Below are 288358 nucleotides of genomic sequence, written 5' to 3'. Positions count from 1 at the left end.
ACCAAAGGCCCAGGTGATAAGTGATTGGTCCCCAGAGTGATGGGGAATCCTTGAGAGACGAATCTAGTGGGAGACAGACATTAGGTCATTGGGGATGCATCTTCAGGGTACTACGGGGCCTCAGTCCTCTCTTTCCTCTTTTTGGCTTCCTTGCCTTTGGGTGAACAGTTTGCCACGATGTGCTGCCTAAAGCAACAGGGCCAATCAATCATGAACTGAAACCTCTAAAACTGTGAGCCAAATCAAACCTTTTCTCTTTATGAGTTAATTATGTCAGGTATTTTGTTACAGTGATAGAAAGCAGACCAACACACTGCCCAGATACCCAGAAGCTAAAAGGAAAGAAGGGAGCTGGATCACTGCATTTATTTGTGCACTTGCTCTTTGAGGGCGCTGGGTGCTTCTTATGTGTTCAGTCCTTACAATGACCCTGTGTTGTGGGTGAAGTGTGCATTTCTCCAGCCTTATTCCAGTGTGGAAAGCCACAGAGGTGAAGCAGTTTCCCTGAAAAGACACTGCTTGTCCATCAGCAAGCCAGGACTCTAGGCCAGCCTGAGACCAACACTAAAGCTCTTCCTTCCAAAGAAGTCACAGCTCCAGGCTTGGAGTAAGACAGGAGACCTAGATTCATGCTTTGACTTCAACAGGCTTGGAGAGGTGAAGTGACCTGCCCAAGATCTTGCAGCCAGAGAATCCACAAATCCTGAGCTAGAATCCTCAACTACTGGTCTCTTGCCACTTTCCATTCCACTATACCCAGGGCAGATCCCTCTTGGGAATATGATGTGGGAGAATGGAAGGATAAGGGCAGGGTGTAGTAGAAAATCTTGGGGGGAAAGGAACACAATATTCAGCATCATTTGGAAGTATGAACTGGTTGTAGGACCCTGGGGGCCCCTCCACAGTCTGCCCACACAGAGCACCCTCACTCCCTAAGGCAGGAATCCCTCAGAAGCTCCTGGAGGCCATTAGTGCTCAGATAATTCCTGACACCTCTTCTGGAGGGACAGCCAGTGCAGAGGTGATGAATCAGAAGGGATTCCAAAGTTGGAATCCTGGGTAGCTGTGTGGCCTCTGGCAAGGCACACCACCTCTCTGTGTCTACTTTTTCTATTCATGAAACGGGGAGGATCATTCTGCTGCCTTGGCACTCGGCTGTTCCATTGGAGGTATTTCCTTCCATCCTCATTCTCCATGTAGAGAAGCCACTGTGGTGACCACGGGTGAGTAAGAACTCCCCAGGTGAGTTGGGGAGCAGTTCCCTTGTGGCTAGATCTTGCTGGGAGGTAAGACACTCCTCATCTCCACAGGTCGCCAGGACCATATACTCTGGAACCCTCAGGTGAACCTCCTGGCACTCTGCCCACTCTGCTGCTGCAAAACCCTCCGCCCCTGCCCAGGGAGTCCCAGCCCACCAACCTGGGTCTTCTGCTCACCACCAGCCAGCACTCTGCTGCACCCTGCTCCAGCCTGAGTAAAGGACTGTGTCCTGGGCCCTGAGGCCTCTTCCCACCACATCTGCACTCAGATCTGAAGGGCAGAGGCATCCCCCGAGCTTCAGGATCAGGTGTATTGCCAACCCGGCTGCTTGCACATCCCCTCGAGTCTCTTCCCAGAGATTCTGGGGTTCTCAAATAAGAGAGACCCCTGAGGGTCAGGCAGGAGGCATCTTATGTAACTCTGAACCGCCTGGGGAGGCAAGAAATTGTCCTTGGTGGAATCATAAGCTCCTCAAATAGAAAAAAAAAAAAAAAAAAAAACCCTTCCAGATTGCTCATCCTGAGCTGCCCGCAAACTGATTCACAGGATGCTGGTTCCTCCAAACAGATCGGGTACTGAGAGAGTGAATGTCCAAGGTCAAAATCAGTTTGAAGGGATTCCGTGCTGTCTCAGGGCACTTCCTGGGCTGGCTGGCCTGTGACTCTCCAGTGTGTGGATGGGGAACCGGAACTACATGTAAGACGAGGCAACACCTTTAGGGGGCCATCTCTGTGCACCAGAGTTTGGGGAGCATTGATCCTACAGCCTCTGGTCATCCATCTGCTGGTTGCTGGGTGAGACTAATGACGTCTTGATGGTTCTCTGCCTTCGTTTTCCCCTCTGGATAATGGGGGTGGTCTTCATGGTGGCCAAATTGAGCCCAGGAGCCTGGAGCAGCCCTTCATGAGGGCAGTTTGGTGATGAAAGGCCCCCTTACACTCCCGCCACCGTGACTGCCTGATGGAATAAATGCGGCCAGCCTAGGAGAGGCGCACGAATAAATTTGAATAGCAAGACACAAATGCGGCCCTTAACTCCGACGCACAAATAGAGTTTAATAAAGAGGTAAACTGAGACCGCTTTTATTTATTGCTGTGTAAATGTATTTTAAAAGGTATTGGCTTTCTGCAGCTGCAGAGGCCAGCTCCTCCGCAGCCTGGTGCTTTCGGGCCTGCCGCTGTTATTAGAGGCGTAATGAATGAGCCGCTGTGAGTGCGCTCTTCAGAAGGACTGCAGAGGTACAAGATTAATGAGACGACAGCATTGAAAGGTACAGACGGCCCTGTTTCCAGCCGCCGCCCCGTGTCTGTAGCAGCACCTCGGCTTTGTTTGCTCCACAGTGTCTGGGAGGACACGGAGTGGAAACGTCCCCAGATCCAGGCTGAGCTCTGGAGGCTGCTGGGGAGCCGAAACCGTCCTGTGCCCCTGGGCTCCAGGAACAGGCCTAGAAAGAGTGCACTTTTCCCCTAGCTTATATCCTTGGGGATCCTGCACCCTCTCCCTGCAGGTGAGTAGGGTAGGGTCCCGTTTGCTACCTTGCTGCTGGAGCCCAGGCCCATGAAGGGTCCTGATCCTTCTCCTCCTGTTAGGAATTGATCACTACCCCACCCCCTGTGTGACCCAGATGAGTCACTTCACCTCTCTGAGTCTCAGTGTGCTCATCTGGCAATGGGGGATAACAGTACTGCCTAATTCCTTGTGTTTTAGTGAATAACAGGTCAGAGAGTGCCTGTGAAGTACTTTAAAATGTATGACAAATGCTCAATGTATGCTCAATTTTTAAACTCTGGCTGTGTCTTCTGAGACAACACGTACCAAGAACTCGACACATGCTTAGACTTTGAAGACAGTGAAGTTCATAGATGGGAGAAAGAAGCACTAGTGTTTTATTGTCCAGTAGGGTGAACAGAGTTAACAGTAATGTGTTTTATATTTCAAAATAGCTAGAAGAGAGGTTTCTGAAGGCTCTAACCACAGAGGAATGGTGAGTGGATGAGGTGATAGAGACCCTATTACCCCGATTTGATCATTCCCTAATGTATACAAACATGGAAACGTCACATTACACCCCATACACATGTACAACTAGGAAGTATCAATTGAAAACAATAATAATAGAAAAGTTTAGCTCTTTGTGCCAGCCCGAGATGGATCCACAATAGGTCATCCTGGGGACAGGCTGAGAGGGTCAGGTGAGAGCTGGAGGCTAGGTATTGATATTCTCAAATATTTTTCAACAACTGTGGAGCAGTGTCCCCACTGTGTGGCCTTGTGTTGGGTGCAGGAGAAACAGCAGTGACCAAACAGCCTTAGTATGTGTCTTTCTAAAGCACACTTTTCAGGCACATGTATAGGGGTCACATGGCATTAAGGACTACAGAGAGAGCCAGGGACTTGGGGGTGGCCCAGTACAAACTCACAGAGGAGATGTTTCAGAAATGACCCATCGGGTCGGTAGGTGTCTGCGTGGAGAACTTTCCAGGCAGCCATAGAAGGCATTGCATAGGCCTTGCCTTGGGGCATCTCCGCCTCATCTGAAGAGGGACAGGGTGGCTGACGCAGCATGGACAAAGGGGAACACAGCTGGAGACAACTCAGGGCAGCTGCAGGAAGCCAAGGAACCCTGGGCCTTGCAGAGCTGCCCTCCAGTTTGACCACTCCTTTCCCTGCAGGAGGCGATGACGGAGGGTAGGGGACCTTCTATAATAGACCAGCAGGCTGGCCCAGAGGCAGGACCAGATGAGCTCAGGGAACATTAGCCAGTGCTACTCTGGCCAACAAAGTACAGAGAGGAGAACTAAGAAGAGTTGAAGCCAGACAGGTGGGCTGACCTCAGAGAACGGCCTGCAAGCCCAGGCTGAGGAATTCTGGCCGAATTCTGTAGGCTGCACATTGTCCCAGAGGCTTCTTCCCATGGAGAGTTTGGGTGTGTCACACGGAGGGAGGGTCGTTGGTCAACACAGATGCAGGAGAGAGACAGGAGGGCCTAGGAAGGAGCCAGGGCAGTGCTGGGGGCGGGGGTGGATAATAGCATGTTGTGGGGTAGAATTGTGCTGGACCCAGAAGAAGGAGCAGGAGGAAAGGATCATCCAGGGATCACAGAGGTACCGTGGAAGCTGACCCGGAAGATGCCCAGGCCAGAGCCCACCCTCAGCCCTCCCAGCCCCACATTAGCACTCATTAGCACATCTTCTAACTCACCAAGAAATTCAATTTCCTACAAAATAACTGGCCAGGTCCCAAGGGAGCCAGAGGCCCTATTCATCACCGCCGGGCTTTGCGAGGACTGCGCTGTCCGCCCTGTGGATCTCCTGTGGGGATCCCAGCCCACCGCGGGAAGAGACTAATTGGCATCACAGTAGGCTGGGGTATTTTTCCACTGGATCTGCAGTTTCTGAGTAAACAGGCATCAAATCAGCAGTCCCCACGAGCCAAAGGAAAGTTTGCACACTTGCCATGTGGCTTGAATTAAGTGAGCAGTGCAGGCACTAAGGCATGTGTCCCGAAAAACAAACACTGAGGAGAGCGGGGCTGTGGATTTTTTTTTTTTTTGGTGGCCTTTTAAGGAAGGCAGATGTCAATTATTTTTAATTCCAAGTAAAAATGTCACTGGCAATATTTCTGATACCACTTTGCAATTGTCAGATCACACGAGCCCTAGTGTGTGTGCCTATGTAAGCACAAAGGTGCGTGTGAGAGAAAATGGAAAGGAGTGTTCACGCACAAAGAGTAAACGAACACACATGTGAAAGTGCGTGAGTGTGTGTCTGTCTCTAGAAGTAAACGTGAGTGTGAACATGCAAATGTGTTGTGCACGTGTGCATTGTGCCTGAAAGCGTGTGCACATGTGCACTTGTGTATGAATGGGTGTGAATGTGCCCGTGTGCGTGCAGGATGTGTGGATGTGCGAGCGTGTGTGTGCATGTGTCTCTGTGTGGCTGGGGGCGTGTGTGAGGGTGGGGCTGGATGCCTGTGCCCCTCCATTATGCACATGCATGTGTGTGTGTGCATGCTGCTCACAGACAGCACGCACAGCAACACTCTGTCTCTCAGCAGCCTGCTTGTCATCCCCCCCCCCCAAATCCTCTAGCTCCGGCCCCTAGGCTGTGGCCAAGAAAGCAATCAGGCCTCCCATTTGTATCCTGCCTGTCACCCACCAGGCTGGAGGGCAGGTGGGGGTGAGGGGAAGGTGCAGGCCCTGTTCCTTGGATCCCGAGGCCTCCCTACAAGAGAGAAGGCCTTGGCCCAACTGGGGGGGCGGGCAGGCTTCCGCAGCACTCCCAATTACTGGCACCTTCTGAGCGGCTTATGGAAAAGGCATCGGTTGCCATGAGGAAGATATTCCACTGGAGCATTCCCGTTCCCCACAAAAAGAACCTTCCGCATATTAGACACATTTTTCAATGTAATTATCCCCAGCCCACACACACAGCTTGGAGGATTAAAACATAAAATACAGTCTGCTCCCCACACATGAGACCGACACTACAACTGGCATCATAATAAATAAATGAAGTGGCCTCTCCTCCTCCTCCTCCCCCTCCTCCCCTCCCTCCTCCTCCTCTCCCTCCTTCCCCTCGCCTCCCCTCCTCCCCGCCTCCCCCTCTGCCTGGCGCTGGGCTTGTTTTGCTTCTTGTCCTCTGGATCCCATCCATCCCGCCCCCTCCCGGCACAGCCCACGGCGGGCAGCATCACCGCAAGGGAAGTCACCCCACACCGCCGCCGCCACCGTGGAACGAGGGCTTTGTTCGACAAGCCACCCAGGGTTCCGCTCGCTGCGCCTGCCGCAGAGGGTTCACTGCACTAAACGCCGGCGTAAGGGCGGGGGCGGGAGGAGGGAGGGAAGGAGATTTTCTAAGCAAATGGCTTCGTGGATCATTGAAGGGACATTAGGAAGGGTCCCGGAGCACCTAAAACGGGACGCCTCGGTGCAAATGGATGGAAGGGCGTCATCTGCGGACCTGCGGGCTGTGAGCAGCTTGGGTTGCTAGGGAACGGTCCTGAGAACGTTTTGTCTCCACGCTGCGGATCCCGGAACCACCTGGGATTTCCAGTTCCAGAGTCACTGCTGGTGGCGGCGATTGCTGGCGGGCAAATGGGACCAGGAAAGCTGTGCGGCCTGGGTGTCCCGGGGCCCCTGGGCTGATTCCCGATGAGACCACGTGTGCATTAGAGGATAGGTTTGGTGAGCAGCCCAGGCTGGTGCCCAGCTTGGTGCGTAAAGCCTGGGCCATGGGAATTTCAACATGCTGAGAAGGATGTGCCCATTGGAACCCAGAGCTGGCTGGTTCCGATCTCAGCCCTCCCTCCCTGGACACTGCCTCCTCTCCGGTGCCCTTCTCTGATTCCCTTTTCACCAGTCAGACCCCCTGATGGTTCTCTTGCTCCTGCTACCCTACCAACCTGTGTGCCTTGGGGGAGCAGAGACCTTGATTGCCTACCGCATGCAACTGGGCACTTTAATGATATACTTCTGCAAAATAATAAAAGGTGTGGGTGTGGTTCCTCTCCATACAAAGGGAGGGAGGTGTTATAGGGAGGGACACACATTGTTTCCTAGACCCTGATTGTTCTAGGTTTGGCCTCAGAGCCCAGTTTTTATTAAGGTGTTAAGAAAATACTTGGTGGTCTGGGTCAGCATTGAGTAGAAGAAGAAATGGCCAGCTTGAGTTCTGGATACTTCTCTGCCACCTAAGGTACTACCAGATGAGTTTCTGACTTTGGTTGATCCTTGGCATCCTAATCTGTACAATAGGTTCGTTGAGGATTAGATAAAAATAGCCACAGGAAGTGCAGAGCACAGTAAATGTCCCAACCTTTGAAGCCTGGGCCCCAGCACTGGTCAGAAATCCCTGACTGGTACTGTGTGTTCTGTGGGCTGCAGTCTTGCTCACCTATCTTCTGCCCTGCCAGACCCCACCTGGCACACACATGATCCACCCCAGTGGCCCAGCCTGAAAGCCCTGCAACCTGCTTGGGCTAGCCATTCTGAACTTGAGCCAAACTGTAACCTACTTGTGAAATGCTGGCTAAGGGTTAGACTTTCAAGGCATTTGTGGTGGTTTCCCTTGCCTGATTGCTTCCCAGTGGAGGCTGCTCAGACTAGAGGCTTGGGCCACCCAAGTATCAATTAAGTACCTACTGTGCTCCTGACTCTGGGCCTGACACACAGAGACAGGCTAAGTTGCCTTTAGATGCCAAAGTAGATGCCTTTAGCCTTCATCTCATTGGAGACTCTTCATAAACCTAAGAGGGGTATTATCAGCCCCACTTTGCAAATGGGAAAACTAAATCTCAGGGCAGTTAACTTTCTTATCCATGATTGTACGGTCAGTCCCTGGGGTATGAATCCAAGTCATAGTGACCCCTACATTTCTACCAGTCCCATGGGAGTTCTCACACTGGGTTGTTTTGCTGACACCAGGGTGACACAGGGGTGAGGGAATGTAGCTCAGGACATTTGGCAAACAGCCCAGCCAGAGGACCTGGTCAGGACCAGGCTTCCCAGAGCTCTCTCGAGCTTTGTCCAGGGCAGCCGTTATGGGAGAAGGATGGAGCGGGAGTGAGAAGTGAGAGGTGGCAGGCTGAGGCCAGCAGGTCTGCTTCGAGGCCCAGCCAGAGAGGGCCTTGCTATTCCAGCTGGGCCACGTGTGCAGGGATGGTTTGAGGACCAGGCCCACTGGACCACAGCACAGGAGGCCAACTGTGAGGTCCCTAAGACATCCCTGGGATTGCAACAAGATGGAGGAAGTCCTATTCACTGGACTCCTCTCTGGGGCTAGAGCCTATGGTTTAAGAAGACAAGTTGGAACTTCTGAGAACCCCCAGGGTTTGGAGCCACGAGGTCCCAGGTGGGCCTGGATGTCCACTTACCCTCACCATCTGCCTCCTACGAGGGCACACGCAGCATCGACTGCAGAACCTCTGACAACTGCATGGAATGGGAGTTTGGGTTGGAGCTGACAGCCTGGGACAAGGGAGTTCCAGAAAGTAAGGGAGCCTCTGTCTTGCTCACTCTGCGTCCCTCTGACCCCCCAGAGGTGTGCATTGCCTCCAAATTCCTAGCACATCAATATTTGAAAAATTGTTGTGAAATAACACTGTATCATGCCCTGTCTAAAGCTCCCAATTGGCTCAGGGGCATTTGAGGGACAAGGTCCTCCAGGTCATCACTCCAGACTCTCTCCTCTGCATGTGAGAGATCTAGGGTTACCAAGAGTGTCACACAGGACTGCACTCACCTGAAGTATCAGCTGAAGGGTAATGGAGTCCTTAGGGCTGGACTCCAGGGCCACCCCTTTGGGGAAACTTCCAGTACTTGACCTCCCCAACTCTCAGAGCTCTGAGGTGTCCTTCCCTTTCTCCTCTTCAAAGTCAGAGCCTATATCTGCATCCTCTTCACATCCTTCACACTAACCAACGCAGAAGGAACAGCGTGGCAGAGGGGAGATTGTCTGATTCAAACTTCCCATTTGAGGGATGGGGAAATTGGGAGCCATGGCAGTCCCTTTTCTTATATCCCATTCTATATTCCAAGCGTTCTAGCTCCTTCTGCTCCCTGAGTTCTTATCAACCTGGAACACTTTTCTTCTCCTTGTCTGTCTGGCAGGCTCTTATGAAACCAATAAAACCCATGCTGATTGTCCCCTCCTCTGTGAAGCCTTCACTGACTTCTTCTTATTCTTCCCAGCAGCAGAGTGACTTCTCACTCTCTGGACCCCTGAGCTGTTCAGTGCCCACCTTGGCAGCAGATCCTGTGACATGACCTGTGTCGTAGTCGATATATGAGTTGTTCCCCCAAAAGCTCACGGGTGAGACAATGCAAGAATGTTCAAAGGTAAAATGATTAGGTTATGAGAGCCTTAACCTAATCAATGGAGTTACCTACTAATATGAATTAATTGGTGACAACTGTAGGCAGGAAGGATGTTCCTATAGGAAGTATGTCACTGGAGTTCACATCTTGTACCAAGTAAGCAGAGCTCTCTTTCTGCTTCCTAGTTCCCATGTTCTGAGCTGCTCTCCTCCACCATGCTCTTTTGCCATGATACTCTGCCTCACCTTGGGCCCAGAGTTATGGAGTCCACGGACCACGGACTGAACCTCTGAACTACAAGGCAAAATAAATTTTCTTCCTCTACATTGTTCTCGTCAGGGATATTAGTCACAGCAATGCAAAAGATGACAAAAACCAAAATTAGCTCCAAGAAGTAGGGTCATTGCTGTGATTAACCTGACCATGTGGTTCAGAAGCACTGGGAACTGGTTTGTGAAGGTAGATTGGAAAAGTTTGGAGATGCGGGCTGGAGAAAACTTAAAATGTCATAAGCAGAGCTTAATGAGCTATTCTGGTAGGCACTCACAAAACCCATAGGACTGCAGACATTAAAGACTGGGCCCATGGGGCTGGGGTTGTGGCTCAGTGGTAGAGCGCTCACCTACCATGCATGAGGCACTGGGCTCGATCCTCAGCACCACATAAATGTAAAATAAAGATATCGTGTTCACCTAAAGAAAAAAACTAAAAAATAAATATTAATAAAAAAAAAAAAAAGACTGGGCTCATGAGGTTTCAAATAAGGACTCCTTATTAGAATTGGACCAGAAGCCATTTGTGTTATGTTCTGGCAAAGAAGCTGTACACTTTTGCCCAGGCCCTGAGAGTTTATATGAGGCTAAATTTAAAGATGATGGACTAATTAATTTGAAGGAAGAAATGTCAAAGCAGTACAGCATTCAAGCAGTGCCATAGATATTGCTGGCAATTTTTAGCCAAGTTTAATTTGATAATGAGGAACAGAAAGCAGAGCAAAAAGATTTGAAAAACTTGCAATTTGGCCAGAAACGTGAATGTAAAACTGAGGCCTGGAAAGTTGTGGTTGTTACAGAGATCATAGCCACTAAAGAGAGGATAAGTACTTTTCACAGAGACAATAGGAAAGATGGCTTGAGGGCATCTCAGAAATCAATAAGATGACATTCATCACAGACTCGAGAGTGTAAAAATAAAGATTCCTTTGAGACTAGATCTAAGGACCTAGGAAGTTTTTTAACCATGTTCAGCCACCCAGGCACTCAGAGGCTGTCACGGTCATGGTCCCAGGAGGCTTGGCTAATGCTTGCTATGGCAATAGACCTTGTCATCAACTACATCATTCTCGTTCTTCAGGAATACAAGATGCTGGAGTTAGAGGGTCAAGGAGGCTTCAAAGGAAGCCCTGGGAGACCTGGCAAAGTGTAGCAGGGTTGGAATCCCTACAGGCAGCCCCCGAGAAGGTGATGTGAGAGGGAAGCTAAAGTGTCCATGAAAACCTCCAAGATTAAAAGAGGCCAGTAACATGGGATATCTGACAAGGAAACCTGCAGAAATCAAGCAGAAACAAACCAAGAGAGAGGCCATGTGGGCTGCAACCAGCAAGGTCACAGGAACAGAGCTATGCAAGCCCTTTGGAGAGAACATCACCATGCCATGTGCTCTAGATGCTGGACATGGAGCCCCAGGACTTGTTGGCCAGAATGGATTTGGGTCTTGCGTTGGTCCCATCTCTTCTTTCTCTGCTCTTACTTCTCCCCTGTGGAATGGAGATGTTTGCTCTGAGCCATTGTATGTTGGCTTTATCTAACTGGCCTTGAGTCTCAACTGAGATTCTGGACTTGGGCTTTTGGGTAATGTTGGAAATGTTAAGACTTATGAGATCTTGAAAATGGACTCAATGACTTTTGCATTGAGATGGGCATGCATTTGGGGGGACCAGAGTGGAATATTATGGTTCAGATATGAAGTGTCCCCCCAAAATTTCATGTGTGAGACAATGCAAGAATGTTGAGAGGTGAAGTGAACAGGATATCAGTGGTGTGATCCACTGATATGGATTAACTGGGCAGTAACTGTAGGCGGGTGTGGTGCGACTGAAAGGAGTAGGTCCCTGGGGGTGTGCCTTTGGGGTTTATATTTTGTCCTTGGTGGGCAGAACCTCGCCCTCCCCTCTCTGCTTATGGGTTGACATGTTCTGAACTGCTTTCCTCCTCCATGCCCTTCCACTGTGGTGTTTGCCCTCACTGCAGGCCCAGAGCTATGGAGTCCACTGACCATGGACTGAACCTATGAAACTGTGAGGCAAAATAAATTTTTCCTCCTCTACAATGTTCTTGTCAGGTTTATTGGTCACAGTGATGCAAAAGCTGACCAAAACCAAAACAAAACAAAACAAAAACAAAAAACCCCAAAACCAAAAAACCCTGCAATACTGTTCCCATGCCTGTGTCTCTGTCCATAGTGAACACAGCCTCTGGGTAGTAGTACTGTGCCTGAGGCTTTCACACACACATTTCTCCTGCTGCCCTGAGAGGAGGAGGCTAGACTTCTGCATCTGGGCTTTCTGCACTGTTTGCAGAAGGAAATGTGCCTCTCCGCATTCCATCTCCCCAAACCTCCATCCTCAGCACTGCCAGCTTGCCTGGAATCCCAAGGAGGGAGAAGCCATCTAGTTTAACCTGGGACCTTCTAGGTTGAACCCTTCCAGTGGGGACCTAGGATTGGGATCGATCTGATTTATAAAAGTTAGTGTATGGGTTTCTGGAAATTTTTGATAATTTGGACTTGTTTAAAATTAAAACTTCTACATACTGAAAGATATTATGGAGGGGATAAAAAGACAAGCCACAGAGAGAACATTGTGTTTGACAAAGGACTTCAGTTCAGAATACATAAAGAACTCCTCCAAAGCAATAGACATGAGAGCCCATGGGAAAATTCTCAAAAGACTTGAATGAACTCCTCACAAAACAGTATGTCCCAGTGAATAAAGGGGCTGACTTCAACAGTCATTAGAAAAATGAAAACTAAACCCATAAGGTATTGCCCGACACCCTACAGAATGGGTTCCAAGGGCTGATGATACCTAATATTGATGAGGATGTGGAGCAACTGGAATGCTCCTGTGCTGCTGGGAAGAGAAAAATGGTCCCCCCAACTTGGAAAATCGTCCGTATCTACTAATGTGCAATGTGTGCGTCAACAACTCCACTCCTGTGAATCCATGCACACAAATGTAAACACATGTTCACCAGAAGTCACGTGCAAGAATGTCCAGAGCCACACCACTCAAAATAGCTACAAAGAGGAAGCAACTGAAATGCACACAAGGGGGAGAACAGACCCAGAAGAAAATGCAATTCTACGTCGCAGTCAAAATGAACAAATCACTCTTCTGCACAGCAACAGAGATGAGTCTCAGAATCATAATGTGAGCTGAGAAATATATACTATATGATTTCATTTAAATAAAGCCCCCAAAGAGGCAAAACGGAAAAAGATCAGAAGAATGAAAACACCCTTGAGTCCTTAATAACTGGCTGGGATAGCCTCTCTCTTACACACACACACACACACACACACACACACATTTCAGAAAAAAATTATGTGTATATGGTTCATAAAAATTATGTAGACACAATATAAAATATACTGAATTTCATATGGTTCAGGAAAAAAGTTATGTATATAGAGTATACATTTTTTTCTGAACCTTTTGGCTGCCCTTTTACTCTTATATATTTGAATTTATCCTTATATATGTATGTATGTGTGTGTGTGTGTGTGTGTGTGTGTATCAATGTATATTTTCTAAGATGCAGGGCTGTCTCAGATAATGGCAGTTCAGTGATCTACATCAGAAATTGTAAAATTCTTAATGTAATAATACTACCCCATTCCATATTTTGATTTCATTCACTGACCCTGCAATGTCAGTTAGGCCATTTTCTGCAGTCCTGGGTCCAGCCCAGGCTCAACCCAGGTCCACATGGTGCACAGGTGCCCTCTCCCTTTAGTCTACTCTGATGTGGTCACTTCCTCAACCTTTCTTTGTCTGGTCTTCCCTTGACTTGGGTACTTCTGTGCACAGGCCAGGTGATCTCAGAAGGTCCCTCTACTGGGGTCATCTGCTGTTTTCCAAGGTCAGACTCAGGCTGCACAGGCTGGCAGGAATCCCATTGCCATGCCATGTGTCCTTCTCAGCTCATCCTATCCAGGGGCTGGTGATGTCGGCTTGTCCTGATGTTGGTCATGTTTGTTCCGACACCTGTCAAAGTGGCACCTGCTTGATCTCTCCACTACAGAATTTCTATTCCTCCTTTTGCAATGAGTGAGTGATTTGTGGTGAGCAGCTCCTAGACTATGTGGAGTTAGTTCCTCTGCAGAGCCCACTGTATGTCTGTTCTGTGAGGGACAGAGCCCAACAGCTTACAAGGTAGGCACACTTGCACCCTCTGCAAGCTTAGTCCACAGGCAAAATCCAAAGGTAACATTCCTATTATTTTATTTATTTTGTGGCACCAAGGATGAATCCAGGGCCTTGCACATCCTAGGCATGTGCTCTGCCACTGAGATATTCCCTGGTCCCACTAGGTTGCATTGATTACAGACCCACCATGGAGCAGGAACTTTAAGAGAGTCTAAATGCATCATCTGCCCAATCTCATAACAACTCTGAAAGGACAGAGCTGAATGAACATGTTTCTTGCCCACAGATAAATATTTCAGAGATTGTAATAATGATGATGACGATGGTGGATTACATCCTTAGAGTACTCAGGGCAGGGCCTGGCAATAGGAAACAAGCATTTTATAGGAATTATTTCTATTTCTAGTTCATAGAGGAGAAAAATGAGGCTCAGAGAGATCCATAGCTTGCCATGGCCACCGAGTGGGTAATTGGGATTTGCATCCAGCTAGTCTAGCTCCAAGGCCACGTTCTCAACCGGTCCTTCCTATAACCTTTCTTAGGTGATGCTAAATGGTGAGGATCCATCCACTCCCCTCATGTTTCTGGCCTACTTCTTCCTTTGCTGCAAAAATATTTTCCTTAGAACCATCAAAGCCTGTTGTGGTGCAGTGAGGAGAGGGTGTTTCCCTTGACTGGAGAACAAAGCAGAGGAGAGATACCCAGGGGTCAGGAGGGAGATGGTCTCAGCAGCAAGCCGTGGGATGCTCAGGAGGGAGAAGGAAAGGCTCTAGCAGAAGTGGGCCTGGGTGAGGCCACGGAGCCTCCCTCCAAACCCACCTGTCCCTGAAGTCTTTCTCCACAGCACACTCACCCCACATGGGCTCCATAGCCTCACTGCTGACTTGGGCCAGGAACAGAGCCTTGGGTGGCATAGGAAGTCCTTGCCTCTAACATGGGACTCTTCCCATGAGCCCTTGGGTTTCTACTGGAAGCCCATCGGTCATGGTGCCAATCTCTGCAACACCCACCGCTGGCCTGTTAGCAAGGCCCGTGACTTCAGCCTTGGCCTGCCACCCCCGTCTCTCCTGGTTGCTGGCCTTTGAGCATCATTAGGCTGAGCAGAGAGAAGGCTGTGTTTATGGCTTGGCACGAAGGAAGAACATGCAGATCTCTGTTGCCAGGCTACAAATGACTCTTTTTCCCCCCTAGAAGAGAGAAATAATGATTAAAAAATACTCAGTCGCTTGGCAGGCTTCTGGGTGGCTTAACTGTGAATATTCTGAGGCCAGGATGGAGCCTGCCTTCCCCAGAGCGGCTGCCTCTCGCCCTCCCTTGGTTCGGGATCTGTGCTTCACATTCTAAAGAAAGAGAAGCTGCTGAACTGTGATGGCTGCAAAAAGAAACAGTCTTTCTAAAATTTTATGTTTTTTTTTCACAGAAACACGACTCCTTGATGATTTGATTCTTCTCCTTGAATAGAATTAGACAGAAGTCCCCAAAGGATCAGAGGCAGTGATTGTCCAAGGTGCTGGACCAAGAGCAAATATAAGGAAGGAAAGTCAAATTCAAGGTGGGAAGGCGCAGGGCCCCGGTGGGAGAGATCAGCAATTGGTCAAGAAGTAGGAAGAAGTAGGGAGAAGGCTTCACCCCAGAGGCTGGGATCCCAGCCAAGAGAGCTGCCCTGAGCTGACGGTGGCCTGGACATCCCCCACGAGGCGCCAGGTCCCAACACTGCAGCACGGGGATTTACATTTCCAACAAGTAAATTTTGATGTCACATCCAAATCCAACGAGGCTGCATATAGCTTTCGTCTGCCTGGGGTCTGGGTTTGCCTGTCGGGAGAGACTTTAACACCCATTCCCAGCCCACCACAAGGCCCAGGAAGATTGATATAGTATATCAGGCTCCAAAATGGAGTTGGGGGAGCTATTTCCTCCTAACAAATGAGGAAAGGAAAGATCAAAGCATGTAGAGCTCACCCAAGATCACACAGCTAATCAATGCTAGAACTGGTGTCAAACACAAATTCAGCACAGCCCCCAGGCTATGTATTTGTCCTTACATCAAATGGCCTTAAAGAGAAAAATGCAATGGCCTTTCTCAGGGCTCCTCAGGCTCCAGAGAACTAGCTGGCAAACATCCTTCCCTCGGCTTGCCTTTCTCTTCTCTCGTCTCTGTGCTGCAGCCATTTCTCTCTCAGGAAGTTTGTGTCCTTGCACAAAAAAAAAAAAAACCTTGGCTCCCTGGGAGCCGCCTCTGCTGTTTCAAGAGTCACCTGCATTGGCGTCACAGTTCAGGATAACACCACCCAAGGCAGTTTTCTTCCCGGAGACACATGGTGACTCACAGATTGGAGCAGCCTGATTAATCAGAAGGGAGTTGGTGGCAAATGCCCTCAGTGGCCCCACCATCCCCTCTCTGCGGGGGAGGAAGCCTGGCGCTCCTTGGCCTCATCCTGCAATCAGGACGACCCCTGTGAACACAAGGTGAGGCGAGTAATCAGCATTGTCACTTCATCCTGGGTAAAATGCCTCCCCTCAGGTTTTCTGATGGGCCAGCTCCATCCGGGTTCAGTTCAGACCTGGCGTATCCACGTGTGCAGCTCAGAAGAGCAGGGCATGTCGGGCCCTCCCCTCCCGTGGGTCATCGAAGCAGTCGTTCCTTGACTAATTCACTCACAGGCAGGGAAGACTGGTGTAAATGGATGGACTTGGCGGTCATTTTAAAATGTCTGCTACTTCCATCTCACGGCGCTGGGGCTCTGGCAAGGAAGATCTAGCCAGGCAGGTAGAGCAATCACTGGGCACTGCTGATTCTTTGTCGGAATGCATTTCCAAAGAGATAAGTTGGCTTTGATATTAAAGTTAAGTTTCCCTCGAGTCAAGGGTTTATTCCCTCATCCTTTGAACAAATATTTAGTGAGGACCATGTTCTACGCTAGGGCATCGCTAGACAGGGCGGAGGGGCCATGAAGAAGATGTAGCTCAGGCTCCCGCCAAGCTGACATTTGGGCTCCCTTCTTGGGGTCTAAAGAGTCTGTTTACCTCTCTCTCAGGAGGGAATCCAGTGCTTGGGCAGTGGCTGATCTTCCTCACAGGAGAACAGATTCCGCACCTGAGATGAGCATAATACCTCCCAGTGTTCAGCCTCGTCATTGGGTGTTTCTCAATGGGGGAAAGTCACTGCCATTAGAAATGGATGATGGCAGCAAGAGGAGGTGTCGAGAGCAACGTGCTGGATTAGCCACAGAGGGGGAGGCGGTGGGGGACAGGGATGAAATCTCCCACTTCATGGTGGTGTGACCTCTTCTTCCAGGAGAACCTGGGGCACTCTGAAGAGAAGCGCCTACCTTTAACCCGAGTCCCAGTGCGTTTTTTGCCTCCAATTTAGACCAAGTTTGAAAGGAAAAGGAGGGACTGTGAATGATCACGCCCTCAAACAGGCAGAAGCCAGCACTGCTCCATTGGGCTGAGCGGCCACCACACTGCGGGTCTTGTCCACTGCAGGAGCAGGGACAGAAGAGACAGGACAGCCACTTCTCAGAACCCTGACCTCATGGCACCACCAGACAGGGCAGTCCATCACCCTTCCAGGCACGTGGTAATAAGGGAGCAGCCCGACCCAGCGCACAAGCGCACACCAGCTCTGCCTGAGTGTGAGTGAAACCTGGCAAGTGACAGTGTTTCAGTCAGATTGTTCACTGTGTGACCAAAAGACCTGACAAGAACGACTGGAAGAGGAAAAGTTTATTTGGGGACTCAGGGTTTCAGAGTCCTTAGAGGGCTGACTCCATTTTTTGGAGCTCAAGGTGAGGCAGAACAATATGGTGGAAGTGTATGGTAGAGGGAAGCAGCTGGAGAGAGAGATAGAGAGAGAGAGAGAGAGAGAGAGAGAGAGAGAGAGAGAGAGAGAGCACCCCTCACCATAGACAAAATATATACCCCAAAGGCACTCCCCCAATGACCCACCTTCTCCAGCTACAACCTACCAGCCTAAAGTTATCACCCAGTCAATCGCTATCAGGGGATTAATGCATTGCTTAGGTGTAAGACTCATAACCCAATCTTTTCCCCTCTAAACTTTCTTGCATTGTCTCACACTTTAACTTTTGGGAGACACCTCACATCGAAACCCTGCTAGATGGGCGATCACTCCCAGGATTATGCGACATTTGGTAAAGGTGAAGGGATTGTACAGATGTGATTAAAGTCCACACCAGTTGACTGTAAGCTAATCAAAGGAGAGTTTACCCTGGGTGGGCCTGGCCTAATCAGGTAAAAATGCTCATTAGAAGGACCAGGTCCTTCCCATGGAGGAAGCGAGCAAGGCGTACGGAATGAGTAAGCTTCTGTGTTGGGAGAGGTACATGTGACTGGAATCCACAGTCAGCTTCTAGGAAGCAAGAAAGACTGGCTAAGGGCCAACCAGAAAATGGATTCCTCAGCTCCAGAGTTGCAAGGAGATTTTTCCCAACCACCTGGGGGACATTGGAAGCCAACTCTCCCTCGCTGAACCTCCAGATGAGAACATCCCAGCCTCTGAGAGGCCCCACGTGGAGACTCCAGTTAAGCCCACACCATAGAAAGTGCGAGATAACAAATGAGGGTTGTTTGAAGCCACCCAGCTTCTGGAAGCAACAGAAAACTAATGCTCCCCCAGACTCACAAGGCCACGTTCATGTCCACCCATGGCTCTCTCTGGCTTCCCTACTCAAAGCCAGCTCCAGGTTCCCCTCCTGGGCCTGCTCATCATCCCCAACTGAGGGTCCTGGAAGCACACACAACTCTGTTGTCAGTGCCCATGTCCACTCATGTGTCCTCTGTTTGACCGATTTCCATTGGGTCCTTGGTGTGCCATGCACACTGTGAAGACTGTCCCTCACTCTGTAACCTAAGAGTGAATCGCTGTCTCCCCCAGGAGTGGGGGTGAAGGCTAAACAGCAAGGGGCTCACCCAGAGTCTATGAGATGCCAATCAGTGCAACTAGAATTTGAAGCATTATCTGCACCCCGAAAGGTTGCTCTCCTTCAGTTGTGCCCCCACTGCCTGCTGTCCCCATCAGTGGCCGGACGCCCCAGACCCAACAGGGCTGCCCTGCCGTGTTCTTGACATTTTAAAGCATGCTCCATATAATCTTCCCAGGAACCAGGTGAGGCATTTCATCTGAAATTTACAGATGAGAACGTCAACATGTTTGCTCATTCTTTTGCTTGGGTTGAGGTGCCTGCAGTCCTGGGCTCTGGGAGACAGAGAGGAACAAATCTCAATCCCCTCCCCAGGGAGCTCACAGCCCAGTGTGGGAAATAGGGGTCTAAGCAGAGCCTTGTGCCAATCCAGGATGGACCTGCAGTGGACTTAGATGGAAGCCTGGAGAAAGTTCTACCCAGGGACACAGTGGGAGTGAGAATCAGAGGGTGTCGGGAGAGATAGAGAAGGGACAGAGTTGAACCTTGAAGAATGAGTAAGAGTGGACTTGTCATGACCAGGGACGAAGGGACAGGAAGTCCTTCCTGAGATCCATGACTTGCATGAGGCAGAACAGGCCTCTGAATGGGTGAATTCCAGAGTACCCACCGCTTCTCAAGGTCGAGGTTGAGTGGGCATCCTCATGTGTGTCCCTCCAATTCTCAAAGCTTTAACTCCACAGGTCATCCATGGGACGCTAAAGAGCCCCCAGTGGAAGCAGAAAGAAACAGCACACACAGAAACACATTAGGGTGAACACACTCGTGAGCGCACACACACTAGTGCCCCAACACACAAACATGGCGACACACTACCATGCACACACACATCTATCTATACATTTTCACATACAAGCCTGTTCACATCTATACGTACCTCCCACATACATGCACAGACATGCACACACACATACACACATTCATCCCAAATAGCACATGTGCGTGCACACCAGAGTATACAGGCCTGCATGCCCTGCTGCACACTCGCACACACCTCATCGTGAAACCCATCAGCAGCCCCTGAGATGCCCTGAGAACTGGTTCTTTAATGCAGAACAGGAAAGCAGGTGAGGGACAGTCAAAGGCCGTCTTATCCCCTGCTGCCTATTCAGAACCTTTGAGAACCCAGCAGACAGCACTGTGGTTTCCAGGCAGATTCCAGCTGCTTCCCATAAACCCAAGAAGCCAAACCATGATTTTCCCCTTCAGAAGAACAGCATCGTCAGCCGTCCCTCCCCAGGCTAGAAAGGTTTCCGTAGCACCCGGACCCAGCGCTGCCCAGCCAAACCCATCAGGATGAAGTGCCGGCCACAGAACCAAGAAGCTCCATCAATTTCTTCTGAAAAGCTCAGAAGAAATTTGGTGGTAGAAAATCCCTTCCCTCTTTGCTAATAAAACCTATCAGTGTGGGGCAGGAGGCTGGGAGAAGAGGGACCGCAGACACTCGCCTTGCTAAATTACTTGGAAAAATGGCACCAATCAGCCATCCAGGGGCAAGGGAGGAAGGAAGAAACATCACACTGATGGAGCCCCATGTCTCCCACTAGAGTCTCCCCCTCAGTTCTCCCGGCAGCTCTGCAGTGTTGCATCGGCTCCATTTCATAGATGGAGAGACTGAGACTCAACGGTGAAGGAATCAATGAGGGTCTGGACCTCTGCCTGGCTCCTCCACTTGCTGCGTGGCTCAGGCTGGTGGGTTCTTCTCCTCTCCACACTGCAGTTCCTAGGCAGGACCCCAACAGACCAGCCCATGCATCCTGGAAATGGTAACATAAGTGAGGTGCTGCTACTGACCCCAGGCACAGGAGGCACCTGGACTGCCTCCATGCATCTCCTCTGAGTGCCCTGGAGTTCCCTACACATACATACACACACACACACACACACACACACACACACCTGCTCTCTCTCCAGAGTGATGAATGAGTTTCCCGTGGCCCTGGGGCCAGCTGGGCTCTGAACCTCCAAGCAGGCTGTGGGCTGCACCTGACACCTTGCTCTTCCTAACCGGAAGTCCACCTCCACACAACAAAAGCAGGGACAATTCATCCTGTCCCAAACCGCAGACAGGGTCCACTGGGTTCCTGGCCAGGAGGCCCTTGGCTGTGTGGTTTCCTGGCACTGGCCATGTCTGCTTCTGGCTCCATGAGCCCAAGGGGCCGGAGTCAGCCCTCACCAGGGCCTCCTTTGCAAAGCCTTCATCTGTGAAACCTGGAGTCCGCCGGGAAGAATATGGCTTCGGAGGCAGTGAAGCATGGGAATCCCAAGTAGGCAAATGGGTTTGGAATGCTGTGGTCCAGCGGAAGCTGTGGACTTAAACACAGAAGGAAATGTGGGCTAAGTAAGAGAGCACATTCCCCCAGGGTGATCTATTAGGCTGTGAAATAGTATTCCACAGGAAGTGGCGGAGGGGGTGCCCAGAGGTATTTAAAGCCTTGCTCGACTAAGTAATAGAAGCCGCGTGGTGTGTGGAGTGGCCGAGAACTGGCCTCGGGGGAGCAGCTGCTGTGCCCTAATAGGTTGCCTCCACATAGAAGCGATTTCCGAGCCCGCCTGGATGTTCCAAGGAGCCGCAGTGCTTCCTGCCAGGCCAAGAAGGCGTTCGCTTACAGCTCGGAGAAGGCCACGGGGCTTCACCTAGGCATCGTTCTGCTAGCAGGATGCCCCCCCTCCCCCGAACAGATCTGTAGATTCAGTACTATCTCCATCAAATCCCAGATGCCTTTGTACTGCAAATGGACAAGCCAATCTGAAAATTCACACAGCATCACAAGTGACTCAAAAGAGCCAGAACGATATTTAAAAAATAACTCAGGTGGAGAATTCTCACTCCCTAAGCCAATGCTTACAATCCAAAGGTTCGGGGTTCAAGACACAGAGATAGACATGCACATCAATAAGACAGAGTTCAGCACCCATAAATAAGACCCTTGCATGTATGGGCAATTGGCTTTTGACAAGTTTGCCAAGATGACTCAAGTGGTGGTGGGGGATGGTCACCTCAACAAAAGTTGCTGGGACAACTGAGTGTCCACAGGCAGAAGAATGAAGTTGGACCCCTACCTCACCCTAGTCATCAGAGACCTTGATGCAAGAGCTAAACCCATAAAAACCCCTAGAAGAAAACATAACAGTAAGTCTCCTTGGCCTTGGATTTGGAGATGCTCTCTCATATCTGACACCTAAAGCACAAGCAACGACAACAAAAGTAAATAAATTAGACATCCTCAAAAATTAAAGACTTTCATACTGTCACCAAGAAAGTGAAAAGACCACCTATATAATAAAGAAAAATATTTGTAAAGCATGTATATGATGTATATGTATACACATATATAACTTACGATTCAGTAACAAAGAAATGAATAACGATTTTTAAATGGGCAAAAAGTTTCAACAGGTGTTGAAGATACATAAATGGCCAAGAAACAATGAAAAGATGGTCACTATGGTTAGTTATTAGGAAAGGCAAAGGCAAACCATAATGAGACACCACTTTATATTTGATAGTATGGTTCAAATAAAAAGAATGATAATAACAAGTGTTGACAAGGATGCAGACCACTATTGGAAAGCCAATCATTGCTAGTGGGAAAGAAGAAGGGTGCAGACAGTTTGGAAAACAGCTCGGCAGTTGTTCAACTTGGAGCTACCAACAATTCTCCTTCTCAGTATTCCCCAAGAGAACTGAAAATATACTGTGCATTGATGTTCACATGAACCATGCTAAGAATAGCTAAAAAGCAGAAACGATCCAAATGCCTATTAACTTATGAATGAATGAAGACACTGTGACATAACCATACAATGGAATCGTACTTTTGTCTTAAAAAGGAATGAAGAGCTGATGCATGCTACGACTCGGAAGAAACTTTACAATATTATTCACAGTCAAAAAAGGCCAGTCTCAGAAAACACATATCATATGATTCCACTTATATGAACTGCTATAATAGGCAAATTTATAGAGGCAGAAATATATTCATGTTCACCAGGGGAGTGGAGGAATGGGAACAAATGTGATTGGCTATAAGAATATGAAATTTTAATTAGATAGCAATGAACATTGTACAATTCTTTGAATATACTGAAAGTCATAAATATTAAAGATGAATTTTTTGGTATGCAAATTGTATCTCAGTTAAGCTGTTACTTAAAAAATATCCTTACCCATGAACCTACTACACACGATTTTGGTCTTTAGCTCTCTTTTCATAAATGTTATTTTACATAGGTGGATTCTTACTGTATACACAACGAGGAAACTTGCCTCACTCTTTATAGGATTTAAGGCTCCTCTATGCCATTAAAACTTTATTAGTATTATGCTTCACGGCTACTATTTCCTGTGGCCACAACTGTAACTTTCTTCTCTAGTATTATATCATTGGATGGTGAATTCTTTCTCCAGGTTTTGCTATTATAAATACTATTTTCTGTGTATAAACTCTTTTTCTGCATTTTTTTGGATTACTCTTTTTTTAGGATTTAATTCCTAAAACTTGAGATTACTGGGGGAAAGTAGTCGGCTTTAGGAATCTGCGGCTTGCGAACGGCCCCGTTAATCTCCGTATTACCCTTTTATAGATGCTTAATGCTGCAGACACATTTAGTTTTCTGGAATAAAGTCACACCCACCAGAATAATTTCTTGCTGTGAGGAAGAGTCCTTAAGTCTGGATCCCGGTCCTTGAAGTCAGACCTGCCCAGGGTCACATTCCAGCCTTGCCACTTGTTATAACACTCTGCATGATCCCAAGTGACATGACCCCACTGAACCTTCATTTACTCTCCTGTAAAGGTGGACACAGGGCTGGGGACGTGGCTCAGTGGTAGAGTCCTGGCCTAGCAGGCTCAAGGCCTGGACTCAATACCCAGCATGGCAAAAACGAAAAGAAGAAAAAGGCACCACACCACACTACCTAGCTCTTGTAAACAAGACAACTTCCCTAAAACGTTCAGAACTCACCCCTCAACCCGAGGCACTGGCTTCAGGTCTGATGTTTCTCCTTCTTTCTCCTCGAAGTCCCCCCTCCATTGTGGGTGTGGCTCTTTGGGTTCTGAGTCCTGTGTGGAGATACTTCCCTGCTGTGTGGTTAAGCCATGTCATGGTGTCATTGACAGGGGTGGCCTGGAGCCTGAAGCTCAGGATTTGGGCCCAGGTCAACAGCACTTGTTTTTTCTTTTTTTTCCATCCTTCCATTAAAAATAGAGGCCAGAATTGTCAAGAATACAAGTAACAATAAATGTTGGTGAGGTGTGGGGGAAAAAGGTATATCACGCATTGCTGGTGGGACTGCACATTGGTGCAACCACTATGGAAAGCAGTATGGAGATCCCTCAGAAAACTTGGAATGGAACCACCATTTGACCCAGTTATCCCACTCCTCAGTCTATACCCAAAGGACTTCAAATCAGCACGCTATAGTGCTACCATAGAATGACTCCGACATAACATGTACATATGTGAATACACCACCAGTGCAACTCCACATCACGTCCAACCACAAGAATGGGAAGTTCTACTCCACATATGTATGAAATGTCAAAATACACTCTACTGTCATGTATGACTAAAAGAACAAATAAAAAATGTTTTTACACAATGGAGGCCAGGAGGCAAATTCCCCTCAGTGCTGGGGTAGGCGTCAGGCAGGTCTATAAACATCAGTGAATTAATCACCAGCCACTCTTTTCAGATATACCGGGACTTGCTTGTGTCTACCAAATTCATTTCATTTTCTGGCACTAGATCATAGGCCCGTAGACTGACTGGGTAAGCCCCGAATCACTATATACTACAGCAATCACTAATTACATGTTTCTGCATTCTGTGGCTTATTAGTAAATTGCATGTAGAGGGATCTAAAGTAATTGCCCTTCTCCTCTAACTTCAGCAGCCTGCAGAAATCAGAAAGAATTACCTTATTTACTTCCTAAGTAATTCCCAGTGGACATTTATCAAATACACAGAAGGGGGGAAAAAATCATGCCATAACCAAATATTCTTCTGCTTACTAATGATATGTGAGGGTCACAAGAAATCTTGAGTGGAAAAGGCTGTTAAATGGCTGCCGACTCGCTGTATGTAAATATCCCCCTGTGGGTAATAGCTTAATTTTGATCATTGTTCAAAAGAGCAGCCACTTTAAATTATTAATAGGTGTCAGCTACAAAAGAATGTTTAACTGGAAACTTACAAGAGAGCTTGATCTGTACAAATGACACTGTGTCTTTAACCACCCTCGTGTGGGGGAAAGAAAGGTGGGTGGAAAAAGAAAAAAGAATAAAAGACAGAAGAGGCAAGTGAGGCTCGTTTTCCCCCAGTCTGGGGTGTTGTGTCATTGCCTTAGGCCCCCGGGCACTGGACTGGGCTCCCCTCCTTCTGTATTAAGTTTTTCTAACCCTAGTTCTCTCCCTGTTTTAGTCAGCTTTTTCACTGCTCTGACTAAAAGACTCAACCAGAACAACTTTAGGCGAAGAAAGTTTATTTTAGGGCTTGCGGTTTCAGAGGTCTAAGTTCATAGATAGCCAACTCTACTCCTCGGGGCTTCAGGTGAGGCAGGACATCATGGTGGAAGAGTGTGGCAGAGGAAAGCAGCTCACACGATGATCAGGAAGCAGAGAGAGAGGTCTCCACTGGCCAGAAACAAATATATACCCCAAAGCCATCCCCCCATGCCCACCTCCTCCAGCCACACCCTACCATGTCAGTTACCCCTTAGTTCATTAATCAGGAGATTAATTCACTGATTGGGTTAAGACTCTCACAACCCACTCATTTCTCCTCTGGATCTTCTTGCGTTGTCTCACCTGTGAGCTTTTGGGGGACACCACATCTAAACCATAACACTCCCTTTGCAGGGAAAGCCGATTCCCACTAAGCCGAACAACAGGTGTGGACCCCGCTCACTGTGAACAGCACAGATGTGGTTTTGCTCGAATTAACTGAGCCTCTCCTTTCAAATGGTTCCCTTGCTGGAAACATCAGGATCGCAGAAGCCTGGGCTGGCTTTGGCGGTGTCTTCTCTAAAATCCTGTAGAGTGGACCAGGAGATTTTTGAGTTAACAAGAAAGAAGAAATAGCGTTCTGTTTCCCTTTCTTGGTCTTGACGGTGGCGTGGACTTCCGACCTTTTGAGTAACAGAGGGTTACAATAGAGGGAAAGGTCGGGTGTGCAGGGTTAGGGCAGGAATCGGGCGGGGATGTGTTGATTGCCATGATGACACAGTCTCTCCTGAGGTTTCCACTCAGTGGGCCCCAGACTTGTAGAATGGAGAGCTGACATGCCCCCCCTCCAGGCCCTGGTTGCCTTCAGACTCTGCCTCCCACAGGGCTGGCTGCTCTGTCTATGTTTCTGACATAGGACAGGAATCATGAGAAAACCGGCCTCCAAGATGGCAAACCAGTGCTCCAGGCCACCCGGTTAGTGGATGCCAGATCCAGGGCTTGAACCCAGTAAATAAAGTCCCCTGGCGATTTCAACAGGACTTGGGTTCCAATCATGACCTGGGATGAGGAGGGGCATCACAGGACCAGATGCCTGGATTTTACTTTGGGGTTGGGACAGAGCCAGGGGCAGCCCCACCAGGGGCAGAAGCCAAGGCTGCTCACTGTCCTGTGGGTCTCTTCCCTGCTCTCTCTTGGGCTGTCCTCTCTGCCTGGCCATCTTCCCAGCTTCTGCCTTTCATAAATCCATCCATCCTTTCCAATTCCTCTGACCCCCAGACCTCCCATCATTCACAGAGCACAGATGACGAGATTGACGGGCCCTGAGTCCCAGGCGGAATCATAAGCACCACACCACTTACAGCTCCCTGGGGTCATTTTGTGGGGTTGAAAGAGACTCCTCCTAGGAGACACTCGGAAAGTTTCCCAGAGAAGGAGGAAGGCTGCCAACTTTGCATCCTCCTGGGTGCCAGGCCCTGAGAAAGGCTCGGACAGCTCCCTGCCCACGGCTAGAGACAGACGTGTCAACCCCTGAGCATCACACGGTAGGAAGGAGGCTACAGCAGGTCTAGGAATGAAGGACAGAGTGGACATTGACGGAGACTGACCTCTTGAGGCATGGGGACAGCTTCCAGAGAAGGGACGTCTGGGTTACATCTTAAGGGAAGAAGAAGTTCTTGTCAAGCAGGCTGAAAGTGTATCCATAGAACTGCCTGGTGGCCTGGTGCCTGGTCTCCTCCCTCCCCTGCACAAGGAAATGGCCTTGAATAACACTGAGTCCCACATAATGCTTCTGGGCCATTTGGGTCCAACTGGCCATCAGGCAGCTTCAACAGCCTCAGGCCAAGTTATGCGAACCCTTTATCCCCCTGTACTGACTCCCTCCTGAAAACAAGACCCTCTCAAACCAGAGCTCTTGGAATTGGTACACCTGTTCATTTGCAATACTTGATGATGTTCATAAAATCATAAGAGCTGGCAGGTATGGAGCCTCACCTTGTGACAAGCATGAGGCCAGTGCGCTGGGTGATTCAGCTCCAATTGTCACAAAATTCACTGTGGTTCTATGACAACTCTCTTTTGCAGATAAGCAGCGTTGCTTAGCAAGCTGAAGGAATTTGCCCAAGTTCACCCAGCCAGAGAGCAGGCGGGATCAAACATTGCTTTGTCTGAAGTTCATATTGAAGCTCTTGGTGCTTCCTGCCATGACTTTTGGTGCCTGGTGGCCACTCAGATGCATGATTCTTTAACCATGGTTTCTACAGAGCTTCCTACACCCAGGAGGTTGAAGATGAAAGATGGGGTTCCCATCCTTAGGGAACTCCGTTTATTCAACTCATCTTCAACAGGGGCCAGATTAGTGCTGGGCACTGCTCTGGAAACTGGATTACCAGGAGCAGGGCAGGCATCTGCTCCCAGAAGCCCACTCCAGGATAGAGAGACACTGTGTGGCAACAGGGGATGGCTGGCCAAGGTCAGTGCTTTCCAAGAGAAATGGACACCTGTGGGGTCAGGGTGGAAGATAAGTGGATGGGCATGATGAGCAAGAACTTAGCAAAGATATAAATCCTTGGGAGCTCCTAGTTCTACATGGCCAGGGAGGAAGGTACCCCAAGGAGAAGAGGAGGCTGGGGCTGAGGTACACTGTGTCCAGGAAAGAGAAGGGCTGGGCTTTGTCATGCAGGGGCTTGGCTGATTTCTTTTTTTAAGCCAAAACATCTTACCACCCACCATCCAACCCACACTTTTTGCCTTTTGAATTATTTGATCCTTTCTTTTTCTTTTTTTTTTTCTGGAGCCTGCAAACTTGAGCCTGCATTAGATCACCTGGAAGACTTATATAACACAAAGAGTGGGCCCCGACTCCAGGAGATCTGATTCAGTAGGTCTGGGGTGGGCTGGGGAATGATCAGGCCCAACAAGTCCCCAGGCGCTGCTGGTCTGAGGCCACTCCTGGAGAACACTTGGACTAACATGAAGCCCATGCCCCTCATCAGTGATGGGGTTAAGGGTCTGCTGCGGGTGTTTGGAGGATCCCCGGCTGTTAAAGAAGAGCCCCCAAGAAGGGCTGGGGCCTTCCTCCTCTGGAGATTTTCGTGTTCCATGTGATGCCCAGAACTGTTAAAGGCAGCCTACAGCTGTTTGGGGACCAAGTCGGCTCAGTGAGCGCAAAGATGGGAAGCACCTGGGTCCCTGATGGTGTCATTCAACTATGGAATTAGCCAACCTGGAACCCTCAGCCCATGGACTTGGGTGTGGGGCCATGATTGCACTTTATGCTTCAAGGCCACTCAGACTGTGCTTTCTGCAGCTCATGACTGAAGCCATCCTCACGGATGCAATACACTTTGTGGTTTGTTTTCTTGCTATTTAAACATTGGTACTTTTTTATGAGTCAACTCTTTTTTTTTTTCTTTCACCCCATTTCTGGCCTCTCAGACAGCCCTGCTTCTCGATGGCCATTTGCAGGCTTCTGGAACTACATCTACCTCTGACCTGGGGCCTCTCCCCTCCACGAAGGCATGCACCTGAGGGACCACTCCAAGGCAGGGGGACTGCCAGCACCTCCCATTCTGCCCACACAGAGCTGAGCTCGCTCCTGGAGGGATTCCTCTCCCCTTGCTCTTCTCTACCTCAGTGAACTCCTCCACTGTCTTTCACTGGAGGTCCATATTTGGGGATCACCTGTTTCCTTTCCAAGCCTTCATAGCTATTGCCCTGCAAGTTTAACCTCCTTGCCTATAGAATATTGACCCTCCTCCAAGGATTTATTGAGTATCTACTCTGTACCTGGGACCTGTAAGTACTGATGAGTTCTTCCAGGTTTGGGGAAGAGTTTCATTTATTCATTTTGTTTGGCAATTCAGCATTTCAAATTCTCCTCTGGAAACCTGCCCACCACATTCAGTTCTGGGGTCAGGTGGAGCTTGCTGTTGGAGGAGTGGGCACGTGACTCTTCCCAGCCAATCAGAGCATAGCATTACTTCGCAGTGGTGATTGGTTCTGGGCTATGCATGTGACCCCAACTCAAGGCTCCAATCAGAAAACTCTGGTACTTTCACTTACAAGATCCAGAAGGAAACTTTTCTTCTCCTGCTCTACACGCAGTGAAGAATAAAGGCATACTTTGGGGATACTCTGGCTTTTGTTTCAGGCCACGACAATAAAGCAAATATTGCAAGAAAGAAAGTCACACTAATTTTTGGATTTACTAGTGCATACAAGAGTTATGTTTACCTCATACCATAGTCCATTAAGCATGCAGTATCATTAGGCCTAAAAAAAAAAATGTACAGCCAAGTACAATGGCTCAGGAGGCTAAGACAGGAGGATTGCAATTCAAAGCCAGCCTCAGCAATGGTGAGGCACTAAGCAACTCAATGAGACCCTGTCTCTAAATATAATACAAAATAGGGCTGGGATGTGGCTCAGTGGTTGAGTGCCCCTGAGTTCAATTCCCAGTAGCACCCCCACCCCTCACCCCACCCCTGCCAAAATAACTTACTGTAATTTACAAAATGTTTTATTGCTAAGAAACACTAATGATTATCTGAACTGTCGGGAAATGGCATCCGTAGACTTGCTTGATGCAAGGTTGTCCAAAACCTTCCAGTTTTAAGAAATGCAGTATCTGCAAAGGACAATAAAATAAAATGAAGTGCAATCAACAAGGTCTGATGGGATAAGCCTAGAGCTGCTGAGAGGCCAAGTCGACCTCTGAACACAGAGCCAAGGAGAGCGGAGACATCGAGAGAGAGAGATGGGCAGTGATGATATTGTCTGCACCCCTGGACGGGATGGTCCCTGAAGCATAGTCTGCCCTCAGACTTTTCATTATATGAGCCAATAAATTACCTGTTTTGTGTTAGCTGGTTTGCATTTGGTGTTCTATCATTGCAAATAACAGAGTCCTGATACACCAGTGTCCAAAGGGCCACCGCCCACAGTAGGTCGAGACCTGGGGAAAATGAAATCAATGTAAATTCATACTCAGAGCAAAAAGGGTAAGGAAGAAATTAACCTACTGCTCAGGACCAAGGCAGTGCCGCAGTTCTGATGATGGAAGTGACGCTTGTCTTTCCAGCCTGGCATGATGCTCTTTGCACTGAAGTGAGTGCTCAGGACTCTGGAGAGGAAAGAGGAACCCACATGGGAGCTTTCAGTTAACTCAGGACCCTCTGGCCACAGGGCAGAAGGGAGCTTGAACATGAGGTCACTCCTCTTTGGCTGGAAATGTTGAAGAAGCTGGGAAATTGGGGAAGCAAAGACATGCACTATCTTGATGCAGGTCCATGGGTCCCCGCCCTGGGAGTCCTGGCCACTGGCCCAGGGTCAGGCAGAAAGCAGATCCCCGAGAAAGCTTGAGAGATGAATGAAAATAAGACAAGCTGTTCTAGCTTTCAAAATGAAAGCGACCTTCAAAGTCCCATGCCTGATGTTGCTTTGGAGCAAGGTTTTAGGGATGGTTCTGCATCGTTCCTAGCCATCCGAGGGCCCGTTTACACCGAGTCCTGCACAGCAGTCTGAGTTTCTCAGCCTTCCCTCTTCTGTTCTTATTTCCTTTCTTCCTTCCTCCTTTTGTTTTTCCTTCCTTCCTTTTCTGTGCGTGCTGTGATTATTATTATTTAGGATAGGAAAATGCAGCTGGGCACAGACTATTTATGCTTCCACATCCTCTAGGATAGTTTTATGATTTCCTCTTGAATAACGTGAAGAACTCTGGCCAAGGTACGGCTACAATCAGGAAGGTGGACTTTTAAGGACTTGGAGAACCAGGCTCAGGGTGTGCTGATTAATTCATTCCTGTTCGGCATGTCTGTTCAGGAGCTCTCCAGAGGCGGGAGATAAGGCTTTGTCCTTGACTCTCTCCTGTTAAAACAAATTTTGTGAATACTTGAATGAAGGCATAGAAAGCTCCTTATCAAATCCGTGGACTCCACTGAACTGAGAGGGGATGACAAATGAGCCTAGGAGAATTCTAGCCCACGGAGCTCTTAATAGGCTCTGGGGATGCACAAAACTTACTAGAAAAAAAAAAAAATCCCACCATGGGGAAAAGCAGGTTTCTGAAGCTGTCTGTGTCCCAAACCTTTCTACTACACAACCACAGGTGAGAAAGCGACTTGGGAGAGTCTTGAGCCAAAGAAGAGAGTGGTTTTGGTTGTCAGCTGATCGACATGCGGCAGCATTGTTCCCTCTTCTCCCTGGAGGGCTAGCAACTTGGGGTTGCATTAGCAGGAATAGAGAGTACAGAACAAAGAAGATCAAAGTTCCCTTCAAGGATTTCCTAGGCAGGCTCCACGCGAATCTTCCATTCAGTTCCCAGCTCTAAGATTGAGGAGGAAAACCGACAGTTTTGAAGACGCTCAAACATCGGCGCAAGACGGGGAAGAGAGAAGGTTGCTGTTCAGTGTGAAGAAAATTCAGGAGTTAGGTAATCCCTGTGTTCAACTCCAGAGGACTGTCACGCAAAAGGGACAAAATATAACATCTGCTGTTGAAGGGTTAGGATTAAGATGGAGAAGTAGAAGCCTGCCTTGCTGGGGTCCTTCTGTACTTTGAGCCAAAGTACATCCGCCCCAAGTTGGCCCACTGTATTGGAAAGGAGTGAGGGAGTGAGTTCCCCCGCTGGGAAGGGGTACCAGCAGGTGTCTGAGCACTGGCTGAGCGACCGATGTCAGTGGTAACTCCCAGGATCCCATCTGTGTCCGCACATCCAGGTCCCCAGGACAAGCATGTTCGCAAAAGACCCAAGGTGGAGAGACTGAGATAACAACAAGGAAGGGACCCTCACAGTGTCCCATATTGCATCCAAGTGGAGGAAGAGAGGAAAGAGACCCATCCCCTGATCCAGGGTCTTGGTGGTCACCGGTGACCTTTGAGGGAGCAGCAGACATTGGTCTGATTTCAACAAGTGCCATTCTGACTCTCAGGTCTCTTCCACAATATTAAAAAGCACTTCCAAAATTAAGCATCCATCGAGAAGTCACATTAATGATGCACCAAAGGACACATAAATTACACCTCCAAGTCCTTGAATTGCAGATGAACACACCAAGTATCATGGTGCTCCAAGGACCTCGAGAGGTACACCACTGTCAAACTCCCACTGGTGGCTCGAGAGGCTGCATTGGAACCTCCGTGGACATACACAGCAACCGAGATAAACAACACCCGGAAAATCTGTGCTACTGTCATGTGGGATGGCAGTTGTGGGTTGGGGGTCAAGCTGCCCTGAATTTTACTCTTGGTCCTTCCTTATAACTATGAGCAAGCTACCTAATCTCACGGAGCCTCAGTTTCCAGATCTGTAAAATGGGAGCCGACCGGGGTTTCTGGCAGCAAATCATTCAGAGAGTGCATGTGGGATGCTTTGCACAGATTAAGTGTCTCCCACAGGGCACCCCGACTCCCCACTCTCCCAGGCGTGGGTGGGTAGGTCTAACCACAGCTTAATGTCCAAAAGCATCTGACTGGTCCCACCCGTTAGCCTTACGTCTGACACATGTGCACTGCAAGCGGGCATCTCAGTTATTTTTAAACTGAAATGTGATTGTTACTTGGACATGGTGATCCCAGAGCTGGTGGCTGACTGGGCAAAACTCCCACCTAAAGTGAGGGGATTGTCATCTGTTGTGATTCACGCTCTTAGCCTGAGAGAATGACTAATAATCAATGTCCCATGTTCAACAAGTCAATCACCCGCCTCTGTCTGGTTCATGATTATTCCCCACGCGGCTCGCGGTGCGTAGGAAAGGCGCCAGCCTGGATGTCAGGAGGCTGGGATTCAACTCTTGTGTCTCCCCGGAAGATGGGACTTTGGACCATTCGCTCATCCTGACACACGATGACATCATCTGACCCTCATGACAACTCTCTAAGACAGAAATTATTAGCATCCTGTGTAGGAGACTCACATTTTATCAAACACTCCCTCATCCATCTCTTTGGGCATATTTATATGCAAATCCCGTGAACAGACATGCCGTGTTGATTATGGACGCCTCTGTTCACTGCTTCCCCTTCACCTGGATCCCCTTCCCCACTTTTCTCCTTTCCTTCTGCCTCCTGCCCTTGCCTTGTAATCCACCTGGCAAGTCCCAGGCCACCAAGTCAAAAATCTGTATGCGTCTCTCACCAGCTGCCCTCAATGCTCACATAATCCTATATAAACACAATTTCTGAAACTCTTGATCTTATACAATGGGATCATATTTTACATTCTTCTCTGAATTAGAAGCCCCTTGGGGTCAACTCACGTGCTTTTTGAATCCCTATACAGCATTCTGTATATTCTGTATATTCTCCCCTCCTGCTGGGCAGTCACCTGCCCAGATAGCAGTGCTAAAGTACCCCTGAACGCACTTTCCAGTGCTTTGGTTCAACAGGCTAGATTTCTACATCTCTGTTATTTAGAGAAGAAGGGGAACTATAAAGATGTTAGGGTTTCTGCCTAGCATATCTGAGCCAGAAAGTGCCAGAAACATTTCAAACCACGGACACGATGCCACATGCAGTTGAATCCACTGGACACCTCCTCTCCAGCTTTGTACTGCTGGAAGTAAGCTTCTACCCATCAAACCGGGTCAATGCCTCCTGGAAGCCCCCACCTCCTGCATAGGGGTAGTCAAGTGTAGTTGTCAAAGAGGACTCCAGCAGAGAAAACCCGGTGTAGACCAGGAGTTCAGGGCTGTGCCTGTGCCTGAGCTTGAGGCCAGCAGGGAGCAGGCTTGTTTCAACCTCTCTGAGGCACGTGAGCAGGCCTGGGCCTTGTCCATTTCCACGCTGAGGGACCTTGACAGCCAGATTGGACTTCCCAGGCACGTTGTTGAGGGACTTCAAGACCCTGTGACAGTTGGACCACATTGGCTGTGAAATCCCGAGGCCCTGTTCCTGAACATGCTGTCCTCTTCTGTGAACTGGGAGAAATTGACAGACTTGGGCCCAAGTGATCTTATCCATTGACTTGCCATTTCATCCAGGAGAACACCAAGGCCTAGAGCAGCAAGGGATACTGTGTGCAGGAAATTCTATGAGGGCCCCGAGCTGCCAAGGGAGTCCCCAGGAGCTGGCTGGTGAGAGGGTCGAGATGTGAACCCAGGGAACCTGACTTTAGCATTCCGTGTCGTTGGTCCTGTGGGCGTGTGCACATGCGTATCTGCATTCTCCTCTCTACAAATTCTTGGGACCTGCACATAGATGGATATAGTCATAAGCTCTGAGGCCCAAACAGGCCTGAGAGTGACTTTCCGCTGTCCCACGGGTGAGGTGATCTTGGGAGAATTACTCAATCTTTGCAAGTTCCGGAGAGCTTCCAGTCCACTAGAATTCCAAGGACTCCGTGAATGAATGACTTAGAAGAACCTAGCAGGAAGTCCACCCCATAGCACATGCTCAGGAAATGGTGGCTGTGCATTATATGTCCTGTTGACTTCTTTGAATTCTTGCAAAACCACTCTGCACTTCCCCGAGCCTCCAACGCAATGTCATTTCCCCGGATGAGACTTCTTCGGACATGTGTGCAGATGTGGGTGCTCTCTGTGAAGTGTGTCCAAACCCTTTTGTGCAGCTTTCCATCCACTGAGGTGCCGAGGATCTGCTGGCCCTTGCTTAGCTTCCCCAGCAGCAACACTGTGCTGACCATTTCCTGGCGAATGCAGCAATGAACTTGTGAATGAACCAGCCGGGAGTGGGAGGGGTGCGGGAGCAGGTGTGCAGCAGGGGGAGGGGGCAGGGCAAGGACATCCACCTGCACTCCATTTTCCATGTGGGAGTGTGAAGGGTTGAGTCTATAAGGCCATCTTCACCAACCCCAGGAAAAGGAGCTACATCATGTAATTTGAAATTCTTCTTCCCTAGGGGTAGATTCTGGGGCAATTAGTCCTATTATAATTTATTAGTAAGGTCAAAAAGAAATAGCAGATAGAGACCAAGAGTCACCTTTCAACTGAAAAAATAAAAAGGCAACCTGATTGGCTTGTCCTGGGAGACCCTGTGTATTTGCACCCCTAGAGATTGGGGTGGGGGTCTCGTTGCCCCCTGCCTGACTCTGGAATGCTCACATTTTTGGAAATCCAATAAAATTAATTCAAAATGTGGAGTTTTCTTTTATCGTGATGTGAATAATTCATTGAGAAAGTAGCCATGTCACACTTTACATTTGTAGCCCACGCCCTCTCGCCTCCTTGCCTTGGGAAGGATGGATCTCCCCTGCCGACAGGCCCAAACTTGTAAGGGATCAGGTGCTCAGCCACTCACACCTCGGGGATGCCAGAGCCCTGATCAGAGCCTCGTGCCTACTTCCAATTCAGCAGCCAGAATGCATGCAGCTGCAGTGACCCACTGCGACCTGCCGAAGTCACGGTGCTTCTTAATGACCAGGGGGACTTGCTGGGCAGGACTGTGGACACATCAGGATGTGAAAGGAATTTCTGTCTTGATCAAGTGCGGGGCTGATGATTACATTTCGGTCCTTCAGGAGGGCCTCCAAGGGACAACCCGTCAATTCTGTGGATTCCAACACTCCTCAAGAAGGTCCTCTCTGAACAGGTGCATCCTACACCAATCCCCGGGAAGAGGGAAGAGATGGGACACTGTCATCTGAAAACTCCATCGAGCCAGAGCACAAAGGCCCAGTGGGACAAGGAGCAGGCTGAGCTGGTCAATGGAGGCTTGGCTCCTTTTCCCCCCGGGGGCCTCCAGGGACACAGGCCATCCTCTGTTTGTCCACGTGACTCGGATTCAACAGGCTGCCTGCACACACGTGTTCTCTCTTGGACCAGGAGCTTTCTGAGGATCCCAGGATGCAGAAAGGTGAGCACAACTGCTCTGATGGGGCAGAGGGGAGATCTAGATCTAGACAAAGCACAGGCAGTGGGTACATGTGCCTGGCAGGATCTGGCTAGGCTTGAAATGGTCTCTAATCTGATTGGTGAATGATTCCTGCATCTATTATGTCACCAAGACAGGTGGATGCCCACTAGCTCTGCTCATGGACTAGACTATAATCCAGTTCAGAGATAGACGCATGCTCAGATCTGGGCATGTGGGGGTGCAAACCTCACTCTCAAGTGAGGGGAGGACACCCCATCCAGTTTCAGTGGTGAGTGGGCTCTATGGAGGGATGAACAAGGCACCTTGAGGAGCTGGGGCAGCTGTGCTGCAGGCTGGCCTCTGTGTCGCCCCACTCCTCACCATCTTGTCCCTCATTCTGCACACATCCTTCTGTGCTTCACCTCCCTCCCTGAGGCTCCTCACTGGGCAGCGTCTCCCCACCACTTCCCAGGCAGCTGGGTCCTGCCTCCTCTAGGACACCTATTGTGATTTGTCCTCACTGCTTACATTCTCTGCCACTGGAGTGCAGGTTCCATGAGAGCACAGGTCACACCATTAGAGCCCCAGCACAGGTGGACTTCGAGAGACACGGAATGAAATTACAAATGAGTGAAGCGAGGCAGACCCTGAGCAGAGGCGATGGAAGGGGAGAGCTAAGCAACCCCAGGAGCGCTGAGACCAGAGCACCGGTGGAACCCGGGCCACCTGGAAAGGCCTGGAGGAGGCAGGACGTGAGCTCGGAGGACTCTCCAGCTGTGAACTGCAGGACATCCTCCTTTCTCCTTTAGAAGTTCAAAGATTGCGTATTAATCCACAGTAATGGACAGAATTCCACAAATGCCATTGTATTTGTATACATTACCCACATTTCCATTTGGACGTAGAATTGGCACATGTTTGTTGCGAGGAGGTTTTGGGGGACTGGTGGGCACAAGCCAGGGCAAGTATTTGGTCAACCTCTTTTCCCTGGGTGTTGGTGGGAGCCAACACACACTTGGCCTTTTGCCCCCCTTTTATATACACCACCCACACGGCACCCCCGTCACATCCGACAGCAAGGGAAAGGGGCTGCTATGCTTCTGCGTCTCCTCGTGAACATTCGTGGCTTTGGGGACCTGGTAGTCCCTGCCCCACTGCCCTGAAGAGAAAGGCTGGCCTTCCACAGGGCTCAGGGTTTGGGGATTGCTTGTGTCCCAGAGACCAGGGGACATATTTCCTGGGGATCAGTATTTGTGCACTTCCCTCTGCAGCCCCATGGCTCCTCCAGGTGAGCTGTGGTCCGCTGGATGTGCTGGTGTGGCCTCCAACCCCGGCTCTGCCACATTCCTTATTGTGTGACTACCCTGAACTTCAGTATCTTCATCTGGAAAATAATAACTCCTTGAAAGTATTGTTGTGACTTTCAGAAATTGTCAATTAAAAAAATCTGTCAAATAGTCTGTCTTAAGAACTAAATGAGATGATCAAAACCAAGGGTGAGGGCAAGGGAAACAGAGAATACGAAAAACAACCAAATAAGAAAATAATGCATTAATTCAATCAAGAAAATAGAAGATATAAAACAGTACTCAAAATTAGGACAGGGAAAGGGAATATACGCATTTGTAGTCTATGGAAGACACTGTGGGACAAATGTTAAGAATATATGCACCTGCAGAGTCAAGTAAAGATCAAACACATGACTTTTCCATGAAAATATAACTTGCTAAAATTGACTTTTAAAAATGAAAGTTTCTTTAGACAAAACTGTGAAAGAAACTGGGGGAATAAGTCAGTGAATTAGTTACTAAACATTACATTGTTTAAAAACAGCAAGAGCCTTAAATAGTTTTGTAGAGTGCTCTTTTCCTCAAAAAATTCAAAAATTAATTTCAAGGAATAATTTTTAACAAGCTATGTAAACCATTCCATGATGTTTTACAAAAAGATGAAATGATTCCAAATTCATTGTATAAGTTGGAATATTATTAATATCTATGTCTGACAAATATAATTTGCAAAAATGAAGTCTATGAGATAGTATCACTTGTGAATTTACATGTAAACATTCTAAAGATATATCTAGACATATCCGTTTTCAAATACTGAAAGAGTAACGAACTATGATTAGGTAAGGATATAGTCTGGGAATACTAGGTTCAAAGTCCATTAAGATAATTGATCAAGTTAAAAATAGTAAGAGAAAACATGACGGTACCTTTACAATCACATTAAAATATATTTACCTCAAAAGTTCTGTCAAAAGGAAGATGAGATAGAGATGAAGGAGCTGAATGCGCCCCACACTGGGGCCCACGCCTATCATCCTAGGTACTTGGTTGGCTGTTGAGAGTTTGAGGCCAGGCTGAGCAACTTAGCAAGACACTCTCTCAAAATAAAAAAGGAACAGGGCTGGGAATGAGGTTGAGTGGCAGAGCACCTTGGGTTCAATCCCCAGTATCACCAGGAAGGAAGGAAGGAAGAGAGAGAGAGAGAGAGAGAGAGAGAGAACGAACCCAATGAGGAGAAATATAGGAGCCACAGGGAATAAGCAAATGGGACTTCTACAGATAAAAATAATCTATCTGAAATGAATATTTCATGGATGGAATTAACAAGGGATTAGATACTGTAGGGAAAGAAGATCCATGAACTTGAACACTTAGAGACTGAATTTATCTGACGGGAAGCTCAGATATTGACAATCCACAGAGCCTCCGTGAGCTGTGGGACAGTACCAAACTGCCAATTGTGAGCATAGAAAGAAGGGAGGCAAGAAATACTTGACAAAATAGTGGCTAAACATTTCCAAGTTTGATGAAATTTGTAAACTCACAGACCTAAAAAGTTCAACAAATCCCAGGCAGGATAAACACAAAGCAAACCAAACCACAGTATATCATAGACAAATTGCTGAAACCAACGCTGAAGAGAAAGAATCGCAAAGCAGACAGAGTGTGTATATGTGTGTGTGTGGAGGGGAGACAATTTATACAGAGAGGAATAAACACTTGACATCACTCTGGAAGGCCCGGGGCGTTCTTCCCAGGAGTGAGTGGAGAGAGGCCTGCCCGTAAGATGAGCAAAACTCGGTGTAGGCACCCAGATGTCTGGGCCTCCATCAAAGGGTGCAGAGGACACGGAGGCATTAGATGGGGAAGGACACCCTCAGGTCCCTGTGGAGGGAAGATCGGGCCCCTGTGTGGAGAAATGTCACAGTCCAGGGCATTGATGCAATGGGGCAGCGACAATGGGGACAGGTACATGTGCACCAACCAAGAGGATGTAGGACTTCAGGTCACCTGGACTTGGGGTGGAAGACAAGGACAGGAGGAAGCAGTGACTGTTTGAGGTCCTGGCAGTAGAGGGAGGTAGCACCTTGGAGATAGGGACAAAGGGAGGAGTGGGCTGAGGGAAAAAAACAACATCACGATTTTCGGGCCTCCCCACCTAATATATTGTGGTGCCATCCTTGCGCAGGTGGGAGGCGGGAGCTCAGGTGTGTACTCTGCTACAGTGGCGGAAACCAGGGCTCCCCCCGTGGAAGGGTGTACCCCTCACCCCATTATTTGGAAACCTTGTTAGAAAAACCAACTCTGATGAATAGGTCTCTTCCAGGGTCCAAGAATCTGCATGTCAAAAGAGCGCCCACGACAATGTGGATGTTTGAGTGACCACATGTGGAGTCACCAGGGCAAGACGCAGCCAGGTAGGTATTTTGTTGATAGGTCTCTTCAAGATCTCACCCCCGTCTGTATTTTCAGAAGCAGAGACACTTTCTCTAAAGACAGCAAACCACAACAAAAACCCTCTATCCTCAGGTCGGCTTCCATCTTCCTAATAGGAAAGTGTTGGGGCTGCTTTCCAAATCTGCCTGTCTCTTAAAATACCCTCAGTCATAGATGCTTCTAGAATGTGAGCTGACCTGGAACACTGTGTGTCAAGGGCAGCGAAGCTTTCAAGTGGTTTCCTGGAAGGGGGGCGAGGGAGAGGACTGTCTCTGAACATCAGACCCAGCGGATCACACTGTGCTGAGGAAGAGAGGGTGACACCAGGGAGGTGCCGGCTGGCTGCCTAACACCCGGCTGTGGAGCCCAGCTTTCTTAGCCCCCATAACCAGATTGTGGCACCCACCTCACAGAGTACCTGTGAGGAGACCCGTTGATGCCTTATGCAAAATGGTAAGAATAAGGGGTGAGTACAAGGAACCCATGGAACATTCTAGAGCCTGATTTCCCTCCAGAACAGCCTGGCCTTGGGGCCAGCACCTGAACTTCAAAACTGGTCTTGTCACTTATTACAGATCTTTCTTTGCCTCTCTGGGCCACTTATCAAACAAGGATGACCAAAGTCACCACACAAATGTGTGATGGCAGCAAAATGAATCCATGTCTTTTGAGCACCAGGTGCAGCCTCTGGGCAGAACAGAAGGACAGCTCCTGCTCCCTGCTTCCTCCGCCTTCCTCTCTGCAGGAAGACCCCCATGTATCTCTCCAGCTAGTTTTAGTGTAGTGTAAGTGGCTCACAGTGCTCCTTCTTCTCTCCACTGTGGCCCCTCTGACAGGCCTTCCACAAGGCCACCTACACTGGGACTGTGGAACTCAAAAGGGATGAATAACTAAAACTCTGTAGATTGGCAGAGGACAACACAAACCAAACCCGTTTTCTCATCGGGTGTTTCTGGAGCTACTGAAGCTGTGATTGACTTCCTCCTGCCCACTGCCCTTCTCTGTTTCCATGCACCACCCCTGCCCTGGTGCCCAATTAAACCAGCCAGTTTTCAGAGTGCCCACTGTGACCCTTGGAGCACAGGGAAAAGAAGTGTCCACTTTGTGAAGAAGGAAAATCACGGTGTACCTGCAAGAGGCTGGATGGTCTCCTAAACCAAAGCTGACTCCAGGGCCCGGAGCTCAGAGGCCCAGTTAATCCCTGGATCCACAGGTGGGAAAGTCTGCAGAGAAGGCTCAAGGGGAAGCGTCCCAGCCAGACACTGCCTGCCTGAGTGGCTCCGTCACTCTGGTGAGTTTCCGGTCCCTACTGGCTCTCATGAAGTGGAAATGCATCTCCCTTGACATAGATGTTGAGAAAGGCAGGGGGAGTGCAGGGAGGAGAAAGAAATTTCCAGAGTCGGAAGCATGGGCTGTGGAGCCATGTCCAGGGCGTGGGCTGCTGCCCCATCCCCATGGAGGGTGGGAGCAGGGATGAGGAGCCCTGGGGTGGACCAGCCATGGGGTGGACCTTCCATAGCCTGGCAAAGCTACTCTAAACACCCTGATGGGAATGTGCAAGGCAAGAGGGCCTTGCACCTGGGCAACTTTAGACAAGGCATTGAAAATCGCCATGCCTTGGATTTCTCTTCTGATGAAGTGGAAAGAGAGAAAGGTTCTGAGGTGATCAGTAACTGGGAAGACTACGATACTCATGCCCTTGAATGACACAGGGGACCAAACATGTCATTGCCTCCTACCTGTCAGCCTTCCTGGATCTGTTAGTCAGGACTTCCAACCCTTTGCCTTGGGCCACATGACACTGGCCCCCAAAGATAGACCTTCTTAATACTGCCATCCACACTTGGGTCCCAAGAGGAATAAATGGCATAGGATACTGGGGTCCATCATCTTGGGACACAGGGTGCCTTTTCATGGGTCTTGGCCCCTTGCAACTTCAGCTCATAAGGACCAATGGAGGTGGGTTTTATTACAGGACTGAGCTCTGAGTCTTTATCCCATGTCCAAGACTGACCAGGTAGAAATATCTAGAATTGTATGATTTGTACAGATCATGAATTAAGAGAGAATGACATTTGTGGTCTTTGGCTCCAGCGGCCCCTTCTCTTCCCTAGCCACATCCAGGTTTCCTTTTATTTGGTGAGCAAAACCATGGATGAGCACAAACTGTCACAAGCATGTCAACACCACTCGGTCCTCAATATTTTACAAAACAGTGTTAGTGAGATAGTTACAACCAGGTAATTCCGTCTTGTGAGGTGCACAAGTCAAAGGTCTTCTGAATATTCAGAGTTGTGCAAACATGACCACAATATCATAATATTTCCATCACCCCAAAAGTACCCCTGGACCCCTACTTGCCACTTCTACAGGTGGAACCAGAGCCTGCGAGCCTTTGTGTGTGGCTTCTTGCACATCACATCTTCCAGATTTATCCAGGTGGTGGTGCGAATCTGCATTTCATTCCTTTTTGTGGCACAACAGTAGTCCCTAGCACAGACAGACCACCTTTTCTTTACCCATTTACCAGTTAGTGGGAAATTGGGTTGGTTCTACTTTTTAGCTGCTGTCAATAATACTGCCACAAATATTTGAGTACCAGTTTCTGTGTGGACCTAGGTCTTCATTTCCCCTGGGAATATACGCAGGAGTGGGGTTGCTGGGTCAGATGGCCACTACGCTTAAGTTTAAGCCAATTTCCTTTTGAGGAACTAATTATTTACTACTGGATAGGACTTACTATTACGGGACAGTAATTAGGGCTTAGGTCACACAACCATAAGACAGGTAACAATCCAAACAAAAATCTACATTTCTTGGTTCTGGCCCATTTCCAAGTCTGTCTCCATTGATTCTGAGTCTTTGAGATCCTTCTAGCAAGTTCTTCATCAGCTAGGTTAGCCAGAGATGTTTTATATTGCTTGCTTCCAAAGCACCTGGTCTGATGACTCTTCCCAGACTCAGAGTTTGTGGGCAGCTTTGATTAGAAGGTGACATGGCACAGCTGGCAGCCCTCCCATGATGCAGCCCTGGGTGGATATGACTCAAGACTGATGAGGTTTAAGTAAGGAACCCAGATTTACTGGGTCTAAGAGAAAATGCCTAGGTAAAAAAACCTATGGGGGCCATGATCATGGGCATGCAGAAAATCTCAGGGGTCTACATCCATTCCCCGCCCCTCCCCTCCCCCGTCTACCTTTGATCTCAGGTCTTTGAACAGTCCAGGTTAAGGGGCTGATAATGCTAGAATGGAGCCCATGAGAGACTGACTTTATCGTGGCCCCAGAGATCATAGGCGCAATGGATTCCAGGCCTGTCTGCCTCAGTCATTCATTTGTTCAACTAACATTTGTTTAAAAACCTAATCTTTTCCAGTCACTCTGGATGCCAGTGGGATCTAGGGATACAGCAAAGAAAAACTGATTCTGTTCACAAGAAGTCACAGTTTTCTGGGGCACAAGGCAGACCAATGGGCAATGGTAGCAGGCTAGAGAGCGTAGTGGAGGGGAGAGGTGAGGAGAGACAGGCAGAGGAGGCCTGAAGAGGTAAAGTCTCCCCACATCTCCCTGGCCCACCATGTGCTCAGCCACTGCTACCACCATCAGGGGCCCATAGACAAGGCCCAATAGCACCAGTCCCACCTGCACCATATTCTCCTCTGTCCCAGGGCCTGTGGAGTGGGATGGACATCTAAGGAGTGTGTTTAGACACACTGGTGCATATGAGAGGGCAACACTCCAGAACTACCCCCGGCCTTTGGGGGCATGGGCTGCTGGAAAACATTCCTGTGTCCATTTTCTAGGTGTAAAAGTCTCAGACATGTTCCAGGAAGTTTCTGGGAGCATTCCCATTTGCTTAGAGATCAAACCAGTTCAATGACATGATCTGGACCTGACCTTTCCTCCTTTTCACTCCTTCCCATCTGCCCACTATGGGGTCACATCCCCCAGTAAAGTACCTGCATGCAAGCCCTTGCCCTGGGATCTAGGAGGGGCTGGGGAGGATCTAGGAGGCACAAGCTAAGAGAGGTAATTAAATCTGCTTAGAGAGATAGGCAGAATTTCTGGAAGAAGGCTAGGCTAAATGAAGGAGGAGGCACAGGGCTCCCCAGTTCCTGCTGAGGGTCAGACACCAAGAGCGAAGCTGAGGCTGCAAGAGAGAACCAGGTGAAGCTGGAAAGATGGGCAAGAGTAGGTAGGAAGACCTCGAATACCATGCCGTAGACTCGATTCCACGGGTCAAAGGGAGTGTGCATAGAATATGAACCACAGCCTCCATATAGGAGATCCTGGCCCACGTCCAACCTTAAATAAACCAAGCATATATACTTACACCTTCCCCATATCTAGGTGAAGAAATGGAGGCACATGGCTAATAAGTGGTGGAGATGGATCATGAATGAAAGGGAAGCTTCCAGAGCCATGCTCTTCACCTGTGCACTCGATCACTCAGCAGGTTGTGACCCCTCCTCTCACTTTGTCCCTTCTCCTAGATCAGCAATCCTCACTGAGAGCATTTTTGCCTCCAGAGGACACTTGGCAGAGTCTGGAGACATTTTTGGTCACAACTGGAAGAAATGCTGCTAGCATCTGGAGGAGACAGTGGCCAAGAAGACTGCTGCCCTGCATTGCACAGGAAAGCCCCACAACCAAGACTCATGCAGCCCAAATGGCCAGCCATGCCAAGGCTGAACCTGCTTTCACCATCCACAGGAAGCACCTCTCCCTGCTTGTCTCTTCCTGAACTGGGAGATGGGAGGCGAGGACCACCAGGAGGCGGAGGGCAGGCAGGAATAAGCAGACTGGCCAGTTGTGGCATTTGAAGCTTTCACGATACTGGTGATGGTCACCGCAGGTATGTCCCTGTTAGTGAGTCAGCTTCATATAATGAATTCACACGAAGAATGGGTTAATGGACAAAAGGGTCCTGTGCCCACCCTGTGCAGGTGGCAGCCCACTCTAGGACTCCAGACACTGAGGGGAGCAGGGCATTTTGTATTTTTGGAACTAGAGCTGCCGTGGAAATTCCACCAGGGCCCATTTGAGCTATAAACCCAGGTCCAGTGGGTCAGATCCTGGTGCAACTTTCCAGCTCCACAGGTTAAGGGGGCCTTCAATCGACTTTTTATGAGACTGACATTTTTGGCATTTATAGCAAGGAAAAGACAAGAGGCTGGGGAGGGGGCTTCAGAGCATGGGAGCAGGCAGAGCAAGCTCGAGGAAGGAAGGAGAAAGGTGAAGAAAGCTGTCCGGACTCTGTTGTTTCTCCTCCAGACTCCCCAGGTCCCTCCTCTGGTAACAGGATACCCAGCCACATGTCGGCTACACAAATATGCTGAACTTCCCACCACGGCGGCATTATCTCTCAGACTTCCTCTATTCCCGGAAGTGGCTGCAAGTCAGACCACACATGCTGTTTTGTTACCAAATTGTCATGAGTCTCTCTGATCATGGAGCCTAGCCACCCTGAGCTGAGAATCCATCTGGAACAATTGTGGAATCTGGCCCAGGGCTCCCAAGACTGTGGGGAGGGTGCTAAATGAAAGCCTGTCTATGCCAGAAGCATCCTGAGCACTGGTGGAGTCATCCTAGGGTCAAGCTGCTCACTCCAGCTCTACCCTGGGCCTGAGGAGCTCCCACCTCCCTTCCACGCCAGGCCCACCTCTGCCCTCCTCCCCAGACCTGCTCAGGGAGACACTTGCCCATCAGACTGATGATATCCAAAACAGACTTGGCCATGCTTTTGTGATAAAGGAGCCACATCTCTGCCTGCCTCTCTCTGGCCCCCCTTGCTGCAGAGGGAAGGAGGCTGTGATCCCTGGGGCTGGCTGCCCCTTTATCTTAGGCATCCCTTTCTTAAGCCCTCAAGGCTGCCTGAATTTGCATATGGCCCTCATCCTGTGGCCATCTCTCCTCCACATTTAGCAATGTCAGAGTGCTGGCTAGCCAAGCAGAAGGCACACAAAATAACAGCCCTTTCACACAATGGACGTTTATTTTTGTTTTGTATAGCTCTTAGGATGTGGAAAGTCTTACAGCAGTTTTTTTTTTTTTCCCCCATCAAATCCCTTTCTATCTTGGCTTCCATTCTCCTATGAACACTCAAGGTCCTAGGTGATGGTTCTTGCACCAGCCATCATGTCCAAGCCCCAGCTCTCAGCAAGGGGAGAGGCCCAAAGAGGAAGCAAAGGGCACAATCCTACAAGAAAGTTCTAGGGACCATCCTTTTATTAAATACTTCCATTTGCATCTTGTTGATAAGAACTTAGTCAAGCATCAAAGGATTCTGAGAAATGTGATTTTTGATTTGTGCATCCAGGTGCCCAGATAAAAATCAGGGATCCTGTTAGCAAGGAAAGGAGGGAGAATGGGAATTAGGGGATAGCCCTTCTTCAGTGGAGGATTTGAGCCAGGGTCTCTCCCAGCAGAAATGCCACCTTTCTCTTTGTGCACAGCTGAGCAAATATTAATACCAAAATGCAGTTTCCAGGGTGAGGGAAGGAGGAGGTCCTTCTAAGTCTAAGCCACCTGCTCCCAACAGCCTCTCCCCAGAGCTCAGTGCTGGGGTGGTGGTGCTTTCTCTCCAGCTATTGCTAACACAGCTCTCTGACTCCCATCCTCTTCTACACCCTCCCCAACGTGGCCATCCCTGGCAATCCCTAGAAGATTCCGAGAACTTGACTCAGTGCCCCTCAGTGCTCTGTATCTGCCTGGAATGGACCCCTAAACCTTCTTGCTACCAACTTCCTGTTATTCAGACCTCATCTCAGCATTATCACCTCCTCACTGGGCTTCCCCATCCCCATTCAGCCACCCTGTCCACACCCCATTGTGTCTTCTTCATTGAACTGGCTCCACCTGCAGCCATTTGGATCATCTTATTTGTTTCCCCTCCCCCACTCAGTAACAAGAACTCTGGGAAGTACAAACCCCATCAATTTTGTTTCTTGTGGCACCTAAAATAGTGCCTAGAAGATGATCGATACATATGTTGGAATGCATGGATGATGGATGAATGCGTGAAGGGGTGAGTGGATGGATAAATGGAACCATTCACCCTTCCCCCTACACTAGCGGATACGTACACCCAGGTTTTCCCTGCTGTGGCATGCCACCCCTCCCACTGCATTACTGGGACCCTCTCTCACCAGCTGGGCTCCAGAGTGAGTCGGGGCTCCCTGGCTGCCCCTCCAGGCCCCAAGCAGCCTGGAGAACTTGGAGGAACCTGAGGTTCCAGGTTTTGCTCCCCCACCCACCAGCTAGGGAGGAAGAGAGTCCACTGCTTCCATCCTGGCTTGCGATCCGCAGTGAAGGAGCAAACTGCTGTCTTCTCCTGGTTGTGGGGAGCTCGGAGGCTGTGCGGGTCTGTTCAGGACAGGGTGGCACGTTCATGTTAGTTCCCTGCTCCTTCTCAATGGCCTTGAGACTAGCCTTTGGCCTCTTCATGATAGAGTTTAATGTTCTAGTCCTACAGCCTGGAGTCGCAAGCAGGGACATTGGGACCGCCTTCTCCTTCCCACTTCAAGGAAAGAGGCTGAGTGTTAGGCCTGTGGAAAGTGCCCAGCACACCAGTCACCCACTCATTTTATCACCTTGTACAGCTAACTACCTACCTTAGAGACCCCCACCCATGAACATTCAACACGGATGTCCTCTCCCTCCCCTTCTTCCTTACCTGCATGGGTCATAAGACCCCTCTTCCTCCCATGGAGCTTTGTGCATTCAATTATCACAGCTCTTGTCTTACTGACTGTGGCTAACTCTTTAGTCCCCTATCCACTCATTCATCCAACCAACCATGCATCTGTCCATCCATCCATCCATCCATTTATTCACCATCCAACCATCCAACCACCCATTCAATCAGCAAGCACTCACTGAACACCAGATACTACTATTAGGGAGACAGAAGCAACCAAGGGCACATTACTAATGCCCATGGACACCCAGATAAAAGGCGATATCTACTAAGTGGGGCACATGAAGGTAAGCACAATAGGCTCACCAAGGGGACACTGACCTCACTGTTCCTCATGCATTGGGAAGATCCCAGAGGCAGCTGAACTCAGGGTTTTAGCAGCCTGGCCCTCAGGCAAAGAGAGGAAATGAGCCTGCTAGCAAGAGAGGGTCAGGAGTGAACAACAGGAAGGTCGCAGTGTGTGGCACAAAGCGATGGCTTCATAAACAGTTGCCACTGAGGGACAGGGTGAGTTCAACACAGAGTAGCAATGACCTTACAGATGATCGGGAATGTGTAAGCCAGGCACTGTGTAATAAGGACCTTTCATATGTTATCTCACCAATCCCTCTGGCAGTCTGAGAGGGCATCTGTTATCTTTACAGATGAGGAGACAGTGCAGCACTTTCTAGAAATGTGTGGGCACCACATAACTAGAGAAAGGCAGGGCAGTATCTCAGGTAGCTGTCACATTAGGGTGAACCCCGGGCACCAAGTAGCCCAGCATGGAGATGAGACAGGATTGAGGGAGAGAAGAGACCTGGCAGTGCACCATGCCCGAGGCAAAGGGGAGCCACTGAGAGTGTTAGGCAGGGAAAATCCACACCTGACTCTAAGTAGCTCTTAATAGGTGAGGCTGGGGGACATTTGTCTTTAGGTCACCAATTCCCATTACACTGCCCAGCACAGAGAATGCTTGCTTGCAAGACTGAAAAAAATCAGACATTTCACGAATGAAGAAAGCAATATGGTGTTGTTGGACTTTGGAGTCAAAGAATATCTGTTAGGATTAGATTTAACAGTATGTGACAGAAAACCTATAAAAGTGGCTTAAATGAGAGGAGAGTTGATTTGCTTTTCCACATGGAAGTCCACAGGCAGGTATCCAAGGGTTGGGGTAGCATTTCCAAAGAGTCATAGGCAATCTTCTATCTCTCTTCCCAACCATTCTAGCACCTGGCTGCTATTACAGAGGACACTTAAGGATCGCAAATAGCTACCAAATCACCAGCCACTAAATCGCCAGGCCAAGTAGGAAGAAGCTGAAACAAGAGTCTGAAACATCCCTTTTCTAAAAACTCCCCAAACTTCTGAATGTATCTCACTAGCCAGAACCTAGTGACATAATCCCCTCCTAACCCTGAGAAAGCTAGGAACAATAGTCCCTTCACTGGGGACATCACTGCCCCTGCATGCATGTCTAGTCAGGAGGATGAATGTTGTAGAAAGCACCCTGTAGCCTCTGCCACCAGAAGTCAGGCGCCTTGTGCAAACCTGTGTGCAGATGGCATCTCTTCCTGGTGAAGGAAGTGGCCCTTCACCTCCCGGGAAGCAGTTATCTTGGGGAACCCTGGGAGGAGGGGGACTTGGCAGCTATTTGAGGTGATTACATCTGCCTGATAAATAGAAGCCACTGAACTCCAGCAATTGCTCGTGAGAGCAGAAGATAGGCACTCTTGTCGGGTTCCGGGCTGCCGTCCCCAGTGGAGGGGCCTCCTTATCACCACTAGATCACGGCCTGCTTGACAAGACCCATTAAAGAACTCGGCTGGGATTCCACGGGCACCCTGGAGCTGGCATTCAGAACTGCCTGCCCTCCAACAGAGAAAACAGCAAGGCCCAGGCCAGAGGAGTCCTCCCGGGTGGGGTGACCCTGCACCCCTGGAGAGTGAAACCTCTGTCACCTGCAGAACTCCTGAACCCTGGGCACTCAGGACAGCCAGGTCCAAAGCACCTTCCACAGTGGGATCGAGAGATTGTTACAGAGGAATGACGCCCCTTCCCTTAAACCTAAAGCTGGTTGAATCCCACATGAGCCTCTGCCTAACACTGGAGGGAGTTCTAGGCTGCTGTCCCCCATGGAAGACAGAGAGTATGTGACCTAGTCAGTTCTGCTCTGAAAGGGACAGAGAGGCTCAGACCTGGATCCTCACCCACTATGCAGGTCTGTAGGGAGATGCCAAGAAAGCCACCTGAGGAGGGGACTCACTATTGTATTTTTTTCCCCTGGGCCTTTGGGTCACCTGACACTTTGATCTGAGGTCCTCTGGCTCCCTAGCAGTAAACTCCTGGACACTTAAATGGAATTTTGAACAGTTTCATTTTTTCCCAATGGGGAGATAAAGCAAGGCTTACTATTGTGCCCATTTTTCAGATGAGCCAATTGGGCCTTAGAGAGGGGTAAGGCATTGCCAGGCTCACCAGAGCATGAGGGCAAAGCCGAACCTAGGAGCCACGAGTATACTATCCAAGGCTGTCACTAGGACAAGCTGGCATGGGAGGAGGGCCCCTCTCCCAGTAGAGCACACACCCATCACCTCTGTCTCTTAAGCTTTAAGCCCAATGGAGAAGAATAATTTGTCCTCCTTAGACTCTCCCCTGGGAGGCCATGACTCCCCAATCTTTTTCTCCAGTCTCCCCAACTTTCCAGCCTACGACTCAGGACTGAAGATGCCCAGGGGTGCATCCTGTAGAATCAAGGTTACTTACTTTGTGCTCATCTGGTGTGAATCAGAATCAGCTTCTGTCCCAGCCTCTCTGCCAGGTTACGGGGAGGTGACTGGATGCCCTACCTCTGTCCTGCCTGGGCACATGAGGAGCAGAGCTAGAGGCAGTGATGGTCCCTTTCAGCCCCCAACAGCCTACAACTGGGTGGATGAGGCAGAACCTCCCCAGGCACCTGCAGCCCCCAGACCAGCAGCCCCAGACCATGCACCAGAAGTGTCCTCCTCAAGAGCCTATTCAGCTGCAAATACCTCTCTCAGCAGGTCACCTGGAGCACCTGAGGCCTCAAATTCCTCATCTGTAAAATAGGTATAAAAATTATATAGGTGAAGAGCTTTGAGAAATTCCCAGCATACAGGCCGGGACAGAGCCTAGAATCCTGGAATATTCAGGATCATAAAACCAAGAGATGAGTATAGCCGCTTCTGGGGTTGGGCCGGGGAGACCTCTAGGATGGGAGAGCTGCCAGTCTTCCCTAGAGGACATCCCACCCCTTGCCAGCTCCAGGGCCCACTTGCTGCCCCCACCCATCTCTCCACCAATACTCTCCTCCCATATAGTTTATTCATTCTTTGAATGATGTGTTTACAAAATATTTTGAGAGCATTTTCACATCTTTGATGATTTTGATTTACTTTAAATTACATATTATAACCCATTTTGCAGATGTGGAAAATAAGATCCTGGGTAGATCCCATAGTTTGTGATGGATGTACCACATTCAGTCTTTTGATCTTTAAGTGCAAAAATATAATCTTGGGTCCCAGGTCCCAGGAAACCACAGACCAAGGGATTGAGGGATAATGGAGAAGAAAAGAGAAATAGTTTACTAAAGGAGGTCACAACGTGTGTGTGTGCGCGCGCGCGCGTGCGCATGGATATCTGGTGAAAGAGAGAGAAAATTAGTGATTAGCTCCAGCTAGAGGTTTTGTTACCAAATCTGTTTCATGCTTGTGTGTGTTTTCCTCTTTTCTTACAATGTTATTTCTGTAATTAGATAGAAAGAAACAATGTTTCTTTATAAATGTCTATAAATTTAAATTAGCTCAGGCAGCTGGGTTATGGGGCAGGGCAGGGCCAGAGGCGCAGGGAAAGCCGGCATGGATTTGGAGGCAGGGATTCTGAACTGCAACCCTGAATCTCTCTCTGACCTACTGTGCAGCCTTAGCAATGTGGTTTCCCTCTCTGGACATCAACTCCCTGTCCCTAGCTCAAGCTTTGGGATGGAAGCTCCTTCCGGTCCTTTCCCCACTGGCCTCTGTAGGTTGTGAAGAGTCACGTCCAAGGAAAGAGCAGCTGAAGCTCCAGACCCCACAAGTCAGGCCCACCCCTTCCCCCTGGAGGATCCGGGTTACAGCTGGGGCCACCCTCTCCTGCCACAGGAAAAGAGCGAGGAGAAGCAGGTCCCTGTGTATCCGACAAGCTGTTTCCAGACACGGCTAACATGTCATTAGCAGGATTTTCCTGAACCTCACATCTGTTTTCCAAAGTCACCCTCACTGAGCACAGTGGCTTTCTTGTCCCCTTCCTCAGCCTTCCAGAACTCTGTCTGCAGAGGAAAGAATGCATGCTCTAGTTTCGGCTCAGAACGCTGCTTTTCCTGGCTGATTCCTTGCAAGTTATGGCTTAGAACCTCCCTGAGACATTTGGATGTGCTGATATCTGCTTTGGCTTTGGGGCTGTGTCTTTGCTGTCTCCAGATGTTTGCACAGCTGCCTGGATTACTTAACTGCATTGACATCACACACCTTGACATTTCCTCTACACAATAACATTCAGATGGGAAAGAAACTGGCTATTGAGGACCTGTGTACTGCAGAACCAACCAAAACAGCACGGCCTCCACCACGCAGACTCTGAGGGCACCTATGTGGCACGCACTGCCCTGCCCCAGCTGCTAGGGCCTCCGTCCACCCTCTGTGATGTGAGGAGATGAACCTCGGAGTTCCTTCTGGTGCAGAAAATTGATCTGAAGAAGTCTTGGAGACTGCAGTTTCTTTATTTTACAGATCTGAAGTCTGAATCCTAGAATGGAGAACTAATTTTGTTCCATTGACAGATGAGAGAGCCTTGGCCTACCAAGGCCCAGGTACTGGGTAGGACAAGATTGGCACCAACATGGGAGGAGAACTGTGCCAGGGAATCTCCCCAGGTGATTCTTTGGTGAAGGTCATTTTGCCAGGCCCCTGTGGTCAGCATCCCTTATAAGCCTCAGCAACTTCAGGAGTCCTATTGATTTTTCTGAGGTTTATAGACAAAGAGACTGAAGTTTGGAGATGGTAATGGCTTAAAAAAAAAAAAAAAAAACTCACAAAATCTGGTGTACCCAGGAATCCCACCCCATGTGTGTTTGAGTCGGGAACCTACACCCTTAAATATCACTCTAGACTGTTCCCTGAATAATTCCTGCCTTCACCCAACTTCTAGTCCAAAAAAACAACACAAATCAAGGAAAGAACTAATATTTACACTAGGAGAATTTGGCAAGTGGTCCACACACACACACACACACACAGGCCTGTACCAAGTGTAAGCCCTGGCCACATGGTCAAATTTTTTGCCCAGAGAAAGGGACTTGACTTTGAAGGTCAAGCCAGCATCTGTAGTCAGAAGGGACTTCACAGATAGTATGCATTGTCCCTCACTGATGAGAGTGCTATCCTGGGCTATCCTCCCTGTCACCCCACTTTCCACAGCCTTCTCATCTGAAAAAAAGGCCCCCAGGGTTCTGGGTTTAGAAGTCACTCTGCAGCAAAGTGGTGGCTTCCTGGCCTCGGCCTTCCCTGCCTATAAGCTCCTCAAGGCCAAGGTCAGGGCCTGTCTGTTTGTGCCCTGGCACCTGGCACAGAACAGGGCAGACTGTTTGCTGAACAAATAAACATTTGGATTTGCAGGCACTCTTCCCCAGGAGCAGCAGCGTAAACAAAGGACATTTGTTGAGTGCCATGGACCAGGCAGTGTGACGACGCCTTTCCGTGCCTCAGTTTACTTAATCCCCCAAAGCCACACTCCAAGGGAAGTACTGTTCAGTTTGCTGCTTGACACATGAGGTGAGCAAACTTGTCCAAAGTCACCCAGCTACCAGGGGCAGAGCCAGGATTCACATCCAGGCCAGTGGGACTTCAAAGCCCGCATTCTTACCCCTCTGCTGCCGGCTACTCTTTGTTGTGGCCTCAGCACCCTCCTGGCTCCCCAGGGAGAAGGGCTGTGGCAAGCAGGCCTGATAGGCCGCAGCCCTTCCAGCACATCCTGCCTGTCGTCCTCCACATCTGTTCATCATTTCCCCCTCTCCCGGACGCCAGGCCCTGCCTCCTGCCCTGCTGTAACTCAGATGTCAGGGAGGATGGAAGCCAGGGCCTGTAGCCTGAGAGTCTAACTGGCCAAGGAAGGACAGCCTGGTGCTCTGAATTTGCTTTGTCAGACTGCCGCATGGTATCGGTTAGAGGCAGGACCCAGGAACGCCTCCCATGCCTCCCCAGACTTCACATCATGCACCCCAGGATGAGCCCCCAGCACCCTGCAAGATCCCAGTTCTGGAGAAGGTGAGAGAGTGGGGCACCCTGCCTCCTACCCCTCCCGGTACCCCTCTCCATCACACTCCTGAGTCTCCCCTGTCCTGCTCCAAGCCTCCACCCGGGTCAAATTCCTCTTTCCCTTTTGATCAAGAACAGGAATTTTTAAAAGCAGCATATTTTCTAAAGCACATTCTCTAAAACATTGGCAGTGAACTATCCTGAGGAAAAAGTGTTCCATGGTGCAAAGACTTGAGCCGATGCCTGGCCTGCCTTTTGGTTCCCAAGGGGTATGCGCAGGAGGCAGGCCTGGGGATGTCTACAGCATTCTCCCCCGGAATCCTTGATCCTCGGGGCACTGTTCCAAATGCACAAATGCTTTCCAAGGTGGGAAACTGAGTCTCAGGAGAGTGACAAATCCCACAGCAGGACCCCTCCCTTTCTCTGCAGACGTGTGTAGCTGGAGCCCTGTCCCTTCCTGGCTCAACATTCTCCAGGGTCCTCTCTGTGGCTATCTGGACCTGCCAAGGATTCCCTGACTCAGTGGCTTCAGGAAGAACTTTTCCTGCAAGCCCCAAATGTGAGAAGACCAGTGTAGGACCGCCGCAGGGAGAATGGGGGAGTTCCACAGACACAGAGCAGCGTGCAGCATGGGACCACGGGGGCTGTGTCATGGAGGTGCACCAGGCTGGGGAGGAGAGCCTCAGAAAGGACGCTGTCCCCACCTTTCTCTTCTAGAACTCTGGGACCACGCTCACAGGGAAAGTGAGTACTTAGGCTCTCCACAAGCAAATCTCAGGACAGCACCTCCCAGCCTTCCACACTCAGGAGTGCATACGTGTCTGGCTCCCAGCCAAGAGAAAGTACAAGAAATATGTCTCCTCCATGTGCCTGTTCCCTGCACAGCCCCGGCCCATGGAGGAACAGGAGGCAGATTTATTGAATAAGCGTTCAACTGGGGCCAGTGGCTCTTGTAGGTGGGGTTGGCAGGGGAGCCGACTCCGAGCTGGCAGCGAGAGTGTGGGATATTAATGAGGGTTTGTTCGTGGGACCGACGCCTATGGGAAAAGGGCAGAAAACAGGAATGGGTGCCGGAGGACCTCAGCTGACACTAGAGAGACCACGGAAATGGATGGACATTCAGAACCAACCCAAATTCAGAAAAAGAAACTAGGCTCTCTCTACATCCAAGTTGGCCAGGCCCTGGGTGCATGCTGCCCCGTGGCAGGGCATGACCCTGGCAGCGCAGCTTTCTTTATCAGAAGGCATTCCTGACGAGGGCTGAGTGTGAGGAGCCAGCTGACTTCCAGCAGCTAGAGAGAGATCCCTCCCATCTGCAGGGGAGCCCAGGGAGCCAAGCCCAGGCCTGGCAGGCCCACACTGGGGCCGCTCCCCTCATCCGGGCCTTCATTCTCCCATTTCCCCTTGCCTGGCCAGCTCCCCCCTCACCTCCTTCCAATTTCCCTCAGTGTAGGCCAGAGACTCCTGAAGGGGTGACCCTTGCTGAGGGGGCTGGAGCAGAACGTGATCAGCTTCTCTGTCCAGCTATGGTGCCCTACACACAGGGAGCTGAGAGGGGGTTCTGGCTGATCATGACAGGCCACACTTTCCTGATTTTGTGGCTTCTGCCTGCAGGAAGGGACATTTGAGTTTCTCCTTCAACCAGGTACCACTTCCCCAGGCTGTGGACTCTCCTTCCAATCCCGTGACCCCTTCACCCTCATTCTTAGTGAACCTCCAGCCCGCCTGCCTCCCCTGCCTTGTCCTCTGCACTTGGCTCAGGATCCCTGTGCTCCTCACTGACATGCATCAAGTAGGTTGAGGACAGAGTGGGCTTTGGGGGACCTCCAGCTCCAATGTCCTGGACATAAACCATTGCAGGCCTTTGTTATATATGGGATGTCATGTCATGGAGTATCCATTTCATCATCTGTAAAATAAGATTGATGGCAGGCAGAAGTGGCAAGGGGTGAGCATTTGTGGGGAAAAGAGCAAGTGCAGATGGTGTAGGGCTGCTTGGTACCCCCAGCCGGTCAGGGTCAGGCAAGGACTGGGCCAGAGTGTGTCAAAGCAGAGTGGTTAAGAACCAGACAGAGTGCACCCGGTCTGCCCTGCATCCAGTGTGCACCTCTCTGTGAAGCAGGGGTGATGGTGCTCTCTGTTCCCAGGGCTGTCCCCAGGCTGGAAAGCAGAGTGCTGGGCACACGGTCACGCTCAGTGCACAGACGTTTTCACTCCTAACTACAGACAGTTCTGCCCGACTCTGTCCACGGAAGTTTTCTTCACCCTGCACAGCCCGCCTTGAGATGGGTATTGTCAGCATGATTTGGACAGTAAATTCACTGGGGCAGACTGGAGTCTCAGCTCCACCCTCCTGCGTGAAGCCCTTTAGAGAGCCTGAGAGGTTCCTGAAGGGAAGAAATGAGCTGCTCAGCCTGCCGCTTCCCCTGCTGTTCTCCTAGCTGGCCGGGGTCCCCATTAGTGAAACAGCCCAGCCTTCCCCCAGCAGGAGAGGACAGAGGCTTCATAGGACAGCTCGGATATGGGGGAGTGGCCAGGTCCTAATGCAGAGGGACGCAATCCAAAGCACTGTCCATTAGCAGCATCTGCTGTGACCCCATGGCTCCCTGCAGAGTGAGTCTTCACCACCCGGGGTCCTGTCTTTGCACATGGTGACTGGCTCTCCCAAACAGTCTGCTAGAGATTCTCAGGCCCCTGCAGGGCATGGCTGCAAGGTCCCAGGGGGTTTTCTCAGCAGGTGAATGAGAAAGGGAAGAAGGGGTGCAGGGGAGGCAGTGGGCTGGTCTCCAAGAAGGTTGTTGTTGGTCGGTACACAGTGGCCCATGGGCTTTACTGGCCCTGGCCAAGGGGTCGATGTGCAGTAGCAAGAGTCTTGGGCTAGTGGTGTTCTTCGGAGTTTGGGAGGTAACAGGTTCGGCTAGGATTTGAGAGTTGGCAGAGACTGGGAGATGGCCAATTCCAAACCAGGCCCTAATCAGCACCCAGGGATGAGGAACAAAAGGCCCTGTCTCAGAAGGGCTGTGTGTGCAGAGTATTAGGAACTCTGACTCAGGGGCTGCAGGCGTGGGGTGGGGGTGAGAAGTAGAAGTAGTTGGGGCTATAGATCCAAGTAGTTCCGGACAGGTCCAGAGGGGTCAAATGAGGACCGAGGTCACATGCCAGCCCAAGGCTTAGGAAAACAGCAGTAAGATCTTTTAAAATCACTAATCCCATTGCATCACCCATTATTTGAAATCTTCCATAGGCTGCCCCCAGCCCAGCATACCTTGTTGGGCTCCTTGCCTCGCCTGTACTGCCCTCCTCTCCTCCCTGTTTTCCAATTAGCTCCTCTTGGGACCTATAAGGCTGCCATGACTTCACCAACCCTAGGGCCTTTGCTCCTGCCACTGTCTGGCAGGAAAGCGCTGCCTCCCAAGGCTTCCATAGCAGTCCCATCTTGCCCTTCAAAAAAGCTTCCACCTAAGTGGCAACTGCAGAAAGGAACCATCCCTTCCCATCATCCCTGAGCTTATCCCCCTAGCCCGGCATCCTCTCTCTCAGCATCGTGTTGGGTTCCGTTGAGGCCTCGTGTCATGGTTTAGACGGACTTAGTTTCTTTGGCAGTTCCTCTCTTTGTTGTCTTGTCTCTCCCTCCAGTTGAAAAACTCTCGGAGGGTGGAGATCACCTCCCCTTCTCACTTACCACCAACTTTCAGCCCTGGACATTCCAGAGCCCTCAGCAAGTGTCCGCTCTTATTGCTGCTAGTTTATTACTGTCCCGGTGGTGGTTCCAAGGGCCTGCAGTAAATATTGCTTGAACGCTGAGTATCGAGTCTCCCTCCAGGTCCCACGTGCTTGGGGGGCTGTGATATCAGATATGCTGCCAGCTCTGGACAGACAGAGACCTCCTGGCTGCCAGGGCTGTCCCCTGGTCCCTGCCAGCTGCGGTGGCGGGGCCCGTGAGCCCTGCCCCGTGTTTGCCTGGGTTCTGACCTGTCTCTCCCAAGCTTGCCCAGCTGCAGGACTCACCCCGGCAGCTCCCCCAGCACACACACTGTCATCTCTTCACCATGAACTGTATTTAAAATGTAAATAAAAAAAGGCTTTTAGGAGATTTAACTGTTTCCCTTGGTATTTAAATTATTCAATTATAACTAAAGCTATTAAAATACAGTTAATTAAAATTGTTAGATTGTTTTCCTTTGCACTGATCGCAGCATTGCCGACTTCTCCCTCTAGCTGTTTAATTCCTATTAAAAATGATAATGCCTCGCTTTATTCATAAATGCAGCAACCTTCCCTGCACATTCTTCAAGTGATCTCCCCAACACAAGCCACGCCGTCTTCTTTTCTTCTAGCAGTGAAGCGGAAATTCTGCTGTAGTCTTTAGAGGTTTAATCAGCAGTAAAAGGACTCAAAATTTAAACATTAGCATTACCGAGTCACAACAAATAATACAGCCCCCTGTAAAAAAAAAAAAAGAAAAAGAAAAAAAAAAGTCTAATTCTGATGGAACATAATGTCATTAGAGACCAAAGCAGAACCCTGAGGTTTAATAAAAAGTGGGACCCAAATAAAGGTTTCATAACTCACAACATAAAATTACCGGATCCACACGTTAAATATTTTATTTGAAAGGTTTCACGGCATTTCCAGTGGGAATAGCTCTGCAGTGAAAGTACAGATGGGTAAGTGCTGTCGGAACAGGGGAAAAAAAAGAGCAAAGAAAGAAAAGAACAGACGCTTCTAGGGCCAGCTCGTGTCTTGTGGAGTTTGGCGTGTTAAGATGGCGCACCCCGAGAAACTAATTGGTTATAGTGTTTATCTCCTGGGCCATGTGTTCACACAACGATTATGACTCTTGCAGGTAATGATGGGCAGGGTGGCAAAGGTATTTAACTTTCTCAAATGTGCCAGGTGCCACCTCCAGCATTGGGAGTGATTTGTGGACCACATGTGGTGTTCCTAGTCCCCAAATGGAGTGGCAGAGGCATGGCAGTGAATTCAACTTAATTCAGTCATTGTGGCAAGATGGATAGGAGTGTGTGTGTGTGTGTGTGTGTGTGTGTGTGTGTGTGTCTGTGTGTGTGTGTGTGATAACCTCCTGGCCTCTAGGATCCTACAACCTACTACCTCTGTGAACCGCATGTGGGGTGCAAGGCCTGACCTTGTACCATACACTCTTCCTGTGGGGATCTAGAAGGCTCTAGGTAGGCTTGGTGCTTTGGCTTAGTGAGAAGATCTCCATCATCCAAAAGAGGATGAAGCATGTGGGAAGATCAAGGTGAAGGGGCAGGAAGGAGCTGGCAGGTCTAGGGCACTTGGATATTTGCTATAGCTAGAGCACAGACCAGGTGGAAGGGTATAGTGGGAAAACCCAGGTTAAGAAACCTGCTCAAGAGAGACCTTGAACGTCACACTTAGAAGATTTAGCTGTACTCTTCAGTTTGCCTACAACCTAAGGACCAACCAAAGACCATCAAAGATGCATGCCAGTCACAGAAATGGGCACCTAGGAGGTAGTTGCTGCTTGTTAAGCAAATGGATGAAGGCCTAGGGTCAGGACCTGATGTGTCTTATGTGCCCATTGCCTGTAGAAATGCCTGGAGTTGACCACCAAGCTGCTGGGCACCCGATCCAAAGGGTGGTCTCTGCATCTGAGTTCTTGCACCTTGGTCTGCAAGTATCTGAGATCTCAGATTGAGGCTGCAGTTTCCTCCTGGGCCCATTCACTCTGCTGTTCTCTGTTGAGGACATGAGTCTTCACTTTGGGGCAGCTGCAAGGCCACAATCCCTGAGCTGCCCAGGCTTACCCCATGTGTCTCTTTCCCAGAGTGGCTCAAGGCTTCAGGGAAATAAAAGAGAGGGCATGGAATGATGTTCACATCAGTAATGTCAGTCACTAGGAAAATGCAATAGAACCTGCACCCACTAGAATAATGAAAGTCAAAAATGATTGCAATGTCAAGGCGGTCCACACTGGCACAGAAATATGCAAACACGAGAGTGCTCACATTCTACTAGTGGTATAAGTGCTTTGGAAGATTGTTGTGCTGTTTATTAACAAATTAACACAGATCTACTACATAACTGAGCCATTCTATTTCTGGGAAGAAAAATGAAATGCTATGTCCATGCAATGACTCGTCACAGGAATATTCTTTATTCTTCATAGATGCTTTATTCATAATTACCAAAGTGTGGAAACAACCTGAGTGTCCACTGGCAGAGGAATAGATAAGCAAACTGTGGTATATCCATTCAGTGGAATACTATTAAGCAATAAGAAGGAATGAACCAGCGATACATGTTACAATGTAAATGAATTTCAGACTAGCAATCCTAAGTGAAAGAAGCCAGTCAAAAAGGGTACATACTTTATGACACTTAAATAATGTCATATGCAAATCTAGGACATGTAACCTAATTTATAGTAAGAGAATGCTGTTGCCTGGGGATGGGGAGTGGGAAGTGATGACAGGGAGGTGTCATAAAGGAGCAGAAGGAGACATTTAGGTATGAGAGATATGTTCACTGTCTTGACTATGGTGACAGATTCATGGGTGTAGACAGATGTCAAAACTTATCGAAGCATACATTTTCAGTTTATTGTGTGGCAATTATTTCTCTATAAAGCTGATTTTAAAAAGATAAAAAGAACTAAGACTTTGGTTTTCTTATTTTGCAGTTTTAACTTTGATACAGTTTTAAATATACCGAGTGGCAAGAATAGTCAAAGATCCCCTGCTTACTCTTCACCCAGGCTCACCAGCTGCTTAAATTTTTGACTCATTTGTTTTATCAATCCCTATCTTTTTAACTGAACTTTTGAAAGTTGAAGACATGGGTCCTATCTATTTGTTTGTTTGTTTGTTTATTGCTGCTAGAGATTGAACCCAGGGCCAATCTACCACTAAGCTATATTCCCAGGTCTTTTTATATTATTCTGAAACAGTCTCCTCAAGTTGCCAAAATTGACCTTGAACTTGCAGTCCTCCTGCCTCAGTCTCCCGAGTTGCTGGGAGTACAGGTGTATGTGCCCAGCTATCCCTATTCATCTTTGGGATTCATTTCTTGGAAACAAGACCCTTTTCTATTTTTCATAGTATAGTTATCAAAATCAGGAAATTTAACATTGATACAATAGTATCATATCATCTGGACTCCATATGCAAATGTCACCAGTTGTCCCTGTCACATCTTCTTAGGTATCTTTACTCCGGGATCCACTCTAAGATCTCAAAGCACATTTGGCTCACATCTCTGGGCCCTATTGACCTGAGTTCAAGTGCTGACTCTACACTTACTTGTCCTGTGACCTTGGGCTTTCACCTTTGGTCCCTGATGCCTGCAACAAGCATGACCCCAACCCTCACCCCTGGGCCTGGGGAAAACTGAATGAAGAGAGGTCTGTACTGCATCTCCAGCATAGAGCTGCCCAAAGGAGGCGTCCAGGGAGTGGGGTTATGGTGTGAGCAGCCTACTGAACCCAGGTCCACTGTCTCAGGTGTTCTGCATTCACCCCTGGTGCACAGACTGACCTCTTCTCTGCCACAGCCCTGGCAGCCTCTCCCTGCCCACCCTTCATGTCCCTAAATGGACACAGTGGGTCACACTGACCCAAAACAATGAGCACTTCGGAGCAGCCTGTAAAGGCAGCGTCCTGCAGTTTTTTGAAGTATGAAATTTCCTTCTTACATTAGAAAAAAAATTGCTTCTTCCCTTTCCCTCTCTGTGTCCTGCTTATATTACTTAAGTCTGCAAGAAGTTGAGTTTTAACAGTGAAGACCCCACTGTCCTGGCAGGGAGTGTCCCCATCACCTGTCCCACCTCTCCGAGCTTCCTTCCTGGTGATTCTGAACATGTGGCCTATACCTACCTCAACACAGCCAGCGGGACCAGTGAGGACCCTGACCAGGGAGCAGGGCCAGGGCCTGCTGCCCAGGAGATGGCCTGATGTAAAGGCCATGTCCATGTGGAATAATGGCAGTTCCTAAAACACTGCATCATCTCTCTTGGAGGGGCTCAAGGTGGTGAGAGTTGACGGACTGATGTGGAAAGCCGTGAGGGACATGGGGAGCTCAGGCTGCAGAGCCACAGGTGGGCCTGAGACCGAGACACGCAGAGCAGAGGGGAGCGGGCAGTCTGGTGGCAGGCAGCTTGAGGTCCATGCAGAGACTGCAAGGAGATGGAGTGCTGAGGTGGGAGCAGGGGGGGCCCCCACATGATGTCAAGAGAACGGTCACCCTGTCCTCATACTCTGGTGTCCTGCAGCCCTGCCGGGCCTCCCCAGATTCTCATGATGCCTGGCTCTATTTGTTTGCAAGAGCTGCCGAGGTAACAAGTGATCACGAGCTGGCTATCCTAAGACACAGTCCTGGAGGGCAGCCGACTGAAGTTGAGGTGTCAGCCATGGGCTCTGGCAGTCTCTGGGGAGAGTCCACACCAGCCACCTCCCAGCTTCTGGTGACTCCAGTCTCCCTTGGGGCCACTTGCCTCACTCCAGCCTCTGCCTGTCCTCACACGGATCATCTGGGCTCATCTGCTCTGCCTGTGGGCCTTCCCCTTTCTGCCTCTCGTAAAGACACTTGTCACTGAATCCGGGCCCACTCTGCTCTGGGATGAGCTCATCTCAAGACTCGCATCCATTATATCTGCAAAGAGCCTTATGTCAAGTGATGCTCTGTTCTGCAGGGGACGTAACTGTGGGCAGAGGCAGTGTGCTGCCAAGTGTCCAACCCAGTGTGCTGGTTGTGAGAGTGAGGATTCTGGCCTTCACCCTGGCTCCCTGGGTCTTCCCCATCCAATTCCAAAGCATGAGCTTGCTTCGATGAGTGGGGTGGCTATCCCTGGAGACCTTGAGAACATCATTTTAAAAAGAAGCTATAAACCTGATGGGAAGGAAGAACATGGGTTCTCCCATGGTGTCTCTGACTGTCTCCAAGGCTTCTTCCAGACCAAGGCTTCCCAAAATCCCTGGCTGGTCCAAAGGCAGGGAGCACCAGGGGCGGAGGATGAGAGAAACAAAGGTTTGGAGAAGAAAAAAAAAATCCTTCATAGTGATGGAAACAGACAGAGGTAGGTTATGGTGGCCCTGAGGTCCCAAAGCATACAGAGAGGTGTGGAGGGGCAGGGACTGGAGGAGACCTCATGGGACTTCTTTCCTGGCAGGGGCCTTCAGTTCACTTGACCTCACTGAGCCTCAGTGTCCTCACCTGGAAACTCAATTTCACAAATGCCAACTGACCACCTACTAGGTTCCAGAATCTCACCGGGCATCAGGGATACAGCACGGGAAGGGCACGGCCCCCAGGTTGGGCAAGATCTTGGTGTGTCGAGGATGTAAAGTCATAACTGCACCTGGTACAAATGCCTCGGGTGCAAGGTAGGCAGGCAGCCCCCCATACACACCCCAGATGAGATGATGCTGAGCCTTAGAGGAAGCTGACAGGAGGACAGGAGAACCAGAGGTCCAGGCAGAGCTCAAGGTCAGGCCTCTGAAAGGGTTCCATGTATTCAGAAAGCTCATCATCACTCCACAGGCCTGCAGGGCAGGTGGGGTTTGGTGGGAACTACCAGAGGGCGGGGGTTTGTAGAGCGAGGCCGCAGTCCTGGAGTGCAGAGGACCTGGGCCTTCATTCTGCCTCTGCTGGGGCCCTGGTGGAGGCTGTGAAGCCAACTGTAGGGTGAATGAATTCGCAGTACAGAAAGATCACTCAGGCAGCAGGAGGGGACCGAGGGCAGAGGCTGGGAGTGGAGAGATGGGCGAGGAGCTATTGCAACATCCCCGTGAGAGATGATAAGGGCCGTGGCATGGAAGAGGAAGGAATAGATGCAAGAGGCATTTGGGGGCAGCGTGCATAGGGCTTGGCGACCTCGCACCAGCCGCCGTGGCAGGCCTGTCTATGGGTCATGGGAGATAATGGATGTGATGTGCTTTGAAAACTGCAGAGCACCTCGCCCTGGCGCGGCAGCTGGTTTTAGCTGGATCACGAGAGAGCGAGAGCGCACACGCAGCCTCTCTCCTCCTCCCTGGCTCATCTCCGTTGCTGCTTTCTTTTGCCTGTGAGCAAGGGAGAGAGGGGAGGTGAAAAACAGAGACATTAAGTGCCAAAGCTTATGTTAATACAGCATTAAGGTTGAAAATGTAATCTCCTAGGAGTCAGGAAATTCCGAACAAGGGGTTTCCATGGCAACCCAGCCACACTGCTCCTCTGTCCATTCGGGCCCTGTTTTCCTTGTTAAATATGATCCCGTCGTATATTATATTTTATCGAGCTGAGTGTGTTACCCACAGCGTGCCGAGCTCCAGTTAGCAGCACACAGAGCTGCAGGAAATGAGTGTGCGGATACGTGTGTAGCAGGGGGCGGGGCCTGCAGAATCAGCCTGATGTAACAGCCACGTCCAGGGTCCTTGTATCTAATAAGTGGGATGTAATTCCATTAAGAGTGGCTGCCAGGAACATTGGCCAGCAAGGGCTTTGCAAGCTTTGTGTTCTGAAGGGGTCACTCAGGGTCCTCCCCCCGCCCCGCCCGGGGAGGCACAGCAGTCCTTTTCACAGGTCCTGAGGAGAGACCCCAGCAGTCCCCAGCAGGGCCATCACAGCCACCCTAGGCTCCCTCCTGGATGGAGTTCTGAGGAGGTAGATTGGAATTACCTGGTCCAGTGGCTCTTCACATGCGCCAGCCAATTGAGATCATCTGTCACTGTTGGTTAGCATCCCAGGGAGCGCGGGCACTGCAATCAGATGCAGGGAGGAAATCTGAGGCGCCTCTGGAGCACAGTGGACAAAAGCCTTCCTCAGTGGCAGCAGCGGGAATGTTGGGAAGGTGCAGGGAGAAGTGGACTGGGGGGACCGGACGGGGGCAGCTAAGTAGTGGAATGTGTGACGGAGAAACATCTGCGGGATAATGTGGTGGAAAGAGCGTGGAATGTCGCCTGGCTGCCAGGGCTCGGCTATCTCCCCGCCATGTGGTCCTCAGCAAGCCCCTTAGTTTCCCTTTGTCTTAGCTTTTTTCATCTGCAAAATTGGGATAAAATTACCATTAACCTCACACAGGCTTGTTGGAGGATTAAACGGGATAATTGATGCAAAAGCTCACTGTAAACTTCTAAATCCCAACACAAATGTCACTCTTCCAGGGAGCTCTAGAAAACCATACTGGATCCTAGATGGACACAGAGGGCTCTAGATATTTTGTGATTGGTTTGGGAGTTCTACAGTGAGTCCCAGAATGCACTGACGGTGGGCAAATGTTTTCCGTGTAGAGATTCAGTAAATATATGAGGCTTTGAGGGCCGTCCTGCAAATAGTCTGCTCTGACTCTCACCTTTGCCAGAGACCACACGTAAAATTGAATTGACATGGATGAGTTTCAATAAAACTTTATTTATAAAAACAAGAAGTGAGCTGGCTTTGGCCCTGGGGCTGTAGTTTGCCAACCTCAATGTCGGTTGCTATGCAGAAATGCTCTTCTGTTCAGATTTCCACTCCTCCTCATCTACACTCTCCTACCCTCCCACCTCCACCCACCCACCCACATACACACATGACCTCTTTCTTTGGCCAAGTTCACCTTCCGGACCAGTTAGAGTCCCTTCCTCCAGGCATGAGGTACGGTGGTCTCTCTGCCCTGGTCAGCTTCCCTCACAGATGGTGAGAAGCTTCAGGCAGCAGCTCTGTCACCCCGGTCCCTAGCCCTTGCTCAAAGCTCTGTTGATATGAGCAGTATGGATATATAAAACACAGCATCTTTGGAAACCGGGGGCTGGGACAGTTTCAAAAACCTTACATCCGAGCATCTGTCTTCCCACTGTAAGCTGCTCAGTCAGAGCTTCTAGAATAATCAGAGAAGGACCACCTTTGCAGACGCAGGCCAACTAGGAGTCATGTCACAAGCCAGGGCCAGCCTGCACTCAGTGCAGGAGGGACCTGCAGGGGCTAACAGTCCAGCCTGGCAGGAGCGGGTCCGTGCAAGGTTCTAACTGGCGGGAGGTGACACTCTGCAGCCCCTCCCTCTGAGGGAAGGCTGTGTACTCAAGCGCACGCCTTCGTGACAGCACGGCAGCCTCCACATGCTGCCCTCAGGGAGCCTCAGCCTCTACTAGTTGGAGAGCGTGGAAGCTTCTAGAAGTGCAGCAGCTTTCAGCTTTCACATTTGCAATCTTCCCTCATCCTCCCCCTCCTGGGCAGAACAGACGGGCAGAACCCAGTTGTGTAACTCACCTCTGAGTCACGCTTCCCCTGACTCCCCCTGTGCTGTGGCTGCCTTCCGCCTGGCAGAGCAGAGCTTCCTCAGGACACCAGACAGGCCGCTCTCATCCAGAAGTCAGGGTCGTGATGATGGGCTCTTCTGCCTCAGGTACACCAGCTAGGAAGATGTCACTTTTAATTATGGTGATGGAGGATAGGTACAGGGGTGTGTGTGTGTTAGTGTCTCCCAGGTATGTGCAGCATGCACGGTGCATTCCCACTGTGGCCTGCATGCATGGGTGGCGCAGGATGACATGGTGCACAGGTGTGTGATCACATGCATGTGCAGGTGCTCTGTGTGCATACGGGCATATGCTTTTGTGCAAGTGGAGGCTGGGGGGGCTCCCACGTGTGCTGAGTGCCCGGGGTGGTCTGCTGCTCAGACATGTGCTTTTGTCTGTGTCTGTGCGTGTCTTTAATTTAGGTCTCCACTTCTCCTGGAAGACACCGTAGCTTCCATCCTCCAGTCGCAGCAGATGAATATTTTATTACCTTGCTTTTGCCATGGCATTAGGCAGTTTTCCTGTGAAGAGCCAGAGCGTGACAAACTCCAGCAGGCAGAGACGAGGGCTCTGATGACGGAGCCCCAGAAAGCAAATCACCCCGTCAAATCCCAGGAGGGCTCACAGATGCTGGTGGTTGGTGTCTTAGGAAACTGATGACTCAACTCTCTCTTCCACTCCCCCCACAGAGTCCCCCGTATAAAGCCAGCACGCCCATTTCACAGGAGGTTGGAGGGAGCCGCTCCCTGTGGCTCCTCGAGGAGCCAGCCCAAAGCCGTTGCGTTTCCTCCCCACTTCCCAGTCCTCCCATGCAGCAAGAGGCTCCATGCTTGGGAGCAGAAGGTCAGAGTATAACCCAGGGCAGCAACAGAGCCCCAACTTCTCCCCAGATGCTGGGGCTATGGATGAGGAAGCCAGGTTGAGGGAGGAGCCGGAAGGCAGAGCCAAGAGGCTGCAGCAACACAGTCAACCACAGGCCTCCTGGCCCCCGGCACAGGAGGGACCAGGCCATGTGCTGCACTGTAGTTGGGCTCCACAAAGCTGACCCTGAGATGAGGATTTGGGTGCAAGCAGTTTATCAAGGAGTTGATCCCAGCCCACAAGCACCGTGGGGACTTGGGGAGCAAGACAGTGAACAAAGACTAGCCACTAAAGGCTGCATTCATGAGTAGATTATCTCCGTCTGAGGATAGCAGTGGGTAGGGACATACCCCAGACTGTCCCTCTAAAGAATCACGGTGGAGGTTCACCAACTTGAACCTCATTGGTGGAAGGTTGGCTGCCACATGGGCAAAACCAGCACCCTCGGCCATGAGCCCAGGAAGCTTTAGGCATAAGGTGACCTGCAGAGAAGGCTCAGGGCTGTGGGCTCTGCAGCAGCACCCAGGGTGGCAAGTAGCCTCCCCGTCTCTAGAACCATGGAGCCAACTCAGGCCTTTGGGCCCACTCCAGGTATTTCTCCTGTTCTCCCCAGTGGCTCAGAGGGTGGCAGAGGCTCTCTGGGTTATCTGCTACTCTTTCTGCCCTCTCTCAGGAAGGTAGCTGGGGAGCAGGAAGTCCTAGCCTTGGGGCTGGTAGCTGGGCCCAGGTGGGGCAGGGGCTGCTGGGCCCCCACTGGCTATGAGTCCACCAAGGAAATTCTGGGAGCCAGAGCTGCCAGGCTAGGGAAGAGTGACGGTCATACCGCAGCTCTGGAGCTGGAGCCAGACAGAACATTCCTGCTTCACTCATGCCATATCACTGAAGGCAGAATGTGTGTCCAGAAATTCAGAGTGAACAGGACTTAAAGCCCCACAAGATCATTATGAAGGTGATAGAAGCAAATCCGGGAGCCTTCTTGAACCTTTCCACGGGGGAATCCCACGCAGTGTCTTTGAGCCTCTCTTATGGTTTATAAACTCAGCCACCTCCCCACTGGGCCCTGGGTGGAGAAAGGACCCCGGTGATGTCTGGCTGCTGTTGAGCTCCTGCTTCCTGCTGGTCCCTGTGCTCAGTGTCACCATCTTCTGTAACCCAGGGCAGCCCGTGAGCAGGCTGCTCCCAGCTCCATCCTGCAACTAAAGAAATGGAGGTTCTGAGAGGTTCTGGTCCTTGCCTCAGGTCACCCTGCAAAGCGGCAGCAGAGATTTGCCTGGTTTGGCACCTGTGGAGGGGGTCTCCACACACTGTCACCTGCTTTCTGCTGGGGAGCAGCCCTACTCTTTCACCTTGGAGCTCCCCACAGGGCCTGGCTCCTGTGCACCATCCGTGGCCATTCTGCAGTGGCACCTTTGTCTTGTGTGTTCAACCTGGAGTTACTGAGTGATGTTGCCTTGACAACCACTCCAAGGGCCTGGACCAGGTCCACCTTCTAGCCTCAAGCCGTCCCCAAGGGCCTTCTACTCTACCCCTCCCAGAGAAAAATAGTGTGGGTTCGCCCCAGGCCAGGGAGTCAGACGAGACTGAGATTCAAACTGCATTCCCACACCACCCTGCTGTGTGGTCCTGGGCAGGTTCCTTAGCGTCTCTGGGTCTGTGACCTCCGATCGTGCTTCAGTCCCCCTCCAGGAATACCGTGGGACAGGATTCAGAGATGAACATCAGGTCCCTAGCAGCGGACAGCAGGCCCTTCAGGAATTCCAAGTAAATATCAATGTCATCCTGACCACACGGTGAGCTCTTGGGGAGCAGGGAAAGAGGTTCGCTTGTCTCCGTGTCCACCCTGCCCAGCACCGGGCCAGCACAGCTTGGAGCTGTCCTTGGGCCCGTGGAGTTTTGAAGAGCTTGCTCCAACTTGCTGGCCTGTGGGGACTCCATCAGAGAAGGCACAAGCGTGTGCTTTGTGGCCAGGACTCAGGACCGTGCACTGTCCTTGGAAATTGTAGCTGTCCCCTTCTTCCCCTTGTTCCGCTGGCCACTGTCCTTGGTTGAACACCTACAGGTGAAGGCTGTGAGAACATGGTGCCCTGCGTGTGCGGAGGGAGAGGGGAGGGCGCTGATGAGGCAGGGTGGTCTCTTGCAGTAAGGACGTGACAGGCCAGCTCTGTCACCAAGACATGGCCTATGTCCAGCTCCGTGGCCCCCAGCACCCCACGTCCTGTCACCTAGCCACTTCCCCCACCAGAGCCCAGGCCTGCTCTTCTCCTTTGTTCCTGACTCCCTCCCGGGTGCAGCCAAGGTGGCTGGTCCTTCTTCCTCCCCGCCCTCCGCTCCAAGGTGCCTGTCGGTGCTCTGAGACCTGAAGGCCATACTGCGTTTCTCTTCTCCCTTCCCCTTGGGTCGAATCCTGCTTCCCAGCACTGTTCTGTGCCATCTTGACTGCAGATGGCGCGTCTGCCCGAGGACCCTGGCTCTTCAGTGGGCGCTGGGGAAGTTCCCCCTCGGGGCTCCCCACCAGCCTGGCCCGCAGCAGCGTTCCCAGCCCCGGAGCCGCTTCCCCCAGCTAAGTCTGGTGTGGGGGAGCCTCTGAGCCCTGTTCTCCCCCAGCCTCCCACTCCCTCTACAGCGGGGCCAAGCCTGGCACCAGCCGCAGGCGCCATGGAGGGCAGACGACGCGGAGATGAAAACCCCCATTCACGACAGTATCAAATCCCTGGCTCCGGAGACAGACAGGTTTGCTCCTGGTCGGAGCCATCGCTGGGAAGGGAAAGGCGATACCAGGAGCAGCGCCCGTTAAAGCGGGCTCTGTTCTCACCTGGCAGCCCAGACACAGCCGCTCGCCTGTGCTCTGAAACCCTAACTGGCTCCTGGCTGGAGCTTCAGGGGCTGCAGGGGAGACATCGGGCAGAGCGTGCCAGGCATGCGCCCGGCCAAATCCCAGCTCAGCCAGGGCCAGGTCTAGAGGGGACGGCCTGCGATGGCGGGCCACACCCACACCCAGGGGCACTGCAGGGCGACCTGGAGCCACACCATCTCCCCGCCCCAAAGTCCTTCAATTGCCTTTTTCTTTCCCTCGTGCTCCTTCCCAAGTGTCCACGGCAAAGCAGATACAAAGGGACCATAGAATTGGGTGCTGGAGCCCTGAGCAGGGCCTTCGTGGCTTCTCAACCTCTTAACTCAGGAACCCACATGTTCAACCTGGAAACAGAAAGCCATAAACCCTGTCCCAAGAAAACCGGTGCCCATGTTGAGCGTAGAGGTACAGGGGAGTCACCAACCCTGAAGTCCATGCAGCTGGTCTCAGAGGGTCCCGATAAGATTAGTTTCCAACATCTTCAATTGCTCGGAAAACGAAGTCCAAACAGGGGGCTCAGGCTTGCCCAGGATAACACAGGGTGTTGTTGGCAGGGAATTATTCATATATTTTTTTAAAGAGAGAGAGAGAGAGAGAGAGAATTTTTTAATATTTATTTTTTAATTTTTGGTGGACACAACATCTTTAATTTATTTTTATGTGGTGTTGAGGATCGAACCCAGGGCCCCGTGCATGCCAGGCGAGCACGCTACCGCTTGAGCCACATCCCCAGCCCAGAATTAATCATATTTAGCATTTATTTGGTTAAAAATAAATATAACCATTCACAGAATATAGTTTGCAAATGAGAAACACCAAGCTCAGAGAAGCCCACGGGCTTGTATAATCTCCAGTTCTCCCTCCGAAGATCCATTCTCCCCTTCTTCCACTATGGAAAACAAAACGCTTGGTGGACAAGTGCTCTACTCATGAGCTACACTCCCGTCCCTGAAAGGCGTGTTCGCTGAGCCTGGACTCCCTTCCAGTATGCCTCTAAGTTCTGCCAATGGGAGGTATGGAAATCTAAGTCGCAGCTTTGGAAAGGTATACCTGCTACCCGCCTTATTCTTGTTTCTTTTCCCAGTAGTTGGGATACGGATGTGACGGTGGGACTTGGAGCAATCATTTTGGACCATGCAGTCAAGGCTGGGTGTTGAAAATGTCAGAACAACAAGATGGAAGGAATCTGGGTCTCTGGCATTTAAGGAGCCACCCTCCCCCACCTGGGACTGTGTATCTGGACTTCTGTCTTTAGACCACTATTATTGTGAGGGTTTTTTTCCCCCATTACTTTAGAATAACCAGTTTAGCTAGTCACCTTGGTGAACAGAGCATCCATAAACCCCACTTTCCCCCATCCCTTCTGTTTCCTGGGCCCATCAGGGATGAGCATTCCTGGCTATTCTTCCTCCTCTTCCCAGCCCTTTGCTCCTGTTCTCTTCCCCTTGTCTCGGAGCCACCCAGGGGCCTCCCAGGAGATCCCTGTTACGGACCTCCTGCCCTTGAGTCCAGAGCAGCTTTTCTGATGGGCACACCTGGCTCAGCGCTCTGCCTCACCTGCCCTCAATGGCTTTTTCCCCCTCCAAAGTGAAGTTCTCTCCCCGTGGTCTGGCCCTGCCTGCAGCCCCAGCCCCCGCTCTCTATTGCAGCTTGCTTTACAGGCACCAAGCTCTTTCCCAGTCTCCTGCAGCCCCCAAAGCTTCCCCACCACCTCCTTGGTCGGCTGGTGTGTTCGTTCTTCAAGACCCACCTCCGTGGCCAGCCCGCCAGGCACTCCCTCCTTCCCGCCACAGCCCTCCTGTCCACACCTCCATTCTGGCAGGTAACCTGAGTCACCGAGGTGACTGTCTCCCATGCAGAACCATCCAGGCCAGAGTGCTGGGACCGTTTCCAGGATCCTAGGTGCCCACCCTGTGGCCAGGAGTGCAGCCTCTGTGGGGGGAAACCACTCAGGGGAAGTACATTGCTGGAGCCGGGTGCGGGGGCACATGCCGGAAATCCCAGCAGCTGAGCAGGCTGAGGCAGGAGGATCGTGAGTTCAAAGCCAGCCTCAGCAACAACGAGGCGCTAAGCACTCAGGGAGACACTGTCTCTAAATAAAATACAACACAGGGCTGGGGATGGGGCTCAGGGGTCGAGTGCCACCGAGTTCAATTCCCGGTACTGAAAAGAAAAGAAACGGATTGTTGGAATAGGAAGCAGAACTCGGCTTTCTCAACCCTTCCCCTGGACTATCCTGCTCTACTGTGCCCTGTCATCTACTCCTTCCCTCCTTCCCTCTTTGGTATTCTCTTCCTGTAAGCATCACCCCCAAACCAGCCCAGTACCTCCTAGAAGGAGAGAATCCCTGCTCAGTTAGGCATTTATCACAGGCATGGACACCTGCATTCCCCTGGTAGTTTGATTTATTTTATGCTACTCTATTTTGCACTATTTTATGTTATTTATTTCATCCTTTTTTCCAGTGTCTGACAGAGGCCAGTGGAGCCGGACCCTGGACACACAGAGCTGGAGAAGGTCCAGGTACCGTCTCAAAGCCCGCCCAACCCGGCAGGCCGCAGGATGCTCGGGCCAAGCAGGGGGACAGGGCACCAGCTCCCAGCATCTCGCGGGTGGGTCTCTGTAACACTTATTTTGCCTAAGTGATGTAACCGGAGCCGAGGACCTGGTCTTCCCCGCTGCTGTCGTGTGGGCGGGCTGGAGGGCCGGGCGGCGGGTGATGCAGGGCTGCTGGCAACAGAACCAAGTCTTCTGCAGAAAGACAGTTTTGTTCTGACTTGAGTGTTTTTCCACATGACTTCATCCCCAGCCTCCCCTGCTTGGGTCATATTTTTCGAAGGGCCCCGGCCCCAGCTGCATGGAGAAAATGGCCTCTGAACCCGTCCCCCGGGTGGCTGTGCCAGGACAAGCAAGGTCTGTTTGCTGCCTCGGGTTAAGCACCTGGCCATGCCACCCGTGGCCCTGAGCCGCCCAAGGTTGGGTGGCCTCGGTCACAGCGGGAAGAAGCCCGTGGGGCCAGCAGCCAGACAGGGCAGTGGCCGGATCAGACCCGTGGGACAGGGGCCTTCCTTCTGAGATGGCCGGATCGCGTGTGGGGCCTCGCCTGTCCTCTCTGACTCGGTTTCCTTGCCCACACCTGGCGGGAGACTCCATCATGGTTCGGAGTTTGCTGGACGGACCCGAGGATGGGAGGGCCCACAGTGGGTCCTTGCCCACTGAGGATGGCACCTGACTCTGCTGCAGCTTCCGCTCGGACCTTGATGGGCTCCTCCTGGGCAGGAGCCTCCAGTTCTGTCCACAGACAGGCAGGGACAATGGATGATAGATCGCTGTGGTGAGGGGCGATCAACCCTGCAGTCATGGCGAGGAGAGGAGGAGACGAAGGAGAAGTCTCAGAGAGGACCCTTGGTTCAGTCTTTAAAAATGAGGTGCCCTTTATCAAGACGAACCAGGGAAGCAGGTATTGCAGGCAAGGAGATGAAGGACGGGGCTTGGTGTCCCTGAGGATGCCACCAGAGCCAGCAACAGCATGAGCCAGAGGGCACATCCTCCCTACCTCACAGGCACACCAGGGCAGCACAGGGAGGCCCATCAGTGCCTGCAGAGACCCGAAGCACCCACGTTTCTGCTCGGCCTCCCTCCAACTTCTGACTTTTTGCCCTTTGTTTATTGCCATGTGGTCAAAAGATGGCTGCTGCAGCTCCAAACATCCCATCCGTGCACCACCTGATTCAAGGCAGGAAGAGGGGCATACCGGGGACTCATGGAAACTCTCTTCCCAGTTCTGTTCCAAAATCCCCAAGAATGTCCTCTGATTTTCACTGACTCAGTCCTTGGCTTGGTCACTCCAGTTGTAAGGCAAGCTGGGGAGGTGCCCAACAAATGGGATTAGGATTAACACCACTGGTTTATCTGGGGCTGGGGGAATCCTGTTACTGGAGTCTTCTACACAGTACCCAAATGTCAGGGTTCTAGCAGCAGAGCAGCAGGTGGTTGGAGGCAGGGGAGTGACTGCTGGGTGGGTAAAGAGGAGCACTGTCATACACATTGGGTTGGGTGCCAGAAGTGAGGTTCCCTGGGGCTCTATGGGGTGAGGAATGGCAGGAGGAAAGGCAGGATCAGAGAAGAGCGATTGAGTCTAGGGCTTAAATAAGGGCAGTTCCCCCTTGAGTTCTGGACCTGAGGCTGATTTACACTTCAGAACTGTCCCCTGCCAGCAGCGAGCCCTACAAGCTGGGCAGATACCCCTGAGCGTGGCCATGCCACCGTCTCTTTCATCTGTGTGGGACTACGTGGTCCCTGAGGACACAGGGGGGGGTCTTGTTCATTTCCATGTCCCAAAGTAGCTTCCACAGTGCTGCTGCTACCTGCAGCATGGATGGATAGATGGATGGATGGATGGACAGACAGACGGATGAAATGCAAATCTATCACCAGGTTTCCTCCACAGTGTCAATCAAAACCGTTCCCATCTTGTCAGGCTGACAAGATCAGCTGAGCCAATGGCTGGCACCATGCTTTATGAACAGGAGGGCTGCTGTGGGTGGCCGGGAGGAGGGGACAGAATGCAGGTCACCTTGAACCCCCGAGGTGCAGCCTTGCCACACCAAACAGCCTGGAGGAGCCCCGAGAGAGAGCAAGGGAACACCTGGAGCAGCCGGGTGGGTCCTGCCAGAGACAGCAACGGGAGAGTGATGAGGATAAACAGCTGTCTGTCTCTGGTAATGCAATTAGGAGCTAAAATATTAAACACTTCACGACAGGACATAGATCTTCAGCCTAACGAGCTGCCTCTTGCCAGGCAGGCACTGTCCGGGCGGGAGGCAGGCCGGCCCGCGCCTCAGGCCCACGGACCTGCCGGGGGCAACCAGGTCCCTTCGCATCATCATCCAGGGAGCTCCTGGGGCTTCAAGGCACCACGGGGACCATCCACATTGAAGGCAGCGTTGACCCAGTGCCTACGACGGCCAGGGACACCCTCAGGAGCTGACACGATGGCCAAGCCCTTTCTTCTCAAGGAAGAGGCGTGGGTGGGGGACAGGTGGGGAAGCAGGGGCTCAGAGACGGAAAGCCCCTTGCTGCAGCTGACCCCTGCGCCAGAGGCTAGGCCACGGGGACAGAGCGGAAAGCCAACTCTCTCCGTGGACAGGTGACCAGCGGCCAAGGGTTAGCATAGATGAGGAGCAGGAGAGTGGGCTTGTCCTGGGGTCTCCCGCAGGGCTGGCCCCCCGCCGTGCCCCTGTGAACTGCTTGCTGAGGCACATGGACATTAGCTGATCGGATTTGAAGACGCCCTGATTTCAGGGATGTTTGCATCTCAGAGAAAGATCTGGAGGCCGCCTCTTTACTAGGACTGCAGAGGACACAGATTCAAATGACTACTGGGGTCTCAGGTATTTCAGCACAGGGTCCAGATACTCCATAGCACTCCCCAAATGGACTCCTTTGACAACCCTGCATTTCCAGGCCCACACAGGCAGGACCCTTTCTGATCTAGATCTGAGTCGTCCTGGGGCTTCATCAGGAGTCGAAGAAAGAAAAACCATGAAGCCTCATGTGAGGCCAGAGGAGGTTTGCCAAAGTCCTTTACACATTTGTCATCTGCTGCCTTCTCATAGGAACCTTGCAAGAGAAACACCATTTCCACCCATTTTATAGATTAGGAAACTGAGGTCTAGATGATTTTTACATGGCACATCTGGCCCACATAGGACCACACTTGCTAGGTACTTGCTACACACCAGACTTTGACTCTAATAGACAGATCTCTGTCCTCCTGGAATTTCTGATCTAACTCAGGGGAGGAAGAGATTAAGATAGTAACCATAAAAACCAAAGAAGCAAATACAAACTCAATAAAGGGGAACAGTAGAGGAAATCCTCCAAGGCCTGTGTGGATGAGGACCTGGTCCGAGGAAGTAGCATTTACCCTCATAATGTGGCAGAGTCACGGGAAGAGGTTCCCAGCAAAAAGAAGAGAGTGTGCAAAGGCCCTGAGGCAGAAGGGTACCACACTGTCCTAGTCCTCGTGCTGGCTAGTGTGGCTGCAGGGAGATGAGCAAGGACCCCAGCTTTGCAAGGACCCCTACCCTAAGCCTTCCCTTCTGGCATGGAGTTGAGCAGAGACAGGTTTCACCCCAGGGCCTGGTCAGCCCTGACTCTGGGCAGTGTCCCCACCTTACAACAAGAAGCCCACTCTGCCTGATCCTTCCCATCTTGCAGGAGCCCCCCAGTGGGCAGAGCCCCCGAGCCTCAGCGTGGCCCCACGTTTCCTGCCTGTGCTCCCCCTCGGCTCCTCTGGACCACCCCTTTCCTTGAGCTGACAGGCAACATTCCTAGGAGCCGGGCCGGGGGGCTGGGGGGCCGGTGAGTGGCAGCTGAGGGAGGGCCGTGCAGCCTTTCACGAGCGTCACATCTGGAGAGGGAGACGGGAATGTTTGTGTCTGAAATTTAGCTAATATCCCAGGAATTTCTTCTGGCGTTTTGGAGGCTCCTGGGGGACTGCAAAGCCAGGATGTCTGGGTTCTGGGGGCAGCTGGCCGCGCTCAAAGCCTCTTTGTCTCCCTGGCTGTCCCTCCGCGGCGACCTGGCTGGGTCTGTGTGCCTGTGTGTGTGTGTCTGCCTGTCGCAGCATCTCCTGGTGTGCGGATCCCTTTTCTGTTGGGGTGTGTACGTGTGTCTATCTGCAGGCCAAGTGGATGTGGGTGTCTCTTTGTGTCTGTGACGTGTGTGACTTGCACATGTGTGTGCACACTGTGTGCACGGGGTGGATCGGTGTGTCCGTGGGTCTGTCCATGTGTGCCTGTGTCTGTGCTCAGGGAGTATCTCTGCTTTCTCTGTCACCCTGGGGCTCTGCAGCCTGTGATCCTTGCAGCCTCCGGGGCTCGGTGTCTCCTGGCTCCTGGGCCCGTGTTGCTGAGTGTCTGGGTCCAGCCCTGCTCTGCCTGGGAAGGACCGCTCTCTCCAGGTCTCTGAGTTATGTCTTGACTTCCCTACCGCCCTGGCCAGGCTGGGTCCTGCCCTCCCTGTTAGAAGGGAACTGAGCGAACTAGAACGAGCTGACTGCGGGGAAAATGTTGGAGTAGGAAAAAAGACAGTGGGGGTGGAAGGAGAGGACTGGGGGGCTGGCGTGTGTGTGAGTGTGTGTGTGTAGGTACACACGTGTGTGCTCCTGGCTATATTGGCCTCCTTGTGGTGTCTGTGTGGGCCTCTGGACCTGGATGTACACATTCCTCAATATACTTGTGGCTGGTGTGTGGGGGGGCTGTTGTGGGGGCATCCGAGCATCATTTGGGCTAAAATAGAGTCCTGGCAGGCCAAGCCTTGCCTTCAACCCCACCGGAGTCACTACCCTCAAGCCACACGTGGGTCCCCTCCGGCTCCTTGGCATGAGCGGTAGCCCACCCTCCCTCCTGTCAGTTACACACAAGCTGGGACTGGCCCTACAGCTCCGTCTCCCGCCTTCGGGGCACCTGGCCACCATGGTGTCCAGCCCAGCTCCCTCCTGGCCCTCCCATCCCACCACTCTTCCTGGTCCCCACTGCCCCAGTTCTGCACAGGTCCCTGCTCACACCACGTTTGATGAAATCTCTCACCACTCACTGGCTCAGGGACCACCTAGGGCTCCCTATTTCTGACCCCTTGAAGCCAAATCAACCCACCTCTGCCAGGAAGTCTCCCTGGCCGACTTCCAACTCCTTCCTTGATGTCCTTTCTGTCCTGCCTACGAGGTCCCCTGACTGGTATTCCTTGGACTGGAGGTGTCCACACCCTGACTCTGCTCTCCCTTTGGCCGGAACAGGCATAACTCAGCTCCCAACTCTCCAGGCCCCTGTGGGAGCGGTCCTCTCCGTAGGACCTGCCCTTGAATGGGAACCGATCTCTAGAGGCCCTCTGGTTTCACAGGTGAGCTGGGTGACTTGGTTTCCACGGCTCCCTGACAGCTGCTCTCTTTTCTGCTCTTTGACTCCAGCACGCACGCGCACGCAGGGAGCGCCTCCGAAGCCACTTCCAACCCCAACATGGCTGAGAAGCCCCGGCCTCCACCCACTCAGCATCCTCCACCTCAAGAGCAAGCTATGCCCTGGGCTGCATTGCCAACTGCACCCTGTTGGCCTCTGTCCCACCCCTCCATTGTGCCACAAGGCACCCTGGGGCTCTCTTGCTCAGTCGGGGGACGCTTCACCCCCACACACTGCAAACATCTCAAACCCAAGGAAACTTTATCTGAAACTTCTTCTTCATGCGTATATTTGTTTTCTACGTCTATTGAAACAAACTGCCAAAACCACAGTGGCATAAACTCTCATGGTTCTGGAGACCAGAAGGTCAAAGTCAAGGTGTTGAAATCCAGCGTGGGCTGCACTCCCTCCAGAGGCTCTGGGGACCATCTCTGCTTTCCTCTTCCATCTTCCGGTCATCACTGGCCACCCTTGGCCATCTTTGGCTTGTAGCGGCATCCCTTCAATCCCTCCTCCATCTTTTCCCTGCATCTTTCTGGTGTCTCAAAGTTCCCTTTCCTTATAAGGGCACCAGTCGTTGGATTTAGGGCCCATCCTAGCTGCAGGATGATCTCATCTCAAGATCCTCCTTACAGTGCATCTGCAGGAGTCCTATTTCCAAAGAAGGGACTATTTCCCGTGCACAGGTACTAGGAGGCAGGACTCAGATGGATCTTTCCGGGGAACACAATTCAGCCGGCTACGCGCAATTACAGTGCCAGACACACTCAAAGCTCAAAAGCAGCTTGTTGGCCTGGGTTAAAGGTCACCTTGTACACCTGGTGCTGGGGCATCCTGTGGTCTCAGGTGGGCTGGAACAGCAGCAGGGAATCGCCCTGTGTGTTGGGGCTTCTGAGGGAGCTGGGGTAGTGGCAAAGCTGTCAGGGAGAAGTGGGGGTGTGGTGTGTGGTCAAGGCTGCCTCCGCTCTCCAAGATCCTGAGGACACTGTCTGAAATGTTTGACACGGAAGCACACATCCTGGTGCAACGAACACTGGCTCAGGAAGCAACTGAGCAGGGCCATCCAGGTCCTCAGAAGCACACTTCTCTGGGAGATGGGTAACACAGGGGCGAGGGCCCAACCCGAGTCCCAGATCCCGTTTTCCAAACCGTACACTATCCTACACTTAAAGAGTGGCCTTGAGGGACAGCCTCCAGTCTCTGGGCATCATCTCTATGGTGATGCCCTGACTCTGTTGCTACCTGTATCAAGATTACAGTGAGATCTCCGTGGACCTCCAAGCCCTCGCATCCCTGAACCTGAAAAGGCCAAGCCTATCTCATGTTAAAGGAAACAGCACAAGGACAGCAGCCAGGCCAGGCACAGTGGCACACGCCTATAATCCAGCAGGTCTGGAGGCTGAGACAGGAGGATTGTGAATTCGAAGCCGGCCTCCACAACTTATCAAGGCCCTGAGCAATTTAGTGAGACCCTGTCTCAAAATAAGACATAAAAAGGGCTGAGGATGTGGCTCAGTTGTTAAACACCCCTGGGTTCAATCCATGATACCAAAAGGAGGAGGAGGAGGAGAAGGAGGAGGAGGAGAAGGAGGAGGAGGAGGAGGAGGAGAAGGAGGAGGAGGAGGAGGAGGATAGAAGCCAGGTAGTTTGCTTTATATGAAGCCTTTAACCTGCAGAAAACCTGAAAGGCAGGCAAGTGGCCCTGGTGAGTGCCAGGTGTCGTGCCAGGTCTGTGGTCTCCAGGGCCTCATTTACCTCTGCCACAGGTCCTGCATGGCATGGGAGTTGGGACACCCATTATTTTCAGAAGAGAAAGAGAAGCCCAAAAGTGACCAGGGGCAAGTTGCTAGAAGACTTCAGAGTGTCCTCAAAGAAGTCATCAAAAATTAGTTGAGGTGAGGGCCGGGACCATGGAGGGACAGGTCTGGGAGCTATTTCTACATCCTCAGACCTGGATAGACATCCTGGAGGCAGAATAATAAATGGGCGTCTGACTCCCCTGGAGAAGACGAGGGCCACCTTTTATACTTTCATTGGCTCTGCAACCAAAACAGCTGCTTTTTATCATTCCTCAGAAATCCATAAAAGGGATGGAAAAAGCTGGTGCTTATGGGAGAATGGGGGAACACTTAAACTTAATGGTGCCCCCCACCCTGCCCAGAATGGGACCTAGAGACGACATCGACATTGGCTAGACCTTGGCCTAACCCCAGCCCAGCCCTGGGGAGAAAGGAGTTGCCCCCAGGCCCACCCTGACACTCCACTCTGTCCCCCTGTCTACCCACACCTACTGTGTGTGTGTGTGCCTGGGAGCTCTCAGCAGGCTGGCAGGTGCTCCCTTGGCCAACCCAGGACCCCTTCATCCCTGACAGTGGCCTGGCAGGCCCTGAGCGTCCTTCTTGGCTGGAACAACCAGGCTGAGTTTCAAGGTCAGGCTTTGGCCTCAAGGGCTGACTTGGTGAATCAGAGACCACCCTGGTCGGGAGTGTCCAGACAATCCAGGCCGCACTCCTGGCGGGTACCGCCTCCTCGATGACCATGATCCAGGGCCTGAGAAGGGGCCTTCCCAACAAGCTCCAGGTGAGGCCAGTGGGGTGTTGTGCAGATCCAAGCTCAAGTCACAAAGTCCCCTGAGTTCATGTGCCAGGCATCCATAGGTAAATGGAAGGGGCAGGAGTTCCAAGAGGTCCAGTCCTGAGAGGGCGTCAGGGAGTGGCAGAGAGCCACACCCACCCACAGCTCCCTCCTCTGTTCTGAAATCCTCAGACAAACGTTCCAGATGCTAGAGAAGCAGAGGACCAAGGAGGCGGCTGGGCAGTCCACGACAGCTCCTGCTGCTGGTGCCCAGACCCTACAGGAACCTACAGGCCCAGGGGTGGCCACACATTGGGTTTCTCAAGAGACGCTGAATTTACAGCATTTTACATAGCTCTAAGTTTTTAAAATTTGACGATTATTCTGAAACAAGTTGCAAATTCTCTGCTGGTGAAATAGAATCTATTAGCAAGTTGGGGAGCCCTGGGGTACCCCTGCAAGCCCCCATCTTTGCCCATCCTGGAAGTGCCAGAAGGGCTATCCCCCCACCTCTGCCTCCTGCCAGGCTCTGCTCCAGGCTGCCTCAAATGCAGCCCGTGACAGGAGCCTGGCCCTCCTGCCCCTGAGTGCTGGGACTGGGACAGGTCAGGGTCTACTGCCAGCCCTGTCCAGGAGAGGGGCCCAAGGCACAGGCCATGCTGTCTGGGAGCCTGAATGGGGAGTGCAGGCTTTAAGATCTGGCAAATCTGGGTGCCCAAACCAGCTCTGCAGCCTCTTAGCTCCAACTTTTCCCAGCGTAGAGCTAATAATGACTCTGACCCTTCAGAACTGCTGTGCGCATGGAGTGAGATGCAGAGAAAATTCCTGACGCCAGACAGCGGCCCAGGCAGGAAGGGCTCCCCTCCTGCTCACCGCTCCTCCTGAATATCCTTTTGGGCACCCGGTGCACAGCTGGAGCATTTGAAGTGCTGCAGACACTGCGTGTTCCATTCAGAACCAGGACCCCTTTGCCTGGCCCAGGTCCCCTCCACCACTACCCCCCCCCCCCAGCCTTCCCACTTCATTTCCACACAATCTTCCCAGAGACGCTGGGCTCCACAGCAGCCGTTTCTCGGTACACAGTGGAGGATGGAAGGCAGATCGCCACTCAGGTTCAAGTTCTGCTGGACGGGAAGTGGCTGCCCGGAGCACCTGAACTCAGAAGGTTCCTGGGAATGTCCACAGTCAGCAGTTGGCAGTGCTGGGATGGATTAGTGATGTCTGTCCCAGGCCCAGCAGGGAGGGGTGAGTAGACAGATGAGGAGAGCAGAGGTCTCTTGTAGCAGCTCTTCATAAGCCAGTGTCTTACCCAGACTCCTGAGCATGACCATATGAGAGGTGAGAAGATCAGAGGCACAGACAGAAAACGACTTGCCTTCAGTCCCCAGCCAGCACCAAAGGTAGAGCCGGGGTCCAGTTTTGCCTGGGTCCCTTCCCTATGCTTTGACTGCTGGCCTCATCCTCCCACCCTGAGAATAGCCAGGGCTGGGGACACGGGGGTAGCCCTTCCCATGCGTGGACATTTCCCAGAGCATTTTTGGACCCCACGTCTCCGATCTCAGTGAGACCTCAGGCCTTGCCAGTTCCAGAGCAGCTGTGTGACCCGGGGACGTTCCTCCTCACCTCCAGACCTCCGTCTCCCCACTTACCAAGTGCTGCCTGCCAGTGAACCCACAGCCAGCTGGAAAGGGACATGAAGGGCTGGCCTCCAGAGGCCTGATCCCTGCTGGTTCTTGTAGAAGGGCCTCTGACCCCTCTCCAGAATCCCCCATGGGCTGTGGCTCATTTAGAGGCCTGTAAACAGCCCCATGCAGAGGATCCTGGTGGCCTGCCAACGGGAGGGGAGCTGGACCTCAGACCAGCCCTCCCCTACTGCCAGGACCACCACCACCATCGTGGGATCCGGCCAACCCCCAAACCAGCAGGAAAACATTCCTGCCCCTGAGGCTACAGGATTGCGGTCGGCAGGGTCCAGGCTGCTCTGCCCAGGGCTCAGGGTCAGGGCCTTCCCCCACCTGCCTGGTGACTCAACCTGCAGTCCTGCCCCATAAGCCTCACTGGTGGCACCTGCCCATGCTGCGTCACCTGGCTGGAGAAAGCCAGATGAGATAACGTCTGGACAGGGATCCGGCCGTGGTGAAAGAAAAAGCTTTCTGCACACATGGCTGAGCCTTCTTCCCTTATTTATTTATTTTTATGTGCAGCTCTCAGGCCAACTCGGCAAACCTAGGTCTTGAGGGGAGGAAGCTCCTGTCTCTCGCAGCCCAGCTTCTCACGGAAAAACCCCCGGTTTCCAGTTCTGGGGTTTCCCAGCACAGAGCAACACTGCAGTTGGAAGCTCCTGCGGGTCAAAGAATGTCTTTGGACCAGGGAAAGGCAATAAGCCACCCACGTGCACGACTCCTTGGGGGGTCCTAGGAACAAGATAGAGACAGCAAAGGGATACAAATATGTAACATTAATTTAGCACCTACAGTGTCCAGGTAGAGATTTCATCTCAGTTAGCTCCTTTATCCTTTAGACAATCAAACAGCAGCTCCCAATCCAGTCTGCACAGAGAACTTGTAAACATGGTCAGGGGATCTGGTTTCATTGTTCTGGGTGGGCCGCTGGCATAGTACTCCGTAAATGTCCCCAGGGCATTCGAATGAGCAGCCAGGGATGAGAAGTGGGGACTTAAGCAATGCTTCTCAAACTTCCATGTGCCTAGGAGTCAATCTCTTGGATCTTATTAAAATATACATTCCAATTCAGCAGGGCTGTGCTTCTGCTTTTCTAACCAATTCTCAGGCAATGCCCAATCTGCCTGCCCTTGAACCAGACTTTGAAGAGCAAGGGCGTAGCCCATAAACTCCAAGGCAGCGAAGGCTGTTTGGTTCATTGCTGGATGCTTCTACCTCCAACAGTGCGTGAGCCAAGTAGCCTCAGAATAAATATTTGCCAAAGGTGTAAAGAAATGAACGAGGCTTAGAGGCAGGCGTGGCTGGCTATGGTTTGAGCTGGGGGCGTGTATGCAAGAAGTTACTTAGTACCTCCTTCACTCTGATTCTCACCTGAAAGATGAGAGCGATGATATTTTTAATTCCAAAGGAGGATTAAATGAGATAATGTGCAGACTGGTTGTAGGGGTATTAAAAGGATTGTTTAATTTTTTAGGTATGATAGTAGATCATTTTTTTGACCAGAAGTAAGACATAGTGAAGTATTTACAGGTGAAATGACACAGTGTCTGGGGTTGGCTTTAGATATTCCAGCTGAGAGGGAGAGAGGGAAGAAGACAGAGAAGGAGGAAGAAGAAGACGAAAGAAAGAAGGGAGGATGGTGAAAACACAGCAATGTCTATCAACACTAAAATTGGGGACGGACACAGGAGGTCCATCCCTATTCTATTTTTACCTACATTTGAACATTTCCACAATAAAAGGTTAACAATAATAAATTGCTGTCGTGATGAAGCAGGAGTGCGCCCACCTGGCCCGGCTCCCGGGTGGTCGGCAGTGCCCGCTAAGCTGTAACTCGGGTTCTTTGGAGCAGGATCTGATCATGAGCTGTGGCTGGCAGGACAGGCACCCACAGTGGAGTCCTCCATCCCTCAGCGACACGCCTGCCCTGTGTTCCTCATATCAGAGGCTCGAGGATGAGATTTGAAGTGAGGTTTCCACAGTGCTCAGCCCACGCCACCACGGGGCTGGAAAAGCAGCATTAGTTTGCTTTATAAGACAATTAATTAGCAATAAGGGCAAGAGCAGAAGGAAGAGCCATGACTGAGTATGCATTTCCTGGGTCAGGCCTTCTGCCTCCATGATAGCACTGAATGTCCATGCTATCACGAGCTGGACCCTTGTTCCCACTTTCCAGATGAGCAAATGAAGACCCCGAGCTGAAACACCTTGGCAGAGGTGTCCCCAGAACGCATAGGCAGCCCCTCTGAGCGCCCCTCCCACACCCTCATTGCGCCACAGTGGCCTTCGGGCATCCCGTGTCTCATCCCGTCTCAGATCCTGCCCCACTCCCGTAGCGTATCTAGCGCCTGCACACCCAGCACAGACGGTCAGCAGCTCCCACTTGCCTGCCAGCTGGCCCTGGCATGGGTGCCCAGGCACAGTAGGGAGGAGAAGTCCTCCCCAGCCCCATCTGAACCCAGCAGGGGGGGATTTCCACCCGGGACTGGGCTTTTACAAATACAAGGCCCCGCTCCCCGGGGCGGCACACCACGTCCCCTTGCAAACTCCACCATGAATGGCAGCTATTCTCCTGCTGGCCACCGCTGTGCAGCCTGGGACGGGAGACCTCAGCCTTCTCCAGGCCTGTAAACACCGAAGCCACACACGCTGCAGGGCCACCGCAGCCAATAAATCTTGGCCCCGGGGTTCTCTTAAAGAGGCAGAGCCCCGGGACGGACACCAGGCCAGGCCCTGCCTGCAGCAGTGGGCTTAGCCAGCACCGCACCTCCCTCCCCTCATCCCAGCCCCACGCGGAGGAAAGGGAAGGCCAAGGTGGCCGGCCTCCCCCAGAAGCTTTCTTCTCCTGCTTTGTAAAATGGAACATTCCCTCCTTCTGCCACTCACCCTGGGGCTACAATAATAAGAAGAGCTGCTGGTGGGAATGAGCTCCGGATTCATTTTCTGGAAGCAGGACAGCTGGGCTTGTGGCAGGCAGGGAAGCAGCAGTCTCTGGGGCTCTCCACCCAGCAAGCCTCAGAGAACCAAGGTGGACCCTGAGGGTCAGGTGAAGAGACCAGCCCGGTGCACATGTGTCCATTCCGAACAAGCACCGAGGCGGCTAGGAGGGTGCTGGCCACAGTGCCAGAGGCGAGCACTGGATGTGGCCTTGGAGTGGCGTTCAGGTGGCCTCACGGCTCATCCCGAGGGCCCATGGCAGAGCCAGGGCTAGTCCCTCGCTCTCCACCAGAGGCTCGTGTGTGCGCTCATCGACCATGGATGTTTCTCTGGATGAGGAGTCTGGTATCTAATCACAGCCGCCTTGCAATCGTGGGCTCACTTACTTCCGGAATCAGGTTTCCGTGTGTTCGCAAACCCATCTGGCACCGGCCTGTAAGGCTGGGGATCTCTCGGGACACCGGGCTCTGCCTAGCCCCCCTGAAGTGTGCCCCTGATGAGCAACCTGTGCCCACTCAGGCACACCTGGGACTGTGTTGGTCCCCTGCTGGGACCTGGCTCTGCCCTAAGGAAGCACATAACTCCCGTGGAAGCGGAGAACTTCCAGGCCCGGCCTGGCTCGTCACTCTTCAGTTGCATAGGCTGGGAACAGATGGACCTTCGTTGTCACCCATGGTTCAAGGACAGAGGGTGGAGGTTTCAGCACAAGGAGCAAAGGCTTCCCTCCCTGAGAAGGAAGTGTGAGTACTCTGTGAGCTGATAGGGTCAGTGGGTTTCAAGTCAGAGCTGCAAGACACAGCACCTAACCAGGGCAAACAGCAGGGTGCGGAAAGCCCTGGGCACTTCCTGAGAAAGTGGGTTAAAAGATGATGTCAGAGGGGAGGACATGGAACAAGAGGGAGCCTGGCCCCAGACCACTGATCCAGCAAGGAACAGTGCCTTCCGTGACTCCCTGGTATGCTTGCCCCTCTGAACCCCAAACTCATTTTACAGATGAGCAAGTGAGGTCACAGGGAAAGGAAAACTGCTAAGGTCACCCAGCTAATTGGGGCCAATCAAGTTCAAAAAAACTGCCCCCTGAGCCTCGCCTTGGGCATGTGATTTTATTATCCCACGGGACACAGGTGAAAGTGGAAATGGGGGTGGGCTTGCCGGCGTTTGGAGGAAATGATTAACTTCTGACCTGCAGACCTTGGTCACCTGCTTGCCTGACTATTAGCAACCTGGCTAGTCACCTGAACCAGGGAGAACTCAGGAAAGAGCCAGAGCCTTCTGCTTCTGTCCAGATGAGCTGCCTTGGCTCTGCACCTAGGCAACCTGGACGGTCCAAAGTGGGAAGTCTCAGAAAGTACCTATTCTCTGCTCAGAGAGGACACTGAGGCCCAGAGAGGGAAGGAAACCAGCCTGAAGTCACACAGCTGACCCCAAACAATGCACAGATACCGCCAGATGCCCGAGCACACAGCATGCTCCTGAGGAGAGTAGGAAGGATCCATCTATCAGGCAGCACTGGCTGAGAGCTGGCCCTGCCCACCCTGGCACCTCATCCCAGGTCAGGGTAGCACCTACAGCTCACTCTGTGTGTCTTGGCACTCAGCACTCAGAATGTAGCATTCAGCAGACAGTAGTTGACACTCAGCACTCAGTATACAGCATGCAGCAAGCAGTACTCAGCACTCAGCACTTGGCATGCAGCATGTAGCACTCAGCACAGGGCCCGGCACCTGTAAGAGCTTGGCAGGGTTTGAGGAAGAGGATCTGAGACTGCAGAGATCAGCGCATCCCAGGGCCCTCCACTAGAAGATCCTGCAGAATGCCGGGTAGGGCAGGGCTGCCAAAGCTCCGTCCTTCAAGAAGCATCCCAAGACAGAAAAAATAAATAAATAAAAAACCAGGAAGCCCCCATCCTGAGTTCCCCATGAGGGCAGCTATTGGGTCTGGACTCACGGTGTTGGTGCTTGACCTGTGAGAGTTTCTTGAGGTCACCGGGATGTGTGTGGCACTGGGAGCAGAGTCTGAGCTTTGGAGTGAGATGGGTGTGGGCTCCAAAGCTGGTCCTGCCAGCTGCACCCAAGCCACAGGGCACTGTGTACCCTGTTCAGTGGCAGGAAGAACCACTGCCAGCTGTTTTAGGAACCAAGACAAGTGACAATGATAATGACGAGGGTAGCATCATGAGTCTGATCATGTGCCAGGCGCTGTCCCAAACCCGGTACACGCTGACCTCTTCTGGTCCTCCTAGCAACCCTGTGGGGGAGGGGCTGGCATGGCTCCCTCACAGCTGAGGCAGCAGAGGCACCTTAAGGGACAATAGCTGGCCGTGTGGGCACAGATGGTGACTCGTGGAGCACAACCCCTGCCAGACCTGTGCACTGCGGTCTGAGTACTTTTCCAGCTGGTGATCAATACATATATCAATAGATCTTCATTATGTCCTCCCCATAATGGAGCCTGGGCCCCCACAAGGCCAGGGTGGGGAGCTCTGGGCTGCCGGGCATCAGGGAGCCAGGGGACATCGACTGGGGTGTCCAGAGACGGCTGGGACTCCATGCACTCAACCTTGCAGTATATGATGTGACCTTCTGGGGACTGTCCTCCAGGCCACAGCTATGCAGGTGAGGGCCCCATAGTCACAGGTGTCTGAGAGCAGCATCAGTTCTACGGAGCAGTCACGGGCCCCAGAGCACGACCAAATCAGGCAGTGCAAAGAAAAGCAGCCACGGAGGGACTTGTTTCTGAGGTCCCCACTCTGCCTGGGACAGCCGGGACACACCAGCATGGGGACTCTGGCTTCTCAGGCCTGCCAGTGGGCAGAGGCTGGGGTGGGGCCAGCTGCACTCTCTGTGAAGGCCTCTCTCCCTAACCCCAGGCAGAAAGGACACTTTGAAAGGAAGTCACACCTGGACATCCTAGAGGAGGGCCTGGCATTCTTGAGTAGACAGGTGTCCTGGGACTTTCTGTCCTGCCAGTGGAAGTATCTGGAAAGGGGCAGAAACGTGGGACCCTGTGTGTCCAGCTGTGACAACAGACTCACCAGGGCCTTCCCAGCTGACCTTTCTTCTGAATCCAGTGGCAAATGGTTTTCCACAAGTTTCCCAGGGAGTCCACTGTGGGCCAGCCTGCACCACGTTTCACGGACCCCGGTGAGGGCTGACCTTTGACCACCTGCGCCACTGTGGACAGACGGATGTTCCTTACATCAACTTTTTTGTGTATGTCACTTTTTATTATAATGATGAGCATGTATTAATTGTCCAAGTGGATGGGCTTTGCTGTGGTTTTCCCTCCATGGACATACCACGCACTGATCACGCACACCCCCTCCACTGTTCTCTCCCCAACCCCTTCCAAGTCCTCCCCCTTCTGCCTGCACCTCCTTCTATTTCCACATATGATAAAAAACATAAGATGCTTGTCTTTCTGCGTCTGGCATATTTCTCTTAGCATGATGTCTTCCGGTTTCATCCATTTCCCTGCAAACGACAGGATTCCGTGCTTCTTTATGGCTAAGCAATATGCCATATGTATATATGCCACATTTTCTCATCCCTTGATCCATAAGTTGACAGATTTTTTTAAGTGTATATGAATGTATTTTAAAAGTGCATTTGATATCACTGTCACAAAAGGGAAACTAGCATTTTTTTTTAGAACCCTGAAATAGTTATCTATTACACTGTGGGAAACCACTTCCCGAGTAGCTCAAATCACCTTGCTCACCTGGGGAGCCCAGGTCCAGCTCAACACTGCCCTGCTCGTCTCTGGGCCACCACCTCGCCAAGCCCTCTGCCCACTGCTCCTCCTCAGGAGTGACTTTGACACCAGCCAAGTTCAACCATGGGAGGCACGCCATTGGTCACCACGTGGGGAGCCAGGGGACAGCCTTTGGGCGGTGGGAGGCAGCCCTGGGTTTCTTCCTGCAGTGGTTCCATGCCAGCCTGAGTCTGCATGGGCATACAGTTTGCCTTCTACAAAAATCTCTCTCAAGCTCTCCCATTTCACCCCGTAGTTCCACTCCAGATGGATTCTCTAGAGTGACTGAAATGGTACTTTGGAATTCTCTCCACCAACTAGATTCCTTCTGTGTCCCCGTACCAAGCTTTCATTCCTCACTCCACACAAAATTCCCTGAGCGACTGTCCCCCTCCTTCCACTGCGTCTGTCTTCCAGACCCCACTCCAGTCAGGGGGAGTCCCTGACCCGTTGAATCATGCTACCATCTCCTCTCCAATCCTGCTGCTGAGCAAGGGCAATGTGCTGGTCACCATGGTGTGTCCCCCCCCCTCAAATTCATATGGTGAAACTTAGTAGCCAATGTGACATCATTAAGAAGTGGGGACTTTAGGAGAGAATTAAGTCACAGGAGCCGAGCCTCATGAATGGAACTCTGTTATTCTGTGGAATTATTAATGAATGAAATTATAGTTATTATTATTATAATATAAAAGAGGTGCAAGGGAGCTCTCTGCCCCTCCCACATGTGAGACACAGTAAGCAGTGTCACCTTGGAGGCAGAGAACAGCTCTCACCGGGAACCAGATCTGCCCGTGATTTGCCCTTGGACAGTCCAGCCTCCAGAACTGTGAGAAAACTTGTCTTTTCTTTCTAAATTACCCAGAATCAAATATTTTGGTATAGTAGCATGAAGGAACTGGGACACAGGCAAAATATTCCAATGAGTGGGGCACCCTCGGGGGCGCCCCCAGTCCTCTTCTTCCTCTCCCCAAGGACAAGTACAATTGGCTGAATGATTGGTGAGGGTGACCCAACCCTAACTGAGCACCTGCCACATTCTGTGCACCCAACTGGGGCTTTTCTCCCATTGATCCACACGTTCCCCCAAAGCCCTAGTCAGCTGGGCTTTCAAAATGTGCCCAGATTCCCCCCTTCCCATGGCCTTCCTGACTTCCTTTGGTTCAGCCATCACTGTCTCACCTGGAGCAGAGATACTCCCAGACCCTCCGTCTTTTCTCAACACAGGGTCAAATGTCCCAAATGCAAATGAAATCACCTCACCCTTGGCTGCCTTTCTCCCTGGAGCAAAAGCCACTGTTTAACAAGGTCCTCCCTGGCAGCCATCTCACACCTGTCTCTCTGGTTTCCTGCTCCTCTCTGCCTTACTCATGCTCTCCCAGCAGGACTGTGGCTTCCTTCCTGTTCCGAGGCATCTGACATGTTTCTGCCTGAGGACTTGGCACTTGCAGTTTCTCTGTTTGGAGTTCTGTTTTCACCCTCCCTCAAAAGGGAGAAACACGGTCCATTCCTTCACCTCCTCCTGGTCTGCCCTCTTCTTGGTCCTTCCCTGGACATCTTACCTGAAGGGGCATCCCAACCCTGGCCTTTCATACTCCCCTGCCCGGTCAAGTTTTTAGCACCGTCTGATACTAGCTTGTGTATTAATAGGTTTATCGTCCGTCTTTCCTACCTCGCAGGCCCAGGCTGCCCTCCCCTTCTACACTATCCGCTCCCAAGTACAGGGATTTTTGCCCCTTTGGTTCTCTGGAGTTTTCTGGCACACAGTGATGGGGTGAGCCCAGGGATCCCGGGACTAGGTCACCTTTGATGACGAGCAGCCTGAGGCTCAGAGAAGTGAAGCCATGTGATAGAGAAGTTACAGACACTCTGATCTGTCTCCCATATCGAGCTCACCCTAGTGTCCGGGACGGTGGCTCTGCCAGCCACGGGTTTGCATGTTATTGTACCTATGCAGAAGGAGAGGCAGCCACTGCCAGATTCCCCCAGGACTTTGTGTCTCCCGGCCTCACAGGTTTACAGCACAAGAGGCCCCTTAGTGGCAGCCACTGACAAGGGCCAATAATTCAATACCACTTTCTGGAAAAGTAGGGCTTTTTTTTTTTTTTTTCTTTTTTCTTTCCTGCTCGTTTTGCAAGAGAAGAAAAATGCCATTTGGCCTCAGAAAGATGTTCTTGCTGCCAAACACATGATTTTTGCACATGGTGGAGACGTGTGATTTTTACATATGTATTTTTTTTTCTTTTTTTCCCTTTTAGTAGAAACAGTTTCATCCCTGGCAAGAGAGTGAAAGAAAGGGAGTAAAAAAAGATTGCTATAGAAAACCATTACTTGGGTATTACAGAGACCAAAAGCCAAGAGTTTAGAACCTGCACAGATGAAAGAGAATACAATGCTAACTTCAAAAAAAAAAAAAAAAAAAAAGTGGGGGGAGTAAGGCCAAAGGTCACTGGAGTTTGGGAAACAAAGCTAGATGGAAGGGTTGACTCCCCTGTGTCCCCTTGAGAGTATTTAGATGTTCCTCAACTCTGAGGTGGCAAAGAAAGGGCAGAAAGGATACCACTCCGCCTACCTCCACGTGGGCAGACGACATCAACCAGTCACGGCGCCCTTTCTCACTGAGCAGGGATGCAGCCTCCAGGCTACGCACTGCTCCTACCCATTGACTAGAAGTGGCAAGTAAGATGTAAAAAGTTGACCTTTTGCCCAAATCAACCCCTTCATTTCATGTATGAAGTCACTGAAATTCAGAGAGAAGAGGCAGCTAACAAAGGTTGCCCACAATATCTGCACAAATAAGTCCCTCCCGGCCTTGCTAAGCACAGGCTGGGGAGTTTCTCTAAAGTCCCTGTGTTCTGAGCATCAAGGAAGTGAGATGTTCTGCAGTTCCCAAACTCCCAGCAAGGATCCAGAGAATGGCATCGGGGATCTCAGGTTTTCTAGCTTGTGGACTTCCCATCAGCGTTTGGGCTGCGGGCTGTCTGTCGATCTCTACAGATCACATTAGGACACAAAGGGCCTCCCTGAAGGACATAAGGCTCCCTCCCAGCAACATGGCCTTTTACATGTTTATGGAGATCACTCTTTAAAGAGAATGGCTCAGAACTGTGAAGGGTCAGCATCCCCATAGGAAACTGTCAACACCCTGCAGATGGTTCTTCAACAGCTTTCCTCAGTTTTAAGAATAAAATTTTCCACTGGATTCCCATTTCCAAAGCGTTTTTATGTGAAACACATTCTCAAGATGTTCTAGATTTTCCACAAGATAACCTGAACTTAGACACAAATAAAATAAATTGGAAGAGATGTATGATCACATGTATCAGAGGAACTCAGAATATTATATCTCCCCTGTGGAATCATACCATGTCTTAGAAATGTGGAAGCCCTGAGAGGTTCTGCTGAAAGACCTGTGTTCTGTAGCTGCAATATGTGTTTGTCCATAGAAACCTGTTTGCATGCAGCTTTTGTGTTAGTCAGCTTTTCGTTACTAAAACAAATACCCAATATAAACAGCTTAAAGAGAGAAAAGGTTTATTTGTGGTTCACAATTTTGACGGTTTTAATCCATGACCAATTGACCCATTGCTTGGGCTTGTGGCCAGGCAGCTCATCACGGCAGAAGTGCATGGCTGAGCAAAACCACTTACCTCTTGGTTGGAAAGAGAGAAAAAAGGAAAGTGCCCGGGGATCCACAATCATGTAGCATATCCCCAATGACCTAAAGACCTTGCACTAGGTTCCACCACTTAAAAGTTCCACCACCTTCTAACAGTACCACCCTGGGGACCAAGCCTTGAACACATGCCCTTTGCAGGGACACTTGAGATTCAAACTGTAGCAGCATTCATGAAGAGTCTGGTGGACCTTTTTCCAAAACACTGCACACATGAGAGGAAAAAGAACAAGGAATTGGAGTCAGAGAACTGAGTTTGCACCCTAATATACGTCTTTCACATTTCATTCTAAGCAGGTTTCACTTCTGTTTCTATGTGATGGAAAATCACCTAGATTTAGCTTGGTTTTTGAAATGCATATATTTGTTAAAGATCACGTAAGTTCACTAGAGTGAAATTGGAGGATATAAAAATGTATACAAGAAAATTTAAATCGCCCATAATTTTATCATCTATCAGTAACCACTATTAAGATTTCAACATATCACTCAAGTCTCTTCAGTCTATTAAAAGAATGTGCAGATACATTACTCTTTAAAAAAACCAAAATATATAATATGCATAATTTTATATTCTCTTATTTTTGCTTTTAACAACTAGAAAAAAAAGATACAACAAACCAAAATATCTGAAAATACTCCCTCAGAATATGAATTTATGTGACATCATAGGATTCCATTATTTGAGTAGTGTCTGAAAGCTTTGGTACCAGATATTTGAGAGTTCAGAATTCTCTGGGTTTTGAAAAGATAAGACTAGGTAAAAATGCTACATCACAGAGCACTCGCAATAGCACCTCAAAAATAGCCTAGAATCAAACACAGTATTTGGATAAGAAAATATTTGAATATTCACCCTAAGATGAACAATGGCTATTTAAAAAGCCTTCTTTCTAGCCAAGCGCCATGGCTCTGGAGGCTGAGGCAGGAGGATCAAAAGTTCAAAGTCAGTCTCAGCAACTGATCGAAGACCTAGGCAACTTAGAAAGACCCTGAATCAAATTTTTAAAAAACTAGAAAGGCTGGGAATGTGGCTCAGTGGTTAAGTGCCCCTGGGTTCAATCTTTGGTACAAAAAAATCCAAAACAAAATAAGACGAAACAAAAAAACCTTCCTTCTGACCAGTGCCAATAACTTTGCAGCAAACTTCACACAAATTTGTTAGCTATAATTGCTTTGTAGACTTTGGAATGGCGCACCTCATGTTGGGGACTTGTGCTGTGGTTTCCAACCCAACCAAACCTCCATTGCTGTCTATTTGAATCGCTCCCAATTTTTGCCATTAAAGGTAAGGTTGCAAAGACCGATCTTAACCACCACTTTTTTTTTTTTTTTTTTTTTTTTTTTTTTGCACATCTGTGGCATATTCCTCCAAAAGTATTCCTAGAAATTGAGCCCCTGGGTTGTAGAGATTTAACATTTTCAAGGTTTTCCATCTATCTGACAAAAGGCTCTCCAGAAGAACAGAACACTTTAAATTCCCAACATCCCTGATAAAAGGGGGCATCCCCGTCCCCATGCCAGCCCCCCACCTTGCAAGAAACAGCAACCTGGGTATTAGCAGAGTTGGAAAATGGATTCCAATTTAAAGAGAAAATTTTCCCATCTCTTTCTGAGTATTACTAGCAATATTCAATCTTTATTCATATGCTAACTGAATGGCTGTATTTCTTTTCTTAATGGTCTTTATAGATCCCACGCAAATCTTTCTATTAAGATGCTCATGTTTTTCTCCTTGACTTATAAGAGCCCCTTAAAGATTAAGTATATGAAAACACTTTGAATGTAACATATGTTGTGGCATTTTCCTAATTTTCTTGTTTGTATTTTAATTTTATTTATAGTATTTTAATAGTTTCCTGAATTTTTTTTAAAAAGCAAAATGTGGAGTACATGTGGAATACGGAACACTTAAAAATATATGTCAACCCAAAGCGCTTGCTCATAACTTATCCACTCTAAAATAACCACACTAATACTTCGGTGTCATTTTCTGGTATTTTCTGTTTCTCTCAAAGAAGGGCATATATTTTTACATGTGGGTTCATAGCTTGTTTTGTCTTCTCCTATTCCTGTGAATATATTTTACATTTTAACAAGAGTTCTGCTCTAACTCAATTTTTATGATTACCTAGCACTCCCTGTATCCATCCATCATTTACTTAAATATTCTCTCGTTTTGGACAATCAGGTTGTTCCCAATTTTCATCATTGTTTGAAATGCTGTGATGAATACCTCAAGATATCATTCTTTTACCTTCTTTAATTATTTCTTTATCATGCATTTTTATGCTTTCTGGAATCAAGTGAAGGTTTTTAAAATTGTTTTCATTGTCTTTCCACTAATCAATCTATCTACATCTATAGTGTATTAATTAATTTAAAATATATATGTGGAGAGAGAATGATTTTTAAGAAAATGAAAAATCTTCCCAAATTTTTCCACCCAGAGACAACTACTATTGACAATATTAGACTTTCCACTGTATTTAGTCATGGATGGGGGATGTTCATGTAAACACAACAGTGGTTACATTGTGTATAGTTTCTTCTACATACATACAATATGCAAGTATAATTTTTTTTCTTGTACCAAGGATTGAACTCAGGGGCACTCAGCCACTGAGCCACATCCCCAGCCCTATGTTGTACTTATTTAGAGACAGGGTCTTACTGAGTTGCTTAGCATCTCACTTTTTGCTGAGGCTGGCTCTGAACTCACAATCCTCCTGCCTCAGTCTCCCCAGTCATTGGGATTACAGGCATGCACCATCGAATATAATTTTAAACCAAGATACTTTCACAGCCACCTGCCACTACTACATCATTTGAATATACTATAGCTTGCTCTATCCTTCATTCATTAAAGGGAATTTGGGGTTTCATTTTCTAGATTTTTGAAGTTATTTACCACACCGTGAATAACATCATTGTGATGCCCTTAATAATTGCCTCAAGCTAAGTTCTTAGAAGTGAAATCAGTCTGTCAAGGATGTGCACATTGTTGAGATTTTCAATAGAAGCTGGTGAATTGTCCCATGGAGTTGAACCCGGTTTAGTCACCCTCCTGTGACGTATGAACCTGTTTGCCAGAACCCTGACCAGTCAAGGACATTAACTCTTAGTAAAAATGTGTAGTGAAACATGAGATCTTACTGCTATTTAAATGTGCTTTAAAAAAAATAGTAACATCGAACATTTTTTTCATGTATTTACTGACGGTTTGTTTTTCTCTTCTGTTAATTACTTCTTCCTATTTGCCTATTGGAGTATTAATCTTTTTCTCATTGTTTTGTAAGCTCTCTTTATAAATTAAGCTTATTAACGCTTTTTAAAATGCCACATCTTTTGGAAGTATTTTTCCCACTTTTACACTGGGTTTTGATTTTTTATGAGGGCTGTGGCATATATCAGTAATAATTTTATACAGTCTCATTTATCAGATCTGTCTTCATAATATCTTCTTTCAACAGCTTCCTTGAAAAGAGCCTCCCCATTTTATAAAGTCTGACCTACATTTCTTTCTAGTACCTTCGTGACTTTATTTTTATATACATACCTTGAATTCACCAGGAATTTATTTTAGTTGATAACTGGGCTAAGAATCAGAGTTAATTTTTTTTCCAACATCATTTATCGAATAATCCATCCTTTCCACAAGGACTTGAAATGTCACCATTATCACATACTAAATATTTATACATACTCCAGTCTGTCTCTGGCTTGCAGTTCAGCCCTATCTATCTCTCTGTCTATTCTGGGCTGAAAGGAGAGAGATTTCTGGGGTAGAGCAGGCAGGACTTGATAACCGATTAGACATGGGGAGGAGTTAAAGAGGACTCCGGGGTTTGAGACTGAATAACTGGATGGATGATGATGCTATTAATCAAGAGAATGTAGGCGGGGAAGAGCTCACTCTGGCCCGCGTCTCCCCTCTCTCCAATCCATCATTGACATTTCAAGCAGAATGCAATTTTTAATACATATTTATTTAATACATTGGGAAAATAATACATGCACATGTTTTTAAAAATCCAATCAATATATAAAGTTTATAGTGAAAACTTCATCTCCCTCTCAATACATTCTCTTGATTGTCCTTAGAATCAAGCATTGGTAGTAGTTTTTTTTTTTTTTTTTTTTTTTTTGCATACTATGTGGAAATTGGGGATAGGCGGAGGGACAGGCGCATGCACGGTCACACACATCTTTCCAATAGTGCAAACACTACATGGTACCTTGATTATTTAACCTTAACAACCGATCTTAGGAATAATCCCACATGAGCACAGAGAGACCATCTCATTGTTTTTAATGGCTATTTGAAGTTCTGCTGATGATGGGTCATTATTTTTACTCAATCTCCATAGAGGGACACTTTGGAAGTTTGTTCCCATTTTGTTTTTTCATTTTTTTAAACACAGACCTGCCTGTTCTTAAAAGTCCATTTGAAATTCTTCCCAGCCCCTCTTTACCCATAAAACATTAGCAAAAGTCCCAGATCTGACCATTGAAACCTTCAGAGAGAGAAGCTTCCCCCTGAATGCTACCTCAAGCCATTGCTCACCTCAGCCCTCTGAATCACGGCCCCAGCCCTCAGTGACCCTGGGGATGGAATCCGGAGGCTCAGTAAAGGAATCTGTGACTTGTCCACACATCAAGGCTGCGTCCATGCCTCTCGATAGTGAAGGCCACTGAGATCATGTCCTTGCAAAGGGGGAAGAGGATTAGCAATGGCCAAGGCCTCCAAAACTAAGTGTCCTAAAGGTCAAGAAGATTGGAGGGACCTTGACAATGAAGGGCCCCCGATTGCCTGGCATGTCACGGTGGATGAGTGAGCCGGAGAGGTGTGGGCAGGACCCGTAGCAATGAACGAAGAGCAGCTTCCAAGTCGACATTTCCGGGATGTGTATCTTCTTCAAGAATGTAACAGCAAAAAGAACAGAGAGCAACCAGGCCTCGGCTCCAAAGAGAGGGTGGCGCATGCTGGACGATGCAACGGAGAGCCCCCAAGTCTCAGCGGCTTCACCCAGCAGAGGCCCACCTGGCTGCCATCATGGAGTGACAAAGGTCTTGCAGCTGTTGTGCATGGTCCTCCTACAAGTGGTGGCTCAGGGACCCAGGCTGCCTGCACCCAGCAACACCTTCATCCCAGCGACCTTGGCCTCCAGCTGCACACACAGGACAAGGTGTGGAGAAGGCCTGCCTGCCCCCCATTGCCTTGGGCCAGAAGGGACACCTCACTCCTGCTCACCTTCCACCCATGAGCCTGAGACATGGGACTGCTCCTGGGGGCACAAGGGCTGGGACACGCATTGTTGGGCCTTCTGTACAAGAAGTGGCTTCTTGAGCACACAGCAGTGTCTCGGCCACACCAAGCTTTCAAGACTTTAGGAGGATTTGGTTCATTTTCAGGCCGAAGCACTGGACATAGCAGAGAAGCAGGCACGAAGCCAGAAGAGAAGGGTGGAGGCCTGGGAAAGGGCTCTGGCTGAAGAGGGGAGGATCAGGAGGATGGGAGGAGGGCTGGGCCCATCTCCAGGGCTCGCTGGCTTTCCTTATAGGAGGAAATAGATGGAGGTTTCCAATAGATGGAGGTTAAGGGCTCAGGTCCTGGAGCCAGATGGTCATGTGGAAAATCCGTCCACCACTTACCAGCTCTGTGATCTGGGGCGAGTTGCTGAACCTCTGCACTTCTCAGTTTACCATCTGTAAAATGGAAATGGTACTAAAGACTGTTCCATTGTCATGTGGACTAAATAGGTTTGTGTGCAGAGCCCTGGAAGGGTCCCGACAACTACCAGCAGTAAATATAACACATGCATGTGGAAAAATATTGAAGCCAGACATGAAGATGTAGAGAGGCGGGAGAAACCCCTAGTTCCCTACCATTCTTCTCCGGAAGGGCCATCAACAGCTTCTTATCTATTTCGCTGGGAATAGTCTATACCTGATAATCACCTGTTTGTAATACACGGGCACACATGCTTTTGCACAACTGGCCACACATGCCACAAAATGCTCCACAACAGCCATCCTGAGCTCCAGGACAGCTTGAAGTCCCCATTGCAATGTTTGAGTGGCATTCCACCACACAAAGGGACCATCACTTATTGAAACAATCTTCTACATTGAGCAGTTGATTGTTTCAGCCTTTAATGCTATTTATAATATAAACCACACTGCATCCCAGTAATCATGCCTTTGAGCACATGCGAAAGTTCATCCCTTCCAGAGGCCGAATAATTGAGTTCAAGAGTGTGTTTCAACCTAGAGACCCACTTCTCCACACTGTCCCTGGAGGTAGCATCTTCTTAACTCTGTCACCAGCCCTGACAGAGGACACCAGCTTCCCATGTGATAGAGGTCTGTCTTGTCCACACTTCACACACACACACACACTCCAAATTCGAAAACAGTATGGCAAACTCAAAAGTAGAGAAATATTTAATTCAACAAGCCCAAAACAAGGAGCCAGTCCTGTTCCTGGTCACCTCTTAAGTCCTCAGGAGCGACTGGGACTTGAAAGACTCTCAATAAGTATTTGTTAGACGTGATAAACAAAGTAAAAAGGTTCAGTCGGAGCCAATTGGTCTTGAACACACCTCTGAAACGTGCCACTCTTCCTTGTGAACAAGGAGAGGAGGTGTCAGGCTTAGAATCCTCAAAGACAAGAATTTAATAACCCAGCTTTTGTTTCAATGTACCTTTTGTGGTCACCTGTCCTGGTGGTCACTGAGGCTATTCACAAATACTTTTTTCTGGGCTTGGAGGGTGAGGACACCTCCAGCCCACTTTGAATTTAATCAAGCCAGGTGATTTGCTCTGGCCAATGGAAGATGAGCAGAGGTGACATGTGTCACTTCCAGGCAGATGTCTCTAAAAGCCAAGCTGTGGTTTAGGACAGCGCGGCCCCCTCCCCAACCCTCTGGGTGGTGGAGTAGTTACCAGGGGGCTCCAGTTTCTGGGCCACTCTGGGACCTGAGCTCCTTCCCTACCACTATTGAGTATGTTGGGGGGGGGGAGGTCCCTCCTTGCTGTCAGCCACTGAGATTTTGAAGCTGATTATTGTCACAGCACAACCTCGCCTCTCCTGTCTGATTCAGTTCCACTGAGGGACAGGAGATGCCAGTGGAGTGGCAGACAGAGCAGGGAGCAAGGAGAAGATGCACGAGGCAGGAACAGGAGTCCTGGCTCCCCATTCCCTCTGTGGGCATAGTTCCCACGTGTCTGTGCTTCCTGTCTCCTCAGCTGTCCTTGGACAGCAGTCAGTGATGGACACAGGTGAACTCAGAAAAGAAAAAGATAAGAGACATCCTAGCTGGGTGTTCTCCCAACAGAGACTTCCCAGGTCACCTGGCATAGCTGTCTGTGTCACCCCTTAGTGTCTAACCCTTGCCCATGACAGCTGTAAGAAAAGTTTTGCAGATGAGTGAATTGTAAGCAGGAAATCTAACATAATGATGACTATTGGGGGCTCTGAAGATGAGCAAGCTTAAGCTCAAAGTCTATCCCATAAGGTGTTGCATGTGCGACCTTGAACAAGCCCCTTTGAGAAAGCTGAGGTTTGTTGTCCTCAGGAGTGGAGAACATCATAATATGTACTGGCAAAGTTGTTGAGGCTTAAATGAAGCAATGGCTGTGTAGTGGTTTCCTAGAACCCCCGTGTAGCCACCTCCAACTTGAGTCACACTCAAGTTTCAGTTCCAAAATGACAATGATGAACAATGTGACCTCAAGCCAGCTATCTCCTTTGCTGTGAAGCTCCATTGTTGCTAAATGGCCAAGATGCCATCTGATTCCCAGGCAGGTTGTGGTGTTAAATGAGATGGCACAGAGTACCTAGTTGTGGCAGGCACAGCCAGCAGGTGACTCTGCTCCCTTCTTGTGAAGACGCAGGCTCAGAAACAGGACCATGAGCCCTCACGGGGGTCCTATTTCCTGTTCTCACCTCTCCAACACAACAGCTTGTTATGACAAATGAAGGCCCACACTAGAGCCTTAATGGGGGAGAGTGGGTTAATTTGTTACATCTCCTAGGGTCAAATTTAGAGTTGAACCGGCAGTCAGATCTTTAATGGCTTTGCTCAGACTCTGACAAGGGTGGGCGTTGGCGGGCAGGATGGGTACTCAGTGGTGATCCATCTCTGAGGGAACCAGGTGCTGTCTTCTTTCTATTGTCTCTCCATGCAGCTATCCTAGGTACATTGATGTGAATAGCTGGATAGTGAATGCAGGGCTGGAGAATCTAGAATGGATATGGGGGCCTCCCAGCCCAGAGAACATGCTCTCCTGCCCTTTGAGAAAAACTCAGCCTTCTTCCCTAGTTCCCAGCTCCTATCTCTGGCTAACGGATCATTCACAAGTTGATATCAATTTAACATCCAGATGTTCAGTCTTCTCCACATCTGGAAGCTGATACAGTTGCCATTAACATTTATTGAGCACCTACTTTATACTGATGATCCTTGGCACTTTTCCAAATACCATTTCATTCAGTCCTTCCAGAGACCTTGTGAGTCATGCACTGTTAACCTCATTTCCCAAACCAAGGATTGAATTTAGGAGATGATAACTAAATTGCCCCAAATCACAGGGAAGATGACATAAATTCTAATCTGGACTCCAAAGCCAATTCCCCTTCTACCTCATTCCTCTCCCTTTCCTGATTGTACACCAAGGAAGAAAGAGCTGCAGGGTGACAAAGTAAATATTTGTCAAGGGCATGGTAGAAGGGCCTGGGAGGTTCTGACTGGTGCCATGTCAGACACTGTCTGCTATCCAGCCCAGGGAAGGTGCTACTGTGGGGTCACTCCTGTCTGGACTGGCCATGTTGAGGAGTTTGACCGTTGCTCAGAAGACTGAACCATCTTGATAAAAGAGCTCTTCTCCAGGAAAAAACATGGCGGTCAACCTTGACAAGTGCAGATGACACCTTAGGAAATGTTATTATACAGTCCTAAGCCCAGCCCTACCCTTTTAGGGGGACTTTGTCCCCCATGGCAGTGGGTAAGCTCCCAAACAAAGCAATGGCCACCCATTCTTAGTTCAGATTGGGAAGGATGCTGCTGCCGTTTCCCTCTAAGGGACGTGGAAAGGAGTCCCTGAGCATGTAGGAACGGGCTTGGGGAGGGGAAGCTGTGCCGATGGTTTCTGGCTGCCCCAGCCCGGTCCTCTTCAGCCCTGCACATGCCTTGTTCTGGCCTCCAGCATCCCTCCTGGAAGGTCAAGGCCATCTCTTGCTTCTCTCCCAGCCTCGTTTTCTGCCACTTTCCTCTGCAAAGTTACAGAATGAAAAGCCACACAGCATGGGAGATTTTTGAAGAAGGGACAGAGACATTTGCCCTACAAAACAGAAGATCCAGGGCATAGCACTGCTATGGGATCTCTGACTAAGGGCCAGACAGGTTCTGAGTGACCTGGAAGGCAGCCCTGGTGCTACCAGGTCAAGATTCTGGAATGTGGGGGGGGGGGGCTGTGGCAGGAATAGAGGAGCTTTTTGTCCCCCACGGCTTGGAGACGACTCCACTGCAGCTGGCCTCCTTCTCCCCAGGGAAGTCCCCAGCACAGGGGTGGTAGTAGGACCCTGTGGGATCCAGCAGCCTGGAGCGTGCTGTTATGGAAGGTGGAGGGCACAGCAGGCTCTGGAGTAAAGCCGTGCCATGACTTGTTCCCAAGGGTTGGGGAAAAGAGAGGAGGTGTGGTGACCTTGTGATTTCAGGCCTGGCACCACACTGAACCAATGGTGTCTTAAAGTGTGGTTTGAAATGGACTAGGATTGCCTTAGTGGTGCTGAACTTCTCCCCACCAGGCCTCTGAGGGCTTCTAATGCAAACCCAAGACCACCTCCTACAGTGAGTTCCCCTCGCACGCGAGAAGCCTGCCGGAGGCCAGGTGCCATGCTCTCTAGCCTGGAGGGAGCACACAGCCCTCACACGTGTGCATGGGTCTGTGCTGTCACCCATCTGCACAGACACATGCACAGGCTCACTGACAGAATCCGAGCAGTTCATTAACATCAAGTGCACACAGCTCGGAGCACCTTAGGACCAGGCCAGTGTGATTTGCAGACAGACGAGACCAGATCAGCATCTTGTTGACCTGGTTTAAAGTCCCCTGCTGCTGTTTGTTGGAGATGTGCCCTCTGTGCCCTCCAAGACTCTCATTTAGAAATAGGTCCTGTGAGACATCTTTCCTTACAGGTGGATGTGGGACTGATGCGAGGTGACACAGGTAAATCACTTTGCCCAGGGCCTGGTCCATGGGGTGTGTTTCATAAGTGGTAGCTGTTCTAATTAATATAGTTTAAATAAAATACAGGCCCCCGGGGAACCCATTGAGTGAAGGAATTGCCGTGATTTATGATCAGACTCTCCACAGTCACTATGCAAGTGGCTACATTCTGGAGAGTTCAAAATCACCTGCCTCCCCAGGTCACCCAAGCGTCTTTCTTAGGAATGTGCTCACACTGTGTGGCAGCACCTGCTCATCTTCAGAGGGACACAGAATGACATCTTCCGATTGCCTGCAGTGGGCCAACCCCTGTCTCTCTCGGCCTCTCTGTCGAGCCTCTCCCTGGGCCTTCCACCCATCTAACTGGTGAGGACCCAGCACCTCTCCCAAGGCTCGGAGCTGTCAAGGGGGCAGCCCAGGGAGGTGAACCAGTTCCACTTCCTCTCCATCCGAATCCCTTCCAATTATCCGTGGCTGCTTCTAGAGAAGGCCAAGGTGCCCTTGAGTCCAGACTGGGCTTTGTGTCACCCCAGAATCTTCCTCTAGGGCTTAAATCCTGGAGGTTTCTCTGCTGGTTTGGGTTCCAAAGAGTAAGGCTAGGAGGGCTCCCCGCCCCCTTGACTTGATAGCCTGGCTGGCAGGATACCAGAGCTGCTGAGAGCGTGGGAGTGGGGAAGGCGACTTTGAAGTCTTCCCTCACACTGAGCTGCAGAAAGCCGCCTTGTTGTCTTATGCAGAGAGCAGTTGAGGATATCAAAGGGAAAACGGGATGTTAAATTTTGAGTGATCAATGTTTAATAGTCGGGGTTGTAAGCTGTCAGGAGGGATGCTCGAGGTTCCCACGTGTGCTGCTGGCTTTGCTCTGCCACAGCTGGGGAGACCCCACTGGAGGCCCCATGTGAGCAGGGAGAACAGGTAGGTGGAGGGGTGCAGGGCGTGAACCCACACCCCAATGCCTGGTCACTGAGGTGGGGCACATCAGGAGACAGAGAGTGCAACCCCATCCTCTGACATGCATTCCTTCAGCAGAAGGCTCTAAGCAAACTGGGTGCCAGGACCCCACTCGGTGGAGGGCAGAGGACCCCAGGGGCCAAAAGAACCTGAGCGTCTAGCACTTGCTAAGGAATGTCCATTGGGCTTTCCTCTAAGATTCTGGACAATTCCAGCCTTGCCTCAGGGCAGGAAGGGAGGAGGTGGGAAGATTCCAGGCTGAGGATGGTCCCGGGTGGAAGAGGACCCTTGCCCTAAGGTAGGGCCTGGGGAGAGCGGCCAGTGCCCCTCCGCCATCTCCCACCCAGTGGTCTTTGTTGCCATTTGTTCAAGTAGCTCAGGGAAAGGTGGCATCCCCTGCCTTGTGACCCTCAGGCCCCAGCAGATGGGTAAGCCTCCCCAGGACTGGCACTCAGACCCATCCTCCCAGGTACCCGCCATCTCCTCAGCAAAACTCAATATCATGACCCTTTAAAATTGTATTTACCTCTTTCTGAGAGCTTCAGAATTCTTCCTGAACATCAAATAACTCCTGGCAAACATACCGTGATGAGTAACATGGAGTGAAACAGGACCAGATGGGCCGGCTCGCTCAGGGCCCAGCACTGGAGGAGGAAGGACAAATCACATTTTGGAGTGAGGCTGGGCTCCGGGCCACAGGAAGAGCATCAGGAGGGGGACACAGCTTTCCAGGAAGGGAGGGGGCAAAGTCCCCGGGACCTTGCCAGGAGATCCAGCCACACCGCCTGCCATCTGGCTTTGTTGGGAGGAGGAGAGAGGAGCAGCCAGTTCCTTCTACCCCAGAGGTGCTGCAGATCACACTGAGCCTGGCAGGAGGGAAGGGACTAGCATCCTGTGGTGGGGAAACAGGACAACCCCAGGTATTTCAAAACCTATAAGGTCCCTCTGCGACTCAGTAAGATGTAGTCACAAGATCCCTCCCCTTTTCTGTCTTGCTGAAATTACCTGGGACACTCCATTTCCCAGCCTCCCTTTCAACCAGGGAAGCGCTACATGGGCCTGGCCAACGAGAAGCAGCAGGTATCTGGAAAGATGTCTGACAGCTTGGCTTTCCTTCTATGAACCCTGCTCCTTCCTGCCTACCATATCCACGGCTTCCAGAAACATGGATGTGAGGCCGCCATCTTGACCCATGGGAGGACCATGGGCTTCATTTAGCCACTGCCCACCTTGAATTTTCCTCCACCCCATCTGTGGCCTCCAGCCCTAAAGTTTGGCCCTACATCCAACATCCTATCCATGGTGAAAGTCCATCTTTTAAGGATCGGGGTGTCAGGATGTAGGGTGCCAACCTTCAGGTTTGCCTAGGACTGAGGAGTTTCAACACAGGATTGGCCTAGTTACAACAGGAATATCTGTGGTAAACCAGGACCTGTTAGTCCCAAGGGTGTCAGAACCACCCAGGAACTTGGTGGGTTTTGCTGGGCCTTTTAGAAGTAGAACCTTTTTTTTTAGGGCAAACCTCTTAGATGGGACCCCTATGTGTCAGACAGACCTGGTGGGACTGCTCTGCAGAATCCCCAGGGATTTCACAGAACCCTGTTGGGAGTCACTGTGGCCCAGAAAGAAAGTGGCATGCCAGTCAGCCAGTAAGCTGGCGTGCAGCTGGGAGTGACAGTCGGGGTACAGTTGCTCAAGGTTCCTGACTCCCCTAAACCACAGGCCCTGAGATTGAAGCCATGCTGACCCTCATTCCTCCCTCCAGCAAACCCTTCACGGAGGCTTCACCGGCTCCAGCCCAGATCGTCACCACGGTTACCCAGCTGCAGCCCTGCTCGGTACCCACCGTGCTCTATGTTCTAGTCTCCTACCCACTGTTAACCTCTCTCAGTGATCCACACAAAAGGTCCTTCTCGAAGACTGATCTAAAGATGAGTCTCTCCCATTTGAAACACTTGTGCTGACTCAGGGCCCATACCTGTAACCCCAGCTGGACCCCCAAGCTCATCTTCTATGGCTTCCACCTTCTGGGGGGCCCTGCTACCCCATCCCACCCCACCTTTTCCCAGAGACCACGTCAGGTGCCCTGCATGATCCTGAGCCAGTGTCATGCCTTCTCCTTGCTCCTGTCCTCTGCACCCCCACCCCCTCCACCTGGCAATCTTCCAAAGTTCAGCTCATTGGCACCTCCTCTGTGGAGCCTTCCCTGATTGCCTCCTCCCTAGGCCACAGCACCCAGACTAGCTGATTTTGAAGCCCTAGGTCCACTGCCTTTCTTGTTCCTTTTCTTATCTGGCATCAGCATCAGGCTTGGGCTCCTGCAAGACTGTCATTGGTATACCTCCAGTGTTTGACCATGTCAGTACACACTGGACCTGCAGTCTGTTTGTTGAATGAATGAATGAATCCGTTTCCTCCTGGTGGGGCACCAATTCTATGTGTTTTGATTAAACAAGGCTGGTGCACATGGGTCACGTCTTGCTATGTCCACTCCCACACCCCCTCCCTCCCAGCAGACTGTTTTCCTTCTGGAACCTGCCTCTTCCCAACGGTGTGTGGTCTTGGTGGAGGGGAATTCTAGGCTTCTGCCTCCTATTACAAAAACTAAAAGGCTGTGCCCAGCTCCCCATGTCCCCTGACCCCATCCCCAACCCCCGTGGAGCAGGCACATGCCCCGACCTCTCTTCTAAGAGTTTACATCTGCAGCAGGTCACACAAGATGTCAGCCAAGTTTCTTGGTTGCCAGCAACGGGATCCAACTTGGTCCAATTAAAGCAGAAAGGGGGATTTATTCCATAGGTGGTGAGATAGATCCCAGATTCCCTGGGAGGACTGGGAAAGGGGCAGGAGCAAGGCAGGCTGGGCCTCCTTGGCCTGGGAGCACAGCCAGAGAGTCCTCCGGGAAGCCAGCCCTGGGAACGCTGTTGTGCAGGAGGGTGCGGGCACAGAGGTCCTGACAACATTGCCCCCAGGAGTGGGCACTGCTGCTGCAGCTGCTGCTCCCAACCTCCTGCTGCCAGGACAGATGCGCCTATGTCCCTGTTGCTTGGCACTGCCTGCTCCATACTCATTGTTCGGGGATGGAAATGGTGACGGACCCACCTGAGCCTGTGTCTGTGCCCAAGCCCCAGAGGATGCTGGGACTGTGTGGATCTGCTGCTCAGGCCAGGGGAGGAACAGGACTCTACAGCTTTCCCCTCAACATTTAAGGCAGGGGAATTTTTTCCAGCCTCGAAAGGAGGGGTCATCCGATGACAGACAAGCACGAAGAGTGACAAAAGGCACTGGACTCAAAGACAGAGGACAAAGTTGGAGGTCACTCGTCTCAGCCGGGCAGCAGATGTTTTCTGCTACAAGGTGGTGGCTGTGAATCCCAATCCAGGCCTTTGGGAGAGGCCTGGACTCCCGCCCTCCTGGGGTCTGCTTCTCAGGGCTCCTGTCACTTCTGTGAGCTCCCGACATCCTGCCAATAAATTCCTTTTTGCTGAAGTTAACCAGTGTTAGTGTCTGCCGGCTGCAACCAAGCAACGCTAAGTGAAACCACATGTAAACACGGGTACATGCTGCTTGTAAAACACTAAGACAGTCTCGATAAGGCTGCAGGACGCCCGAGTCCCCTCCCCCAGCATTCTTCCCTGCTATGAGCTGGACGTGTGTCCCAGGACTACTTGTCAGGCTTCAGCCCAAGCATGGAGCCCTAGGAAGCATCATCTAGAAATCATATTTTATTCCCTTGGACCTAAGAGTCTTCCCTTTTAAGACATGCCATTACTACATGTGTGCTACCCAGGAAGGAAAAGCGTTGCCAGTTAGACCATGACCCGACATTGAGACCTGTCAATTGTAAACCACATCTCGATGGCTGGTTTGAGGTGTGAAAGAGATGTAGTGGAAGACAGGAAATATGGTCACAGCAACGACTGACTTATTCAGCCCCTACAGCGGGCCCATCACTAGGGCAAATACTTAGCTAGTGTTAACTCAATCCGTCATTAATCCCCTTGATAATTTCTTGATGCTGAAATATAAGCATCTATCTATTTTTGCAGTTGAAACAACTGAGGAGTGATCGGTAAGACGATTTACCCTAACTTACAAATCTAGTAACTGGGAGAGCTGGAATTCCAAGAAATTCTGGATTGAGAGTTTATTTTCCTGACTGCCATGTGACAGTGTTCAGGGTAGGGGCATAGGAAGCATGTGCATGTGTGTCTGCATATATGGGGTGTGTGCCTGCTTTTGCATGGGTGCAAGTTTACAGGCAGGCACATTTATTTCCCCTGAGGGATATCATAGTGTGCAAGTCATTTGCACCTTGCTTTGTGCATCCCGGGCTCTCCCGGAAACCTTTCTGTATCTGTGCATTAGCATCTTCTCGTTCTTTCTACCTGCTGAGGGACAGACACACCATGGGGCTTTCAGATTTTCCTACCGATGGCCATTAAGGTCGTATCTATTTTTGACCCTTGCGAACAAGGCTGCGATAAACAACCTTTCACAGACCTCCATGAGCTGACTAATGCCTGTTTCTTTTAGGTAAATAGGAGTGAAATTCTTGCAGCGTAAGGTATGTGCATTTGGAATTTTAATAGTGAAGCCAACCCCCACCTCACCAAAGCCACTTCATTTATCCGCATGCCTACCAACAATCAATGTGGGTGTCTGTCTATGATTTATACATCAGACTCCTCCTCAGCAAACCCAGGGCTGTCTCAGACCTCACCCTCCTCGGCACCTCTGAGGCAGATCTCCTCTACACCTTCCAAACCTGCCCTCCCTTGGCATCCAGAAAAACCCACACGGTTGATTCTGCCCTTGCGCAGCTTATGTCTCTGTCACAAACTCCTTACTCTGTCAGGCCCCCAGGTGACTTTCCCAAGAGAAGTGGCACAAGATGTTAAGAAGCATTCTGAAGGTGACAAGAAAGGGCACCCACTGTCTGATAAGCCTGGCAGACACTGGGCAAAGCCAAGTTACTTCAGGACTTCTCAGGGCCTTTAATGAAAGAGCAAAGGTAAAACTGCAACCTCCAAAGAAGGCAGGAGGAGCCGCAGGGGAGCACCCCCACTAGTTTCCCATGTCAGACAATGTGTTTCTGTTGCTGATAACACAGTACCACAGCCTGGGTGCATTATAAAGAAGAGAGGTTTCTTTCAGCTCACAGTTCTGGTCCAAGGTTATGGGCTGCATCTAGTGATGGCTCTCTTGCTGGCAGAATCTTAAGGCCATGCTGGGAATCATAGGGTGAGAGACCGAGACGTGCATACGCGTGCGCGCGCGCGTGTGTGGTGTGTGTGTGTGTGTGTGTGTGTCCTGGGCTCTCTTCATCTGCTTATAAGGTCACAGTATCAGGCCCCAGGGCTCTACTGCAATGACATTAACCCTGATTACCTCCCAAAGCCCTCCCCCTCCAAACACTGTGGCACCACTGAGTCTCCACCCTCTACTATCTCACGTGGGGGTTAACTCAACAAGTTGTTTGAGGGGACCAACCACAATCAAATCTTTGCAGCAGGTGTGTGCTCCCGGCCAGCCAGGGATGCGAGAAGCTCCAGCTGCTTCTCCTCCCATCTCCCAGGCCCTTCATGCACCCCTTCCCCCCTCCCAGGCTGACCTGCACTGCGGCCCACGTCCATAGCCCCTGGCTGCACCAGAGGGGTAAGAACTGGCTGAGAGGCGGAAGACTTGGCCTCACCCTCGAGGTGGAAGGCCTTGGGCCAGTTCCTTCACCTCTCCCAGCCAGTTTCCTCTATCTGTAAAATGGGAAAGTACAGGACCTACTTGGGATGCTAAGGTGCAGCTTAAAACATGAGTACATCTACAGCAAGAAGAACGAGCTCTGCTTGGAGCAAGACCTCAAGACACCTGCACGGCAGAAGGCAGCAGAGTGTCCTGACTCCATGGCTCCCTCTCTATATGGCATCACACCTCCTTACTCTTGTCCTCTGCATCTGTTAATGGGGACAGATGACCAAACTAGAGGGTTAGGCGAGTTCCTGCCTTCAAGAAACCTCAGCCTGACCCTGGGTCCATTGGCCCTCACAGGGCTCAGCATAGAAGTGGCTTGCTCAGAGGGGCACGTGCTCAGCAGGTGTGGAAGGAGCTGGGCTGGTGAAGGGGGTCCCTGGAAGGAGGGACCCCAGTTAATGAATCAACAGGACTTAGCAGCACTGGGACAGGCTCCTAGAAGGCGAGGAAGGGAATATGCTAGGTGAGAAGTCTACCTGGCACTTGGGAAACACTTGGGGACATCCTCAGAACGTCCTCAGACCACTGGGAATCTGAGAAAGCTGGGCAGGGTGGGGGAAGCAGGGTGGGGGAATGGGACTTAGAAAAGGTTTCAGAAGAAAAAGGGACTCAAGATCTACCTGAAATGAAAAAATTGGGCCCTGCAAGAGAGAGATTCACAGTCTCATGTAGAGCGAGCAGGGGAGGGGCGAAGCTCCGGTGTGAGACGAGGCACCTGTGCAGGTGTCCAGATCTCACCTCGGCTTGGGGATGAGCAGAGAGCGCTGCCCTGCCCACCCTGAGCAGGAAGGAGATCCAGTTCTCTGAACAAAGCCCAGGGCTTCTGCCCCCCGCCCCAGGCTTGCCGAGCCCGCAGCGGGCTGCACCTGCACACAGCTCTGTGGGTTTACCCATCCCTCTGAGAAGCAGGGAGCATCGACAGAGACAAATGAGACATGACATCGCCCTGGCTCAGCCGCCTGGGAGCCCCAGACACCTCTCCCGCCCATGACGAGCTCCACCTCTGCTCCCTCATTATCTTTGTCGGGGTGTCCTCGGGCCAAAATGACGTGCCCAACCCCTGCCTGTACCTGGGTGTCATTATGATGACTCCCACTTGAAATTATTTGTTTTTCTCTATTGATCTTGGTTCGACACTGGAAAAATGTATTCTTTGTACAGCATTCCCAAGGGCTTAATTTGTCCGTGTTGGAAGCCTTTTTTAATAGGATTCTGCCCCATTGTTTATTCTGAACATTGAGTTCCGAGAGTCGGGACTCAGCTCTTTTAATAGAAACTCATTACCGGGGTCCCTCTGCATCAGAACGCTGGTACTGGCACTGCAAGGGGAGGCGAAGGAGGAGGCTGCCAAGGGCCCATCTGATCAGAAAGCCCACGGGGCTCACGCTGTCATCCACCGCCTGCCACCCCTCTGTTCAGAGACCTGAAGGGATGACAGCCTCCAGGCTGGGCAGACCCAGGCAGCCCTCCGTCCCTGACCAGTTTCTGCTCTCACAAAGCTCTCCTACCTTACGGGGATCCTAGGCTCCTAGAGCAGCGTTTCTCAAAGTGAGAGCTGCGGCACCCCTTCATCCGGGACCCCAGGTGTACATTCAGATTGCCCAGCATTTCCCTGAGTGCTGCCCTGAGATCCAGGTGAAGGAGACTCCTGCTGTGGTGCCCACACCTCAGGGGGCTCCCCTGAGGGAATTCCTTGTGTCCTTCTGCCATCCCCCAACCCCACACCTAGACCTGGTCCTGTGTGAGCACGAGTGTCCATTTATTTCTCTTCCTCAGAGACTGTCTATGCCCTCTCCCCCTGTCCAGTGCTTTCCACAGTGGACGGGACACCCAGAAAGCTCCACAGACTTCTCCATAGGGATCGTGGCAGGGCCTCACGGTGGCCCTGTAACAGGCAGCCCTGTGAGTAGATGGCTCCCACTGCGCAGGAAAGTATTCCTGTCACAGGATCACATGCGACTGAGCCAGCAGAATGAGGCTCACGTGATTTTGAGTTGCTCAGACTGTTTATATAGACAGCCTTCCCTGCCAAAATATAAAATAAAACGTACTAGGCTTGAGGCTGTGGACACCCTGGGGGTAGCCCTGCCTCCAGACCTGCTAAAACAGAAGCATTGAGCATGGAGTCCAGCAAGCTTGGAGTCTACTGGAAATGTAGTGGTATAAAAGGGAAAGAGTTCAGATTTTACAGTTCCCCAGAACTGGGATGGAGCTGGGCTTCACAGCTAGCCAGCTGGGTGATGGTTAGCTAGTTACTAACCCTCCCCGGAGCTCACTCTATGCTCATAGTTTTGCTTTATGATACTCTAGGAGTCCTCTCTGGAGAAAGGCAACCTGCAAATCTTTCACATGTAATCGTAGGACATGCCTGTGACTCACTTAGAATCATATCTGGCCTGTGTTGTCCAAAAAGTAATAATTCCTGATGTTATTTATTAATTCAGTCAACAAATACTGAGCTTCTACTGTGTTCCGGGCACTGTGTGTTCAATGCTGGTGACACCAGACAGACTCAGTCCTTTGTCTTCATAAGAAAAGATCAATGTTAAACAGACAAATGTAACTCCTTGTAATTGTTTGTTTCACTGCAGTATGGCCTGAGGAACAGGGAAAATGTTTCTATAATCATGCAAAGAGTCAGGGAGGGCTTCTCAGAAGAGGTGACCATTCTCCTGGAACCTGGAGTTGTGGCAGGACCTGCCAGGTTAAAAGAAAGACCATGAGCACTTCCTGGTCTGGGTTCTGCATGCCAGGGCTTGCTCATCTCCCTGTGATAGATCTTTCTGGAAGTAAGTAAAGATGATTGATTTGACAGCTGCTCTTCACAGAATTCACATGAGCCCCATGGGTTTGCAGAGGGTGGGAAACTGGCTTGTGGCATCCCTGAGGCCTGCCTGTGGTCCCCACAGGGCACTTAGTGCCATCTATGTGTTATGTCACATACCAACAGGAGGCCTGCCTCTGAGTCCATCATCAGTCACATTTCACAGATGAAGGAAGCTAAGGCTCAAATGGGTCAGTAACTTGTCACCTAAGTGAGGTTACAGAGCTAATTCATGGTCGACTCAGGATCCAAGCTTGGGCGATGTGAATACTCATGCCATAGGCTAAGGCCCTACACCCTGACTCTGTCACTGTCCTCAGAGCCTACTCAGAGTCACCTTTTCTCTGCAGACAGGGATGAAAGAGAATGGAATGTCACCTACAAGAGAGCTGACTTTGATGACACGAAACTACCCCAAATCAGGGCTGGGTTGGAGGGTGTGATCACCAAGAGCTCTTCTTTCCATGATTGTCCCCTTTCTGAGTTATTCTACATCACAGTAGGAGCCAGGCATGGAGGAACCAGAGAGGCCTCTGCCCAGAGGCCTTCCAGGCCAGGGGAGGAAAGTGCCCAGGCCACTTCCTAGGGTGACCATTGCCATGGGCCTCTTCCCAGACACAACAAGAGCTCAGGAAGAGACCAAGCTGGCATCTGAACCTTGGATTCGTGGCACATTGTGGCATCTGAACTACACCAGGTAATTGGACTTGAAAATCAAGAAAATGGCCATTTTATAAAGTGAAAATATCTAAGTAGAGTCCCACAGGGTTGGAAGACCTGTAGAGACCAAGACACATCACATAGGAAGGCAGAAGTCAGGTCATCAGACCCAATAAGATAGAAGATCAGGACAGAATCCATAGTTAAGCTAAACTGGAATCCTTAGAGCTATCAAGTAAGAGCTGCTCATGGTCATGGTCAAGAGGTCAAGGATCTGAAAGAGGCAGTTTCACCAGAACATTCTGCTTATCTGCAATAGTAACCATACTGCCAGTAAAAATCACTAATGTTTATTGGGCACCACATTAATCAGGAGAGTCCCAGCTCTGCTGCAGAAATAAGTAGTTCCCAAACCTCAGTGGCTTAACACAATGAAGATTTGTTTCTTGCTCATTCAATATCCATTGCAGATCCTGCCCCGTCTCTAGATGAGTGTTCAACCATACAGTGACTCAGCCTCTCCTCTGTCAGCCAAAGCTGCACCATATGCAAAGCTTCTCAGTGGTTGCAGCAGGAAAGAGAGACGGGAGAACGATGCACAGGCTTTTCACTACCTGCCGTAGTCAGAGAAACAGAGCCATTAGGATTTAGCTAGAGAGTCATATAAAAGGAGATTTATTATGGGAATTGACTCATGCAATTATGGAGACTGAGAATATGTGTCCAAGATCTGCTGTCTGCGAGCTGGAGAACTAGAGAAGACAGTGCTATGATTCTGGGAACCAGGAACTCTAGTGTCTAAGGGCAGAAGACAATGATCCAGCTCAAGAAGAGAGAAGAAACGTGCTGTTCTTCAGCTTTTCTGTTCTATCTGGAACCTCAGTGGGTTGAATGATGCCCACCCACATTGGTGAGGGCAGATCTTTTACTCAGTCAACTGATTCAAATGCCAATCTCTTCTGGAAACACCCTCACCGACACATCCAGGAGAGATGTTTTACCAGCTATCCAGGCCTCCCTTTGGCCACTCAAGTTCATCATTACTCTTCACCTCAGAAGTGACACTTGTCCCTTTTGCTCAAATTTCACCAGCCTGAACTCAGGGAGGGGACGGGACTGGAAGTGCTGCTTCCCCTGTGGCTGGATGGCGAGAACACTTGTCACATGTACCCGAGCACTGACCTTCTGCCAGGTATTGACTATGCACTTTATGTGTTTTATTTCACTGACTCTACAACAATCTATGTTACAAATAAGGAAACTGAGGCATAGAGAGAACGAGCAGAAAGAGGCTACCCAAAGTCACACAGTCAGTGCTAGAAGAGCAACCATTTCAACCCTGAAGGTCTGGGAGCTTACCCTCCCTCCATCTCCTCCCAGACCCATAGAGGTCATTGGTGAAGCTGAACTTCATAGATGGACAGCCCATTGCAATTGTGCTTGACCAACCCCAGAAAGGCATTCTCAGCCTCTTGGCACAAGGTGGGTGGGGAGAGGAGCATCGTGCTTCCCAGGGGCCTGGGACCATCCCAGAGCTTTAGAATGAGAACTCAACAGACTGAAGTGTTTCCCCATGAGGAACACTTGATGCCAGGGGAGGGCAAGACCCATCCTGTGTGGTTTCTCAAGCCACAAGAGGGAAAGCGCTCCTCAGAGACGAGGAGTCACAAGTGCCAAGTGCAGGGGGTGATAAACAGATCATCTCTGTGGTCCAAACCCACACCCTGGGGTCTGAGATTTCCAGTTCAGGGCAGGAGAAATAATAAGTAACCATTGACTAGCATATCCAGGTTCATTGACTTGAGAGGTCATATATCGATGAACAAAAAGCCAAGGTCAATATTTGATTCGGAGGAACAATAAATCCTGATATCCATGGAAAGAAGCCATCGATGCAGGGGTTGTTAGGCAGGGCTGGGGGCGACTTCATGACAAGGGAATGGTGCCTCCTCTGTGACCTATTAAAGGCATTCTTGGGTGGAAAATGGAGAAGGGGGACCAAATGTGTCTGGCTATTTCTAGAAAGTTCTGGGAGGGTGAATGTTTCGGAGGAAAAATAAAAAGCCCAGGGGGAAAAAAAAGAGAGAGAGAGAAGAAAATCCTGTCTTCAGAGAAGTGCCAGAATGTGCCATTTCTGCTCTCCTCTTCACATAAATGCAAGGACACTTCCTGCCTTCCACCCTTCCCCTTGACCTGCTCCCCTCAATCTGCTGCTATTTGAGATTTGCCTTCGCTCTGCCCGAGCTAGGATGTGGATGGAATTTCCCCTGATCTGCCTTCCAACTCTCCACTCACCAAGCCTTCACGGTCTTGTTCTCTCTCTCTCCTGGAGACGCTTGCCTCTGAAACCAGAGCTGAGGCAAACTCGCAGTTACCTGCCTCGGAGAGAGGCTGTTTGGTTCTTCTGCCTTTCCAATCCCACCTCATCACCCCCACACGCCCAGCCGCCCAGAGCCCTTGCCACCCCCCTGCACGGCACACAGCGGGAGCCCAAGGCTCTTCAATCTCCAGTGCACCTCCTGAGACACCCAGTCAACGTGTCTCCTTTGTAAAGCCCTCTCCACCCTCCTTCCACTCCACTCAGCCTCCGTCCTGCGGCTTCATTCCTTGGACAGTTTCTGCTGGCATGGCCCCTGGATTTCATTTTCCTGGGACTGAGTTTGTCAAGGGCAGGAGCTGGCCTTACTTAGCCCTGTGGCCCCATTGCCGGCCAACACTCGCTCTATTTGCTCGATGGATGGCTGGACAGCTGGAAGAATACACACTCCAGGGAAGAGGCTAGGAGCAGAGTCTGGGCTGGAGCAGAGAAGGGGTGCACAGGGCCCTGCAGGGCCCAGGGAGCAAAGCGCCCCCACGTAGGGAGAGAGACCTGAGCTCAGGAGGTGGAGTGCTCCTGGCTCCCTGTCCTCGCAGCGGCTGCCCTGACGGCATTAATCAAGACCCGAGCATGTGGAAATATCAGTCCACTGTGTTCTATTCAAGTTCCCTGGAACTAAATTATGTTGTCAGGATTGGACAGAGCAGGAATGGAAAAGACCAGGCTGGATGACATGGGGCTGTTAAAAGGAGATGAATGAGCCCAGTGGTTTCCATTCAATTTTTCAAGGTTTCCCAAGGCAAGTCTGACAAATACCACCTTATAATTCCCCGGCACCCTGCACGTTCCCTCCACAATCTCATTTTTTTTTTTTTATTTCTGCCCATCAGATTAGAAGGACAAGGGATTCTTCTTTCTGTCTCACCAATGTGGAAATGGAGAAACAGGCGTGGGAGAAGCACTCAGACCAAGGTCAAGGTTGGGCCAAGGTCATGCTGCAAATCAGTGACACGGTCACAGGACAAACTCCAAGCTCACAGTATAAGGCTCTCCCATTATCCCACCTGTTCAGCTTTCTCTGCAAACCCATCTCTCAGGGCTACTGTCAGGGAACAGGGAGACAGCCCACCAGGAAGTGCCTTTAACAGAAGGGTGCCGTTCATTCATTCAGTGGTTGTTGCGGGCATGTTATGGGCCAAGACAAGTTAGGTCTTCCTATTTAAGGGTTGCTGAAAGGTACAGAAAGGCCGAGAACTGGAAACATCTCTAGCCTTGCTGCTTGATGGCTCTCTGACATTGGGTCAGGTGTGAAGCTTCTCTGAGTTAGTGACAGGCCAGCCCCTGGCACGGCCCCTTAAAGGGAGCAAGTTGGACATCAGAACTTCCTGAATCTGTATGTGTCTTCCCACAAAAGAACAGGTGAGGCTTCCCTCTGGGTGGGAGGAGCATCCCTCTTGGTGGGAGGTGGAGCCGGCAGCACTGAGCCCCTGGCTTCCGGCTCTGCAGTGCGCTGCCTGCCTGCCTTGGAGCACATCTCCCAATCCAGTGGTGAGCGAGCCTCAGTTGTAAACAAAGGACTAATTAAATTAGCATAAATGATTTCATGTAAATTAAAGATCCACACGATGGCTGTTTATTGGTAGCAGCATCAAATCTTGCCACAGCACCATGCTTGTTTAAAATTAATGTGCATAAATGCTCCAAATATCGTGTTATTAATAATGATAATAATGTTGATGAGGATGATAATAATAAACATATTCTCATAACAATGGCTCCCGGCTGGCTCTGAAATCTCAGCGGGGAGTGCGCTGAGTGTCGAGGATCCTCTGGGAAACAGCACAGCCGCCCAGGCCCTCCTCGCCCTGCCCTGCCAGCCCTCACCTCTACTGCCGCGCTGATGTCTCTAGTGGGTCCGGCTAACTGATGGCCTCCTCAAATCCTGCTCATCTTTCCCGGCCTCCCTCAAGGCCATTTCTGCTATAAATCTGTCGGAACGACCTGCACTACAGAGATCTCTTCTTTCCGTTTCTGAAATGAGTCTTCCCCATCACTCTTTTCCATCTATTATCTCCTCTGACTGGCCTCCAATCAGTAAGGTGGGTGACAGGTGTATTTATGGCTCCCACTTTATGGGTGGGTTAATGGAGATCAGAGAGTAGAAGCTCCCCAAAGTCACAGAGCCAGAAGATCACAGGGCCGGCTCTAAAGTTCTCTGGTCTTGGGGGCATCAGCGAAGTACCCGGCCAAAGGGTTGGCTTATAACAGGTAATTACTGAACATTGTTTAAAGACGAAGAAAAGAAGAAGGGAATATATGGAGGAGTGAGTGAGAAATTTACAGAATGAGGCCTTTAAAAACCCTCAATAGGATGAAGACATTGCTTCTTCGTTACCATCCAGCCAAGGGCCCATTCTTCAGTGGTCCTGTAATTGTTAACTTCTGAAAGAGCTGACCACACAGGGAGGAGAACCCACTGAATCTAAGCCCAGACATATGGCCATCTGGGCGACTCAAGGGAAGGTTTTCCCAGTGGTCTCCAGCCCACATAGCATCTTTGTGACAACTTGAGAAAGCTACTGAATCCTCTCAACATAAACAGGCTCAGTGCCCTGTACGACTGCTCCTGGTGACCCCAGGCTTTTCAGAGTCCAGAAAGTCAAGCGACTGGGCACCATCCCCTCCTCTGAGTCACTCTTTCTCCTTATGGTGGAACGAGGCAGGGACTGCTATGTGTGTGCACATGTGTGCATGTCCCTGTGTGGTGCGCTGAACTGTGAGATTCTAAACAGTGGAGACCAAGGGGTCAGAACAAACACTGCTGACCCGCCAGACCCACCTGGGTTCAAATTCCACGTCCACCAATGCCATGGATAGAACTCGAGGTGTTCACGCACTTGGATGGAACTTCATTCTTCAATCAACAAACCACAGCAGATTGGCAATACTCAAGATTTATGATACCCATAGAATCACAGTCATTTTCCTATCCCATCAACATTTTTGCAGATATCTCAAAATATTGACTACAACAGAGGTCAGCAAACTTTTTTCTACAAAGGTCCAGATAGTCCGGATTTGAGGCACTGGGTCTCTGGAACTTCTCTGCTCTACCACCAAATCTAGGTCTATGTACATGTGATCCAATAGAACTTTATTTACAAAAACAGGCAGCAATCCAGATCCTAGTTTGCTGATTCTTGACAGAGCAAGTCATTACTTCAGTATTCTAGTGGTTTTTAGAATGTTATTTAATGCCTTAATATAGAAGCACATATATTACTATGTCAGGCTTTTTTTTTTTTTTTTGCATTTCCATATATTAGTTGCCTCTGTGACCCTGTGTATTTCATTCTGTGCATTTAAAGCCACTATTTTCTTAGATGGTGTCCATAGGTTTCACTGGTCTACTATGGAAGTCCTTGACCCACCCAAGGCAGAGTAGCCCTGGTGATCACATCTACCTGAGCGTCACTTTCCTCGCTTCAGAGGAAAACAATAGCTAACAATACAGTCATCCATGTCAGAGGGCTCTTGCCAGGATTCAAAGGAGTCATGAACGTGGAAGTGTTTTGTTAACTAGACACAACTACAGAGATGGAAAGTATTAACACTTTCTGTGCCCAGTGGCCCTCACCAGACTGCTCCGTACCTGGTAGGTGCTGAATAAATGTCTGTGACAACCAAGCTGGTTAAGCCCAGAGCCTGGCATCCCTCCAGCAAGAAGGATCCTTAGGCAGCAGTAAGTGAGGGAGGGGGAGGGAGAAGGGGGGAGGAAAGGGTGGAGTGGGGAGGGAGGGAAGAAGAGAAGAAGAAGAGGAGGAAAACAGGAGGGGGGGAGACAGAGAACCCCGGTGGCTCTGAGCATTATTTCACAATCATCTCTGCAGAATTCCCAGCCATCGCATCTATTTAGAAATTGCGCTGGGGAATAAAAAGAGGAAGGGGGAGAGGTGGCCATGTTTGGAGCAGAGACTTCCTGCTGATGCGGCAGGTTTTAAGAGCACAACTTGCGCAGTTTGTGAAAGCACATGAACCTTGAAATAGAAATATGGACCTCTTAATTCATCTCTCTGCTATTTGATAAAGTATAAGGTAAATGAATGCAGAACATTTTCCCTTTAATTACACAAGGAGACGTGGGGGAGCTGCAGGTGCAGGGAACAGAGGGACCAGGGGTGAGAGGCCACACTGAAGCCTGGAGTTCCCAAAGCAAAGGCACAGAGCAGAGGGGACGCAGGAGGGTGTCCCTGAGGTGCCTGTTCTCCAAGGCTGAATCCATGGGTGTGATGAGAGCAAACCCAGCACCCAGGGGCTTCCAAGTGGGGACAGAGGGACAGGGGACCTCTGCCTTCCTCAGGCTAACAGTCAAGGTGAGGGACAAGTGTGGATGCTTTCAGTGGACATCGGCATTGACCAGGGTTCCAGCCTCATCTCCACCGCTAAGGAGGGGCCTCTCTGAACCCCACTTCACAGTCCCCTCTGGTGTCCATCAAGCATCTCAGATTCTGCCCTCACGGAACTGACACCCTACCATGGAGGAGGACAATGGAAATAAACCCCCTCCTACATAAAGTCAGCACAGGGCTCTAGGTGCCCACCCTCCCTTGCCCTCTCTGGACCCTTCTGCCACCATCCCTCTACACCAGCGAGCACAGCTGGTCACACCAATCTGCACAGAGGTGTCTCAGAGTCACGGTGTCGCATTCTTCAATTTATTTAAAGCCCTATTAATTCCTTCTGGGCAGTTGAGAACCCCATCTTTTATTCCACGTGATTCTCATTTGTTCAATGAAAAGTTGTTCTGGAAAGAAGAGGATGATGTGTGAGTTCGAAGGCGGAGGTTGGTGGTGGGCTGAATTGTGCACCCCCACCCCCAAATTTATACACAGAAGTTCTAACTCCTGGCCCCGAGAATGTGACCTTATTTGGAAAAAGGGTCATGGTACATGTGGCTGGTTATAGTGGGCACCTGCTGGAGTAGGGTGGCATCTAACGAATGCCTGGTGTCTTTATTGAAAGGAGACATTTGGACACAGACAGGGTGAAAGGGTGCCCACTGTGTGAAGGTGAGGTCACAGACTACAAGCCAAGACATGTCCCCAAAGGCCCGCCAGCCATCAGAGACCGGCAGAAAGGCATGAAATGGATTCTTCTTCACAACCCTTGAATGGAACCACCCCTGCCAACACCTTGATTTGGACTTGTAGCCTCCAGAGCTAAATTCCATTGTCAAAGCCACAGGTTTATGGCACTTTGCTGGGGCAGCCTCAGAAGAGCAATTCAGCACAACTCAGTGGGTGAGGGCCCAGGAACCCTCTGCCGCCTCCTATGCGCGTGATCTTGGAAATCTCTGTACTTCCGTTTCCTCCCTATGTAAGGACGACTTCAGCCCACAGGTCCCTTTAAAAGGACATGGAGCATTTAGCAGGAGGGGGTCATTTGCAAGGTACTAGGGCCCCCCTAACCCGACTAGGAACATAAAGGGCTTCCGTGCAGAGCATACTAAATGAAGGGATGTGATAGGTGGAGCCGGGAGACCTGTGGATGGTGGCCCCCTGGGATCCCTGGGCCCTTTGTGAGATGGGAAGGCCAGGGCAGGGGAGCCAGGAGGAGCTCACTGCCACCGTGGGTGCCATGGAGCCAGTGACTGCTGCCTCTCCACGGGCCACTTGGTGAGGGACAAGGCCACCGTCTCTGCACCTGGAAGCAGAGGAAAGCAAACGGTGACAGGATGATTCAGAACATCTTCCGGCCAACTTCATCTTTGTTACTGAGGGAGAACTCAGAATCAGTATTTAGTTGTCTTCAGTATATTCCGCATCTGTCCTCAACCGAGCGGTGGCTCAGACGGCGAGCCCTGAGAGTCCACAGGCGTCCCCCCTTCTCCATGGCCCAGGGAGGAGGTTTTGGGGGAGCCGGCCCCCTCCTGTCCCTCCCTGCAGGCTGGAAGCCGTGCATGATTAAACCCGCGCTGGGTTTCTTGCAATATTTACTATTAATGCACAGAAGGACTTGTTAAGACAGATCCTTGGTGCTGTGTGAGGAGCGTCGTGTTTCCTATTTTTATTCTGTGGGAATAAAAAAGGAGAAAAAAGAAAACAAAAATCAATCTTAGTAATAATACGTCCTGCCCAGCAAAAATGCCAGCTGTCCCTGGCACAGGGCTGCAGGGCCCCTCCTCAGTGGGCTGTCGTCTGGGGCCTGGGCCCAGTGGGAGTGGAGGAGCTGGCGGTGAGCTCAAGACCTGCCCCAGAACATCGCGGCCTCCCGTACTCCTTCCTGAGCCTCACCCAGACCTCACTTCAGCAAAGAGCAGCTGAGAGTGGACAGCAGCCCAGGACCCATCAGTGCCCTCACCACTGGAGGAGACCCGGGCAACACACTTGCCCTCGGTCACCCTGGGTGCATGGGCACAACCAGTTCCACCGTGTCACAGGGCTGTTGGGTGCCTGGTAGATATTAAGAGATCACCGTCTTATTTTTTGATGAAGAAATAACACATCAAGCTCCCACCCACTCTCTGCCAGGCACTGTCAATGGAGTTGGGGACACAACCTACATCAGGAGACAGAAGAGCCAATTGGTCCTGCCTTCATGGGGCTTATTTTTCAAAAATGTTGGTTGAAAGTCAGAACACAGTGTGCAGAATCAATAGAATTGTTGTGAGGACTTGGCCACCAGCTTACCATGTGACTTGCAGGTGTCTTTGTCCCTCTTCTGGACTTCAACTGACTCATGGGCAAACAGGCAAAGAGACTAGAGCTTTCTCAAGAGGACACTGGTTCATACTCCAACCAGCTTTGTGACTCAGGACAAGTGTCCTAACTTCTCTGTGCCACAGAGCATTCTCAGGGGTGTTGGGGAGACAATTTGAGTTTGGAGAAATCGGTGGTTTTGCTCAGTGTTGTATGCACCAAAGGCACTGAACTCCTCCCTCGGCTCTCATCCTCCAGAGCCTTTCTTCTCCCCAAGGAGTGGAAGTACCACAGGTCTTTGCCTCTCCAGGGCCCACCTCTCTACCTTGTTTTCCGACCTGACCCAGGTTGCCCATCTCTGCACGCCGTTGACACTCTGCAGCAGGAAGGAGCCAGCCTCCGGAGTCACTTCCTGGAAGAGGTGCCGATCAGCTTGCTCTGCCGTCAACCAAGACAGAGGGGGGTCCAGGGTCTGCCACTTAATTGCTGTGTGGCCGGGGGTCAGTTATTAACCACTCTGGGGTGCTGCACAGGGCTGTTGGGAGGACTAAGCAAAGAATGAAGTTGAGTGCGTAGGATGTGGCTCACAGAAAAGGTGACGATCATAAGCTCCTAAGGAGACCACAGGAGAGGACAGGAGGTGAGTGTCTTTGCACACCATCAAGCTCCCTGTCCTACTCCAGAAAGGGGACATTCCATGCCTGGAAAGGCCTGGAGCACTCCAATGAGCATCTTCACCAATGACCTGAATAAGGACAGGCAAGGCGGGCTTCTCAAATCTGAGGCAGATATGAATTTGAATGGAAAGATAAATGAATTGAAAGTCTGATCCAAAAATCTTTCAACAAGGCGGGGTGACAAGTGGTAGCCAAGCAGATGACACTGAACAGAAGAATCTAAGTCCTGAGCTCGATCCCTCAACACTGACTGCAGCGTGCTTGATAAGGCACACATGGTTTAACAGCAAGCAAGACTTGGAAAGTTTTTTTTTATTAGCTACACATGACAGTACAATGATCTTGACAATTCATACATTTGAATCAGATGGGGTATAACTTCTCATTTTTCTGAGTGTACAGGTTGCAGAATCACATTGGTCATTCAGTCACCTATATACATACAGCCATAATAATGTCTATTCTATTCTGCTGCCCTTCCTATCCCCCTTCCCCTCCCCTCCCCTCCCATCACTTCTCTCTATCCAATCTAATGTGACACACTTTTTTTTTTCTCCTCACAACATCATACATGTATTCTGTATAACGATGAGGGTCTCCTTCCATCTTCCGTGCAATTCCCCTGCTCCCTCCTTTTCCCTCCCACCTCTCTTCAAGAGTGAGCTTAGAAAAGTCAGTTGTATAGCATGGGCTCAAAAGAATCACTGCTCTCTGGGGTCACATTAATAAATGCATTGGGTCTACAAAAATGAAGGTGAAAAATCAGAGCTCTCTCTCTATTTTTGGAAATCATTTGTCAAAAGAGATGTGGATATCCTAGAACATGATCAGGAGACAGATGCCAGGAGAAATAAGGGATTCCAAGAGGGCCACGTAGAGATACTCAGGACTCATCTCTTCCTCCACAAAGAAGAACGAGGGTAACAGGTGGAGAGCTGCATTTGGAGGTCAGTAGACATGAAAGTTCATCAAGGAAGACACCAGAGACTTGCAAGACCAGGAGGCCTGGGATGGCAGAATGGCCAGAGAAACAGAGCTCTCTGACGGCCGCCATTCTGGTGTCCCAGCTGGGGGTGGGAAACCTCTCCACTCCAGGGAGAGGCTGAAGAGGAGACACCAGCAAACTCCGCACGCCAGTGAGTCTGACAACGGGGGAGTTCCACGCACATCACCGGCTTCAGCCCAGTGAGGGAAGAAGCCTGGAGTTCGCACAGTAGCTTGTCCCTGGAGAAGGATCTCATGTCGTCCCTGTTGAGATCCACCCACCCGAACAGCAGGGTGGACCTTAGGAAGCCAGCTTAACCCAGCAGAGCAACGGGGTGCTCAGCACCCAAGCCCACTTGGTGCCCGGCGATATAGGACACGGGTATTGTCAGTGCTGAAAATAAGAGAGGGTGCCGTGGTCAAGAACGGAGGTCAGGCACTGGTCCTCGGGGGACCCAGCCATGCGGCCAGGACAGACTCAGCTAACACAGAGGACACAAGCAGGCATCACCCACACCGTTCCTGCTGCCACCTCCCCCCCAGGCAATGGCACGGGACTAAGGGAAGGTGCTTCAGACCCCACTGCTGCAGGGGGCTGCCGATGCCAGGGGTCCTCACCAGCAGCAGAGGAATCCTTAGGGTTCCCGGGGAAAGACACCCATTGCTGTTTGGGGAGAGGTCACACAGTAAACACCGCAACCACTGAGGCACGTCCCACAGCTTCCTGGGCTTCTAGAATCCCCCCACCCCTGCATGGTCCCCAGGGATGGTGGGGCTCTTCACCCCACCATGACACATATTGTGCCCAAAGCATTAGTTACAGCCAAAGAGACTACAGGATGCTACCCAGGTGGAAACAAGACAACACTGTGTAGCAAACTAACACCCCAAGACACATCTCCAGGAGGAAACCATCTACCATGGAAGCCGCCCTATAAAAGCAGTAGAGATCTATTGATCTATCAGATGCACACATCTCAATGTAGAAGCACAAGAAACATGGAAACACAAGGCAACACGGCACCCCCAAAGAACACCGTGACTCTCCAGCAACAGAACCCACAGGAAATGATGTTGACGGAATGCCTGATACAGAATTTCAAGGAATGATTACAAGGAACCTCAACGCGATTCAGGAGGATACCGACAGGCCGCTGAATGGAATTAGGAAAGCGATGGATAACCTGAATGAGAGAGTCAGCAAGGAGACAGCCATCTTGAAAAAGAATCCAATGGGAATCTCGGAAAGGAAGAGCTCAAAAGTGGAACAAAAAAATACAGCTAAATCAAGCAGAAGAAAACATATCCGAACTGGAAGACAGGTCCTTTGAAATATCCCAGTCAAATCCAAGGGGGGTGGAAATATTGAATGAAGACCGTCTCTGAGACCTTTGGGACACCATTAAACACATAAGTACTGAAAGTCGGGGAATACCTGAGAAGAAAGAGGGAGGGGTACAGAAAACTGACTCAACGAAATAGTAGCAGGAAACAGGTGCCAGGGACCTCAGAACTGTGCGTTGCAGGGTGGCTCCTCAGGAAACAGACTGTGAGGGGGCGAGTTCTGCTCTGGGAGGTCATTAGGGGGCGCTCTCAGGAGCGACCCCCAGGGATCAGTGAAGGAGGCAGGTGGGGACACAGGACGACGTGGGACTCTGCTGCAGCTGCCCCAGAGGCCTCACCCCACTCAGGGAGGTCTGAAGCTGGCCTGGCCCCTCCAAGTCGTTCCAGGTGAGAGGGACGGACCTCTGTGCCTCGTATCACCCAGTCAGTGCTCCCAGAGAGGAGGAGTGGCCTTGGACAAGGCAGCTCCTTTGGCCAAGTACAGTTCCTGGGGAGGGACTTACCTTGCAGGGATGAGTGTTCAGTCCTGAGGGACGGTCAGGATAGTGCCTCTCAGTGTCTACCACTGTCCACGCCTCTCCCGGTCACATGCTCTTGTTCCAAGTCGGCTCTGGGAGCAGCTTGTTCTGTCTTCAGGATCCTGATCATCTCCTTCCCTGGGGAAAAGAGGAACCTTACAACAAACTACAGCCACCACTGCTGCAGGTGACACTCCTCTCTCTCCTCTGCTGCCTGTTCTAGACGCTCTTCAGTGGCACTGAGTGCAGGCTGATGTCCGAGGCTCATCTACCATCAGGAGCAGACCCTCATCCCAGGTTGCTCTGAATCCCTGCTATTATCCCCTCCTTAAGCTTCTCTATGTCCCAGTGCTTTACTTCACAGGTGTCTGTGCTGCTCAAATTATCATCAAAAAAGAAACGAAAGGGGGCTGGGACAGAGCTCAGTGGGTAGAGTGCTTGCCTCAAATGCACAAGGCCCTGGGTTCAACCCCCAGCACCAAAGAAAGAGAGAGAGAGAGAGAGAGAGAGAGAGAGAGAGAGAGGAAGGAGTCTTTCCAGTGTATGATTTCGTGCCAAACATACCCCCCCACCCCCTGCTCTTTTCTTTGTAGCAACAGCCCTACTTTCTCCTGACAACCAAGGCCCCGTAACACTGCCAGGGTAGTCACCTTGATTCCTTGCTTACTGACCTCTCAACACAAGCAGCCTAGAGAGACACAGGGGTACCACAGCCTAGAGTTTAATGGGACAGACCCTGTGTCTCCTGGTGGAGGCTCACACCCCACCCAGAAAACAGGACCTCAACACTGCACAGCTGGTGTCGTGGAGACAGGAAGCACCGAGTCCCAAAGTGGGTTCCTGGGGGCCATGCTGCTCAGGGCATTCCTGTACTCCTGCTTGTACCCCACGTTCCCCAGGATCATGCATTCTACCTACTGGGGACCTGGCACCATATTATGGTCATTGATTCCAGGCACATGCTACATCCTGCTCGAAGATGTCCCATCCTCTCAGGCTGCTCCCAGAGAGGAGGCGTGGCCCTGGACACCGTGTTGTCACTCTCAGGTCAGCAGTGTCTGGTGGCACAGAATCCTAAGATCGGACGCCCACTGCCCTGCCTCCTGTGCTGTGAAGTGACTCGCTTGGTCTGACGCAGCGTCCTCTGGGGGCCAGGATGGCTGGATCAAGTATTCCACTGTCTTCCGACAGGTTTCGGCCCAGCAGGCAGGAGAGGTAAACCCATACATAGAATCTGCGGCCATTACAATCAAAATTAATTAATTCCTCTTTCAAAGAAAAGGGAGTTCAATGTCATCAATTGCCACTAAGTGGTCATCAGGTGTCCTTGAAGGATGGTAATATTGGTGTCTTAGCATTAGTCTCTTGTGGGCAAGGTGGCATTCAGAAATGACAGTAGCTGGGTTAACGTTGATGAGTAGGGGACCCATGCTGTTGGGCCCACATGTGGACTCTCTCCTTGTCCACATAACTGATGACCAGCTGTACTGCCTGCCATGCACTGGGGTTTGTCCCTCCTCTGCTGGTGTCAGGCCACCCCTGAAGGGGACTATGTATAGCTGAAGTTCATTTCCAACTTTTCCCTAGAACCAGGTGAACATACTCATGACCAGAGCATGGCTTTTCACTACTCTGTCGGCTAATCTTAAGGGACTCCACCCATGACACTGGGCAGATGACAGGGGCTTCAGGCCTCCCTCTTAAGACATCTTCCTAGTGCCATCTGCTCAGGTGATGGCTGATCTCAAGTGTACTTCTTCTGAGTTACTCCTGGGATCACCCCCATTTTACAACTTAGTGGTTCTGTATGAATCCAGCTCATGCTGGACAGTTTGGATGTCACTGAGGTCACTTGATGTCTTGCAGCCAATGGCTCTGCCTCCTTGGGGTCCAGGACCATGCTAAGATCTATGTTTTAATAGTGTGTAAATATCTGCTGCAAATGGCGTGGTTTGTTCTGGAACTCTAGCTCTATGCAGTGATTTTCTTTTAGAGCTTGCTGCAAACTCCACATCGTCTCTATTCCTACCACAGACATCTACAATCCCATGGAGTCTTCCTGGACATGTGCCCACACAGCAGGACCCTTTGCATATCAACCTGCGCCTGCTGCTGGGCTCCTTCTTGCACAGAGAGCAGGCTCCGTGTCACTCGATAAATGGCTTAGAACAGTCTTCCCAAGTCCTGAGTACCTGCTTCTAGAACCCAAAGGGGTCCTTCAGCAGCTTAAATATGTCCCCCAAAAGCCTATGTTGAAAACCTAATCCCTAATGCAACACTGTTGGGAGGTGGAGCCTGCTGAGAGGCCATGAGGCCATGGGGTTCTGCCTCCAGGATGGATTAATCCAGTTATCACAGAAGTGGGTTATTTATAAAGACAGGATTCACCTCTCTCCTCCTCCTCCTCCTCCTCTTTCTCCCCTCCTCTTCCTTCTTCTCCTCTTCCTCTTTTTCCCCTTCACCTCCTTTTCCTCCTCTTCCTCCTCCTCCTCCTTCTTCCCTCTTTCTCTCTTTCTTTCTCTCAGCCTTCCACCCTGTGCTGACACAGCAAGAAGGCTTTGCGCAGATGCTGGTCCCTCGGTCTTGGACTTCCCAGCCTCCTGAGCTGTGAGAAACACATTTGGTTCATTATTAACTGGCCTGTCTGTGCTATACATCACAACTGCACAAAGCAAACTAACACGAGACCCACGCTGCACCTCCTTCTTGGTGGTGGGAGGCCGGAAATGCAATCATTTGTCCCTTCTTTGGAGGGGACATCCTGACATGCCTAACCTGTAAAGACTTCACCAATTTGGTGGCCCCACTAAATCTCTGGAGGTTTATCTCCCACTCCCAGAGCACATGCATCCCTGATAGTGACCTCCAACATACTTGCCTCTTCTTGCTCGTCCAGTTTTATTGACACAATGTCACCAACTCCATAGACCACTGTCTTGCCAATTGTCTGGACAGTTCTAGATTTCTTAGACTATATAGACACAGGACACTGGAGTGCTACTAGTACCACTGAGGGCCCTGGAAGGTATTCAGTTTTCCTCCCCGTGAGGACGAGCCCTGCTCCGACATGCCTTCCCAACAGAGAACAATCATCAAACGCTGTGGCTGAAGCTCTGAGGATCTGCACTAGCAAAAGCCCAGTGTTCAGCAGGGCCACCATGCAGTGGCATCGTGGACACCCCCTCTCACCTTCCTGGATCCATCACCTTCTGGGAGGCTCCATCTAGTGAATTAAGGGGAAAAGGACAAGGACGCCTACCCCTGCATTCTTCAGGATTTTAAAGGTGGCCCAGAGCTCTGCCATTTCCCACTTGGAATACAGGACCGGTTTTCAGGTTCCTTCTTGTTTGGGGAGGGAACAAGGGGGTTTCAGAGGCTCCCACTTGGCCTTTTCCATTAGGTTATCTCATTCATCACCGTCCAAGGAACCAATGTGGGGGAGGACAGGCACATCCATGACAGTTCACACTCAGGTGTGCAGGAGTGACCCTGGAGTGGCTCCGTGGATGCCAAAGACCACGGAAGTCAGGGCGGTGCCAGGATTGTGGCATTACCTGACTCACATGTGCCCGTAACAGCCCCGGCCTTGGCAGCACTGGTCCCTGTTGACCCATGTCATCTCTGAGTGTTTGCCACTCTTCACTCTGCGAGCCCTGAGGGGACTGGGGGACTCATTGCTGTCCACAGTTGCCGTGGTGACTGAGGGTCCTTCTGTCAGTGGGCTGGCTCGGATCCAGAAACTGGGCAAGGGATTGTGTTTTTTCCTCTTCTCCGTCCCCCAAGTCCCTTGATCATCCACCTTTGACATTTTTTTTTTAAGAACTCAATTTCCTTACCAGCTGCTCCAAGGATAGTGGGACTGACTCTGCCCAGTTTGCTCAGGACTTTCTTGGTTTTAGCACTGAGTCCCAAGTCCTGATACCCTGACACAGCAGCCACCCTGCTCTAGGGACGTCATGCTCTAGGAGCCATAGCCATCCATCTGCAGGCCAGGCCTGCTGCCCACTGCCCTCTTCTTCCTGCTCATTACAGTCACTGAATCCACCAACTTTGACAGGCAAGCCCAGCCCTGGCTCCTGTTCTTTCTTGGGATCACGACTGCTATCAGGGAGGCCATCTCCATAGTGTTGCCTCCCCCATCCCAGCCTGGTCCACAAAGGCTCCTGCCACCACACTCTTCCTTGGTTCTGGAACTTGGGCTGCTTTGATGAATGGCATGTGTTGGGGACCCTGCTGTGGAATATAGTCAGTGACTAGGATTTCTGGCTTTTCCATAGGTCATCCTCTCCAGCATGCCCACTGCTTTGAGATGTTCAGGTTCCTTGTGCCATCTGCCGTGGTAATTCTGGCATTCACAGTGTAGGCCATGTACTCTTCAAAGCTTCTGAGAACCACCTGAGTAGCGTGTCTGCATCCTCTCCCAGGGTCCTTGTCAGAGTGTGAAACCCTCTATCCATGGAGAAGCTCCCTCATGCTGGTTGGAATCCATCACCCCGATTCAACATCTGGGTGTGCCAGGCATCCTCTCCTGGCACCTACAGTGATGGTTCCGATGGCTCCCTCATACCCATTTCTTCTCCTTCCCCCACAGGCCATGCACTTGCCTGGCTGGCATGAGTCATAGTGTCCAGGAAGGGAACTTGGGGTAGCTCCTGGGGTGCATGCCTGAGGGGTCCTGCACCATCCAGGCCAAGGCACAGTGCTGACCTTTCACAGCAAAGAACAGCCCGCTTCATCAGGCCCAGGGGGATTTAGGGACCTGGACTTCAAAGTGCTCAAGGTCACTGACCCAGTTATCCCCCTGCCAAGTCTCGAAGGGCCATGACCTTGGCTTAGGAGACTCCCCCAGGTCAAGAATCCAGAACACCGTGTTCTCTGGAACTCCCTTCTTTTTACTAAGTCTGGCTTCTGAACCTGGGCTTTCTCCTCTCTCCAGCTGCTGGGGGGAAGAAACTCTATATATGTAGCCTGAGAAGTCTGTGACTTCACACTTTGCCTTAAATTGGCAATTAATCACCTACAGCCTTTTATTGTTTTTCCCCCGATCCATCGATTGCATTCAGCAAGAGCCCTACGATTTCATTGTCCTTATAATTACTAATTTACCTGGTCCTCCCTAACTCCTGAAATATGCAGACTGCCCTACTTTCCCTTCCATCCCAGTTTCCCCACCAGGACAAAGTCTTAACAATGGTACCCTCCTGTCTCCTCGGGCTCTGGCTCTCAGCCCTCCCCACCACCAGGGACGGTATCTCCAGGACTCACTGGTCAGCAGATGAGCTGGCTCCATACTCCCACTTAGAATCAGCTTCCTTGGGCCACTCCTGGACCCGATCACTTTGGTTCATGTTCCCTGAGACCACAGTGAGATCTTGCTGCAGAAAGCTTGTTGCAGAGTCGAGGGCATCAGTGCCCATGGGAGGGAGAGCTGCAGGGCTGGGCAGAGGGCCAGATTGAACTTGACTTCAGAGGTGCATCTGCCTCACTGACTCGGGCTTGTCCACCTATACATGGGGAACAGCAGACCCTGGGCAGGAGAGCCCCATGCCTTCTGCTCAGGGAAGTGACTAAAGCAGGACTCAGTCTTGAGTGGCAGCATGCAAGACCCTGGGCAGCAGAAGGCGCTCCTGGGTCCTGAAGAGAGTCAGAGTGGTGACCCTCAGCACCCACTGCATAGGCATGGGAGGAGAAGCTGGAGGAAGAAAGCCCTGGAAGGAAGGAAGACTGGCGGGCTGTGATACGGTGCTTGGAGCTCTATCCCTGCGGTCACAACAGACATCACTAAGTAATCATGTCACTCAGGCCCTGGGCTCCAGGAAGGCTGGCCCCGGGGAACCTCACGGGTGAAAACTGAAGACAAATCTCACCTCAGTCCCAAGACACCATTGAGCAGAGGGGCTCTTAGGAGGGGCTGAGCACCTGTTGTGATAGACAACAGCAGAGACTATGCCACCCGCTGCCGGGGCTGTTACCAGGATGAGACTAGCTTCAGGGATCTTCATGAATGTCTCCTTTCAATCTGGACCTTTGGAGATTCTGGGCGATTCCTGCCTGGACAGCTCAAAGGATGAACTTTGAGCAGCTGTGCTCTGAAGCATCTGTGGCCATAGCCTTACTCTGGGTCCTATTTCGTCTTAGGGTTCCAAGCGCCACGCTGGTGGATGAAGACAGAGACCGCAGGGTGGGTGGATTTAACGCCTGTGCGTCGAGCTGTGGCGTCCATAGTGACGTGGGCTGTCCTCCAGAAGGAGCCCTGTGCGTCCTCCGCCAAGGCTTCCTGCTGTCACCGCCTGCCCCTCCAGCTGGAACGCGCATCCGCCGGTGCTGCGCCCAAATGGGTGCGCGTCCCTCTGTGTGTATACAGACACGCACGCGAGCTTTTCCCAACACAAATATATATTTAAGATTTACTGTTCTGGAAAACCTAGTGAATAATGTAGATGATGAAAGCCCGTGTCTGCCAGGAAATATTGTTCGAGCGGCCTCATTGAAATGCAGCTTGTCGTGCACACTTGGTGACACGCACGCCGTATGAATTATGGATTCCAGGCTTTATCTCTCACACTACACATGAATGTTTGATAAAGATTGTTTCCAATATTATATTTTGTCAAAATGCTCATCTAAAATTCAGTCGAAAATGCTTTCCGGTAATTACGCACTGACTTCACCAGGAGCAGAGAAGGGAGGCGTGCCCTCCGTGGGGTCACGGCTGTGTGGAAGCGCATGCGTGTGCGTGCGTGCGCGTGTGTGCGTGCACACAGGCATGCGTGTGCTGTGCTATTTTTCTGACCCTTGTTGTTTTTGCTAAAGGGAAGAGGGAGACCCGCACTGAAATTCTTTCTTTCTCCTGCGCATCCTCATTACAGAAGCGCTTTCATAAACATCTGCCTTCTCCTTGGCGACCCCCTCAGTAGCTCATTCCTGCCTCGGATGTTTTTAAACTCAGTCCTGGCTCGTGGGCAACATGGCCTGAGTCTTGCCTGCCTCCGATTCTCAGAGCTTCCAGTTGATCTTTTAAAACAAGCATCCTTGAGCACCCCCTCATCGGCCCCCATTCTCAACTGCCTATGGGTGGTTCTTCTTCTGTCATAGCAGAGACAGCAAGTCCCCAGTGCCAGGACTGCCAAGCTCCATCCCTGCGGTCACAACAGACATCACTAAGTAATCAGGTCACTTTTTCCCCAACTCCACCTCAGAACCTTCTTAACACACACCCTGGGCAACCACCTTCAGCACAACAAAGATAACTTTGAAAGTGAAACCTATCAGTCACCTCTGTACTACAAGGTAGAGAGCTCTACCTCTGCAGCGTGACACTTTCAGCCCTTAATGACCCAAGTGCAACTTCTTTTCTGTCCTCATTCCCAACTGTCCCCCTTCCACCCTCTCCTGGTTCTCCAGCCCCATTCCACGCAGTCCTCTATAGGCCTTTCTGCCCTCAGTATGCTACCCCCTCTAACCCTTCCCCATCCCACCCATATATATATACACGTAGTACCAAGCTTGATGCCCAGGGTGTTTGCTAATGAGGTCATTGGGAGGGAGGATGCTCCCTAACCCAGGCCTGTGCCTGCATATCAGGTCCCAGCACAAAGGGAATTCAGGTTGTGTGCTCACAGGGGACCCGTGTAGAGGAAAGGTCATTCACATCACAGACACTAGAGAGATTCCCCTTTACTTGCCTCAGTGCCAAGGGACACAACCATGGGTTCAGTCGCTGTAGATTTTGGAGAAAGCAAGGCAAGCAAGTTTCTGTGGAGATGGCCTCATCTTTACTGTGGCATCCTGTGCGGGTCAGCAGCACACCTGAGTCTCCAGCCCCCTCCCTCTCCTCCCCCACCCCCAACCCCAGGAGCAGTCCAGGGAAGTGCACTTCCCTGACCCTCTGGAGCCCCTCCACTTCTTCCCACACACATGCAGCCCACTCTGACCCCCACTGCAGGCTACCATCCTCCAACCCCGGGGTCTTGAGCAGCCTCCCTCCTCCCCTAATCCCTCCCATCATCCTCCTGGGTGACTTATCCAAGCCCAATAGGATTATCTCACTACCTGCAAAGGACCCAACTTTGTTTCTCCCCTGCTGAGCCTGGCCTCCAATATTCGATCCTCCTGCCTCTGTTTCCCAAGTCACTGGGGTTAGTGGTTTGCACCGCCACACCCAATGCTTTTAGGCTAAAAACCCAATTTCCCTTCTATGGTTTGGAGGGAAGGAGCAGCATTCACGATATCAAGCCATCAGGGAGGCCTGGGCACCCACTCAGCTTACGGGATGCCAGGGAGACTATCTCAAAGGCCAGGCTATGCGCAGCCCAGCTGGAGCAAGGGTCCCAGGCCGGCTGCGTCCTGCCCGCCTGCCAGCCCAGTCTCTCGCCACCCCCCTTGCATTGCTCACTATCTGCTTCCCTACTGTCCCCTCACTGCCCTGCAGAGAGCTGGGCGCAAAACAGGTGTTTTAAAAATATGTGTTAGATTTCATGGACAATCAGGAAACGCAACAGCTCCAGGGGTCCATCAGGGAAGAGCAGCACAGCCTCCAGCAGGGCTCTGCTTGTCGGGGCCCAGCATGAGAGCTGGATCTGACAGGCGCGCCCCAGCACCAGGGCAGAGAAAGGCAGGGCTGCTGACAGCTCCCGGCCCGCGCTGAGCCTGCTGTTCCAGTGCCACGGGGCATTTCAGTACAACTCCAGTCTAAGTCTCACAGCCCGGGGTTCAGCCTGGGAGGCTGGAAGCAGGAAGGACGTTCTCAGGGAAAAGCCCCTCTGAGAAGCCCCTGGAGTCTGCCCCAGAGTGTGAGAGCCTGCTCGCCTTTCTTCCACAAACACCACCTGCCCGCCCGCTCTGGACCCTGTGCTGGGAACAGGGGTACAAAGGTGGAAGCTGTGGGCCTCACCTCTCAAAGTTTCTACATTTAGTCAGACTGGCCAGCAGACCTGTGCAGAGGAATCGGGAGAAGTTGGCCAGGCTGGTGTGAGAACTCGGAGTCGGCGAGGGGCACCCAACCAAGACTGGGCTGGTCAGGGAAGTCAGTAGGAAAAGGGGCGGTGCAGATGGGTGTTGAGGATGAGTAGGAGTTTGCGGAGGCTGAGGAAGGGACTGGAAGGTATATCAGGCAGCAGAAACAGTGTTTCCAACAATCTGTGGGCTGAAAAGAGCATTGGGGTACTGAGAGCTTTGTAGGGGATTAAGTAGGCCCGAGTTGAGGCCAGAAGAAGGGTTCTATGTGCTGAGGTCAGGAGTCTGGACGTTGCCCCCAAAATTTCATGTGGGTAGTGGGCACAGTTGGTCACAAAGGAAGTCAAAGCCAGAAGGAAAACTTGAACCTACACATCTGCTTGATGACTGCCTCTCGTCTAGTCTCTGAGATGGCAGCCATCACATCTCTGTGCCATTAGTATGCAGGCCATCCCTGGACAGAGGTGGCATCCTTCCAGCCATTGAATCTGGGCAGCCTGTGGCTTCAGTGACCAATGGCGTTCAATGGAAGTGAAGCTATGCCGATCTAGGCTGAGCCTGTAAGAGACCTGGAGGCTTTGGCTCATCTTCTTGGGGCACTTGCTCTGGGGACAACCGTCCAGCCCTATAATCAGCTGAGATGGCCCTGCTATGAGGAAGCCAAGTTGGCCACCCAGAGGCTTCCTGCAGACAGAGCCCCAGCAGCCTCAAACCAAGCACCAAACCTGCAAATGAAAGCGCCACTTTGGACGCCCCAACCCCTGCCAACCTCACAGAGGCCCCAGACACCTGGCTTGAGTCACGTCCTTGCAGCCATCTCAGACGTCATGGAGGAGAGATAGGGTGTCCCTGCTGTGCCCAGGCAGCACTCCTGACCTCAGGCACCATGAAAATTTTAAAATGGCTGTGGTTTCATGTCACAGTTTATTACACCACCATGAGCAAGGGAAACACCAGCCAGTCCAACAGCTGGAACGTATTCAGCTACAAATAATGGAAAACCCAACAATGGTGGATTAAGCAAGCAGAAAGGGGTTGATTTTCTTGCACAACAAGAGGAGGATGCTCAAGGCACCATGAAGTCAAGGCCAGCATATTTGCAGTTCCCTTGGCTTTTTCCTAAAGGTGCCAAGATAGCGGTTGCAGCCCCAGATGTCATTTTCTAATTCTAAGCAGGAGGAAAGCAGAGGAGAAAAGTTTTCACCAATCACATTAAGCCCCTTATATATGGGAGAGGAAAAGTTTTTCCAGATCCTTCACCAGCAGACTCAACTCAGCTTTGTCTCTTTAAACCTGGCTTATACAGCTACTCCCAATGAAGCACAGAGAGTCGTCATGAAATTATCATGAGTGGTCTGTCCTAACTAGGATCCACCCCAAACAAATCTGGTGTTCACTTTAGCTAAAAAAAAGGGGGAAGAAATATTGGAAAAGCCGACTGCAGTCCGTCTTATCAAAACAAACTCTTTTTTATTGAGTTTAATCAGCACACAATAAAATATATATCATAGTTAAAGTTTACAGTTTGATATGCTTTAATATATACATAACCCATGATGTCAATCAAGAAAAAAGCAGTCCTTCCTGGTGACCCTTTTTAATTCCTCCCTCTTGCCCTTCAACCCCAGCCCCAAGAAATCAATGGCATGCTTTCCATCACAGAAGATCGGCTTCCCTTTCTATAGCAGATCAACCACAGAATCACGTGGCAGGAGCTGCTCTGTGTGGCTTTTCTCATTTAGTACAATTATGTGGAGACTCATCCGTGTCTTGGTGTGTAATCTCCAGCACTAATTCTTTTTCATTGCTGAATAATACTTCATTGTATGGCTGCACCCCAATTTGTGTACGCATGCACCCGTTGATTGACATTTGCATTGGCACCTATTTCAAATAAAGCTGCTATGACCACCAGTCTCCACATGGAAGTGTGCTTTCTTTCCCCTTGGGTGATTTGGAGGTTAACTAGAAGATCCTATGACAGGCATGTCTAACTTTTTTTTTTAAGTTGCCAGACTGTTTCCCACTGTGGTTGGACCCCTGGAGGTCCCCACCACCAGTGTATAGGAGTCCCCACTTCTCCACCCTCTCACCACCACTTGGTGTGGTGGTTACTTCTTGGCTTTTCAATTCCCTCAAGGACTGTGGTCTAGGCCACCTTTGAAGAAATCCTCTGTTCCCCAGTGGAGTGAAAACACTCAGGACAGTGAAAGAAACAGATTCATTGTGAGACGTTAATTTTGTGTGCAAGACATATCGCTGTGCAAAGCCTCATTTATTCCTAGCAACAGCGCGCGATGATTGCTCTCTTTGCCCTGCCTTACAATTGAGGAAATTGGCTCAGGAAGGTCTGGGATCATGTGGCAAGCAAAGCCCTGGCTGGTCTGTGCGACCCCAAAGCCCCTGCCTTTTCTCGTCTCTCTCTGACTTGAGCCCACTCTCTTATCCCCAGAGATGACATTCTTCTGGAAGGCAACAGGGACCTTTATTTTATGGGTTTGTGTTCTGTTTTAGTGCTGGGAATCAAACCCAGAGCCTCGTGCATGCTAAGGACAGTGGTCTCTACCACTGACCCCGAGAGTGTCCTGGGATTGGAACTTCCCTCAAGACAGGCATCAAAACCAGACCCGGGGTTGAGGGTAGGAATGTCTTCCCAAAGTGGGATAGTGTTAAGCTGATTGTTCAAAAAGCAGGGAGGAAGGTTGGGAAAGCAATTCTAACAAATGGAAACTGAAGGATATAGAAATGACCACCCCCAAACAGTGGCCTGGGAAGAGAGAGTGAGGAAGCAAGCGAAACATTGATAACATTGATCCTTTCCCAATGCATCCTTTCCCAGTGACAAGACAACCCCTGAGAAGGAGATATCCATCAAGCCTAAAATGACAGTCTCTGGGAAGAAGTCAAAACATTGATCCTTCCCCAAATAAATCCTTTCCCAGGGACAGTACAATAGACCCTGGAGGGAAAGAGATAAGCCTGAAGGCTGAACTCTGGACCCTTCCTTCTTGCCCAGTAAAAACAAATTTCAAATTCTCACAACCTGTTCCTGAGTGTCCAAGCTGATGTGTTCTGAATCTTCAAGGGTTAAGTCACTTCTCAGTGTGACCTATATGAGCACAGATTCAGGCCATCTGGGAGAGGATGCTTGGAGAGGCTAGCAAGATCCAGGCATAGAGGTCACGGGGAAAGCCAGGGTGGTCGATCTTGACCCTAAACGCCGTTGAAGTTGTTGAGCAGAGAGGTGGGACAGCCGCCTGTGGTCCAGAATGTTCCCTGGGAGGAGGCACTGGAACAGGCTGCCTCAGAGCAGGGAGACCTGGGAGAGGGGTATTCAGGTGTCAAGGGAGGGGTAGTAAAGCCCATAACTTAGGTGCCTGGAGGACATGCAATGAAGCTTTGGGAGCCATCAGCATATGGAAGGTCACAGAAGCCACATGTGGAGGAGATCACCAAGGATGGCTCAAAGTGGGATGCGCATCGGGTGAGCAGAAGGGACCCTTCTTCAAAGGACCTGGGAAGAAGCAGCAGCTTGGGAGATTTGGGTTGGGGAATGGAGGTGTTAGGGAGATGAGGGCAGAGGGAATCTCAGGAAGGATCGATGAGTGACATTGCAAATGTCCCGGGAAGTCAGGAGAGGTGAGCACAGGGGAGCACCTAGGACTTAGAAAGGCAGATCACAGCACCTCCCAGTGGAGTCTGGAAGGTGAGAGAAGATGACTCCGGGGAGTGGATCCTGGGAAAGCACTCCCAGGACACGCTGGGAAACAAAGCTCCCGGCCACCTGCAGGGGCTGCCGGGACAGGAGGTCTGCAAGGCAAAGCAGCTGAGAAATGCCAAGAAGCTGATGGCAAGAAGCACGGGGAGGACTGGACAAGAGAAGGTGGAGCCTGGAGCAGATTTCTTGGGACGGCTGGGAGGAGAGGAGTGGGGTGGGTGTTCACGGATGAAGGCTTTTAGGAGCAGGGCGAAAATTCAAGAAATAAAATAGATGCGCCACTCACTAAACTCATCAAGACAGAAAAAGCACAAACACACATAATTAGAAATGAGAATGGGGAAATATCCACATATAGAGGAAATTGAAAGAATTATAATAGATTACTCAGCTCAATGCTTTGAAATAAATCTGAACACATGGACAAGATGGGTGATTTTCAAGGAAAAACATCAGTGATGCAAACAAACCCCAGAAAAGATGGGGAATCTAAGCCGTCCAATTACCAGGGAAGAAACGGAGAACGTCGTCGAAGAGCCACACTCCATGAAAGAACACGGGCTCACAGGTGACAATCCGTCCCGTTTTTTTAGGAAGCAGGTGACTTTAGTGTTGTTTAAACTGACCCTGAAGGTGGGAGGGCATGGGTGGAGAGCCTGTGTCTAAGAACACAGCAAAACTGAGAAGAGGAAACTCAAAAGAAAAGACAAGGGTACAGGTGTGCTCCTCTCCTTACAATGGGGCTGTGTCTCGATCCGTCCATCACAGGTTGGAGATACTGTCAGTGGAAAGCACGCGGAATACACCTCACCAACTGAGCCTCCTGGTTTATCAGCACAGCACACTGGAGAGGGTCATTGTCTCCCATATCTTGCCCCTAGTGATCCTAGGGCCAGCTGGGGACTCAGCCTGCTGACACTGTCCATCATCTGCAAAGAGAAAGGTACAGCATATCACTAGTCCAGGAAAAGACAAATATCCAGAACACACAGTACTGTTTCTACTAAATGCAGATCACTTTCACAACATCGTGAAGTCAAAAAAATCACCAAATGAACCACTGGAAGTTAGAGATTGTATTATCTTTTTTATTTATATATGACAGCAGAATGCATTAAAATTCTTATTACATATATACAGCACAATTTTTCAGATCTCTGAATATACTCAGTATATTCACACCGATTTGTGTCTTCATACCTGTACTTTGGATAATAATTGTCATCACATTCCACCATCATTAATGACCCCATGCCCCTCCCTTGCCCTCCAACTCCTCTGAAGATAATATAAATGCAAACATCCTAAGTCAAACACGAGCAAGTAGAACACAAATATATTTTAAAGGGGTAACATGCTGGCCGCAGGGAGTTTATTCCAGAAATGGAGGACAGTTCTTTATGAAGGAATCAATTAATAAAATCCATCATATTAAAGAAAGCCATACGATTCTCCATAAAGACTAAAAGATTAGTTGATGAAGATCCAACTTTGCTTCCTGATTAAAAACTTTTCATGAAATAGGACCGTGTCCATTGAAATTCGCAGCTCCGTCGCTCAAGCCAAAGCTCTTGGAGTCATTTCTAATGGCAAACCCTGAGAATCGGGGCCAAGCTGAGGATGCACACGCTTGGAATCTGCGTCATCACGCAAGCCGTCGCCCCTCCCCTTGTCCTTGTCAATCCTCTTGTGAGGGCGGTCTCTCTCCTCAAGCCAGAGTATCTTTCCAACCCTGCTGGTGTTAAGCTGGGCCCTGTGACTCGTAGCAGGTGGAAAGTGGGCAGAAGTGACAGAGTGCCAATCGGAGCTGAGATCTGAGAAGAATCCCGTGTTTCTGGCCACTGCTCTTGAATTTCCACCACTGCATGAGCACGAGAGGCCCTGACCCATCATCCAGGCAGAAGTAGACCTGGAGCCCACCGAGGGCTTGGAGCCAAGGCCAGTCAGAGCCAGCCCAGTCAGCCAGCCCTCGATGACCTGCAGACACACAAACCAAGACAAAGGATAGCTGTGATCACAACTTTGGGCGATTGTTGTGCAGCCTTCTATGACAATAATACCCAGTGTAAGGAATATTATTAAACATTGGGTTTGACCTACTCACCAATGCAACTAAACAAGAGAACACATTGGGAGGTGTGACATTAAAACCAGAATGGGAGATTATCACGTATTCATCATCTGATTGCACACTTGGAGAACACAAGAGAAAACCCCAATCTAAAAACACTAGAAGAGTTTAGTAAAAATTAATTTATATCAAAATCAATAGTTTCCTACATAAAACAATAACCAATTAAAAGAAAAAAATTCCACTTACAGTAATAATAAAAAAGATAAAATACCTAGAAATATATTTAACATAAAATGTGCCAGATCTACAGGAAAAAAAAATCCAACTCTGCCAGAGGGCATAAAATAAGACTTCAATAAATAAAAAGAAACACCCTGTTCTTGGATTGGAAGAGTCATGTTGTACAGATTCCAATTCTCTCTACGTTAATCTATATTAGTGTGATCCAAAAATACAAGCAGGATTTTTTGACTAAGCCTGTTGATCCTATATATAAGAGGAACGGAGAGATTTCTGAAAAGAAGAAGCCAATTATATATATCTCGATATTCAAACAGTGTCATTTTACTAGTTGGAAAGTCGTGCGTGTGAATAGACAGAGTTTATAATAGATGTTTGTCACATTTGTGTCCTTTGAACGCTTGCTATATTTAGAGTTTTTTGGTCACCATGAATCTACCTCCCCAAACAGAGGCCAGGACTTGCTTTGTCAGTCACTACTGCAACAGGCGTGTGACCTGGCTCTGCCAACCAGCCCTCCCACCACCCCTTCCCCCATGAGATTCAGGAAAGGGTAATAGGGACAGTAGGTGCTGGTCATGATATGAGCTTAACGAGGGAAGTGGCAGGGACACCAGGCTCTTGGTGATGGAGCTCTGGTGCCCACTCCCCAGGGACAGCAGGGAGAGCAGCTGTGGAGTCCTCTCCAGAGTCCCCAGGAAGGTGACTGCAGCCTCCCCAGCTGCATCTGGTTCTCAGGCATTCCTGACGATCCCCTGGGCCACCCCATTAACTTTGCTAAATTCCTTTTCTGCTTCATTTGGCAGAGTCGCTTTTCTCATTTGCAACTTCAAGTGCTGACTGATACACCTGCTAAGTGAATGGGCTAGAAGGACCACGAATAGATTATGTACATCTGGAAGCAATAATAGTAATCATAGTTAACGTTTATTGAGCTCGTACTATGTGCCAGGCACAGTTCTGCAGACTTACAATTATCTCATTAGTCCTTACAACAGTCCTAAGTTACCCTTCCCATTTTACAGATGTGGAAACCAAGGTACAAAGAGTTTTCTGCAATTCATATGTAATTAAGTTGACATTTGAGAAAGAAGCATCATTCAATAACTTGAGGCTAGGTAGCCATTTGGGAAAATAATGTGGATCTCTGCCTCACTCCTTACACTGGAGTCAATTCCACATAGATAATATTGGAAAGAAAAAAAATAAATAATGAAAGATCTAAAAGAAAATGCAAGGGACCATTGAGCACTAATGGAATTGAGGAGGCTCTTCAGAGTAAGAAACAATGTTCAGAAGCCACTCTAATGAGTACAGAGTTTATTATGCTGACAGGAAACCTCTCATCCTGGTAAACAAAGGGAGAGAAGGCAAACCAGGAGGACGTAACTGCAAACTCAGATGGCAATGGGCCGAAGCATGCAAGGTTTTATAAACGAACACGAAAAACAAAATCCAACATAAAGAAAGAGCAAGGACATCAAATAACATTTTGCAAAAACAGACGTGACTTGGCATCCCTCACACTTTCAAATATGAAAAATAAGACAAACAGTGTGGTATCATGTTTCAATGTGATAAAGAATGAAAAGTCTGGTGACGAGTTGAAGAGATCCTAGGGAAGTGGGTGTGTCACTGTTAGTGGAACAATAGGTGTGTGAGGAAAATTTTCCAGTTAATATTGTAAAAATTCATATACCAGTTGAACTAGAACTTCTAGAAATTTATCCTGTAGATAGTTGTTCATGGGGATAGCCAGTGCTCATCAGTGGGGGGTTGGTTAAAAACCAGGGAGACCCAGTCCTGAGGAATTATCTCTAATAGAAAGCAGTTGTTTAAAAGCTCGAGGTACTGAACACTCTCAACTAGACCCTGACCATTAGATCTGTGATGACTATCATGTTCTGGGTCTCCACTGCCCAATATGGTAGCCCCCAGCCATGGGTGGTTGTTGGGTTGAAAGTGTGGCTAGTCTGAGTGAAGAATAAAATTTCTAATTTTGATTTTAACTAACATCAATTTAAAGGTAAACAGCCACCTGTGGCTACAGTGTCAGGTAATACAGGAAGGAAAATACGTTTGTGCCTACGTACAAGTGGCATTCTGAACAGAACAGAGAAACTGGTGACAGCCATTGCCCTGCCAAGGAAAAGTGGAATATGAGAGGTCTCCGGTGAGAAGAGCATGGGTCCACTTACATCATAATCTCTGAGTCATTCACCGTGTGAGATGATATATTCAATATCAGAATAATTAAAGCCCCAAAAGGAAAGTGGGGGATGGTCTGGAGGGAGCCTTGGGTTTTCCCATGGGATTGGAGACCCGTAGTGGAAGAGCCTCCAGGGCTCCAGGCAGATCGGCCTCCTGGAGAGAATCTGGTGTTGGGGTCAGAAGTTTTGGGGAAAAGGGAGGAGCTGGTGGACTACCCACGAAGGAGGAAGTCCTGACCAACGTCCTGTTGCAGCCTGTGCCCAGCACGGTCGAGGGATGGAGGATATTTGCCATCAGCCTGAGTATAAGGATAACAGGTTTATTCTCCAAAGACCAAAATGAAGAACTGAAGAAGGGCCGGATAGGAGAGGTGAAAAGGTGGAATGTGTGGAATCTGGTGGTCCATGTGCGTGGGGACTGGGTGAGCGACAGGTTTCAGAGGACTCTCAGTCCTCAGCTACGTGACTAGTGGAGGTTGGGGACCCTGAGGAAATGAGATTCCTAAGAGTTGCGGGGAGAGGATCCCAAGTTCAGCATTGGCCATCCAGGTCCGGGTGGAAATTTCTAGAAGTTTCTAGACAGCTAGGTCTGGCACTCACCAGGGAGACCTACCTGGAGAGATCCATCTGGGAGAGAGCCAGCGGTGGGCGATGCTGGATGCCAAGGTAACTCAGGTGCCAGCCATGAGGAGGCGTGGCCAGAACCTCAGGACACAGAGATGAGCTCAGAGGGACGGGAGGGAGCGGGGGCTGGGGGAGGGCAGAGAGGAGGCCGCTTCAAGGAGCAGGAAATGGTCTGCAAGGTCAAATGCCACAGAAAGGCCAGGCAAGCTGGAGCACTGCAAAGCCCCTGGCACTCGGCAATTAGGAGGTCATTCTGTGACCTCAGGGAGAGCAGTTCCAGGGCCGCGGTGAGGACCAGCACATGACTTCACTGGGCTGAGGTTTAGTGGAGGCCAGAGTGGAGGCCGGCGGTCGGCTCTGGCTCCTGGCCTGACGCTCAGCTATGAAAGGCAGAGAGGAGGGAGAGTGTCCGGAGGGAGGCTGCTTGATGTCTGTTTTGTGGCTTAAGGGAGAGAGATGGGACAGGGCTCTAGACAGTGGCAAAGGGTCTCCAGAAAAATGAGAGACGATTAATGAAGCAAGACCCCCAAGGAAGCAGGCCAAGGTGGGCTCCTGACATGGGGGGCGTGAGACTGGCCGGGAAGCCTCCTCTGAGGAAGGGGGTCCTGCACAGAAAAGGAGAAGGCAGAGAGCAGGAAAGGCAGCCACTGCCCTCCATAAATATGAACGCCCCACACCCAGGGGCTGCTGTGTGTCCCTCTGAGATGGCCGTGTCTCCCCAGAATGTCAGATCTGCTTTACTTAGTCAATCTGGGTCTAAAAAAAAATCCCAACCATTCATATGTACATAGGTACATATATACACACAGCTAAATTTATTCAAGAGAAAGGAAGAAGCGAAGCGGGTGTCCAATGAGCAGTCCAGGGACTGCTCACGGACAGCCTGGTCTGGCAGGGGGGGAGCACCCTGGGGGGACAGGTGCAGGGAGTGTCTGGCTGGGGTGGGCTCTGTCAGAAAGAGCCTGCGGGGAGGCCCTCAGTGAGATTTACTTAACCCTTCTGGATACCGTCTGCAAAATGGGATCACCACCTTTTAGCTCTGGCCCTCGTTCGGGATGTTCTGGCTGAAGGCTGGTGGCACCTCCATCCTGGCATGGGGCTGCGGTGGTGTGGTCTGAGGATCTGCCTGGGCTAGCCACGAGAAGGCAGGGAGCGATGGGCAGGGGTCAGCAAGGCAGGGCCTTAGGCCAAATCCAGCCCGATGCTTGCTTGGTAAGTCGTTTCCTTCAGCACACCATGTCCCGCCCCCCGTATCATCCGCGCCTGCCCCTGTGTGGGAAGGGCAGCCGTGAGCCACTGCAGCAGAGGGCATGTGGCTGGCAGTGCCCGACACATTCACTGTGTGGCCCTTTGAGAAGTGTATGACCCTGGGCTCCCGTGTGTGGAAGCTAAAGGGGAAAATCAAAGGAGACCAGGAGAGGAGAGAAAGGGACCTGGGGGAGAAGGGAGGGGTGCTGGGCGGTGAGACTGACAAAATCATACTGTCACCTCCCATCGCGTACGACCACATAGCCACAAATCCTGCCACTGCTTATGATATGTGTACCAGTGAAACTGGGTGGGAAAAAGAAGTTCCTGGCCTCGGCTAGATGACGGGAGGGTTGGACAGGGCAAAAACCAACAAACAGCAAAGGACACCCAGAGGGGGGTGCTGGGCCTGGAGGGTGGACAGTTAGAATCAAAGCTAGAGGAGTGGAGAGGAGGGGTCTGCAGGTCACCTGTGCTGCAGGCCAAGGCCACAGCAGCAGGGGCAGGGGCTGGGTGCAGGCTGTTGGAGCTGGGAAGAGGTAAGAGGCACTGGTGTGTCGTGGTCCCTTGATGGAGTTAATGGACAGGATTACCCACATGGACGTGGGTGTAATCAAGAACAGAGACACTCTCTGTCACAAACCACAGCACCCAGGAAGTCCCCAGAACATACCTTCCCCAAACCACTTTCCCCTTCTTTTTTGACAAAACCTCAGCGGTATTTGGCATGACAGGGTGACCCACCCCTAGGACTGAAATGATTTGCCCAGGTCCATGAAGTATCTTATTTACTTCTGGTGATAGTTATTTTCCCAACTTGCCTTTCCACTAAAAGTGGTCACCTGATGTTGTTCTGGCCAATGAGATGTCTCAGAAAGGGCACGCTTTCCTTTTCTAATGAGAGATATTTCCTGATGCTGCCCTCTCATCTTCTTGCTTGAACACAGATCCAGAAGCATGGGGCTGTGGCAGCCATTTGGTGACCATGAAGGAACAAGTTGGAGGTCATAGGCGGTTCCTAGCTGAGGATGTTGGAGCAGAAAGAGGCTGGCTGTCCACACCATCCTCAGAGCCCTGCTCACCTACAGACCTCTGCAGTGAAGGGAGGAAATGGTTGCACTTCTGAGAACAACTGGGTTTCTATCCAAAAAGGACTTTTAAGTGGAGGAGGAAAGAGACAGAGTGAAGAGGTGTGGGCATCAGGCCACTGGGGAGGGCATGGGCAGGGGCTGCCATGAGCAGAGCCGCAGTAAGTACAGGGGGCTGGGGAGATGGGAGGCCAGGGACAGGCAGGAGCAGGCCGGGGACTTGTGGAGGAGTCTGTGTTTCTTCCGCAGGCAAGAGGACAGGTCGCTAAAGTGACTTTAAAATGATGCCGGTGATATTTCTGAAATTCATGTTCTTCAAATGTCCTCGGGACATCTAGCCTTCTGCACCTTCTTAAAAGGAAGAAGAGTGGCAATGGATTTTCCTTTTTTCATTCCATGAATTCAAGGAATCAGAGAATTCCTTCAAGCATGCAATTGGCGTAATTGTAACAATTTTGTCTTTTTCTATTTCTAAAATGAAAACTATCTTTAGATTACTTAGAAAGCACAGATAATAAAATAGAAGAAAACATTCAGGGTGTTTGATCTGAGGGCTGAGGTTTTGAAGAAGGAAGCGGAAGTGGGGTGGGCTGGTGGGAACGTGGTCAGGGAACGGAAGGGTCCTAGCCAGCGGCCTTCCCTGGGCCTCAGCTTTCCCGACTGTAAAATGAGCCGGTCAGATTGCACCCGAGGGGGGACCCACTGGCCGGGCGGATCAGGGGTGCTCAGGGTGAGGGGCCCCCCTGGACAGATCCCTCCAATCAAGGACGGCCAGGCTCACACAGGAGGGCGGGTGCTGGACCCCGGCCCTTGGGCTGCTGCGCCCCGCACTCAGGCTCCCCAACCAGAGCCCTCTCCCAACCTGGTCCTCACTCCTCCATTGCTCAGCAGCCTCCTTCCCACTAGGTGGGAGGGCCGTGGCCGTGGTCACCGCGCAGGGAGGGCAGAGGGTGTGCGGCCCGTGGAGGCCACTTTATTACCACCTAGTTTGTCTGTATGCGCGTCTGGTGACCGAAATGGCTGGCTTTCCCGCCAGCGCACTGCGGGAATGGAAGAACACAGGGAATAGCTTCGAGTTTATGTGTCTGGTGTTAAAAATCAATGGCTCCCCTCGTCGGGAGGCGCCCTCGGGGGCCAAATAGAGCGACTTGCTTATTACCTTCCTTCCCCCTGCGCAAGGCGGTGACGGAGAGTCATACATGGGAATAAAGCACCTTCGCCGGCCACCCGTGGACCTGCGACATGCACCCCACCCCCAGCGGTGGCCCAGTGCCCTTAACCCCCACAGCAATGAATGTCACTCACCCCCAATTTGCAAAGAATACACCTGGGACTGTTTCAAGAGGGAAGAAATCAGAAACCCAAGCATGAACATTCATGCCCTCCATGGGTGGTCGGTCAGTTAGGGACTCGTGTCTGCCCAAGGGGGCTAGCTGATTATTGCAGGGTGAACAAGCTGCTGGAGACCACCCGCCACACTCCCCTTCCCTTGGCACTGTATGGGGTGACAACCTACAGCCAAGAAGTGTCCCTGGCTCATCTACTCCACTGTAATCCTCCATCATAAAACCTTCTATTCTTTATTCATAGAATCAAAACTTGGTAGCACTGATGGAATTTGTATCATAATTATAATATTATAATGCCACTAAGTAGCTGTGCAGCCTTCTGTAGGTGTATTGTCCTCTCTGGGCCCCGGCTTTTCCTTCCATAAAGGAAAATTACAAGGTGGGATCTTGGTGGAGATTATGCAGCACAGGTGCTCCCTATAAGACTGTGTGTATCACAGTTCATCACCACATGCAGAGGACAGGCCTCAGAGCTCTGAGCTGGACAGACAGACTTGTTCTTTTAATCCCAGAAACCAGACATACTTTCCACGTGAGAGAATCTCAAAAAGTCTGTGGGCTGCAGGTTTAAAATCCCTCCTATTTCCTGGAGGTGGGAATTTCTTTTCCCAGCATCCAGGACAGGAGAATAGGATTTAGAATTGATTGGCCAAGGGGACACTCCCTCTCAAGAGTCTGAGTCCAAATAGGTGGGGCAAAAGGGCAAGTGGCTACAGTGAGCTGTCCAGGACCCAGGGACAGTGTGGTGACAAGTGTGCAGCAGTGGCTGGCCGGGCAGCGTTCAACACACACTTCCCATAGTGCGCGCTGGCCCGTGCCTCAGGCTGTCAACCTGGTTTTCCTCATTTGCAGTAGACAGGGGGGCCATGTTGCCCAATAGTCAGGGGCATCACTTTGGATGGGGGCCTGAATCCTGTTGGTACCACTAGGAGCAAAGTGACTGGGTGAGTCACCTGTCCCTGAGCTTCTCCATAAAGCACAGAGAAGGGTGACTGCTTGTGAGGGTGGTCGTGGGCTCCCAGGGGCCCATGAAGTCTCTAGCTGGCACCCGCAGGGCCCGTGGTGACTGCCAGGCCAGTGGTGGAGAAGCAGGAGACTTGCAAGGCGGGGCCTGGACCCGGGGCCGATGAGCCCAGAACCTGCGCGGCTGGCTGCTTACACAGCACAGCCCCTGGAGAGGACCATCATGCTGGCCACTGTGGGCCAGGGCCTGACCTTCAAGGGGCACTGGCTCTCCCTCCCTAACGCTACTCAAGTATGAATCATGGCGGGTTTGATCTCATAGGATCCTGAGGTGGGGGGGCTGGTCCACGGGGGGCAGAGGCCCCGGAGGAGCCAGGCTTTGTCTCTGGTCCTTGGTGACTTAGCGATGGTGCAGGCAGGGAGCAGCCTGGCTGACGCTGGTCCCCCAGATGGAGCTCAGGGCGGGCTCTGGTCCAGGGAGTGCCAAGTGGGGAGGGCAGGCCTGCCAAGCCTGCTCCTCCAGGAGGGGCCGGCGCTGGGCCAGATGCTCATCCCAGGCCCCTCTACCAGCAGTGGCATCTGGCGTGCTCCGAGGCTGGCCCGGCTGCCGCCCAGCGGGGGGCTCACCCTCCAACCAGGACCTTTCCTTCTGCCCTACCCCACCCCGGGTTTCCATGGGGTCACAGATTGTTGCCTTCCTTGGGTCCCCTTGGCCTTGGTGACAGTGTCCACTTTCCGACTGTGTCCGGGTCTGACCGTGATATAATTGGGAGCTTGAAAAACCCTGATTGTGCCATAATTATAAGGCAAAGAAATTACCAGGGGCATCAAAGGTTGCTCCCAATTGCTCTGTTAATTGTCCTTCGTTATCTCTCCATATAAAAGACCACTGGAGAGAGACAAAAGCCAGCCGCTCTGGTCCCTCTGCAGCCTGACAAGAGGGTAAGGGGCTGCTGTGGGCGCTGAGCCAGTTCTTGACACCCAGGGACCTTTCACTGTACCTTGCCAGCCCTGTCCCCTGAGGCCACACCCTTAACCACCCCCGCCTCAGACAAAGACCCAACGCCAGCCAGCTCAGCCTCCCAAACGCCAGTCCCAGGACCCTGCTTGTTCCCAGTCTCAGGGTCTCACGAAGAAAAAAGACCCCAAGTACTTCGTTGCATGTTGAATTGCTTTACTTTGAGTGCTGTTGTAGAAATACATGTGTGGAACCTTGTGGAATAAATAGCCAACGTTAATTGAAGACTTTCCATGTGCCAGGTGCCACATGGAGTGTTTTACACGCTACTCAGCAATGATAGTTTTTTGTGTTATGTTTGTATCTATTTTTCAGATGGTGATTAGAGAGGTTAGGTAAATCGCCCAGGGTCACACAGCCCATCAAGTGCTAGAGCTAGGATCAGACCCTGGGCACCTCAATAGGGCTCTTCATCATTGTCATACTGCTGTCTGATCTTGTGTGGCAAGTGTGTTGAGGGACTGTGAAGGCTAAAGACAAAATCTAAGCAGTGGATTCAGTAAAAAGTGGACCGAGCAATCAGCATGAATCTGCAATTGTCCAGGTGTATCTGTGCACTTGACTTGTTTGTTTTTGGAGGGCCAAGCCAGGCCTGGACTACACCATTGTGGCCCAGAGGTAAATGCACTTGATTCTGAATGTTCAGCTCCCTCAAGCAGCTGCTGTGCACCAGGCACGGTGCTCTCTGTCCAGGGCTGGGGAGAAGTCAATTGCCTGTCTGCCTCAGTGGGATCTCAGCCCCGGCCACATATCCTCCCTGCATTGGAAGCCTCAGTTTCCCCTGGGAGGACAGGAACGCTGTGCCCAGAGCTCCCTGGAAGCCATTAACTTTTACAAGTGGCTGGCCAATGTGCTCGAAAGTCACCTGCCTCCCCAAGCCCCAGGATGAATCCACCATCGATGATCCATGGAGCCCACAGGCGCTACATCCCTAGCTCAGAGTTTGGCTGTGGTTCTGCTGCTGCAGCCACACTCCTGAGTCAGAAGAAGGACGTGCGGAGCCCTTTGCGGCTCAGAGGAGAGCGAGACTTGCCCCCGATCCTACCCTCACCATCAGGAAAACCAAAGTGGGAGTGAGGCTCCTACCCCAGGGCCCCTCTGAATTATCAGACGATCTGTCCCTATAAGCAGTGTGTGAATTGTTTGCAATGCATGAGTGACAATAAGAAAATCCAAAGGAAGAAAATTGTAGTCAGTGCCTGTCCCTAGGTGCAGGTTCAGTCCAGCCACCCCAAATCACCACTGGGCCCTTTTGCCAAGCCTCACCAGGCGGATGAAGCTGTGGGGTGGGGGAGCAGCTGACTGGCAGGTCTTCCAGATCTACAGGTAAAACTGCAGTTTAAAAGCTGGGATCCATGGTGCACACCTGTCATCCCAGGCTGAGGCAGGAGGATTGTGAGTTCAAAGCCAGCTTCAGCAAAAGTGAGGCACTAAGCAACTCAGTGAGACCCTGTCTCTAAATAAAATGCAAACTAGGGCTGGGGATGTGGCTCAGTGGTCAAGGGTCCCTGAGTTCAATCCCTGGTAACCCGGCCCCGCCCAAAAAAAAATGTCACTGCAGTTTACAGTAAAGCCGGAGTCACCAACTGCACTAAGCCCGAGTCCTTTCTGTCCCCTCCAGAGTCTGCCAGTCCTCAAGGCTTGCCCGTCTTGGCCAGTGGCCAGGATCTCTCATGAGCCTCAGAATGAGGAGCTAAACAGGGGACAGAGCACCCGAGCCTTCCTGGGCAGCGCCTTCCCGAGTCTGGAGCTTGGAGACAGTCACCCGGCAGGACAGTGGCTCCCCGGGCAGGCCCCCTGCTGCGTGCACCCGGGCTTCCTGGCAGCTGTCAAAGCCGGGCTGCCTCCGTGCCCCCGCTCTTCTCAGCACATGGTTCACATATAGTTGGTTTGGCTTTGGGTTTGGGTTTGGGTTTGCTTGGGGGTTTTCTTGTTTTGTTCTGTTTTTATTTGGTCTGAGTTTTTGGCCATGCTGAGCATTGAGCCCAGGCCTCTGCATCTGCCAAGCAAGCGCTGCCCCTGGCCACACCCCACCCGCACCATCTAGTTTACTGCTTCTGTTCTCTCTTGCTGTGACTCCAGCCCAGGTGCTGGTGTCTCTGTTGACCTGATGAGAAGTCAGGTGACTTGTCCAGCTTGTATCTGACCCCAGTCTCTCCTGTCACAATGCCCTCCCTCGCCACCGCCTATACTGCCCCTGCCTCATGGCAACTGGTGTGACCTTCTAAAAGCATAGGCCACACCATGTCCCCCCACTTCCTGAGCCCCACGTTGGATTCCTTCTCACACAGGATAAATCCCAACCTGTGGGCTTGGCGCAGGAGGCCCTCCTCCGACCTCTGCTTCCCCAGCATCTCCTGCCTCGCTTCCTCCTCCCTCACCTCACTCCAGCCCACCAGACCCTTTCCTGGTCATTGACCTCCAGTCGCCTCCTCAGCCCCAGCCTCCACGTTGCTGCTCTCTGCTGCTGGAATGCTCTCCCTCCGCAGCTCTCCTTGGCTGGCTCTTCCTCCTCTCCCAAGCCTCAGCTTAAATGCCACGTCCTCAGAAAAGCTGTACTGGACCACTCACCTACACTGGCCCCAGGTGGCTTCCTGTCCTGTCACCCTGTTCTGTCTTCATGCTAGCTCTGGTCTCTCCTGGGTGGTTCCCTGTGGTTCATATACCATGGTGTCCCTTCCACCCGAGCGGAGAGTGGGGAGCTGGACCCGCTGGTCTCCGCACACCCAGCACTTCCTGGGGGCTCCTGAAGTCTCATTGGGTGCACGAACCAACGGATGCAGAATTCACGAGGACCCAGAGGACTGCGCTGTGGACGTCTCCACCTGCAGGGCAACGTGACTTGGATTCAAGGAGCACGTGCCACCCGATGGCACAAGGACTATCAGAGGTTTCTCTCGGGGTCCGAGGCTGGGTCTAAACCACTCTGCTCTGGTCCTCACATGCATGATGGGATGACTGGCTGTCGGCCAGGACTCCAAGGTCAGCTCCCAGCAGCAGTGAGGGCAGGTCAGTGAGGGCAGCGCTTGGACTGGTCTGACCCCGGGTAGCGGATGCTGGTGCCACCAGGACTCCCCAGTGTCACCTTGGGGAGCAGCCCTGGTGAACCACAAAGACAGCTGTCCTGAGGACACATGAGGGAGCCACCCTCTTTCCAAGTCCCCAAGGGCAGGGGAGTGTGCCAGGCTCTAGAGGCAGCGGCATCAGCAGGGCAGGTGCAGGAGCTGACCTGCGGGGAGACTCGGCAGCCGGACAGGAGCCCAGGGAGGGTCGGCTCACTGTAGGGGCGCCGGTCAGCCTTGGGGCAATGGTTCCTGGACATATAAGGGATGGAGTTGCCATGAGCTGGCAAGGCCACCAGGCTGTCCACAGTGAGCCAAACCCAGCTGTCCAAGCCACAGAGGTGGAGGGGGAAGCTGGGCTGGGCCGGAGCCTGACGCCAGGTCCCAGACAGAGGGCACGGCCAGGCAGGGTGAGAGCCAGCCCAGGAATCGGGGTCACAGGCCAATCGAAATGCAGTCAGCAAAGGAGGCCAAGGATGCAGGGGTGGGCAGAGGCAGTGCCTGATGGAGGGGGTCAGAGCTCCCACCACAGTCCCAGCCCCCAGGCCGGTCCCTGACCAGGCCTCTGCGGCGGGCATCTCCCAGGCCGGTTGGGACAGCAGGCGTGGGAGGCCGCCTGTTGGAACTTCCTCCGCCTGTATCTGAGGGGGAATTAAACCGTTCTGTTCTACCAGGGCGTCTCATTGACTTCTGGCAAAACACGGTGTCCTGCTTCAAAGGGACGGCTTAGGAGGCTCGTGACATCAAAGGGCTGTTAGAGAACAGCATCCTGATGAGCTAATTGCAAATGCAGCCCTCGCAGACGGAGCGCGTTTGCCCGGGAACACAGGGGCCCACACAGCCCGGGAGACGGTGCTGGGGACAAGATGTGTGCTGGGCTTGGGTGGACCCAGCATGTTTGCAAAATAATTCAAGATGTTGCCTCGGTCAGGCCTGCTCTGGGCTCCTCGGCCGTCCCCTCCCCTCCTGCATTCCATCAAGAGTGGGGTGGGTAGCAGCGTCTTGAGGCCTCTGAGCACCAAAACACCCCTCCATGGAGGATCAGTGAGGAGCACTGAGTCCAAACAGGACAGAACGTTCCCCCCAGAGCCGCAGGGACATGTGGGTGGACAGAGCCTTCTATTTTTTTATTCCCAGAGGCCCCTCCAGCCTGCGTCCTCTGCACTGCGAGCAGGAGAGGCAGCTGCCAGTGGGTACCAGGACAGACTGTTCCCTTCCCTGGGTCTCCAGGCCCCCCCATCCAGCTGGGGTGTGGGGTCCCATCATTCCCAGCCCTGAAACAGTCATAGAAATGTCTCCCAGCACCAGTGTTGCAGTTTGTCCTGGGACCTTGAGATCATCCGTCCAGTTCATCCACTCCTGAGCTCCCGGGGGGCAGACCCATGGAGCAGGTGCATCCTGACCCCTTGCCCACCACAATGAGCTGAGCCACGCTGATTTTTATCTGGTTTGTACATCAGGATCACATATAAGATTTCCTTTGGAAAAAAGAGAGCTCCATAGTATTAATGAAAAGACTTTTCTGGAATGATTCCATCTTACAAGTGAGGAAACTGAGGCCCAGATGAGATGGGTGTGACTTCTTGCCTGCTGCCACATGGCAAGTTAAGGATGGAATGTCCACGTGAGAGGTCACTGGGCGGCCCACATTTGTCAGTTTCAGCACTTTGACCCTTGATCCTGGGCAAGGGTCCCAGGATCAAGCTTCCCTAAGCCCCTGTGCTAATCAGCTTTCTGTTACTGAGACCAAATACCTGAGATAATCAACTTGAAGGAAAGGTTTATGTTGGTTCACAGTTTCAGAGGTTTCTGTTCATGGTTGCCTTGAGTTTTAGGCCTGTGGTAGCACAGTACAAAGTGGTAGAGCACATGACAAAGGAGGTCTGTCCGCCTCGTGGGGGCCAAGAAACAAAGGGAGAGAGGAAGGGGTGGGGTCCCAATATCCCTTTAAGTGCACATGCCCAGTGACCTAACTTCCTTCCACTAAACCAAACCTCCAAAAAGTTCCTCCACCTCCTGATAGTGCCACAGGGTGGGGGCCAAGCCCTGAGCCTGTGAGTCTTTGGGAGACATTCAAGATCCAAATTAGAGCACCCAAATCCTCAGGCTCCCCTCAGCCCTCAAGGGGGTCTTCCTCAGGGATAGCGCCTCAGAGTTGGCCTTCCACCCCCTCCAGCCTTGACTGGTGAAGGGCAAAGGTGGCTAGGAGGCCAGAGGGGGCTTGAGGTGTCAGGAAGACGAGCTGCACAGGGTCTTGGGGGGGCCTTGGCCTGCCTATTCACTGTATGGAGGGGAAACCCAGTCCTAAGAAGGCAGCAGGCTGTACTCACAGTGGGCAGCAGAGCAGTGGCTGGTCGGGCCTGACGGAAGCAGTGCAAAGGCCCGGGGGTACCTGGGATGAAATCCACGCTCGCTCGCACATCAGGGTCCCCAAGTCTCCTCCGAGTCGCTGTCCTCCTCTCGGCCAGCACACGGGCCTCTTTTGTCACTACTGTGCTCACAGCAGGGGGCTGGCATGATTCCTTCATTAATCCTGCCCTCCCTGCCCCAGACGGTAGCACATAGGTGCAGGAGTGGATGTGTCTTGCTCACTGCTGGAGGCTAAGCATTTGATATGTATTCTATGAATGAATGAATGAAGGAATGAATGAATGAGTGGGTGAACAAATATGTCATGGCCTTTTCTGCCTTCAGAGCCTGTGACAGCTTCCCTTCACCCACCCACCATGATCTTATTGGCAAGCCCCTCACTCAGAATCGAAGCCAGTCATGATGGGATCCATGCCTCTTTCTAGACTCCTTTCCCACCAATATTCACTCCACTCTTGCCACCATGCCACGGACTACACGAGCTCTGGACAAAGCCCACCCCCACTCCAGAAGACCCTGCTCTCATGCCTCAACAGCTGGAGGCCTAAATACCTCCCTACTCCCCTTCATCTAGATGACGGCCTCCTGGCAGTTATTTTATACCCAGCTCAACATCCCCCCTCCTTCCTCCCTGGGGAGACTTCTCCCTGTCCAGGCTGCAGGCAAACCAGGGGCCCCCAAGGATGGTGGGCGTCTCTGGAACGCAGCGTGGTACCTGGGACGCTGCAGAGGTATCAAGGCAGGGGTGTTTCTTCCAAGGCTGCTTCTCTCACACTTGTGTAGGACAGGAAGTGTGGCTGACCCACCTGCCCCCAAACCTTGGTTTCAACCCGTGGGAGGGCTCTGGGCCCTTGATTCCTCGTTCCATGCTCTTCCTACCATACCAGGATCAACATCACACCATTCCACTCCATGTTAATGTTTCCTCCATCTCCTTCTCTTTCTCTCTCTCAAAACATACGACATCTAGCATTTTCTCCTCTTCTCCCTCCTACTCACCCTCCCTGGTCACCCTCCACTCCTTCCTCAGAGAAGATACAAAAGGGAAGCCCAGATGGTGCCCAGAGTGGCACCTGATGCTTGTGGGTTTGACCACTTCCTCTTAGAGCTTCCTGTGCCCAGTGGCTCCCACCTGGAAAAGAGGCCTCAACCTGGTGCTCCACCGCTTAGACCTGCGTGTAAAAATTTTAAAAGCACTATCAGCTCTATTTGACCTATGAAATTACGAAAAAAAAAAAAAATCCGTACCCTTTATGCACAAATACAGATTTCCAGTTTCTCCCGGAAAAAAAAAATAACTTCAAATTAAAACTTTAATTAAAATATCATATCTTCTGGAGGCACTTTTTCACAAGGGATCATTTGGGAGGAATAGTAGCATCTGCCCCCCATAAAACAGGGCCTGTGTCTTCTGGTTTGCCACAGACCCCACTCTACCCTAATGTGTACCACATTCTCCCAGCCTCACCGATGACAAAGCCTTGCCTGGCCCCTTCATGTATTTGGGGTTGCAGCCTAGAGAAAGCCTTGAGAGACTTTCTTTGTTCCTCAATCAGGTCAGTCCTCTGTCCCATGGCTGCGCCTCTCATTTACCCCTCCCCCACCACACACGCATTGGAAGAGTCTGGGGAAGGAGGGGATGACCACATAAACATGGGTGTGGAGACGGGAAGGAGCGTGCAACCCAGGAACACACCCATGCTGCGGGAGCCAAGAGGCAGCGGGGGACGAGGTGGGGTGGGCAGATCCCCTGCTCCGGCTGAACTTGAGCAGCAGGCCAGTCCACTCGGCCTCCTCCCCCTGCTCCTGTGCCACCCGAGCACAGGCACGGTGACGGCTCCACCCAGGGAACTGTCAACTGCGGCCCTCGTTCCTGCCTTCCTCGAGGACTTTCTGTCCACCGGGCCCAGGGTGGGGTGGGGTTTGCAGGTGTTGTGTTGAACACTCAGTGCCACAACAAGAAAGCCCCAGGTCAGAAGGGCAAAGCAGCGTGCCCAAGGCTGGCACCACCTGGGTCCAGCCTCCGGGACACTCCCCAAGAGTGGGCACACCCATGGAGCCGAGGGGACAGGGGCTCAGCGTCACTAGGAAACAAAGCCCTCGGAGGGTCTCCTTCACGCACCAACCTCCTGGGGGAGGTCCACGGGAAGATGAACCCACCCCTGGCTGTCCACTGTCCGGGCCTCTGAGCGCAGCGGATAGTGAGAAGGGAGTTTGACGATTTCATACAGACCCCTCCGTCTATGGCGCCGTGAAGCCCGTGGCTCTAGATCCAGGGCGGCTGCTCTCAGCCGAAGGCCCTGGGCCATGGTGAGTGACTTCTCTGCCCCCCTCTAAAGTGGGGAAGACAACAAAGCAGCAGCCACCCTGACAGTCCGTCCCCTCGTGTGGTTAGGGAACAGGGGAAGGGGTCCAAATGGTGGCTGCCGGCAGGGAGGACAGGGAGGGCTTCTTCAGGCTCCGCAAGGTCCCCCCCACCTCCCTACCTCACCCCTGTTCCCTTCACCCCACTGGATTCTCACTTTCCTGGGAAACGTGGGGGGGGAGAGGCCACCCTCCCTTCCCTGCACGGTGAGGGCTCAGCTCCCTGAAGCCCCTCCTGTGTCTCTGCTCCAAGAAGCCCCAGCTGGCCACCGCAGTGGCCTCGCATCTGTGTCCCGTCTTGTGACGAGGCCTGCCTGGGGAGCAGGGCCAGCCTGGCCATGTGGCCAGGGAGAAACTGGTCAGCTCCCCAGCAGGCTCTGCTCTGTGTGTGTCCTGGTGGCACCCTCAGGATGGCCTGCAGTCACCCAGCTGGCTTTGCAGGCAGCATGCTATCCCCCCCATCCAGGCCCTTCCCACCCCTGGGTACCCTCCAGAGCCCACGGGGGCTGTCAGTTAAGAAGGGGTAGAGGAGGTGGTGAGTACCCGAGGCAGAAGGCCAGGGCCACAGTCTCTGAGTGACCAGCACGTCCAAGCATCTCCCCACACCCATAGGGAAACTGAAGCTCAGAGAAAGGAAGTGTCCAGGGCCATCCAGCAGGGTCACAGCAGCCAGGAGAGTGCATCTAGGAAGGAAAACAACTCCTATAGATCTCAGGGAAAGAGGACCAGGCAGTGTCCTCAGATGCGGACAAGGGCCGGGCAGGTAACTGAAGTAGGTGAACCGCCAGGGGGAAGACTTCCATGACCCCCAGGAGCACTTGTCCCACCTAAAGAAAGATGCCCCTGCTTCATTCAGTCCACTTATTAGTACTATTTTTTGGCAGTAGTTTTATTGACATATAATTCACAGACCATAGAACTCACCCATCTAAAGCTTTCAATTGAATTTTTTTTTAGCAAATTAACCGATGTGTGTAGTAATCACCACAATCTAATTTTAGAACATATTTGTCGCCCCAAAAACAAACCTTATGCTCGTTAGCAGTCACTCTGCATTCCCTCCAACCACAGTCGCCAGCCAAAGGCAACCCCAAACCATCTTCTGTCTCTGTACATTTGCCTGTTCTGCTCACTTCACTTAAGATCACTGAATAAATGGTGGCTGGCTCCTTGGACTTCCCATAATGTTTTGAAGTTTCATCCACATGGTAGCAGGAGTCAGAACATCATTCACATTTATCATCAGATAACATTCGGTGGGGTGGACATCCTACATCTTATTCTTGCACTCATGAGTTGGTGGATTCTTTGCCTTGTTTTCTCTTCCTGCCTCTTGTGAAAGGCTGCCCTGGTCATTTGTGCGTCAGGTGTTGTGTGGACCTGGCTTCGTTTCTCTTGCTGATATACCCAGGCGTAGCTCTGCATGGAACTCTTTGAGGAATTGCCTGTTTTCCAAAGTGATGAGGTGGAGAGTTCTAGTTTCTCCGCTTCTGTTAACACCTGTCATTTTTATTTTAGCCATCCCAGGGGGCAAGAAGTGGCATCTCATTGTGGTTCCGATTTGCATTTTCTTAACGACCAAAGATGTGGAGAGACCTTTACCGTGTCTATTGGCCATTGGTGTGTCTTCTTTGGTGAAATATCCACTTGGATCTTTTGCTTATTTTTCCACTAGGTTATTCTTTTATTATTGAACTAAAAGACTTCTTTATATATTCTAAAGATGAGCCCCTTATCAAACATGAGATTTACGAATATTCTTTACCATTCTCTTGTGGTCGCTTTTCTTTCTTAATGGTATCATTCCCAACACACACAAAAAATAAGTGTTTCATTTTAATTAAGTCCAGTTTTACTTTTGTTACTTTGGTGTTCTGTCATATCTAAGAAATTTTGCCAGATTTAAGCTTACAAGGAAAACATGTATTTTTTTTCTAAGAGTGTTAAGGTTTTAGCTCTTACACTTAGGTCTTTGGTGGACTTTGCGTTAACGTGGTATGTGGTGTAAGTTAGGGACCCAAATTCCTTCTTTCCCATTCAGATTTGAAGTTGCCCATCTCTATTTGTTAAATAGAGATTTTGCCCCCATTTTGTTTTGCTGGCATCCTGGTTGAAAATGGTGTCCTTGATCATGTAAGTGAAGGTTATTTGTGGACCCTCAAGTTCTATGGTATGTGAATTATATGTCAATAAAACTACTGACATTGACTGATGTCCCTCCTTGACAGTGCCACCCTGTTCTAATGGCTGTACCTTTGTAGCAACTTTTGAAACCTGGAAGTGTGCATTCTCTGACACCATTTCCCTTCAAGACTGCCCTGTCTATTCGGAGTCTCTTGAACCAGGTGAATTATAGGATCAGTGATCAATTTCCAATGGCCACCTTTTGTCAAATGGACCTATTTTTCATGTCTCCTGATTTTTTCAAGAAAAAAAAGACAATTTTTTTCTTTTCTTTTCTTGTTTCTTTTTCACTATGAAATGTCCTGGTTAGAAAGCACCATTCGGGCCAAACAAGACATCTTGGATAAGCCAGACCTCAGGGGCTACTAGTTTGCAACTTCAGTTCTAACCCCAAATCCAGATTTTTTACAACTGGGAAACTGAGGCCCCAAACGGGAAGGTTACTTTCCCACAGACGGTTGCAGCACAAGTAAGTTGTGGTGATGGGGATGGGACTTAGAAGTCTGGTTCAGGACCCACATTGCCCGGCTTCCCCTTCTCTACAATTCCTCTCCAAGCCAAGCCCTCCAGCATACACTACCCCCAGCCCAGGGATGCTGGGCTCTTGAGATGCTGGAGCTCTTTCTTCCCAAACCTGAGGTCCAAACCCAGCTCTGCCAACAATGTGTGCTCAGACCCCAGTGTGGTTTTTCATCAGCTCCTGGCCCAGAAAGACAGGGCCTCCTCTCCCAGCCTCCCCTGCCACCTGGGAAGAGGACTGAAGCAGAGAACCCATTGTCCTGCCTCCCTCCTGCCACCTCCTTTGTGGACTTCCACAACCCCATCTTAGGAAGGAAGGGAAAGGAAAAGCCAGTCAGTAGTCCCCAGGAAGCCGGCAGCCTCCACAAAGTAATTTGGAACAGGTCGAGCGAGAGAAAGGAATTTGTCAGGTTGAGAGCTAGGCACGTCAAGTCGCCAGCACAGAGACCCGGGGACCCGCTGGCTGCAGCCCTGCTCTTGCAATTAAGATGATAGCATCGAGACCACAGTAATCCTCGGGGTCGTAAACTGTGTCACAAGGCGCCTCCTCAGCAGGGCGAATCCAGCAGGCAGCTGGTCATAATTTTTCCAGGACTGGCTTTTTTTTCTTTCTTTCTTTTTTTCTTTCTTTCTTTTAAAGACCGCGATGCCAGCTCTAATTTTACTGCAAGGTGGCAGATTTTCATTTCATACTCTCTGGAAAGATTGATTCACTGGAGTGTAAAAAAAGAAAAAAAGAAGAAGAAGAACACACACCCACCACCTTGAGGCGTCCTGTTCTCTCCCTCCCTGATCAGTTCTGAGAAATCAAAGCTTACAGCACAGTGATTTTCAGGGATTTTTCTTTAAATAGTTCTTTTTTTTTTTCAAGTCATGGGTATTAGAATTCATAGAACCATAAAGAAGAACAGTAGGAAGAGTCCTTGGAGCTTATTACGCCCGATCCCCCTCCCTCCCACCCACGATTTGAGAGTGGAGGACCTTCCAGTCCAGAGAACAGGGGACTTTCCTGAGGTCCCCACTGCTTGTGACTGAGCTGGGCTGAGGCTCAGAGACGTAAAACTTGCACACCCCTTTAGGTGTCAGCCCCTCTAGAGCATTTTGTTTTATATCATAGGACTGAGGCCCAGAGAGTAGAAGGGACATTTCTCCTCCAGGTCCACAGGGAGCCATGTGGCTGCTCTCTTGGAAATGCAGGTTGGTAGATGGCTAATCCACAGATTGCCCTGTTGGATGGGGAGAACCTGCAGCCTCGGGAGAGGAGCCTGGGGGGACGGGAAGAAGGGGAGCCAGCATGGGGTGGGCAGCAGGAACAGCGTGAGAGGCAGCCGGGCCAGAACAACTAGCGGCCTTCCCTCCACCCACTGCACCTCTGGAAACAGGTGAGGGTCTGCCTCACACCTGTACGCACCCTGTCTCTATGGAGGTCAGCAGCACTTAAGATTTGCTCCAGGAAAGCCCTTCACAGGGGCGCTTAGAAGGCAGCAGGTGGCTCCCAGAGAGGAAAAAAAAAATCAACAGGACCCAACGATTTCCTAAGAACTGTTGTCACACTTCCCCACACTTGATTCTGGAAATGGCAGAAATATATGGGCTCTGTGGAGACATAGTTGGGCAAAATTGATTATCCAATAATGTTCGAAGCTCCCAAACTCCGCAGAACCTTGACTCGTGGGAACTTGGAAGGAGTGTCACAGGGCGCTCTTTTCTATCGTTGGCCACTGACATCTTTTATTAGGTTCGCCCAGGGTTCATAGGTCTATGCTGATCCAATTTGATGGAGAGGGAGAAGCAAGAGGAAGAAATGTCTGCTTCAGGCTTCCCAACAGAGCTTAAGAAGCATTCGTTAAGTTCCTACTAGGAGCAAGACTCTCCCATCCACTGGGATCTGGGATCGTGGAGACTCTTTTGCTCAAGGAGGAGAACGTGCCCCGGGGCCACTGAGGCAAGCCCCGACCAGGAACTACAGCTGGAGACCAAAGAATTCTAGAGCCAGCCAGGCCTGATGGGACACAGGGCTCCACACAGCCGCGCCTGGGACCCAGTGCAGGGGCAAAAGAAGCAAGATGGGATGCGAAGCTTGCTGCACTAAGCTGGTGCATTCGTTTCCTGTGAGCCCTGTTAACCCAACATGGTGGAGTGACTCCAGGTGCCAGCTGCTGAGAGCTGATCCAGGAACTGAGCCGGCTGAGCTGCCAGCCTGGGAAACAAGAAAGGGAGGGGGGCTGCCACCATCTCCAGTCACCGCCCCTCACCTTAAAGACAACCCAAAAGTATGCCGGCCTAGTGACCCCGAGACAAGGACCCCAGATGTATACCCAGGACCACCGATCTTCAGCGTGGTATGAAGGACTCCCAGCAACACCCCAAAAGCCTCCCTAAACTGTAGGTGCCAAGACCCACTCTGCAGCTTACAGATGGGCCCCCAAAGTGCCACCCACCCCAGCCCACACCTCAGCCTCCACCAGCAAGCTGCATGGACCCCAGCCCCCTGCTCGCTCTGGTCCTGGGCAGCCTGACTCCTCTGGCACGGGTCTTTCCCATGCTTAGCCACCAGGCCGAGAGGCCCCACGCAAGCTCGGAGGGCCTGGCCCACCTCTGGGCAGTATCACCCTGCCTTTCTCTCAGCCCCTCGGTCAGATCTCCCTCCACACTCTGCTCTCTCTGCCCAGACTAGATGCTCTATTATTTATTTATTCCATGAGCAGCTGCAGGCAGGCTCTGGCTAGCACTGGGGACGCCTCAGTGAACAAGACACCAGCCTGACCTTGGAAAGGTCTGTCTAGTGAGGGACAGAGAGCAGTAAATGAACAGCCACCATCCAGGGGCCACGGCCAGACACAGCAAGAAGGCTTCCTGGAGGAGAGACGTGTACTCTGAAGCCTAAAGGACTATGGGAATTAGCCAGGTGAAGAGACGGGGAGAGTGCAAATACACAATGCCTACTGTTGAATGCCTACTTTGCTCCAGGTACCCGAGGTCAGCAGCCAGCAAGGCAAACGCAGTTCTTACCTCAACAGAGCTTAGAGCAGGGCATGGAGGCTGACGTGATATGAATAATTACAGCAGCTTTGAATTCAAACTCTAGGAAGGAAAGGTCCAGGACGTTGAGAACACAAACTAGGCATCTTGGGTGGGGCTGTGGATGGAGAGAGAGGAATCCTGGGAGGGTGAATTCAGGCTGATGTTTGAGAAAAGAGGAGGGCTCCACTATGCAAAGGAAGTACAAAGAGAAGAGATCAAATTTCAGAGTACACAACCTCTTCAACTGTCCTGGGGCAGTGAGAAGTTTAGTACTTTCAGTTCTGAAAATATTGAGTAAGACAAAGAATCCTGGGCATGGAAGCCGTGCTTCAGTTACTCCTCATGGCTGGCATTAACTGCATGAGCAGTTTAGAGACCCTTAGTTTAGCCCATTTCTTCCCCACCACAGTCACCACAGGGAAGGAAGGGTGGAACATTCTATCCATTTTATGAATGAAAAAATTAAGGCTCAAAGACACGAAGCCGCATGCATAGGTCATACCGCCGCAGGGAAGTAAGTGTCTGGATTTGGCCCCAAGGAAGTCTCTTGCTCTCCTCTGTCTGGCCCTGACATGCCCATGGTCACTGCCTCGATTGCTGTAGGTGTGGGGTTATATGCCCAGGCCCACACTCCCAGCTGCCTGTTCCTTCGGTCGGAGGAGGTGTCCTGGCCTGGCCTCTCCAGCTGCACCCTGAGCATGCTCACATCACCTTGGATTTAAATGCTAATTGCCCATCGAGCTTTTTCATCTCAACAGTTCCCAGCTGTGACCTGGAGGGAAGGGAACTGAGGAGAGGAGGTTGTTCAAACGAGGAATTTGGAAATGGCCATCTCCTTCAAAAACAAAAGTGTGTTTTCACTACAGGCATCTCAAGAGCCTCTCGTCTCCTCGGTCACCCGCCAGAGTGTGTGTGGCTTGTCAAGTGACTCCGTCTTAATCGACAATTCAATTGGCCCAAATTACATTATGTATGTAAATTTCCATCTGCAAATCAGCACGCCTCGGACATCACTCTCTCCCGCCGGCGCCGCTGCCCGGGTCCCCAGCTCCCGGGTTGAGCCTCTGCATGCTGAGGAGGGAGAACCCAGACCAGGGGCACCATGTGCCTCCAAGTCACACGGCATGCACACAGAAGGTGCAGGGTCCTGCCCAGCTCTAGGCCCCCCACTGACTTCCAAAGAGAACACATGGAGGAAACAGCCACGCCAGAGCCATCAGCTCAGACTTCAAGCACAGACACAATCTGGAGGATGTCATAATGTCACTGTCTGGGATGCAGGGAGGGTGGGCGCCTTCCCTTGCCAGCAAGGAGGCAGGTGAGGCCTGTGTCCTGCCACTGCGTGTAGCAGATAGGAAAGCACACGGACGCTGGAGCCAGATTGCCCCGGTTCAAATCCCAGCTCTGTCACTTGCCTGCTCTGTGACACGGGCAGGTTGCCCAGCTTCTCTCAGCCTCACGTTTCATTTCTGGGAAATGGAGATAATGGTGACATCTTCCACCTAGGGTCCGCATGAGGACCACGTGATGTTAACAGAACAGTACCCGGTGCCGACCAAGCCATCGTCGTCATTACTACCACGACATCACCACACAGCAGATCAGACTTTGCCCTTGGTGAGTGAAGCGTTTAATGTGCTCAACTGGACAGGGTACACACTGGAGAGGACCAGCAATCTCCCTCCCACCAGGACAGGGACTGGGGTGAGGCAAGGAAGTTCCTTGCTTTGCGAGCAAAAGTTAAGAAACTACTCAAAAATCTCATGAATCAAAACGAGTAACATTTTAATGTCATGCCAAAAGTCCATGATGCACAATGGCCAAATTTCAACCTGCTGGTGGGTCTGGGTCTTTCCTTGAGCTGAATGAAACCTCCACGCTTCCCAGACCTTTCTCCTGTGACTGTTGTGTAATGAAAAGTCACCTGTCTACTTGAGTAACTGAAAATAATCTCATTTCACCCAGTAAAATGCCCAGTCCAGTTGACACACACTCCCGTCCTCTTTCCAGCCTGTCCCTCCACCACGTTGGGTCAGGATGCCGCTGGCCTAGAGGGAGAGGAGCAGCCCGGCCCCCCTCTCCTGACTTCTGACCTCCTCCTTCCATACTCTGGATTCTGAAGGCCAGGAGGGGGAGCCTCCGTTGGCAGGGCAGCAGGACCTGTCTCTGTCCTCTCTGCCGCTGGTGGACACGGTCGGCTCCTTCTCAGGTCCTTCGGTGACTCTGTGTCCCTCATCTCAGCTCCAGCTGCTGGTCTCCAGACACGTCACAATTTCTGAGCATCCAGGGGCCCAACTGTCTCCACGCCGCCTCTGGGGGCTGCTCTCTCCGGGGAGTCCCTTAGGTGGCCTGCAGGACACAGGCCTCACCTGCCCCCTTGCTGGTAAGGGAAGGTGCCCACCCTCCCTGCATCCCTCATTGGGCCCTCTGCCACCTCAGCTATTCCAACTCCGACTTCCTGGGCATGGAGCAGACACCTGTCACTGTCTCCCAAAACGTAGGGCACTCTTGTCAAGCCCTCTTGGATGAGGCAGGAAGCCCAGTGCCCCCCACTGCTCTCAAAGACCCCTTCCCTTGCCTTCTGCCTTTTTCATTCATGGAGGTGAGTATGGAGCCAATGCCACAAAATCAGCTGTCACCACCTCCCCATAAGCCCAGCCAGGCTGTCCAACACCCCCGTCAGGAGGTCTCAACACAGTGTGCTCAGAGAGATGCCCGTTGTCCTCACTGTCCTCCTGCAGAACACATCTTGTTTCCACTCACAGATGTGGCATCCGAGGACCCAGAGGCCCGTCCCCACCACCGGTCAGACCAAGCCCCCATCCCACTCCAAGCTAACTGAGGCCCTGCCTGGGCTCCCGGGGTCCTTCCCAGGTCCTGGGGAGATGCAGAGAGCTTCCCGGACTGTTCCACTCCCGGTGGCTCCTCTGGTCCCGCCTCAAGGACTGGGTCACAGTGGTCCCCACGTGCTATTCCCATTGTGCCCAGCGCATGCCTCAGTGTCCTCCTGAGGCCTCCCTTCCTCTGACGCCAGCCAGGGCCTGGGCTGCTTCTTTTCTTTTTAGGTTTAAAAGTTTATTATTTTAAAAACAGATTATAAAAGTGCAAGTCCAGGTTCTTTCTTTGCAGTCCCCTCTATCCATCTTCATCTCCGCAGCTGGAGAGTGTGGGTGGGCCGGGCTCCAGGGGGCGCCGCACCCAGGCTGCTGTGCCGCATCCCAAGGGTTAGCTTGTCCTGTAGTCGCCCCTCCCTCCAGTCCTGGCAGTGCCTCCATAGCCGGCTCACCTGCCGGGGTAACGCCCAGAATCCGGCCTCCTCCGAGGTAGTCAGACTGCCTGAGGCTGCCTTCTACCACGCCCCTCATTCCAGGGGAGCCCGAACCTCTGCCCCCTCAGGACCTCTGCTTTCACCTCTGTAGAGCACCCAGCACACTGGAGGCACACCAGCAGGTGGGCAGTGCGGGTGGAACGGCAGATGACAAACAGAGGCTGGAGAGGGAGGAGCTCCGGCCACACTCTTGGCAAGCTGGCAAAGCCGTGGCAGAGCTGGGGGTTGCTCCTGTTCCCCTGGAAACCCAAGGCAGGGCTTTTCCCAAGTGCCACACAGCCCGTGGCATAGGACTGGGCAGAGGGAACAGGAGGTTGCGCACTCTTGTGACCTGGGGCCCAGGGATTTGGTTTGGCTCAGAGCACCATTTCAAAGTCACATTCCAGTGGTGTTGGTGGATCTGGTAGTCTACAGTTCTCCATGGGTCCCCCCAATTCCTGTGGCCCCACTCCTGTCTCCTTCCCTAAGTTCCATTGTCTGTGTCCTCCCTGGAGGTGGCAGAGTTTGTGAGCCCACTGTGACGGCCGGGAGCTGGTCTTTGTTCGCCCCTGGTACCCCCCACATTTCCTCTCCCCGCTCTCCAGGCACCACGGAGGCCTCCCCAGACCCTGCATTCCTCCACCTGTCCAGGCTGCCCCCACCTAACCTGCCTTGTCCACAGTCCTTGTCTGGAAAACCCTCATTTGTTCATTTCTTCATCCAATGTACAGGTACCAGACACGTTTCCCTACATGTTGGGCACTGCCCAAGGCAAGATATCCAAGGGTGGCTACGATGACAGGATCCCCTTTTTAAAAGAAAACACACACACACACACACACACACACACACACTTGTATAAACTTAGAACCACTCTGAAGTGCAGTGCTGGAGATCAGAGACATCCAGGCCTTGCTCAAAGATCACCTCTCCCAGGTGCTTCCCCAGCACTAGAGTAGAGGGCCCCTCCTGTGTGCTCCATGAGCCCTAAATGGCTCTAACGGAGCTCTGATCACACTGGATTATGGGTACTTTTAAGCTGGGATCAGAAACAAAGATATATTTATTCCAGTATCTCTAAGAATGGGCACAGGACAGGTACGGGTACCTGTCAATATTGGGTGAGTGACTGAATGAATGAATGAATGGACTCCATCATCAGCGTGTTCCTCTGTGAGGGTTGGTATTTGTGCCCACTGGTGTGCATATGTGTTTTTGTCAGGTTTGTCATCCTGCAGGCACTCATCACCTGCCCACCGTCCTGCTGGACCAGGGAACAGCACAGGGCAGCAGAGAAGATGGCCCACAAACATCCAGCAGCTTGTGACCCCATTGTGACAGCCGGAAGCTGGTCTCTGTCCCTGACCACGTGGCTGGGAGCATGTTCATTTGAGCTATGGCGTTTCGCTCCTGTCCCCCTGAACCATAACTGGAAAGGCCCCAGGACCGTCCTCTCAGAGTCGGTTGGATATTTGGACAATTAGAACTTGACCAGAATAGAAATAAAGGGTGAAAAGATGACTGCTGTGGGCAGAGCTGGACACTCGAGCCTGGCCCCAGGATGCAGGGTATGACTGGGCAAGGGGCGGGGGGGGGGGCGGGGGCAGAGAACAAGAAACTGCCTGACATCTGCTGGAGTCAGGGAATTTTGGGGACCCGGAAGAGGCATGGAGGGTGGTTGTGAAACTGGATTGGACGGAAAGATTAGATGTGGCTACAGCAGGATGTTGACAGGTCTCAGAGGCCACACCCAGCAGTGTCCTGCAGACCCACACCCGCCCTCTCTTCTCTCTGCCTGCCTTCTCCATCTGACACCTCCCAGAGGTGTAGAAACTAAAGGTCTTACTCTCCCAGCAGGCAGCACGTGGACGGGAAGTGGCATTTGGTGGCACCCTGATCAGGGGCGCGAACACCACCGCTTCCCCAAATTGGTTTTCCGACAGTAAATTATAATTGCTCTCAGTGTTCTAGAACTCAGGGACTGAGATTAATTACGACTCCGTATCCTATGGCGCTCTGAACTTTAAGCACAGCGTGGTGTGCAGGTTGTTAATAAGCAGGAGGGTCTGGGAGGACTTTTCAGATGAGCAAATGCAAAAAGGAAAACTATTCGAATTGGAATCTGCACCTGCCAAGGGGCCCCTGGGGCTTGGAAGATGCTTCCCATCTCTCTGTTCATGATGCTCAGAAGCACCAGTGGTCCCCAGGGGTCTGCAGGTGTGCAGCAGACCTTCACCCACCCAGTTCAGAATGGGCCCAGTCACCATGCAGGTGACCCATCGCAGGACCAACAAGACCCTCGGCAACAAACTCAGATATCAGTGGGGTCAAAAAGGTGAAGAAAACACATGGGACTTTCAGGAGGAATCATGGAGAGGGCACGGTGGGGACGAGGGACCTGGGGAGCGCAGGCTCTACTAAGCTCCAGCCTGTCCCTGTGGGAATGTGGCCCACACTTCTCCATCATCAAGAGCAGGATTCCAGGTTTTGCCTAAAATCCCTCTATTTTTATAATTGGATGCATATGATTTTTAACATACTATATAAGCCAAATAAAATGCATTTGTGCAGGAATTTTTTGAAACCCTTACATTAGAAAACAAAGTGTTTCTTCCCTCAGATGGATGGTGGGGTTCTTCACTCCCACACTCGATCCCTCTGCATTCTGGCCACAGGTATTTTCCGTATCTTTCCATCTGTTCCCTTAGTAAACTTCAAGACCCTCGACAGGCCGGGATTGCATGCCCTTGTGTCTGAAGCAACTGAGAAAATGTCTACTAAGAAAGAGAATCTTATACACTGGCTGTTGAAGGAACAAAAATCTTTACACATTTAAACCGCTCTGCCGTCACTCATTCTTCCTTCTACTTTATCTATCCTTAAATCATGGATCCTCTGGGCACAGGGATGCATGCCATTGAACCCAGCAGCTTGGGAGGCTGAGGCGGGAGGATTGTGAGTTCAAAGCCAGCCTCAGCAACTGTGATGCCCTTAGCACTCAGCGAGACCCTGTCTCTAAATAAAATATGAAAAAGGGCTGGGGATGTGACTCTGGTTGAGCACCCCTGGTTTCAATCCACCAGTACCAGCCAACCAACAAACAAGCAAATCCTGCATCCAGTCCTGGAGATATAGCTTAGTGGTCAGTACTCACCTAACCTTTGCGAGTCTTTGGGTTCAATCTCCAGTGCCTAAAAAAAAAAAAAAAAAACCAGGGAGATTCAACCCACAAAATCTGAACAGAAAGGCGTCCGGACCAAGCCAGTGTCCTCTCTATTCCTTTTACCATATTTCCAGGTGTTAAAACTGTCAGAGCCATGGAGGGCTGGAAGCAGGGAGAGAGAGTCTGTGCTAGCCATTGTTCCAACCAGGAATCCAGAGACTAGAAGGAAAAATCAATTTCACAGGCTCAAATCATGAACCTGCACCAGGCAGAAGCCCTCACTCCTCCATGGGACCACGCTTGCCCCACGTCCTTCCCACGAGCCCTCTCAGAGAACTGGCCCACTCTCTGGGGGCCCAGTCTCTCACCAGCCCCATCCCAGGAAGAAGGCTCCAGCCACACGAACTCTCCACATCCTATTTCTCCAGAAGGAGGCCTGAGAGCCACCATCACCCCAACTAGCACACGGTTCAAGATGTCCTAAGAAAGCTATTAGTTTAACAGAAATTACGATTTAGAATGTGAAATGAATTTGTTTTATTAAAACATGTTCTGGCAGCAGGCCCTGTGGCTGCTCGGTCTCAGTTACTGAGTCCTGGCGGTGGGGCCCACCCTGGGCACACTGACCCTTGCAGCCCAGTCCCTGACCAAGGCCAGGGCCATGGCCCATGCCTTCCCATTTGGCCCTTTATCTGGACACAAAGAAGAGACTGAAGGGGATAGGACATTTGTACTGAGTGTTGACGCCTTCCTTTCCTCCTTTCAGGTCCAAGCTGGAAATGGGAAAGGGGCCTCCAGGTGGGAAATGGAGGCAGGGGAAGGTAGAGGTCAAGAGCACAGGCTTTGGCATAAGACAGATTCGAGTTCAAGTTCCCATGTTTCTAATGAGTGACCTTCTACTGGCCCAGCCGTCCCTGTTTCCATTTCCATTCTTCCAAGAGATGTGCAAAGAATATGAACTGTTCTATTTCCAGGTAGAAAGAGTGCTGAGCACCTTCATTTGGATTGCTTAATCCTCCTAACAACCCTGTGAGATACGTACGATTATTAGAGGCTCCATTTTACAGATAGGAAACAGGCACAGATGGGTGAATTGGCTTCTACAAAGTAAAACAGCTGGAAAACACTGCAGCAGAGGTTCAGAAGAGCTACATAGAACTCCAGAGTGCATGCTCATCTTCAGAATTTTTCAAGAAAATTAAGACACCATAAACATGATTCAAAACCCGGAAAGAACAGGGAGCCAAGGGTCCTCCTCAATGTCATCCTGCATTCTGCATAAGTAAACATGCTTTATTTCACTATTTCTTATTCAAAAGTTCAGATATTATATATATATTGTCCTGCACTACATTTATTTTTAATTTTAACATAATTTTAGACTCTGAAGTTACAAAAACAGTATAGAGAATTCCTGTGAGCCCCTGGGAACGCGCCAAGGACTGTATCTTTAACAAGCATAGCAGAGTGACCAAAACCAGGAAATTGACAAAGTATGGTTCAATTAACTATGAACCTTACTCAGATTTTACAAGGTTTTAATTGCACTAATTTGAAGGGGTTTGGTAAATCGCTCTAGGAAGTTATTGACATGTATAAACTTGTGTCATCACCACCTCCATCAAGATATAGAACTATCTTATTGCCACAGAGGAAATCTGACATACCACCCTTTAGTCATACCCTTTTCCCAACCTTAAGCCACCAATATTCTATTCTACATCATCATAATTTTTTTCATTTCAAGAATATTATAAAATACTTGGTGGCATGTGCCTATAATCCCAGCTACTAGGAGGCTGAGGCAGGAGGATTGAAAGTTTGAGGTCAGCCTCAGCAACTTAGCAAGACCCGGTCTCAAAATAAAAAGTAAAAAGGGCTGGGGATGTACCTCAGTGATAAAGCACCCCTGGGTTCAATCCCTAGTGCCACAAAAAAAATTTTTAAATGTTATATAAGAGGAATCATATGCAATTTTGAGAAAAGCTTTTCTCAATCAGCACCATGCTCTTGAGATCCACCCAATATGTTGTGTGTATCTGTAGTTCTTTCCAGAACTGGAGTTGTAGCTCAGTGGTAGAGTGCTTCCCTAGAATGTATGAGGCACTGGGTTTGATTCTCAGCACTGCATATAAATAAATGAATAAAGTAAAGTTGTCCATCAACAACTAAAAAAAATAGAAATAAATAGATCTTTTATTGCTGAGTCCTATCCTTTGTAGGAGTGCAGAACAGCTTGTCCATTCTTCTGTTGGAAGATCTCTGAGTTGTTTTCATGTTTTGACTATTAAAAGTAAGCTATTATATATTTGTGTACAGAATATTTGTGTACAGGATTTTATATGAGCATCACTTTTCATTTACCTTGGAGTGCCCTGGAGTACAATGCATAGGTCACATGGTACATGCATGTTTAACTTTTATAAGAAACTGTCAGGTTATGTTCCAGAATGTTCTATGTTTCATTCCACCAGAAAAGCATGACAGTTCCTGTTGCTCTATATCTTCACCAGCAAGTGGCTTAGTCAGAAACATTTTAACCCGTGCTAGTAGTTGCAGTCACATAGCTCAACGAGCACTTTATCTTTTCAACTCAGCAAAACAGCTTGGAGCGTTATCAGAATAGAAAGCTACTCGTTTTTTTTGGCAGTTGAATCGTATTTCCTTGTATGGATACATACCAATATTTATTTAACTGATCTCCTTTGGATCAACGTTTGAGTATTTCAAATCTTTGTTGTTTCAGATATTTGAAGTCCAACTCTCAACCACCACATTGAACTGCCTTTGCAAATACCAAAGGAGTTATGCATATGTACCTTGTGTCTCTTTAGCAAAAATTCTGTTAACAATTCTTTTGACTGCAAGTGAAGGACACCTGACTTGAATCTGCTTAAGTTAAAGGCGGTGGGGGTGGGGGCTCAGTGACTGGATCAGGAAGACCACAGAAAGTGGGAGTAGGGTCCCAGATCATACTAGGTGTCTCTGTGCATGGGTCATGCTACCACAGTGAAGACCAGCCCTCTCCACAGGGCAGTAAGTGTGGCCACTGGCCTCTCCTGAGTGTTCGATCTTGCAGCCCTGTTCCCTGCAAAGGAATGGCTTCTCTCTGTTAGCTCTTAAACCAAGGTGTCAGAGAAGCACTCCATTCAGTTTAGGGGTTAAGGGATGATCTAATGCAATCCTGGCCATCCTAGGTACATAAGCCATTTCCTGTGATAACCGGATGTAAAGTGGGGGGCGGGGATTGGAAAATGAACAAAGAGATGCAAAGAGTCCTACTCCCTTAGGCATAGACCACATCTGATTCATTTTCCAAGCACAAATAGCCATGATCAGCACACATTAGATGCTACAGGCATACAGCTGGTCATGAACAAGATATGTGTCAATCAATCAAGCATTCTAGTAAATTGCCTCTTATTACTTTGCATGCTGGGGGAACCCTGCCATTTCAAATAACCCCGTTAAATTCCTCTGTGAAGTAGTCTTTCTTTACCTAAATGCTCACAGCAGGATTTGCTTAAAGTGGGGCATGCCTGTAGTCTCAGTTCCTGGGGGAAACCTTTGATTTTCCTGACAACCCACTGAGATAGGCAAGGATGCTACGAGGGCAAATGGTTAATGGCTGTGAAAGCTTTCTGTGACCTGTAAGTGGTACAGAAATGTGGGACCTCACCATGACTATTATGATTATCCTTATTTCATCTCTTCTTTGAAGAGCTTTACACTGTAATTTTGGAAGTGGAATTGGAGACACCTCTCCAACAGTTCAACCTCATACTACTCTAAGGCTCAGTCCTGGATCTCAGAGCAGCATTCCCCACGGGCATATTGCTTCTATTAAATGCAACATAAAGAGCTTTCTGCAGCCAGAGGCCTTCTTGGATGGGAATAAAGGGAGGTCTAAGGCAGGGGCTTCCTGAGGAGCATTTAACCATTTCTAAATGACCCTCTTCTGTAATGGCCCTTTCTAGCCCAAACCTAGTGATTTGAAATAATAGTCTTCCTGGAGTACCTAGCTCAATGCACAGTCCTGTGCTGGGTACTGGATTCCCAGGATGCTCACTGTCTGGGGGAGTTGGTGCCTCCAGCCAGTGGTGGTCCCTGGAAGTGGAGAGAGACACTGAAATCCCCAGGACAGGCAATCGGGAAGGAACTACGGAAAAGACTCCAAGTCTGATGGAGGAGGATGAGCATTTGAATGGCATAAGCAACCCTGGCAACCTCAAGTCTTCCCCAGCTGCCCCTCAATTCCAAGGGCCCTTGCAGATACATTCTCATAGATTTCCCCCCAAATTCTTCTTCTTTTCTATGTCTTCCCTGTCCTCCAGGTTTCTTCTCCACATTTCCCCAATCCTTTCCCACTCTTCAAGGTCCACCTCTATTCCTGCTCTGTCCCCTATAGAGAATCCCCACCTGCTCCTTCCCTCCCTGCTCTGCTGGGCCACAGTAAAATGTACTGAGCTCTGAGAGCCTTTGTCATAAATCAGTCTCTCTGGAGGCTCAATCATTTTTATTGCTCTCTGTGAACATCCTGTCACTCTCCCCGGGTTTCAGATATTGGCAGGCTTGGAACTCACAGCACTTTTCCCGGATACGTCTCATTAGAGACCTGCCTATTGCCTTCTGCCTTCACACTGAGGCCTCCCCAGCCAATTATCTTGACCCCCTCATGACTTTTGGCAGGCACCCCAAGAAAGCAGTCAGGATCGAATCCATGTGATTAACTGGGAGTCTCCTAGGACACTGCCACTCCAGCCCTTCCTTCTTCATCGTCTTTCCCATTGCCAGGAGATCTCCAGGAGCCTCAGAGCCATGACTGAAAAATGGCACCGATGGCCACTCTCTGCCCTCACCCCCGCAAGAGGCTAAGGGACTTCAATATGTTGGAGCAAACACTGCCCTGGAGTCATGAGGCTTTGTAATATTTATGGTTCAAAGAACAGTTGGTTCATGGGCAAAGTGATCAAAAGGAAATGAAATATGTTGGGGTGTGGGTCAAACATGACAATAGTTAATAAACTCAGGCTGCTCAAAGAAGTCCATGAACCTTAAGAAAAATAGACCAGGTTCCTAGGACCATGAGGAGGGAATCGCTCTGCACAGTATACATTCTTGTCATCTTAAGACTTAAATGAGTTGAGAACCCTTTGGAAGCAGGAATTCCAATAGACACTGGTCTGTACATGCACCCCCTGATTTCCCCATTTATAATAATCCATCGGATGAGAACAGCTACCCATAAATGCAGTTATTAAAACCAGGATATGAGCCAGGTGAGATGGTGCATGTCTGTAATCCCATCCACTCAAGAGGCTGAGATAGGAGGAGAACAAGTTCAGTGCCTGCTTGGGCAACTTAGATCACGGCTCAAAATAAAATAAAAAGGACTGGGGTGTAACTCAGGGATAGAGCACTTGCCTACCATGGTGGGGTTTAACTGCATTCACTCCTCAGTATGGAAAAAAAAAACTGAGCTGTGGTCCAAATTGTGACCTAATTAGTCTTACTTAGAAGAAGGTGTAAGAAGGAGTTTGGAAAATGGTTGTGCTGTGGACAAAGAAAAGATGTTGAAGGGAAAGCATTGGCGAGCTACATAGCTCAAATGGAATCTTCACCATGGTTTCTCCCACTATCTTGCATTGAAATCAGCCTAAATCACAAGTCATAAGGTCTTGCTTTCACACTGTCCTGCCTGTTCTGTTGATTGGTGTCACTGCCCAGAAGAACTTGGTCCAAAGAACCAGTATCAGTCTGACTGATTTCTCCCATTAGTTTGGTGCTGACATGGCCCATCTGCCCCCTTATTGCTCAAGAGGGTTGAACCTTCTGGAGACGGGAAGATGGAGTGGAACAGAGAGTCAAAGTGTGCAATGCACTCATTTCTTCAAATCCTTCTTCTGCAGACTCTCCTATGTGCCCACCACATTTTTAAGGGCCAGAGATATAAAGATTTTTCTTCCTTAAATCGGCCCTCCTCCCTTTGCACTCCCAAGTAGAGCATGGTTGATACAATAAAACACCTAACCCTTAAAATGCAGTTCAGAGGGAAAGATAAATATGTTTCAGACAAAGTGGGAAAATTGTTAAGACAATCCACTGACTATTTCACAGCCAAAAACTGAACAACAGTCTCTATGCAAGGTATAAACAAGATTAAAATAACTGGCAAGGCAACTATGCAAATATTGTTCGGGAACAAAAGTAACGAATGAATCAGATAAAGAACTCAGTCTGGAAAAACAAATAAAATCCAAATAATAGGGAACACTTCTCTGTTATGATAAAACTTAATAAAAATAAATTTATCAAAATAAGAGCCTAAAGAACAGATGATAAAGCAATTAAAAAAAAAAGTCTCTACTTTCAACCAAAATAAAGTAAGACAGAAAACTTTGCCCAAGTAACCAGGCAAAATACATGAAACAATAGTTTTCAAGTCACAGGACAGACAACTAAGGACAAGGAGTCCTAAAGGAAGGGAGACTAAAGAGCCCTGTCACCCCCACACCCTGCCTGGGGGGGACTAGCCTGGGGCACCTTCAAGTGCTCTTGCAGGCCTGGGAGCAGCCCCTATCACCAGGATGGACTTCTCAAGGCATTAGAAACAGTACAGAGGTTCACCTCATCCACAGGGGTCCAAGGCCCTCAGTGGATGCCAAAATTATGGAGAACCCTGAACCCTAAATATACCATTTTTTTCTTATAATACATACCTATGATAAAGTTTAATTTATAAATGAGACATAGTAAGAGATTAATAGCAGTCACTAATAAGATAGAACAATTTTAATTACATGCTCCAATAAAAGTCATGTGAATGTTGTTTCTCTCTCAAAATATTTTAAGATAGTATACTTGCCCTTTTGGGTAATGATATGAGAGGACACAATGCCTTATGTGATAAGATCAAGTAAGGTGAAGGATACAAGCACTGTGATGTAACATTAGGCTACTATGTGGGGTTAGTTGACCAAAAACACTACAATGTTGAAACCATATTTTTTGATAAAAAGAACTACTAGGTTACCCACAGGAGGGTAGCATATACAACATGAGTACACTGGAAGAAGGGATGATTCACATCTCAGGAAGGGCAGAGGAAGACAGCATGAGATTTCATCATCTACTCAAAGCAGTGCGATATTCGAAAATTTCAAATTGCTCATTTCTAGAATATTCCATTTAATAATTTTGGGCCACATTTGATGGGGAACTGAAACAATGGAAATCAAATCTGTAAATAAAGGAAGACTACTGCATTTTAAGTGGTTTTGCTTCAGTGATTGGGAAAAATTAGCTTAAGACTAAATGTTGCTCTGGTCATGCTTAACAAGTCTTAGAAGCAAGACATGAAAGATTTATGCTTCTAAGAAACTTATCTGAGTCCCAAAATAGCACCCAATAATGTATATGTGAATATAAAATTAGCCAACACCCAATAAAATGAAATTCAAAATATATAGAAATTAGTAAAATTATATATATATATATATATATATATATATATATATATATATATATAATGTATGTATATTATATACTATACATAGTTTAGTATTTATCCTTACACAGTAAAGTTTATCCTGATAGTGGATTGCTGGATTGCTGATATCTCTCTCTCTCTCTCTCTCTCTCTCTCTCTATATATATATATATATATATATATATATATATATATATATACACATATATGAAGAAGGAAAAAGCAATCCATAACCAGGATAAATTTTAATCAGTCTGACTAATCAAATTGACTAGAAGTGATACCGATGAAAGAATTCATACACAAGAACACTAAAGCCTTAGTTATAACTGTATTCCATGTGTTCAAGAAAAGGAAACAAAGAGATTTCAGAAAGATGTAAGTCAAACTTCTAGAGATGAGATGAATGGCAGATAATTCATCACACAGGGAAGAAAGTTTCATAAACCTTAAGGCATAGCAACGGAAACTATCCAAACTGAAATGTTAATAAGAAAAACTGAAAAATAAAGCAAGCATGACTAAGCTGTGAAACAAGCTCAAGCAACCCATATATGTGTAAGTGAAATCTGATACATAAATGGGAAGGAATATTTGAAGATTGAATAATGGCTAAAAACCTTTTAAAACTTACTGGGCATGATGGCACACCGCATAAGCCCAAATACTAAGGAGGCAGAGGCAGGAGGATCACAAGTTTGAAGACAAACTTGGCAACTTAATGAGACCCTATTTCAAAATTTAAAAATAAAGAGGAATGGGTATATGGGCATACAGCTCGGCAGTAAAGCACCTCTGGGTTCAATCTTTAGTACACTAAGCCAGATGATAGTAAAATTGCTTAAAATCAATGACAAAAATAGATTCAAAAAGCAGCCAAAGGCAACAGCACATTATGTATAGAGGAAAAATTGTAACAAAAGATTTCTTATCAGAAATTCAGAGAGTAAGAAGAGATGTAGCAACATCTTTAAAGTAGTGAAAGAACTGCCAACCTATCATTCTATACCCAACCAAAATACCCTTCAAAACTGAGGTCAAAGTAAGGACGGTTTCAGACAGATGAAAACTGAGGGGATCCATCACAACTGGACATATCCTATAGTGAAATAAGAAAGAAAATCATCCAAGTGCAAGGCAAATGATACCAGGAAGAAATTGGGATCTGCACAAAGAAATAAGAAGCACTGGAAATGATAATCAAGTACCAAAGGTGTTATCTCCCTATTTAAATCCACTTAAGAGAGGATTGGCTATTTAAAATAAAACTGCTCACAAAGTATTGCAAGACTTATCACAGAGGGAGAAGTAAAATACATAACGGTAATAGCACCAAGGCCTGGAGAGTAAAATGGAATTATATTGTTTAATGTTTCTTATAGCTTATCAAATGAAGTTACAGATGTTTATTACAAAACCTAAAAAGAAAGAATAAATCTGGACTAAAAAACAGAAAATAAAAAGAACAGGTACAGTTAATGAGCAAGCAGAGATAAAATGAAATCATAAAAATACTCAATTCCAAAAGGGGCAGATGAAAATTTGAGAAAGAATATATTCATATCTTGTAGTTTGTTATAGTTACGCTAATTAAGACAACGTGTTAGCAGGGAGAGGTGCACATAAATAGAAAGAGTATATTAGAGAAACCAGAAACTGACCCACACGGAGATGTCCAATTAATTTTTGACAAAGGTGCAAAATCAAGGTGCAAAGGAGGGGAAACAGCCTTTTCAACAAATGCTGCTGGCCATTAGGAGACCAGACCCCAAATAATAATAATTTTTAAAAACCTGAACTTGAATCTCACATCTCATACAAAAATTAACACAAAGTGGGTGATGGATTTAAATGTAAAACGTAAAAGAGTAAAATTTTAGGGAAAATATACAAAACAGGAGGACATACACAGGCCATAGTATTAAGCAATGTGTCCTTAGACTTGACACCACAATCACAATTCATACAAAGAATATGTTGATAAAGTTGGACTTTACCAAAATTTCAAAACTTGGTGAAAGGCACTGTAAAGATGATGAGAATACAAATTAAAGACTGATATAAATATTTGCATATCACAAATTAGACAACAAAGAATTTTAATCTATAATATATAAAGAAACCTCAGAATTCAATATTTTTGGAAAACCTAATTACCAAGGAGCATGATCAGACATTTTGTTGAATATGATATACAAATAGTTACAGTATATATTAAAAATATTCAACAGTGTAAATGTAAATTAAAACCCTAAAATATACCACTCATTCCAAAGGATAAAATTTAAGAAACAACTAGTGATAACACCAAATGTTAATGAGAATGTGGGGAAATCACAAGGAGAATGCATAGTTTTAGGGAAGCAGCATAAGGGAAATTTGTAGTCATGACACAGTTACACATCTTGATTGTTGATCATGGTGATGTTTACATGGAGCTATGCATGCCACAAATGAGTGTATGTATAAATTGTAAATGTGAATCAGCTGTATGGGTTACAGCAATATCAGTTTCCTGGTTTTAATATTATCCTACTATTATTGAAGATATTAACATTGAGGAGCACTGGTTATTCTTGGCAACTATTCTGTGTACCTATAGTGATTTCAAAATGGAAATTATTAAAAAAGAAGAAAAGAGGAACAATTAATAGATGGATGAAGAAAATATAAACATCAAGATGGTTAATTCAAACCTAACCTTATCCATAATCATATTAAGGATAAATGGTCTAAACTCTCTAAATAAAAACAGAGATCATCATATTTGAGAGGGAAAAAATAAGATTCAACCGTATGGCTACCTACAAAAAAAATTCACTTAAATATAAAGACAAATAGAGTAAAAATAAAAGGGTAGGAAAAGATATATCACATAAACATAACTGTAAGAAAGTTGAAGTGACTATATTATGACTATATTAAAAAATCAGAAGTGACTATATTAAAAAATCAGAGAAAAAGAGGGTCATGTTATTAAGACAACAAGAACAGTTAATTAAAATGATACAAATATCCCAAGTTATACAAATAATAACAGAACTTAAAATTTATGAAACAGACTGATAGAACTTCAAGGAGACATGAACAAATCTACAATTATAGTTATAAATAATATTACCTTTCAATACAGAAAAGTGAGAAAAAAAGCATGGGGAAAATATTGTTAACAGCATTAACCATTTTGATTTAATTGACATTTATAAAATACTTTACCACCAAAGGTAGAATACCCATCTTTTTCAAGTGCCTATAAAACATTTATCAAGATAGAACCTATTTAGGATTAAAAAACAAATCTACATATATATTTTAAAGAACTTAAATTGTGTTTTCTGCTAGCACTGGAATTAAATGAGTCAGTAAATAAGAAAGAGCTGAAAAATCCCCCAATATGTAGAAATTAAATAATACACTGTTAACTGACTCATTGGCAAATAACAATTCAGAAGTAATATTAAAAATATCTTGAGTGAAATGAGACTAAAAATATAACCTGTAAAAAGGTATGGGATGCAACTAATGCAGTATTTAGGGGAACATTTATAGCCCTGAATGTCTATAATAAAAAATAAAAAAAGAGGAGCTGCAAGTCAATTACTTCTACTTTCAGACTAAAAAAATCAAAAAAAGAAGAACAAATTAAAGTGAAAATATGAGAAGGGAATCATCAGAACAGAATAATACAGAACAGAAAAAAAACAATTAAATAGAAAAATATAGATTAAAAATCAACCAAGCAAAAAAGAAGATTAATAAAGTGAATGAACATCTATCAAAATTAATTAGGAAAAACAAGAGAGAACACATTATCCATATCAGGACAGAGAGATATGACATCACTACAGATTCAACAGACGTTAAAGGTTTATAAAAGCACTGTATGATGGTCATTTCTATGTCTTAGATGATTTGGACAAAATCATCAAACCCCACTCAGAAAGAAATCAATAGCTTGAGTATCCCCTATTGATTTTCAAATTTATATTTAAATTTTCCCAGAAGAAAAACTCCAAATCAAAATCGCTTCATGGGTGAATTCAACATTTAAGGAAAAATATTATACCATTCTGCACAAACTTTTCTAGAAAGTTGAAGAGATAGTCCTTCTTAACTCATTCTATGAGGTCAAGAACCCAAAATAAATATTATTAGAAAAGAAATCTATACATCATTATACATAAATCTATACCTTGTGAACATGTGTGCAAAAATCTGAAAATTGACTCCAACAATATGCAAAAAAGATTCCATATCATGGGTTTATCCCAGGAATGAAAAGTTGGTTTCATATTAAAAAAAAAAAATCACCAGTCTGACGGATTAAAAAAGAAAAAACATGGTAAGAATGGAGAATCTTTTGATTAGGCAAAGGGTAGGGTGGGGAGGGATTATGAGGATAGGAAAGATGGTGGAATGAGATGGACATCATTACCCTAGGTACATGTATGATTGCATGAATAGTATGTTTCTACACCATGTATGACCCGAGAATCGAAAAGTTGCACTCCATTTGTGTATGATGAATTGAAATGCATTCTGCTGTCATGTACAACTAAGCAGAACAAATTAAAAAATAAATATAATTAAAAAGTAGATGCAGAAAAGGGATTTGACTAAGTGCAAGATCAATACTTGATTCAAAAAAAAATTTAGCAAATAAGGAATAGAAGGGAATTTCTTCAATCTAACAAAGAGCATCAACCAAAAACTTACTGCTAACATTATACTTAGCAGTGAAAAATTAATACTTTCCCTTCAAAATAGAAATAAGTCAAAGTTTTCTGATATCACTTTTATGTGATATCACTGATACCACATTGTCCTGGAGATTCTTGTCAAGATAATAAGGCAAGAAAAAATAACAGAAGATATCTAGATTGGAAAGTAAGAAAAAAACTGCCTTTATTTGCAGATGATTAATGGCCTATGTAGAAAATATGTTAAAATCTACAAAATAACTACTATAAATAGTAAGTAGGGTTAGTCAAGTTATAAGATATTACTCAATATTTTAAAAAATCATTGGTATTTCTGTTTATTAGCAATGAACATAAAAATTGAAATTTGAAAAGATAGTAACAAAAGGATTCAATATTTACAGAAAAATCTTACAAAACATGTTCTGAGCATAAAAACTAAAAGCTACAAAGCACTGCTAAGAGAAATCAAAAGAAAAAAATATATGGAGAAAGACCCTTTACCAAAGAATATATATGAGGGGCTAATATACACATGAAAAGATTCTTAGCATCATTAGTATTTAGGGAAACTCAAATAAAAACCAGAATGAGTTATAGCTCCACACCTATTAGAACTAAAAATTAGAACTTAAAAGATTGACTATACCAACATTGACAAGACTAAGCACTAACTGGAAATCTCAAAAGGAACCAGAATGAGTGTTAGTAGTTAGTAGTGAGTGTTAGTAGTTTCTTAAGAAAGTTAAAAATATATCTACTATATGATCCAGCCAGTAGTTAGTTAGTAGTTAGTAGTGAGTGTTAGTAGTTTCTTAAGAAAGTTAAAAATACATCTACTATATGATCCAGCCATTCCACTTCCTAGGTATTTACCCAAACAAAGCCAAAGTTTACGCCCATAAAAATATTTGTATGTGACTGTTCATAGTAGCTTATTTGTAATAAAGCAATCGTAGAAGCAGTCCAAAAGTCTATCAACAGGTGAATGCACAAACATTGTGGTATATCCTTACAATGGAATACTACTTAACAATAAAAAGGGGTATACTATTGAAACCATCAACAAAAGAGATGAATCTCAAAGTAATTATTCTTAGTGAAAGAAGTCAGGCCTCCTGCCCCTATATACTGTATAGTTTCTGTATTTCAAATATATATATATATATATATATATATATATATATATATATATATATATATATACACACACACACATGCATACATATGCACATATAAAGTATGAATCTTATATATTTGTGTATATATATGTATGTGTGTGTGTGTATATATATATATATAGAGAGAGAGAGAGAGAGAGCGCAAGAGAGAGATTATGATTTCATTTCTATAACATTCAATTCTAGTCAAGTTTTCTATCACTGAGCTACATCCCCAGCCTAACATTCAATTCTACAAGTAAATAAATCAGATCAATGTTTGCCTGAAGGCGGGGCCCCTGGCAGGACAGATCAAGAAGGAGGGGTTACCAAGAGGTACCAGGAGACTTTGGGGGTGTGGTACATGCTCACTGTGTTAATTATGTCCTCATTTTCATGTACTTTCATGTGTCGAAGCTTATCCAATTGTCACTTTCAATGTGCACAGTTCACTGTACATCAAGGGTACCTCTACTCGGCTGTTTAAAGAAGCAATAGAATAATATGTCAAGGGAGCCGCAGAGCCAATGAAACGACGTCAAAGCCAACAGAACATAAAAATATTCAGGAACCAGTCAGTTATGAAAATTAAGAACAGAACAAATGCAGATGGGAAGATGAGAAGTCAATGCCTGATACCAGGTAAGCGCAATGTGCCTCACAGCTGTACAAGCCCAGGGGTCCCCCTGCACACCCCAGAGCCCAGGAGGTACCTGGGGCACACGCCAGAGCTCTGCAGCTCGCTGCTCTGTGGCCCATCCACACCCACTAGAGACAGCCACAGAGAGAACAGAGGAAAAGCACAGAATCGCAGGATGCAGGGGGTGGTTCATGGGTTCAGAAAACAAAGTGGATATTCCACTAGAATAACTGACGCTCCCATAGTAGAAAGCCTAAGAAATGAAGTAGAAATACCACAAACCTCTGAAAAGAGAAATAATGGAATTTGCTGAACACACACACACATTATTATCAAGGATATTGGGGTAAAAAAGTAGGGAGATGACAGAAAAATCAACATCCAGACAATCTGGCAATGTTAACGTTCAAGGCAAGGAAGAATTCTTAAGGAGTCAAGGTAGAAAAGTTATTAATAAGTTACCCTAAACCAGGCTAGCCTGAGTCTTTGGAACCATGTATATTAACTCTAGAATAGACAATAGAGAAACACATTCAAAATTTTGATGGAAAAAAAATGTAAGACAAGATTGTGACATCCAGTCAAGAATGTCATTCAAGAATGAAGATCCTTAGAAGACATCTCCAAATGTGAAAGAATTGAAGTCATTGCGGTAACTGTGACCCGTTGTTGAAAAGCTATTTGATAATGGCATTGAGCAGGCCGTGGTGGAAATGCAGTGTGGAGACTATTACCTTCCAATGTCTGTTTCCTCCTCCTTCAGTATAATTTACAAGTTATAAAGAATTCTAATTTTCTCAGGGACCTTGTCACTCACCCACGGCTCCATCTTCCTCAGCCTCCGTCGCAGCTAGCTACAGTCAAGCCCTGAGTTTCCACCAGGTCAATCCCTGAGTTTGTGCAACTTCTCCGAAGTCTAGTTAAACAGAAGGAAGATGTGTGTCTTCAGCCTTCATCCATGCTGCCTGAAAGGGAGATGGGAGGGGTGAAGTCTGGAGCACTCCCCATCTTAACCCCTGACGACAAAAGGAACCGGAATGGTGATTTGGATGTCAACTAGGAGGGGCTGACCTGAGTGATAACTTTGCAGATCTTCCAAACCTTCCCCAGCTTGCTGGCTCCAGACTTAGTTTACATGAAAAAGAAGTAAAACTTTCATTTTGTGTAAGCCACCATTTTTTTGTTGTTTTATGCAATGGAACCAAATTCTGACCAATACGTCTGTCAACTAACAGAACAATCAAAATAGAGGATTTGAGTCTGGCAAAGCTGTAGGTAAAAATACAAATTTTATACAGAACACATTGAAATTATCCCTAAGACTTAAAAAACTGACGTCCTTATGCCTAAGAAATAGAGAGAGATGTTATGCAGTTTAAAATATGAAAATAATGATGTACCCAACAACAACATCAGGTAGTGAGAGGAGGAGACGTATAAGCATGCTGATCTCCTCATCTATCGGAGCAGAAAGTCAATCAATAGAGTGTAAATTTAAAATACGTCATTTAAAACTGTCTCCAGCCTCCCAACGTGTTCTATAATTTCTCAGAGGGAGGCTGTTAGAAAATAATAACTCCTTGGGCTGAAGAAATGTTTATCTAAATAAAGCAATTTCTTCCATTTTACTTTAGTTTCTTTTTCTTCTTTTAAACCAAACTAAAATTTAATTTAACCCTGTTTTGGAGACAAGTGGCTTGGGTCTTATGACTCCATGTTATATTCCTGTCTAAACAGACTTCTACCAAGAAACCCATATGTGTTGATCATTGGGGATTACATTTCTGGGGAGTGATCATCATTTTTTCAGATGTTTTCTTAGTTTCTTGAATGCTTTATGATGAGTATATATTAGGTTCTTAACATCACTGTATTTATAATATATATTTTGCCATATTCACCTAAATAATTACCCAGGAAATCCCTCTAAGTTACTCACTGGTCTTCTATAGCATGAATGTCCTTTATTTAAACATTTCCTCATACATCAGCATTCCATTTTTAAAAATATCACCTTCTTGCATCATGATTTTTGTGTGTGTGGCCTTGATTTCCAAAAATGTGATTTCTAATTAAAATAATGTGCACATTTTAAACCTTAAAGAGTCAAAAGAACATGCCTTAATTTTCCTTCCACCTTTAAGTGTGAGAGTCCCATTTCCTCCTCCAATAATGAATTCTAGCTACATTTTTAGATGTTGCCAGTTTGATTAAATAACTGATATTTTGTTATTCTTTTAATTTTCTTTTCCTTAACTCCTTGTTAGGATGAGCTTGTGCTTCCCCTAAGTTATTGGAGTTTTGAGGCTTTCCCTGGTCCATTTATCTCTTAGGTTATTTGTCTTTTTCTTATCAATTTGTAAAAAGCTCCTTCTAGATAAGGGATATCAATTTTTGTAATATATGTTCTAACTCTTTTCTTGTAACATCTATCATATGTCTTTGGACTTTGTTTATGGTATCTATTTCCAGACATAAATGCATAAAAGCTTAATTTTTTTCTGACATGTATCACTTTTTATATATCAGTGAGGTCATTTAAAAAGAAAAAAAAAGAAAATGCTCAAGACCATCAAGATGAGACAGGAGCAACGCTCTTGCTCCACTGCACTGCCCGCGCCATGCTCAGCCTTTGAAGTCCATGTTCCCAGTGCTGGGAGCCCTCCCTATGGTACTAGGCCCTGGTGCATGTGGTACCCCACTCCCGGGGACCCTCAGTCCTCCATGGCAAACTGCTGGTACCTCCCATCGCATACACATCCTGTCGTCTCTGAGCTTTGCCTCACTATTTCCTGCTCTTGGCCAAAGACTCTCTCCTTTTCTAGGAAGGCCTCCCTGAATACTGCCTTCCTGCACACCAGGTTAGAGGACTCTCTTCAGGGATCCCATTATGCTCTGAGCCAGCTGGCCTCCAGCCAACGCACACCCACATGCCCTCCGACATGCCGACTGGCCAGGCCTGTGCCTGATAGGCCATCACTTACTTTCCTTATTCCTCCCTATCCGAGCCCACTTCTATTACCCTTATTGGAATACACCTTAATCCTCTACTCACAGCCATTGTCTCCTAGACCTCTAACTTCCAGCAGACAGAATTAGATCTTCCTGCGTCCCAATCCTGCACTGGGAGCTAAATAGATGGGTGAATACTGTGTCCCCTACAGTTCTGGGTGTCCAGAGAGTCCTGGTAAAGGACACGGCCTTCAGTGACTTCTAAAAATCAGAGTCATGTACACCTAAATATCTAAAAATTGCCTCCACTTCCAAACATCCATCACAGTAATACACATGACAATAGAAAATGCATACCACGGCTTCTCTTCTTCCCGGTATCCTGTGTGTTCTCAGCTATTCCTATGGTGCAAATCTCTCTCTAAGCCATCAAATTTGGGATATGCCTGAAGAGCGCAATAAGGGAATAATGGAACCATTTTACAGAAGAGAAGACTGAGCCTGGGAGAGTCAGGAGAGCGACCTTGAACCCTGAGATTTGGTCTAATCAATCCAAGGCCTGGGCTCTGGAAACTGCTCCAAAGTTTGTCCAAGGCGGCACCATCAGATTGATAAAGTGCTGTATCTCCAAGGACCATCCCATAATAGCCTCCCCATTTTCTGGTTTGATATTTCAAGTACCTTGGGATATGAGATGCTGGCAATCAGATATGCTCCAGTAATCAGCAGCAAATAGTTCTGTCTGTGAACTTTTAGCAGTTTACCAAATGCCTCCTAATCTGACCACCTTCATATAAATTGCCCTAAAATATTGTTTTATGAATACACAGAATCCGATAACAAATAGTGTCTTTTTGTGAAATTAATTTCAATTTAGCCTTAACTAATACTAAATTGCTATAGAATTACATATTACATACACATTACTACAGAAAGAAGTTCATCATGATTAATGTTATTACAGTGAACACCAAAGGAATTAATAATGATTTGCAGTTATTATAAAGTGGTACTGGTGTAGGAAAAAAGGTTAAGTCTAATTAAATTCTGGCAACCACTTTAGGGTTCTGCAGCAATGAGGATGCTGGGTTTTATGTTAATTAATTCTATATGAAAGGTCGCTGCTGTCGTTTTAATATTGTTCAAAGAGCCCCGTACCTACTACCAGTATATGTTTTGAATTTTTTTTCCCCATAGTGACCTGGTGGCATGAGTGAGATGCTAAATTCATGAAATCACCTGATATTAGGAGGCTGGGTGATTCCTTATTCTGTTGCAGAGTAGCCATACTTGGTGGTGAGGCCAATGTCTCTGAGTTCCCTCCAATGGCCCATGCTAAAAATTGGATGATGTTTTTTGGAAATGGATCTTGGAGTTTCTTGAGTAGCTTCCTAGGTTAGACATGGCTTCACCTTTATCCTTTCACATGAGTAAAGTGGGCATCCTGGACATCCCAAAAGAGGAACAACTATCCCATGCCTGATATTTCTCTATTATGAATGGAAGTCAGCATGGCTGAGCTCAGGACTTGGGGGAATCCAAAGATTCAGATTTCTTCAGGGTCCTGTAGCTCATTTCCTTTGTGTCTTGGGGCAAGTCATTTAAATTCTGAGTTTGGATTTCCTCAGACTTCACAGTATTGTTGGCAGAATTAAACCAGAAAATGGATAAGAAGGAAAGGCCAGAATATCTAAGAGTCAAACAAATGAGTGCAGTTATTCGTGAGCCCTCCCTAGTTGAAGTTCTACTCTAAACACATATAATTCCTCTACTCAGACTTGTGAGCATCATAAGACAGAATCAGACCCTGAAGTTAAATATTGTTCCTATTTCATGCCACATAGAAATATTTAATTTAATATTTTAGATGGTGATGCTTGGTGGAAAGCTGTTTTATTTACAGTAGATTTTCAATCACTCAAAATATAGTTTATCAAAGCACACAATTGATATCTCTAGTTGTATCATCTCTACAAACAAGGAACATAGCTAAATGTTTGGCACTAAGTAAAGGCTCAATAAATTTTGGTTGAAAGAAAGAATGGAGAGATGGATGGACGGAAGAATGGATGGATGGATGGATGGATGGGCATCTGACCCTGATTTTCCACTGCGACTCAATAAAGGTATAGCATTTGTGATAACACAATCAAGTTCAAATCTAAATTCTAACCTAGCCATTGTTGGTCATTCTGGGTATTGTGTGTTGGCGGGAGCAGGACAGGCTTTGGCAAAAGTGTCTTCAGCATGCCTTCTCCCATGGATCATTCCTCACACACTCAAATGACTCCAGGACCAAATTCCTACTTGGCCTCCAAATGCCCATTTCTGTTACCACCAACCGGGAGAAACCTTCCCTAGCCACACATCTCAGTCCACGATGGTTCTCCCACACTCTGGGCCCATAGAAAGGGAATGTCTAGCCCAGGGATTCTCAAACTTAAGAGGCCTGAGGGGCATCTGAAGGGCTTATCAAAAAATAGATTGTGGCTTGGCATGGTGGTAACACCTGTAATCCCAGTGGCTCAGGAGGCTGAGGCAGGAGGATCAGGAGTTCAAAGCCAGCCTCAGCAATTTAATGAGGCCCTAAGAGATCCTGTCTCTAAATAAAATATTTTAAAAGGACGTAGGATGTGGATCAGTGATTGAGTGGCCCTGGGTTCAATACCCAGTACCAAAAAATTAAAATGAAATTTAATTTTTCACAAGTTCTCAGCTGCTGTTGTTGCTGCCCTGAGGACAGTAGTTTGAAAACCTAGAGTCTAGCCCATCAGATTCTGCAGAACTTACAGGGAATGAGAAACTTTTCCCCCAGAGGACAGTAATTTCCAGGAAGGAGTTCACTGACCATGAGGTGGCACCTCCTTTCTGCCACGTACCAAAGATGGTGCCATAGGCACACTCCATTTTTAGAAGAAGAAGGTACAGCTTTACTGAGGCCTCGGGAGTTCAGATCTTGCCCGTTTACCCTGTGCTTCCAATCTGGTTGGAAACGCAGCTGCCTGGTGGGAACAAAGTGCTTCTCCCAGAAACCGTAGCTGATATGATGAAATACACAGTGTGTGAGCTCCCCAGTGTCTCACAAGTGGTGGGTGGTGGCAACGGTGGGTGAATTGATTGATTGAGGGTCAAGTGTGAAAAGGACTCAGGGAAGCAAAGTCTGGCCTAAGTGACTTGACCAGCTTACATGACCCTTGGCAAGTCAATTAACCTCCCGGGGCCACCAGGTCATCTAGCCCAAAGCTCTCACCCTCGTTTCCACCTCTGATTCTGTACCTGCATCCAGAGAGCCAGGACCCTCCCATATGCCAGAGCATCTGGAAGCCCAATCAGGAGGATTTTCCTCCAGGGTTGATGCCTTCCATGCCACTCAGGACAGTGGGGAGGGGACACATGGCCACCTCTTTGGCCCCTTTCCAACCCTCAGCACCAGGGACATCTAATTGATCCTCTTATGGGCTTTATAGGGCCAGAGAGGAAGTTACCAGAAGCCAGAAACGCACACAACCAGTTCCTGATTAAAAGGAAACCTATTGTATGGAAGTTATTTAAAATATATATATATATATATATATATATATATATATATATATATATATATATATATATAGTGGCTTCTCCAGTGAACTCCACACTTCAGGACTGTGTCGTCAGCCCAGAATCCATTCAGACTCCATTAGCAGCCTGAGTGCTGGCGCTGAGGCACCCAGACTCCGTGGAACCTCAAGAGTGAATCCCCAGGGAGCTGACTCAGCCACTGTCCTCGAGGAGGTAGAGAAATTGGATTCCAAGGCTCAGAGCACGGCAGATCTGCATTCGGAGGCCTGAGAGATACAGAGCTGCTGTAGAAGTGGTAGGCAATCCAGGTACCTTCTAGAGCAGGGAAGGACCCAGGAAAAGGACACAAAGAGGGAGGGAGAGAGGGAGGATTGATTGTTCTCAGCTTCATGTCATTTATCCCAGCAGCAAGTTTCAAGGTGGACATTATTGTCCCCATTTTACAGTTGTCATAACTGAGGCTCAGGCCATGAATGGCTTCAGTAGCAAGGAACACTTAGGCAAATTCAGATTTGGGTGTATCTGACATAAAGGTAATTCACTCCCTCTGCCCCTGCCGTGCCTCGGGGTGTGCTACCAAGAAAAGCCTGCAAGGAGGAAAGAGGGGTGCCATGGTGAGCCCCCGGGACCATTGCCTGGTCCCACCTGGCAGTGCCATTGTTGGGGATGGATCCCAGACATCCAGCTAAGACTGCCCAGACCCTGAGCCCAGGAACACCTGGTCCCTGCAGAGAATGTAAGCAACGGACCCTTATTTGGGACAGTTTAGGTGAGGAATGATTTATTTGTGGACATTTGTCTTAATTCAAATCTAGAAGATATATATATATATCAGCAGTTGAGAAAGATCTGGGATTTAAAATTACACAAAGAGGTGTGGGAATACCAGACCAATTTGCACACTTCTGAGACCAGGGAACTCCGGGTGGGTGGAACTGCTCATTCCACCCCCAGTGACACCTGATTCTCAGCTCAAAATAATCTCCAAAATCGATCCTCTGTAGGTAGAGGTCAACATCTCCTGGGTCTCACTCCTAAAATCATAATCACCTGTGATGACTCCACATGATGAGTTTTGCCCCGCCTTGGCCACTGAGCTGTGCAGCTAACATACCCCATCTCGCTCAATCCTCAGTGCGTCTTTTTGAAGTAGGTGTTATTCTCATAAACCAAGGCCAGCACAAGTCCACACTGCTAGAAAGTGCCAGAGATGGACTTCAAAATCCTGTCCATTAAGTCCAAGTCTATATCCTTGCCCTCTGTATGTAGTCTCTGGGCTTCTCTGGGACAACATTGCTGTCAGCCTTTCTGCTGTTCCCCAGGGGCTGGTGTCCAGTCCCTACTCCCTGCTGGTCTATCCCCTTGGAATATGCCACCCCATACCCTGGCCAATAAGCACGAACAGGTCTTAGGTCCCTCCCACCTGCCTGCTGACCCCTCTCCCCACATGGAATTAGCTCTTTTGCCCCAAATGTGTCCTTCTGCACTCACAATATACTCAGTCAAGACCCCAGGGTTGTGTCTTCCTGGCACTCACAGCCTAGAAGGGGACAGAGAAAAAGTCACAGGCTGCTGCCTGGGCTCGGGAGCAGCAGGCAGGGAGGCCAGATCTGACCCAGAGGTCAGGAGGGACTGCTGTGTGCACTGGTGTCAGGGATGCAGAGGGCTTCTCTGGATGGCAGGTGCAGGAGGGAAAGAGTGTCCTGGGCAGGGAACTGTATGTGAAACCCAGTGTAGACCACACCAAAGCTTTCAGAGGATAAAGCAAGCCCTGGCTGTGTAGAGCTCTCTGGGATGAAGGACAAGGAGAGGAGGCAGAGGCAGGCAGGGATGCGGAACACAGGCTGAGAGTGGGGGTTACCGTCTTCCAGCAGGGGTGACGTGGTCAAGTGCATGCCTTTGATGGATCTCTCCAGTGGCTGGGAGTGAAGGGTATTAGTGTGTGTGCTCACCCATAGGTGGTAAGGTTCCCCGGAGCTCAGCAGTGAGCGCAGCAGCTCACTGGCACTGATATGCCAGTCTTGCCTCAAAATAAGCATAGACAGGCCTCAATCTTGAAAAAGTCCCTGCTGATCAGGAAGCATTGCTGGATCTCTCCAGCTCAGCAGGCTGGCTCAAGAGGTTCAAGTTTACCCTCCAGGAAGTTCAGGGGTGCACCTGTTGTCTGTTGCTTGGCCCTAGTTTTAACTACCTGGATCGGGCTGTGATCTCCTCCCCACCTGACTGTGAGCATCTGTAGGCGAGGGTTCTCCTTCTCAGCCTGAATCTCTCTCACTCCTGCTGATTAGCACAGGGTGGAGCAGAAGGGGGCTAGGCCAGAGCGGTCAGTGGAATTTGCTGCACTCTCAATTCAATTCAGGATCCTCTAGCCCACCTGTCACTATTTTCAACCACTTGAAATGTGGTTGGTGCCATGGAGAAACTGACTTTTAATTTGATCTCAATTAATTTAAGCTTCAATAACTTTAGTACTTGATACTTCATAAATAGGAAGGAAAGAAATAAAGAAGGGAGTGGGGGGAAGTAGGGAGAAGATGTTGTTATAATGACTCCTTCCTTTTTGATTGACAGGAGTTGTACACTATCGGGCTGGGGGTGTAGCTCAGTGGTAGAACACTTATCTAGCAAGCACGAGGCCCTGGGTTCCATACCTGGCACTGAAAACACCATACGTTATGGGATACAGTGTGATGTTTTGATCCAGGCACACATTCCAAAATGGTCAAATCATGGTAATTTGCACATCCATCACCTTAAACATTTATCATAACTGATAACTACTCACCCTGCCATGCAATAGAACAGCAGAACTTATTCCTCCTATCTAACCCTTTGGCCACCCTCTCCCCATCCTCCCCTCCCGCTCCCAGCCTCTGGTAACCACTGCTGTCCTCTCAGCTCAACCCTGTTGGACTCCACAGAGTGAGCCCACATAGTACTTTGTCTATCCAACAAGAGCAAGGACAGCCACAGATGGGCGTCTGGCTGACATTCAAGCAAAGTCCCCAGGAGAGTCTCAGCTCAAGGAACTGAGAGAAGAGCAAGTGGTCATCATCCTCCAAAACCTCAAAGCTTAGAGTCACATGCCAAGAACCTCAGACAGAGGGCCTCAGATCCCAGGGTGCCCAGCCTTCTCGCCCCATCAATCACACTGAGCCCAGAGAAGGAAAGGGTGGTCCCGGGAGGCCACAAAGGAGAGAGCCTGGGAGCATTGGTCTCTGGGTCTTCTCGGGCCACCTGCTGCTCCTTAGGTAAGTGGAGGCTCCCGTGAGACGGAGCTGAGAGAGACAGGAAGTCGACAGGGTTGAGGTAGATGCCACATGCCCTTGTCCCGTCCCCACACACCACCCTCCCTCATGCCTCCGCCTCCATCTCCACATTAGCAATATATTTCCAGGACACTCTAATGAAGTACGTCTTGAGTCTCCTTTTCACGGCTAATGAGGAGACAACAAGAATTTGACTAATACCAGTACAATTACTGGAGCAGTGGAGCGAGGGCCTCTGATTAGACGTGATAATTTGCAAGGCTGGGCTCTTCACATTAAGTTTGCAAACAGTTTAAAAATCACTTCCTCTATTTATCCAGCTAATCCCTGTTTAATGACTCCAGACCCGAGGAAAGAAAGGGGAAATGTCTCTTTAAAAATTAATAAATAAATAAATTAGAACACTAACAACCCAAACCTTATTTGCAGAGACAAGGAAGGTGACAGAAGTACGAGGGATTGTCATCTTCTCAGGCGGACTCCGCCAACATGGCAGAGCCCTGAAGGACCTTGCAGAGCCCAAACCACAATGTTCACATGAGCTGCAGCTGCTAACCCAGCCTGGCTCCTCCCCCCCGCCAGAGCTACTTGCCCAGCTTGGAGAGACAGGATCACCTCCCTGCTGCTGGGTCTGATGGCCTGATCAGACATGACCGTAGGTGGCCACTGATTTCCAAATGCTGTTGCAAACGCGGGCACAGGAGACATCACGTTGTAGCGGAGGGTTCTTTATAATCTTACTATGCAAAATATGCTCCTGGACAGCAGCCGTGGCATCCCCGGGAGCTGGCCCCACCCAGACCTGCCCATGCAGAACCTGCATTCGCACAAGCTCCCCAGGGAATGTGTATGTGCACTGCGTTTGAGCAGCACTGCTTTATGACATCATTTTCCTGTCCCTGAGGGTGACCGGAGACACACGGTGTTGCTGATGTCCCTACTATTGATTCTGTAGATCTGTGCTTGTCACGGTGCATTCCACAGAGCCTTGTAGCGGGGGTTATGCAGAAGAAGAGGACGTTCGGGAAACACTGGGTTAAACAAAATTAATATTATCTGTTTACTGCAGTTTTGACAGCATCTTTAATAATAATAATAATAATAATAATAATAATAATAATAATAAGCATTTTTGATGTCCATGAGGGAGGTACAGTCTGAGGTTTTCCCAAACTCACGGGATGAAGGAACGCCTATTGATGTTCCACTGCAGACTCCCATCAAATCAATGGGCAGTTTAGAGAGTGCTACGACAGAGAGTGGGTGAGACCTTAGGACAGAGGCAATTGTCTGGTCGCAGCCTCTGAAGGAGTGTCCTCTACAAAACGTACATCTGAGTCCCTCCGAAAAAAATCTCTCCCCCACCACTTTCTCCAAGGACTCTTGTCTTCTACTGAAAGACCCACGGAAGCACCAAGTCGCTAACTAAGACCACCGGAGCCAGGCACCTGGCACAGGAAAAGGATCGGGAGGTAGGAGGCGGGTGGTGGGGGCTCACTTTCTCATCCTAATCCCCATTAGAGGTGGCGGCATTCACACCATCTCATTCCAGCTCTGCTGGAAGTGAACGCGATGACATAAGGGCTAAGAACCGCTCAAGTGCGACTCGGGAGGCTCAGGCTGGGCCCAGAGCCCATGTGCTGGATGCGTCCAATCTCCACAAGCGCCCGGGGGCGGGCACACCCGTCAGCCCTGTTCTCAGATGAAGACAGTGAGTCACGACGTTATACAGCTTGTTCCTGTCGACCCAGAGCGCGAGAGCAGTGGAATGGAGTCACACAGGAGGACTGATGCCAGGTGTTGAGGGGACGCCATTATGTTTAAGTTCTAATTAGCATGCATCAGGACCCACGTTCTCAAGCATATGATCCTAGTCCCCAAACACTCTTAGGACAAACTAACTCCAGGTTCACACATGTACATAAGTATATATGTGTGTGTGTATCTATATATTCATGCACATGACAATATCTAGTGAGATTGATTTGTCTGCCAAACTTGATGCTGGGGCTGGGTGCTGTACACATCCGTACAGCAAAAACCAACTACTTGGGAGATTGAGGCAGAAGGATGGCAAGTTCAAAGGCACTGTCTCAAAAAATAAAAAGGACTGGGGACGTCAGTCAGTGGTAAAACGCCCCTGGGCTCCATCCCCGGTACCAAACACAAACAAAAATCTGAGAAATCTCAGAATTGGGAAAAGCTCCTTATATTTTCCAGGGAACAACCCACTGTGTCCTCACCACACTCCGGAGAGTAAAACTGCAGAGACACCCATCCCCACTTTGTGGGAGAGAAAAACTGAGGCCAGGGAGAGGAAGTGATGTCTCCAAGACCTCACCCTCACACAGGTGGCTTAGCATGGGTGTGATACGCGTCTTATGGGGCCTAGGTCTTTACTGGGCCGTCAGCAGAGTCGGCTGGACCACCTCAGGCCATCCCCTGCCTTTATGCCCCAAGAAAATCTCAGCCCACCCAGGACACGTGGCTTCTAGAATGAAAGCTCGAGGCAGGCAGGTAAGTGACCATCAAGAGATCCAGGAGTGAGGGCCGTGGCTCCTGTGCCTGAGCCACACACACACACACACACAGACACACACACACACTCACACGGCCCTTGTGCTGCACACTGACCAGAGTGTTATTGCAGCTGCAGACTTTGCCAGGATTCCGTACACAAGCCGCCTCGCTCCCCCCACTGGCGGAGCCCAGCCGTAGTCAATTAACACTACGGAAATAGGGCCCTGGCTCATGGACAAGGCTGAGAGGAGCCTAGAAGTGGCCCTCTTGTTAGAAGGCAGGAGGAAGATTGCGGGCGAGGAATACAAAGTGAGGACACGGGGAAGCCCAGGAGCTGCCAGGGGGTGGATGCTGGGTGGGGTGTGCCGGGGCCTGGGCCGGGCGCTCAGTCTGCCCCCGCTTCTGTGGCAGCTGCCCTGGGTGGGTCTCCCCTTTGTGTCCGTCTCACTGTGTCTATCTGTAAAACGCATGTGTTCTATCGTTTAGTGGCTCTCCTCGGTGAGTGTGTCTGGCCTGTGAGCAGAGGAGTCACAATGGGCTCCAAGCCCTCTGTCCAGGAGTTCAGGGACCCAGTCAGCCCCCTTGCACATACAGGACAGCTCTAGTGTCGGGCCTGATGGAGAAGAGATGCTTCCCCTCGGGGAGCTGCTGCTGCTATGTGGCTGTGTGACCTTGACCAAGTCACCAGCCCTCTGAGGGCTTAGAAGCTCCATCTGGCTTCTGAAGACATAGGACTAAGTTGGTCTATATTCCCCAGCAATGTGACAGATGCAAGGAGGAAGACTTTTAGACCCAGACTTCCTGGGTTCAAGTACCTGGACTTCATCACTCACCATGGTTTTATCCTTTTAGATGTGCTTCTTGATTTCTCAATGCCACATTTTCTTCCCTGGGAAATGTGCACCGTGATGCCAACCACATGGGAAGGGGAAGGAGTGGATCAGGCCATGGGAAGGAAATGGCCTGCAGGAGTCTGTACAAAAGACAGGAAGGGTCTTGCTCCTGTGGTTGGGGTCCCTAAAAGCAAACCTTTGGGGAAATCTACGTGGTATCTGCAGGTGCCTGGGCTTAAAAACTCAAATGCCTAATATAACCATGGCAGAGCCTTCCAGCAGAGAGGACTGCAGACCACCGTGTGGCCAGCATGGAGATCCCCATGTAAAATTGCCCAGTGGGAAAATATCGAGGTGAGGGCAGTGCGTAGAGAATGTTTTCTCCAAGTAAGAATGAGGACACCCAAATGTAGACGTGTCGCTGCTTATATTTCCACTTACGACACTAGATGAATAAACAAAAAACGGTGGACCCATGGTGCCAAGGGGGCATGGGCAGAAGAAGCGGGGCTGTGGGTGGGTGGACCTTTTTGTGTAATAATCACTTTTGAGTCACATTCAAAAATAAAGCACAAAACAAAGCCCAAGCTGCCTTGCAGTGGGCAGACGGTGTGGGGAACTGGTGTGAGCCAGCGGGCTTCTCTAATCCAGATGGACAGGCAGACAGACAGATAAACAGCTTAGAGGCCAAAGTCCCCGAGGGGCTGAGGAATGGGCTGGTAGGGCAGCAGGCAGTCCTGCGCCCTCTCACCCAGACCCCTGCTGGCGAGGAACGCTCCACTCCCCAGTTCTTCCCGGAATGAATGCTTTCTCTACACTTATTGCAAAACATTCTGGCTGCAGCTACAGATGGGAATTCAGAAGCACCCCCTGGAGAGAGGTAACCAGCTTCCTGAGGACATTCCAGCCTGGTGTGAGGGCCTGCAGCGGGAGAGGGCAGGAAAGGCCAGTCTGCTGTTTGCAGCCAAGTCCAGGCCCCATGATGCAGCCGTGTGATCACTGGGTCCACGTCTGGGCTGGGCAGCTGCCGAGGTCTCAGCAATGGTGGGTGTCAGGGCTCTGCCCCATGCCCCCTTCTGCATACACACCTTGGGGTACCCTCACCCCAGGCCTGGCTCTGGACAGTCCTGGGAGCCATGTGGGGCTTGTTGAAGGACAGGAGGGAAGGAAGCCCCTAAGGCAAGGTTTCCCTAACCCCCAGTCCCTCTCCCTAAGAATATAGGATGCAGCCTGATTCGCTAGCAGAACACAGGGCCGGCCGGTGCCAGGGCCTGAATCCACCTGAGGATGGGTCACAGATGCAAGTCCCTTCTCCTCCTCGCTGGGCCTCAGTTCCTCCATTCCTATCAGGAAGGGATTTCTGAGTACAGATGTCTATTTTCCAATGTCACGGGGCTTAGAACCTGGCAGGTCGCACAAACCCAGGCTGACTTTTCTGCAGAGACAGGATGACAAACAGAAGCCTCACCCCAAGGCCCATCCCAGCCCCAGGCCTCCCTTGGGGACTTCCTTGGACGGTTGGCTTCCGAGTTCCTGTTCTGTTTCCTTTTGGTACCAGCAGTCACTAGGACCGTGGGGACAGAGGACCCTGGCTCCTCCTTCCACCCTCCTAGGGTCTTTGCCTCATGTCACAGAGACTCCATGTTGTGCCAAGGACTTTCAGATCTCTGTCTTGCAGAGTTCCACACCTGAGTGGCCACTGTCCACCTGTCACCTCCCATGGAAGACCCCAGGCACCTCATCAGCCACTGTAACATCCAAAGCAGAAACTCTGGTCATCCCTCTCTCTCCCCCCTCCCCCACCCAGATCTGTCCTGTCATCAGATTCCTTTAAGCCAGCAGCGTCAGCATCACCCCCATCCTCACTAGTATGGTCAATTCCATCGTTACCCCTGGGCCTTCCCAGGCCTCCCATCCTCTAGATGTGCCCTTGGTGACCAGTCCTCTAGAATAGACGCTGGACCTGAATCACAGATTCGACCGTGATCATCATGCTTTACAGTCCCAGGGCTCGCAGAATGACGTTCGAATGATGGCGTAGCCCTTGACCACCTGCAACCTGAGTCCAGGGCAGTGTTCCAGCTCCAGCTCCCACCCAGACCTGCCTGGGACCCAACAGCACAGTCCCCCCACTCTCATGAATGGATCACGTCCGTCTGCCTGTCTTAGTCCGTGCTCTTCCCTCAGCCTGAGATCTCCATCCCCTTGTCTGACTCCTGAATCCTACTGATAATCCCTCCAGGCCCAGGGCCATGTTCTGCCTCTGCAAAGAAAGCGACAGTCTCCCCACATGGGTTCCCTACTCCCACCCGGGTACCCAGTCATGTCCACGTGACAATCCAATGATCCCGTTAATCCCCCACTGGATGGTGAGCCCTGGTGGCCCTTCTGTCCTTGATAGCCACCTTATCACCATCCCTGGCCCAGGAAAGAAGCCTAAAGAGAGTTGGATAAATAAGGAATGGTAAGGAAATTGGCAAGAATGGAGGCACAGGAAGTGAGGAAGGAATTCTTCTCTAACTGCATCAGTAAGAGGCCCCGAATCCTCTACCCAGAGCCCAGCCCACATCCACACAGGCCAACTCCAGAGGATGAGAGAAACCTTGGAGCTCATTCCATGAAGAAGGAAGATCTCTCATCCCCTGGACTCCTACTCAACCCACTGCGCCCCCCCCCCCCCCCCCCCGCCAGGCCATGCTGGGGAGATAGCGGAGAAGTCTTGGGACCTGAGGCCCAAGTCATTGTTCAGCTTGTCTGAGCTCCAACCTTTGGCACCATGTCCAGACTCTCGGGACAGAGGGTGACTTCTTCCACTCCCTTCCTCACAGACACTTACTGTGTAGCTACTAAGTACTGGGCTCCTTTCCTACTCAGGCTCATCTTGCTCTCTAAAGCTGGATTTGGGGTGAAGAACAGGGTCACCATTTCCCACCTGGACACCCCCCCCCCCCGCCTCCACTCTGCTCTAAGAACTTACTCCTCCGGAGCTGAAGCAGAGCTTGGAGCCACTGTCCCCAGCCTTCTCAAATCAGAAGACCAACAGGTTTGCCCTGGCTAGAGAAGACACCACTTTGCAACATGATCGTGGGATGCTAACCCCTGTAACCCTTGTCCTCTCCATCAAAGAAGGGTGGCATTGGACACCGTCCCTCCTCCAAAGCTGAACAGGTAGCTCCGCTCCTACCCCGAGGGGCCCAGATCCCTCCATCCAGAGATGCTACTGACTGCCATGTTCCAGGGGCCCTGGAGAAAGAGTAACCCATCTCTGCAGTTGCTTACAGGGATCTGCCACAGTCCTGAGCAGGGAGGGTGCTCCAGTTGGGGAGGACAGGGCCCTGTGAGTTTCACCTGGCCCATGGTTCCATGCCCTCCCCTGCAGAGTGCCAGCCCACTGGGGGTTGACGTGGATTCTCTATTAAGCAGAGGCCTCTTCTTTAAACATAAAAAAACTCCTCTTTCCAGAACTTTGGATCCTAGACAGCAAACATTTAACTGTGTTGGGGCCTAGAATCCAGACCCTTACAACAGAGTACTGCCCCTCGGGGACCTCAGGAGTGACAAGACCCAGGCAGGCTGCTCTCAAATGCACTCTGAGCAGGGCCGACCAGTGCCCGGCTTTCTACTGTGAACCCCTGATCCTCCCCTCGCCTCTCTGGAGGGCAGGCCTGGGCGTGTCCACACCAACCACAGCAGGCTGAGGGGCTCCAGTAGACCTCATCACCTGGACGTGGCATGGTCACCTGGCTCTGCAGGCAGAGAACTCCCAGTAGGTGGGTCTAGGGCCTTGCCCACAGGGGCAGGGTGCTCTGTCGGGCCCCATCCTCCCTCACGGTGCCCCACCTGTCTGCAGCACCCCCTCCACCCCACTCTGCTCACACACCCTGGTGCCCCCTCACCTGCTGACTTCCCCTCTCCCTCTCCCTCCTGTCCCCAAATCTCTTCTCTCAGTCACAGCTTCCCTGTCTCCTTAGCACCCTGTCCTCTGTGTTGGCTGCCTGCCTGAGCTGGGTCTGTCGCTCTCTCCTCCATGTCTCTGTCTCCCTCCACTTCCTTCTCACTCTACCTCTTTGTCTCTCTCTGTCGTCCATCTCTACCTCCATCTCTCTGCCTCTTTCTCTATCCTGCTGGGTGTGTGGCTCTGTGTCTCTCTCCCTCTCTGTGCCTGTAGCTCTCCTTCTGGGTGTGTGTAATGTGTATGGTGGGTGTTGTGTGTGTGTTGTGCGTTGTGTGGTGTGTGTGTGTATTTGTTGTGGGTGTGTGCTCTCTCTCTCTAGACTTCCCCTTTCTCTCTCTTCCTCCAAGTCCTGTCCCTCCCCTGCCCCAGCTCACCCCGGCCAGCTCCGGTGTGGGAGCCTCAAATACAGAGCCTGGAGAAGGAGGGGCCCCCCCAGCTGCCCACCTTGTCCCTCAGTGTTTTTGTTCACCTCCGGGTGTGTTCACCTCTCACACTGTTGCCCGTGCCCTTGAGAGCTCACTTTCATCCATGACTTTGTGTATTATTGACAACTCTGGGAAGAAGGTGGTGGAGAAAAATGGCAAGAAGTGTTATTCTCTCTGCACAGGGGAAAGAGAGAGGTTCAGAGAGCTCATGAGACTGCCTAAGGTCACACAGCCTGCAGGCATCGGATGCATCAGTAGATACCGATTCCATGGACTTCTGTGCCCATGGGTCCCCAGTTCACACAGTGCCAGGGCTGCTCAATGGCCTCCTTGTGTCCCTGCACTGAGCTGTCTCAACCCTGAACTTCTCTGGGCTTGGTCTGACCCAGACTCTTCCAAATCAGCCAACCTGACTACAGAGAGATGACACTGCAGTTCCCAGATGTGCCAGTCAGCCAAGGAGTGCTGGTTCCTGGAAGCAAATCTCTAGGGAATGTCTCCTGGCCCTGCACAGTGGCTCAGGGTGCTGCATGAGGACCTCAGCAGCTCAGCTGTACTGAGAAGTGCCCCACTCCCTCTGCAGAGCCTCCCGGGCCAGAGTGCGAGGCGGAGCCTTTGTCCTGGGCCTGGAGCACAGCCAGCTGCCGAGCACCAGGAGGGATCTGCGTGCCAAGATCACAGGGAGGCAGTGCTGCCTGCTGGGTGGCTCCTCAGAGGTCCCACAGGCACTTCCAGCACCCCATGTCCCACCTGAGATCAGCATCTGCTCCTGCCACCCACCTGTAACCCACTCTCCCTCCTGGATGCCCCTCAAGAACAAAGTACCCTGCCCACCAGCCCCTGCCGCCAGCAACCTGGGCACATCAGTGTCTCCTCAAGACCCCTCACCCCTCAACCAGGCTCTGGACCAAATCCCAGGAAAGCCACTTTCCCCAGCCCTGACCCGACCCTCATCTCCTCAATCGTGACCTACAGGCTCTGGATTGCCACAGTGGCCGCCTCCTCTGTCCACTGGTGCTTAGGAGCAGCTCAGTCTCCGCGGGCACATTTCTATGAATGTGCCACCATGGACAAATGACTCTCTTCCTGAGCATCTTGACACTGGTGAGCTTAGAGACTTTCTAAATTATAACTTGACTTCCTCTTACTCTCTCCCAGAGGACAATAGGCTGTGCAGGGCCATGGGGCTACCGCACTCAGTGCGACGGTTGTGACTCTCTTTTGCAAATGCATTATTGGGTATTCTTATTCACCAAAGATAGAATACAGGGGGATGGAATGTCCAAAGTAGACGGAGAAGTCCGAGGACACCCACGTGACACCAAGACAACAAAGTGTGGAGACAGTGAAAAGAGAGCATACAAGGCCACACTGCCTCTGAGCTGGGTGGCTGCTCCTGGGTGAGGTCTGTGGTGGCGTGTGCACCCATGGACCACATGCAGACAGACTGAAACCACAGTAAGTACAAGCTCAGTAGCCCGTACCCAAAACCCTTGCGCCCAGACATGTTCCAGGTTACCGATTTTTTTTTTTTTCAGATTTGGGAATGTTTGCATATAAATATTGAGATGTCTTGGAGACGAGACCCAAGTCTATACATGAAGTTCATTTAGGTTTCTCAAACATTCTTTAAACACACAATCTGGAGGTGATTTTATACAATATTTTTAGTGCACCTGTGTTCTGTTTGTTTGTTTGGGGGGTTGGGGGTGTGTGTTTGTTTGTGTGGCACTAGAGACCGAATCAGGGCCTCGCACGTGTTAGGTAAGTGCTCCACCACTGAGCTACATCCCAGCCTTTCCTCCCTTCCTTCCTTCCTTCCTTTCCTCCTTCCTTCCCTCTCTCCCTCTCTCCCTCTCTTTCTTTGAATGTCATTTTGAGACAGGCTCTTGCTAAGTCACTGAGGCTGGCCTCAAACTTTCAAACCTCTGCCCCAGCCTCCCAAGAGGCAGATCACAGGCCTGGTTGCCACCCTGCCCGGCCTGCACGAGTGTTCTCACTGTGAGCTTTTACGAGGTCGGGTGTGGAATATTCCTCTGAGATGCCACATCAGCACTCAAAATGTGTCAGGTTTTGGAACATCTCAGACTTTGGACTCTGAGAATAGGGATGTCCATTTTATCCCCTTCCTAAACAACCCAGTGGTGAGCTCCCCATCAGGGAGGTGTATGAGAAGGGCTTGCACACCCCTGGGCAAGAACATTAGAGAAAGGTGTTACCCTCAAGCCCTCTCTCTTCCTTTCCATCGCTGACACGTTCACTCCATCACAAAGCGCAAAATGATTCTTAAATGTGTCTGTCCCCTTCCATCCACACAGCCAACACCCTGGCCCAAGCTGCTGTCCCCTCCTGCCTGGGTGGTGACAGCAGCTTGGGGATGCTCCCTGCCCCTAGTCTTCCTCCTCTCCCCCATGGCTTCCTGAAAGAAAGCTAGAATGAGCTCCCAGAACAGGAAGAAGTTCACTCCAGCACCTACCACAAACCCGTTCCCAGCTGTGGCTGCAAAGTCCCTTCCTACCTGGGCCTGATGGCCTCCAGGGTACCTAAACCACCCACACCTGCAGGGGACATCCAGGTAGGCAGAAGTACCTGCTACTGACTCCCCATTCCCATCCTCCCCGGCCTCCCAACCCCCTCCTCCTCCTCCTCTTCCTCCTCCTCCCCTCAAGCACCAACCTGGACCCTGCGTCTTGAGCATCTCAGGCCGTGTTTCATGTTGGCTCCAGTCACATTTCCACATGGCTTGGCTACTCCTAAGCACTGGGCTCTGCGTCCCACTTGGAATCCATTGCAGCAAGGGCAGCCTCGAGCCTGGGTCTGGCTAACATTATCTCAGAATTTTCAGAGCCTCGTGTGTATTCCTCATCTGGTTCCCAGGAATCAAAGGCACAGAAAGAGGCTCCCGTGTACCCACTGTGGCAGCCATGCAGGGCAGGGCAGGATGGGAGAGACGGGATTCCCAAGGCCACAGCTGCCCATCTGGGTTCCAGGCCCTGAGCCTCATGGTAGGAGCAATACAAAGAAGGCCAGAAGGACCACCCCGTCCCCTCCTCAGGCCCAGTGCATGCCATGCTACTGCCACTAATCAAAGCCTCTCCAGAACCAGGTCCGTGCCTTCGACATGGGTAAACTGACTCAGTCCGCAACGGCAGAGCTTCTAGAAGTATTGCTATCCGATAGATGAGAAAACCGAGGCACAGAGAGATTTTGAAATTTGCCCAGAGCCCCAAAGCTATATATGTAGGGCCAGAATTCAAACCCGGGCTGCGCTCAGACTATACTGCTTCCAGAATATTCCCTGAGCACTGCAGCCAGACTAGAGGGCACCACCCAATGTGGAGTCCGTTACATGGGACAATCTGTCCAGTTTGTGCTCAGCAGGAATGGCTTTCCCCACCAGGCCCCTGTGCCACCACCCCCTTCTTCCGTGCTGAGAACTGAGAGAAAACATTTCAGACACTCGTGGCGGAAAAGAAATAGAAGTGCATCAGACACAGCTGTGCCAGCCATTCTGGGGCCCTTGTTTGAGACTGTAGAATGGAATAAAAGATTTTGAGGAGATTAAAGAGGGACAAGATCAGAGAGCAGAAGACCTGGTCCTGGCTGCAGCCCCATCGTCACCGATTCATAGTCCCGGGCTGGTCACTTCACAACAGCGCCTCAGTTTGTTCCTTCGTAAAATGGGATGATAAAACCAAGAGGTTAAGATGGGGGTAGAAAAAAAAATTCAAAAGAGGGAGAGAGAGAGAGAGAGAAAAGCATTAAAATGCCTTGGCCCAGCACAGAGTGGCCCTTCATTAAAGAGCTTAGTCTGGGTGAGAAAGCAAAGATACCCTGAGGGTCCTTGGAGGCTTCAGAGCAGGCAGGAGGGCGGACCAGCCATCCAGAGGGGAGGAAAGCAGCAGGGGCCCTTAGAAAACCGAGAGCCTTGGAAGAGGAGGGGAGAAGCCCTCGAGGGACAAAGGCCAGCGAGGCTGCGGGCCCACAGGTTCCCTGTTGGCTGTAAGCCACCTTCCAAGAGTCTTAGGAGAGCCCATTCAGCCCTGTGGTTTTATCCTGTGACAGCTGAGGAAGGGGCTCCAGCTGCATTATCCTCAACCCACTCTTGATTCACAAAGAAAACACAATTTCTCTAGATTGTAAATCAGGGGCTGATGACCCGGGACAGGAAAGCCTGGATCAAAATTCCCAAGGAACCTTTCACAAAGCCACGAAGAGAAAGTCGTTTTCTACAGCCGTGGACGGCGGGAGGCAGGAGGAGGGGCGTCTACAGCTAACAGCAACTGTTGAGAATATATATAATGTCACGCCACTGGGCAGGGTCTCTTGGTGACATGGTGGTAGGACCAAGTCTTAGTTGGAGGTCAACCAACCTAGGGCTGGCTTGGCCCACTAGGCCAGGTGGAAGTAAATTCAACAGGGAGACCCCGCAGGGGGGCAGGGGAAGCAAATCTGGGGATGGAGGAGATCCTAGCACCCCGCTTCCCAAAGCTAGGTGTGGCAGGAGAGCACCCTGAGCCCCTGAGGCATCAAAGCCAGGGCCACTCTCTATTTGCTGGGTATATTAGGAACTAGGCTCAGTGGTAGAGAAATAAAGTGGAGGAGAATTCACCAGGATAACTTGCCCCAGAGCACATTCCAAACTGGCCTCCAGCAGGCACTTGGCCATGTGGGTCAACAAACTGGAGAGACTAGAACATTCTCTCAAGTGCTCAGACAGATGGGATGTCTGGGCCTGGCATCTGCCAAGGCCCGACTGAGCCCTTTCTCCTGATGGTCAGAAGTCTGTGCACGCCAGGGACCTATGTGCTCCCAGAGGAAAGGACCAAGCAACAGAACAGGCACTGACCCAGGTGTCCACTGTGCAAGCCCAGGTGAGCTACTTCCTACCTGGGATGCATCCCCTTCCCCTCTCGACTACATTAGGTCTTTGTCTTTCACCCTCTTAATGTGTCCCTGATGCTCTAATATTGAGAAAGGAAAGAAGAAAAAAGAGAAATAGGTAGAAAGGAGACACGGAGAGAAGGAAATGCATTCTTACTTTAAGGGTCCAACTTTTCCAAGGCTATCACTCTCAGGTTTCTGGGAAATTTGTAAATCTTAAAGTTAACTATAAATTCACTCGCATGATAATTACCCTGTGCACTATTAGTTAGCCCAACAATAAACAGATTCAGCAAAAAGAGACAGCATATTTGAAGGAACCTATAATGTAGGGCATTTTCCAGAGCTATCTATTGATCAGATAATGAAGACCATGTCAACCTAGGGATCCTGAGAATGACCAGACCACCATAAACCATCTTGAGATCACCAGACTGACATCATTCCTACATATGTTCCCATGCCTACTCCTCATCAAGTGTCCTTTAAAGGAGGAGCCCGGAACCCCAAAATGTGCCTCTCTTGAGATGGCCGACGTGTGCATCTGCTTTTGTAAATAAATCTCTGTCGGTGCCACTACTGACATGTGCTGAAATTCTTTTCCATCATATACGTCAAAAACTCCTGAGTGAAGTTAGCCCCTTTCTTGGGGACTCCTAGGCACCCTCTTACAGAGTCACCTCTTCACCAGTGACAACATCAGGACATGATCAGAACACACCACTGCTCCTTCCTGAGCCTCGGTTTCCTCCTCTGAAATTGAGGAAGGGGGTCAGCAATGCCTCCTGCCAGGGCAGTTCTGGATTCACTGGAGATCGCGGTGCTGGCAGCTGGTGGCTCCTTCACAGGCCATTTATGTCCCCAAAGGTGCTGCTTAGACATTTCGTCAGACACACCAGCAGAGACGTGAGCCACACAAGCTGAGGCTGCAGAGGAGTCTTAAGTCACCACACCCAGGAACTAGGAGGTGGCCACCTCCTCCCCCGCCTGCATTGTTCCTGATGCTGGTAGAGCTGTCAGACCAGTGCCATGAGGACAGAGAGGAGGGGTGATGGTGACATCAGAGGCAGAGCAGTGCTGCCCATGCCTCCATCCAGGGCGCAGGAGACCCCACCTCAGACACAGGCGCTCATAGGATGTATCAGCTCAGACCCTCCCTGAACAACAGACCTCTCAGATCTTCTGGTGGGCACCACTTTCTACCTGAGCCAGGGCAACAGGACAATGTGACCTCCAGCCAGCACCTGACTCCTCCTCTTACCATATGGTCCCATCACGACTCTCTACGTCCCCCTTCTCAGGAGCTACTCTACCAGCCACACAGGGGAAACCTGATGGTCCCTCCTAGTTCCTCCCTCCTTTATGCCCCTCCCAGCTGAACCACCTGCCAGTGGTGTCCACTCTACACCCTAAATTCCATCCTCCACCCCACACCCACCTGGACCCTCATGCAGGCCCATTACATATTACTGTTTCGGTCCCTGGACTGGGAGTTCCTTGGGAGAGGGGCACATCACCTGACTCCCAGAGCCTGACACTGGTCCCAGGCAGGTACTCACTACATACTTCTCTACTAGAGTAGAATAAGAAGTCACCAGAGCAGGGCGCAGTGGCGCACACCTGTCATCCCAGCCATTCAGGAGGCTGAGGCAGGAAGATTGCAAGTTCAAAGGCAGCCTCAGGAAAAGCAATGCACTAAGCAACTCAGGGAGACCCTTTTCTAATAAAATACAAAATAGGGCTGGGGATGTGGCTCAGGGGTCGAGTGCCCCTGAGTCCAATCCCCAATATTCCCCCCGCCAAAAAAAAAAAAAGTAGTCACCGCAGTGGAAGGGACACACAGGGGGCGTCTATGAGCTTGAGGAGAAGTTCATCCAATGAGCCCAGAGGGAAGGAGAGTTCAAATGGTAATGTCCTCCAGGCAGAGGGACCTGCCCCACAGAACCTCAAAGGTGTGGCAGGAGGACAAAGTGGTGAGACCAGGACAGGGCATGCAGGAGAGGCCTCAGAGGCCAGACCCCAGAGGGCCTTGAATGCCACGCTAAGGAGTGTGGCTGGGGAGGCGACTGACTTTATTGACTTTTCTTTCCGTTTTGTCTTTTAGGCGAACGGCACCCTGACAGCCCTTGAGGAAGACAAATCGTGAGACAGACAACACTTGGCTCAGGAAACCTCGCCCTGGCCTCTCATGAGATCAGATTTCCCTGCTTTGGGCCAAACTCTTTAAAGCACTTTGGCAATGGGTGAAAGATTGCCAGGGCCAAAGGCCTGGCGAGGGGCACCTTGGATGGCGCCCAGGGTCATGCTGGGGACTTGCTTTACTCTTTCTCTGATGCCCCATCCTGGTGGCTGCTTTGTAGCAAGGCTGTGAGGCAGAGGTGCCTGGGCTAGGTTCAAGGGGTGACAGCTGCAGGTTGGGGCCACAGGAGCAAGAAGGCTCCTTCTTAGGGAGCCTCTGAACTGTGCCCCTGCCAAAGCAGACTTCACAGATGTCTTAACAGCACCCTCCAGCTGGCCTTGGGCTGCTCTACCAGCCACACAGAGGGAAACCTGATGGTCCCTCCTAGTTTTGCCTTCCTTATTTTGGGGGGGGGGTGGTACCAAGGATTGAATCCAGGGACACTTGACCATTGGGCCACATCCCCAGCCCCTATATATATTGATTACATGGGTTTTTTATTATTATTTAGAGTTAGGATCTCACTAAGTTACTTAGGGCCTCACTAAGCAGCCGAGGCGGGTTTTTGAACCCTCAGTCTTCCTGCCTCAGCCTCCCACTTGCTTTCTTCTTGATCCAAAGCAGCCAGTTGGAGTAAAAATCATGACAAGCCCTCTGGACCACGCTGGTGACCTCGGCGTCAGTTCTCCTCCTTCCTTCTTTACCACCGGACCTAAACTTGCCTATAACACATAGAGCAGGGGCCTTCTCTGGGTTCCTGAGCCCACAGTGGTGATAGCCTTTTATTCTGAAATTATTTGAGTTTCTCCTCAATGTCTGTTCATGCTCTTCTTTCACACCCGAGGCAGGCCCCATCCTGGAGTCCCCCAAACTGTCTTAAGTACCCCTTCTTGGTGCATCTTCCCCACACCATCCTCACTCAGCTCTGTCCAAGCCTTAGCATCCTGCTTTGAAATAGTCAAATGAAAAATTACCTACACCGAGTTGCTCCAAAGTGGGTCTCATTTATTGGACGCCCTAAGCCTAGAACCAGGCAGGTGCTTAATAAAGTTTACTACCCTCAACAAAAGCAGGGTGGGGACAGGGGTCCAATGGGAGGAGGAGCCCAGCTATGGGGGCTGAAACAGTGTCAGCCAGGCATTGGGTGGGGGAGTGGAAATGGAGGCCAGGACTGGTGGTCCTCACCCTGGACTGAGCCTCAGAACACCTGGAGGCTGGTCCAGTTAGGGAGAGGGGGCCATCCTGGACCTTCTGGTTGGACAGGTCTGCCTGGGGCCCAGGGGCTGGCACTTGGACAGGTGCCAGGTGATGTTGATGCTGCCGATGCTGGGATCAGGTTCTGAAAACCTGGCAGGGCGGAGCCACCCAGTGCAGGGCATGACATGGTGACTCAGAGGAGTCACAGCCACACGGAAGGACAGGTGGGCTATAGGAAGCTCTGTGCGCAAAAAGCGGGGAGGCAGAGATGTCCACAGCCCTGGGTTGGAGTGGCCCTGACTCCCCCCCATCAGCCAGCTCCCCCCAGGAGGCCAAAATCCCCCCTGTGTGAAAGGCGACAATCCAGCCGGCCCACCTCCTCGAGGGGCAGGTGTGGCTCGCAGGGAGACCCGCCGTGAGAGGGCTTTGCGCTGGAAGGCCCTCAGCAGATGTGAGAGTGATTATTATAATCTCCCCTCCCCCAGGTGGCACGGTGGCTCGCCTGCCCCCTCCTCCGCCTGCCAGGCCCCTCTCATTGGTCCCCGGGGACAGGCCGTGCAGGGCACAGGCCGGCGCTGGCTGCCTCCTCCAGGCCCCGGCTCTGCCTCAGCTGGGCCCAGCCTCCGGCTCGCCAGGCTTTTCTTCAGGTGCAAGGACCCAAGTAGCTGGGAGCGGGTGGATCCTCGGCGGGGCACCTCGGGCGGGCGGGCGGGAGGCAGTGGCGGGGGTGGCGCAGTGCAGCCGGGAACAAAGGCCGGCTGGGAGCTGGCAGGGCGCCATCAGGGTTCAATGCACAATGGCCCGGGGGGCTGGCGGCTTCGCTCCTGGCCGGCATTTGCATAATGTCTGGGGCAGGAACAGGTGCCCGGTCAATAGGCGATTGTGAGGCTGTTCTGTCAAAAGAGAAGGGGCCTGTATTGAAGGCCAGGCTCGCCTATTGCAATGCAAATAGCATTCAAAGCAGACCAGCCCAGCCCAGGCTCCCGGGAGCCCCAGCCTCATGAAAGCCACCGAGCTGGCCCGGCTGCTGCCGCTGCTGGTGCCCGCTTTGTCTGAGGCCAAAGGGTGGCATGGCAGTGGGGGCTGGGAGCCGGCAGCCAGGAGCATGCTGGCCTGTCCACCCATCCAGGAGGGCTTCCTGGAAGAGGAGTTGAAGTTGCTGAACTTGGACTAGATATTGGAAGGTGAGCCACTTCTTCAAAGAAGAGGACCCAGCGTAAACCCCAGCTAGGTGCATCACAATGAAATCTACAGAGGCCATCATGCCCATCACCCCCTAACTTCTCACGGCATAGCCCCAAACCCTGAGATTCAGGGTCAATTCCACCATCAACTCAAACTTACTGAGCATTCAAACTGGCACTCCTGTGGTTCTTCGTTCAATGCTCAAAGCAACTCTATGAAATATGGAGTATTATTACCTCCGTTAACCAGGAGGCACAGAGAAGTTAAAGGCTTCACAGCTATAGGTGGCAATGTTAGGGAAAGAACCCAGGCAGATGGCTCTAGAAGCCACCCTCTGGTTTGTCTTTTTTTTTTTTCAGTGCTGGGCATTGAACCCAGGACCTGAGCCATGCTATGCAAGCGCTGTACCACTGAGCCACCTCCCCAGCCCCCCAAGCCAAACTCTGATCTCTGTGATTGGGCTGCCAACAGGGTCCTCTCAAAGCTCTATGAAGGAACCTAAGTTCAGGGGGCAGAAGTTCCTAGCTGGACCAGAATCCGATCTCCTGGCTCCCTGCCCAGCTCTTCCTTTCACAGCCGAGGAAAAGTTCTCGTGTCTAACCCAGAAAGGGACACAGGGATGGTGGCAAGCGCAACAGCACTGAGACCTTTTCCCAACCTCAAATCCCTTCTTCACTTCATAGAAAGATTCCAAATTGTGGGGACCTTCAATTGACATGTCATGTAAGTTGACCAGGAAAGTGGGAACCTCAGAACCAAACCGAGGTCCTTGCTTTGTCACAGGCCAAATGACCTCAGACAGCTGACTTCCTTCCTCTAGGTCTCAGTTTTCTCATCGGTAAAATGGAGAACCATGCTAATTCGCATTCCGGGGACATGAGGAAGTAGAGTGGGTCGCTGACCCAGTCGGCCCCCTGTATGTTCTTTGGAAGCCTGAGCCTCGGAAATATTCAGCCCCACCCAGTTTCATGTTGAGATGAAAAAGGAGCACAAGCATTTGTGTGGGTGTGATTTTATTAAGTCACTTGCTCACATTCCATTGACTTTGCAAAATTCATTCCTTTTAATTTTTTTTTTTTTTAATTTCTCGAAATGTTCTGAGAACTCCCCGTGGCAGCCACATCTGCCTTACAGGACTTGAGATCCTAGGAGGAGAAGAAAGGGAATTCCCTAGGCACTGGGATGGGTTGAGGGGCTCTCCAAGCTCTCCTGAGCCCTTGGCACCTCTCCTCTGAGGAGCCAGAGAATGTCGGTCGGTACTCACCCTGTCCTGTCCCAAATGCAAAGAGTCTTCTGGAGGCTGTGTTGAGAAGGATTCTGAAGGGAGCTCAGCAGGAAGGATTGTTGGATTCCCCCAGTGAGGCCCACCAGGTGGAACAGAGGTAGTCTCTCTTAGACATTCACTGGCCTTGACCTAGATGCTACGGGGTTGGGGGGTCAGAGAACACAGAGATGAAAAATGGAACTTCCCAAAATCATATGATAACAATGTCAAAGCCAGAAATATTTAATATTTTTTTTCTTTTAAGCAAAATATTTCTTGAACATTTTACAAAGAACTTTTAGAATTAGAAAAAAATAGCTGGGGTGTAGCTCAATGGTAGAGGGTTGGCCTGGCAGACAGGAGACCCTGAGCTCAACACCCAGCACTGCAAATTAATTACCAAACAATTAACTAGAATTTGAAGAGCAATAAGGGATTTTCAGTTAAAGGGTTTAAAACATGGGAGAGGACCTTACTATGACCATTAAGAAAGGGAGGCAGAGAGTGGTTGGGTGCAGCCATGCTGTTGAAGGTGGTGTCCATCACAGGGGTGGCTCTGATCATCAGTGTCATTTCCAGTCCTTGTAGGGTGCTTTACAATTTCCAAACTGTATCTCATCCATTTATCAATTTGCTCCTCCCCAAAATGCTATGAAGTTGGGAAAAACAACCATTATTTATTTCCATTGTGCACGTGAAAAACTTCAGGCCCACAAAGTTCATGTGACTTGCCCAAGGTCACAGAATAAGTTAGTGGCAGAACTGAGCTGTGATCCATGGTGACACACTAGGAAAAGTCAGGAATGAGCCCCAGGAGTCTAGAGGGAGACTTAAACCCTTCTATCCCTTGCCAAGGATAGTCCCATGATCATTTGAGGAGACAGCCAATCTGGAACTCAGTCCCGCCTCACCAAGTCCCCTACCAGTGTCCTGCACAGACCACTCATACTGGGAGCCTGAGTCTTCCCCAGAGGCCCAGATTCCTCAACCAACCTCATCAGCGTCCCATAGACTCTGCACCCCTCTTCTCTCGGTCACCCGCCGCCAGTTCTTCATTAAACTAGCTTGTGATCATCCTTCACAGCAGTGGCCGAATCATGCCCTGGCTATTGGGGTCCAACCCGTAGAAGTCCCCCATGACTCCAGGGCCAGTATCTGAAGGTCCAACACCAGTACACAAGCAGGGAGGGCCAGAATCGTAACACGCAGAGCCAGATTGTTAAATGACTGTGGAGAAATCAGAAGCCATGTATGGGTGTTCATGAGAAATCGGATACACCCATACTGACATGGTAAGGAAGAGAGCATGCTGTCGTGGAAATATCTGGAATCCAAGGCAAGGGTGTGAGAGCTGATTCTGTCTTTGACAATCCAGGTGGCCTGAGGTGAATCGGGGCCTGTTGGAGTCTCTCCCATAGCACAGTTTAAAAATGAGAGTTGTAGAAAAATGCATGCAAAGAGACGGCAGGAAAATGTAAACCAAATGACCAGGAAATTTAGAAGCCCTGGTGTAATTAGAGCCAAATGTATCTCCCCCAGACCCTTTCCAGAGGAAACCTCCTCTGACCCTTCCTGTCACCTCCTGTAGGAAGCCTGCCTCTGACCTTCCATATGTCCTTAAAGAGGAAAACGGGCCATAAAAAAGTTGGCTGTTTTTTTTTCCCCAAAGGCTAAGATCGGGGGCTTATGTATCCCATGACGCTAGCCCACCGGGGCGGAGGGGGAGGGCAGAAGTTTGCAGAGGGCAGAAGGGCAGAAGTTGGTGGAAGCTAGTTGCCAAGACCAGATGCACTTGCACCCATCAACCTACAGACCATACTCTTGCTATTGGAGGGATGACTCGGTGCTTGGCCACATCAGTTAAGATTCCCAGACTATAAGCACACACGGGGCACACAGCCCTGTAACTAAAAGTCCGTCCACCATGGGGCTATCTTCAGAGCCCAGGTTCTGAAGACACACAGACTTGAATTTGAAGCCTAGTCCCCAGGTTGCAAGAGCTTAGACCGGTTACTTAACTTTCCCGAGCCTCAGTTTCCCTTGTGTTATAGAGTTAGTTTCGGCTTTCTTTTGGAATTACTAAAGATGACATGAGCATATGACAAGAAAGCAGGACAGACAACAGGCACGCATTACATTTGCTCTCCCCAGAGCATTCCCATATCACTTCCAGGGGTTTTCCTAAAGTATAGCCCGACCCTGTGCTGTTTGTACTTAAAGCCCTCCCTGGTCCCTGTAGTGAAATCCAAAGTCTTTAACATACACAAATCCATCTTCACCCCTCCCCTTGTTCCTCACCAGCCATCTTCCCAAGACTCCCCAAAGCTACACTCCAACTGTACCTCATCCAGGGTCCCCAAATTGTGCCCCAATCTCTCAGGGTGCTGGCCCCTGCAGATACTTGCTTTTCTTCTATCCCTCACCTCCTCATTCCCCAGTTCTCAGTCACCCTCCTTGGATTCTCTCTCTTTAAAAAAATGTGAATGATATTTATTTTTTTGAATCGGTAATAAACACATTCACACAAGCCAAAATCCAAGATGCACAAAGGGCTATATAGAGTAAAAAGTCCCCCTCCCTACTCACGCCTCCAGCTCCAGGTCTTGGCGCGGCTCCCCAAGCAGCCATTGTCTACAGATCTTTGTCCTTCCAGAGGGAAAGTTAGAGAAGCCAATGCACATCTATGCCTGTGAGTGTGCACGGATTCACTTTCTTCACCTTTGTACAAATAGCAGCATCGTTCACATTCCTTTCTGTTCTGTGTCTTGCTCTTTGCACACACAAAAAAAGTGCATCTTGAAGCTCAGCCCATCTTGGTGCCTAAAGATACATCCTGCTACTCTTTTTTTTTTTTTTTTTAATTTTTTATTGTTGGCTGTTCAAAACATTACATAGTACTTGATATATCATATTTCACAATTTGATTCAAGTGGGTTATGAGCTCCCATTTTTACCCCATATACAGATTGCAGAATCACATCAGTTACACATCCATTGATTTACATATTGCCATACTAGTGTCTGTTGTATTCTGCTGCCTTTCCTATCCTCTACTATCCCCCCTCCCCTCCCCTCCCCTCCCCTCTTCTCTCTCTGCCCCCTCTACTGACATTCGTTTGTCCCCCTTGTATTATTTTTCCCCTTCCCCTCACTTCCTCTTGTATGTACTTTTGTATAACTCTGAGGGTCTCCTTCCATTTCCATGCATTTTCCCTTCTCTCTCCCTTTCCCTCCCACCTCTCATCCCTGTTTAATGTTAATCTTCTTCTCATGCTCTTCGACCCTACTCTGTTCTTAGTTACTCTCCTTATATCAAAGAAGACATTTGGCATTTGTTTTTTAGGGATTGGCTAGCTTCACTTAGCATAATCTGCTCTAATGCCATCCATTTCCCTGTAAATTCTATGATTTTGTCATTTTTTAATGCAGAGTAATACTCCATTGTGTATAAATGCCACATTTTTTTTATCCATTCATCCATTGAAGGGCATCTAGGTTGGTTCCACAGTCTAGCTATTGTGAATTGTGCTGCTATGAACATCGATGTAGCAGTGTCCCTGTAGCATGCTCTATTTAGGTCTTTAGGGAATAGACCGAGAAGGGGAATAGCTGGGTCAAATGGTGGCTCCATTCCCAGCTTTCCAAGAAATCTCCATACTGCTTTCCAAATTGGCTGCACCAATTTGCAGTCCCACCATCCTGCTACTCTTTAAAAAAAAAAATTGTAGTGTACTGAGTACTATGTGAATTATTTAGCCAAATACAGTAAATAATTTAACCAACTCCCTAGTTATAGACATTTAGCCTTAATTCCTTCCTTCAGTGATATAGAAAATGCTTCACTGAAAAGTCTTGTACATGTGCAATAATCTGGTACACACAGAGGTGAGAATAATTTCCAGAGGTGGGTCTGCTGGGTGCAGGCCGGGTACACACATAGTGCTGAGATATTGCCAAAGCACCTGCTGGGGCACTGGTTCGGATTGCTGTCCATAGCGTTTGTTCCTCTGCACACCTCTAGCAACGTGCATGTGTCCCACCTTCCCCAGAAGTCTTGGATTTTCTGGGGGTGGAGTGGGGGACTGCAAATCCTGACATTTCCACCCTCAGCACTCATCAGGTGTAAGCAGGAGTCTTCCTTTCCAGGTACCTGGCCGTTGTGCCATTGGTATTCCCTTTTGTGAGCTGCTTGTCCACATCCTTTGGTCGGATTTCCTATTAGGTTGTTTATTTTTCCTAATGATTTGTAGGAGCTCTTGATTTACCAGGGAAATCAATCTTTTGCTATGACTCGAATTGCAAGTGTTCTCGGCCCTTTGTGAGAAGGCCTCTTAAAGAAGGTAATACTTCAGGGGATTTAGATTCCTCTCCCGCATGCTAGGAAACTGCTGAGGATGGGTGATCGAATGAATGAATGAATGAATGAAGCCCATCCCACCCAGCCTCTCAGTTAGTTAAGGAGCCATATCACCCAGCCAAAGCTGTAGCAATAGATAGACCTGAGGTCCCCTAGGCGTGGTAACTGGCCACCTGAAAGATAGTTCCCCAGGTGGCCTCAGGATCTCCACGTTGTCTCCTCTTCTTCCTCCCTCACAGAGTCCCCTCTTCCCTGGACAGACCTTAACATCAGCTGAAACTCCACAGGGCAAGAGAGCAGTGCTGCGGCTCCCTTTGCAGAATTTATCTCTCTTGTCGGCCTGTCAGAAACAGAGAATTTATTGCCTCATTCACTTTGAACAAAACCTGTTTCTAGAGACTTTTATGATGGAGGAGTAAGAAAAGGAGTAAAGTGAGGGAGGAAGTGTCGATGGGAGGGACGTGGCCCAGAATATATAATCTCACAGAGAAAAGCACTTCGGCAAGAGGCCAAATGTGGGCTCGGGCCTCTCTGGTTTCTCCGGCAACCTTGCTCCCTGATGGGCGGAGAGTCGCTCATCAACGTGTCCAGAGTAGAGATTGGTCTTCAGCTCACAGAGGCCTCACCCTGCCCCTCGAGCCGGCACGATCTGCATTGTCCCACGTGCTGCTGTCACACCGGGCTCCTCTCTGCACTTTCCCCTGCGGCAAGTCTCTGCCCACCCCGCTTCCTCCTGGAACTGCTTGCTGACAGCTGCCGTTGGGCTTCCTCTGTGTGCCAGGCAGAGAACCAGACCCTGGGGGTGGGGGCTGTGCTCCTGGAGCCCCCTGGAGGGAAGAACACCCATGGCAATGAGCCCAGCCTAACTGAGCAATTGCTACCCCACTCTGTGCTGACCCACCACGTGTGCTGTTCCTGTAAGAGGCCAGGATAATTACCATTCCCATTTTACAGGGGAGATGACTGAGGATGAGAGAGAAGCCTGCCCAAGGTCACTGCCAGCTATATGTCCGATCCATTCACTCATCCACGGCTCACAGCAGCCCGGCAAGCCTCACACCTGTAAAGAGCAGTGCAAGAGAAGATCTGGACATCGAGGGTGCTCGCTGCAGGGCAAGCTCCTCCATCAGGACACCAGGGCACACCTCCCCAAAGAGGCTGAAGGGTAGCTCTGGGAGGAAGCAGGGAGTGAAATGAAGACAAAATTCTTTGAGGCATTAGGAAAAGTAAGCCCCATGCGGCTGGAGGACAGGAAGTGGTGCCCAAGGGGTAGGAGGAGGTGGAGCATAGGCAGGTGTGTGCAGGTATGGACAGGTGTGGGCCTGGGCAGGTGAGGGCAAGTGTGAGCAGAGGGGGGCAGGACAGACATAGGCAGGCATGGGCAGGCACAGACAGGTGTGGGCATAGGAAGGTATAGACAGGTGGAAGCAGGATGGGCCTAGGCAAGCATGGGCAGGTGTGGGCAGGTGAGGGCTGGCTGAGCATAGACTGGCATGAGCAGGCAGGCGCAGGTGTGAGCAGGTGTGCGCAGGTAAGGCAGGATGGGTGTGGGCCTCACTGGCTCCCTCCCTGGGGCAATTCTCCCTCCTCAAGGCCTGCCTCTGCTCACCTCCTCCTGATGTCCCCACCTTCTGGACCACTCACTCCCTGGGCCTTCCGTTCAGCCTCTCAACCTGCCCGGAGCCTTGGTGTCTGCCAGGCTCTGCACCAGCCACTGGGAATAGGGCCACTAATAAGGCACATGAATAAATCACGGCATCTTCTGAAGAGCAGAGCCGCACTGAGTGCTGGAGTGAAGTGGCGGGTGAGTGCAGAGGAGGGAGCAATTAAAGCTGTCTGCGAGAGGGCGGGCGGGCCTTCTGAGCGTGGGCCACTCCAGCTGGGCCTGAAGGGCCACAGACAATGGCATCAGGCCCCAGTCAGTGGAGTCAGCTGTATTCCTGGAGCTCTGGGTCTGACCGAGGGACGGAGGTGGAGCTGACCAGACACTGAGCAGTCTTGAGGACCCAGAAAGGAGGTGGGGCTCCTTTCCCAACACTGACATTTATTTATTTACTTACTTATTTATTTATTTACTTATTTATTTATTGGACAGAGTCTCACTAAGTTGTTCAGGCTGCCCTCAAACTTGAGATCCTCCTGCCTCAGCCTCCTGAGTAACTGGGATGACAGGTGTGCATGACTACATCCAAATTAACACAAGGACGTTTTGATGGAGGAAAAGGTGGTACAGTCAGATGATTATGCAAGAAAGACCCTTCTAACCCAGGAATCCCTATTCCACTCCTTTCCAGCTATTTTTTTCTCCATAAAATCGCTGTCTGTATACTTTACTTATTACATTCAATTGTATGAAATGGCCATTTTTATATTTCAGAATGGTGGGGTATTAGAAAGCTCATATAGTTCAGCCTTTTTTTTTTATATATTGCTCATCCGACCTCCCTGCCCACCTTCCATTAAAATTTAAGTATCATGAAGAAGATTTGAGCCTATATTGTTCATTGTTAGAGCCCCCAGCCTGCTAAGACACCTGCTCAACCAGTATTTGCAGATTGAATGAATGAACTAAGGAATGGCCAGGGAGGGACTGTGCAGGGGGCTCCTGTGTAGTCTCCCTTCCAAAACATGGACTGTCCCAGAGGACAGGGATCTTCCATCCCATTTGTCTCACTTCCTGAGGGATCCTGGACAAGCTACTCGCTTTTTAAAAGTCATGGTTTCGGCATCTGTTAGTAGAATCCAGGGAAGATGTGCTTGTTATTAGAATTGTATCAGAAATCATGGGAAACACTCTCCATGGTCCCAGGTATGCAGCAGGTGCACCATAAATGCTGCATCCTCCTCCCTCTTCCTTAATATGAAAGGCCTTCATTTTCCCCGTAAGAGCCACAGCATGAAGATTTTTTTTAAATGTGAACATTGACATATTGCGTGTGACAAGAGAGACGCTCTGCCCAGTGGGTGGAGGGGTGCTGTGGTGAGAAGCGGGAGTTGTTGAGTAAGGAAGAGGTCTGGGCTCCATCTGTCTCCACTGTTCCCAGCCCAGTGGCTCTCTCAGTGTCTGTCCTCAATTCCTGCCCAGCAGTTTTAGGGAAGAGGGCCTTGCAGCCCACTTGCTTTAGGGAAGGGTCCCAAGGAAAGTCCCTGTCCCCCCTAGGTTCGGACTCCCATTCAATCCTGGGAGTAGAGGGCAATGAGCTGATTCAAGAGGCTGAACTTCTCCTGTCCCCCAGCCAGCTCCTGCCCCACAGCCTCCTTGTCCACTGTGGTCCAGGGTTAGCCTGCAAGATCCCCAGGCCTGCAGGACTCTCTCAGAAGCAGCTTCTAGGCCTAAAGACAGAACCTCCCTCCATTACAGCACCATCCTCATCCCCAGGAGCCCTGCAGACCCCAGTCACTGGTGACCGCTTTCGATTCCATATTGTAATGTAAACGTGGATGCGGAGATGTTCTGGCAAAGTCTAAAAACCCAACATTAGATATTCATCTATTTCTCTTTTTAAAAATATTTTAGTTGCAGATAGGCACAATAACTTTATTTTATTTATTTAATTTTTATGTGGTGCTGAGAATCAAACCCAGTGCCTCACACATAGCAGGCAAGTGCTCCACCACTGAGCCATAGTCACCACGTAAGGCATGGAATGACCATTGCTAATCCCCTCCTTCTGTCACCTGTGCTACAGCAGTCACAGAGCCCTACTCTTGGGGTGGGGACAAGTAGAGGGTGAGAACAGAATTCAGGGATGAGATCAGAATAGGAGGGAAGACACAGGGGTGCAGGAGAGTCCGGGGTGGGGGTGGGGATGTCAGATGGGCGCACTACCTGGAAATAAAGCTCAACGACTTTAATTGTAGCCTAGGGACTTGGATATAGCCAAATCAAAATGTTCCCCTTATCAAAACCCCCTGGTCCTCCATTCTGGGAGATTGTGATTGCAGGCAGAGCTGTAGCCCATTAACCCAGGCAGGAAGATAAGAGGTCTCTTACTAATCCTAGAAGGTGGATTATACTAGCGTCACCCTCTTTTTACAGATTAAAAAGTTGAGACTTGGTGCAAAAAAAATCTGCCTAGGGAGGTCCACTTTGCAAGATCCAAACCCAAGTTCTTGGATGGTTTATCCGGGCATCTGGATAACCCCAGCAGGGACACTTTCAGGTGTCCTGGGGCAGGGATGACAGTGGCCCTCGGGAACAGTTGAGGAGTTGACATCTGTGGGGAAAAAGAATTCAAAGAGCTAGGAGAGTGAAGGAGCCAGCCTCTTGATGCATTCAGACAAAGGTACCCCATTACCTGCTCCATCAGGCAGAGCCTTTGGGACAGTGGACATTCTCCATCTGACCACGTTAGCATTGCACTGGTGACCACAGAGGCTACTGGGGGGCTGGAAACCCACCCAAACCCCATGTGTTTACAGCCACCCCTCCAGGTCACATGGCCGAGTACTGTGCTCCTCTGTCCATCAGATGGATTTATTAGGAGCAGCATCAGGGCCCACCAGAGCCCAGGCTCAGCAGCCCCCATCAATCCCGACCAGGAGGCGGGCAAGAGACAGAATATATGTAAGGTCATTTGGAGATGGGAAAAAATCATTCACAGCACTCCCAAAATAGCCGATCTCCACTCTGCAGCAATTGCCACCTTCTTGGCCCTAAATCAAATTCTTCTGTGAGAAGCAAACTCAATCTTCTCTCTCCCAAGTTTTGCTTTTTATGAGATAGGCAATAAATTGGGGTGTGTTCTGAGAAAAGGCACCAAAGGTCACCGGAATCAGGATGAGCCCTCACAGCCCCGAGGAGACAGGGAAGTGAGGCGATGGGAAGTGGGAGGAGAGCTCAGAGGTACAAAGGGGCTGGCAGTGACCTCAGGGTTCAGGTGGCCTAGACACCCTGCATCACTACCCAAAGAAGGAACACATGCACATGTAAACCATCCAAAGCACGTTCCTCGCTTCCTGAATCCTTCAAGAGAACACACTCAATTGCCTCCTTCTGTGTACACAATGAGGGCTGCCATACCTCACAGCGCTGTTTGTAATTTTCTCAGCACGGGATCAAAGGACCTCTCCAGGACGGCAGAAGAGTGCCCTGGAACAGGGGATATTTAAACTTCCTGCTCCCCTAAATGTCGTTGTTTCTCTGAGCTCCATCTTTGGGGATCTCCTCTCTTCTCTGCATCAGGGTCTCTCAAGCTGGACACAGTTCATATCAGGAGCTGGACAAATCCTTGTTGTGAGGGCTGTTCTGTACCTGGAACAATGTTGAGTAGCATCCCTGTTTTCTACCCACTAGATGCCAACAGCGCCCACCAGTCATGACAATTAGAAATATCTAGAGGCTTTCCCAAGTGTGCCCTGGGGCAAAATTTCCCCGACTTTAACCACTGTGTACACGCTCTGCTGGGGTCTCCGTGGCCCTAGCCTCTGGCCTCCCCACACACCCCCTAGGGCCAGTCCACTGATATTACTCCTTGGGTGGCCCCTCAAATGCATCAAGGATGAGGTCACACACACACCCAGGACACTGGTGACTGTACAGATGCCCGTTTATTTGACTTCACCTTGGTCATTGCTGCCTGGGCTAACCTAAAACAAAGAACATGCCAGAACATGTAGGAACACAGTCAAGGACAGGACTCAGAAGAAGGTATCTGTGGGACCATTTGTCTGTTATATAATAAGAGTTCCATGGATGCTCAAAAAAGACCTTAATGTAATTATTACACATAAAGGCGTTAAAGTGTGACCTCGTGACATAAGCAAACAAAATGTGGCCTTTCAATGTGAGATATGGCACTGTCTGCCATCTTGGTAGTTTAGAAAATGAATGGATGGTGAGAGGCAGTTCTTGATTTCCAGGAACTGACGGCATTTGTCAGCAAGTGCTGACCACATGTCAAGCCCACCCTATGTTTCTCGGCCTCCCAGAGGCTGTTCACCCCAGGTGGACCTGACTGAGCGGCAGGTGTTCTGTGATGTCCTGTTGGTTAAACACCAACAGAGAATGATAATTTCTCTCCTGAGAAGGAGGAAGGAGAAAGATGAGAGGCTTATGTTTAGGAGTTCAATGAGAACAGATTTCAAAGACCCAAACTTCAGGAAATCGCACCCATCAGACCCACAGGGGTGTTAAACCAGCAGGAACTTCAGGTTCAGAGACTCTCGAGGATTGCTTTCATTCCACACGTTTTGCCAACTTCTAGGAATAAAGGAACCGGAAGGAAAGCCAGCCTAAATAAAAGATGATTCTGAGGATGTGCCCCACTCCTTTCATGACACAAGAATTGTGGCAGAGGCAGCATCACCAGCGTCACCAGGGTCCCAGCTAAGCTTGGGACCCTGCAGAAGAGAACCCAGCCCTCCTGACGTGCACGGCCTAGCGGCACATTCACTACAAGGGGATTTTCTGGCTGTGTGCTTGTTGGAATAGGATTGAGCCTCTGTGTGTCCAAGGCCCCCCATGGCCTCCTCTTTGCTGAGTAATAGTAGGCAAGTTCCTCCCCGTGTCTGGGTCGTCATGAGTCACCTTATCTTGAACATGAGGGGTGGCCTAGGTGACTTCAAAACCTTTCCCAGCAATAATATGTTACAGGTCAAATTATCAGCCAGTTTCATTCCCTGTGGGGTGTGTGTGTGTGTGTGTGTGTGTGTGTGTGTGTGTATGAGAGAGGGAGGGGGGGGGGGGCGGAGAGAGAGAGAGCACATGTGTTTGCAGTGTCCTTAACTTGATTGATAATGTCTCACATCAGATGCCAACAATACATATAGACCATAGAGACGTCACTCCGGTATTCACTGCCTTCAGAACAGATCAGAGCTCCGGGGGAAAGCGTGACATGTCTAACATGCATAAAAATGCCTGGTGAACATTGGAGCCCCTAAGGTATGCTAAACGTGTGCACATCATTGTGTGACAAATATCCTATACAGCTTCACCTTACAAAAAAATCACGTGTCTCCTGTATCCAGGAAAGCCGATGTGCCAATCTAATAAGCAAGGCCAGGAGACTAACTATTTTTTTCTGAATAATTATCTTCTGATGGCTCTGTGGACACACCATGAAGAAATCAAATGATTTTGATACAGAAAAAAAAAAAGTGGAGCTTAATACACAGGAGTATTGCCACAAGAATTTCAAACCAGTCCTCTGGGAAGGTGGCCTCTTGGATTTTGTGTCAATAACAGGATAATTTGAAAGTCCACTGTTTTCTCCAACATGACCTCTATAAATTTGGTGGTCCTCCATCACCATCTGGGGATTTATTAAATTTATATTTTTAAAGGGGTGATTGTACCAGCCTTCTAAACACTCTTAAAATCCTCCTAGTTTACTGTTCTCCCTCCAGTTGAGTCCATGTTCTATTTACCTCCATGGCAACTGACCTAAATAAAATGGTCCCATTTCCTCTCTAAAAATGCCCCGTGACCCCAATCAGGTTCCATCCCTAGATTCTCTGACTTACCATTTCTTTGCTGCTGACCTCACTGTGTCTCAGCTCCAGCCTGTCCTCGTCTTACCTGTAGTCACGTGGGATACCCCACTGCTCCCCAGTTCTCAGCTACTTCCCCTGGCTTGGCTCATCACAGACCTTTATTCACCTAGGAAACTCCCACCTCTCCTTAAGACCAGGCTCAACCGGATGTTCCTCAAGGTGCTTTCCCAAATGCCCTGGTTCACAGGGTCAGCTAGTGCCTATGGTAGGTCCCCAGATCCAGGTATTAAGGGTACAGAAATGAAGGGTGAGGGAGAGACCCTCAGAGTTTGGAGGCCAGAAGGTGTTACCAAGGAAATAGAGTCCCCATGTAGCTCTCCCTGCATGCACTTGTAGGTGTTGCTTGGAATGACCTGATGCTCCAGGGATGGGTGACTAATGGGTCTGGGACACTGGGAAGCCACGGGCCCTCCCAGGAACTGGCAAAAGCAGCTGAGGTGGAGTCCTCTGCGGTACCACCAGGAATGTCACTGCAACCCGGGCAACTGGTCTGGCTGCTGGAGCTGCCAAGGTGGAGGGGTAGACGGGGCCCTAAACAGAAGCTGAGCTGGGTCAGAGGCTGGCCACACAGGTGGAGGCAGGGAGATCAGCACTGTGGTGCCCGAGGAGGCTGCGCTCTGGGCGGCTGCACGTGGCGATCACTCAGATGAACCTGGGAGTGGCTGAGCGAGTTAGTGAGTAAGGGAACAAGTGAACCAATGAGCCAGGGACCGAGGTGCAAGAATCCCCAGCCACTGGGGTATCAGCATGCTGCTTTCCCTTTAAAAGAGACCATTCCGGGCTATTCTCAAGGACAGTGAGATGCAGGGCAAGTGGGGAGGGGAAGCAGATACACCCAAGGAAACAAACCAGGGTTTTTTCTCATTTACTCTCCTCTTTGGCCTATCAAGGAAAACCAAAGACCTGCTGAGGTCTTTTATGGACTCTCAGGATAGGTGGCCCCACCCAGCACCCCAGAGGTACTCCATGTAAAGATGGGCCTTGACAATAGCCTTCATTTCTGCAGTAATTGAAGAGTGTGACCAGTCCCCTTTGGTCACACTGTGTCTATCCTACTGGGACCCCACCAGCAAGCTTCTAGAATATGCCTTCATGAAATGCATCTCCTAGCAGGGAAATACCATTCTGAGATAAACACAAATGGTAAAATATAGCCATGACCCAAGCTTCCTTTCAGACTCTTTAAGAAAACCCAGAAAGCTCCATTTCCTACCGCTGGGGTATCTCATTCCTCCTTCTCATTTATGCAACTCAGAGACGTCCCACAGTGGAGTGTGCCCACCAGTCAGGCAAAGGATGGATTCTCAGATCCCAACAAGTGTCTACCTGGAGCAGAGGTCAGGAACCGAGACCAGCGCAGAGGCCTGACCTCAGGAGAGGTGTGGGCTTTCACATCTGGCCAAGTAGAGAGCTTCCGGGGATCTGCAGGAAGTCCATGGCACAGGAGGGCAGAATGGAGAGGGCAGCAGGTATGCTGAGGAGGACCGTTCCTGGACTGAGGAGCCTGACTCAATTCAACAGGCCCTGGGGAGTCACAGCAGTCACCAGAGTGGGGGGAGTACAAAGTACCCAGTGCCAGATGGGCCACAGAGGTAGTACCCCAGACCACCTGAGAGAGACCACACCCAAGGACCTTCCTGTGTAAGTGCCACGGGCTCCAGTGAGACCTTCCACAGACACGGACGCTGCTGTGTCTTTAGAGAGAGATCCAGGAGCAGCCCTTTCAGACCCACCTCACCTCAGGAGAACTAGTCTATAAAGAGCAGCGCACCACGTGGAAGGGAACGCTGGCCTTGGATGCTGGAAGTCCAAGCCTAGAGCCTCTTCCATGCCACGTAGGCTCGTGACTATGTAGGTAAGGATGGGCTCAGTCCAAAGCCCCAGCATCAAGTTGAACGAAATGCCCATGGCGGGAGCTATATGAATGATTGTGGAATAAAGGGTCTCCTCTGCCTCTCTCAGCCTTGGTCAAGTCTGCTCTAAAATGCTCACTTTGGGAATGACACTTGTCATGCACTTGGGAGTGGTGGAATCTCTACCACTGGTTTCATGATTAATTATCCTTCATGGGTAAGAAAGGGACCAGCAGAAATCAAACTGTGAGAGAATTAGCGACGGATTGCATGTCTCGACCAGGGTGCTTTAACATGCACAGCACTTTGCTTTAAAAAATGTGACGGTGTCAATCATTTCTTTTGGTGGGTCCTAGCCACAGTTATAATCACTCCTAGTGGAGGGCTTAGTCACTTACCTGGAGTCACAGAGCAGGTCAAAGGTAGGTCAGATAAGGGCCAGATGCCCTGTGGGTCCCAGTTCAGGACCCACCCTGGCCTTTCTCCTGGCTTCCCCGGTAAAGAACTCAAAGACACCATGGTGACATGGTGCTAGAGGGACATGGCTCCGGTCACCCCTCTGGGGAGTATAGGGGCTGGGCAGGCAAGGCTGGGGAGCAGGTCACCCCTGGGGGACTGTGCAAGGCTGAGAAGGATGCCCCATCACAGCACGGTTGAGGTTGCTTCGTCCTATTTCTGAGGGACGAAGTGGCCCCTGGCAGCTGCAGACGCCTATGGCAATGGCATTACAGTCCGGCAAGACTCCAGAGCCCATCTGGGATTTGGGGTGGGAGTTTCCAAAGGCAGCTCTGTCCCTCCAGATTCGTCTGGTAGAAAGTGGGGAGGAGAGCCAGTTTGGCCAAGCAAGTTGAAGCTCAGAGCCACTTTCTAGGTTCACCCAGTCCCAGAATGATCAGAATGGAAGCCGGGGCAGGACCCCATCACACCTCACACAGCTTTATGCAGGACAGCTCACTCCACCCTGCAGATTCCCAACTAAAAGCTGCTCAACTAGTTCCAAGCCTGCTGCTGGTAGGGCTGATACCCCCAGGCCTCCCTATCTGGCCAGTCTCGCCTACTTCCCTCAGTGCTAGGAAAGAAGTGGACTGGAACCAACTTCAGAAAGCTGACCCATGGGAGAAGCCGGAGCTCATGCCACCCAAGCGTAGGCCAAGACCCACAGCTCTCCAGGCAGGGACTGGATGGGCCCAATGGTCAAACTGACCTGGACTCTTCTGCTACTGTACTCAAATTCCCCAAGCCAAAACCACTGGGGTACCTTAGGTGAAGGGCCCACTCTGCCATGTCTTTGCAACTTCCTATGAATCTAAAATTATTTTAAAATGAAAATACATACACACAAATGATAGTGGGCCAGGCACAGTGGCATCTGTAATCTCAGCTGCTCAGGAGGCTGAGGCAGGAGACTCACAAGTTCAAGGCCAGCCAGGGCAACTGAGTGACACTCTGTCTCAAAATAAAAAGAGCTGGGCATGTAACTCAGTGGTAGAGCACCCCTGGGTTCAATCCCCAGAACCTTAAAAAAAAAATTATATTGATCTCAAAACTCCTCAGCACCCATGTCATCAACCTGATGGTCTTTCAACAACCCCACCCAACACCTAAGCAAAGCAGGAGAGAAGCGGGCCCCCAGAGTTCCTTCCTCCTTACCTTTCCCACGGCCCCTGCTCTGAGTCAGACTAGCATTTCCCTTCACCTGGACACTTGACCCTTTCCTAATCAGCCTCCTACCGTTTCCTCTCCATCTTCTCTCCCTCCTTTCCTCCCTCTCCAAACACCATCACCAAAGGGACATCTCTAAACCTCAGCCCTATTACAAACCCTCCAATGGTCCTTATTCCTTTGGGGATGAAATTCAGCTCCTTAGCAAGCTCTTTGAAGTCCATCCTGATGTGACCTCAATCCCTCTACCTGCCCAGGATCATCTTCCTATGCAGTCCCCTCCGTCCTAGAGCCACAGACCGATGTTCCAGTCCCAGCAACCACCGGGGACAATCTTCAAAACGACGCACAACTCGTCCAGGTTCTTCTCCTTTGCCTCGGCTGTCCCAGCCGTCTGGTAGATGCTGCCTCCACGGTCCCTGTCCATCAGCAGCCACCTCTTCCTTCAGCACTTAAGTTTAAGAGCTTGACCCCACCCAGTGGAAGCAAGACTCCTGTGGGGTTCCCACCCCCCAAATAGCACTAACTCACCGTGTGTCCCATTGTGAGTGTGGCACCGTTGGCCGGGCTTCTACCAGAGCGAGTGCCCTGGGGATGAGGACCAGGTTTGGTCCACCTTGGCCCCTCCTGGATATCTGGTTCCACTGGAGATGCTAAATGGATATTTCTGGAATGTATTTGTTCTTGAGGGAGATTCATTCCTCGGTGAAGAGAATCAACATTTGGGTCCCAGAAGAACTGTGCAATTGTTTTGAAAAGAAGGAGTGGAAATTACTGACCTTCAAAGCAAATTTGAGCTGAGGGTGTGCCTGAAACAAAACATTAAAAAGGAGGGGGGCTGGGGAGGGGACAGGAAGATCTTCCAGCTCTGGGGTCGCACCCAGGAGAACCTCTTCCCCAGCCAAGAGGAGATGGGCTCAGGGAGGGGGTGGGAGCAACAACCCCACTCCTGTGGTCTCAGGCTGGTATGGGGTCCCTGCAAAGGGAGGCCTGGGGTCTCTGGGAGGGCAGAATGCGAGCAGGGCTCCCGCCTGCCAGGCCCGAAAAATGGTGCTCGCTGGACTGCTGCATGGATCGGGGAGTAGGAGGAGGGCTGGCGGGCTCAGCAGGCCTCTCTCCCGGCCATACTGAGCAGCCTGGAGAGGGTCTGTTTGCAATTACAGCTTGTTTTGATTATTAGGTCAGAATATTCATCTCCATGGGCTTATGATAAAAGGCCAGAGCAAGACGGCATTTCTCATTCCAGACTAAGTCTCCCTCTCTTTGTGTGTCTGTGTGTGTGTGCACGTGTGTATATTTTTTGCCTTTTCCTTGTTTAACCAATTAATTCAGTTCTTGGCTCCGGGAGGGTGGTGGCTGCAAGAGGCAACCCCAGAGGCTGTGAAAGCCATGACCCTGTGCGGGAGTGGGGGGCCTTGGCGGCTCCCTGGGAACTCCACCCAGTGAGGAGGCCACAGCAGGCGGGCTCTTGACTCATCCAGGAGGAAACAGGCTGCCTTAGCAGAGTACAATGCAGGAGGCAGTGCTGGGGACTTCTGGGAGGGACCTTGGAAGCCAATTCTCCAGCCCTGCCTTGTGCTTTGTTGCCACTAGGACAGCCCCTGCCCCTCCCCCCAGCAGCCAGGCAGGTTTGCTCCCATTCCTCCAGGACTGGGGAGATCACTACCTCTCAGGCCACCTGGGTCACTGGCCGTCAGTTTTAGAAAGGCAAATGCATCCTGTCTCAGGAGAGCGGTGAATCTGTGGCCTCTAAGAACTTCTCTGGACTAAATGTCCCTGTTTGCCAAACGCACTGAGTGGGATCCGGGTTCAGGCCTCATGACAATCCTGAGCAAATGCAGAGTTCCCCAGGCCATCTGAACACCAGAGAAAGCAGGATTTCCACCGCCCGCCTTCCAGACAGCCCAGTGCACTCTTCGTGGAGGCTGCATTGCTTTTTGGAGACTTCTGTTCCAGAACTGCTTCTAGAGCTGAAGGAGAACATGCTTTCCTAGGGCTCAAGTGGACTTGTGGCCTCTCCCTCCCGGCGAGTTCTCTTCCTCTGTCCTGCTACTCAGGGCCATCCTGAGTTCGATTCTGAGGAGCCCCAGGAGTCTTCAGGACCAAGATGAAAAGAGGTAGGAAAGAGAAAAAAGACAAGTCACTGCACTCAGTCCCAGGTAGACTTTTGGCTTCCTCTACCCCAGAGACTTCTGCAGTGGGAGGGAGACAGAGAGAGACAGACAGGAGCAGGAGAGAGACAGAGCCAGACAGGGACAGGTGGACAGACATATGGACAGATGAAGAAAAATGGGAGACAGATGGAGATGAGAGGCCGTAAGAGCGACCGAGACAGAAAGTGAGAAAAGAGCAAGAGAGACAGAGAGATAGCAAGAACAAGAGAGAGAGAGTTGCAGAAAGAAAGAGAGAGATAAAGGAGAGAGAGAGAGAGAGAGAAAGTTTTGGTCTCCTTGGGAAACAGACAATGTTATTAATTGGATGATCATTTTGCAAACCAAGGACAAAACTGAGCCTCAGAAACACAGAGGTCAACAAAACTAATCAAGATTGGCACAGGGAGAAAAGGCAGGGAGGTCCTCGGAGACAAAGTCTTGGCGGCAGGCGGGCGAGCAGGACCAAGGAGGGCCGACTTTGGTTTGGACGGCACGGTCATACAGGCAAGATGCTTTCTGTCCAAACTGGGTCTTTGAGACTGAAAGGTGATCTATTCATGTTGGCACAGGCACAACCAGGACCACCCCTGACAAACAGAGCTTGTGTTCATCCTGCCACCACGGCCTCCGGTCAGCCTCAGGGCAGCCCAAAGCCACCGCGGAGCTGGAGGCACCTCTGAAGGCAACCCACAGGTCTCCTCACTGGCTCAGACCTTCCTTCTTGGGTGCAGATTTCTCTTCCACTTGTCCTTGTGGCCCTGCACGCCTCCTGGATGACCTGTGGGTGACCTTCCCCCAGTAGGGCCCTGCACATTGCCAGTGGCTTTCAGGCACCAGCTGGCCTGCCCCACGTGGTGCAGAAGGAGACACAGTAAGGGTCAGCCCTGGTCTCAACTTTGCCCTAGAATTTAGTCTCTCTCCTGATGCAGGCCTCCACCATCACGGCTGCTCTCATGGTGCCCACCAGGCCCCTTGGATTTGCTCTCTAATTGGACCTAAATGTACAGCCTCCATCTGCTTCTCCGCTTTCAGTCAAACTCAGGGTTTAGCTCTTATTTTTTCCTGCTCTTGAGTTTTCTAAGTAACCAAACCCCTCCCCACCACCTCTAGCTGACACAGGCCTTGGTTTACCCTATTTCAGTCTCCACCTCACACTGGAATTACTCCCCCTGTATGTTAGTCATCTGTCCATCACTGTGACAAAATGCCTGAGATAAACAACTTTAAAGGAGGCTTGTGGTCGGAGGTCTTAGTCTGTAGTCACTTGGCCCCATCACTTTGGGCCTGTGGCAAGGCCAAATGTCCTGGCATGCAGGGTCAAGTGGAGCAAAGCTGCTCACCTTTTGGTGGCCAAGAAGCAAAAAGAGAGAGAGGAAGGGGTCACGGTTGGTCCCAATATCCCCTTCAGGGGCTCAACCCCAGTGACCTACTGCCTCCAACTGGCCTCTCCTCCTAACATTTCCACCCTCTCCCAGTAGCGCCAGCAGCTAGACCAAGCCTCCAACATGTGAGTTTTGGGGGTCATTTAAGATCCAAATCACACACATCTTAAGGGGAGGGCATTGGCCGAAGGCATAAGTCCAAACCAAGCCTAGTACCTCTCCCCAGAGCTCAGTCCTCCCACTGGGGGATTCTTGGGTTAGGGAAAGATGTCACCCTGTCCTAACATGAGCCCTGTTGGTCCAGAATTGCAATCATCACCGCCATCTTCACACCTGTCCTACTCCACGTGAGGAGGTACAATGCCCTTCTTTGCCCCCGCCCACCAGGTGGAGCACTGGCTCCCTCTCTGCCATGTTTGGCCCAGGCCACAGGCTGAATGAAGGAGTGACTCCCACAGCACCAAGGAGCCCTGATGGGAAATTTGGCTTTGTCCTCTTCCAGTTGTTCCAAAAGATTGGACTGATTTCCTAGGAATGCTTCCTAACTCGTGAACAATTATTATTGTTTTAAATTAGCAAGAATAAAACCCCACCATCTTTTTCCCCTAAAGCCACTTCCAGAGAGACCATGCCGTAAATTCACAGCGCCCGAGAGGAGCTAGACAAACAGCCCAACGATTGCAAGGAACTGCCACAGCGGAAAGTCTTGATCCATATTTTTCCCTTAAGGGAAGGGGAGGGAGCTAAAGAGCAGGGAGGGATGTTTTTTCCTTTTCATTTTAAAAGAGAATCTTATAACTCTTTCCTGCCGCTGCTCGAGAGACGCCTGAGGCGGAGCATGCTTAGCTGACGGAGAGAGGGAGACTCGAAATAAATTTACCTAAGTGAGGTGGCCAGAGGGTTACCTGGTGAGGGCCGCCAGCACCATGCAGGGCCAGGCCTGGCTCCCGCATTTCCACTCCTTCCCAATCTGCGCTCTCACTCTTACAGTTTCTAGATGCAGGATGGGGTGCAGGGGCCAAGTGAGCAGCCCTGCCCCACCCACTCTCTGAGCCTGGCCAGCCCTGTCCCCTGCAGGCCTCAGTTTCTCCATTTGCTCCAGTCCTGGCTGTGAGGTTCCCAGAGGATCATGGCTCCTCTGTAATATGATGTCACCTAGACCCCCCTCCACCCCACCCAAATTCTCATGCTCATTGGGAGAGACAGCAAGGCATGAGTAGCACCCCCAGCCAAGCTAGTGCCAGAATCCCCTGCACACTCCAGCACCCCGAGGCCAAGGAACAAGCAAAGGACCCTGATGGGCAGCCCTATTGGGAATCCCAAAGTATACTGGGATCGGCATCCAGTCCCTGGGGAAGGTCCCTCCTCAGAGCATTTCGTCCACTCCAGGGGTGACTGAGTCCCATTGGTCATCTGTTCATCCACCAGAGTTAACAGGCGCCTTCCCATGTCCCAGCGCCTGAGCCAGACACTGTGCATAAAATGAACAAGGGCACCCTGCATGTAAGGAGCACGGGACAGTGTGATAGGGCCACTCCAAGGCAGAGTGACAAAAGCTAGTGTGGAGGCAGCTTCCAGGCGGGAGCAGGAGGAGCGGCCTCTGAGTCTGGCTGGAGATCGCAGGCCTGCAGCCATCTGCCCTGAGGCTTAGAGGAGATCTACCAGCTCCCGGCTCTAGAAGGAGCAGAGGAGGGAGCAGGGACAAGGGATCAGAAGGCATGGTGAGGCTTTCCCTTCTGTGCAAAGGGTCTGGAACTTTCTTCCGCAGGGCATGGTGGGGCATGAGGAACCACAGTCGAGGTGCCAGCCGTGAGATGCTGGGCAAGACAGGTAACCCCTCTCCTTATAGATAGCGAGAAGATGAGCAGGTACCACCCAGATTGATGCAAAGGTGCAAAGATCCTGTGGCTAAAGGGACGTAAATGTGCCTGGGAACTTGGCTGCTCCCCACTCCCCACCTCCAAGAGTCTCTGAGCACACGTGCACATTCTCATGCTTGGGCACACACCGCTTCGCCCCTGCCCCAGCTTCCAGAGCCACTCTTGGTCATGTTTTCCCCTGCAAACATTCCCGGCTCAGGGACGGTCTCAGCGCTTGGACTCCCCCACCTCAGGCCCCACCACACCCTTCCTCTCTGGCGGTTCCCCTCGGAAACTCTTGCTCAGTCGGGGGAATCGGCCTGTGCACATGTGTGACTAAACAGACCCGTGTTGCTTGTGGCTTCATTATTGAGTATCCTCAGGCAGGAGAGGTGGGAGCTGAGGGGCCAGAGAGCAGAGAGCAGGGGAGAAAAGAATCCCTGGACCACTTGTGATGTGTGTCCCCAGCCTCTGTGGGGAGTGGGACAGGAAGTCAAGGGGGAATCAGGAAAAGGACTCACCAGGGGCTGCCTAGCCTCCCTACAGGTGGGTCCAGCCCCCTGTCCCTCCCCTGTGGCCTGCCCCCACAGGCAAGCCTTGCAAAGCCCTTCATACTCACCTGTCCCCCATGGGAAGGAGTCCCAGTTGTCCCAGACCAGTCCATACTGGCTGAATGCTGCCATCCTCTGCTACTTGGTTCCAAAACTCCCTCACGACGTCAGCTGCCACTCTCCTCCTGCCCTGCTCAGCCCCATCAGGCCCACCGTTTTCGAAAAGGCCACAGACACAGACTCTAATGTGAAACAGAATGTTCCTGAACACTGGGAAGTGAGGGAGAGCGACGATAGCCAAGAGAAGAGCAGGAAAAAGGTGACAATGTGGGAGCAGGTCCTTCCTCCCTCCCAAGAGCAAGCTTGGTTTCTCCATCTCCCCTTTGAACCCCTGCTTCCCCAGCCCCTTCCTCTTTAGCTTCTGTAGAGAGGACAGAGGGGACAGGAGGTTGGAGCCCACTACCAGTGTGTTTTGTTTCACAAAATGTTCCCCCAGAAGTATGGTGAGTAAATATCATGTCTTTTTGTGGGTGATGAGCTTGAGGCTCAGCGAGGTGAGATAAAATGCTCAAAGGTGCAGATTTAGGAGTCTGCTCTCTTCCACCCACCAGCCAGCCACCCGTTCATTCTTGGACACCAATTGCCTTTCCCAGAGTAAGGGCTCCTTGCCTTGGTACCCCATGTCGCTTCGCCTCTGAGGGCAGCATGGCAGGGCCTCCAAAGCTGGCCATCAGGCTCCTGGGCCCTGGGTCTGAACCTTTCTTGTCAGCAAAGGTGCCTCCAGGAGCAGCAAGCCATGAGCACAGTGAGCTGATGGAGTTTAACAAATGTTTATGAAACCTTTGTCATATGCAGTTAATGACCCTGATTCGGACCTGCAAAAGCAGTCACTCATGCCACGTCCCAGATTTAAGGAGCATTTTATTATTAAGCGCCACTCCACAAATTAACAATGGAAGCTGGGGCCCATTTGTCAGCTGCTGCCCTTGGGGACGCCGGTGGGAAGGTTTTTGTCCTGAGGCTCACTGGCCAGACTTCCCGCTCCACCTGCCTGCCCACACACCCACCGTCCTCAAGCCTCCAGCCAGCCACCAGAGCTACCCCTCAAAGATCCACCTTGAGGCCACCATGGCCCCCCAATCCCTGTACTTGGAGCTGAAGTCAAACAAGACCGGCTGTCCCTCCCTTGAAGAGGTGTGGCAAGCTGCTTCCAACCCTGGGCCCGAATGCTGTGAGAAACACACCGCAGCCCCCAGTCTGAATTCCAGCAGGTCTGAAGATCCATATTGGGAAACTACAGGGCCTGAGATACTGAGCCTCAGCCGCCTGCATCTCAGTCCTGACCCTGACCCTGTGACTGTAGGCAGATCTTTTCCGTTCTGCTCAGTATCCCCATCTATAAAATGGGCACATCATTTCTAGCCCCAAGTGGTTTTTGTGACTAGGACATCCTGCCTGAGCACAGCCCATGTTGTAAAGATGCAGCCAACCTGTCTGTGCTGTCAGGGCTGAGCCTTCAGGGCAGGAAACCACTGAGGTCTCTCAGGAAGACAAAGGCAGTGTGACTCAACAGGGACCACTGCACAGCATGGCAGATGGATGAAATCCCACTGCGTTGCACACCTCAGTTATTCTATTGAACTTGAATTTACCCTTAATACAAAAAAAAAAAAAATCAAGTTCCTTTCCATCCTAAACACGATAACTTTCCAGACTCTGAGCCTTTGCTCAGCTGTCCCTTCTGCCTGGATGGCTTCTACTCACATGTCAGGGTTCATCTTGGAAATCATTCCCTGCAGGCCTCTTTGTGTATCCCAATGTGCTGTCCTCCCCCTGGGACTGAGTATTATGTCCACTTGCCAGCACCCCCACTAGTGAGGGCGAGGTGAGGGCAGGTCCCAGCCGCAGCCTGGCACAAGGTAGATTTTCAACTGGATGGAAGATTCACCTTGAACTCAGCCCTGGTTTTAGAGTAACCACCTGGCCCCAGGCATGCAGTTACTCAAGAAGTGAGCTGGCCCAGGCCCCCCAACCCTGGCAGAGGCCCCTCACCTTCCCATTCCCTGCCAGCAGCTCCCCACAGCTCCTGACCCTCTACTTCACAGCCACAGCTCACCTGGCCACAATCAGTACACCTTCAGCCCTTCCTGTTTCCCAGGACAGAGCTGCTGACATTGTCAAGGGCTTATCACACACAGGCAGGCAAGGTTCCTAGGGAACCTTGTCCCCAGAACCTCCCAACAGGGCCTCAGCCACTTGGATCTTGGGCTTCCAGGGCTCCTCTGAAAACTGGCCCATCGTGTGCTGGGCCTCAGCCCCCCTAACTCTAACACAAACAGAAGAACAACCACTCACTGATCTGATGCCACCGTCACTGAGCGAGGTGGCTCGGTCAGGTGGATTTTATCCTCCAGGCTCCTAGGTCCCATCTAGCTCTGCTGCTCACTGTGTGACCCTGAGCAGGTGATTTCTCCAAGCCACGCCTTGTGTCCTCTTTATAAAATGGGAGCGACTCTAGCTCTTACTTTCCAGGTCTGTAGGACTTGGCAGGACTTAGCCCGGAGCACCCAGAACACGTAGGAGTGTGAACTCTGATTATCAGAAGCCCTTTCCAACCCTTAGTGGCCTAAATCCTTCACTTGTCCTTCCTTACAAAGTAGAGGACACTATCACATCCTGATACTCACCCTGGGGGACCATGTGCCCCCAGCAGGTACTGGTTCCCAGCATTCAGGATCATGAGGCATACACATGGTGGGCCTGGGTTGGAGCCCTGGTTCTGCAGTTTATTAGCCACTTGACCTTGGATGCATCACCAAACAGAAAAAGCATTTACAGAGGGAGAAAGAGCTCCAGAGACAGCCAAAGGGGGCTCGTTCACCCAGTTGTGCAGTGTGACCTGTGGGTGGTGAAGAGCAGCCAGGCCAGGACCAGGGGTGGGGCCCTGGCTCTGGTTCATGGTTTCAGGCCAGTCACTGCCCTTGCTCGCTGGGCCTCTGTCTACCCAGCTGAAAACTGGGCATATAAATTCCTACCTGGCCCAACCCTCAGGAGGAACATAATGAAGGGGAGCGAGGGCCCATGAGCTGCACCATCAGACAGATGGGCAGGACCGGCACCTGCCACTTAGCAATGTCAAAGGCATTTCAAAATCAGGAGGGCCAAAGCAGGACGCTCCCCTCCCACCCATCCCCAAATCCCTTCTCTGAACATTAACCCCATAATCCAGAGGCTCAAGGTCACAATCCCACACTTTATCCTTAGTTGCTCTCCCTCCTCCTTTCTCCATCTCCCTTTTCAACAAGGCCTATCAACTTGGCCCTGGAGATACACCCCAAAGTTACCTCTTTCTATCTCCACCTCCAGCAACAAGGCCCAGGCACAGCTACCAGGACCTGGGCTGCACGACCGTAGCCTGACTTCCTCTCTCACTTCACCACTTGGGCCCCTACTTTCAAATAATTTGAAAAGTAACTGAATCCCACCAATTGTCCATTTATACCCTCTGAAGTCTCTGCATTTGGTTGGAATAAAACCTAAGCCCCTTTCCTGCCTCGCAAAGCCACTGCTGGGTCCCGTCCACCCTTGATCCCTGGCAGGGACAGACTGGAGCAGGCCGTGTTCTCCCCCTTCTGGGTGCACTTCTCTTGGTCTTATCTTTTGAATCTCAAGTTAAAGTGCCCCTTCTACTATGGTTCAGATATGGCTTGCTCCCCGGAGGATCCAAAGTTGGGTGCTTGGTCCTCGGGGTAGGGATGTGAAAGGTAGTGGAACTTTAAGAGGTGGGGCCTGGTGGCAGGTGGTTAGGACATTGGGGTTGTGCCTTTGGAAGGGATTAAGGCAGCTCTCCTGGGACCCCAGATAGTTTTTGCAAGAGTAAGTTTTTTTAAAGAGTAAGCCTGACCCCCATGTGATCACTTTCAAATGTGCCCCCACCATGATGTCATATGCTATTATGTGATGCAGCCAAGGGGGCCCTTACCAGAGCTGGTACCATGCTGTTTGGACGTTCAGCAACGAAAACTATGAGCTCTGTAAACATCTTTTCTTATGTTATCCAGTCTCTGGTGTTTTGTTACAGTAATGAAGAATCAAGATGCCTCCTCGTACAGGGCATCTAACCGGGCCAGTAAGGACCTTAAAAATGACTCAATAATCTGTCAGTTTCCCCAAATCTTCCACAGGGAGATTGCTTGGCCACTCTCTGATATTTTCATATATGTTTGTTTTTTGTCTCACTTCCCATAATGCTAAAAGTAGGAAACTTATCCTTACAACTGCCATGTCCAGGTGTAAACACAGGCCTGACACGTAGTAGATGCCCAGTGAACATTCTCTGACTAAATAAATCCCATTTAGGAAGGGCTGAACAAATGAGAGAGAGCTGCCACAGGCCTGCACTGGACACAAAGGTTTACCTCAAAAGGGGACTGGAGGCCTTGAGTGAGGAAAGTTCCCTGGTGGAAGGACCTCCTGGGCAAGCAACAGGGAAGGATCTCTATACGCCAAGACTCTGCTGCACTGGTGCCATGAATGTCCCACTCCCTCTTCACCTGGCTGGACAGCGGCTCCTCCTCCTTCAGTATCGCCTCTGACAAGACTTCCCTCACCACATCAAATTCCTCTTTCTTCCTTTGTGTTGAGTAGACCTACATCCCTGCCTCTAGACTAGCTCTCATCTTTTCATCTGTGGCTCTTCAAGGGCTGGGACCGAGTACCAATCACTTCTGGATGCCCACCATGAAGCTCAGTGTTGAATTCATCAACCCAGTCTCCATGCAGTCAGCCAACGAAGATCAGGCCAGGCTTGGGGGCACATGGTCATGTACAGATGAGCACTCCTGCCCCCAGGAGACTGCAACTCACGCAGAGAGACAAAGAGAGTCATGTGACAAGCGACTGTGCTTAGTGAACACAGACATAAAATGTGCAACAGGATCATAAGAATAAGCAAAAACAAATCAAGTTATAAGGTGACAGATACACGAGATACCATTTACATAAAAGTTTAAAACCTGAAAAAAAAAACACTATGTATTGTTTATGAACACAAAATACATGATTAAAAATGACAGACAATCACAGAAGACACCATCTTGGGGAAAAGAGGTAGAGAAATAGAATTGTGGAGTCCACACAGAGAGTCACAAACATTTCTATAGTACTTTATGTCTTAGTAAGAAAAATTTGAAGTACATACAGCATAATACTAAGAAAAGGTGAAGCTCAGTGGGTGGCCCTTGGTTGTTTATTATAATTTGCTAGTAGAGTCTTTAGTTTTAAAATATTCCAAAATCATTTTATATTAAATACTGTGGAATTACAAAAAAAAAAAAGCACCCAATCTCTTGAATGAGTGCCTGACAGCTAAATGGATGAGGGATGGGTTAGTGGTGGTAGAAGAAAGGACAGAAGCATATATGCATGAGTGTAGGTGAATAGAAGGATGGATGGATGGATGGATGGATAGATGGATGGGTGAATGTTGGATAGGTGATGAATAGATAGAAAGATGGATGGATGGATGGGTGGATGTTGGATAGGTGATGGACAGAAGGATGTATGGATGGGAGATAGAAAGATGAGAGGATGGGTGGAAATGTGATCCATATGGTTTTGAATCATTGACACTTAAATCATCAAAATAGAGGTTTTTTGATGAGTGGGGGAATGGTTGGATAGGTGAATGGATATGTAGATTAATGAGTGGATTGGTCAATGAATGAGTGACAGACATAGTGACTCTCAAAGTTTATCCTCCTCATTCCACATTTGTTGACTATTCAACCACATGGCAAGCCATATGCTAGTCCCTGGCACCGTTTATATAGAATTCTGACAAGTCCCTTCCCTGAGCCCCCTCCCCCCAGAAGCTTCTAAACTGGGACCAAGATGTAGACCCAAGACACAATGCTGCAGGCACACAGGAGTGTCCACTGTGCTCAAGGGCCATAGTGAAGGGAGGGACATGCTCCCCAGGGACTTTTCCACAGGGGAAGCAGAATTTCTTTGCATTTTTGAGAGATATACTGTCCTCCTGGGAAAGAGCCTGGTGTCCCAACCTGCATGATGCCTGAAACAAGTAGGGTGGGATGTAACCATGGAGCGTTCGGGGAAGGACAGATGGCAGGAGAAACCAGCAGTGGAAGGTAATGCCAGCAAAGAAAGCTGAGGTGGGCTGCAAAGGGCCGGATCTGCCCTGCTGGGAGGTGACCCCTCACCCTTAGGCCAGAGATGCTCAAATTTGGCTAGAGTCATCTTGTCAGACTAAAAGGGAGTTAGGCCCAGGAATCTAAAGGGATCAACGTGTACTCACCATCAGCCAGGTCCCCTCTTCCCCACACTCTGGTTAAGGAGGAACCAACAATAACTAGCTCAGCTGTGGCCATGGGGAGGACATTCCTCCAGGGTCCCTGCTTTATGTCCTGCGTGTTGGGCTTGCCAGCACCAGGGCCTGTGTTATGGTGCAGAGCCTGGCAGCGGAAGGAGGTAGGCCCAGGCACACGTCTGCACATTGACCCCGGTGGCAGCACATCTTTATCTCACCAAACAATTCTCCAACAAGAATCTTTACTGCTCGGCACAGTCTCCCAGCTAACGAGGAGAGCATTTTTCTAATTACATTTCCCTTGAGATCCACCCGGGTTTGAGTTAACACCTCTTCAGCCAAAACCTAAGTCATTTTAAAATTAGTTCTGGAGGTTTTTGCAAAAACCCCACCGGGGTGCAGTGTTTTTTTCCCACCAAGTTGTGTATTGAAAACTCTCCCCAGACGTCCAGTGTGGTTTTCCGTGGAGACCATGTGAAGAGGGCCCATATCCTGGCCCAGTGGGACCAGCTCTCAATCAGATCTGGGGAGCGGCCCTCACCAGGCTGCTGGATAGATAGAATCATAAGTGCATTTTGCCCTAAGCAGTCTCTCTGATACTTTTTAAAAACCATGTGGATGGGAGGGAAATGTGATCCATATGGTTTTGAATCATTAACACTTAAATCATCAAAATAGAGGGTTTTTTTTTTTTTCTGGAGAAATTTCATATCCAAGACGCCTTTAGCAGCTCTTTAATAAACTACTTAAAATTCTGTCGTTCCCCCTAAAACACGCAAGCACATGCCCATATATGCAGCACACGTACACATACCCCAGGGGCTCCAAGAGGGCATTGTTGGGAAACACAAGCTGGTAAGCACCACTATCCCCAAGACAGAGGTGGGTGAAAAGCCTCTGGAGGTACGCTCTTGAGATGTGATATCTAATTAGCCCAATGGTCCAAGTCAAGAGTCCATAGGGCTTTGAACTCATGTGTACAAGTCCCTTAATGGTACAGATGAGAAAACTGAGGTCCAGAGAAGGCTCAAATTGGTAGGAGTCACAGTGGGGTATTTCAGGGTGAGGGAATTGTAGGGGCAAAGTGCCAAGGCTGTTGTCCCATGCAACTAAATAGTAGGGTGTGAGGTAGGGATCAGGCAGGAAGGACAGACTGGTAATCATGGAGCACATTCCAAGCTCTCATAATCTAAATAATTCACCTCCTTGTTTTAACCTCTGAGTCAGCGCTGTGGAAAAGAGGCTCACCTTTTGTGCACAGATCAATGGAAGAATGACTTAGGAAGATGGGGATCCATTGAAAGGTCTCTGCAGAAGAACTTGGGAGAAATAACAATGGCATGTACATGAGGAAAGAAGGAAAAGTACACCTGACAGGTATTTTGGAGACAAATTGATGGGATAGGGGCCAAATTGACGTAGCTAGTTATAGAGAAATATCCAGATTTTATTAGTTTCCTATGGCTGCTGATTTCCACAAACAGAGTGGCTTAAAATACACTGTGTGGTCAGAAGTCCAATATGAGTGTTAACAAGGCCAAACTCAAGTGATCATCAGAGCCGACTCCTTCTGCAGACTCCAGAGAGAAATGACCCCTTGCTTCTCCAGCTTCTGGTGACTTAGCACTCCCTAACTGTGGCCACGTCACTCCAGCCTCTTGCTTCATTGCCACTTCTCCTATTCTTCATTCTGACCCTCCAGCATCCCTCTGATGAGGACCCTTGCAATTACATCAGCCTCTCCAGGTTGGTTATAACCTCATCTCTAAATCCCAAGCTTCATCATATCTGCAAAAGCCCTTTTGCTGCATAAGGTAGTAGTCACAGATTCCAGGGATTAGAGTGTCAATATCCTGGAGGAATGGGGACATTGTTCAGCCTACCCCACGAATGAAACTCAGATTTCTGAGTCTGAAAACCAAGTGGTGCTTTGAAACAAGAATGGAGGAGTCTGGTAGGGAAGATAATGAGCTTGATGTAGGAAATGATGATTCCAATTAGAGGCTTGGGGGACACCCAGGAAGGGAGTCCCAGTGGGGAATGGGCCACATGAAGCCAGAAGAGAGAAGGGAGGTGTGATCTGAATGTGGGACTTTTAGGTCTCCAGAAATAGAGACATAGGTGTATCCATTAAGAATAAATGGAGCTTTTCTTATTTCACATGTATTTCCTAGGCAGAAAAGGGCCAAGGCGAGGAAGTAGGGAAGACCTCATTGTGGGTATGAGACAGAAGAGGGAGCATTGAAGAGAATGAGGCATGATCCGACACTCGATTCAAGAAAAGTGAGCAGGGCAGAGGACAAGGTCAGAGAAGGAGTCTGGTGGGGATGACCATAACATCCAATACAGGACAGAGGAACCAAATGGGATCAGACAAAGTTTTGCCCTCTCACTGGTGACCTCAAAGCCATTTGAGCAGAGAGAAACAAGTGACCAGATGGGGCAGGGGTTTGGAAGAGTGGTTTGCCACAAGAAGTCTTGGAGAGTCAGGTGGGTGATACATGCCTGTAATCTGTGAGGCTGAGGCAGGAGGATCGCAAGTTCAAGGACAGCCTCAGGAAAGCCTTCTTGCAGAAATGGAGACAGCAGGGGATGAGCAGGTACCCATTCAAAGGGCAGGGGTGGGGAGAGGGTGGTGCTGCAGAAGAGAGAGGCTAATCCCTCAGCACAGAGGCAAGGGGGATGAAAATATTGGTCCCTGCTCCTTTCCCAGGCTGAGAGAAGGGTAAGGTGGGTGCAGCCATTGACCCCCTGGAGATGGAAAGAAGGCGAATTCCTCTGGATCTGGTACAGAAACAGGAACTGAGGTCACGAGATGAGACTGGGATGGGGAGCGTCTAGAAGTATCCGTGGGGCTGCGGGAGAGAAGGTCTCTGAGTGGCTCTACAGAGAGCCCAACCCCTACCCCACCTTGGGGACCTCTCCCTGGTGATGTATTTCTTACCCTTTTTCACCTTCCAAGATGTGATGCTCAGAGGGTGAGCAGGGCATGGTCTCTGCCTTACCTTCTTTGTTCATCCTGGGACAAAGTCAGGTTGAAAATCAGTAGCTGGTTAGACAGGAGAGGAACAGGGTGGCAGGAGCTAAGGGCAGTCACATGTGAACTTGTTCTTGAACTTAGACCTGAATCCCTTTTTCTACCCTCACCCAGGAACCTCAAGCCCTGCCTCCTCCCTCCCACATGTCCTAAACTAGATCTCAGGGCTCTGTGTGACCTCAGTCAACTCACTCCCATCTCTGGTCTCTGGGCCTCCTGATGAAAAGAAAGACTTGGCGCCCATGGCCTTTCCAGTGCCCCCCCCCCCCCGCCCCCCGGGGCCTCCAAAGCACAGCTTTGGACAGGGAAGAGCTGTCTGAGTTGCCCCAGGGAGCCCCAGCCTCCTTGGAGACAGGCCCAGGACTCTGTCATTTCGTAAACATGATGCAGGCCTGTTTGGTACTGCATAGCTGTGGTTTTCTGTTTTCCCCAGCAGTAGCTACAAGGCCAGGGCTACAGCTGAGACAGCCCAGCAGGGAGGGAGTGGAGGGTGGGCGGGCAGCAGCGAGGGCAGAGAGAGAGAGAAAGAGAGAGAGTTCTCTGTGCTGCCTCCTCTGCTTGGCTCAGAAAGTTTGCAAAAGGAAAAAAACCTGCATGCCTCATACACTCTTCCTCCACCTCCCCACACCCATCCCAAAGAACGAAATCCTTTCTCCTTCCTTTTGCAATAGAAAACACACACTCACCAATCTGTCTCTCCTCTGCCTTAGAGCAGACACCAACTCACCAATCTGGTGAACTTGGCCTTGGGCAGGTCTTGGAGGGAGGAAGCAATGCCCAGGGACTAGATGTGGGTGAGAGGGGAAGTCCTCCCCAGAAGCTGGACAGGCCAGTCTGTTATTTGAATCCAAATTCAGCATGCCCAGGCTCTCAGCAGGCCTGGCACATAGTAGGCCAGATAATTCTGGGTTTGGAAAACAAGGAGAACTAAATCTGGGGAAAATACAAGATCATCCTTGGAAAGGAAGCAATGACCATGCAGGGTGTGACAGATGAGACTGGCACCCTGCTCAGATCCTTTTCCCAGGGGCTAGTGGAGCATCCCCCAGCTGCTGAAGGATGGGTGTGGGCTGTTAACAGCCTACAACATCTTCTCCAGCTGTGGGGAGCTGTCTTGCCTAAAGATGTCTGGGAACTTGCCACCCCTCCAATGGGGTAACTCTCTGCCCATGAATTGCTGATGCCAAGGTTTCAATCCTAACCCTCCTGCTTCAAGCTGGAACAAATCTCTGGTGCAATTCCTATCCCTGAGCTCCCCACAGGGTGAGAAGGCTGCATTTTACATCTCTGTGTAGCTCCTTCTCCTCCCCTATCCTGCTCCCTCACTGCCTTACTGGATACTCCAGAGAACTCCCCTCTGCACACAGCTTGTACAGGAATCCAGGCTTCAGCCTGTTTCTTGTGAAACTGACCCAAGACAACAGGGAGAGCTTTCCAGGCAAGCCCCAGCTCGGGAACAGTCTTTGCTATCTAAAGCTAAGAGAGTTGCCAAGCTGCTCACCCAGCAGCAGGAGAAAGCAGAGGGCATCGACAGCTGGCATCTTGCAGGGCCAGAGCTGATTAGTGCAGCTCTGCACACCCAGGAGGCTGGCGTGCTTGGACTGCAGCAGTAGCAGATAGGGTCAGAGCACAGCTCAGCTGCTGGAAGCCTCACGGGCCACCAAGGCTGCAAGAAACAAAGACCTACCTCAGCTCGAGCACCACGGCCCAATTCAGCCCTGTCAGCTGGGCACTAACAGACAGACGACGTGAACTCTGGATAACCCAGTCCAGGACATCACAAGGCAAAGAATCTGGGGTCCAGGGCTGGTCAGAAGGGTCCTCAGCACCCATTGGCTGAGGACTTTACCAATAGCACAAAGCCCTTACCTTACCAAGGTAGCACTAGAGTATTCAAACTTAAAAAAAAAAAAAAAAGTAGAACAAAAGTAAGAGCAATTAATTATAATAGAAACTACAAGATATTTAATGCATTGAATGCTTGAATGCCAAAACAGGTCAAAGCATGCTGCTAGCCTATTACATCTAATTCTTTCATTTAATCCTCCCACTATATGGGGTAAGCATAACCTTAGCTTATAGCCATGGGGCTTTCATGCACACATGTGTGTAGCACATGTGTTTACATGTAATCAGGAAAGCATAACATTCAGTACCCCTTATTCATGGGTTATTGTGTTCCAAAACCCCTAGTGAATTCCAAAACTAATGAAATACTGAATTCTATATGTATTCTGTTTCTTTTAATACCTGTAAACCCATGATAAAGCTTAATTTATCAATTAGGCATATTAAGAGATTTATGACTAATAATAAATAGATAAAACAATATATTATAATAAAAGTTATATCAATGTTCTACCTCTCCCCCCCGCAAAAAAGAAATCTTATTGTATTTTTACCTTTTCATTTAAAAGAAGCTTCTCTTTGGCATATCCAAATTACCAACATTATTGTACTTTGGGGCCATTATTAAGTAAAATAAGGGATTCATAAAAGCACTGCCTCACCACAACAATTGATCTAATAATTAAGACAGCTACTAAGTAACTAATGGGCAGGTAGTATACAGAGTGTGGATACACTGGACAAAAGGATGGTTCGTATTCCAGGCAGTGTGGAGCAAGACAATGCAAGATTTCATCATACTTCTCAGATGGCATGCAATTGAAAACTTATTAATTCTTTCTGGAATTTTTCATTTAATATTTTCAAACCACAACTGCTCATGGGTAACTAAAACCTTAAAAAAACAAGGGAGGGATTCTGTATATACACAGAGAATATATCCACAGGCTGCTGTTTTGATTAGCTGTGGAAGCATGAATGCAGTGCTACACACATCTGAGGAAGAGCTGAGGAAAGACACTAGATGACAGGCAGCAAGAATGCCCCTGACACCTCGAGGTCTGACTTGATGGATTCGCCCTACCCAGACATCCCAGCAACTTCTGTCCTACAACTAAAGCAGGCAGAACCAGCAGCCAGCTCATGGCCACTTTCCTGCCCAGGGCCATTGCTCTCCATGACTGTGACCTCCTGTTCTCCCAAGATGGCTGAGCCAGGTTCTAGGAAGCTGCCTCAAAAATCAGCTCTGTTTGTCTGTTCCCAATTCTCATGTTGGAGAAACAAAGTGCCCAGGGGCAGTAACCTCTGACCTTCTATGAGGTCAATATCAGGAGTAGTGGGCTTCAGGGACTCAGATATCTCTGAAGACACCAGAAGCCTTCAGATAACCCCACAACAGTCCACACCCTGGGTCTCAGGCTGTGCGCTCAGCACTATAACAACACTTACCCCTCACTCTGCAGGTCCCACGAGAGATGGCACTGGTCTCCATGACACTCTGGAACGCTTGGTTTTAACCCAAGGTTCCCGGGCTCGGAGCATTGAATTTGGAGCCCACCTACCAGGGTTCATATGGTCTTGGTATGGGGGGTGGAGAATGAGCCCCAAGTTGCTGCCCCTCCACCACAATTCTGGGAGCATCGACACTATCCCCAAGGACAGAGCCTCAGTCTCCATTTCTGTGGGGGTTGTTATAGGTTAGACTGTATAACCAATACATCCCCAAATCTCAGTGGCTTCCCAAGGGCTATGATTTGAGAATGTCTCCAGAAGTTCATGTGTCAGAAACTTAATCTCTCAAATTCATATTTTCCTGGTATTTGGAGGTGGACCTCTGGAAGGTATTTAGGATTAGATGAGATCAGGAGGGTGGGGCCCCATGATGTCATTAGTGGCTTTTAAGAAGAGGAAGAGAGACCCAAGCTAGCAAGCTTGCTGTGTTTCACTGTGTGATGCCTGCCGCCATGTTCAAATCAAGTAAGCCCCAAGCTCTTGGACTTGCCAGCCTCCAGAACCATGAGCCAAGTAAACTTCAATTCTTCGTAAATTACTCAGTCTCAGGTAATTTTCTTACAGCAACAAAAATGTGCTAAAACACCGGGACAGCTTTACCCCACTCACACAAAGGCACGAGTCAGGCAGGCAGTCCTCCTTCATCTTACGGCTTTGACTGACCCCCAAGACCACAGTATAACAGGGAAGAACTGGAGAGAGGAGGCACATATTTCTTAACTGCCTCATCACAGGGGTACGTCCGGGTTTTGTGGCCTGAAACTTGTGCAATTTGGGGGACCCTTTCTATGGAAAACCATATAAAATTCTAAGTATAAAATTCCCATGGCTATGTCCATACCACTGTACACCAAAATTAACAAATACGAATGACCCTGACTCCCTGGAGTGGGGGACCAGAGGACACAAGGATCCGGGAGACCATGATCCATCAGGGCCAGTTGCCTCAGCTGCACCTAAAAGGGACACATCCCCACGGCTCACAGCCCGTGGGCTAGAACCAGTCACACGGGCCCAGTCTCAGCACAGGAGGTCGGGAACGTGAGGGAGCCCACGGTCCCCTGTGAAGGCCTCCAACACAGCAGGCTGTGCTCATGATGGCTAGAATGGAAGGTTCCAGAGCAGAGATGGGATCTATAAAGCAAACTCAGGGTCCAGAATGATCCATGCTTTTGCCAAAGCAGCTACAATAAATGGTATGAGGCAGGGTGGGCTAGGGACTCTATCCAGATGTCAGGCAGACCTGGTTGTAGTCCCAGAGCTGTCCTTTCTCAACAGCAAAAATCTGAGTGGCTCATTCAACTCTCCTGAGCCTTGTTGGCCCCATTGCCCAGGTGTGTAAACTGATCCTGGCCTCCTGAGGTGAAGAGGAAACAGGACTTAAAAGTGTTTTGTAGCCAGCCCCACACCATGCAGAAGGGAGACACACTGTCATTTCTTTTAGCAGATCAGCTCTGTTAATCTTCCTTACAGTCACCCAAAATCCAATGTCCTCCTGCCACAAGCCCTCGGGGCTGCCTCAAGTATAAAGGCATACTCAGTTTTCTCTTCTTCAGGTTGTCTTGCCTCCCCCGCCTGCATCCCCAGCCCCACAGAAACAGGCTAGGACAAGCAGAGCATAATGAGCCACTGAATGAATTTACCAGGCTGTCTGAGAAGATTCTAGAATATTAGCTCAAGGAGCTCTCTAGAGTTAGCTTATCTATCTACTATAGATGCTGGAAATGCTCACCTCCTCAAGGAGGTCCCCAGTGGGTGTTGGCAGAGGAGAAGGAAGGTAACAGCTTGGCTATGCCGGGCAGTATCCCCCACCCCATGCCACCCCAATAGAGCTGCTTTTAAATCACCATAGGCCACCCCCCAACCCTCTCACTTCAGCATGTCACACCACATCAAAATAAACATCAGAATGCGCCTACATCCCACTTCAAATATCATTTACATATAACTTCATAGGAGCTGAGGTGAATTCAATTTAACAAGTTGACATGATGTTACGTTATGCACATATTCAATTAAACATCAGTTCATTTTGACTTTGCAGTCATTTTTTGGAATTGATCTTTTTTTTCTCAGCTATCAAATGTTCTTAGAAAGACTGAAATCCATAAGCTCTGAGCTGGAGGTGCTGCCTATGGACAAACCAGCCCCTGGATACCTCCCTCCCTAGTGCCAACACCCAGGCTTTTCTGTCCTTCCAGGTGGCACCCATTTGTGCCAGCAACAGCAGGCTGCTCCTGCATCTCCGGGGGTGGGGGAGGGGGGGTTGCCACTTTCTTACCCCAAGAGGAAGTGAGACTCGGTGAGGGATTGGGTGACCTAGATCCTATGGTTAGGGCAGAGAAGGGAGGAGGGAAGTCATAGATTTTAAGGGGACTATTCTTGAACACAGTGAAAATCTTGTCTTGGCCAAGGTCATGGAGCTAGAAGTGGCATGCTACCTGTCCCTCTGAACCTTGGCTTCCCCCTCTGCAAGTGAGCAAGCCAGACTCGGGGAGGGGACCATCCCAGAATCTCTCCTTTACTCTCCGATCCTAAGAGCTTTGATTTTACAGTGTGAGTTATTCTAGAACTTTCTACTGCAGGAGGATCAGGGTTAACACAAGCAAGTGGAGGTAACCTTATCCTTGAAAACCCATTTGTGAAAGGGTTAAAGTGTGCATATGGATTGCAGACACGGGTTTGTGTATTTGTTGTATACATGTGTGAATCCTGGAGAAACACAGGTATGCAGGGACCTTCTGCATAGTGCTATGTGCATATCTAGTGTGCAAATATGCATACATGTTTGTGTCCTTTGTGCATGAGTGTGTGTATGCAAGTGCATCTGTGTGCCACACAGTAAGAGCCAGGTAACAAGTAAAGGAATTCATGGGTACCTGCTATTGTTGTTTTCCTGCGTGGTTCCTGGATTCCCAGACTGTTTCCTTCTGGAAGGTATTCCTGCTGACCTGTTCTTTGCTTCTGCTGAAGGGCATTACTGTCCTCGAAGACAAGGTTGGGCACTAGGCTTCTCTGTCATTACACTAGGCACCAAACACATGTGACTTATACTCTACAGAGGTCCTTCCTTCCCTGTCTTCTCTTGACCCCCAGAGAAGGGGGTCCTGTGAGGTCAGCATTGTCATCCCCACTTCGCAGGTGAGCCAACTGACCACAGAGGCTCAGGCACATGTGAGAGTAGAGGGCTTGGGTGCAAGGTCTCCCGGCTCTACCTCCCTGGCCTCCCGCAGAAGTGCACATTGAGTGAGCCCGCAAGACGTGACTCTCCTCTTATACATGTTTTTTTCTGACCTCTTCCATGGCCTGTCTTGTTCAACGTCAGGCAGGAGCCAAGGTCAGTGTGGGGCATCGGGTAGGAGTGGTGGACAGTAGCCCTAGCCCTGCAGATGGTGGGGATGGCACAGAGCCAGAGCACTGGGGAAGCTGGGCTGCTAAGCACCACGAACATGTCAGGTCTCGCCTCAGTCCGCTGCTCCCTGGGATTAGCAGCTGCAGTCATGGAGCCAGGAAGCCATCTCCTCTGAGCAGCTGGGCAGGGCAAGATGGGGCAGGGAGGAGACAGCTACTCATGAGTTTCGAGTGGCCCCGTGCCAGGGCATTTGGGGTCACTGTGCAGTCCCCAAGACCTTTCCCAAACTGGGCATCACTGGTTGGATGAGTCTGTGCTATCACTGTGTCTGCATCCCTGATGACCTGCCAGGCCCACTCATCACCTTGTCCCCTCTCCAAAGCAATCTGAGGAGGTGACCACTTTGATGAGTGTTTTATGGATGAGAAAACCGAAGCCCATAGAGATGAAGTGACAGATTCACACATAGTGAGTTGGAACCAGCAGCAGAACACCAAGCTCCAATTCCAGCTGGATTCCAGTGGAACCCAGAAGAAGGCAGCTGTGGGGCATCCAGTACCTCTCAGGTCCCATCTCTGTGTAGCTTGCAACAGCCCAGTGAAGGAGACAGCATCACTTCTTTGGAGAAGAGGAAACAAGCTCATGAGATGAATTTGCTTGCCTGAGGCCACACAATTAGAAGGTGGCAGAATTGAATCCCAACCCAGATTTCTGCCTGCTTCAATGATCTTTCCAAAGGACACATCTGGCCAGGGTTTGCCTCTGCTTCTCCCTGCTCCCTGTTGCCTCAGGGACATCAGGACAACACACAAGAGCCCTCATCTGGCAATCAAGGTGCTCCACAACCTCCCAACACACCTTTCCAGCTAATTCCCCAGTGCTGCTCTCCTCCTCTAGCCCCACAGCCACAGGGCTGCAGTCCTTCAAACACGCTCTGTATCTGCAGAGCTTCAGCCTGTCAAAGCCTGGTCCATCTGCCAGAAATGCCCTTCGCTCTCTTCTCTCCCTGTCAAGTGCCCATGCCATTTGGTAGAATCAGAGAAAGTAACTTAGAGAAGGGGGCATTTGAGTCTGTTAATCCTGTGGATTCATGAAACAACTTTCACTTTCACTACAGCATGATATTGCCGAGGTGACATTGGTGTTTACTAGTGTTTATCTGGTCGCCAGACCTGGAACACTTTTAGGGCAAAACTGGTGAATTGTTTATCTCTGTGTCCTAGCAACTGGCACAGGATCTGACCCACATGAGTACTTGCCAAGATGGTGATGGATAGATGGATGGATGGTTGGATGCATGGATGGATGGATGAATGGATGGATGGAAGAATGGCTGGATGGATGGATAGATAGATAGATGATTGGATGGATGGGTGGATGGATACATAGATGGATGAATGCTCAGATAGAGAAGTCAATGATTGGACAATGAAATGGATGGATAAATACTAGGATGGATAGATGGATAGATGGATGGATGATAAATAGAGGGATGATGGATGGGTAGGTTGATGGCTTGATTAGAAGATGAATAAATTAATGTAAGAATGAAAGAAGAAGGAATGGGTAAATTACTCATGTCAATAGGCACAAGACTCTACAGCACCAACAGAGTATATTGAGTGCCCCATCTACCCTGAGGGCCCTGTCTACCCACAGTCAGTCAATAACTCGAGAAGACTCCCCAGCTCACACCTCTCACGACTTTTCGTTCCAGGTCAAAAAAAGATGTGGCGGGCCCCTTTGAGCCACAGAAAATACCTTTGACAGGCTGGGAAAAGGACCCCCACCCAGAGTGGCTGAGCTCACATCCTGGAACCCAACTGCTGCACTCTAGGAAGAAGCATGGCCTGCTCCAACCCTGGAGATGAGCTAAGCAGGGAGGAGCCCGCAGCTGCATCTTTCCATTAGCTAAGGACTCTTCCAAGCCGGGCCTCTCCCAGCTCCAGATTCCACTGCCCAGGATAATTGGAGCCTGGGTCTGAGCCCAATGTTGCTTCAACCCCAAAACCAAAACCACACTGGTTTGAGTAAGAGAGACCTTGGGATCAGCATGCAGGAGGACCAGGGGCAGGAAGAAACTTGACCAACCTCTGGAGACAGCTGGGCCACCATCAGGGACAGGTTCCACGAGACCATGGGTGTGAGTCCCTCTGCAGGAGCACATGGCAGGATATTCTCTCTGGGTCCCACCCCACCTCTCAGCTTCCCCACCCACCTACCCAGCAGCCTCACATCTGCAAGCAAGCATCTGCCAAGTAAACAGCTGCAGGCCACACTCCCAGGCTCCCCAAACCCCAGCACTACCCACAACGGCCAAAGCCACATCCCATCCATCCCCCTGCGCAGGGCCCTAAGGAAGGGAAATGCTCATTAATCACAGGGAATCAGCTTCCGGGCAGCCTTGAAGACAGGCTGAGGAGACCAGAAAGAGGAGGAAGCTCCCCACGAGGTCTCACAAGGGGTTGGGGCTCCTACTGTGACCCAGCACCAATCTGTCAGCCAGTGGCTTGCCTTCCAGTGCCTGGGGAACTCCGGGAGAGCCTGCTGGCCCTGGCTGCGGGCCTAAGAATCAGGAGAGAGGAGCTGCTCTGTCCCTCTGCTGTGACACCTGCATTCTGCTGTCAGCAAGGCGTCAGAAAGGCTCTATAGTCCAAAGGCTTGAGGCTTGGTTCCTTGCCCAGGTGTCAGCCAGTTTCTGCAAACTGGAGAAGCACTCTGGCTCTACCTGCATGCACATTCTAGAAGCCTTGACACTGTGGAGAGAGTTCCTACTAAGGTTCATACCAGCTGTCCCTCAGACCTACAGAAGAAAGAGTCAGTGTGTCCTGGCCTAGTCTGGGTGTTATTGGACCAGCATTTGCACATGCCTTTGAGTGCAATGTGCAGCTTTTAGTGATATGCACCTGTCCCCACCATTCATCCCCCTTTATGCATTGCATGAAACTCACCCCTTCTCATACTAATATGACCAGCATGGCCCCTAGAACCAGTCAGGATAGGCTAGGCTTTGCTGCAGGAATAGCCAGCCCCCAAACGTCAGTGGCTTAACAAACCACATGTCCATTTTGGACTTGAAGCCTCTATCAGATCACCTGCTCAGACCAAGCCCCATCTTCTGGTCCTTACCCCTGTCTATAGTTAACACTGCCCAGATGCAAAAATTGTGGCCTCCTCTTGGAGCAGTTGAGCCCTCCATGTTCCACAGAGATGCACTCACTGTGACAACAGTAGCACTTAGCCATTGAGTCTGGAGACAGGTCAACTAATCCCTTACCTCACTGTGTAAGCTTGAACAAGTCCCTTATCCTCTCTGGGGAACACCTGGGGAAAGAGAGCTGGAGATTTCCAGTGTCTCCTCTCCAAGGTCACTAGTATTTTGGGTCATCCAGCAGTGAGGTGAGCTAGACTGTGTTGGCCATCTGGGGGACCCAGCAAAGAAGCCACTCAAGGCAGCTTAGAGGTGGCAGCAGGAGCCAGGCCCCTCCACAGGCAAGAAGAAGGGAACAGAGCCAGTGATTTGTAAAACAAATTTCTACCAAGTTCCTCTGTGTTCCAGGCATCCTGCTGAGCCCGCTGGCAGCATCCCGACCACACCACAAGGAGGCAGGTATCACAGCGCCACTCCACTGGCCAGGGTGCTGTGATTCCCAGAGGATGATCTGTGTAAGGGACATGTTGAGACTTGTATCCAGGTTTTCCAAATCCAGAGCCCCATCACTCCCCTGGGCTCCAAACCCAGGCAGGAACCAGGATGGAACTCAGGCATGAGCGACAATCCAACTCCTGGTTGGAATTAGACGACAGGCAGACACTTCCATTCCTGGAGCAGGTCAGACCCAATCTCCAAGTCCTACTCAGGCCTGGGGCTCTTTAAATTCCTCACCCTGTGGTCAGCTTAGGGCATGAGGGTTGGCTAGTCAGAGCTCCTTCTCAAAGAGAGCTTCTGTCCTCCCAGAACTCCCTAGTTTCTGAGTCACCACCCTCTCAGAAAGCTCTCCCAGGCTACTTACATACCACCAGCGACACAGAGCTCCCTCCCTCTGGATGCATCCCACCTCTGCTCTTGGTTTTAAAAGAAACATTAGCTCTGGATGAGGAGGGATTTTAGCCCAGGGGCAATGGCTGAAATGGTCTCCAAAGCCCCTCTCCTCTCCAACACTCTCCCCTCTGCCTCCAGATCACCAAACACACCTCCCAGACTGGAAACCATTATCCACTGAGTATATACACTCCCAGGAGTGCTGAATCCCAGGGCTGCTTTCCCTTGGTTCCTGACTGCCTGGTTGAAGACTCACCTGGTCTTAGGACTCTCTGGCACAGGCTGCTGCCCACTTTCATTCTGATTTCCCCTGAGAAGTTTGGCTCAGCTGTGACCTTGGGCCAGTCCTTCCCCCCCTCCAGGCCTCAATGTTCCCATCTGTCAAATGGAGAAATGATCTCTACAGGTGTTATCTTACATCATGCAGATGGGGGGAGACAGGCAGGAGGCCAGTGGGCCCCTTGCTGGCTCAAGGGTAGGAGAACAGACCCCAGGCTGCCCGGGCCCATTTTATCAGTATCTGCTTTGTCTGGAGCTCACAGCAAGCAGGTGAGTTCATTTTCCATTAAGGACAATTATCTCTTCATTTGCATATGCTAAATGTGACATTTAAGGGAGAAGTTCCTCCCCACCCCAAACAGGATGAAAGTCCAATGACAGGCAGGCAACCTGCAGTTTAGGGCAGAGGTGTAATTGGCTCTTATTAGGGGGAGATTGAGGAGATAGAGGTTTTGAAATGCAAATGACAGCATCACTCTTTCTGCTGAGGCCAAGTGGGAAGTGGCAAGGACCAAGGTGGGTGCTCCCGTCTGCTCCGCATCTGGGCAGGACAGGCCTCCTGACCCACAAAAAGAAAGGCAGTGAAGCTGGGCAGACAGCCAAGGCGAATTCTCCTGGGGGAACCCGACAGAGTGGCATATCACCTCCCCAGCGGCCCCATCCACAGCCCGGGCCTGCCCTGCGATGCCCACTGCCCCTCCCTACCCCTGTGAGTCAGCCATTTCCCACTCCCTGAAGCAGGTGCTATCACATGCTCCACCTTGGATCTCAGCCCCCTCCAACAGCTCCGTCAGTGGGGACTGCCAAATTTCAGCCACAACTAGAGCCACAAGGCCCTGCCTAACCCACACCACGTGGGGCCTCTGCAATCAGTGCCTGGGGTTTCTGTCTCCCCCCCACCCACCTGCCACCTTTCACTTCTACCTCACTCAGCCAGCCTGAATGTGCCTCCTCCCTGTGACCTGCCCGGTGGTCTTGAATGATGACCTCTTTATCCACAGGATGGCTTCCTGCTGGGACTGAAGGTCCCTGGAAGCAAGAGAAATTCTGACCCTCTCTGAATGCAAGCACCTGCTCAGAGCTAGCTTACTGAAGGAGCTCAGAAGCTTAGGTGGCTGCACAGAAGGAAGCAGAGGTGACCGGGTGATGGATGCCTTTGTGCACTCTCACTGGAAGCCTCCATCCACCTACCTTGACAATGACGTACAACACCTCCCATTTCACAGATGGGGAAAAGAGAGGCTGGGTGAGATCAACTCTACCCCCAATTCAGTGAGGGCACTGGGAAAAGCAGGGCCTAGCAAACAGCTCCTGATCCCTCTTGAATTGGACTGTGACAGCTTGGCATCGAAGTCCTCCACAATGGTGACAGTCTTTTCTGCTTGGTCACCCTACTCATGTGGTCCCAGATCCTAACAGGGCCCTGATCACATGGGCCTCTTTAGATCCAGCTTCTAAGTCTAAAACCAAGCCTGAGAATGACATTCCCTCCCATGGATACTGACTCCCACCGGGTCACTCCCAAAGCTGAGAGAGTGGAGCCAGCTGCCTTCCCCAGCCCTGCTCTGCAGACCCACAGATCCCAGTGCTCACGTCCCATGGTCCAGACAGCTAGGCCGTCCTCTACTCTGGGGAACTCCACAAGGCAGGAAGAGAAGCAGAGAGAGCAGAAGGGACCCTGGACCCACTCTGTCTCCAAACCCTGCCCACAGCCCCTGGCCCTGTCTGAGGCACATATCCTGACTTCTGCCGCCTGTCCCCTGACTGCCACAACAGGGGCTCAGTAGACAGAGAACTGGGCTTCACTCCAATCTTTCTGCTCTTGACCTGTGACACCCGTGGGTGAGTCTTCGAACCTTGCCTCCGCGTCTGTACGTGGGGATGACAAGGTCTCTCTTACATGTTTTTACATCTAATCCGGGGACAGTCCTGAGCAGGCGAAAGGTGTTTTGTTCCCTTCTTCCTTCCTCCCGGGGCCTGAGAGGTGAGGTCCCGCACAGGAAGGGGCCCTGTGTGAGAGTGGGGAGGTCAGGGGCCAGGCTGAGTCTCTCCCTCCCCCTCCTTCCTCCAGACAGCCTCCACACACAGAAGGAGGTCAGCAAGATACACCGTGTGCTCCGCTCCCCTGCCTTCCAGAGCACATTTAGTAAAAAGCAGAGTGTTTAGGATTCTAGGCTCTCAGCAGGACACATTAGGGAGCAGAGGAAGCATCCAAGGGGAGAATCTGGGCCTGACATTGACCTAGGAGCTCCCTTCTGCCTAATAAGCCAGGAAATCACAGACCAAAGGAGCTACCTGAAGGTTCCTTCACCTGACCACATGTTCAAATTCCCAAGACCTCTTACCACTCCAGATGCTCGTTCACCCCCCAGTGAAATCAGAACCCCTGGGGAAGGAACGAGGCCTCAGCACATTTTAGGATTCTCAGGTGATTCCAGTGTGATTCAAAGTTTGCAAATCACTAGACTATAGGACAGAACAGTAACTGCGAGAAGCTGGCCAAACCTGACCACATTCAGAGTCCTTGTCCAATGTGTTTGCCCACTGAGATGCCACATTCCTGTACCCATTGTGCAGCTGGGAAAACTGAGGCCTAGGATGATGCCATGTCCCCTGTCGGTGTCAGGGCTGGGGCTATAGACCAGTCTCCACCTTAAAGCCAGGCTCTTCCTACACGGCAGAGCAGCCTGCAGAGGGCCCTCAGGAATGATCTCAAAGAGACAAGGGCCCTGACTTCCAGGGGCTCCCAGGTTCCAGGCACATCCTAAACTTTCCTGGGAGGAGGTTCTCTTGGTGTGGAGAGAGTAAGCAGGAGGGTCCCTGAGGCAGGCCAGGAGGGGTTTTGTTGGCTGGGTGTAGGCTGATGTGCTGGGCCAGTTCACGCCTCATTCCACGTAGGTCCTGGCTCCAGCCCAGGACCTTCTCCTCATCTGACTTCATCCTGTGGCATGGGGGTGGGGGGGTCTGTTCCGGTATGATGGGGCCCAGACATGGCCTCTTCATGTGAGTCCGTCCTGACATCCCTCTGATAACAAAGGCAGGGGTTTAGGAGAGAGGTTTACTGAGGATTTCAGCTTCTTCCTCTAGGTCTATGCTGGAAACACAAACGTCTGCATAAAGCATATTGGCAGAAAAATCAGAGGGGCCCACAGCAGCCCTGGAGGCTGGCGCAGCTCCCACCGTCCCTCCCTAACTTCAAGGACTGTCTGCAGCCTGCTGTCCAGCCCACCTCCCAGCCCCAAGCCCATGCACTTCAGGGGACCCAGGAGAAGTGAGGAGACCAGCCAAGCTGCATAGCACAGGACCATGCTCTGCTTTGCAACCACCTCAACTGGAGTTTGAGCCCCAGCTCTGCTGTCCTCTCTTGCTGTGTGACCTCGAACAAATCACTTAGCCCCTCTAAGCCTTGGACCTCTCATGTATAAACTAGTGATAATAATGATCCTCATCTCCAGGGAGTTGTGACTGGGATTAAATAAAGCCCATGAAGACTGCAGGACTCTGGACAGATTATTTGACACCTTCATCCTCAACTAACTCATCTTTAAGATGGGAACAAGAATATTTAAACATAGAAATGGAGTGAGGAGGATCAAATTCATTAAAGGAGTCAATCTACAGAAAATGCTTAGAAACTACATCTGTGCTATCCCAAATGCTGATCATTGTTCCCGATGACAGTGCGCTCAGACCTGGCACTCCATGGTACCCGGGGAAATGTCCGCCTCCATCCTCCCCATCCAGGTGCTTCGGGAATGTGGCCAAGCCTATCAGGCAGCTATCTTCCTCTGATGGCTCAGAGCCAGCTCCTTAAATCTTGGAAACGGTGCCCACATCCTTCTCCCTTTTCATAAAGAGATCACAAAACAGAGGCACTGACCTTGGGCAACCTTGCACTACAGTGTTTTCCAAAAGGCAAAACACTATAAATCACCGGGGAGAGCTCTGCACATCCCTGCAGCCCACCTCCCTCTGGCCGCCCAGGAAGATGCTCCCGGGCAGAGGGAGCAGGGGTGTATGAGGGGGAGGGCTCAAGGACCTAGACACCCCTGAGTAGTGAAGAATCACAGAGGCTTTGACTTTTGTACTTAAACAGCACTCCTGAAACTGGCACCGAGACAGCTCACTGACCAGCACTGCCCCTGGTCCAAGTACAGCCAGAGGGACACATTGCCAGCATCGACAGAGGGAAGCCAAGACTCAGAGACTTCAGCCACTTGCAGTTGGCCTTGGAGAGGTGAACAGAGTAAATCTGACCCCTGGCCTGTGGCTATATCTCCCATTGTCTCCTCAAGCTACACTCTTCCTATATCGGGTTGAAGTTTCTGCAGACTGTCCAGCTCAGCAAGCAGAGCTAGGACCAGTGGAAATCACTGAAAGGTTGATTTCAGGTCAGAATAAGACAATGGCCAAGAGCCCAAGCTGCCCCAAGGTGAAAAATGCTGACTTAGAGGGAATGAGTGCCCTGTCCCCAGGGAGGGCAAGCTGAGGCTGACCAGGAAGCTTCTGGAAAACTTTCCAAGATCAGTAAAGACCAAGGTCCCTTCCAACGGGGAATCTATAGCCCCAAGAAACTCACTTGCTCTACCAGCTCTCCCTGGGCACCTTCTCAGCTCCAGCCTGGGCTCTGGATGCAGAACGGTTGGGACAGTAAGGGACCTCGTGTCTTGGAGTTTACATTCTGGTTGGGGGGTGACAAAACATGGAAAAGCTATGAAGAAAGCAAAGCAGGGTATCGGGATCTTGTGAATGGGAACCAGGGGGACAATAGTAGGCCTTAAGCCAAAGTGACAAGGCCCATACAGAGGCCCAAGAGAAGAGGGTCCAGGCAGCAGGAGCAAGATGCAAAGGCCGGCAGGTGGGACCAGCAGGTAAAGCTGGGAGGAGAAGGGAGGGCAGGGACCCTGAGGCACAGTGGTGCCAGAAGAGAGTGGAGAAGGGGAGACCAAAGGTGGCTGGAGTCGTGTCACAGGAACCACACGGGTGGGCCCAAGATGCAGGGCCCCACGGGGCGGCAGGGGGGTGGGGGGACTAGCATCTGATTTGGTCTGCAGACCTCTTGGCAGGCGTGTGGAGGAGGCAGTGGGGAGATCGCAAGCACAGACGCATGAAGCCAGGCGCAGAGGACAGTTGTTCATCTGCTACACAGAAAAGAGGAGGTGGACAGGAATGGTGACAGTGGAGGGGACAAGGCAAGGAGAAATTGAAGATCTAGGTAGTCAGTGGCATTGGTTGTTAGCATAGGATCAGGAGCAACTCAGAGTGATCTGCAGACTGGGTGGAAGGGAGTTGAGAGTTGGGTGTGAGCCATAGTCACCCTGGATGAAGAAACTGATGAGGCCTGATCAGCCATCCGGGTAGTAAATGCCCTCCCTGGGCCTGGGAGACGTGGCCTGATGCCAGCTTCCCACAGAGCAGAGCAAGGGGAGAGAGTGACTCCAGAGCTGAGCCCCCTTGGGGCCTCGTAGTATGACGAGGACTCCATGCGGCAGGGCTCCCAGCCTTTGTTCAAACCTCTCCCTGTGAACTTACCTGGGCAAGAAACCAAGAAGCTTGGCCTACCTGCTCACTGGCCAAGCTTGAAGAGGTATGTCTGAAGGAAAACAGAACTGGGATTCCTGGCTCCCGGGTGGCTGTGTTCAGGGCCTAGTGTCTCCCCCAGCCCAGGTGGCCAAGCACTTGGGTGTGTCCCTATGTTACAGACAGCACCAAGGGGCCTGCCTGGCTCCACCCAAGGTCTTCCGGGTATTGGAAGCACAAGCCCCCACTAGCCCTGCATGTTCAAGGTCGTCCCCCTCCACTCGGCCTCCAGCCAGAGGAGCTGGCCTCCTACACAGAAGGTCCCCAGCCTCACCAGAGAGGTCAGCAGTTGTGGTGGAGCAGGAATGTCCCAGAAGCTGGAAAATGGAGGGACCCAGTGGATTTGGAGTCAGACAGACAAGGGCTCAGATGCCAGCCTTGCCACTTCTTCAGAGGGACCTTGGGAAAGTCACTCATGCATTTATTTGTTTGAAAATCAGTTTCCTCATACATCCAATGGGCACAATGACAGCACTAAGGTGATTGTGGTGACTGAACACCCCTGGCTGCCTCCAGCTTTTCCTTCCACTCTCAACTGGCATTTCTGAAGCCTTTTCCTGGCCCCCTGGGCTGGCGGGATGTGTTCCCTACTAGGACGTCCCACCCTGGAGTCTATTGCTCTGTTGAAAGGACCATCCCCGGAGCCTGGCAGTTTGGGGCATGACACTCAGCAAACTGAACAAAAAATAAATAAATGCATGAATCCTAGCTAGCCCCCAGCTCTCTCTGGAGATGTCACTCAGCATATTGTCACCTTGTATCTACCTGGGCTGTCATTGAGCAAGAACCCCAGCTCTGGACCTAAAGACTGGCCCCAGGGTCAGAGCTGGGGGCTTGCCCAGCTTGACCCCAGTCAGACCCTGGGCCTCAAGGTAGCATAAACTGGATAAAGGTCTGGTTCTGAGTATCCAGCCTGCCCTCTGTGCAGATGGACAGCCTGAGAGCCAGGAGGGTGTGGCTTCCCTAGGGCCACATAGCCATAGCCGACCTTGCAGGTTTGAAAGCCAGGCTTCCTGACTTCTGGGCTCTGGATATATGTGGGCAGAATTAGAGCACGGTGCTGGGGGACCGGGCCTCCTCATGACAGCTTGGGACCTGACAGGCTGCCCAGGCTAGAGAACGGGCCTCTGAGGCCCCCTCCCTCTGCCCCAGCTCCATGGACGCCCTGCTGCCTTTCGGAAGCAGCCAGTGCCAAGCAAGCAGATGGCTGGCGGGCCCCCTCAGCGCCCTCATGCCCAGATGGCCATCCCAGCACTGGCTGGGCCATCACAGCAGCAACAGGAAGCCCACTGCCCGCCAGGGCCACCAAGGCCCATCTGAGAGGGAGGAGTGCCAGCTCCAGCCTCTTGCCTCCCTGCCCTGCCTCCTGGGGCCTGGCCATTGCTCCAGCTGAGAGGCCCAGGGAGGCCGGAGTCTGTCCCAGACAGTGCAGCCCTCACCTGGGAGCCTTGGCTCAGGGTGGTGCCACTCAAAACAGACATAGCCCAGAACAGGCACCTCCTCCCAGTGAGAGTTCCCCACCACGGCTGCCTGCTTGTCAGTGACGAAAGGAACCGAGCCTTGTGCAGCCAGACTGCAGGCCCGAATCACCTGCAGGCCTTTCTGCCTCCTTCCTATGGACTGTCTTGGGCTCACGAAGAACAGCAATCTTTGCAACAATCAAAACAATAGCTTATATTCCTCAAGGATCTACAATATGCAGCTCACTAGTTATGGTAAGAGCAATGAAGGTACAAACTCAGTCCTATAACCGCCCTGCAGGCAAGCATGTTGTTATCCCTTGTCTTAGAGTGGAGACCCAGAGAGGAAGTAACTTGCCAAGTCACAGGGCCAGGAAATCACAAAGCCAGGTCTCAAGCCCATGCCACTAGGCTCCAGAGCCCATGTTCTCAGCATATAGAGTTCAGGTGGGGCCCCCTAAGGTGAGCTCACACTGCACATGAAGGGGGCAGAGAGACACCCCATTGGGTTCAGGAGGGCGACTCGCTGCGTAATGAGCCTCCCTTCACAGGTACTCACCTACCTGGCTGGAATTCCCTCAGTGGGCCTGGATAAACCCAGGTAAATTCTAAGAGTTAGATGGAAGGGGTAGTGCCGCTGAGGACAGGCCTGGGTGTCCTGGGAGTAGCCACAGGGCTCCTAAGACAGCTGACACACTTCCACACTGACTCACACACACACTCGCACCCTCGCTTGCTCTTGAGCATAACACACATATATACACGTGTGAGCACGCACGGACGTGTTCCTGGACACGCAGTCACTCTGGGGAGACAAGTCTGGGGGGAGCCCAGGCTACAGGTCAAGGTGCCTACTCTTGATATTTGCTCCTGGGAAAGCACGAGACATCCCCTTCCTTTCTCTGAGACTCGGTTTCCCCACCCCTGCAAGGGAAGGGTTGTCCGAGGTCGTCTCCAAGGTCTTGGGCTCTGTGCCGCCTGGCCAGTCACCTGCGACTTTCTGTCCCCAGAGCCCTGCGGGAGCTGTGACTCAGCAGCAAGAAGCAGCACAGGAGCCTGCCCGCAGCCCCCTCCCTCACCCAGCACACAAAGGGCATCTTGTTACTGCAGCCTGCCAGCGGGAGGGTGGAGAGGGCTGGGGAGGTGAGAGGCCAGGATGGAGACTGTGTCAGCAGGACTGGGGGCAGGGCCAGTGTAGGGGCCTGGCTGGGGCTGCTAGCTGGCTGGACACAGGTTCCCATACCAATGGGCAGGGCCCTCAGCAGGCAGCCCGGTGGGAGAGGCTGATCCCTGTGCTCCTGCACAGAACCCTGTGTATTAAGTTCCTTTTTTTAATTTTTAAGTTACTTTCTGAATGAGTTTTGCTCTTTGTAGCAGCAGCATGCAGATCCGTGCAAGTAAGAGGGTCAGTCTACAGTATTGTGCATATGCGTGTGTGTGTGAGTGTGCACACACATGCGCACATGTGAACTGGCAGGCAGGTGTGTACCCACACATATGTGTCATCCAGGCCATTGCCTGAGCAGAGCAGAGGGTTTCTAAGGCTGTTATTGCAGTTCTCAGGGACCCCAGACAGTCGTGACTGATTTGAGAGGTCCAAGGGAGCTGTGGCCTTGCAGAGCAGACCATCTGCTGCCCACACATCTCCTCCAAGCACTGGGCAGAATGCACTGTCAGCTGTGGGTCGACTCCAGGTCTGCTCTACTGCAGAGGGGTCTGTATACATTGTAAATACATGAGTGGTGCCCCCAGGAGTTGCACCCACAATTTCACAAAAGGGTGGCTAAACTCCCCGGCACTGATTCACGTCTGGTTCCCCACAGTAAAGACCACGTTCTGTCAGGAAAACACATCTATCTGACAGGATTTTGCTAGCTATACAGCATTGTGGGTGCTGGTTATTCCACTGGATCTTCCAAATACCAATCTCACAAGGTTCTTGTTCCCACTTGACATACGAAAAAACTGGGCCCCACAGCACAGGAAGAAATAGAAGATGCAGAACTGGAAGGTTTACTTAGGGGATGGGAGCACTAAGACAGAGGTTAGAAGAAGGAAATTCCAGAAGCTAGACACAGCTGAGCTCAGTGGCATATGCCTATAGCCTATAATCCCAGCTACTTGGGAGGCTGAGGCAGGAAGATCACAAGTTCAAGGTCAGCCTCAGCAACTGAGTAAGACCCTGTCTCAAAAGAAAAAAAATAAAAAGGACTGGGGTATAGCTCAAAGGCAGAGAAAGTACCCCCAAGTTCAATCCCAGGCACTGAAAAAAAAAAAAAAGCCAAACACAGTTGTAGGGGTGTGGATCATGATCCCAGAAACTCAGACTGAGCACAGTGACCTCAGTGAGCACAGACCCTCCACCTTAGGTGTGGTTTTAGAAGCACCCACCACTCCCATTAGCAGATGGCAAACCACACAGCTTGTGTGCAGACTGCGACTTCATCTGCCTCCATGCTTGGGCTGCATCCCAGAAGTCCCTGGCACACAGGGCTCCTTTCTGGCAGTGACCAGTTGGGGGCTCAGGCCTCACACCTCACTGGCCTCCTCTGGCCTCCACTATATCAGACACTGAAAGGACAATAAAACCCAGCATGAACATGCCCTTCCCAGGGAAGATGGACTGGCACAGGCCCACGCAGAACTTTCTGGCAATATAGCATCCCACCGACCACCTGAAATGAAGAGTGGTTACACTGCCTCTAGGACCCACCTTTGAGAAGAAGAGCTGCAGTCTATGGGGTCCCCATGTTCATGAGACACTTTTATTTGTCAATCACTTAGCAAGTATCCACTGGTTGCATTCAAAATGGCGGCCCTGGGCTGACTACATGGGGATACAGTTGGGAAGAAGCCCTTCTGCAGCTCACACTCTACTGAGGAGACCTAGAGAAAAGAACAGTGGAAGAGGAGAGCAGAGTTCCACAGTGAGAGAACCTAACTGGACCATGTGACCCGAGAGGGCTTCCTGGAGGAGGTGATATGGAGGCCACATTGTCGGAAGGATGAATAGGAGCCATGTGGGCAAAGGGGAAGCACATAATACTCTACGCAGAGAGAACTTGGTGCCTGACATGTTCATGATAGCCTTCTTAGATGGGAACAGGTGCTCCATTTTACAATTGAGGAAACCGAGTCTCAGAGAGGCTGAGTAACCACAGAGCCACACCTCCAGCTGGGGAATGTGCCTGGACCCTACACCATTCACTGTGCATTTCCATCTGCAAGCCTGGTCCCTGAGCCCTGATGCTGAGAAGCAACGGTTGTGGAGACCAAAGGCCAGGCCTGTTCATCCTGCAGTGCACATGGGTGGAGGTGAACAAGACCAGATGTGTGCTCTTGGCCACCAACCCCTGGAGCTGAGGGGGTTGTAGGCAGCTCACAGTCTGGCCTGGCCTCACCCCAGAGCTGTGGTCCCCATCTGCCCTCACAGCCTGCAGGAAGCACGGTGGCCTCTGATTCTCACAGACATGTAGACATCAGGTCCTGTGTGGACAGCAGCAGAGAGAGCCAGAGGTCTTCACCAGGCAGTGCCTCGTGGAGGAAATGGCCCTGAAGTTGACCCTTAAGAAACAAAAGGACCTGGAATGGATTCAAATGGAGCAGGGATGGGAACACCAGGCCTGGAGAACAGGCAGGCAAAGGCTTGGCCGTGGAGAATGCCCAGGGCACTGGGGATGACGGGCAGTGCCCAGCAGCCAGACTGTTCAAAACTCTCCTGGACCACCAGGGCCAAGCTCCAGAGCAGACCAAGGCCCACCATGTCTCACCCCAGGACTTGAGTACAGTAAGAAGATGTGACCTTCCTCGGGTCCGTGTGACACCACTCTGTGCAGGGAACTGTGCTCAGCTCTGCAATCTAGCCGTGGAGCCTCCACCCAGGGTAGGTTGCAGGACCTCCAGACAGTCCCTCGGTAGCCCTGACAGTCCCTTGGAGCTTTGACAGCCATCAGCATGCCTGTGCTCTCCCAAGGACCATGGCTCTGTCAAATATATTGATGTTCCCGGAACACAAACATCCACATTTAATTTTCATAAAAGCTTCTTTGGCTTACAGAGGGACCCTCCAAAGTGCCTGAGCTGCCTCTGCTTGGAACTTAGGGTGGGGAGTGGTCTAGCCTTTGGGGAAGGATGATACTTTAGCTTGGGGGTTGGCAGTGGTAAGTTCCAGAAGTCCTCACTCTCAGGACACCCTTTTGTGACCCTCCGGAGATCTGGAGCAGGGCACACTGCCCTCTGAACCTCCTTCTGTCTTGGTTCCTCATTTCTGCCCTGATGCCTCTTAGCCCAGGATCTCTCCTTCAGAGGGACATCTTGCCCACTCCTTGTCCACTTCCCAGAGCTCTCTTCATTAGCTAGCATACAGGCCACTCCAGCCTCTTGCCTAGAATCCTACCTGGGTCCTCTCCCTAAAATAAGAATGGCTAATAAATTTCATCCCACGAGTGAACTCCAATTCATGACATGAGCTTCCTGGAGGACTGCTTTGAAGAATCAGACATTATACCCCACATGAACTCAATGGAAAACTCATGGTTGATTAGTGATGTCTGCTGCGGGCACCATAGGGGAAGAATTTGTCACAAGTTCACCACAATCAGGCAAGATTCTTCAGGCATCTTAGAAGAGGCAACGAAGAGAAGTGCCAGTTCCCATCCCATCTTCTGCTCTGTGCTCTGTCTTGGGCCAGCCTCTGTGAGGAAAGGCAAGAGGAAGGAAAAGCCCTGCCCGTCACCCATGTTGTGGACAGACCAGTTGGAAAGCATTCTCCATGGAAAGCACTGCATTGAGTTTCTCAATTGACTAGGACAAAATGGTCCTGAAGGTTCTGAGGTCCAGAGAGACAAAGTAATTTTCAGGGAATGCCATGGTCTCTAGACAAACCTGGAGCTTCATAAAGCACTAAGTAACAACTCTAGGTGTCATGTGACCTGGCCAGGAAGAACAAGGTGGCAGTCAGACCTGGAGGTCAGAGGATGTGAGGGAGTAATGGAGGGAGGATAGCAGCATGGGTCAAGGCCAGTACTTCTCTTGGGTTTGGTGAGCAAGGGTTTGGGCTTTGAGGGGGATAAAATCTATATGGGTGGAGTCAGGCACACTGGCGCACACCTGTAATCCCAGAGGCTCGGGAGGCTGAGGCAGGAGGATCACAAGTTCAAAGCCAGCCCCAGCAACTTAGCAAGGCCCTCAGCAACTCAGTGAGAACCTGTCTCTAAATAAAATATAGAAAAAGGGCTGGGGATGTGGCTCAGTGATTAAGTACCCCTGGGTTTAATTTCCAGTTCCCCCAAAAAATCTGTAGGGATGGGGAGACCCAAGCAAAGGGATACTGGAGCCAGCATTGGAGCCTAGGCCTCTTGAATTTCAATCTGCCTCCATATCGTAGGGCAAAGATTCAAGCTGACTTGGTCCAGGATTCCATTTGCTTCCCAACTCATTCCCCCCTAGGATGAGGACCTCAGGAAAGCTTCTGTGAATACCCAGACTTCAGGCAGTGCCTGTACAGCCCATTCCCCACCTCAGCACCCTGATTGTTATGGTAATGATAATTATTTCTTGTATATATTAGCTTAGTTTCTTTTATCCGCCTGTCCCCATGGTCTGTGAGCCCCTAAGGGTGGAAACTAGGTCTGCTTTCCATCCTGTGGCTCTGTAGCCCACACAAATCATGGTGGTTCGATTAGTGAATCAGCTGTGGGGCAGAGTCACCCACTCAAACACCTGGTGGGCCCCACAGACAAAGGAAATGAGTGAGTACACGGTGTGAAACCCAGTGTAGTGGCAGCCACATGGCTCGTCCTCATTCTGCGTTCAGGACCTTAAGTTGTGTTTATTTGACATATATGCGAATTATGTGCAAAGAAAAACAAGGGAATATCCTTCTCATCCCCAAAGAAATGTATGCCTCTCCTTTTCTCCATTTTTGCTGGAACAAATGATACTTATTTATTTATTTATTTATACCACGTATTGAACCCCAGGGTACTTAACCACTGAGCCACACCCCCACCTCCATTAACTTTTTTTTTTTTTTTGGTTTGTAATAGGGTCTCACTAAGTTGTGCAGCCTCAGGCCTCGCTAAGTTGCTGAGGCTGGCTTTGAAATTCTGATCCTCAGCCTTCTGAGCTGCTGGGATTACAAGCACGGGCCCCTGCCCCTGGCTTCTCTGTCCTCTTTAATTTTGCTATTTTGCTAGGGTTGTAAGTACAGAGAATTATTTCCCTACTCCATGTGAAAGCAAGAGACGAAGGGTACAGATACATCATATGCAGGCTCAGGTGGCCCAGTGGTTTTCAAAGTCGGTCCCTGGTCCTCAACAGCATCACTGGAACATGTTTGAAATTCTCAGGCAAATTCTCAAAAACAGAAAATCTTGGCGGGCCCAACAATCTGCATTTTTAGAAACCTCCACGTGATCCTCTTGCATGCTTAGTTTTGAAGACCAGGGCAATAGAGAAGAGTGGAGACTGCAGCAAACTGTATGCACCCTGCCTAACGGGGCCCCTTGAGGGGGAGGCCCTGCTATTCAACTCTGGCCCACAGCTGCCACCTAGAAATGTGAGCCAGTATGGCCAAATCCCCCAATGAACCAAAGGAAATTGAAACCCACACTTTCATGTGAAATGTCTTCATTCCTGAGTAATGGCTGGTTTTTAAATTCCATGCAGACCAACAAGTTGAAACCATCCCAGGTACAGACAGAGTGTGACCGGAGGAGTGGAGACCCCTCCCCACAGGGAAAGTCCCAGGAAAATGCTGTGGGTCCCCCTAGCCAGGCCAGGCCCCCACACTTCCCTGGGACTCCGAGACCCCCACTTACTATTTGGGTCTGCTTCTGAGACCTCAACTTTCAGTCAAGGTCCAATGTCCAAGTCCCTTTCTCGGTCAGAAGATAAACAAGATGGGCAGACAAAATACTGGATCATGATGATCAGGGGCCAGGACAGGGCTGGGGTGAACAGAGATTAGTCTCTTCCTGAGCCCCCGTTCAATGCCAAGCTTGGTGTTCAAGCTCACAAACATTCTCTCTTTGATTTCTGCAACCACCCCATGGGGTAAGGATCAGAATTCACATTTTAAAGAAAAGAAAAAAAGAGTTCAGAGAGGTTAAGTGCCTTGCCCTAGGTCACAGAGCTAGCAAATGAAGGAACCAAGCTGTGAACCCACATTTACCTGCCTCCCAACGTATGCTGCTCCTAGTCTGCCAAACTGCCTGCCTGCTGAAGGATGGGAAAGAGGCTGGAAAATGGCCAGCGTTGGCCTTCTGCCACCCTAGAGCCTGCCTCCCTGGTCAGGGCACAACTAGGCTACAATTCTGGTGCCAGGACACCAACTCCAGCAAGTTGGCACTGGAAGTGGGGCTGCAGGTGTGAGTGATAACAGGGGAGGGCAGCACCCCTGTGTCCTGTTTCAGCTTTGGCGGGAAGGGGGGGATCTGTCCCAGCATGCAAATCTCCAGCGCCAAGCTTGGGGAGCATCAGGAGCTAGGGCCACTCCATGGAGAGGGAGCAGGCTGGAGTTGGCAGGTTGCTGACCTAGCCAAGCAGCAGGGGCCAGGGCCGCAGCTCTGTCTCACCAACCTTCTTCCTGAAGGCCCAGCCATGAGCACAGGCTCTGGGGTGTCCCAGGTGCAGATGTATAGCTGCCAGGGAAGTCAGAAGAAAGCCATGCTCCTGTCTCTGCTGCTGACCCTGTGCCGTCACAAGCCCCCAGAAGGTCTGGCCTAGCCCAGGCCCTGTCCAAGCCCAGGAGCTCAGCAAGGCTCCCATAGGCGAGGCCCTGAGTGCCCGCCCCACAGCGGGGGCCCTGCTCAGCTCTGGCCAGCTATGAGTCAGCACTGTCAGGCACTGTCAGCCTGCGTGTGGCCACAGCTGGCTGGACACAGAGGCCAGCCAGGCCAGGGCCTGGAGGTCTGCTGGGGCCCTGAGGCCTCCCTAATGGGGAGAGATGGCCCCAAATGACCCACCAGATCACACAAGGGAGAAGAAAAAGGACCAAGTACAGAAGTGTTAAGTATAAAATAAGAATCTCAAGGCTTAAAGTGGCAGAAGCATAAAAGGTCTCACTACACGCACACACACACACACACACACACACACACACCCCACCAGTCCACACTCTTATGTAGCTCACATGCCAGACATACCACATGCACACAGCACACATGCAATATATACAATATCCTTACAGTGTCCCTGAATCTGCCACAAACTCCAGGCGCACACAGACACACACACACACACACACACAGAGGATGAGCCCACACAGGCAAAGCAACCCAGTGGCAGACGCCCACTAGCACAGCCTGTCTGTGGTGCACGGCTTTGGTCAAACCCAAGGGAATCTAATTCACAAGCCTCTGCTTACTTGTCCATTCTGGGACATCACGTCACACTCACTCACTCAACTCTTAAGATCCACGATGCTTGTGAGGGCTGTGGGCAGGGACAGGCCTGGGGATTGGGGCCCTCTGCCCGTCCCATCCCCAGTGGGGTCCCCGACGGAGGGAGCGCGGGGCGCGTGTGGTGTGCCCCGCGCAGCCGCAGCCCACCGCAGCCAGCCTGGCTTCCGTGTCCCGCCAGGAGGTCGCGGAGCGCAGCGCGGCCAGGAAGTCAGCTCTGAGTGACAGCTCCCCCCACGCTGTTTGTTTATTCATGACTCATTCGTCTCCACAGACTGGCTCTTCTTTCTTTCGGGAGGAGGGAGGAAAGGAGCGGGAGGGCGGCGGGAGCGAGGGAGGGGACGGGAAGGGGGCGAGGCCGACTCCACAATAAACAATGAGGCAGCTGAGTCGCCGCGGCGGGAGGAGCGGCGCGGGGCGCGGGGCGCAGGACCCGGACGCGGGTCCCGGCAGCCCAGGCCGGCCGGCCCGAGGGTCTCCGCTCCCGATCCCGCTCCTCCGCCCCGCCCGGCCAGTCGCCGCCTCCCGGCGACGGGGCCGGAGCAGCGGTAATTGGATCCTCGCCGCGTCCTCCCAGCTCCCCGCCCCCAATCGGGGAGCCAGATAAATGCCGGGTACCTTGGCAAAACAGTCGGATCCAAACCTATTATTTGGCTAATGGGCTTCCCTCGTGCGGCTCAGCAACACCCTGCAGACTGGCCCCCTCCCCCGTTGCCCAGAGATGGCCCCCGGGTCCCCTCTGTGCAACCTCCCCTCGCCGGCTCCAGAAGGCGCTCGGCGCAGGCTCCGGATAACTGGAGGAAGCGCGGGTTCCGAGGCTTCAAGGGCCTCATTGTTCTGCCTCGAGGGGCACATTGAAAATGCTCCAGGATCTGCTTCCTGTGAAAACAGCCTGGGAGGGAGGGGGCGATCCGCGGTGGAAAGACATTATCCTCCTGGAAGCTGCCCAGATTACACAGCGAGAAAAAGGTTGTTTTGATTGTTGCTAGCTCTTTCTTTCTTCCTTCCTTTTTCTTTCTTTTTCCTTTTTTTTTTTACCCCCCCCCTCCTTTTCTGCTCCCCTCCCCAGGCCAAAGATGAATCTTTCTGGCTGTTGAGCAAGTTGGAAATGTGGGTCCGTTTTCTGCATAAATAAGGCCGGTGAATGGCAGAGCCAGATATAAAGTCTGATTCAGAAAGATTCAAAAGAATGCAGGGGCGATGAGGTGGGCAAATCCAAGAGACGCATTTCCCCAGCATGCCCCTCTGAGTCACGTCTTGCACCATGAGGGGAAAAGACATCACGCCACAATATGTCACATGCCTGCAGCAAAGGAACAAGCCTGGGGGTGGGGGGACCTGCAGCTCCTTCCTCCCTGGCTAGGTCAGCACGTCCAGAACAACACAATTCAGTGTCAGCTAGGAGGAGGCAGGGTCAGCCCCACCGGGAGATTGAAGCCCTTCTCTCCCGACAACTAAGTGGACTTGGATGGCAATAATAGAAGTGCATGCTTGCACTGCACCTACTATGTGTTGGGGCCTGTTCAGGGTGCTTTACATATATTACTTCACCTTCTCCTAATCCCACCTGATAAGGCAGATGCTTTTATCACCTTCATTTCCAGAAGCTGAGCCCAGAAAGGTTAAGGAACTGGCTCAAGTCACACAGCTAGTGAATGGGGAAGTCAGCCTGGCAGACCCACTGAGGTCCATGATGTTGGCCACTGTGCCTCAGACTTGACATTGGAAAATAGAGTTATGACACCTATTAGGGGCTTGGAGAAGGCATTAATAGGGGCTCATTATGGGCTTGGAGAAGGCATTAATAAAATTAAGCCTGGACCCATCTATGATCGTGGTGCACACCTGTTATAGCAACTACTTGGGAGGCTAAGGCAGGAGGATTGCAAGTTCAGGCAGCCTCAGCAACTTAGTAAGAACCCAGGAAAAGGCCTGGGTGTAGCTCAGTGGTACACTGCCCTGGGTTCAACCTCCAGTACCAAAAAAGAAAAAGAAAATTCAGGCAAAGTTTAGCACAGCACTGAGCAATAATTAGCTCGCGTTGGTATTGCCATTGCTTTCATGTCGACTAGGGACAAATAAGAGAAGCCCCTTCCTAACCCACAAGGGTTGGCATGAGGACTAGTAGAGACTAGTTAAAGAGGCTCCCCCTGGAGCAGTGCCTAGCCTTTACCAGGTGTCCATGGCTATCTGGTTTCTTCTTCCTCTTCCTGTCACTCTCACCAAACCTGGAAGATTCTTCTTGACTCAAAACTCCCACATACCACCCAACAGAGTAACCATACAGCACCTCTACCTATTTTCAGCCCCTACTGCCTGCTCACGTCAAACTAGGTGGAGTTTTGCAGAGAGCCCTGGCCTAACCCAACTCCCCAAGCCCCCGTTACTGCCATGCTGTCAATCTCAACCTGCCCCAGCCCCTGCCCGGCTCTGCCTCCAGGATTCTGGTCCATCTGACAGTGTTCTACGTTTTCTTCTCACCACAGTCTCCTCGCTCTCTAAAATACTCTCTAATTCACTTAGCATATTGATTGCTTTTTCTGTCTTCCACACATACCAGCAAGAACATCAGCTCCATGAGAGTAAGGATTGTCATGTTGTTCACTGATGTATTCTAAGTACAAAAGGCCGTTCCTATAGTGTGGAGCCCCTCCATGAGCGCGTTTGGAAGGAATGAAAGGGTCTTTACCTGGGTCCTCTTGCAGACCACATTCCCCATCTTCGCCTTCCTGGGGAACCCCTGCTTATCCTATAGACTCCTGCCTTTGGAGTTTATAGCACCTGCACCCTGCTCCTGGCTCACAGCACACTCTCCTTTACCACCCCCACCCCCGACTTATTACTCTTTACCTCACCCAGCCTGACCCACCTGCCTTCCCACACCTCCCACTGGCCCTTCCAGAACCCCTGTTTCCTTTAAGAACATCCCCTCTGTCTCGGCCCTAGTGATGGAAACCTGGAGACTTGTGACCCCACCCGCTCTGCTCTCTCTGGGGAGGCTGCTCCTGTCCCATATCTTACTTCTTCTAGTGAACCCCAAGGTCCCCACTTCCTTTCACATCTCTGAGGGGAAGTTTCAGACTGTGACTCTATCGACCCCACAGAGTGGGCCTTCTCCCTCCACCATGACTCTTCCATCCCACCTTTCTCACTGTCTCTCCTTCCCCTGGCCAAGGCCTGCCATCACTAGAGAGTCTTCAGCATCCATGTGACGCAACCAACACCTGTGCCCTCTGGAGCTTCCACCCCACTCTCAGGGAGCATCTTCCCCACTTGAGTCCACCCACCCCACCTCACCTCGCCCTCCCTGTCCTGTGGCTCACCTAGACCAGGCTATCACTCAGAACTGCTTCTCTTCTTCTATTTTAACCCCAACATATTTTTCACCCCTGACCTCATTCCCCAACTGCTTCAATAGTTTGCTGATCTGAATGACTCTTTCCCCAGTATCCTACCTGTCCCACCAAACTTCACCTGGGGCCAACCCCACCACAGGCCCTCCACTGGCAAGAATCTAAAGCATGAAGATTTGGGATCAGTGTCTCAACGGGACTCTCAACATGGTCCCAAAATCCTCGGACCTGCCTTGGTCAGCCCCCAGTTCCTACTTCTCTCATGGACTCTTTGTCTTGCTGACCTTTCCCCCTTTTCTCGTGACCCTGTCCATGCTGCCTACTTCAATTCCCAGGGACACTGACTTCATCAAAATCACACCTTCTTCTGGTGTGACCTGCTCTGTGGCCCCACCTGCCGCACCCACACTGGTGACCCTCTGCCCAGAATCAGAGGGTAAGGAAGGTCCCTCTGCACCTGGCAGGCAGCTCTTACGATTATGCATTGGGTCTGCCTGCTGTGGACCTCCATGGATTACCCAGTCTCCCCTGAGCCTATAGAGCCTCCCTCCCTGCTGAGACTCTATACTCCTACCAAGCCTCCAAACTCCACCACCTCTCTTCCATCCAAAGCAGCCACTCCCGGCCCATTATCCCTGTCTGCCTTTCTCAGTCCTTCCTGATCTTACAACCATGTCCCCACTTGGCCGCATGACATCACGGTGCCTGGCTGATCTCCTACCTTTCTGACCATTCTAATCTCCTGTGGGGCCCCCTTCTTCCACCCACCCCCTAGAAGTCAAGGTTCACAGAGGCCCCTTCCTGGGCCACCTCACCACTCCTGTGGTTTCCACCACTGCTTCAGGCTCGCCCTTTCCAGATCTGCATGTCTAGCTCAGTCCTCTCTCCTGACGGCCACACCCTGTGTTACCAGGTTTCTCCTAGGATCCTGTGGTCACCTTCACACCTCATGGTCTTCTAAGATGCACCATGTCTGGGCTGAGATCAGCCAGGAGTCTCCAGTTCGCTCCACCCACCCCTCCGCCCCGAATTCCTCCTGGCTGGGCCTGTACCAGGCTCAGGGATGACAAAACCAGCCTGGGCCCCACCTCACCCAGGACATCCAATCAGTTTCTAGGTCCCCATGACTTGGATTCCACGATGTTTCTCAACTCATTCCTCTCTGCTAAGTCCCGGTAACCACAGCCCCAAGTCAAGCCCTCGTCACCTCTCGCTGGGCTATTGCAACAGTCTCGTCTGCCTCTCGCCTCTGCTGTGAGTCAGCTGCCCCCGGACCGCCAGGGTCACTGTGTAAAACACATAATCCAAACAGGCCACTCTCCAGCTTCCAAACTTGGAGGAGGAAATCAAACTGCCGAGGGTGGCTGTCCCCCTACCCCACCCCACGCAGAGGCAGGGGTAGTTCCTCCCTCTACTCCAGAAAATACTGAAAATCTTATATTGTCTTGCTTTTCCAGTGGGTGGGTGACTGAGTTGGGGGACACCATCACAGCTTTTGGAAAACCTCCCATGTGTAATTCTTGGCCAAATCTAAGCCAGATCTTCCTCCCAGCATTTCCGTCCATGCTCTCTGTGGGTGTCTCTGCTGACTCCCTACTTCTTCCTGCTGCTCCATCCTCAACACCAGCAGCGCCTCAGGTCTCCATGACTCTTTAGTTCCCACATACAGAAGCAACCTGGTCCTGCCTCTGACCCCCAGTGGATTTTAGCCAGTGCCTCCGGCTCACGGCCTGTTTCCCCCTCAAAAGGGACAGAGTCAGAGGGCCCCTCAGGCCTTCAAGCAGTACAAGAGAATTGCTGGAGACTGTGAATAAGACTGTCCCCCTCCACAAGGACTCCAAAGAAACAGCGTCCTCTCTTCTCTCCTCTGTGTGTGTTTCTTGCACTTCACCTCTGCCCACAACTCCTCTCTGGTTGTCAAAAATAAAACGAGGCCAGAGTCACCAGCCCTGGCTCCGACGACTCTCCTACAGCAAGGAGGAGGGGGCTATTTTTGTTGCAGTCACTAAGCTAGAATCTAATCCAGGAAAATCAAATAGAGACACGGCTTGGCCCCTCTGAGCTGGCTTGACCCAGAGATGTAGGTCAATCCTTTGTGGTGACATTTGAGAGTTTCATGCCAGCGTCTCAGAGTGACAGACGGGAAGCTGGGTTCAAGCGTGCTCGGATGATTGGGGAGATTTGGTGGAGGACGCGAGGTGCCCAGTCAGCATCGGGCTGCAGGACCAGCCACGGGGAGGGACAGCATCCCCCATCCCTGTTGACCCCAAGAGCACTGGCTGTGCCCTGAACTGGGGAACTCAGAACATTTGAGCAAAGCTCCAGAGAGGATTTGGAGAGAGGGCGAGGAGCAGAGCAGTGTCCAGAGGAGCCAAGGCACACTTCTGATCGTGTCGCTCCTGCTAAAAGCCTTCCTGGCTCCCAGCTGTCAAGTGGACAAAGTCCAGGCCCCTTGGCTGGCATGCAAAGGCCTTCCATGATGACCCTGGAGTGATCCCTCCCCTCCGGCATCCCTGGGCTCCCCGCCCAGTCCCGTCCTTCCTCCCACATCCTGGGTGTCAGCCTTGATGCCCAAACATGCCAGGTCCTCTTGCTCCCCAGTGGCTTGGCACATGCCGTTCCAGCACCTGAAACTCCCTTCCCACGGCCCCCGCCCCCACCTTTATCTCATCTTTAGGGAACATTTCTTCTTGTTCTTTCAGGTCCACCTCCAGTGTCCCCTTCTCCACAGAGCCTGCTCCAATCCCCCTAGCTGTATTGAACAGTTTGTCCTCCAGTTCTACAGAGCAGAGCTTTCAGTGCAAAACAGACAAACAAACAAACAGAGCTGAGTTCTAACAGACAAAATGATCCCTGTCTGCTGGGAAACATGTTGCCACCTGCTTTCCAATTGCTCTCTCGCTTCATTCTCAGACGCTAAAGTAGAAAGGAAATGAGGGACATTGGTCACAGGTCAGGACGAGGCACTTGAGGCTCAGTCCACGGTCACTTGGTCACTCACTATCAAAATTGGCTCTAGACCCTGAACTCTAGGGAACAGCTGCCTGTCTCCCCAAGTGAACCCCTCACTCCTTGAGGGCAGAAGCTTTGTCCGGGCCACTCCGTGTCGTCTAGAGCACCTAGCTCAGAGTGTTTAGCACAGAGCAGGTCTGATGAGTTCCTGGCAAAGACGCAGGCCCTGGGCAGCACAGAGGCAGTAGAGAAAAGGGCTCCAACCTCCGAGAGCAGATCCCCTGGGACAAACTGCAGAAAAGGCAGTATGCAGACTGGGGTAGGCAGGGTGAGGCCAGCCAGGGGTTCATGCTGGTACCTGGACAATGGGGAGCCCCTGGAGGTTATGGAGAGAGGGCTGCTTTGGAGGCATTCCTAGTCAGAAACCTAGGGAAGAGCTGTAACTGTAAAGAGAGGGACTTCCCAGCCCAGACCAGAACCCAAGGCTTCCCCCAGCAGCAAGCAGGCTACAGCTCTGTGTGGGGATGCAGGATGGGCTGTTCCCTCCCCAGAGGAGAGACCTTAGAGATGGTGGTTGTAACACCAGGGATTCACATACCCTGGGATCCACCCTCCTGAGGAGAGGCTGGGCCGAAGTGGCAGACCTGGGTGGCAACCTGCACATGCCCATCTCAGGGACTTCCCGAAGAAGTTGGGAAAGACCTGGCTCCCTAGGTGGGTGGGGAAATAAGTTCCCCGGGGGCCTGAGGGAGAAAGTGGGAGCCCTCCCATTCTGCCAGCCCTGGCAGGAGGGAGGGGCAGCTCTCTGCTCGTTGGCCCAGCCTGCCCAGGGGAGCTCTCCTAGCACCAGCAGACAGCTCCCCAGACTGAGCCAGTGCGTCAGCGTCTCGGAAGATAGGGAAAGTCTGGATTGACTGAGATAGCAGTCTGCAAGGGTAGCCAACGGGACAGGGAAGGAGATGCCTCGGAGGGGCCCACTGGGGTGGCAGCCCGGGCACCCAGCCACACAGGGAGCGCTTAGCTGGCCGCATTCCTTACATGCTGTAGGGAGGTACCCCGTTGGAGCCAGAGGGAGGCTGCGCCTGCCCCTCCTGGTCACCAGCACCGTAATGGACTGGGGTCCAGGAAGGGGTCCTCCCCCATCTTGGCACCTTGCACACTGCCCTATAGTAGTTTTCAGCATTCCTCAGACATGTGACTTTCCTCAATGACCTTTCATTGGCTGTTCCCTTGGCAGTCTGTCTTTCCTCTCCTGTTTACCGTGCAAACTCGTATGCATCCTTCGTAGCCCTACCAAGGACCACCTCCTATCTAAAGCCCTCTCCCCACCTAGTTTCCAGAGTTTGGTTTGTTTTTTTCCCCAGGTTAATTAATATTTGTCTCAAATGTAAATTTAACCCAGGGTCTAGTTCTTTGAATATCCAGCATGGACAAAGAGCTTCCTGAGATCAGGGGCAGTCTACCTCCATGTCAGGCACATTAATAAACATTTATGGAAAGCAATTAGATGCTTCTCCCTGCTTGCTGCCTGAGCGGCATCCTTCAGGGCCATGTTTTGGCCTCACTTCTTACAGAAAACCTTTCCTGACCACCCACCACTTCCTATAAATGCACACTGTGGTCTATCAGGCCCTGACTTTCCATTGCACTTAGCCTGCACTCATTTGACACTTACTGCGTATTGACAGGCACAGCCCACCCCGTCAATCATTCCACTAACATTCCCCGGCAGTGAGCAGGGCCTGTGTTAGACGTTACTGCACAGAGCTCAGGTCTGGTAGGAAAGATGGGGGTGGGGGGGAGAGAGAACAAGAGAGAGAGAGAGAGAGAGAGAGCAATGGCCAGACAGAACCTGAGGATGAGCATATAAGGGGCAACCCCCAGGAGGGGACTCCCACTCCCAACTTGGGTAGGGGGAGGTTTTAGAGAATTGGAGTCTAAATGGAGACTGAGGAAAAGGGCATCTCAAAGAGGGAACGGAGCAGGCAAGGGCCTGGAGCTAAGAAACCGGTTCAGGAAACAATTTAAGGATCAACTGGGCTTGGAACACACAGCAGAGCGTAGGAGTGGGTTACAGCAGAGGAAGCGCAGGGTCAGGCTGTGAAAGGCCTTCCAAGTCCAATAAGACACTGGGGCTTTGACCCAGAGGACAGGGGTGCTTATGAAGATTAAGAGCTCACCTGCACTGCCCCAGGGCTGGGCCCCAGTAGTGCCCCTCTATTCAACCCTCCTCACCTGCTTTGAGATGCACAATCTGAGACTCACCCACCATTTCCAGGAGAAAGAGCCCAAGAGGATCTGAACTTCCCCCAGGTATTTCATACCTATTAAGAGACAGAACTGATCCCAGAGCCACATCCCAACTGCCCTGTTACTGATGGACTGAGAGGCAGCTCGGTGAATGGCGGGGCACAGTCCCACCAACATGTAATGGGCTGTCTTCCAGGCAGGAAGCAGTGCCCCCATCTGCAGGGCCAGAGCCACCCTGAAAAGCCCTGTGTTCTTCTTGGACTCCTTCAGGTTACCCAGGCACAAGATAACGTGGCCAGCGTGGGGACCACTTCAATCCTCCCTCCTCTCTGCCTGCCACTCCCAGGGGGACCCTGTTCAGACTGGTAATCCCCCTGACTACTCCCCAAGGTCTCCAGGATACTCAGCCTGATTCTGCTTCATGGCAGCAAACTCAGAGCACTCATTAGCAACCTCTAATTGAGTGAAGCTTTGGGGCCCGTCCGCCCACATCTTCTCCGTGAGTTCAGGCAAGAGAGAAGGGAGGTGAAGCTCATGGTGCTGGAGCCCACCAGATGGGCATTGTGATGGGTACACTGCACACAGCACTGCCCTGGGACAAGGGCCAGGCCCCCTAGTCTGAATGTTCTGAGATGGGAGTCAGATATGGAAAATGACAAATCCCCAAATAGTGTGGCCTGGGAAGCGGGAGCGAGGAAGAGGCCTCTGGGTGACATCGATCCCTGCCCAGTACAGCCCTTCCCAGTGAGGAAGACAATCCCTGGGAAGCCTAGAATGGCAGTCTCTGGGAGGAAGTCAAAGCATTGATCCTTTCCCCAATAAATCCTTTCCCAGTGACAGTACAATGGGACCCTGAAGGGAAAGAGATAAGCACTGACCGCAGACCCTCCATTCTTCCCCAAGTAAAAACAAATTGCCCAGTAAAAACAAATTTCAAATTCTCACAACCTGTTTTCTGAGTGCCCAAACTGACACACTCTGCCATAATTAAGTCACCTCTCCGTGTAGTGTACATAAGCACAGATTCCTCCTTTGGCCAGGGGCTCATTTTCTACCCAGAAAGTGTGCCAGCCAGATGCATGACTCCACTGCTGAATAAAGGCTGTGCTGATCCATGAACTCGCACCCAGCTCTGTCATTTTGTGCTAACAGTGGGGAGGACCATAGACCAGGCCCGTGGCAGGTTAGCCCCTGCCATGGGCAGCTGGCCTCTCTGCTCTCAACCCTTAAGGCACTGAGAGGATGACTGTGGTCGTCTGGTCATCTGGTCATTAGGTCATTCTTGAAGGTGCTTCTCTGGCTACTCCAGCCACACAGAGTGGAAGTCGGGATCCCATGTGTCTTCATGTCAACCAGGTGTTCTGTCAAAGGCTCCCAACGGCCCTGGAAAGCTGGAGGAGCTTGGCCATAGCTCAGAGCCCCTTGGCTGTCTGGGACAGGCTGAGAACAGTGAAGGGAAGGGAAGAGGGGCGTGGGGCTGGGCGGGGGCGACAGCCAATTCCCACGGGGCATTCCAGGTCTTTCACACTTCAGAATGGGCACTCGGAGGGGCCTTCATAATTCTTGCTTTTTTAAATGATGTGCAATGGCCTGTTGATGATGAAAGATTGTGTCCGTCCGTATTTGGAGACCATGAAGCCAACGTGCCATGGAAACGAGTGTGCAGGATTCTAGAGCTGCTCACGAGCTACTGCCCACCTGACTCCCTGGGCGTGCTGTTAGAAGGCGATTCTGATGACATAGATCTCCTGTGGACGTGAGAGCCTGAACTTGGAGCTGGTTCCCAGGTGCGACCTGCTGCTGGTCAGTGGATCACACCTGAGGTTGCGAGAGTTTGAGATGCTCCTGCTGCAGCATCGACAGAAAAAGACAGAAGCATCCAGAATGGAAACAGATAATGGCAGAAGCTGGGTCCGTCTCTGTTTTTGTTGAAATGGAGAGTGACTGCGAATGGGTATGAGATTTCTTCAGAGGATGATGAAAATGTTCTAAAATTAGATGATGGCAGTGGTTGCACAACTCCATAAATATACTACAAACCAGTGCATTTTAAACTTTAAATGGGTAAACTTGAAACAGCAAAACTGTTGTTGTTGTTGTTGTTGTTTAATGAAGAATGGTCACTTCCTCGTGAGCTCTTATGAAGAAGAAATAAGCACATGCTAAATGCCCTCTTCTCTGGGGGCTTTTTAATAAGGGGAACCTCCCCTAGAATTGGATTTCCACAGACTGGCCTCTACTTCTCTATCAGCAGAAACACAGCTCACATATGCCTAAGCTAAAACTCCACAAATCCCTGGAGTTCACTGCTAAGAGGCTGAGGGTTGGAGAAGGACACTCCAGGAAGATGTCAGGGACCCAAACTCAGGCACAAAAGGACCCAAAAGCTCCAGAAGAAAGCTCCCTGCCAAACCCCACCCTCCACACAGTCCTACACCTGGAGGTTCTGGGTCACCTACAATGGGTGATAGACTGTCCACCCTCAGGGCATCAGCCTTCTCTCCCCTCCATCCTAGGGAACAAAGCCAGCTGAATCCAGGGCCTTGAAGACCTTGACAAGCTTCCTGTCCCCCAGCCTGGGAAGAGCTCTCCCAGAGCAGACTTTCATGTCCGGCACCATTGCCACCTCCTCCAAGAAGCCTTCCTGACCTTCCCCTAGATTTGCCTCTCTCCTAGAGAAGGAAACATTCTCCACAGCCTGAGCTACCGGTCCCACAGGCCAGGTATGAGGGACTCCATGAGCAGCTGGCTCTTACAGAGTCCCTACAGGTTCCTGCTCTGGTGCTGAGCCTCCACTAGTGGGGCAAACATCCGGGAATCATTCCCTTGCCCATGGTTCCTTCTCCCCCTGCTAGGCCTGAATCTCAAAGGTCACCTTCCAAGCAGTTTGACTGCCTACTGCTCATGGGCTGGATACCAGCTTCCTTTGCCTCCCACCCTAAGGGCAGCCCCGAGCCTGCAGGAACTGCCTGCCGATGGACAGAGCCAGGGCTGGAAGCCAGAAAGCTGGGTCCTTGTCAGCTGGATGACCTGGGCCTCTACTTCTCTATCAGCAGAACAGGGAGGACAAGGCTTGCCTGCCTCCCTCCTCCTAAAGCTGTTGGGAGCCAAGAGCCCGACCTGGGAAGCCCAGCCTTTGGAAATACTGTCCCACCCCTGAGATGGAGCAGCCAAAAGGCAGAGGGAAGGCCTGGACTGAAAGCAAGGCAGGCCACTCCTTTCCCCTGCAGAGCCTCAGTTTCCCCTTTTGTTATAAAAGGATGACAAGTTGCCCCTCGTCAGACTCCTGGGAGGGGAGAGCTCTAGCACCTGCCAAGAAAAGTGGAGTCAGAGTGAGGGGGAGGCAGGGAAGGAATGTCAAGCAGATGGCATCTGGGGACAGTGAGGTCTGATGTCCCTGATCTGCCACCAGGCAGGGCCAAGTCCAGGGCCAGGGCCAGGAGCAGGAGGGCATCACCCAGTCAAGGCCAAAAGCATCCACTCTGGCACCAGACAGCCTTGAATCCTGGCCTCACCACTGACTGACTTCCTGTGGGACACCCGGCCTTCTTGACCCCGGCTCCTCATCTGGAAAATGAGGCTGATGGTAACAACCACCCCACAGGCCTGCTCTGGCCATTGACGCAGTGGCTCCAGGTGAAGTGCTTGAAATGGGGCCTGGCACCCACCCATGCAATGCAAGTGCTAGCTGTCGCCATTCATTTCTTCATGGGGCATCTGCTGCCCTAGGCACTGGGCACAAGGCCAGAGTGACCGCACACCCCACACAGCTGCCAGTCCAGCAGACAGCAGAACAAGAGCTCAGAACTACTAGACGGCAACAGGTTGACAGTGTCGGGGTGAAAGGAGCAGGAGGTGGAGTGAACTGTTAAGAGAGGAGGCCGTCAGGGTGGGCCCTTCTGAGGAAGTGTCCTTCTAGCTGAGAGCTGAAGCACAGTAGAAGAGCCAGTCGTGAAAAGAGCAAAAGGAAGGGGGTCCAGACCTTGGGGACAGCATGACAAGATTGGCCCACACAGAAGAGGGGCCAGGCTACCCAGTGGCATGTGCCAGCTGAACTGGCTCCGTGGGTTGGTCCTGCCCTCTGCCCACCTCACCTCTGCTCAGGGATTTATTCTCCAGAGAACTCCCAGCAACAGATTTGACTTGGGCCTGAAATCACGGATTGGCTCTGGGAGGACAGGACAGTGCAGGGACCTGGGCAGAGTGAAACAGGCCAGGACAGAGAAGGACTGTGCCGAGAAGAGCCGGACTACCTGCCCCGGCCAGCAGCCTCCCCAGGGCAGAGCCTGGGAGCTTCGGATCTGCCTCACAGGCCCCACCTCAAAGAATCATGTGGCAAGGGGACTCAAAAGGGGCTTGGCCTCCTCCAGACCTGCCTCCTAGGCCACAAAGGTCCACTGCTCCCCTCCATCCCAACCTCACTCCGCACCAGAGTCCTTTCCTCATGCCACAAAGCAGTGGGTCCAGCTCATGGCTCCTGCCCAGCCTCTGCCCTGGCCTCCTCCCTCAGTCTCCAGCAGGGTGGAAAGCTGGGCTTTTCTCTGGTGAGCTCCGTTGTCTCTGAGCCCTTGCCCCAGGCCTCCTCTGACTCCACAAAGGTAAACACTCACCCTCAAGAAAGGAGCAAACCTTACAGGGACAGAGATGTGTTATATCTCCACTGTCAAGGTCAATGTCCTGGTTGTGATACTGTCTATGGTTCCACAAGGTGTTGCCATTGGGGAAAAATGGGTACATGGATTTCAGAATCATTAAAATTGTTGTAAATTTATGTTATCTGAACGCAAAATGTGTAATTTTTAAAAATTAAGTGTGATAATATGAAGCTCTATTATCATTATGAAGCTTCCTGGTCTTCATCCCCATCTTCCTTCTCCTCCTCCTACTTCGGGAACATGAGTTTTCAGAAACACAGTCAGATTCCCAAAATGAATAAGTCACCTGTGGCCACAGATGGCCCTCAGGGACAGCCCAAGTGCCACCAGCTAGCTCTGGCAGCACATCCCCTCCAGCTTCAGCCCAGGGCCCTCGCCCAGCTCAGCCTCACTCTTGAGTCATGGCAGAGAGAACCAAGCACCAAGGGGAGCAAAGTTCTGCCCAAGGTCATGTGTACACGGTGTATTATGGCAGGACCATTGCAATCGTGCACTCCACCAACTCAGATGGTCAGAGCACATGTGACCACAAGGTGGACACTGCTGCCCACCCACCCTTCCTCCTTCCTCCATCCAAGACCCCTCCCTCCTTTATCGAGTACAGAGGGTAAATGGTTCCATGAAACAAATCACCCCAAAATCTAAGTGACTCTAATCAACAATGTCATTTATTTTGTTCACCAATCTACATAAAACTCCAGGCCTCAGGTTCATTTCTGATACACGCAGTCAAAGCCGTTCAACCGGTGGCTGCTGGGCCACTCCACTTGCGGTTCATTCACCGCAAGGCCGCCTGGAGGTGCAGCCTTGATTCCTCCACCCTGACCTCCATGTGGGCCCGCCATGGGCCACTGGGCTCCTCACCACCTGGTGGCCAGGCTCCAGGAGCAAGCATCCCAACAGACAGGAAGAGGAAGTTACTAGTCTCTAAAAATTAGAGCCTGGAAATCAGGAAAGCATTACTTCTGCGGTATTTTATTGGTCAAGAACTTCAAGATTCAAACTCACATGTGATTCCCATCTCTCAAATGGCAGGAATATCAACACAATGTCTTTTAAAACTCAGCATATAGGATCAAGATACAAAAGTACTTCTATCTACTAATTGTATCTCTATTAGTAACAACCTTAAAATACAATTAAGAAAGCAATTTATTCATAGTACCACCCCAAAGAATAAAGTATTTAGAAATAAATTCAACAAGAGAAACACTTGTACTCAGAAAACTGTAAAATATTGCTAAAAGAAACTGAAGAGAACCTAAAAAATGGAGATATAAGTAAACGTTCGTGAATTGGAAAATTCTATACTATAAGATAGAAATTTTCCCCAAGTTCCCATCAACATACCTATCAGATCTGCATCAAAATCTCAACAGCGCTTTTTTTTTTTTTAAATTTGATGAAATAGGGCTGGGGTTGTGGCTCAGTGGTAGAGCACTCACCTAGCACGTGCAAGGCCCTGGGTTTGAGGCACCACATATAAATAAATAGATAAATAAATAAATAAATATATTGTATCCAACTAAAAAAAATAAATATTAAAAAAAAATTGATGAGATGGTCCAAAATTTACAGAGAAATGAAAACAATCCAGGATAGCCAAAATAATTTTGAAAAGGTAGAACCATATTGAAGAACCTATATTACTAGATGTTAAACTTTATTATAAAACTACAGAGCTGGGGTTTTGGCTCAGTGGCAGAATTCCTGCCTCACACATGTGAGGCACTGGGTTCTATCCTCAGCACCACATAAAAATGAATAAACAAAATAAAGATATTGTGTCCATGTATAGCTAAAAAATATTTTTAAAGAAAATCTACAGTAATCATGACATTGTTGAATTAGTATATGATAGACATACAAATCGATGCAACAGAAAAAGAAAATCCAGAAATCAACTCACACATGCACAGCCAATTGATTTTTAACAAAATGCCAAGACATTTCAATGAGGAAAGGATGGTCTTTTCAATGAACAGTGCTGGAACAACTAGATACCTGTATACAAAAAAATAGTAAAAACAAAAATACCCTTAGGCTTTTACTACACAATATACACAAGATAAGCTAAAATGGATCAGAAATCTAAACACAAGAAATAAAACTATACAACATTTAGAAAAAAAGAAAAGAGGAGACAATCTTTACGAATTTTGATTAAACAAAGATTTCTTAGATATGACACCAAAACACGATTCATGGTAGAAAAAAATTGATAAATTAGATGTCAGCAAAATTTAAAATTTGGGCACTGCAAAAAACTATTAAGAAAATGAAAAGAAAGCCAGATGTGGTGGCACATGCCTGCAATCCCACTGGCTCGAGAGGCTGAGGCAGGAGGATCTGGAGTTCAAATTCAACCTAGTGAGGCACTAAGCAACTCAGCAAGACCTTGTCTCTAAATAAAATGCAAACTAGGACTGCGGGTGTGACTCAGTGGCTGAGTGCTCCTGAGTTCAATCCCAGGTACCTAAAAAAAAAAAAAAGAAAGAAAGAAAGAAAGAAACAAATGAAAAGAAAAAGCACAAACTTGGAAAAAAAAATGTTTGCAAACTACATATTTGATGAAAAACTTATGTCAAGAATATATGAAGAATTTTACACTCCATAATACAACAAACGACCCAGGACTAGGGGGTGTAGCACTGCAAATTAAAATAACTAATTAACTAACCAATTATTTAATATTAAAAAGATCTAAATAAGCATTTCACAAAAGAGAGACAAATGACTAATCAATCCACAAAGAGAAGTTCAGTATCATTAGTCATGAGGGAAATGCAAATTAAAACCACAATGAGACACCTTTATGTAACTAGTAAAAACGGCTTTAAAGAAAAAACAGCTAATAACAAGGAATGGAGAGGAAGTAGGGGCACTGAAACCTTCATCTGTTGTGAGAATGTAAAAGGCTTTGGAAAACAGTTTGGCCGGTTCTTTAAGAGTGAAGCCTATGCTTAACCACATAACCCCTGGGTATCTATCCAACAGATATTAAAACTCATATCCACCTAAAGACTTCTATACAAATGTTCATAATAACATTATTTGTAACAACCAAGACTTGGAAGCAATCCAAATGTCCATGAACTGGATACAGAAAATATGCTGTAGCCTTACTTGAGAATACTATTTGGCAATAAAAAGAAATAAAGTATGGCTAGATGAAGCAACATGGATGTACATAAGAAGCATTACACCAAGTTTAAAATTTGCCAGACACAAATGTTTTGTTTTTGTTTTGTATGGTTTTTGTTTGTTTGCTTGTTGTGGCACTGAGGATTGAAACCAGGGGTACTGTACCACTGAGCTATACCCTGGGCCATTATTTATTTTTATTATTGAGGCAGGGTCTCACTAAGTTGCTAAGGCTGGCCTGGAGCTTGTGATCCTCCTGCATCAGCCTCCTGAGTAGCTGGGATTACAAATTACAAATGGACACCACTGCACCCATCAGAAAAAAGAAAAAAAAAAAAAAAAAAATATATATATATATATATATATATATATATATATATATATATATATATATTGCGTGATTCTGTGAATGGGAAATATCTAGAAAATGCAAAATGATAGAGGCAGAAAATGGCTCAGTTGTTTTCTTGAGGGGAAGGGTAGGAGTGAAGATTGAGTGCAACAGGTGTGAGGCTAACTCTGGGAGTGACAGAAAGGTGCTGAAACTGGAGTGTGTTGTTGCAAAACTGCATAGATTTACTGCAAGTCAACAATTCCACACTACAATGAATGGCTTTCATGGGGAGGTAAATTGTACCTCATTAAAGCTGTTTTCTCAAAATGCCACAGCAAGACACAAACATATAGATGGGAGGGTGGGATCCTGAGGGCCAGGAAAAGCAAATGGTCGGATCCAGACTTCCAGAAAGGCCAAACCTCCAGACCACAGTCATTGCAAGAGAGCTCCTAAGTCAGGCTCTGAGCCCTACATCCACCAGAGGCCCAGGCAGTGGGCTGCTCAGGGGCCTCTTTTCCAGGCTCCCAGTCATTCACTTCTGGTCCTCTGCCTCACGCTAGCACAGTGTGGTCCTGATCTTGCCACTGGAGTATCCCAAAGTGTCTTGCCCCTGCGCAAGTCACTTAATTCCCCGGGCCTTGGGTTTCTCAGATATCAGCGTGGCTCCGCTGGCCACCCCGACTGTCTCGCTGAGAGCTAAGCATGTGGGAAGGTACCTGAAGAACTAGCAGAGCAGGAAGCAAATGCTCAGGAAAATTAAACAACGGAGACCTGGGAGAGAGACTTCCCAAGTCCAGCCCAGACTTTATGTCCCCAGACCTCCAGTTCATGGACTCTCTGTAAGGGAGGAAAATCTTGGAGTGCTTCATTTAACCTCTGTCTCTTCCATGGTTCCTTCTAGGACAGCCTAAGGGGGTTGGTGGCCCAAATTGGACCTGGGCCTCTTTCTAGTACCAGGAATCTTACCTTTTTCCTGAGTAACCCTTGCCTGTCTGATCAGCTCTAAATCCTCAAAAAGCACTCCCTGCCTTTGAGAGGCACACATCTGCCATGCCCCTCCAGCAACCTGGCGTAAAGCATCCTGATGTGTATCTGAATCCCCAGCACCCACAATGGTCTGGAAATTCAGACGGTAGGTTTGGGCTGGTGCATTTTGAAAAAGTCTCCAGACAGAGGCAATGCTTGCACCTGGAGATGGAGAAGCACTTGCTAAGACAAAGGGTCTCAAGGTCTGATTTCTAGGACAGCAGCATTCACTTTACCTAGGCAGTTGATGGCTCCATCTCAGAGCCACCAAATGGAAACTGACATCAGGAGCCACAGTCGGTTTTAACAGCCCACTGGGTGATTCCCATGCTGCAAATGCTGAAGAGCCAGCGCTGAGAATCCACACAGAGCCTGGTTTGAGAAACAGATTTAACAAGAGCATGGGATGGGGAGGGATCCTGACTGCCTCGGCCTGCTCCCCATGCCCCACAGTGGTGTTTGAGGGGTTATTTCGGTTTCCCAAGGAGAGGGGGGCACTGAATTAAACCAAAAGCCCGACCTGAAGCTTTCCCTCCTAAGAGATGTGACAGTAGCCCGTTAGTCCCCTCTGTAGCAGGTAAGTGCCAAAACATCAAGGTGGGCCAGGCAGGCTCACATCGGCCCCTACACCTGTCAGGCTCTGCTCTGCATACCTAGAGTCAGGCTGCCAAGGTGGGGGCAGTGGGTGGAGGTGACGGACAGCCCTTGTTTCCATCTCTCCATGTCTCCTCCAGCAGGCACAGTGGCCCGAGTAATGACACCAGGCCCTGACAGCCTCCCAAGAACCTTTTTCTCTCACCGCTATGGCCGATGCCCTTAATTGATGTGGATTGTGGAACTGCCACCCTCGCCCTAGCTGGCAATTAGTGCTCACATTGGCGGCTGTCAAGAACTCTGGGCACTTGCGGGAACCAAAGGCTGGTCAGATTGCAGGGCCACGTGGCTCATTATGCCAGGGCACAGGCTCCCCACCCCAACTCCCTTTGATCTCGGAGGGCAGAGAGGGCAGGTGAGCTGGCTGACACTTCCATTCGCCTTTCAAGAAGGTGGACAGTGGCTGCTGGTGACAGCTTTCCCGTCCATTTCCCCTCTGAAGTCCCTGAGCCTTGCACAGAGTGGCCAATGGAAAGGGGTCTGGAGGGATTCACATGGAGCCAGAGAAAGGTGTGGGACCTGGGGCAGGTGAAGTGAGAGTGGCCATGCCTATGCGGCCTTTGGAAAGTCCTTTGTCAGAAAACTGAGTAAGTGAAGCAGATCCGAATTTTCCAAGCCATAGATCATGTCCACTTAGTGGAACGTGAAACTATTTTAGTCAACACAACAGCATTTTAAAAACAGACTGGAGCAGGATGGAATGGAATGGAACAGAACAGAATGGATGGGGATAATACGCATGGCCTGAATCAAGGTGAGTTCTGTTTCCTTCACAGTTTGTACTGAGCATGTACATACAACAGGCACAGGATTGCAATGGAGAAAGTATTTTCTTTTTGTGGGTACATAGCTTCGAAGCTGTCCCCTGGTGTCTGGAATGGGGGCTGAACCCTCTATCCACCCCGGGTTGCATGGAGGACCCTGGAGGATGCAGAGACAGACGGCTCAGACATCTTCAGAGAGCTTCTGATCTCCTTGGAGTAAAAGGTGGACAGAGAAGTTAAGGAGACCACTCTGGACTTGAAGGGTCCATCAGGGTCTCATTCATTTCCAGGTTTCTCCCCCTGACCACCCTTCCCAGTGCCTGGCCCAGACCGGACCCCTAAACACTCCTGTAAGTGTTTGCAAACTGGACAGTCATGAAGGGAGGAACTGGTTGCTGAGTGTGGCCCCTCTGCTGGTTTCTCCCGAGCCCACCCAGACTGAATGACCGGTGTTGGGGCTGCGTCCCGATTCTGTACACGTGAAGAGGAACAAGCATAAGTGGAACGCCCCCCTGCCCGTGTATGCTGTCCTTCCTGTACACAGACTCTACAACACGCTCTGTTAGAATAACGTTGCTTGACCCACATATACCACAACAAAACAAATCCAACCGCATTCAGTGACAACTGCAGAAACCTTTGCCGGCTGGGACCATGTGCAGGAATGGCCATTCTCTAGCAATTCCCTTGTACTTTACTGTTTTGCACAGTTCTTTTTTATGCATTCTTTCATGGATTCCTTCCTAGGAGATTGGCATCCCCATCTCCAAGTTACCACTGAGGAAACAGAAACTCAGAGAAGTACAGCAGGCTGCCTGAGGTCACACAGCTAACAAGCAGTTTAGCTGGGAGGCTTGCCCCTCCTGCCTGAGTCCATGTCCTCTGTCCCTCTTCTCATGTACCACATCTTCCCTCCCTGACCAGTTTCTGACTGTCAAGTGCAGACCTTTTGGAAAATCCCTGCTGAGGCACGTCAAGTTCAACCAGGTCCAATAAAAGCTTTATATTTTTCTGTTTGCTATTAAATTTATATTTTTATTTAAAAACATAAAGCTCCCCAAATCGCCACTAAAGCAGCCTGTCCCGTGCTGGCTGGGCCTGTCTCCACCAGCCTTGCCGCAGATGCCCTGCCCCCGCCTCGCCTCACCCCGCCCCCTGGTCGGCCCAGGGAGGATATATCTAGCTTATGACTATTATATCGTATTGTCCTAAAAGCCAGCCCCTCTTTGCAGACAAAGACACTCCCCGGCTCACATTTATCAGTTTTATTCCTTTAATGATTCAAAGTTGCGCTGTGATGTGCTACTCAGAACGGAGGATTTTATGGATTTAACAGTTTTATTAATTTAAGAGGTTTCCACTGAGCGCCAGAATGGCTCAGTGTGACAAAAAAGGTATCATAAATGAATTGATTTGTCACGTATCAGAATGCGATCCAGCAGCGATTTCATTATTGGAGTT

Source organism: Marmota flaviventris, chromosome 4, assembly GCF_047511675.1.
Source record: "Marmota flaviventris isolate mMarFla1 chromosome 4, mMarFla1.hap1, whole genome shotgun sequence".
Taxonomy (NCBI): domain Eukaryota; kingdom Metazoa; phylum Chordata; class Mammalia; order Rodentia; family Sciuridae; genus Marmota; species Marmota flaviventris.
This window is presented reverse-complemented; position numbering follows the sequence as displayed.